Raw genomic sequence first — 248,766 nt, 5'->3', positions numbered from 1 at the left:
CGGCTGAATCTGTGCGGACCTGCTGGGCGTCCTGGACCTGCAGAATGCCTTTAGAAGACTCCCTCGGGTCTCCCTCCTCAGAATCTTCCTGAAGAGACTGGTCAGAGCTGCAGCAGAGATGAGCATTTAAAGTTGTTCACTGCAGCATTATTCACAGTGGTGAAAAGGCAGAAAAATATACACATTCTGACAGAGGGGAATACCCAAAGAAACCTTGGGCAGGCTGCTAGAGAGCCATTAAAAGTGGTATTTTTGAGGAAATTTTTGTAACACAGGAAAATGCTCATGAGATGATGTTACACAAAAAGGGCAGGATACAGAACTATGCGTATTTTGGAAAAGATGCCAAGATTGCCTGTGAGCGGGTTGATGAGGCTGCCTCCGTGAGCGGACAAGGGCCTGGGGCCTGGGTGGTGGGGCCCCTGCCTCCCTGCGCGTGCCGTGTGAGCAGCTGGAACCTCTGCTGTGTGCACGCGTTACCTTTAAATGTTCTATTCTGAAATAATTTCAAACCTATCTAAAATTTACAAGCATTAAAAAAATAACATTCTTATAGCCTTCACCTAGAGTCACCCGTTGTTAACATTTTATGACCTTTGTTTTCTCCCTCACTCTTTGTAATAATGCATGGTATAATAATATATTATATATTGCACATTATAAGTTATATATAGGCCTGGCCCAGTGGTGCAGCGGTTAAGTTCGCATGTTCCACTTCGGTGGCCCAGGGTTCACCGGTTCGGATCCCGGGTGTGGACATGGCACCACTTGGCAAGCCATGCTGTGGCAGGTGTCCCACATATAAAGTAGAGGAAGATGGGCACAGATGCTAGCTCAGGGCCAGTCTTCCTCAGCAAAAAGGGGAGGATTGGTGGCAGATGTTAGCTCAGGGCTAATCTTCCTAAAAAAAGTGCTTTAAGTTATGTTATATATGATATGCTCTGGTTACACATAGTGATGCATCGTATGTACATGTCTGGGAAGTTGCCTCCTGAGCCATCCCTGCACAGACTGCAGACCTCATGCCCTTCACCCGCAATTGCTTCAGTGTGATCTCCTAAGATCCTAGGATCAAGGGCTTTCTCTATGGTGGTCAAACTCAGATGATATTCAAACTTTGCCATGTGTCCCAACAGCATCCTCTGTGTTACTTTCCCCCGATCCACCACCCAAACCAGGACCTCGCACTGCCTTCAGGTGTCACATCTCTCTTTTCCATCTGCCCTGGAATGATTCCTCAGCCTGTCTTTTTTTTCATGACCTTGATTTTTTAAACGTGCGTAGACGGTTGCTTTGTATACTGTCTCTGCTTTCAGTTCGTCTGATGTTTTCCCGTGATTAGCTCCATGCTGTGCAGGTTTGGGATCTCACAGCAGTGACGCTGTGTTTGTCCTTGTGCATCCTATCAGGAGTCACCCAAAGTCGGCTTCTCTCATCACTGGTGTTGTTGACCTTGACCTCTTGGTTAGGGTAGTGTCTGCCAGGTCCTCCAGTGTGGAGGTAATTGTTCCCTCTGTCATTAATAAGTAAATTTTTTTTTTTGAGGAAGATTAGCCCTGAGCTAACCGCTGCCAATCCTCTTCTTTTTGCTGAGGAAGACTGGCCCTGAGCTAACATCTGTGCCCATCTTCCTCTACTTTATATGTGGGACACCTGCCACATATAAAGCCAAGCAGTGGTTTGCCAAGCGGTGCCGTGTCCGCACCTGGGATCCGAACCGGCGAACCCTGGCCGAAGCAGAACGTGCAGAACGTGCGCACTTAACTGCTGCACCACCGGGTTGGCCCCATGTCATTAATAAGTAATTTATGAGTGATATTTCTGTGTGAATATCCTATTCCCCACCAAGCTTTTACTCATAGTTTAGCATCCATCAAATGCCTGACTCAATTATTATCCCGATGATTTCAAGTATGTATTACTTTTACAATTTAAAGTAAAACTTACTTTTAGGAAACTCGTGATTTTTCATAAAAAAAGGTGAGGGATAGATGAAACAAGATTGGAAAAATGTTGACAGTTGGTGAGGCTAAGAGATGTGTGCTCTCGTATAGTTATACTATTTTTCTCCACTTTCGTGTATTTGAACATTTCTATACTAAAAGCTTTTTAAAAAGTTATTTTACACTAATTAATAGTATTCATGCTAAAATTGTCTTCAACTTAGTTTGAAATGCATGAAAACATAAGGGAAATGGAAGGACGGCTAGATGCCGGGGTGGGGGGATGGAGAGAGGTGTGTAAAGACCGGAGGGCTCGCGAATGCAGTGTCACGAGGCGAGAGCCTGGGAGGTCTTTGTGGGATTCTGCCAACTGCTTTGGATGTTCAAAATTTGTCGTAAAATGTGGGGGGAAAAGTGTTTATTCCTAAGTGGAGGGTTATCTTATCATTCTGTTATACTTTTCTGTGTTTTTAAATCTGCTATAAAGAACACAAGTTACTTTGTTTTTTATATTTACATTCGATGCTCAGTAATTCAGAGGCTCTAAGAGATGGCTGGCCAGAAGTCCTGCCCCACGGCGAGGGATGAACAGGCTGTCCTCCTGGCTTCTCTGAGGACGGCCCCGGGTCTGGGGAAGGCCTGTGCTCCAGCGTGTTTGGGACTGGTCCCCATGGACAGAAACACTGACGGTCCCTCAGGAACTGAGAGCAGGTGCCCCTTTGAAGAGGAGCGGCTCCTTCCTTCCTCCCTCAGTCTCTTCCCTGGATGCCCACATCACTCCTTGGCTGGCAGACACTCAGCTTTCAGGGAGCTGCTCTCCATGTGGGGCACAGGTTTGGGGGCCCTCTGTGCACACTGTGCCCTCCAGCATGCTTTTCTGCTCACTCCTCTGTGCCCCCAGGAAGGAGAGTGGGGGCAGAGAAGAAGAGCTGAAGGGAGGAGAGGCCCTTGTGAACGCTTCGCACGGCAGAGCAAGGGAGGCCTGGCCCCAGCTCCCACTCTGGCCTCCCGGCCAGGTTCCCAAACGCAGGCTCGGGCAGCTCCCTTTTCTGACCTTTTTTGAGGAGGTATTTAGTCTAACAGACAGGTTCAAATCCCAGCCTCACTGCTTCCTCGTGATGCTGGACAAGCATGTTCTCCTTTCTGAGTCTTTATTTACTTGTCTGGAAAATGGGGCTGTCCTGCGAGCTGAAGGAGATGATCCACATTAAGGGTGTACCCGTGCCTTTTGCAAAGGGCCCAACAAATGGTCACTGTCCTTCCTCCACCTGAAGCCTCTTACTGTCAGCCACTCTTCTAGATGGAGAGCCAGCGGGCACAAGACTAGTCCTCACTCTTCTGCAATTGACATTCTAGTGAGATTTATTATCAGTCCATGTGATCAAAAGCCGCTGATTTACTCATAAGTTCTGGGGTTGAATACAAGACCCCGGATGTAGAAAAGCAGTGAAATAAGTGGAAAGTGCAAGGGACGTCTATTCAGATCCTCTGGGTGCCGGAGCCAACTGGTTGCAGGTGGCAGCTCAGGTGCACTCAGGTGCCTTATCACAGGGATGCTCAGAGCCGATGCTCAGGGTCCAGATTCCTCCTAGGAGCCACATGGCAGGGCCTCCAGGAGAAAGAGGGTCAAGTTCAGGGTGACCCATCCCCTGGCCCTATCAGGAGCTGACATCACTTTAGGGTCCCCTGCCAAAATACAACTACATTTTTCTTTTTTTTTAAAGATTGTCACCTGAGCTAACAACTGTTGCCAATCTTTTTTATTTTTCCTGCTTTTTCTCCCCAAATCTACCCAGTACATAGTTGCATATTTCACTTGTCCTTCTAGTTGTGGCATGTGGGACGCCGCCTCAGCATGGCCTGATGAGCGGTGCCATGTCCGCACCCAGGATCCGAACCGGCAAACCCTGGGCCGCCGAAGCGGAATGTGCGAACTTAACCGCTGTGCCACCGGGCCGGCCTCTGGAATGCTAGCTCTGCTAGGGACTTGCAGTGTGACCTCAGGTCAGGATCTTGCCCCCTCTGGGCCCAGTGTCTTTATCTATAAAACAAAGGGCTGGAGCTGAGGGTCTCCAAGGGCCCCTCTGGTCCTGAGGCTCTGAGGCATCCTGCTCCTTTTCTTTTGCCCAAGATGCCCTTCATTTACGCATCTCCTCAACTCCCCATCGCCCCCCTGGGCCCCCCAGCCACCTCACAGGAAGGGCGACCAGACAGGCTGTGTGTGGTGAGTGATCACATCAGGCCCATGAGCAAATGGCCTCAGGCAGCACTCGTGGCAGATGACGAAGGGGTGGCGGGCTGTGGGGGCCGTGTCCCGGGTCACAGACTCTCCAGCTGGTCAGGGCAAGGGGCCTCTAGGAGCCAGGCCAGGGCAGGCTGGCAGCTGCAATGTGTGAGTGCACCAAGAGTGGACTCCAGAGCCCTCCAAGCCTGGACCCTGCAGCCAGCCTGCCCTTGCCCTTCGCACCCCAGAGCAGGCTGGCAGGGGCTGCTTGGACCTTATGTACGTCTTATGGGGACAGGCAGAGGGAACTGAGAAGCTGGTGCTGATTGTGAGAGATTCGAACCCTGACCCCCAGCATCCAACACACACACACACTCACGTGCATGCACACATATATACACTCAGTCAGACACAACACACAGCTACAGAAACTGACATACACTCACACACAGGCATGGACGCACTGAGATGCTCATACATACAACAGACATGCAAGCAAACACAACTCAACCAGGCAGAGCAGACAGACAGACAGACACACACACACAGTGTAAACACACAGGCAATCCCACAGAAACACGGACATGCAGGTATCAGGGCAGCTGGATAGCGCAGCTACCCACAGACACACACAGACAGGCGGCACCGTCTCACACATACACAGCAGACACACAGATGTACGCCTCCGTACAACCCACACGCACACTCACACGTCATGGACCCACGGATAAACAGGTCACTATGCACGTAGATGCATAACGTGGCCATGCCTCTATTTACTCTCAAAGGCAGCCAGACCCCACCGGGACATGCACGGACACTGACACCCAAGGAGATGCTATATCCATAACTTTCATGCACAAATGCATGCACGCATGCAGAGGGATGGCCCCTACAGTGACCTGGTGAACCAGAGGGTGAGAACTCAGGCATGCGGGCTCCAAAGAAACCTCCATAAGCCAGCCTGGCCACATGCAGGGCTGCAGGCCAAAGAGCGGCAGCCTTTCCCTGCCCTGGCCAGCTGGCTATCCTCCAGGCCCTGGTGCAGATGGGGGGGCCAAGGAGGGGGTGGTCCAGCTGGCCGCCTGTGTTGCCCGCCTCTTGCAGTCCCAGCCTGGCGCATAGTAGGTGTTAAAACAAGAGCTCGGAGCTGGGCCCGGGTGTCCAGAATGGAGGCAGGAAGACCAGGCTGGAAGCCAGGTTTGCGGAGAGCCGGCCGGAGGTCTGCCCCGCCCCCGCAGGTCCCCGCCTCCGCAGGCCCCCGCCCCCTGCAAGCCCCCCGCAGGCCCCCGCCCCGGCCCAGCAGCGGTCAGGGGCTTGGCGGCCTGGGCGCCAGTCCACCAAACCTGAATGTCCCATGGCCGCGCCCCCACCTTCCTGCGCCTGCACAAGTTACCTTGCGCACGGCGGCCTTTCGTCCCGCCCCCGGCTCCCATTGGCCGAGGGCTCCCTTTGTTAGCCGGGCGAGCCGCTGCCATAGGCCGGCAGGGCCGCCGGTCGCCCTGCCGAGGCCCCGCCCCGCCCCGCCCCGCGCCTCCCAGAGCGCGCCAGCCGCTCCGCTCCCAGTTGCTGCGGCCGCGCGGCGCCGAGGGCAGCCGCGGCGACACCGACCTGGAGCGGCAAGACCCGGCGGCGGGGGCGGGCCGCGTCCATGGGCCTGCGGCGGGCGCTCGGCGGCCGTGCGGGCGGGCGGCGGGGACCTCGCGCTCTGTGAGGCCCGCGCCCGGGGCCTCCACGCGATGGGAGGCGCCCGCGTCCCGGCGCCCGCGAGGCCCCGACCGCCGCGCGGCCGGGTGAGAGGCGGCCGGCCGCGGGGCATGCGGCGGCGCCCGCGCTGAGCGGCCCGCCCGCCGCCGTGCATGCTGCCGCCGCCGCCGCGCCGTCCGCCGTCCGCCGCGCAGCGCGCCGGGCCTGGCCGGGCCTCGGGGCCTGCGCCGCCGCCGCGCGACCATGTCGGCTGCCAAGGAGAACCCGTGCGGGAAGTTCCAGACCAACATCTTCAACAAGTGCAAGTCAGAACTGCTTCAAGCCGCGCGAGTCCCATCTGCTCAACGACGAGGACCTGACGCAGGTGAGCGGGCCGCGCGGGCCTCGCGGGCGCGGGTGCGCCGGCCGGCTGGGGGGCTGTGCGGGGTCCGGGGAGCGGCGCAGCGGGGAGCGCGCGGACGGCGCGGGACAAAGGGAGGCTCTCCGGTCGTCCGCGGGGCGCCTCCTCCCGCTCCCCGCGGCCCGGCCGTCGCGTGAGTCGTGCCGGGTGTGCCGAGACTCCAACGTGCCTGCTTCTCCGCGGAGGGGACACAGGGCTCGGGAGGGGCCCGCCGCTGCCAGGACCCCGGCGTCTGTCTTGTGGCCGGGCTCGGACTCGTCCGCCCGGGGCGGCTGAGGCCGGAGGACTGTGCGGTGGCCCGTGGGCGCCCCTCCGGTCTGGCGCAGCCGCCGTGTTCCCCGTTGTGGTCGCCGTCGGCGGCCGGAGAGCGGGGCAGGGTCCCGAAGGCTGGCACGAGCGTCCGGCCTTCGAACTTCGGCTGGGGGGCCCGCTGTCGGCGGGGGGCTGGGGCTCCTCCCCGCCGGGCGCGGAGTGGGGACTCGGGGTCGGAGGGCCGGGCCCCTTGCCTGGCCCGCGCTGTCGGGAGAGGGCTCGGACCCGTCCCGGAGCTCCCGGGTCGGCGTCAGAGCCGCCGCCTCCAACGACGCCGAGTCCTGGGCCCGTCCCTGGAGTGGCTTCGGAGAGGAGGGCTTTGTGTGGGTGACAGCGGCCTGGGAAGTTGGGCTGCGGTCCCCGGTGGCCCTTGGGGCCCTCAGCGGTCGCCTGCGCTCCCGGCGCCCAGGGTTCTCCAGAGCACTGGCAGGGCTTTCGGACGTGCGGGGTCCTTGCCTCCCTGACCCACCCTCGTCTCCGTCTCCTCAGGAGGCGTCTGTGGCCCCTTCTCGCCGTCTTGCCCAGCCTCCATTCTCTGAGAGCTTTCCCTCCCCTCCCCAAACGAGACCAGGGGAGCTCCTTTCGCATTCCAGCCCGGTGTGACCCAGGTGTCGCCGTCCCTTTGCAGAAGAACCCCCGAGATGGAAAACATTGCTCTGAAGTGCCGCGCCTGGCTGTTTTTCATGGTGCTTAAGCGCTCCCAGGGTTTGACTTGTTTACATGGCAGAGCGGAGTCGGGTGGCAGGGCAGGGGTTGTGGCCTGGGATGTGGTGCCTTCCTCTGAGGTCAGGTTCCCAGCAGCCAGCGAAAGACCCCTTTTATCTAAAACCAAAAGCTTAACCAAACACTCAAGGCTGCAAAGTCATAGATTGTCAGGGCAGAAGGGCCAGGTCAGCTTGGGAAAGGGTGGACCTCAGTTTCCTGGTGAGTGTTCTGGGGTGGGGGGTGGGCTTTAAGGGAGGTTCTCTCTTCTTGACTGGACGCCTTTTTTCTGGGAAGCAGTTTGTGTGCTGATGAGGGTCCTGGACCAGGAGTCAGGAGACTTTGCTTCTAATCTTGCTGTCACTTTCAGCTGCACGACCTTGAACAAGTCCCTTTGTATAGTTTCATTTCCTTTTCTATGAATTGGGACTAGGGATCCCTGGGTTTACCACCCTCACCAGGCTGTCGTGGAAAGCAAGGAATGGTCTTATTCAACTTTTTTCTCTTACAATTTAAAAGACAGAAATTGCCTACCGAATAGTGAACTTGGGTTTAGGAAGTTTCTGGGCTTGGCAAGGGTTGTTCTGAGAGAGATTCATGGTTACTCCAAGCGACTGCCAAATTTGGTAAATTGGGTATTTACACCTCATCGGGCCTATTTTCTTATTCTTAAGCTTAGATAAACTAGAGTGAAATCTGCGTATTTGAGTTGAATCTGTTAAAAATTAAAAAAAAAGTCTGTTGATTATTAATTGGATTCAAGAGAGGTTGTCAAAAATTTGAAGTACTTTACTCCTTTCATTGTATTCGCAGTTTAATTGTGGATTTTGACACAGACCCGAGTCTTCCAGGGCACAGCTGGAACGGTAATTTCTCAAATAATGAGTGGGGTTGTTTGTGCTGGGAGAGATCAGGCCAGCCTTCTACCTCCTGGGATCTTTCAGGAAGAAACTGCTCTTGAAAAGAGGAGGAGGGAGACCCCAGGGCTGTTGCCAATAACCTTAGCTGCTGCTCTCTGCATCCGGCCCTCCCCAGGCCTCTTACTCTCATCCTCCTGGTTCCCTCAGTAAACCTCAGCCAGTCGGTTCCCATCAGTCTGCCCCCTGGTTCCTGCTTCCTGCTGCCCCTGCCCGCCCAGAGCTCCTTTAGACCGTCAAGGCTGGAAGATAGACCAGTGATCATTGAGGCCACCACCCTCTAAGGCGCTATCTTTCAAGAGTTTCAAAATGTGGTAATTTAGGAAGACTGTGTAAGAAAGATTGGAGAGGGAGAAACTAGAGCTGGTATTTTAATATTCTAATGTCAGGTATTAAGGATCTGACTTTAGATGATAGCAGTGAAAATAAATGGGAGGGGATGGAGTTAAAAAATAATCACCAATGAAGAATTATCAGATCTTGGAAACTGAAAGCACGTGGGTGGTAAAGGAAAAGTCAAACATGATTTGAGATTTCAATTAATCTCAATTCCCTAGATTCTTCTTATCTTTTACCCTAATAATTCATCTGGCTGTATTTTTATTTACTAAGTAGCATTTTGTACTTTAGATTTTTTTAATGGATTAATATTATCGTCTACTTTCTCTGGAGAAATACTTTACTCTTGTCTTTGAACTCCTAGAAGTAATTTAGGGTATTAAAATTGTTGTAGATTTCACAAGGTTGTTAGCTATCATAATCTTAATTAAAAAAAATTGCAGAGACTATTAGCTGGATTTTTCCAGCGACTACTGAAAGAGCTTTGAGATAAGAAAACAGGCACAAACTATGGAGCCAAGGCAGGTAATTACTACTTTCTGTTGAAATCCCCAACATTTGGGATTAGGCTTCTTTTGTGCCAAGACAATGGCAGTGTTTTCCAAGGTTTGTCCTAACCCTCTCGGTAGTGCCTGATTTGCTTGTCTTTTTTTTTTTTTTTTTTTTAATATTTACCGCACTGTAAAAACTGCTCTTGTTTCTTTGAATGTTTTCCTGCTGATGAACTAGATTGCTTTGAAAAATGTTTTATACGTTATCTTCAAAAATCATATTGCATCCAGGCAAGCTGATGAAGAATTCCAGATCCTGGCAAACTCCTGGCAATACTCCAGTGCATTTACCAACAGGATATTTTTTGCTATGGTGGATTTTGATGAAGGTTCTGATGTATTTCAGATGGTAAGATCTTTGGTTTATTCTATTAAGTAGGAATAGGTAAACTGGAAAAAGTGGAATACATCTTTTCCTATGGCCACAAGAAGTTAAATAGGACTTGTCTTATGTAAAATCTAGAATAGTTAGTGAAATAGAAACTAAACTTGAGCTAACCATGAAATGCAATGGTCACTGCTAACCTTTTAGAATATGGAAATTGGGTAGTAATCAAGTAATTTTATATATGGTTTTTATTGTGGTAAAATAAACATTAAAAATTACCATTTTAGCCATTTTTTTTTTTTTTTAAAGATTGGCACCTAGGCTAACAACTGTTGCCAATCTTCCTTTTTCTTTTTAAGGATTGGCACCTGGGCTAACTGTTGCCAATTTTTTTTTCTTTCTCTTTTCTGCCTTATTTCCCAAACCTACCCCAGTACATGGTTGTATATCTTAGTTGCAGGTCCTTCTAGTTGTGGGATGTGGGACGTGGCCTGACGAGCGGTGCCATGTCCACACCCAGGATCCAAACCCTGGGCCGCCGCAGCGGAGCACGCGAACTTAACCACTCGGCCACGGAGCCGGCCCCAATTAGCCATTTTGAAGTGTACAGTTTATCAAGTAACTTTGTAAATCACAGCATAAATCCCGCCATTATGCCACCATTATGTAATATTGAAGTTCTTAGTATAGCTAGGCACCTGTCTTTACCCCCTTGCTTCTTGTCTTAGTGGAAAAGCTCCTTGATCTTGTTCAAAGCTTAAGCCTTTTTCTGTGCCCTGGATCCCATACCCACCCGCTCTGTCAATCATGACCTCTCTCACTTGTATTTTTTTTAATTAAGACTATTTTTTTAGAGCATTTTACAGGTTCACAGCAGAATTGAGAGGTAGATAAGAGATTTCCCATATACTCCCTGCCCTTACACATGGAGAGCCTCCCCTTTTATCAGCATCCCCAACCAGGGTGCTACATTTGTTACAGTTGATGAACCTACATTGACTCATGATAATCACCCGAGGTACATAGTTTACATTACAGTTCACTCTTGGTCATATACATTCTACTGGTTTGGGCAAATGTATAATGACATCTATCTGTTAACACGGTATCACAAAGGGTATTTTTACTGCCCTGAAAATCCTCTGTACTCTGCCAATTCATCCCTCCCCTCTAATCTTTGGTAATCACTGATCTTTTTACTATCTCCAGTTTTGCCTTTTCCAGAATGCCATATAGTGGGAATCGTACAGTATGTAGACTTTTCAGATTGACTTATTTCACTTAGTAATAGGCATTTAAAGTTCCTCCATGTCTTTTCAGGGCTTGATAGCTCGTTTCTTTTAAATGCTGAATAATATTCTGTTGTCTAGATGTACCAGAGTTTCTTTATCCATCCACATACTGAGGGACATCTTGGTTGCTTCCAAGTTTTGGCAATTATGAATAAAGCTGCTGTAAACATCGGTGTGCAGGTTTTTGTGTAGACGTAAGTTTTCAGCTCCTTTGAGTAAATATCAAGGGGCACGATTGCTGGATCATATGGTAAGAGTATGTTTAGATTTGTAAGAAACTGCCAAAATATCTTCCAGAGTTGCTGTATCATTTTGCACTCCCAGCAGCAAAGAATGAGAGTTCCTATTGCTCCACATCCTCAGCATTGGGTGTTGTCAGTGTTCTGCTATTTGGCCATTCTAATAGGTGTTTAGTGGTATCTCGTTCTGATCTACATTTCCCTGATGAATGATGATGTGGAGCATCTTTTCAAATGCTTATTTGCCATCTGTATATCTTCTTTGGTGAGACGTCTGTTAGGGTCTTGTGCGGGGGGCGTCTTTTGCTGAGGAAGATGAGCCCTGAGCTAACATCTGTGCCAATCTTCCTCAATTTTTATTTTTTTAAGGAAGATTAGCTCTGAGCTAACATCTGCCGCCAATCCTCCTCTTTTTGCTGAGGAAGATTGGCCCTGAGCTAACATTCGTGCTTATCTTCCTCTGTATATGTGAGACGCCTACCACAGCATGGCTTGATAAGCAGTGCGTAGGTCTGCACCCAGGATCTGAACTAGCGAACCCTGGGCCACTGAAGCAGAATGTGTGAACTTAACCGCTGTGCCATGGAGCTGGCCCCCAATATTCCTCTATTTTATATGTGGGTCACCGCCACAGCATACCTGACGAGTGGTGTCAGTCCATACCCGGGAACACGGGCCGCTGAAGCGAGGCAGACTGAACTCAACCACTAGGCCACAGGGCCAGCCCCCGTTGGGTCCCTTTTTAAATCAGATTGTTCTCTTATTGTTGAGTTTTAAGAGTTCTTTTTATATTTTAGATAATAATCATTTATCAGAAATGTCTTTTGCAAATTTTTTCTCCCATTCTGTGGCTTGTCATCTTGCTCTCTTGACTTTGTCTTTCACAGAGCGGAAATTTTTAATTAAGTACAACTTATCAATTATGTCTGTCATGGGTTGTGTCTTTGGTGTTTTATCTAAAAAGTCATCACTGTACCCAAAGTCATCTGGGTTTTCTCCTATGTTATCTTCTAGGAGTTTTATATTTTTCCCTTTTGCATTTAGGTCTATGATCCATTTTGAGTTAATTTTTGAGAAAAGTGTAAGATCCATGTCTAGATTAGGTGTTTTTTGTTTGTTTCTTTACTCATGGATGTCCAGTTGTTTTGACGCCATTTGTTGAGATGACTATCCTTTTTGCATTTAACTGCCTTTTCTTTTTTGTCAAATATCAGTTGGCTGTATTTATGTGGGTCTATTTCTGGGCTCTCCATTCCTTTCCATTGATCTGTTTGTCTTTTCTTTGCCAATCCCACACTTTCTTGATTACTTGTAGCCTGAAGTTGGGTAGTGTCAGTCCTCCAACTTTGTTCTCCTTCAATATTGTGTTTGCTGTTCTGGGTTTGCCTCTTCATATAAACTTTAGCATCAGTTTGTCAATACCCACAAAATTGCTTGCTCGGATTTTGATTGGGATAGCACTGAATCTATAGATGAAGTTAGGAAGAACTGGGATCTTGACAATATTGAGTCTTCTTCTCCATGAACATGGAGTGTCTCTGCATTTCTTTAGTTCTTTGATTTCTTTCATCACAGTTTTGTAGTTTTCCACGTATACATCTTGTACATGTTTTCCCGAATTTATCTCTAAGCATTTCATTTTTGAGGATGGTAATGTAAATGATGTGTTTTTAATTTCAAATTTCTCTTGTTCATTGCTGGTATATAAGAAAGCAGTTGACTTTTGTATATTAACCTTGTATCCTGCAACCTTGCGGTAATCCCTTGTTAGTTTCAGGAGTTATCTTGGTTTATTTTTTCAGATCTTCTAAATAGATGATCATGTCATCTTTGAACAAAAACAGCTTTCTTTCTTCCTTCCCAATCTATATGCTTTTTATTTCCTTTTCTTGTCTTATTGCATTAACTAGAAATTCCAGTACGATGTTGAAAAGGAGTAATGAGAGGGGACATCCTCGTACCTGATCTTAGTGGGATAGCTTCGAGTTTCTCATCATTGAGTATGATGTTAGCTGTAGGATTTTTGTAGATATTCTTTATCAAGTTGAGCAAGTTCCTGTCTACTCCTTGTTTACTGAGAGTTTTTATCATGAATAGGTTTGGATTTTGTCAAATGCTTTTCCTGAACCTATTGAAATGATCATGTGGGGTTTTTTTTAGCCTATTGATGTGATGGATAACATTAATTAACTTTTGAGTGTTGAACCAGCCTTGCATACTTGTGATAAATCCTACTTGGTCATGGTGTATAATTCTTTTTATGTGTTGTTGATTTCATGTGCTAATTTTTTTTTCTTAGGATTGGCAGCCGAGCTAACATCTGTTGCCAATCTTTTTTTTTCTTCTCCCCAAAGCCCCCCAGTACATAGTTGTACATTCTAGTTGTAGGTCCTTCTGGTTGTGCTATATGGGACACTGCCCCAGCATGGCTTGATGAACGGTGCCATGTCTGTGCCCAGGATCCGAACCAGGGAAACCCTGGCCCAGTGAAGCGGCGTGGAGGAACTCAACCACTCGTCCATGGGGCCAGCCCTTAATTTTTTTTTTATATGAGTACAGCACATGAGATATTTATTATATAGACATACACAAGAGGGAGTATATTGCAACACTGTTTTATATTGGACTTTTTTTTATTGAGGTTATGATAGTTTGCAACACTGTGAAATTTCAGTTGTATGTTATTCTTTGTCAGTCACCATACAGATGCACCCCTTCACCCTTTGTGCCCACCCCCGAGCCTCCTTCCCCCAGTAACCACTAAGCAGTTCTCTTTGTGCATGTGTTTGTTCGTCTTCCATATTTGAATGGAATCATACAGTGTTTATCTTTCTCTGCCTGGCTTACTTCACTTAACATAAAACCTTCAAGGTCCATCCATGTTGTTGCAAGTGGGATGATTTTGTCTTTTTTTTATGGCTGAGTAGTACTCCATTGTCTGTGTATAACACATCTTCTTTATCCAGTCATCAGTTGATGGGCGCTTGAGTTGCTTCCACATCTTGGCTGTTGTGAATAATGCTGCAGTGAACATAGGGGTGCATAAGTTTCTTTGAATTGTTGATTTCATGTTCTTTGGATAAATACCCAGTAGTGGGATATTGTGTTATTTCTATTTTTAATGTTTTGAAAAATATTCATACTGTTTTTCCATAGTTGCTGCACCAGTTTGCATTCCCACCAGCAGTGTATGAGGGTTCCCTTTTCTCCACACCCTCTCCAACATTTGTTCTTTTTTGTCTTGGTGATTATAGCCGTTCTGACAGGTGTAAGGTGATACTTAGTGTAGTTTTGATTTGCATTCTCCTGATGATTAGTGCTGTTGAAGATCTTTTCATGTGCCTGTTGGCCATCTGCTTTGGAGAAATGTCTGTTCATATCCTCTGCCCATTCTTTTTATCGGGTTATTTTTTTGTTTTTGAATTATGTGAGTTCTTTATATATATTTTGGAGATTAATGACTTGTTGGATATATGGTCAGCCAATATTTTCTCCCAGTTGGTGGATTGTCTTTTCGTTTTCTTCCTGGTTTCCTTTGCATGCAGAAGCTCTTTAGTCTGATGAAATCCCATATGTTTGTTGTTGTTCTTTCTCTTTAACAACAGTGAATTTGATAGACCAATTTCCTTAAGGATTTCTAGATTGAGATACATGCTTTCGTAGATTATCCTTCGCTAATGTTGTCACCCATTAGTTTAGTCAAAACAGCCAAGGTAGATGAGTGGATGAATGGCTGTTTTCAATGGTTATCTAGCTTCTGTTCCAGTCAGTAAACACTGTAAGTAGTTTCTTTTTGCTACTAAATAGTTGACTTGAAACAGTTACCCAGACATGATAAGTTCTATGAGACTGGGCAATAGTACATTTTCAAACATGGAGTAGAAACATTGGACAGGATGTAAAGAGATCTGGCTTTTAAACAGGTTTTAGTCCTTACTCTTTCTGTCTAGCTTTGTGACCATAGGGCAGTCGCCTGAACCTCTCTGTACCCATTTATTTATTCTAATGTGAGTGCATTGTACTAAATCACCTCAGTGTCCCTTCCAGCACTACTGTTGTATGATGCAAAATATTAAAGATGTATTTACATTTTGAATAGAGATCATTTGTGATATTCAGGTTTGGTGTTAAATTAAATCAGCTGAAATGCAGGATGTTTTGTGGTCAGATTTCTAAAGAAGCTGTGAAATGCTTATGGGGGCCATTATAGCTGCTAATTGTATAATAATATGCATTGAAATATTTTTTAGAAAGGATACACTTGGAACCAATATGTTAATATCAGATGTTGATTCAGATGGGTTCTGCCGAATTATGAACAAGGATGAGATCAACAATGGTAACAGTATACTAATATTATAGAAAGTCAAAGCCCAAGGGACCTTCGATGCCATTTAATCAGCCCCTTCATTTTGACTGCTAAAGAAAACTGGCCCTAAAGAGATGAAGCAATTTACTGAAGGTTATTCCACGGAAATGCCTTCAGGTTTCCCATTTTGCTGCATATTCCCTATGGATTAGGTTCACTTGGAGATTCAAATTACTCCCTGGAGACACGAAAACTGCAGTTAATCGACCTTGACCGCAGTTAATCGACCTTGGTTGCTTCCTGACATCTGAATTGTTGGGAGAAGGATCCTAATTAGAGACATTAGCCCGGAGGGGCTGATGCAGGTTTTAGCAGTAAGGAGGAGTTTTGATTGACTCCTTTTAATACGTGAAAGTAGAATTTGGGTGGGGAGACAGCAGCAGAAGCCTAGAGATTACTCTTCAGAACTCTTCGTACTTCCTTTCACTCTCAACTTTCCCTGGGCGTAATTAGGGGAAAAAGTACTGATGACTGTCAATCATAAGATAAATACAAATCAAAATCACAGTGGCATCCCACCTCACACCCATTAGGATGGCTACAATCAAAAGAACAAATTGAATGTTGGCAAGGATAGAGAGAAATTGGAACCCTCGTGCACTGCTGCATAGTGGGAATATAAAATGGTGCAGCTGCTATGGAAAGTAGTATGGCAATTCATCAAAAAATTAAAAGTAGAATTACCATATGATCCAGCAATTCCTCTTCTGGGTACATGTCCAAAAGAATTAGAAGCAGAATCTCAAAGAGATATTTGTACCACTGCGTTCATAACAGCATTATTCACAATAGCCAAAAAGTAAAAGCAACCCAAGTGTTCGACAGGTGAATGGACAAAGAAAACGTGGTATATACATGTAAGGGAATATTACTCTGCTTTAAAATGAAGGAAATTCTGACACATACTATCACATGGATAAACCTTGAGGACATTATGCTGAATGAAATAAGCCAGTCACAAAAGACGACAAATACTGTATGATTGCACTTATATGAGGCGCCTACGGTAGTCAAATTTGATGCGGGGTCAGTGAGCCGAGGAGTCGAAAGAAAGATTTCTTAGACTCTTAAGATCTGGCAGTAGTGCTCTTTTATTTAGAGGATAGTGTGGAATAGCATGGGGACAGGACCCATGGGCAGGCAGAGCTGGTGTGTGGGGACAGGACCCATGGGCAGGCAGAGCTGGTTTGTGGGGACAGGACCCACGGGCAGTCAGAGCTCCTGCTGCTGCCTCTGCTGCCCCCACTGGCATGGGGACAGGACCCATGGGCAGGCAGAGCTGGTGTGTGGGGACAGGACCCATGGGCAGGCAGAGCTGGTTTGTGGGGACAGGACCCACGGGCAGTCAGAGCTCCTGCTGCTGCCTCTGCTGCCCCCGCTGGCATGGGGCCAGGACCCATGGGCAGGCAGAGCTGGTGTGTGGGGACAGGACCCACGGGCAGTCAGAGCTCCTGCTGCTGCCTCTGCTGCCCCCACTGGCATGGGGACAGGACCTATGGGCAGGCAGAGCTGGTGTGTGGGGACAGGACCCATGGGCAGGCAGAGCTGGTGTGTGGGGACAGGACCCACGGGCAGTCAGAGCTCCTGCTGCTGCCTCTGCTGCCCCCACTGGCATGGGGACAGGACCCATGGGCAGGCAGAGCTGGTGTGTGGGGACAGGACCCACGGGCAGTCAGAGCTCCTGCTGCTGCCTCTGCTGCCCCCACTGGCATGGGGACAGGACCTATGGGCAGGCAGAGCTGGTGTGTGGGGACAGGACCCATGGGCAGGCAGAGCTGGTGTGTGGGGACAGGACCCATGGGCAGTCAGAGCTCCTGCTGCTGCCTCTGCTGCCCCCGCTGGCATGGGGACAGGACCCACGGGCAGGCAGAGCCGCTGCTGCTGCCCCCGCTGGCATGGGGACAGGACCCATGGGCAGGCAGAGCTGGTGCGTGGGGACAAGACCCACGGGCAGTCAGAGCTCCTGCTGCTGCCCCGAGTTGAGGGTTAGGGCTAAATTTAAGGCATAGGTATATGATTCATCTCTTTACAAGACAAAGGAAAGAACATGAAAAAAAGTTAAAATGGTATCAGTGCAGGTGGGGTCTGGTCATTGGGTGATCCCATGACTTTTAGACAAGAATCAAATTGGATTAAGTAAAGGTTAGAAAGGTTAGACGCCACCACCCTAAACCAGTTACATGAGATTGCCAGACAGCAACCAACTTAAGTTCTTGCCTCTGGCATTGATTAAGAGCTTCTAGAGATAAGACCATCCCCCCTTCTTCCTGGCACAGAGAGGGAGGCATCTTCACAGATAGAGGTTTCCCTTAGAAATGTAAATGTTTCCCAACAAAGGGGCAAACAAATTCCACTCCTTGGAGCCTGAATCTCATCTGTAGTTTTAAAACTAACCAGCCTAAAAATCCTCATCATAAGCCATTTTAAAATTAAGCAGCCTAAAAATCCTCATCAAAATTCATAGAGACAGAAACAATGGTGGTTGCCAGGGGCTGGGAGAAGCGAGAATAGGGAGTTATTTTTTAATGGATATAGTGTTTCAATTTTGCAAGATGAAAAGAATTCTGGAGGTTGCACAATAGTGTGATGAACTTAACGCTACTGAACTGTACATTTACAAATGGCAAAGATGGTCAATTTCTGTATATTGTACCACAGTTCAAAATTAAAACAGACACTAATGCCTTGGCCCCGACGCCGTATTGATGTATCCTCGCTGACACCACTTTGTATTTGGTCATTGTCCTGAAAATGTGAGTATAGCTGGATAGAGTAGGACTCGTGGTGGAAATTAATGCGGGATCGGTGAGCCGAGGAGTCGAAAGAAAGATTTCTTAGACTCTCAAGATCTGGCAGTAGTGCTCTTTTATTTAGAAAATAGTGTGGAATAGCATGGGGACAGGACCCATGGGCAGTCAGAGCTTCTGCTGCCGCCGCTTCTGCTGCCCCCGCTGGCATGGGGACAGAGCCCATGGGCAGGCAGAGCTGCTGCTGCTGCCCCCGCTGGCATGGGGACAGGACCCATGGGCAGGCAGAGCTGGTGCGTGGGGACAGGACCCACGGGCAGTCAGAGCTCCTGCTGCTGCCCCGAGTTGAGGGTTAGGGCTAATTTTATAAGGCATAGGTATATGATTCATCTCTTTACAAGACAAAGGAAAGAACATGAAAAAAAGTTAAAATGGTATCAGTGCAGGTGGGGTCTGGTCATTGGGTGATCCCATGACTTTTAGACAAGAATCAAATCGGATTAAGTAAACATTAGAAAGGTCAGACACCACCACCCTAAACCAGTTACATGAGATTGCCAGACAGCAACCAACTTAAGTTCTTGCCTCTGGCATTGACCAAGAGCCTCTAGAGATAAGACCATCCCCCCCTCTTCCTGGCACAGAGAGGGAGGCATCTTCACAGATAGAGGTTTCCCTTAGAAATGTAAATGTTTCCCAACAAAGGGGCAAGCAAATTCCACTCCTTGGAGCCTGAATCTCATCTGTAGTTTTAAAACTAACCAGCCTAAAAATCCTCATCATAAGCCATTTTAAAATTAAGCAGCCTAAAAATCCTCATCATAAACGTTGAAGCATGATCTTCAGGCTCTTCTGGGTGACAGTTTAGGGGCGTTCAAGTAAACCCTGCCTGCAGAATCAGTGGTGACTAGTATATTTCTGTTTCTTTTCTTTTCTTTGTGAGGAAGATTCACCCCGAGCTAACATCCCTGGCCAATCCCCCCCTTTCTTTTTCTTTGCGTGAGGAAGATTAACCCCGAGCTAGTATCTGTGCTGATCTTCCCCTACTTTGTACATGGGATGCCTACACAGCATGACTGACGAGTGGAATAGGTCTGCACCTGGGATCCGAACCCGCGAACCCCCCAGGCAGCTGAAGCAGAGCCCACAGAACTTTAACCTACTGAGCCGTGGGGCTGGCCCCTGATTAGTATATTCCAGTGAGTGCTTTGTATCCTTTTGTGTGTGTCGGGGAGGGGGAGGGGCAGGCAGCAAAGATAGGCCCTGAGCTAGTCTTGCCAATCTTCCTCTGTTTGCTTGAGGAAGATTGGCCCTGAACTAAAAATCGTGCTAATCTTCCTCTATCTTGTATGTGGGATTGCCACTAGAGGATGGCTTGATGAGACATGTGTAGGCTGTGCCTGGAATCTGAACCATGAACCCCAGGCTGCCAAAGCAGAGTACGCAAACTTAACCACTATGCCACCGGACCAGCCCCTCATTGTTCTTTTAATGTGCAATTTCCTGATGACATATGATGTTGAGCATTTTTTATAAGTTTATTTGCCATCAGCATATCTTCTTTGATGAGGTGTCTGTTCAGTTCTTTTGCCCATTTTTAAGTTGAGTCTTTGTTTTCTTATTGTTGAGTTGTAAGAGTTCTTTGCATATCTTGGATACCAGTCCTTTATTAGATATATCTTGTAAAGATTTTCTCCCAGTCTCTGGCTTATCTTTTCATTCTCTTAACAGTGTCTTTTGCAGAGCAGAAGTTTTTAATTAATAATAAAATCCAAGTTATCAATTTTTTCTTTAATAGATCATGCTTTTTGTGTTGCATCTGAGAAGTCATTGCCAAACTCACAATCCCCTAGATTTTCTCCCATTTTGCTTATAGGAGTTTATAGTTTTGTATTTTAAATTTAGATCTGTATCCATTTTGAGTTAATTTTTATGAAAAGTGCAAGGTCTGTGTCTAGCTTTGCTTTCTTCGCATGTAAATGTCCAGTTCTTCTAGCACCATTTGTTGAAAAGACTGTCCTCTCCCCATTGAATTGCCTTTGGTCCTTTGTCAGAGATCAGTTGACTGTTTGTGTGGGGTTATTTCTGGGCCCTCTATTCTGTTCCACTGATCTATCTGTGCATTCTTCCACTAATAGTACACTGCCTTAATATTGAAATTACGTCCATTGTTTGAATAGGAAATCCACTCAGATGGTACAAAATATAAGCGGGACGAAGAGTATATAGTGAAGTATAGTGAAGGCGCCTCCTGCCCTGTTCCCCCAGCTACCAGATTACTTTCCCAAGGCTGCCACCATTATCAAGCGTAATTTTCATTCTTTCCGAGTTATTTCACTTTTTATCTTATCTTATCTTCTCTCTCCTCCCCCCACTCACCCCTAACACAAATGTTAAAATACTATGCACAGTGTTATGTGACTTGCTTTTTTTTTCATTAATGGTATAACTAGGAAAACATCTCACATATCTGTACATCTAGCCCTGCCTTCTTTAAAAAAGTTTTTATTGTGGCAAAAAAGCCCACAAAACATTCCATTTACCACTTTAACCATTTTCAGTGTGCAGTTCGGTAGTGTTAAGTATCTCCACATTGTTGTGCGACAGATCTTTCAAACCGCATAATCTCACAAAACTGAAACTCTATACCCATTAAACACTAATGCCCCCTCCCTAACCCTTGTCAACCACTTTTCTACTTTCTGTTTCTATGATTTTGACTATTTTAGATATTTCATAGGAATGGAATCATAAAGCATTTGTCCTTTTGTGACTGCTTTATTTCCCTTAGCGTGATATCCTCGAGGTTCGTTCATGTCGTAGCACATGAAAGGATTGCCTTCTTTTTTAAGGCTGCATAATATTCCATTGTGTGTGTATGTATTTATGTATGTATGTATATATGTATGTATGCATATCACATTTTCTTTTTTATATATATGTTCTTTATTTTATTGAGGTCATAATAGCTTATAACATTGTGAAATTTCAGTTGTACGTTATTATTTGTCAGTTATCATATATATATGTGCCCTTTACTTCTTTTGTCCACTTCCCAACCCCCTCCTGCTCTGGTAACCACTAATCTGTTCTCTTTGTCCATATATTTGTTTATCTTCCACATATGAGTGAAATCATTTGGTGTTTTTCTTTCTCTGCCTGGTCTATTTAGCTTAACATAATAGTCTCAAACTCCGTCCATGTTGTTGCAAATGGGACGGTTTTGTCTTTTTCTATGGCTGAGTAGTATTCCATTGTGTGTATATATACCACATCTTCTTTATCCATTCGTCAGTCGATGGGCACTTGGGTTGACTTCTGTATCTTGGCTATAGTGAATAATGCTGCAATGAACATAGGAGTGCATAAGTCTCTTTGAATTGTTGATTTCAAATTATTTGGATAAATACCCAGTAGTGGGATAGCCAGGTCATATGGTATTTCTTTTTTTCTTTTTTTTCTTTTCTTTTAAGATTGGCACCTGGGCTAACAACTGTTGCCAGTCTTTTTTTTTTTCTGCTTTATCTCCCCAAACCCCCCTGTACACAGTTGTATATCTTAGTTGCAGGTCCCTCTGTTTGTGGGATGTGGGACACTGCCTCAACATGGCCTGACGAGCGGTGCCATGTCCACGCCCAGGATCTGAACCCTGGGCCGCCGCAGCGGAGTGCGCGAACTTAACCACTCGGCCATGGGACTGGCCCCAACCAATCTTCTTCTTTTTTCTTTTCCTTCTTCTTCTCTCCAAAGCCCCCCAGTATATTCTAGTTGTGAGTACCTCTGGTTGTGCTATGTGGGATGCCGTTTCAGCATGGCCTGATGAGCGGTGGCATGTCCGCACCCAGGATCCAAACCTATGAAACCCTGGGCCACCAAAGCAGAGCACGTGAACCCAACCGCTCGGCCACGGGGCCAGCCCCCATATGGTATTTCTATTTTTACTTTTTTGATAAATCTCCATGCTGCTTTCTATATTAGCTATACCAGTTTGCATTCCCACCAGCAGTGTAGGAGGGTTCCCTTGTCTCCACATCCTCTCCAACATTTACTGTTTTTTTGTCTTGGTGATTATAGCCATTCTAACAGGTGTAAGGTGGTATCTCATTGTAGTTTTGATTTTCATTTCCCTAATAATTAGTTACGTTGAACATCTTTTCATGTGCTTATTGTATATCTTCTTTGGGAAAATGTCTGTTTGTATCCTCTGCCCATTTTTTGATCAGGTTGTTTGTTTTTTGGTTGAGTTGTATGAGTTCTTTATATATTTTGGAGATTAACCTCTTGTCAGATATATGATTTGCAAATATTATCTCCCAGTTGGTGGGTTGTCTTTTCATTTGCTTCATGGCTTTCCTTGCCTTGCAGAAGCTTTTTAGTCTGATGTAGGCCCATTTGTTTATTTTTTCTTTTGTTTCTCTTGCCTGAAGAGACATAGTATTTGATAAGGTCCTTCTAAGACTGATGTCAAAGAGTGCACTACCTATGTTTTCTTCTAGGAGTTTTATGGTTTCACATCTTACATTCAAGACTTCACTCCATTTTGGGTGATTTTTGTGTATGATGCAAGGTAATGGTCTACTTTCATTCTTTTGCATGTGGCTGTCCAGTTTTCCCAACACCATTTATTGAAGAGACTTTCCTTTCTCCATTGTATATTCTTGGCACCTTTGTCAAAGATTAGCTGTCCATAGATGTGTGGTTTTCATTCTGGGCTTTCAATTCTATTGCATTGATATGTGTGCCTGTTTTTGTACTAGTTACCATGCTGTTTTGATCACTGTAGCTTTGTAGTATGTTTTGAAGTCAGGGATTGTGATGCCTCCAGCTTCGTTCATCTTTCTCAGCATTGCTTTAGAAATTTGGGGTCTTTTGTTACCCCATATGAATTTTAGGATTGTTTGTTTTATTTCTGTGAAGAATGTCATTAGGATTCTAACTGGGATTGCATTGAATGTGTAAATTGCTTTAGGTATTATGGGCATTTTAACTATGTTTACTCTTCAGATCCATGAGCATGGAATATCTTTCCCTTTCTTTATGTCATCATCGATTTCTTTCAATGATGTCTTGTAGTTTTCAGTGTATAGATCTTTTACCTCCTTGGTTAAATTTATTCCTAGATATTTTGTTCTTTTTGTTGCGATTGTAAATGGGATTGTATTCTTGAGTTCTCTTTCTGTTAGTTCGTTATTAGAGCATAGAAATGCAACTGATTTTTGTAAGTTGATTTTGTACCCTGCAGCTTTGCTGTAGTTCTTGATTAGTTCTAATAGTTTTCCAATGGATTCTTTAGAGTTTTCTACATATAAAATCATGTCATCTGCAAACAGGGAGAGTTTCTCTTCTTTCTTTCTAATTTGGACAACTATTTTTTTCTTGCCTAATTGCTCTGGCCAAAACCTCCACTACTATGTTGAATAGGAGTGGCGAGAGTGGGCACCCTTGTCTTGTTCCTGTTCTCAGAGGGATGGCTCTTAGTTTTTCCTTGTTGAGTATGATGTTGGCTGTGGGTTTGTCATATATGGCCTTTATTATGTTGAGGTACTTTCCTTCTATACCCATTTTATTGAGAGTTTTTATTGTAAAAGGGTGTTGGATCTTGTCAAATGCTTTTTCTGCATCTATTGAGATGATCATATGATTTTTATTCCTCATTTTCATAATATGGTGTATCACATTGATTGATTGGTGGATGTTTAACCATCTGTGCATCCCTGGTGTAAATCTCACTTGATCATGGTGTATAATCTTTCTGATGTATTGCTGTATTCGGGTTGCCAATATTTTGTTGAGGTATATCACGTTTTCTTTATTCACTCATCGTAAAAGGACGTTTGGATTGTTTCCCCCTTTGGCTATTGTTAATAATGCTACCATAAACATCAGTATCAAATATCTCTCTGAGACCCTGCTTTCTTTTGTTTTAGGTATGCATCCAGAAGTGGAAGTGTTAGACCATATGGTAATCCTATTTTTAACTTTTTGAGGAACCTCCATACTGTTTTCCACAGCAGCTACACCATTTTACATCCCCACCAACAGTGCATAAGTGTTCCCTTTCACCACATCCTCACCAGCATTTATTCCTGTCTTTTTATCATAGCCATTCCAACAGGCAGGAGGTAATATCTCATTGTTGTTTTGATTTGAATTTCTCTTATGATTTGTGATGTTGAGCATCTTTTCATATGTTTGTTGGACATTTGTATATCTTCTTTGGGGAATTGTCTATTCAAGTCCTTTACCAATTTTTTTAATGGACTTATTTGTTTTTTGGTGTTAAATTGTACAAGTGCCTTATATATTCTGGATATTAACCCCTTATCAATATATGATTTGCAAGTATTTTCTCCTATTCCATAGCTTGTCTTTTTTTTTTTAAAGATTGGCAACTGAGCTAACAACTGTTGCCAATCTTCTTTTTTTTTCTTCCCAAAGACCCCCCCTACATAGTTGTATATTCTAGTTGTGAGTGCCTCTCGTTGTGCTGTGTGGGATGCTGCCTCAGCATGGCCTGATGAGCGGTGCCATGTCTGTGCCCAGGATCCGAACTGGCGGAACCCTGGGCCATGGAAGTAGAGCACACAAACTTAACCACTCAGCCATGGGGCCAGCCCCAGTAGGTTGTCTTTTCATTCTGTTGATAGTTTCCTTTGATGTGCAGAAGTTTTTAAGCTTGATATACAGTCATGCATTACTTAAAGATGGGGAAGTCTGAGAACTGCATCATGTGGTGGTTTCCAAGTTGTGCAAAGATCATAGAGTGTACTTACACAAACCTAGATGGTATAACCTACTACACACCTAGGCTGTATGGTATTAATCTTATGGGACCACTGTTGTACGTGTGGTCCGTTGTTAACTGAAACGTTGTTATGTGGCACACAACTGTAGTCTCATTTGTCTATTTTACTTTTGCTGCCTGTGCTTTTGGTGTCATATCCAAGAAACCATTGTCAAATCTAATGGCCTGAATCTTTCCCCCTATGTTTTCTTCTAGGAATTTTATAGGTTTAGGTCTTTAATCCATTTTGAGGTAAGTTTTGTATATGGTGTAAGTTGAGGGTCCAACTTCACTATTTGCAAGTGGATATCCAATTTTCCTCACACCATTTGTTGAACAGACTTTCTTTTCCCCATTGTGTAGTCTTGGCATCCTTGTTGAAAGTTATTTGGCCATATATGCAAAGGTTTATTTCTGGGCTTTCTTTTCTGTTCCATTGGTTTATATATCTGTCTTCATGCCAATGCCACATCATCTTGATTACTGTTGCTTTGTAGTATTTTTTGAAATCAAGAAATGTGTAGTCTTCACCTTTGCTCTTTCTTTGTAAGATTGTGTTGGCTATTCAGGGTCCCTTGAGCTTCCATGTGAATTTTAGGTTTTTTTTCTATTTCTGCGAATAATGATGTTGGGCCTTTGATAGGGATTTCATTGGATTTGCAGGTCCCTTTGGCTGGTGTGGCCATTTAACAACACTAAGTCTTCCAGTCCATGAGCATGGCGTATCTTTCCATTCATTTGTACTTTCTTTTAGGAATAGTTTCTAGATTTCAGTGTACAAATCTTTTGCCTCCTTGGTTCAGTTTATTCCTTAGTATTTTATCCTTTCTGTTGCTATAGTAAATGAGATTTGTTTAAAATTTTTTTTGGATTGATCATTGTTAGTGCATGCAAATGCAAATGATTTTTGAAAAATTTTTATATTAAGGTGCTATGTGGTATTCTGTTGTCTGCATAGCACAGTTCACTTAACCGGTGTCCTGTTGAGGAATATCTATGTTATTTACAAAGCTTTGATGTTACAAACAATGCTGCAGTGAATAGTCTTGTGAACATCTCATTTTTCACATATATCTGTTGGGTAAATTCCTAGAAGTTAAATTTCTGGATTAAAGGATATACGCATTTAAAAATTTCATAGATATTGCCAAAGCATTATGATTTTGACATAAAATAGTCACAATTTGTGATGGTATTTATTACAAATTATGAGAGCATGTATTTTCTCCTCCAATTTGCTCTTTTAAGGGTAATTTACTTTGTCTTTCTTCGAAAGCAGATTCACAAATTACACATTTATGGTCAAGAGTCCAAGAAAGGGTTTTATGTTGATTTCTGTGGCAATTTGATGAAAAATATGAAAGCGATATGGGCCAGTGAACTTTTTCTAAAATATAGCTGAAGGAAACTCATTGAGAATCATCTACTAAAAGTGATGTATGTACAATAATCTATCAGTAAAACTTTGTTAGTCATCCTTTATTGGACTTGTCTTTCTTATGATTCACAAATTTTAAAAATTCTGTGATTGTCAATTTGTTATTAAGATGTTTCTCTATTTGTGGAATTTGTCATTTAATGCTGTTTAGTGTTAAGGAGTCCTGTCAGCAAGAACTAGTTTAAAAGTCATGTGCTGTCATGTAATGGAGTGGCTCTCCTGTCAAATTTATTGCATTTCCCAAGGAGGAAAATATAACTTCTGCAAATTGTATGTTTAAGTGACATTTAATGTATGGAAGACAAGAATAAAATCAGTATACCAGATACAGAAGTCTAGTTTGATATTTGGCAATGGTACTTGAATACTTGACAGAGGACTTGAAATGTGTAAAAGCTTCTCTTGATTAAAAAGTTGCCTGAGTCTATCAGATTATCAAAGTGTTCCATTCAAGAAAGGCTCATCACTTGCTATTCCAGTAGAAAGCAGCAACCCTGTCACCTAAACACAACAGGAGGTCTTGCAAATTTCAAGAAAAGTAAATGGAATGGACTAAAACATGTATGGCGGAATAAAATTGGAAATAAAATTTGAGGCCATTTGATTTTAGAGAACTGATTTGTGACTTGCAGAGATTACCAATCGACAATTAACTTATAGAACATGAAAGTTGGAGAGGCTTTTAGAGCTCATCCAGCCAAACCTCTGTAATGAGGAGAAAATAGACCTAGATTGGTTGTTCTGTGAGCTAAATATCACATCAGACTGGGGAAAAGGTCGATGTGTATGTGTATTCCAAGTGGCAGTTTTGGATTTATTCAATATTGAAAGAATTGTATGCAGATCTCAAGTTGGTCTTATGTTACACACACACACACACACACACACACACACACACACACACAGGCATACATTGGGGATATTGTGGGTTTGGTTCCAGACCACCACAATAAAGCAAATAGCACAACAAAGCGAGTCACAGGAACTTTTTGGTTTCCCAGGACATATAAAAGTTATGTTGACACTATGCTATAGTCTATTAAGTCTATTAATATTAAGTGGCATTATGTCTGAAAATATACACATGCCTTAATTAAAAATACTTTATCGCTAAAAAATGCTAACCATCATCTGAGCCTTCTGTAAGTCATAATTTTTTTTGCTGGTGGAGGGTCTTGCCTCAATGCTGATGGCTGCTGACTGATCAGGGTGGTTATTGCTGAAGGTTGGGGTGGCTGTGGCAACTTCTTAAAATAAGACAACAGTGAAGTTTGCCACATTGATTGATTCTTTCTTTCATGAATGATTTCTCTGCAGCATGTGATGCTGTTTGATAGCATTTTACCCACAGAACTTCTTTCGAAATTGGAATCAATCCTCTCAAAGCCTGCTACTGCTTTATCGACTAAGTTTATGTAATATCCTAAATTCTTTGTTGTCATTTCAATAATCTTCACAGCATCTTCTCCAGGAGTAGGTTCCATCTCAAAAAACCACCTTCTTTGCTCATCCATAAGAAGCAACTCCTCATCTGTGAAAGTTTTATCATGCGATTGGAGCAATATAGTCACCTCCTCACGTTCCACTTCCAATTCTTGTTCTCTTGCGATTTCCACCACATCTGCCGTTACTTCCTCCGCTGAAGTCTTGAACCCCTCAAAGTCATCCATGAGGTTTGGAATCAACTTCTTCTAAACTCCTGTTAATGTTGCTATTTTGACCTGTTCCCATGAATCACAAATATTCTTAGTGGCATCTGGAATGGTGAATCCTTTCCAGAAGGTTTGCAATTTACTTTGCCCTGGTCCATCAGTGGAGTCACTAAGTATGGCAGCTATAGCATTACAAAATGTATTTCTTCAATAATAAGACTTGAAAGTTGAAGTTGCTCCTTGGTCCATGGGCTGCAGAATGGATGTTGTGTGAGGAGGCACGAACACAATATTAATCTCGTTGCAATCTCCATCAGAGCTCTTGGGTGACCAGGTGCATTGTCAATAAGCAGTAATATTTTGAAAGGAATCTTTTTTTCTGAGCAGCAGGTCTCAATGGTGGGCTTAAAATATTGACTCAACCATGTTGTAAATAGATGTGCTGTCATCCAGGCTTTGTTGTTTGATTTATAGAGCTTAGACAGAGTACCTTTAGCATAATTCTTAAGGGTCCCAGGATTTTCAGAATGGTAAATGCGCATTGGCTTTAACTTGAAGTTACCAGGTACATTAGCCCCTAACGAGAGAGTCAGCCTGTCCTTTGAAGCTTTGAAGCAAGGCATTGACTCCTCGCCAGTTATGAAAGTCCTAGGTGGCATCTTCTTCTAATATAAGGCTGTTTTGTCTACATTGAATATCTGTTGTTTAGTGTGGCCACCATCATCATTTATCCTGATTAGATCTTCTGGAGAACTTGCTGCAGCTTCCACGTCAGCACTTGCTGCTTCACCTTGCACTTTCATGTTATGGAGATGGTTTCTTTCCTTGCAACTCATGGACCAACCTCTGCTAGCTTCAAACTTTTCTTCTGCAGCTTTCTCACTTCTCTCAGCCTTCGGAGGATTGAAGAGTTAGGACCTTGCTCCGCATTAGGCTTTGGGTTAAGGGGATGTTGTGGCTGGTTTGATCTTCTATCCAGACTACTAAAACTTTCTCCATCTCAGCAATAAGGCTCTTTCGCTTTTTTATTTGCGTGTTCGCTGAAGTAGCACTTTTAATTTCCTTCAAGAACTTTTCATTTGCATTCACAGCTTGGCTAATTGTTTGGCATAAGAGGCCTAGCTTTCAGCCTATCTTGGCTTTTGATATGTCTTCCTCACTAAGCTTAATCATTTCTAGGTTTTGATTTAAAGTGAGAGACATGTGACTCTTCCTTTCACTTGGAACACCCATAGGCCATTGTAGGGTTATTAATTGGCCTAATTTTAATATTGTGTCTCAGGGAATAGGGAGGCCTGAGGAGCGGGAGAGAGAAGGGAAATTGCTGTCCAAACACACATCTATTCAGTTTGCTGTCTTATGTAGGTGAGGTTCGTGGTGCCCTAAAACAATTGTAGTAGTAATCTCAAAGACCACTGATCACAGATCATGATAACAAATATAGTAATAATGAAAACATTTGAAATTTTGCGAGAATTTCCAAAATGTGGTGCACAGACATGAAGTAAGCAAATGCTGTTGGAAAAATGGCACCAACAGACTTGCTCAAGGCCACAAACCCTCAATTTGTAAAAAGTGCAATATTTGAGAAGAGCAATAAAGTGAAGCGCAATAACACGAGGTATGTCTGTGTATATGTTTGTTTTTATTTTAAAGATTTTCTTTTTCCTTTTTATCCCCAAAGACCCTGGTACATATTTGTATTATATTCTTCGTTGTGGGTCCTTCCAGTTGTGGCATGTGGGACACCGCCTCAGCGTGGTTTGATGAACATGCCATGTCCACGCCCAGGACTCCAACCAACGAAACACTGGGCCACCTGCCCCGGAGCGCGGGAACTTAACCACTCGGCCGCGGGTTTATGTTTTTAAGCATTGTGGCATGGTGACTATTATATATAAAACATCTAGGAAAGCAAAGAACTCGATAACCTGAAATATAAGAAAAAATATACAATATGGCCATACAGAGTAGTGATTAAGAGGGCAGTGTCTGGTCTGAATTTCAGTTCCATGACTGTGGGGCTTTGTGTCTTGGTTTCCTCATCTGGAAAATGTAGCTAATGAGCGTTTATCTGCCTCAAAGGGCATAAGGATTACATGAGATAACCCAGATAAAGGCTTAGTATAGTAATATACTAATAGTATTCATATATAGTATTATTCTATAGTAAAATATTATTGTTTTGTCAATAAGTGCAAGAAAAGAAGACGGGTCAAAAAGCACTTTCCGAGTAAAGTCAAAATACGTCACTAGCACTTTCAGGTCAATGGGACTGACCTGGACCCCCCACGACAAGGTAGACGGGATCAAACGACACAGACCGCCTTAGCAACAGGCCCCCAACGAAGGTGCGTCTCCGCGGCCAAGAAGCGCCTGCGCCGCGGCGGAGGGAGCCCGTGGACGACAGGACGCGGCAGAGGGAGGCCGCGCCGCTTCTCCTGCCTGAGCCTCGGCCCCACAGAACGGCGGCGGCGGCGCTTTGTTTCCGCGGCTCCTGCGGCGGTGGCAGCGGCAGCGGCCTTCGAGCTGTGGGGAGGATCCAGCAGCAGCTACGGGGATGACGACGAGGCCGGTGCATTTCTGTCGTAACCGGGCGCTGGGAGCGCAGAGCGGCGCCCTCCGCTCGCTGAAGCCGACAAGGCGTTGAAGCGAAACCGTGACTGCTGAACCCCTGAGGTAAAACAAGCCCGTCTCCCGGGTCCCGGCGGGCCGGGCCTCCGCGCCCTCGGAGTCGGGAAGCGCTGGCGTGAGGGCTGAGGCTCGCGCGTTGCTTGGCGGAGAGAGGCATCCTTTTCCCTTCCGGGGAGAAGGCTTCGGCGCTCGACTCAGGCCGGGGTGGGGGTGGCGTGGGGGTCGCTCCCTGCAGCCTCCTCGGCCGCCGCGGCTCAGCCGCCCTCCTCTCTTGATCCTCCGGAGCTGGTGGGATTGAGACTCCCAAGCCGGAGGCGGGTGTTGGTGTCCCGGTCATTCCTCCTAATCTTGGGGCCTGGAAACTGCGTGGGGCAGCAGTGGGGGTCGGGGGTGGGGAGCGGGGGAGGGGCGGGCGAGCCGGCGGGAGGATGCGAGATCCTGGGACGGCTTCGTGGTACCCCGTCCTTGCGGAATGTTTTCTTCGGCAGCCCGTGGGGTCAGTCCGTGTTTTGGGGGTGAGTGGGAGGGCTTGCCTGGAATTTCCGTTCTTTCTGTGCGCCGATCCTGAAGGATATCCTTGGGTCTACCTCAGGCGGGGGATACTAACGCAGGGTTTTCCTCCTGGAGGACTCGTGTGCGTTAGTTTTTGTGAAGTCCGGCTTTAGTGGGTGGGAAGGCAGGCCTCAAATGTTTCTCCACTTTCTGGGCAAATTTCGAGCAAAAGTAATTAGAGCCTATTTATTTCTTCCACGAGGGATGGGGAGCTGGTTAACGTGGGTTGATGGGAAGTAAGATTTATTGCAAGGGAAGCTGTGCCTGGCAGGCCACCTCTTAGCAATCAAGTGCGTTTGGAGGCTGTTTTTCTCTTGTGCTGCTTATTTTTTCTTTTAAAGATTGTATTTTTCCTTTTTCTCCCAAAGCCCCCCGGTACACAGTTGTGTATTTTCAGTTGTGGGTCCTTCTAGGTGTGGCGTGTGGGACGCCGCCTCAGCGTGGCTCTATGAGCGGTGCCGTGTCCCCGCACCCAGGATTATGAACCGGCGAAACCCGGGGCCGCGGCAGCAGAGCGTGTGAACTTAACCATTCAGACACAGGGCCAACCCCAAGTACTTCATTCCTTTTTAGGACTGAGTAGTACTCCATTGTGTGGATATCCTACATTTGTGTATCCATTCACCAGTCGATGGGCATTTGGTTTGTTTCTCCCTTTTGGCTATGGTGAATAGTGCTACTATGAACATTTATGTACATTTTCTTGTTTGGACATATGTGTTCATATCTCTTGGATATAAACCCAAGAGTGGAATTGCTGAGTCATAATCATAATTTATGGTAATTCTGTGTTTAACTTATTGAGGAAATGCCGAACTGTTTTCTACAGTGGCACATCTTAACATTGCCATCAGCTATCTTTGAAGGTTTCAGTTTCTGCAGCTCCTTGCCAACGCTTTTCTGGTGTTTTAAAAAAAATATGGCCATTCTAGTGGGTGTGAAGTGATATGTCATTGTGGTCTATTTTATTTTTTTATTTAAGCAAGTTTATTTAGAACCTGTTTAAAAAGACCAAGCAATACTCAGTATAAAAAAACAATTTCAACCAAGATATTTTTAGTATGAGATTATAAACGCTGTAAAATGTGATTAGGGACTGGAGACGAGTAGTGAGAAATAATTCGTACTAATTTTGAATGAAATTTACTATGTACTATTTATTAAAATAAAAGTTTTGGAGATTCTTGCGAATGTCTGTGCATTATGGGGAACCCAACTTTTCTCTCATAGTATAAGGGGAAGTATAGCTTAATGGTAATAAAGACATGGGTTTTTAAAATCTTAATTGAGTTCCATGCTTGCCTTGGAACCTCAATCTCTGAATCTTGATGATTACCTCTACCGAAAATGGGTATTAAAAGTAAAGAAGTAATTGGAAGTCAATATTAAATAAGATAATGTCGTGTACATTTTAAGAGTTCAATATTATTATTGATCAGAGTAGATGTTCTAAGGTGGGATGTTGCAATTTCATAAGGTGCTGTCTTAGTAGGAGAGAAGGCCATAGAGGAAACAGGGGCTCCCATCTTGTAGGACCTGCAAGAAAACCTTAAGGCTTTGGCTTTGGCTTTGTTTATTTAATTGTAATAAAATTTACAAAACATAAAACGTACCATTTTAACTCTTTTTAAACGTACAATTCAGTGGCATTAAATAATTCACATTGTTGTGCAGCTGTCACCTCCATCCATCTCCAGAACTTTTTCATTGTCCCAAACTGAAACTCTGTACCCATTAAACAATGGCTCCCCAATCCTCTCTCCCCCCAAACCTCTGGTAACTACCATTCTATTTTCTGTCTCTGTGAATTTGACTTTTCTAGATACCTTTATATAAGTGGAATCGTGCAATATTTGTCCTTTTGTGTTTGGCTTATTTAACTTAGCATAATGTCCTCAAAGTTCATCCATTTTGTAGCTTGTATCAGAACTTAATTCCTTTGTAAGGCTGAATAATATTCCATTAATTGTATGTATATACCATGTTTATCCATTCATCTGTTGATGGACATTTGGTTTGTTTCTATCTTTTGAGTATCGTGTGTAGTGCTGTTGTAAACAGTGGTGTAGAAATGTCTGCTCGAGTCCCTGCTTTCAGTTCTTCTGGGTGTATACCTAGAAGTGGAATTCTATCTGTAATGTCTTGAGGAACCAACAAACCGTTTTTTACAGCAGCTGTACTATTTTACATTCCCTGCAATGTATAAGCATTCCAGTTTCTTCACATTCTTGCCAACAATGCTTTTTATTTTATTTTTTTGATGATAGCCAACCTAATGGATGTAAAGTGTTATCTCATTGTGGTTTTGATTTGTATTTCACTAATGATTACTGATGTATAGCATCTTTTCACGTGCTTATTGGCTGTTTATGTATCTTCTTTAAAGAAATGTCTATTGAAGTCTTTTGCCCAATTTTAATTTAGGGTGTTTGGTCTTTTTTGTTTAGTTGTAGGAGTCATTTATAAGTTCTGGATATTAATCCCTTATTAGATACATGATTTGTGAGTATTTTTTCCCTTTCTCTGGGTTGTCTTTTCACTCTCTCGGTTGTGATCTTTGATGCACGGAAGTTTTCAGTTTTGGTGAAGTCCGAGTTATCTATTTTTCCTTTCGTTGTATCTGTATTTGATGCCATCCAAGAAATCTTTGCCAAATCCAAAGTTATGAAGATTCGTCTCTATTTTCTTCTAAGGATTTTATAATTTTAGCTCTCTTATATTTAGGTCTCAATCCATTTTGAGTTAGTTTTTGTACGTGATGTGAGATAGGGATCCAACTTCAGTCTTCTGCACGTGAATATACAATTCGCCTAGCACCGTTTGTTGATGAGACTCTTCTTTCTCCATTCAGTGGTCTTGGCATCCTTGTCCAATATCAGTTGACCCTAGATGTATGGTTTTATTTCTGGGCTGTTCTCTTTTGTTCCATTGGTCTCTATGTCTATCCTTATGCTAGTACCACACTGTTTTAATTACTTCAGCTTTGTAGCAGGTTTTGAAATTGGGAAGTGAGTGTGTTCCAACTCTGTCGTTCTTTTTCAGGATTGGTTTGGCTGTGTGGGATCCCTTGCATTTCCCTATGAATTTTTGGATTGACTTTTCTACTTCTGCAGTAATGGCTGTTGCAATTTTGATAGGGATTACATTGAATCTGTAGGTCACTTGGGGAATATTGCTCTCTTAACAATATTAAATCCTTCAGTCCATGAACACGGGATGCCATTCTGTTTATTTAGGTCTTCTGTAATTTCTTTAAGCAATGTTTTGTAGTTTTCATTGTTTGAGTTTTGAATCTCTTTGATTAAATTTATTCCTGCATATTTCATTCTCTTTTTTTAAAAATTTTTTGTTGAGTTAATGATAGCTTACAATCTTGTGAAATTTCTGTTGTATATTATTGTCTGTCAGTCGTGTTGTAGGTGCAACCCTTCACCCTTTGTGCCCACCCCCACCCCCACCCCCCTTCCCCTGGTAGCCACTAATCTGTTCTCTTTGTCCACAGATTTAAATTCCTCATATGAGTGGAGTCACACAGAGATTGTCCTTTTCTATCTGGCTTATTTCACTTAACATAATTCCCTCAAGGTCCATCCATGTTGTTGCAAATGGGACGATTTTGTTCTTTTTTACGGCTGAGTAGTATTCCGTTGTGTATATATATATATATACCATATTTTCTTTATCCAGTCATCTGTTGATGGGCACTTAGGTTGCTGCCACATCTTGGCAATTGTAAATAATGCTGCAAGAAACATTGGGGTGCATAGGTCTTTTGGAATTGCTGACTTCAAGCTCTCTGGATAGATACCCAGTAGTGGAATAGCTGGATCATATGGTAGTTCTATTTTTAACTGTTTGAGGAATCTCCATACTGTTTTCCATAGTGGCTGCACCAGTTTGCATTTCCACCAGCAGTGTATGAGGGTTCCTTTTTTCTCCACAACCTCTCCAACATTTGTTACTATTTGTTTTAGCTGTTTTTGCCATTCTAATGGGTGTAAGGTGATATGTTAGTGTAGTTTTGATTTGCATTTCCCTGATGATCAGCAATGATGAACATCTTTTCATGTGCCTATTGGCCATCTGTATATCTTCTTTGGAGAAATGTCTGTTCATGTCTCCTGCCCACTTTTTGATGGGGTTAATTTTTTGTTGTTGAGTTGTGAGAGTTCTTTATGTATTATGGATATTAAACCTTTGTCAGATGTATTACTTGCAAATATTTTTTTTCCCAGTTATTGGGTTGTTTTTTTGTTTCAATCCTGTTTTCCCTTGCCTTGAAGAAGCTCTTTAGTCTGATGAAGTCCCATTTGTTTATTCTTTCTATTGTTTCCCTTGTCTGAGAAGACATGGTGTCCAAAAAGATCCTTTTAATACTGATGTCAAAGAGTGTACTGCTTACATTTTCTTCTAGAAGCCTTATGGTTTCAGGTCTGAGCTTTAGGTCTTTGATCCATTTTGAGTTTATTTTGGTGAATGGTGAAAAACAGTGGTCAATTTTCATTCTTTTACATGTGGCTTTCCAGTTTTCCCAGCACCATTTGTTGAAAAGACTTTCTTTTCTCCAATGTAGGCCCTGTGCTCCTTTGTCGAAGATTACCTGTCCATGGATGTGTGGTTTTATTTCTGGGCTTTCAATTCTGTTCCATTGACCTGTGTACCTGTTTTTGTACCAGTACCATGCTGTTTTGATGACTGTAGCTTTGTAGTATGTTTTGAAGTCAGGGATTGTGATGCCTCCAGCTGTGTTCTTTTTTTCTCAGGATTGCTTTAGCAATTTGGGGTCTTTTGTTGCCCCATATGAATTTTAGGATTCTTTGTTCTATTTCTGTAAATAATGTCATTGGGATTCTGATTGGGATGGTGTTGAATCTGTAGATTGCTTTAGGTAGAATGGACATTTTAACTATGTCTATTCTTCCAATCCGTGTCCACGGAATGTCTTTCCATCTATTTATGTCGTCATCCAGTTCTTTCAGAAAAGCCTTGTAATTTTCATTGTATAGGTCTTTCACTTCCTTATTTAAATTCACCCCGAGGTATTTTATGCTTTTTGTTGCAATTGTGAATGGTATTGTATTCTTGAGTTCTTTTTCTGTTAGTTCGTTACTAGAGTATAGAAATACTACTGATTTATGTAAATTGACTTTATACTCTGCAACATTGCTGTAGTTGTTGATTACTTCCAAAAGTTTTCCAATGGATTCTTTGGGGTTTTCTATATATAAGATCATGTCGTCTGCAAACAGTGAGAGTTTCACTTCTTCCCCCCCCCATTTGGATTCCTTTTATTCCTTTTTCTTGCCTGATTGCTGTGGCCAGGACCTCCAGTACTATGTTAAATAAGAGTGGTGATAGAGGGCATCCTTGTCTTGTTCCTGTTCTCAGGGGATGGCGTTCACTTTTTGCCCATTGAGAATGATGTTGGCTGTGGGTTTGTCATATATGGCCTTTATTATGGTGAGGTAGTTCCCTTCTATGCCCATTTTGTTCAGTTTTTATCATAAATGGCTGTTGGTTCTTGTCAAATGCTTCCTCTGTATCTGTTGAGATGGTCATGTGGTTTTTATTCCTCAGCTTGTTGATGTGGTGTATCATGTTGATTGATTTGCGGATGTTGAACCATCCCTGTGTCCCTGGTATGAATCCCACCTGATCATGATGTATGATCCTTGTGATGAATTGCTGTATTTGGGTTGCCAAAATTATGTTGAGAATTTTTGCATCTGTATTCATGAGTGATATTGGCCTGTAGTTCTCCTTTTTCGAGCTGTCCTTGTCAGGTTTTGGTATCAGTGTGATTTTGGCCTCATAGAATGTGTTAGGAAGTGTTCCATCCTCCCTAATTTTTTGGAATAGCTTGAAAAGGATAGGTATTAAATTCTCTCTGAAAGTTTGGTAGAATTCCCCAGGAAAGCCATCTGGTCCTGGGGTTTTATTCTTTGGGATGCTTTTGATGGCTTTTGTTTCAGTCTCTTTCCTTATGATTGGTCTGTTCAAATTGTCTGCTGCTTCTTGAGTGAGCTTTGGGAGATTGTAGGAGTCCAAGAATTTATCCATTTCCTCTAGGTTATCCATTTTGCTGGCATATAGTTTTTGTAGTATTCTCTTATAATCCATTGTATTTCTGCAGAGTCTGTTGTTATTTCTCCTCTTTCATTTCTGATTTTGTTTATTTGAGCTTTCTCTCTTTTTTTCTTTGTAAGTCTGGCTAGGGGTTTGTCAATTTTACTTATCTTCTCAAAGAACCGTTTGTTTCGTTGATCTTTTCTACTGTCTTTTTTGTTTCAATAGCATTTATTTATGCTCTGATTTTTATTATTTCTCTCCCTCTGCTGAATTTGGGCTTTGTTTGTTCTTCTTTCTTTAATCCACTTAGGTGTAGTTTAAGATTGCTGATTTGGGAGTTTTCTTGTTTGTTAAGATGTGCCTGTAGTGCGATTAATTTTCCTCTTAATACAGCTTTTGCTGCATCCCATATGAGTCGGTATGGCATGTTATTGTTTTCATTTGCCTCCAGGTATTTTTTGATTTCTTCCTTATGATTCATTGCTTATTCAATAGTGTATTGTTTAGTTTCCACATCGTTGTGCCTTTCTCAGCTTCTTTCTTGTAATTAATTTCTAGCTTTACAGCATTATGATCGGAGAAGATGCTTGTTATTATTTCAATTTTTTAAAATTTGTGGAGGCTTGCCTTGTTTCCCAACATATGATCTATGCTTGAGAATGTTCCATGAGTGCTTGAGAAGAATGTGTATTCTGCTGTTTTTGGATGAAGTGTTCTATATATGTCTGTTAAGTCCAACTGTTTTAGCTTTTCGTTTAGCTCCACTGTTTCTTTGTTGATTTTCAGCCTGGATCATCTGTCCATTGATGTGAGTGGGGTGTTGAGGTCCCCTACTATTATTGTGTTATTTTTGATATCTTCTTTTAGGTTTATTAATAGCTGCTTTATGAACTTTGGTGCTCCTGTGTTGGGTGCATAGATATTTATAAGCGTCATTTCTTCTTGATAAAGTGTCCCTTTGATCATTATATATTGTCCCTCTGTGTCTCTCTTTACCTGCCTGATCTTGAAGTCTGTTTTGTCTGATATAAGCATTGCGACATCTGCTTTCTTTTCTTTGCTGTTAGCTTGGAGTATTGTCTTCCACCCCTTCACTCTGAGCCTTTGTTTGTCCTTGGAGGTGAGGTGTGTTTCCTAGAGGCAACAAATTGTTGGATCTTGTTCTTTAATCCATTTTGCCACTCTATGTCTCTGTATTGGAGAATTCAGTCCGTTTACATTGAGGGTGAGTGTTGATGCATGAGGGATTAATGCTGTCATTCTGTTGCTGGTTTTCCTGTGTTTCCTTTGTTTCTCGTCCTGTGTGTTTTAGCCTACCCATTGACTTCTGCAATTTCTTTTGCTGGGTTTCTTAGATTTTTCCTTATTTATGTTTTGTGTCTCTGTTCTGTTTTTTAGTTTAGTGGCTACCCTGAAGTTTGTATTCAGAATCTCATGTATGACATAGTCCATTTTCTGGTGGTCACTTACTTCCTCAGCCTACGCTGTTTCAGTCCCTTTCCTCCTCCCCTCCTAAATTATTATTTTCGTCTCTTATTCCAACTTGTGATGTGAGTTTGTGCTTAGAGTGATAAGATTGCCTTTGCTTTTGTGATTTCCTTCCCTTTGTCTTAATGCTATAGTTGGATATTTGCTATCCTATTTATATTCTATCTATTTGTCTCCCTACTCTGTGTTTTGTGACCCCTTACTCCCTTTGTTTCTTTTTTCAGGTATGAGAACCTTCTTGAGGATATCTTGTAGTGGAGATCGTGTGACTACGGAGTCCCTCAGCTTTTGTTTGTCTGGAAAAGATTTAATTTCTCCCTCATGTCTGAAGGATATTTTTGCTGGATAGAGTATTCTTGGCTGAAGATTTTTATCTTTTAAAGTTTTGAATATGTCATTCCATTCTCTCCTAGTTTGTAAGGTTTCTGTAGAGAAGTCTGCTGAAAGTCTGATGGGGGTTCCTTTGTAGGTTATTTTCTTCTGCCTTGCTGCTCTGAGTATTCTTTCTTTCTTTCCCTTCATTTTTGCCGTCTTTACTACTGTGTGCCTTGCAGTAGGTCATTTTACATTGACTAATCTAGGAGATCTGAAAGCTTCCTCCACACACATTTCTCTCTCAATTCATAGATTGGGGAAGTTCTCTTCTATTATTTTGTTGAGCGCACTTTCTGCTCCATTTTCTTTTCCACGCCCTCAAGAATCCCGATGATTCTCAAGTTGCGCTTTCTCATTGAGTCAGCTATTTCTCTGAGATTTTCTTCAGTTTTTTTAATTCTTAGTTCTCTTTCTTCCTCTGGAGCCATTCAGCCTGTCTAACTTCGATTATGCTAATTTGCTCCTCTGTGGTGTCTACACGGGCATCAGGGAATCCGTATTCTGTTTTATCTGATCTGTTGTATTTTTCCTCTCTAGTATTTCTAGTTGATTCTTCTTTATAATTTCGATCTCTTTTGTCAAGTAACTCCAGAACTCGTTGACTTGTTTCTCTATATTTCCCTTTACCTCATTGACTATTTTGAGGATAGCTATTTTGAACTCCTCTTCACTTAGTTTACCCACTTCCAAGCTCTCAGGACCTACTTCTGTATTTTTATTGTTTTCCTTTTGGACTGGAGCTTTTATAAACTGCTGGATAGTAGAGGAGCGGTTTTTGCACGGTACTATTATTCAGCTGCAATTACAGCCTGTCGCCACTAGATGGGGGTCGAGAGGCTTCTTTTCTGAGCCTGCGCCTTCAGCCAAGATGGCAGCGCCCAGCGTGGGTTGGGGGAGGAGGGGCACTTTCATTCACGCTGACCTGGATTGGGTCTGCTCTCACTTTCTGGTCTCCTGGGGCCCTGGCTTGCTGGGGCTCCCGTACGCGAAATGTTTCCCCTGTTAGAGGGTTTCGCTGCATGGGCGGTGGGAGTCCTGCATGATCCCCTGATGTGCGGCCCCTCCCCCGCTTCTTCCCTCACCTGCGGCAGTGATCCCAGTCTCTAGGGGAGGGAGCGAAGTTCTCTCCTACCCTGTTCCAGCTCCTCCAAGGCCAGCTGCAGCCTCTCCGCCTTCCATCGTTTGGCTGCTGTCAGTCTCTGATGATTTCTGTTATTAGGATTGTTTTTTTGGTTGGAAAGCAGTGGCTCTTTTTGGTTGTACTTTGGAGGGGAGAAAGTCCTGGGTGAGCTCACACCGCCATGTTGCTGACGTCCCATATTTCATTCTTTTTAATGTTACTGTAAATGGAAGTGTTTTCTCAGTTTCCTTTTTGGATTGTTCATTGCTAGTGTATAGGACTATAACTTTGACTTTTGTGTGTTGATCTTATATCCTGAAACTTTGCTGAATTCATTTATTAGCTCTAGTAGCTTTTCTGTCGATTCTTTAGGGTTTTCTCTATATAAGATCACGTCCTCTATGAATTACTTCCTCCTTTCCTATTTGGATACCTTTTATTTATTTTTCCTTTCCTATTGCTGTTGAATAGAAGTGGCAAAAATACATCCTTGTCTTGTTCCTGATCTTATGTGGAAGGCTTTTAGTCTTTCACTATTAAGTATGATGTTACCTTTGGGTTTTTCAAAATTCTCTTTATCAAGTTGAGGAAATTCCTTTGTCTTCCTAGTTCTCTGAGTGTTTTTATCGTGAAAATGTGTTGAATTTTGTCAACTGCTTTTCCTCTTTCAATTTAGATGGCTATGTGATTTTTCTGCCCTTTGTTTATGTGGTCTGTTACATCAATTTATTTTTGTGTCACACTTCGTATTCCTTGGATAAATCCCACTTGGCCATGGTGTATAATTCTTTTAATGTGTTATTGAGTTCTGTTTGGTAGTATTTTGGTTAGGATTTTTGCATCAGTATTCATAAGGAACATTGGTCTGTAATTTCATTTTGTTGTGCTGTTTATGTCTGACTGTGGTATCAGGGTACTACCAGCCTCATAGAATGAGTTAGGAAGTATTCCCTCCACTTCTATTTTTTTGAAGAGTTTGAGAGGGATTGGTGATCATTCTTCATTAATTGTAAGGTGGAATTTACCAGTGAGGCATCTGATCCTGGGTTTTTCTCTTTTGGGGGTGTTTTTGATTAGCAACTCAAGGAAAGAGTTTGAATAGTTATAAGCCAAAAAATATATATATTAGTTTTGGTATTTACCTATGTAGTTAGTTTTACCATTGTTCTTTATTTTACAGTATAGGTCTGTGTTACACTGTGGTGTCCTTTGATTTCAGCCTGATGGTCAGCCTTTAGCATTTCTTGTAGGGCATGTATACTAGCAACAAATTCCCACAGGTTTTGTTTTTTGGCACATTTCTTCTTCATTTTTCAATGATACGTTTACTGGATATAGAATTCTTGGTTGTTAGGACTTTTTCCCCAGCACTTTATGTGTTTTTCACTGTTCTCTAGTCTCCGTGGTGTTCAACTGTTAATCTTAATGAGGATCCCTTGTAGTTGCCACTTCTCTTGTTGATTTTGCTATTTTCTTTGGCTTTTGACAGTTTATTTATATTTTGTCTCAGTGTGGATCTCTGTTTATCCTACTTGGAGTTCATTGAGCTGCTTGGATGTGTAGATGCATGTATTTCATGAAATTTAGGGAGTTTCTGGCTATTGTTTCTTAAAACATTTTTTGTGCTCCTTTTTCTCTATTCTTTCTGTGGCTCTTATTATGCGTGTGTTGGTATACTTGATGGTGTCTCTGATGGTCTGTTCATTTTTCTTCATTCTTCTTTCTGTTCCTCATACTGGGTAACCTCAATGGGCTATCTTCAAGTTTACTGCTTATTTCTTTTCCCTCTTCAAGTCTTCTGTTGAACCTCTATAGTGAATTTTTTTTTGGTGAGGAAGATTGGAGCTAACATCTGTGCCAGTCTTCCTCTATTTTGTATGTGGGATGCTGCCACAGCATGGCTTGATGAGTGGTGTGTAGGTCTGTGCCTGAGATCTGAACCCGTGAACCTCGGGCTACCGAAGCGGAGTGTGAGAACTTAACCACTTTGCCACTGGGCCAGCCCCATGAAGTTTTCACTTCTGTTATTGCACTTTTCAGCTCTCAAATTTTATTTGGTTTCTTTATGTAATTTATTTTTCTGGATTTTCTTACCTTGGTAAGATATCCTTGTTTCCTTTAGTTCTTTGTTCATGGTTTCCTTTAGCTCTTTGAGTGTATTTCAGACAGTTGATTTAAAGCCCTTGCCTACTAATTCCAACATCTGGGCTTCCTTAGGGACAGTTCTGTTAATTTCTTTTCCTGTGAATGGGCCATACTTTCTTGTTTCTTTGTATGCTTGTAACTTTTTATTGAAAATGGACATTTTGAATATTGTAACGTGGTAACTGGAAAACATCCTTCTCCCTCCCCAGAGTTTGTTGCTGCTGCTTGTTGTGGGTTGTCGTTTTTGCTTGGTGAACTTTCTTATTTCTAGACAGACTATTTTTTTGTCTTGCGTGGACACTGAAGAGTTTGTTCTGGTAGCTTACTGGTCTGTTAGTGGTTTAACAGAACTTTCCTTAAATGCCTAGAAGCAAAAACAAAAACCCAAACAACTCTCCCACTCTTTGCAGATTGGCTCAGTGTTGGGGCACTTTGCAGTGCTTAGCCAGTTCATTTAAGACTCTTTCCTAGCCCTTACTTCTTGATTGTGTGGAGGCTAGAGGTCAGCTAGAGGTGAATGCTTGTAGCCTTGTCATGTCTTTTCTGAGCGTGTCTCCAGCCTTGGGCGTATGTGTGGCCTTCCAAATTTCCTGGTATGTGCAGGAGCTTTTTGGAGCCCTTATTCCTTCATGTTCTCTTCCTTCAGCTTCTTTCTTCCCATTCTTTTATGTCTGTTTAGTGCCTGGCCTAGTTGTTATCCCTTGCCCCACATGGCTGTAAGTGGTATATTTGCCTTTAAATGCTTTAGACAAACCCCACTTGTCTCAGGAACTTCTCCTGAGAAAGTTCTGAGGTGAGTGAACAAAGGCGAACCCCTGCCCTAATCTGTCAGATAACGACCAAACAAGTCAAAACCACAGTTCTTTAATGATAAGGTTGATATTTCCCTCTTTGGCGTCTGCAGGTTGCACTAGGTATGTGGGCCACTGTCTTCATGGCTGCCACGTAGATGGGGGGGTGGGGTATGGTAGGTGCATAAGTTAAAACACCACAGTGCTCTCATACCAGAGTTTAGCACCTCTTTCTGTTATATGTTCTCCTGGCGATTGTAAGTTTTTGATTAGCTTGTAGAGTTTCAAAAAAGTTGATTCTGATGATTTTTACCAGCATAATTGTTGCCTTAGTGGAGGGATGGAGTTTTGGAGTTGCCTGCTCCACTCTTGTGTATGATGTCATTCCTGGTGTGTTTGTTTTAATCCCTATGCCAGTGCCACGTTTTCTTAACTATTACTTTTTATGAAGTCTTGGTATCTGCTAGGGCATTAATGCCCACACTGTTCTTTGTACTGTATTGGGTATCTTGAGCCTGTACTGTTCCATATTATGTATCCCTTTTTATGTTTCTAAGTTCCTTGACAAATGTTTTATTCTATTTTGATAAACACTTTAAAGGCTTAACGTGTGCCAAGCATTGTTTTGGATCAAGGTTTCTTAACCTTGGCTTTCTAGACATTGTGGTCCAGATAATTCTTTGTTGTGGGAGGCTGTCCTGTGTATGGATTGTGTTTCTGGCCTCTACCCAGTAGATACCAGTAGTGCCCCTCCCCCCAGTTGTGACAACTGAAGGTGTTTAGAGACATTGTTAGATGGTCCCTGTGGGTGGTAGGGTCATGTATGAGGGTGGCATAGTCCTCCAGTTTGAGAACCATTATTTTAGATGATAAGGATTCACAGATAATACTGAGCTAAGTAGAGGAATAAATAGTTGAAATGCAGTAGTCTCCTGTTATTCACAGTGTTGCTTTCTGTGGTTTCAGTTTCATGTGATCAACCATGGTCTGAAAATATTAAACAGAAAATTCCAGAAATAAAACAATTCGTAAGTTTTGAGTCATGCACCATTATGAGTAGTGTGATGAAATCTCATGCTGTCCTGCTCTGTCCTGCCAGGATGTGAATCATCCCTTTGTCCAGCATATCCACACAGTATACACTACCTGCTCGTTAGTCACTTAGTTGCCATTTTGGTTATCAGATCACCTGTTGTGGTATCACAGTGCTTGTGTACAAGTAACCCTTATTTTACTTAATAATGGCCCCAAAGTGCAAGATTAGTGATACTGGCAACTTGGATATGCCAAAGAGAAGCTGTCAAGTGTTTTCTTTAAGTGAAAAGGTGAAAGTTCTCAACTTAATAAGGAAAGGACAAAAACATATGCTGAGGTTGCTAAGATCTGTGGTAATTTTTATTACAGTATGTTGTTATAATTGTTCTACTTTATTATTGTTGTTAACCTCTTACTGTGCCTAACTTGTAAATTGAACTTTATCGTAGGTCTGTATGTATGGGAAAACGTAGTATAGATAGAGTTTGGTGCTATGTGCAGTTTCAGGCACCCACGGGGGGTCTTGGAATGTATCCCTTGTGGGTAAAGGGAGACTACTGTACGCTGTGATGTGGCTAAGTACAGTTACAAAGATATGAACCAGGAAATGTGGAAGAACAACAAATTTGCCTTGAAGAGTTGATGGCAAGTATTTTCCAAAGAGAGAGATGACAATTTTGAGTTGGGTCATAAAGCAAGGTGTTGGTGTTGGTTAGGAGGGTAGATATTCTAGGTGGTGAAAAGGGCATGTCTAGAGGCTTGGTAGAAGGGCCTTTGTCTGCCTTGAGAACAGTGAGGCATTGAGTGTGATTGGAGAGGACAGGTGAGGTAGAGTTGAAAAAAAGGAAGGTAGTTGGAGTTGTAACCATGGGCCTACTCGGACTGGTTCACCTGACCCCATCTTATCAACAGAGTAATTAAGAGTTGTGTTTCAGGAACTGAGAGTTCCCCCTTGTCCAGTTCAGGCCGGTTGGGACCACCAGCCCATCAACTAAGCCTCCGCAAATGCTCTAAAAGTGACCTTTTGACTTCAAGGGCTGAAAACTCCACCCTCAGATCATACTCCCACAACCGTTTGAGAACACGTGTCCTATGAAGAGCCGTGAAGCTTGAATACGCTTGCACAAATCATCAGTTATCTCACTTATCCTCACCTCCAATCCTCTGTCTCCATACTTGAGGCCACCCTGCCCTCTGTCCCATACATTTTACCCTAAGGCCTGGATCGGGGAGACAGATCTGAGAGCTTATGCGTTCTGTCTCTTTGCAGGTCGATCTTGCAGTAACGCTGTGTTCTTTTATCAAAAGCTGAAACTGTAATGATTGGCTCTGTATGTGCATCAGGCAAGAGAACCCCAATTTTGTGTGTAACAGGGTCAGATTTGAAAAGGCTTTTTATGCTGTTTCATTTTTTGCCTTTTCATTATAGGAAACTAACAAATACTTTAAAAGTCTTTAGAGTAATATGATCAAGTTTTTTAAAGGAACAGTAATATAGTGAAATGATAAAAAGCAGATGGTTAATATTAAACTCAAGAAGATAACTCTAGCCTATAAAGTAGGAAAATAGGAAGGGATGGAGATTTATGTAAAACTAAAACTACATGTCAGAAGTTGCTCTCAAATCACATCACCTTGTGTGTAGACTTTTTTCATCCTATATTTGTGAAAATTCTTGTATATTATCAACACTGATGATGATTCTTGGTATTTAAAGCAGGAGTAAAGTTGGCAAATGTGCAAAGTTGTGTTTTTTCAAGCAAGTTATTAGAGTGATATATTGTAAACTGTTATCTGCTTTCTTGGATTGGACCGGTAGTCGGATTAACTGAAACTGTACTCCTATAATAGTTCTGTGCTCTGAGAAAAGGAAAATACTTGAAGAAGAGTTAAAATGCTACATATTTTCTGGTGACTTTTATTGTGATATTATTTCACACTTAAGCATTACAAGACTAGTACAAAGAACTCCTGTTTACCCTTTATCTAGAGTTCCATTGTGAACATTTTGTCCCAACTACTTAATTAGTTGCATTTTCTCTTGTTATATTCATTTTTTTTGTGAACCATTTGAGAGTGAGTTGCAGACATCATGCTCCCTTTCCCCTGAATTCTTCAGTATTTCGGAAGGACAAGAATATTCTTTTATGCAAATAACAAATCAAAAATTTTAAATATGTATAATACTCTTATCTAATCCAAAATCCATATTCAGAGTTTCCACTTGCCCTGATGTCTTTTAATTTGGAACAGTTCTTCTGCCTCTCATTGTCTTTCTTAAGTTCGATATTTTTGAGGAGCACAGGCCAGTTATGTTTTTATAAGGTCTCTCAGTTTGGGTCTGTGTGATGCCTCCTTATGATTAGCTTAAGGTTATGCACTTTTGCTAGAAATACAACAGAAGTGATACTGTGTTCTTTTTAGTGCATCTTGATAGGAGACACATGATGTCAATTGATCCCAAGACTGGTGATGATAATTTCGATCGCTTGGTTAAAGTGGTATCCACCAGATTTTTCTATGTAAAGTTAATTATTCCCCATTTTTAACCGCTAAATAATTTGTGGGGAGATACTGAGACTGTGTAAATGTCTTATTCCTTAATAAACATTCACTTACTAGTTTTAGCATTAATTTATTACTATGACTTTTAAAAAAATGTGGTGATTGATTTCATTTATTTAACGCTTACTGGCATTTACAAAGATGCGTTTGAAGAACAACATTTTTAAGTTATTTTATCGTGGAGAAACGATGATGTAAAAGAGTAATAGGTCTCAAATTTGAAAATAAATTGCTATGATGAAACAAATGAGAATGTGGAGTCATAAAATATAATAGAAAATAGGGGTGCATGGGATTCTTGGGATTGCTGATTTCAGGTGGTTAGGATAGATACCCAGTAGTGGGATAGCTGGGTCATAGGGTATTTCTATTTTTAACTTTTTGAGAAATCTCCATACTGTTATCCATAGTGGCTGCACTAGTTTGCATTCCCACCAACAGTGTATGAGGGTTCCCTTTTCTCCACAACCTCTCCAACATTTGTCACTTTTGGTTTTGGATCAGCAATCCCAAGAACCCATGCACCCCTATGTTCATCGCAGCATTATTTACAATAGCCAAGACGTGGAACCAACCTAAATGCCCAGAAACTGACGACTGGACAAAGAAGATATGGTATATATACACAATGGAATACTACTCAGCCATAAAAAAGGACCAAATTGTTCCATTCGCATCAACATGGATGGACCTTGAGGGTATTATAGTAAGTGAAATAAGCCAGACAGAGAAAGACGAACTCTATATGACCCCACTTATAGGTGGAAGTTAACATATAGACAAGGAGAACCGATCGGTGGTTACCAGGGAAAAGGGGGGGTGGGGGGAGGGCACACAGGGTGAAGTGGTGTACCCACAACATTACTAACGATAATGTACAACTGAAATCTCACAAGGTTGTAATCTATGATAATCTTAAAAAAAATTATAGAAAAAAATATAATAGAAAATCATACAAAGCCAACATATGGATAGGTCTACGGAAATTGTGTTAAAAGCCTACCAATTCCAGATTTGTTCTATTTCTTGTAATTTGTTTAAGAACAGTTTGCAGAAAAATAACCCATGTGTAACAATTTGCTGCTTTTCCCATTTTTTTTTGTTTTTTGTTTTTGAGGAAGATTAGCCCTCAGCTAACTACTGCCAGTCCTCCTCTTTTTGCTGAGGAAGCCTGGCTCTGAGCTGACATCCGTGCCCATCTTCCTCTAGTTTATACGTGGGACGCCTACCACAGCATGGCTGCCAAGCAGGTGCCATGTCCGCACCTGGGATCCGAACCAGCGAACCCTGGACCGCCGAGAAGCGGAACGGGCAAACTTAACCGCTGCGCCACCGGGCCGGCCCCTGCTTTTCCCATTTTTGACCTTTGGTTCCCGACCTTTCTCTAGAATAAAAAATACGGATTGTGGGGGAGATTTGTAGGGGAAAGAAAAAGAGCCCCGACTGCTGTGAGCCTTTAATGAATTTTTATTTACCCTGCAGTCGTTAAAAACAATATAGACACATTAAATAAAAAAGAACTCTCCAAATCTTGTTAAAGCAGGATTTCTCAGCAGGATCACTGTTGATGTATTGGGCCAGATGATTGTTTGTCGTGGGGGCACCCTTGGGTGCGTCGTAAGATGTTTAGCAGTATCCTTCGCCCCTTCCCCACTATATGCCAGTGATGACCCCATCCGCTGTTGTGATCTCCAAAATAGTCTCCAGACATTGTCACATGTACCCTGGGGGCAAAATTGCCCCCAGAGAGAGCTGCTGTCCTCCAGCAGTGTTTTGCTCCAGCTCCCGTGGTGCTTTAAAATTCCTTGGACATGTGCATGTATAACGTTCACATAGTTAGAAATAGTTTTGATTAAATTTGGGAACCAGTATTTTCACTTAAAAATGTAGTTTACATAGTTATTTTTTTCATCTTTTTTATTGTAAAAATATACGTAGCATAAAATTTACCATTTTAACCATTTTTAAGTGTACAGTTCAGTGTCTTTAAGTATATTCATAGTATTGTGTAACCATCGCCACAGTCTATTTGCAGAACTTTTTCATCATCCCAAAGAGAACCTGTGTATCCATTAATCAGTAATTCCCCGTTCCTGCTCTGTCTATCCTCTGTTAATTTCTATTCTGATTTCTGTTTCTTTCAGTTGTTTTTAATCCATTTAGCTATAGCGTAATTTACTCAATTATTCTCTGTGACAATGGCTTCATTCATTCTTATAAGGCGTTTTAAAAGGTTATTTCTTTAGTTTATATTCCTAAGAGAGGGATTAGTGAATCAAAGGTTATGACGTTTATGATTCTTCTGTAATTTACCAATTGCTTTCTAAAGGGTTTATATTTATTTACACTGTTAGCATAATGTATGAGAGTACCCATTTCACTGTACCTTCATTGGGCATTATATTTTCAGTTCTTGGGTGTAAAATGGTACCTTGCTATAAAGAGGTTAAAGGTAGTTCAACACATTTTACTAATTGCATCTTTTGTGAGAATTGTTCTCTTCTTTGTCCTTGATGTCCTTGTCTATTCCTTTGATGACAAAATTTTTTAAAATGTATTTGATATCTTAATAGAATATATAGATGTTAGTTTTTCATCATATTTCTGGGGGTATTTTTCTTGGCTTGTTTTCCTTTTTATTTAAATTGTTATGGTCTTGAAACTTACAAATATAACTTGGCTTGGCTTAGGTCTTTCAACATAACAGATTATAGTGGGCAGGGATGGGGAATAGCATTCTGTGAAAATCAGAAGTAATTTTTATGTGACTGGAAATGTTCTTTTAACATGTTCATAGTCATGTCTAAGAATATACTGTTTATACTGTTTTACCTTTTTTTTTTTTGAGGAAGATTAGCCCTGAGCTAACATCTGCTGCCAATCGTCCTCTTTTTGCTGAGGAAGACTGGCCCTGAGCTCGCATCCGTGCCCTTCTTCCTCTACTTTAAAGTGGGACGCCTGCCACAGCATGGCTTGACAAGCGGTGCCATGTCTGCAGCCGGGATCTGAACCCGTGAACCCCGGGCCCCCAAAGAGGAATGTGCAAACTTAACTGCTGCACCACCGGTCCGGCTCCTGTTTGCTTTATCTTTAATAATTTAAGTGGATTTTTCTAACTTTTGTTTTATTTCTGGTGTTGTATTTGAATTTGCCATTCCTTTCTCTAAAAGAGAGCTCTGCAAGTTTTTATGTAATAATGATTTTAGAAGTGAAATTTTCATGGTTTTGAATCTTATAATGGTATGGATAGTCTTTTGCTTTCTAAGAAATGGCTAAGACCATATGCGTAGATACATTTATTTCCTCTTATTTACTGTATCTCTGTTTTTCAAGAAAAGTACCTGAGGACAGGATTTTTCCTCCATGTGGACGCTAGACATATTTAATGATGTCCTTCTAAGGAAGCAAGGGTATGCCTCATATTTCCTTAGTTTTGAGTAGTGTGGCCTAGTTGTGATCTAGTTATAGAAGAGTGAGGAGTTCAAAACATTTCCTTTTATTCATAAATTTGTTTTATCAAAGTTATTGTTAAAACCAACATTTATTTGTGTAACGATAGATAATAAATCTTTGTTATTTGTTGCATGTGCTTTTCTAAAAATTAGGAAACATGATAGGGGGAGGAAGTCTGTCTTTACTCTTGGGCCAGATCTCTGTGAGGATTATTGAGTCTCGATAATTAGTTAACAATGATAAACAGTGGAATGATGGGCAAAGTAGATTTATTATATGACATAGCTCCCGTTCAGCGATGATAGCTAGCTTGATTTACACTTACACTTAAATAGTTGGTGAAGGAATGAAATAACTTTGAAACTTTGGGTGATATAAAGTAAGTCAAGGTATTATCAGGTTATGGGTAGTGTTTTTAATAAAATGAAATATTGAAAAAGCACTGGACTAAGACCATGCTTTCTGTAACTTAGTTCTGGGTCTTCTATTACCTGTGTGTCCCTAGGTCTCAATTCTTTCTTTCTTTCTTTTTTTATTTGTGTGAGGAAGATTGGCCCTGAGCTGACATCTGTTGCCAATCTTCCTCCTTTTGCTTGAGGAAGATTGTTGCTGAGCTAACATCTGTGCCAATCTTCCTCTATGTTATGTGGGATGCTGCCACAATGTGGCTTGATGAGCAGTGTGTAGGTCCACACCCAGGATCCAAAATGGGGAAACCCGGGCTGCCAAAGCGAGTGTGTGAACTTAACCACTTGGAAAGTCAAATATAAAGTTGGATTGATGATCCCTTTCAGAAGCAAATTTAATAGCTGGAAGGTATCTTAACAGTCATCTAGTAAAGTTCTCTCATTTTCCAAGTGAGGAAATTGAGCTCTACTGAGGTTGCAGTTTGCTTAAGGTCATAACTCTAATTAGTAATTAGGACTAGAACCAAGATTATTTGACTCCCAGATCAGGGTTCTTGGTGCAGTACTATGCTTTTAATAGTCCATTAGGATTTTTTGTATGTATTTTATAACAATTAAGAATGTAGAATGTTTTTCTCTAAGTCATGTCAGAACTCTTGTTCAAGAAAACAAAGAAGTGATTTTTACATTTTTCTGTCATTGCTACAGTCTCAAGGAAGTAAATTAGCTACAATTCTATTGTTGTGACACTGGATTATTTAGAATCTTCTTGATTCCTTGTGTTTTTGTTCATATGCTTCAGAGTTTCCTTACTATTTAAATTAAGATAGGTGATTATTTACTGAAATCACTACAACATAACTCAGAGAAGCTAAGGGAACTTTCTAGGAGTGTGCAATTAGTCAGTGACATATCAGAAAAGTTTCCTTTTCTAATCTCAAAGTAGTTTGTATGTGTTCTTTGTTCTGATGTACAGTTTCTACTTTGGATTTTCATGTTCCATAACCAGTTTAACAGTATGACCTTTAGAGGTCAGAATAAATTCCATTTGCTAGGTAGAAAGGTCTTGATGCCTACCTATAGCAGGAGGAAGTCTGGAATAGGAGAAAAAAAGTGAGAGGAGTAAACCAATTCTAGTCTTCTGTAAAATTTGAGTAATTTAAACTAATCTTTCTGCTGTGAAAAAATATTCCTTATTTGACCTTTCCATCATATGTCTTATATTAGAACTTGGAATTCCATTTCTTTATTACCTGTGTGATTTTATTATGGTGAAAAATGTGGAATAAGTTAGAAGTTGGCCAAAGAACAGTTACCCTTCCATTACATTCTTTGATCAGAGTGGGGAAAGTCCAGAATCTTGGATCAGATTTATGGAACGCATGTCAAGTCCTGGTAACTCTCTTACTACTTTCCTAAATGCACAGTATAATAATAGATCAAGAAATATGGAGGTACCCAGAAGATTTAGAACTTAATTGTCCATAAAAACAAGGATCAGTATCTTTCTACAAGATTATTGTTTAACGGGGAGCCAGGATTAGTTACACCTTTAATACTATAAATAGTTGAAACAGCTTATTTTATCTGCAAAGTAAAAAACATCCAACTGTACAAATAAGATAAGGATTGTTTTAACCATTCAGCTTATTCAGCAAATACTTACTAAATGGCTGTTTATTTACTAGGGGATACAGTCGTGACGTACATACTATCCTGTGGCTCTAGAGAGCTGTTTTCTTTCTAGTGTCATATGTATTTGTGGAATTTTTATGTAATCAAGTAGAATATGTTTAATTATAGCTGTGTTTGATTTGCTGTAAATTCAGGACATTGGACTCACTTGTTTAAAGCCCCCATCTAATTGAAACATTGCTAAGAATTTTTTTTCCTGAGTACTTTATTTTTTTTCTTTTTTTCCTGAGTACTTTAAAAATCTCTCCCCATTTTTTACTTGCTATATTAAATGAAAGCAAACCTCTACTTCTTAAGTACTTTGTAATTCAGATCTGGCTAAGGTATGATTTGGGAGTTATCAACTACATTTAGATTCTGGCTCCACAATTTATTTACATGGTGACTTCGGGCAAGTTACCTAACCTCCCTGTGCCTCAGTTTTCTCATCCGTACAATGGAGATAATAATAGTACCTATCTTATAGGGTAGTTCTGAGGATTACCTGAGATAATGCGTGTTAAGCACTTAGAACAGTGCTTAACCCAGTAAATGTTACCTATGGTGGTTGAATCTTCTCTAGGAACACCCAGTGAGGTGTAAGGGCAGGGGACGCTTGAAATGAATGACTTGTGTGTGTTTATGTCATGAATTCACAAATAAGCATTAATGCATGTTTAACTGAATAGAATCAGAAGTGTGTGAGTTTAAATTCTAGATTTCCTTACTTATATAAATGCTTATCTATACAAATTTGAGTACCTACTGTTTATAGGCCGCTTATTCTAGGATATAGAACACTGAGCTAGGTGTTAAAATAATGTTCTTTATATATTTAACTTTCTCAGTCTGGAAAATTACAAGCATATTCAAAAAGAAGAAAATAGAAGCCTTCCAAATACCTGTCACCAAGCTTCAACAGTTACCATCTCATGGTTAGTTGAATTTCATATATACCCACCCAGGTCCCCCCTCACTGGATTATTTTGAAACAAATTCCAGACATCATATTATTGTATTGAAGTTTTTTGTTTTTTAAAAAAACTGTGCCATAGAGTGTTTGCCTAAAATGAACTATTTGCAAAAAGACAAGTTGATTTTTTTATTTTCTTTTGGTGCCAATACAAAAAACAGGTAGCATTCTTGATTTCCTTTAAGTGGTAGTATCTTTGGTGTTTGGCGTCCATCATAATTGTAGTTTACAGGTTATTATACTCATATTATTTTTTTTAAAGATTTTTTATTTTTTTCCTTTTTCTTCCCAAAGCCCCCCAGTACACAGTTGTACATTCTTCGTTGTGAGTCCTTCTAGTTGTGGCATGTGGGACGCTGCCTCAGCATGGTCTGATGAGCGGTGCCATGTCTGCGCCCAGGATTCGAACCAACGAAACACTGGGCCGCCTGCAGCGGAGCGCGCGAACTTAACCACTCGGCCATGGGGCCAGCCCCTACTCTCATATTATTGAAGTATAAATTTTTCAACATTTTATTCTGAAAAATTTTCAAACTTACAGCTAGATTGAAAGAATTTTACATATACTTACTGGAGTCTACCTTTAGCATTTTACTGTACTTATTTCATCACATATTTATCTATCTATCCAACTCTCCATTGATGCACCAATCCATCTTGTTTTCTTATTCATTTCAAAGTAAATTGAAGAGATCAGGATAATTGAAGTTGAATTTTTAAAGTTGCCTTTTCAACTAGATTTTATCAGATTTCTTGTTCTGCATAAAATTTGTTGTTGTAAATGATGGTTTATATCTGAAGTTCTGAGTTGTGACAACTCATAGTCTCTGTGGTTTCAGTGCTTCTCATTTTGAACTTTGCTTTCATACACTGGGAACCTTTCTTAGAGTATTTAGCTTATGTCCCAGTAATTCATATTTAGCCAACACTAAATAGAATGAATAATGAGGGTTTTGCATGTGTGTTTTCACTGGTCTTTAAAAAAACACTATTCTAGGAAGTCATTGTGTGTCCCAGGGTGATACAGCAAACTAATATGCTATTTTAGGAATCTCCTTTAAACTTTTCCATTTAACGATTATTTTGAGGGCCAAACGTCCCTGTTTTGCTGTGTAGCTCTTTTTCTTGGATCTTGGTATTCTGTAAAGTGCCTAAATATACTTTGATCTCCACATGACTGTATGACTTGTGACAGAAAAAGCTGTTCTCCACACCATGAGCTTCTTGAATGCTAATGATAGCCATGTAGTAAATGCTTATTGAGTAAATAAGTAAGGCAAATGTATCAATTCTTATCTTTATCTTGTTCTTTGAAGTTTTCGTTTCCCTTAAAACTTACATGAAGGAAAGAAGGCTACTTTTATTCTCTGTAGAACAAAGTGAAGTAAGTTGTTTACATTCTAAATACTTCGTTAGCATATTTTCAGACTTAAGTTATTGTAAGGTAGAGGTAATGAGAGTTCTAGAACATGCATACTCTGAATTTATTTGTGAAATATTCCAGACAAGAACACAATATAAATACCTTTCCACCTACTGCCTAGCCTTATGAAATCTTATGTCACATTTGCTTCAGATTTCTTTTAGAGAAGTAAAACATTACAGGTAGACGTGAGGTCTCATGGATTTTAAAATACTGTCTACATATATGAACATATAATAGACACGTTTTTACATAGTCATAAACATTATTTAGAATTCTTTTGGTTTCCTAAGTTTAAGTTGCACCCTACAGTACATATTATTTTACAGCTTGCTTTTTTGTTTAGTGTTGTTTGGGGATTTTGAAGTAGCCTCAGATCAGCACTATCCAAAACAATAGCCACTATTTCTGGCTATTGAGTGTTTGAAATGCAGCTAGTGTGAATTGAGATGTGCTGGAAGTGTATTTGCACAATGGGTTTTGAAGACAAAATGAAAAAATTATGTAAAATCTCATTACGAATTCCTTTATATTGTATATTGAAGTGATAATTTGGATATATTGAGTTAAATAAGATATTAAAATTAATTTCACCTGCTTTTTCAATTTCCTTAACTTGGCTTCTAGAAAATTTTACGTTATATTTGTGGCTCATGTTTGTGGCTTACATTATATTTCTTTTGGACAACACTAATCTAGATTGCTCACTTTTCATTCCTGTTTAGTATTAAGTTGTATGAGTAAACTGTAATTTATCTACCCTTGGTGGATTTTTGAATCTTTTTCTAATTTGGTGCTATTAAATGTGGTTCCATAAACACTCTTCATCATGTCTCCTTTGAACATATGCTAGCGTTTCTTCAGGAGATCAATTTTATTTAGGTCATAGTAGTTTATAACATTGTGAAATTTCAGTTGTACATTATTATTTGTCTCTCACCATATATATGTGCCCCTTTAGCCCTTATCCCCACCCCCGAACCCCCTACCCTTAGATAACCACTAATCTGTTCTCTGTCCATGTATTTATCTTGCACATGAGTGAAATCATACGGTGTTCATCTTTTTCTGTCTGGCTTATTTAGCTTAACATAATATCCTCAAGTTCCATCATGTTGTTGCAAATGGGAAGGTTTTGTCTTTTGTTATGGCTGAGTAGTATTTCATTGTATATAACTACCACATCATCTTTATTCAATCCTCAGTCGATGGGCACTTGAGTTGCTTCCACGTCTTGACTATTGTGAATAATGCTGCAAGGAACATAGGGGTGCATGGGTCTATTTAAATTGTTGATTTCAAGTTCTTTGGATAAATACCCAGTAGTGGCATAGCTGGATCATATGGTACTTTTATTTTTAATTTCTTGAGAAATCTCCATGCTGTTTTCCACAGTGACTGCACCAATTTGCATTCCCACCAGCAGTGTATGAGGGTTCCCTTTTCTCCACACCCTCTCCAACATTTGTTCTTTTTTGTCCTGGTGATTATAGCCATGCTAACAGATGTAAGGTGATATCTTAGTGTAGTTTTGATTTGCATTTCCCTGATGATTAGTGATGTTGAACATGTTTTCATGTGCCTGTTGGCCATCTGTCTATCTTCTTTGGAGAAATGTCTGTTCATATCCTCTGCCCATTTTTGGATTGGGTTGTTTGTTTTTTTGTTGTTGAATTGTATGAGTTCTTTATATAGTATGGAGATTAACCCCTTGTTGGATATATGACTTGCAAATATTTTCTCCCAGTTGGTGGGCGGGTTGTCTTTTTGTTATGTTCTTGGTTTCCTTGGTCTTGCAGAAGCTCCTTAATCTGATGAAGTCCCATTTGTTTATTTTTTCTTTTGTTTCCCTTGTGAGAGTAGACATGGTATTTGGAAAGGTCCTGCTAAGACCAATGTCAAAGAGTATACTGCCTATATTTTCATCTAGGAGTTTTATAGTTTCACATCTTATCTGCAGGTCTTTAATCTCTTTTGAGTTGATTTTTGTGTATGGCGAGAAAGATAATGGTCTACTTTCATTCTTGTGCATGTAGCTGTCCAGTTTCCCCAGCACCATTTATTGAAGAGACTTTGCTTTCTCCATTGTATGTTCTTAGCTGCTTTCTCGAAGATTAGCTGTCCATAGATGTGTGGTTTTCTTTCTGGCTTTCAGTTCTGTTCCATTAATCTATGTGTCTGTTTGTGTACCAGTACCATGCTGTTTTGATTACCATAGCTTTGTAGTATATTTTGAAGTCAGGGATTGTGATGCCTCCAGCTTCATTCCTTTTTCTCAGGATTGGTTTCGCTGTTTGGGGTGTTTGGTTGCCCCATATGAATTTTAGGATTCTTAGTTCTATTTCTGTGAAGAATATCATTGGGATTCTGATTGGGATTACATTGGATCTGTAGATTTCTTTAGGTGTTATGGACATTTTAACTATGTTTATCTTCCCAATCCATATGCATGGAATATTTTTCCATTTTTTAATGTCATCATTGATTTCTTTCAGTAATGTCTTATAATTTTTATTGTATAGGTCTTACGTCCTTGGTCAAATTTATTCCTAGATATTTTATTATTTTTGTTGCTGTTGCTGACGAAATGAATACATGAACACCGGTTGCTGTGCAGTAGTCTTCTCCTATCCTATACTATACCCCGAGCTAGCCGGGCTCTTTATTCTTTTTTTTTTTTTTTTTAAAGATTTTATTTTTTTCCCTTTTTTTCCTCCCCAAAGCCCCTCTGGTACATAGTTGTATATTCTTCGCTGTGGGTCCTTCTAGTTGTGGTATGTGGGACGCTGCCTCAGCGTGGTCTGATGAGCAGTGCCATGTCCGCACCCAGGATGTGAACAAACGAAACACTGGGCCGCCTGCAGCGGAGTGCGCGAACTTAACCACTCGGCCACGGGGCCAGCCCCACGGGCTCTTTATTCTTATAGCCCCTAAACAAAGCCGGCCTTTTGCCAAAGCAGTGAGTCAGCGACCTAAACCTGCACAAGCGTCCCACAATAATGACCTTTCCCTTACACATCTGTTCATAACAGGTTCCTTCATAATGTTTCAAACTCCCAAGGTCCCAGGCTTGCTCCTTTTGAGGAGCTGATAAAACATTCTTGCTTGCAAGCAATGTTTTTCCTGGGGCCTTGTGAGTTTACCAGGCAGAACATTCTGTTTTCAGAAAAGTCCAGCCAGTCTTGTGGATGCCTCTCGTGCAAGAACAACCACATTTCATGCCAGGTCTCCTTCAGTTGCACTTGTAAATGGGATTGTATTCTTGAGTTCTCTTTCTGTTAGTTCATTATTAGAGTATAGAAATGCAACTGATTTTTATAAGTTGATTTTGTACCCTGCAGCTTTGCTGTAGTTCTTCATTATTTCTAGTAGTTTTCCAGTGGATTCTTTAGGATTTTCTATATATAAAATCATGTCATCTGTAAACACTGAGAGTTTCACTTCTTCATTGCCAGCTTGGATTGCTTTTCTTTCTTTTTCTTGCTTAATTGCTCTTGCCAAAATATCCAGTACTACATTGAATATTAGTGGAGATTGTCTTCTTCCTGTTCTTAGAGGATTGGTTTTCAGTTTTTCCTTGTTGAGTATGATGTTGGCTGTCAGTTTGTCATATATGGCCTTTATTATGTTGAGGTACTTTACTTCTGTACCCATTTTGTTGAGAGTTTTTATCATAAATGGCTGTTGGATCTTGTCAAATGCTTTCTCTGTGTCTGTTGAGATGATCATATAGTTTTTATTCCTCCTGTTGTTAATGTGGTTTATCACATTGATTGATTCGCAGATGTTGAAGCATCTGTGCATCCCTGTATAAATCCCATTTGATCATGGTGTATGATGCTTTTAATGTATTGCTGCATTCAGGTTGCCACTGTTTTGTCGAGGACTTTTGCATGTATGTTCATCAGTGATACTGGCCTCTAATTTTCCTTCTTTGTGTTTTCCTCATCTGGCTTTGGGATCAGGGTGACAGTGGCCTTGTAGAATGTGTTAGGAAGTGTTCCATCTTCTTGAATTTTTTGGAAAAGTTTGAGAAGGCTAGGCACTGACTCTTCTTTGAATGTTTCCTAGAATTCTCCAGAGAAGCCATTTGGTCCTGGACTTTTGTTTTCTGGGAGGCTTTTGATTACTGTTTTAGTCTCTTTGCTTGTGATTGGTCTATTCAGATCCTCTGTTTCTTCTTGACTTAGTTTTGGGAGGTTGTATGAGTCTAAGAATTTATCCATTTCTTCTAGATTGTCCCATTTGTTGACATACTGTTTTTCACAGTCTTCTCTTAGAATCCTTTGCATTTCTGTGGTATTCGTTGTAATTTCTCTTCTTTCATTTCTAATTATATTTACTTGAGCCTTTTTCCTTTTTTCCTTAGTGAGTCTGGCTAAGGGTTTGTGAATTTTGCTTATCTTCTCAAAGAACCAGCTGTTAGTTTCATTGATCCTTTCTACTGTTTTTCTGATTTCAGTTTCATTTTTTTCTGAACTTAGTTTTTATTATTTTCTTCTTTCTGCTGACTTTGGACTTTGTTCTTCATTTTCTCTGTTTAAGATTGCTTATGGGAGATTTTTCTTGTTTACATGGTGGACCTGGATTGCTGTGAATTTCCCTCTCAAGACCTCTTTTGCTGCATCCCATATGACTTGGTATGATGTGTTTTCATTTTTATTTGTCTCCAGATATTCTTTTGATTTTTCCTTTGATTTCTTCAGTGATCCACTGGTTGTTCAGTAGCATGTTGTTTAGTGTCCACATATTCATGACTTGCCCAGCTTTTTTCTTGTAGTTGACTTCTAGTTTCATAGAATACAGTTGGAAAAGATGCTTGATATGATTTCAGTCTTCTTAAGTTCTTGAGGCTTGCCTTGTTTCCCAACATATGGTCTGTCTTTGAGAATGTTCCACGTGCACTTGGGAACAATGTGTATTCTGCAGTTTTTGGATGGAATGTTCTATACATATCTATTAAGTCCCTCTGCTCTAGTTTTTCATTTATATCCCATGTTTCCTTGGTGACTTTATGTCTGGATGATCTATCCATTGATGTAAGTAGGGTCTTAAGGGCCCCTACTATTATTGTTTTGCTGTTAATATCTCTGTTTAGGTCAGTCAGTAGTTACTTTCTGTACTTTGGTGCTCCTGTGTTAGGTGCATATACTTAAAAGCGTAGTGTCCCTTTTATTATTATATATTGCCTCTGTTGTCTCTCATTGCGTTTTTTATCTTGAAGTCTACTTTATCTGATACAAGTATGGCAAGACCTGCTTTCTTTTGTTTTCCCTTAACTTGGAGTATTGTCTTCCATCCCTTCTAAGCCTGTATTTGTCTTTAGAGCTGAAGTGTTTCCTGGAGGCAGCATATTGTTGGGTCTTGTTTTTTTAATCCATCCAGCCACTCTGTGTTTTTTGATTGGAGAATTCAATCCACTTGCATTTATAATGATTATGGACACATGAGGGCTTAATGCTGCCATTTTATCACTTGTTTTCTGGTTGTTCTGTATTTCCCTTGTTTCTCAATCCGGTGTATTTCTGACCGTGAATTAAGTTTGGCGACTCTCTATGAGGGTTTTCTCAGTTTTGTCTTTATTTATCATTCGTGTCTGTGTTCTGAGTTTTTGTTTAGTAGTTATCGTGAGGTTTGTATAAAAGATCTTGTAGATGAAATAGTCCATTTTCTGATAGCCTCTTATTTTCTTAGTCTGAGCAGGTTCCATCTCTTCCTTCTTCCCTGAGTTATTGTTGTCACAACTTAATCCGTTTTGTGAGTTTTGGTTAAAATGAAGTGATTATAGTTATTTTTGATGTTTTCCTTCCCTTTTTCTTTAACGTTATAATTGTTTGCTAACCTGTTGTGATAGAGAGTTGTAATATTCTGTTTTTGTCTGTCTATCTCCTCGCTCAAGGCTTGGTTAACCCTTTTTTTTGAGGTATGAGGGCCTTCGTGATCATTTCTTTTATGGGAGGTTTTGTGGCAATGAACTCCTTCAGCTTTTATTTATCTGGAAAAGTTTTTATTTCTCCAACATATCTGAAGGATATTTTTGCTGGGTAGAGTATTCTCGGCTGAAAGTTTTTGTCTTTCAGAATTTTGAATATATCATTCTGCTCTCTCCTAGCCTCTAAGGTTTCTGCTGAGAAATCTGAAGCCTGATAGGGGTTCTGTTGTAGGTTATTTTCTTCTGCTTTGCTGCCCTTAATACTTTTGGTCTTTGACTTTTGCCAGTTTTACTAATACATGCCTTGGAGAAAGTCTTTTTATGTTGATGTAATTAAGAATTCTATTGACTTCATTTACTTGTAATTCCAGCTCCTTCCCTGGCTTTAGGAAGTTCTCAGCTATTATTTCTTTGAACAAGCTCTCTGCTCCTTTCTCCCTCTGGAATACCTATTATCCTTATGTTATGTTTTGTAATTGAGTTGGATATTTTTTCATTTGTTTTTAGTCTTACTTCTATCTCCTCATCCTTCTGAAGCATTTGCATATTTCTTTCTTCTGAATTGCTAATTTTGTCCTCCATACTATCAGCTCTGTTTAAAGACTCCAAATTTTTCTTTATCTTATTCATTGTGTTTTTCATTGCCAGCATTTCTGATTTTTTTTTCTATATCTCATTGAGTTTTTTTGTGATAGTTATTTTGAATTGTCCGTCAGTTAGATTGTAATTTTCTGTGGCTTCAGGATTGATTTCTGGGTCATTTACTTTCTGGTCTGTAGTGTTAATATATCTCTTCATACTATTTGATGGGGTGAATTTGTGCTGTTGCATAGTGGTAGTATCTAGTCACAGCTTCCACTTCCCACCACTGGAGGGCCGGGCGGAACCTGTGTATTCTGAGCCCACTGCAATCCCTGGCAGGTGTGCTTGTCCTTTGGAAGTTGTGCTGACAGGGCCCATCTGCATTTGCCCACTGGCCACCGCTGCTTTACACACATAGGTGTGCAGGCGCTCTGGTGAGAGTCCCTTGCTCTGGCTGAGCTGATGTGCCAGGCAGGGGAAGGCCGCTTTCTTTTGCTGCGTGATCCTGGGGGTGCTCCTGCTCTGTACTTGCTCTCTGCCCTTCTGGGCTGCTCAGCTTGGGGAAGACGCCCCCGTGATTGCTAAGCCTCCTCTGTGTGGAGCGTTGCCACAGGCTGGGAGACACCTCTGAGATTGAATGCGTTCCCCTGGAGGGCTGCCCTTTCCCACTCTCTTCTCTCAGAGCCATGCATGGTGTTATGCTCTAGATTGCTGCCGTTCGAGGGGGGACAGGAGATCCCCTTACCTCCTTCCACTGCCTCCTGTGTGGTCCAGCACCTTCATCTTCAGACATATGGCTGTGTGGATCTCTCAGACATCTCTTGTATTGTGTCAGTTTCCTCTGTTGGTTTATGAGTGTCCTTTTCATTGTATCTTGGGGGGGAGAGTGTAAGGCAAGACCTCCCTCTGCCATGATGCTGATGTCACTCCTTTGTTTCTTATTAGAATTGCCAAATTGCTCTCCATAATGACTTTATTAATTTACACTTCCACTGGCAGTTTGAGAATTTTCTTGTTCTGCAGTTCTTTATTGTGGCCAGTGTGTTTTTGTAGACACCTATAACTTAACACTGAAGTTTTTAACAGTGCAGACAAGCATTGGTAATTCTTTAAGTGAAGATAAAATAAGTGTCACCATATTTTTCTCAGTGAATCTTTTGTAATAGTTAATACGCATAGCCCTTTTTTTTGTGGTACTTATGATCTGAATAAATAAAAATTGATTTTAAAATTTACCAGCTGTGCTATATATCCTATTAGTAGGCAGCTGCAATTCTTACAATGAAAGCATATCCCTCTTTAAGTGCTGTTAGCTTGAAAAAAATCTTATGGCATCTTTACATGATGGAATACTATGCTGCCACTAAAAATTATGTTTTAGAAGAATATTTAATGATGCAGGAAAATATTTACAGTATATTAACGGACAGGAAAGGTTACAAACCAGTAGAGTAACCATTCAGTTTTGTTAAAACCAAATGTGTGTTAACATTTTCCCCTACGGTTATCTCTGGATGGTGGGATTATAGATGACATTCTGTTTTGTACTTCACACTTTTCTTTATATTTCACTTTCAGTAGTGGATTTATCATCAGGGAAGAAGGATGTGGAGGAGAGTCCTTAGTAACAATATGCTACAACTTCCACACCTGGACTATTGTTATAGAAAAGATAAGTGAGTAAATGAGCTGTAATTGTTTTCATTTTCAAAGATGAATTAATGCTTTTCTTTCATTAAATATCAGGCTTTCCTTAAGATGCAAATGGAACCAAGCTATATTATTGTTTACCCGTTGTTTTTCCAGTATTAGAGGAATATTTCAAAGAATATCTCATCAATTATTTAGGGATTGTCATTTAACTTAAGTAAGAGGTCTATTTGCATTTGGTATTTTCTCTTCTCGGGGAAAGGAAATAGAGGAAAATCGATTAATCTCCAATCCTTTGGAATACAATTCAAATAGTTTGAGCTCTCTTCTCAACTTGCTTTCATTTGGAATTACATGATATAGCGCTAGATTTGGGTTCAAATCCAATTCTCTTGCTTTGTAACTTTGGGTGACTTTGGAAAGTTGGTTTTTCATCTGTGCAATGGAGACAATAACACCTAAATGAAAATCTTTATAAGATGTTTAGCATAGTGTAAGCTCTTAACAAAATTGACTCGCTTTCTTTTTTTTTTTTTTTGAGGAAGATTAGCCCTGAGCTAACATCCGTGCCCATCTTCCTCTACTTTGTATGTGGGACGTCTACCACAGCATGTCTTGCCAAACAGTGCCATGTCTACACCTGGGATCCAAATCGGTGAACCCTGGGCCTCTGAAGCAGAATGTGCACACTCAACTGCTGTGCCAATGGGCCGACCCCCCCCTTTTCTTTTTCTTAAGATTTTATTTTTCCTTTTTCTCCCCAAAGCCCCCTGGTACATAGTTGTGTATTTTTACTTGTGGGTCCTTCTAGTTGTGGCATGTGGGATGCCGCCTCAGCATGGCTTGATGAGCAGTGTGCCATGTCTGTGCCCAAGATTCGAACCAGTAAAACCCTGGGCCACCAAAGCAGAGCCCGTGAACTTAACCACTAGGCCACGGGGCCAGCCCCTTGACTTGCCTTTTTTGCTCCTTTTCTGTTTTTTGGAGTGGATTTACTTGATAGTTGGAGAGAGAATTGATTAGGTATGAATTCTATGAAAAGAGCTATGAATAGCTGTGATGTACATATCCCAAAGTATGGAAGTTACCATATAAGTTGATTCTGATTTTTCATACCTTCCTCCTCAGGTGTCTATCACCTGGAGTATCGAGTTCACTACATTCTAAAGATGAGCTAAACACTGTTTTTTCGAAGATGATCTAATGTGTTTATACATCTTTTGCCTCTGGTGTGATGGTTTTATTGCTTGTGTAAAAAAGTTAATATTATTTCAGAGCTTAATATTTTTCAAAACTCTAGTTAGCACTTGTGTTGCAGATTTTATCTGATTCAGTATTTATTGATTAGGGAAATAAGCTTTGTTTTTATCTGGAGAGATTTGCTTTTTAGCACTCTCTCAAAATTGAGTAGTAGTCCACAAATTAAATGATTACCATAGTAGCTTGTGGATGGGCTTAGTTATGACACTAAATATTTAGCTATAGAATAGGAACATGTGACTTTTGTTTTCTCTCAGGAAATCTAGATTTTGGTTTTCTCCACTTTCTTCTTTACCAAAAGAGAAATAAGGCTTTTATTTAAACTGGGTTTAAGTACTCTTTGTATGACAATATATAGGGATATAAATTCACTCTGAATCAAGTTCTAGAGGAAAATAGATTTTGTTACAATGAGTAGAAGTAAAATTGTATTTCTGCTTCATTTGAGGGTAGTTTGTCTTGTAACTTACTTAAATCTAAATTCATTCCCTTTGAGCTAAAATAAACTTCATCCTGTTAAAAACCTCCTAAAGGTTTCCTTTTTTGAAAGAATTTAGTATGCTTTTGTAGAAAATAAAGGCAGTAATAACTTGTTTACTTTTTGTGTTAAAGTGAATAGAATGTATTGAATTTAGGTAGATTTGCCTTGAATGGAATGGTAAATCTAAGCTTTGCAAATATTTACCAGCTTCAAGTGATCTACATTTTCCCTTGACTTTATGTAAAACCATTACACCTTTCTCTTTTGATACAGGAAACATTTGTGGTTCAGTGTTTGCTTTTCCAAGGTATTCTTTCAGGAAATTCCTGACCCTCTAGCAAATTTTGGTTCTTAAAATGGAGGTTAGCAGTTGTTGGAAATAAGGTAAAGAGTTTTAACCCTAAAGGAAGCTATATAAAAATTAGATGTAGTCAAAGATTTAAAAAGCATTAGGTAATTCATAGTTATAGGGATGGACCCCCCTTTCTTCCCTAGATTACTCCTGGGCTACTTAACAGCCTTTTTTCACTATTAGATTGTGAGTTCCTTGAGGTGAGGTCTTAATATGTTTTTTATTCCAATACCAAGTGTCCAGAATAGATTCAGCATTTGGTAAATATTGTAAAATGACTAAGTGAATCTAACTCCTCATGAATAAGACGTGAAATCTGACTGGTTAACTGGGGTTAAAACCCTTATCAATTCCGGAAGAGTTTAAATGGAAGTTTTCCAGGCAACAGATATTTGTGAAGGTGACCTGAATTGCCTTTGCTTTGTAATTTTAATGCTACATGGTCACTTTAAAGGATTTTCAAAAAAGCATCAGCCATTAGAAAGTTATATCTATTAGTCTTGTTTCCTTATTATATTGTTACTCCTAGATTATGACTCATCTTTCCCCTGAGGCATCAGCCTGCTAAAGCAGACCCATATGACTTTTTCATGTGTTAAACCAGACTGGAAAATTCGAAACTCAGGATCTTTGGCCATTTCTGAATCTCTTTTATTAATCATAATGGAATTATAAGAAAACCATTTAATAGTTAAAGAAGATAGGCTATTTGCATTCTGGGAGTGGTATTAATTTTAGTTTTCTGAGATCGGTGCCATCAGCTGAAAAGAAATGAATGAGGAAGTTTAACCAGAGGGACAAGGAATGAGTTGTAGTTTTGGGTGGTAAGACGAGAATTAGGTTTTACATACAGGGCAAGATGCTCAACTATCAGAATGAGTACACACAGACTAGGAACTCTAGTTGTCTTGAAGTAGGAGAATTAGAGCTGATGTTGGACAGGTTTGTTGGGTTGTATTCTACTCTTCATCTATCAGAATTGCAGAACTTACTGATTTTCTCTTGTTTCTTCTTAGTTGAGTCCTCTCTTTATGCTAATCTTCATGTAACTTTAATGGTTAGGCACGGCGTACAGAATTAGTTTGCTTCTGATCAACTCATTATGAATTCTTCCGTTTACTTCTGCAAAGTCTTAAGATGGCTTCTACAAAATGTAGAACCGCTATTCTGAGTTTTTACTCAAATGAGTTAGATCCAAGGTTTTGTGAAAAAAAGGATCGCCTCTTTTTTGTTTTTAGAGAAATCTTCAGTGGTATTCAAGAGATTTTCCGTGGCTCTTTGTATGCAGGATACTTATTTATGAAGGACTACCTTTTAATGTATCTTGTGTGAGGACTCAAAGAGAAGGTCTTAGGTTTCAGTAATGCCATGTTGGTTGTGGTAAACTTTGGATGCTGTCTTTAGAAAAATAAAATTAATCTTCTAAGATGACTATTCTGTGTTACCCATGCTGGTATGACCTGTCGTCTCACATACTTAATTTTTATATCCTTAGATGGCTGGGAGGCCTGAATGATTTTTTTGAGATGATGTAGAATAGACACCAGTCTTGTTTATTTCTTGTTTCAGTATTTTTTCTTCCCCTCCTTTTTTTTCTTTTTGAAAAGGAACAAAAGTTTGTTATATTCCCAGAAATTTTTGAAGTTTAAGATGTTAATATTTCTCAAGGGTCAAGAGAAGCAGGTGGGTTTAAAAAGTCTAGGTCTTTTAGAGGATCCCTAGAGAGATCTCTGAAGAATTAAAAAGGGAAGATACCATTTGACTTCCCTTATTTGTGGCACAAGCTTCCTGCCAGACTGCCTGGTACATTGGTCCTTTCTGTGTCCCAGTACAAAATTAATATTAAGCAATTAATGTTAAATAGAAAGTAATACAATAATAAGATTCAAGTAGAGTTGAAGGCCAAAAAAATCTTATTATAGAGAATAGAAATTGTAAAATCACATTGTAAAAACCTTACGCCCTTGATGAACATAAAGTGTGGACACTTGGTTTTTTTCTTAATACTGAATGTGGAATTTTTCAGAAAGCAGAGCTTCATTAAAGACTTGATATCCTAGGGTGAGATCCTTGGTGGAAGGAACTTGTGCTGCTTCTGCTCATTTTTAATATAGTCAATCAATGTTCACTACTGCTTGGCCTCAAAAGGCAGCAAAATAATTGTCTTGACAGATAAGTTAAAAAATATGTATATTTATAACAGATTATTTTAATTTCTATTTCCATTCTATAATTTTATAATCTCTGCTGAAGCAAAAAATTCAAGCAATTACAGATTGATTACTTCCTATTTATTCCTTTTAAAGCTCAAGATTCAAATAATATTTTCAGATCATGTTAAATCTTTTAGTTTGAGTTAGGTTTTTCCTCCCTCGTTCTTGTTTGGACTAGAAATTGTATTAAAGGAGAAAATTCCAGTGCAATTACTATCAAAAGATCTATCAGCAATTCAGTTAATGTGCGTCATTTTTTTTAAATAACAGCTTTATTAAAATAAATCACATTCCACACAGTTTACCCATTTAAAGAGTACATTTCAGTGGTTTTAGTATATTCACCACAATATTTATTACTCCAACAAGAATCCCCATACCAATTAGTGGGCACGCCTCATTTCCCCTCGCAGCGTCTACCCTGGATCCTAACAACCACTCTTTTACTTTCTATCTCTATGTATTTGTGTATTCTGAATATTTTATATAAAAGGAATCATACAACATGTCTTTTGTGACCAGCTACATTCATTTTAGCATAATGTTTTCAAGGTACATCCACGTTGTAGCATGACTTAGAACTTCATTTCTTTTTATTGTTGAATAATATCCCATTCATCATTTGACAGATATTTGGTTTGTTTCTAATTTTTGGTTATTATGAATCGAATTATGAGTGTGTATAAATTTTTGTCTGGGCATATATTTTCTCTTCTCTTTGGTGTATACTTAGGAGTGGAATTGCTGGGTCATGTGGTAACTCTGTTTATCTTTTTGAGGAACTTTCAGAACTGTTTTTCAAAGTGACGTTTTACATTCATATCAGCATTGTATCATGGTTCCAATTTTTCCACATCCTTACCAACACATCCTATTGTCCATCTTTTTTTATTATACCCATTCTAGTGGATGTGAAGTAGTATCTCACATTTATTTTTATTTTGGTAAAATATATCTAGCATAATATTTATAATTTTAGCCATTTGTAAATGTGCAATTCAGTGACATTAAATGCATTCACAGTATGTAACAATCACCACCATCTATACTCAGAGCTCTTTTATCATCCCTGACAAAAACTGTATACCTTTCTTGATAGTCTCTTCAGTGAATGGTGCTGGGTCAACTGGATATCCACATGCGAAAGAATGAAGATTGGATCCTTACCTTATACTTTATACCACAATTCACAATGGATCAAATACCTAAATTAAAGAGCTAAAACTCTAAAACTCTCAGGAGAAATCATAGGGGCTAATCTTCATGACCTTGGATTTGCCAGTGGTGTCTTAAATAAGATGCACAAAGCGCAAACAACAAAAGAAAAAATAGTTTGGATTTCATTAAAATTAAAACCTTTTTTCACATCAAAGGGCACTGTTAAGAGAGTGTAAAGATAATCTACAGAATGGGAAAAAATATTTGCAAATCATATATCTGATAAGGGTTTAATATCTAGAATATATAAAAAACTCTTACAACTCAGTGACAAAAAGACAAACAACTCAATTAAAAAATGGCAAAGGACTTGAATATACATCCCTTTACTTTTTAGAAAAATATTGTGGTGAACTACCCATGCATAACATAATATTTACCATTTTAACCTTTTGTTGTTGTTGTTGTTGTTGAGGTAGATTCACCCTGGCAACGTCTGTTGCCAATCTTCGTCTTTTTGTATGTGCGCCACCACCACAGCATGACCACTGACAGACGAGTGGTGTAGGTCTGTGCCTGGTAACTGAACCCAGGCTGCCGAAGTGGAGCGTGCCAAACTTAACCACTGGGCCACCGGGGCTGGCCCCCATTTTAACCTTTAAATGTACATTTCAATAGTGTTAAGTACATTTACATTGTTGTGCAACCAATCTTCAGAACTTTTTCTTCTTGCAAAACTGAAACTTTATACCCATTAAACAACAAGTCCCCGTTTCCCCCATCATCCCTTTGCTTAAAATCACTATGGTTATGTTTATTTTTATTTATTTATTTATTTATTTATTTATTGAGGAAGATTAGCTCTGAGGTAACTGCTGCCAATCCTCCTCTTTTTGCTGAGGAAGACTGGCCCTGAGCTAACATCCATGCCCATCTTCCTCTACTTTATATGTGGGACACCTACCACAGCATGGCTTGCCAAGCGGTGCCCTGTCTGCACCCGGGATCCAAACTGGCAATCCCTGGGCCGCCAAAACGGAACGTGCGAACTTAACTGCTGTGCCACCGGGCCAGCCCCAATATTGTTATGTTTCAAGTGGGTTTCTTGTAGACAACATATAATTGAGTCTTGTTTTTTAATTCATTCTGACACCTGATTGTATCCACACTGAAAGTCTGACACACTCTGACTCTTAGTTGATGTATTTAGATCATTTACATTTAAAGTGAATTTTTATATAGTTGGATTAATATCTGCCATGTTTGTAGCTGTTGTTTATTCATTGCACTGGTTCTTTGTTTTCTTTTTATCTTCCCCGTTTTGCCTTTGGTTTTAAACATTTTATATGATTTCATTTTCTTTCCTCTTTTAACTTATAAGTGATACTTCTTTAAAACAATTTTTATTGGTTGTCTTACAGTTTGCAGTATACATTTATAACTAGTCTGAGTCCACTTTCAAATAAAACCATACCATTCACAAATAGTGTAGGTACCTGATAATAGAGCGTTCCCAATTCTTCCTCTTATCTGTGAGGGGATGACACTCACCCGATACATTTTTGCTATTAGGTAAGTTAAGAATAAGAAACATAAAATATGTTATTTTCCCTTCATTTATTCCTTCTCTAATACTCTTCCTTTCTTTATCAGATCTGTGTTTCTGACCTATATAATTTTCTTTCTCTTTGAAAAACTTCTTTTAACATTTCTTGCAAGGCAAGTCTTCTGGCAACAGATTCTTTGAGTTTTCCTTTGTTTGAGAAAGCCTTTATTTTTCTTTCGCTTTCAAAGGATCATTTTGCTGGATACATTGTTCTTGCTTGGTGGTTTTTTTTTTTCCTTTAAACACTTTAAATATTTTATTCCGCGCTCCTCCTCCTTGCATGGTTTCTGACCACATGTCAGATGGAATGCTTATCCTTGTTTCTCTGTAGATAAGGTGTCTTTCTTCTGCCTTCTTAAAATTTTTCTCTGTCTTTGGTTTTTTGCCTGTTTGCATATGATATAGCTCGGTGTAGATATTTGGTATTTATCTTGCTTGATATTCTCTGTGCTTCCTGCATCCGTGGTATCTATCATTAATTCTGGAAGATTTTCCACCCACCATTATTTCAAACATTTCTTCTGCTCTTTTCTCTCTCTTTCTTATTCCATTATGTGTATGTTACAACTTTGTAATTGTCCTATAGTTACTAGTTTTTCTGTTTCCTTTTTTTTTCTCTCTTTTCTCTTTTGCATTTCAGTTTGGAAAATTTCTGTTGATGTATCATCAACCTGACTGATTCTTTCCTCTTCGAGCTCATTGATTCTTTCCTTGCCTGTGTCCAGTCTATTGATGAGCCCATCAAAAGCATCTTTATTTCTTTTACAGTGTTTTAGATTTATAGCATTTCCTTTTGTTTTATTTAATAGAGTTTCCATCTCTCTGCTTATATTACCCATCTATTCTTGCACGTTACCTGCTTTTTTTTATTGGAGACCTTATCATACTAGTCACAGTTATTTTTAATTCCCCTGTCTTATAATTCCAAAAACCTGTGTCTTATCTGAGTCTGGTTCTCATGCAGTCTTTGTCTCTTAAGATTGTGTTTTTTCTTGCCTTTTAGCATGACTTGCAATTTTTTTTGAAAGCCAGATATGATATTTCTGGTGATAGGAACTGAGGTAATCAGGCTTTTGGTGTGAGCTTTTATGTTAATCTCGCTAGGAACTGGGTTGTGTTTAATATTTGCTGTACCCGTAGGTGACAGAGGCTTCATGTTCTTCTAATTTCCTTGTTTTATTTTTTTTCTTCCTGTTTTCTCTGGATTTCCCTAAGTAAAAACGCCTTCTTAAACAGAGTCTGTTATCTTGCTGCATTCTCACTTGTAATTCACTGTTGTTATGGTGGATCCCTGTTGATGGGGTGATAAGCAGTTGGGGAGGGAAAGTGTTCTGTAATCTTATGATTAAATCTCATTTTTTTCTAGTGGTCCTGAGTCCCTGGACTGTGACCTTCAAAAGTGTCTTTTAGCCCTCCCTCCCTCCCCCAGCTTCGGTGAGACAAGAAGGCTGGTGGAGGCTGAGGTTGCCTACTTGCTCTTCCTCCAGGTAGATGATGCTCTGCTAAAGTAGTTTATCTTCAGGGTGTGACTTTGTTAAGAAGAGAATGTTCTGGGCATATTTCAGTATGGTTACTTTCCCCTTCTCCTGCTCAAAGCAGAAGAGGATTTTCCTCAGATCTTCATTGTGAAAACCTGAAAACCTTCTAGGGTTCCTGGACATAAAACCCAGGAAAGTGTGGGGCCCCCATTAAATCTGGGACCCCAAGATATTTTAACTCTCAGGCTAATCCATACTTGGTCTCCTACAGTTTGTCAATTACTGTTGAAGTGTTCCCACTCCAGATAAGCTGTGATTCTCTGTATCTGCCTGTCTCCAGTGTTTTCGGTGGTGATTTGCCCTGTGACCTCAGTCTTCTAAGATGTTATTGATTTACAGTTTCTTTTATCTTTTTTCTTGTTGTGAGCATAGGAGTGAGGACTTATAAGCTCCTTATGGGCTGTAGCTGACTGGTTGGTGTTTGTTTTTTTTTTTTTAAATGGTCCTATGTGAAAATGCCATAGCTGTCTGTGGCTTTAGTTTTGGTACTCTCCTTTGTTTGAAATGCTTTTGTAATGCCTGTCAAGTCTTGGTCTTTGTGAGGATCAGTTCCAGTTTTAGTTGGAAGTTTTAGGAATTGATTTTAAAATGATTTGCTTTTCTTATTGTTAGTGACTTATCTTTAGTTGCTGCTGTGTCCAAGTGAAGATAGTGTGGTAAGCACAGTGGTAAAGCCAGAGACTCAGGTAATTTCATGTGTCCATAAAGTGTCTTATTAAAAATGTAAATTAAATCAATGAGCGTATATAAAACAATAACAAAGATAGCAATGAACAAAGATGAAAAACTTTGGAAAAGTATGCTCTAGTAACTGAAAGCACTTTAATGGACGTCTTAGTTTGTCCATAGTCCTTTTAAGTACAGATGGTTCCCAACTTAATGATGGTTCAACTTAACGATTTTTTGACTTTACAATGGTGCAAAAGCGATACACATTCAGTAGAAACTGTACTTTAGATTTTGAGTTTTTTGAGTTTTTTGAGGATTGTCTTTTAGGGTAACTACTTTTTCTATTCATTAAATTATATTTGTCACTGTGCCTGGAGTTCCCCGAAGGGATGCAGTATAGCGTAGGCTTTGGTTGGAGATAGAATTCCTAATTTCCACTTAGTAGCTGTAAGTGCAAATTATTTAACTCCCTTATTGCATTCAGCAAATAAGTGCCTTTCTGAGCCTCAGTTTCCTGTAATAAAGTTCTCATGAGGTTTAAATCAGGTCAGTGTGCATAAAATGCACATGTTAAAATTTGGTGAGGTTTTGTAAGGAAACCCAAGACGTGGACCCACTGAGAAAAATTCCACCATTTACCCTAACAACCGGAAGCAGTGGTAAGTATTCAGCAGCATAGTGGAAACCTGTATGGGCCTGTATCACATTTGCGACTAAAATCAAGGCATCAAAAGTTTATAGACAATTAGACTTTATTTTATATGCTTACGTAATTAATACTTGGAAGATTTTGATAGGATTTCTTATAATTTTACTTGAATAAGGAGATAAGATTTCTAACACTAAAGCAAGGAGTAAACTTGTAAATAAAAGAGGTATGAAAAGAATCTGTTGGATTAGTGAAAAGCTAAGTATCAAATACTGTTTGATTTATAAGTGAAGTTATGGATACTAACAAATAAATGAGCTGTGTATTTTATAATGCATTGTAAATAGATATTATAATTTTAAAACTAAAAACACATGCACATATGAGTAATTTCTTGAATGGGAGTGGATTACCTTGCAAAATCTTAGGAAAATTAAGTTTTCAACTTTTAAGTTTAGTTTCACTCATACATCACCAATCTTCATTTATGAACTATAAAAGAAAATTACATGAATTAAAAAACAAAACTTTTCCAGCATAAAAGCGATAAATTTATACTATGAAAAGATAGAAAAAAATCACCTATAATATTATCATCTAGATAACACCTACTGTTAATATTTCTGAGAGTATTTTACTGTAATAATTTTATTTTATTTATTTCCCTTTTTTTTTTGGTGTGTGTGAGCAAGATTGGCCCTAGCTAACATCTGTTGCCAATCTTCCTTTTTGCTTGGAGGAAGATTGTTGCTGAGCTAACATCTGTGTCAATCCTCGTCTATTTTATGTGAGATGCCGCCACAGCGTGGTTTGACAGTGGTGCTAGGTCTGTGCTCAGGATCTGAACCTGTCAACCCCAGGCTGCTGCGAACTTAACCACACTATGCCACCAGGCTGGCCCCCTATCGTATTTTTTTTTGTTGAGGAAGATTGGCCCTGAGTTAACATCTGTTGCTTATCTTCTTCTTTTTGCTTGAGGAAGATTGTTGCTGAGCTAACGTCTGTGCCAGTCTTCCTCTATTTTGTATGTGGAACACCGCCACAGCATGGCCTGATAAGTGGTGTGTAGGTCTGAGCCTGGGATCTGAACCCATGAAACCTGGGCCGCTAAAGTGGAGGACGTGAACTTAACCACTATGCCACTGGGCTGGCCTCATGTGTTTTTAAACATAGTTGTGATCATATTTTATCTACAACTTATAGCTTGCTATTTTTGGTTAGCATTGTAGTGTGAACTGTTTTCCATATTATAATTGAACTTTTTTGAATTATTTTTAACGGATGGTATGATGTTGTATGACTTTTATGCATACCTGTTTATTTAGCCATTATTATACATTTTAATTATTTACAGTGTTTTCGCTGTTGTAAATAACTCATAGATCAGTATCTTTTGTGAGTAAAGTTATTTACTAAGAATTATTTTCTTTGTATAGCTAAAAAGAGGCAGAATTACTCAAGAGATCAAAGGCTTATTGCCAAGTTGTTTTCTAAATCCTTTTATTACCACTGTCCATATGTGAGAATGTCTACTTCAGAGTAAGTTGTCCTATAGTGGGTGGTCTTTTTTTCCCTTAAGTATTTGGTAAGTAAAAAAAGATATACATTTAACACTTTTTTTAATTGAGTTAATGATAGGTTACAATCTTGTGAAATTTCAGTTGTACATTAATGTTTGTCAGTCGTGTTGTAGGTGCACCACTTCACCCCTTGTGCCCACCCCCCACCCCACCTTTCCCCTGGAATCCACTAAACTGTTCTTAGTCCATAATTTTAAATTCCTCATATGAGTGGGGTCATACACAGATTATCCTTCTCTCGCTGGCTTATTTCACTTAACATAATTCCCTCCAGGTCCATCCATGTTATTGCAAATGGAATGATTTTGTTCTCTTTTACAGCTGAGTAGTATTCCATTGTATAGATGTACCACATCTTCTTTACCCATTCGTCTGTTGCTGGGCACTTAGGTTGCTTCCGTGTCTTGGCTATTGTAAATAATGCTGCAGTGAACATTGGGGTGCATAGGACATTTGGGATTGCTGACTTCAAGCTCTTTGTATAAATACCCAGTAGTGGGATGGCTGGATCGTATGGTAGTTCTATTTTTAATTTTTTGAGGAATCTCCATACTGTTTTCCATAGTGGCTGTACCAGTTTGCATTCCCACCAGCAGTGTGTGAGGGTTCCTTTTTCTCCACAACCTCTCCAACATTTGTTACTATTAGTTTTAGCTGTTTTTGCCATTCTAATGGGTGTAAGGTGATATGTTAGTGTAGTTTTGATTTGCATTTCCCTGATGATCAGCGATGATGAGCATCTTTTCATGTGCCTATTGGCCATCCGTATATCTTCTTTGGAGAAATGTCTGTTCATGTCTCCAGCCCATTTTTTGATTGGGTTGTTTGATGTTTTGTTGTTGAGTTGTGAGAGTTCTTTATGTATTATGGATATTAAGCCTTTGTCAGATATATGACTTGCAAATATTTTTTCCCGGTTAGTGGGTTGTTTTTTTGTTTCAATCCTGTTTTCATTTGCCTTGCAGAAGCTCTTTAGTCTGATGAAGTCCCATTTGTTTATTCTTTCTATTGTTTCCCTTCTCTGAGAAGGCATGGTGTCCGAAAAGATCCTTTTAATACTGATGTCAAAGAGTGTACTGCCTACGTTTTCTTCCAGAAGCCTTATGGTTTCAGGTCTGAGCTTTAGGTCTTTGATCCATTTTGAGTTTATTTTGGTGAATGGTGAAAACGAATGGTCAATTTTCATTCATTTACATGTGGCTTTCCAGTTTTCCCAGCACCATTTGTTGAAAAGACTTTCTTTTCTCCATTGTAGGCCCTCAGCTCCTTTGTCAAAGATTAGTTGTCCATAGATGTGTGGTTTTATTTCTGGGCTTTCCATTCTGTTCCATTGATCTGTGCACCTGTTTTTGTACCAGTACCATGCTGTTTTGATGACTGTAGCTTTGTAGTATGTTTTGAAGTCAGGGATTGTGATGCCTCCCGTTTTGTTCTTTTTTCTCAGGATTGCTTTAGAAATTTGGGGTCTTTTGTTGCCCCATATGAATTTTAGGATTCTTTGTTCTAATTCTGTAAAGAATGTCCTTGGGATTCTGATTGGGATGGCGTTGAATCTGTAGATTGCTTTAGGTAGAACAGACATTTTAACTATGTTTATTCTTCCAATCCATGCACATGGAATGTCTTTCCATCTCCTTATGTTGTCATCCAATTCTCTCAGAAAGGCCTTGTAATTTTCATTATATAGGTCCTTCACTTCCTTAGTTAAATTTACCCCAAGGTATTTTATTCTTTTTGTTGCGATTGTGAATGGTATTGTGTTCTTGAGTTCTTGTTCTGTTGGTTCATTACTGGAGTATAGAAATGCTACTGGTTTATGCAAATTGATTTTATACCCTGCAACTTTGCTGTAGTTGTTGATTACTTCTAACAGTTTTCCAATGGATTCTTTGGGGTTTTCTATATATAAGATCATGTCGTCTGCAAACAGTGAGAGTTTCACTTCTTCCCTCCCTATTTGGATTCCTTTTATTCCTTTTTCTTGCCTGATTGCTGTGGCCAGGACCTCCAGTACTATGTTAAATAAGAGTGGTGATAGAGGGCATCCTTGTCTCATTCCTGTTTTCAGGGGGATGGCGTTCAGTTTTTGCCCATTGAGTATGATGTTGGCTATGGGTTTGTCGTATATGGCCTTTATTATGTTGAGGTAGTTTCCTTCTATGCCCCTTTTGTTCAGAGTTTTTATCATAAATGGCTGTTGGATCTTGTCAAATGCCTTCTCTGCATCTATTGAGATGATCATGTGGTTTTTATTCCTCAGTTTGTAGATGTGGTGTATCACGTTGATTGATTTGCGGATGTTGAACCATCCCTGTGTCCCTGGTATGAATCCCACCTGATCATGATGTATGATCCTTTTGATGAATTGCTGAATTCTGGTTGCCAAAATTTTGTTTAGAATTTTTGCATCTGTATTCATGAGTGATATTGGCCTGTAGTTCTCTTTTTTTGTGGTGTCCTTGTCAGGTTTTGGTATCAGCGTGATTTTGGCCTCATAGAATGTGTTAGGAAGTGTTCCATCCTCCCTAATTTTTTGGAATAGCTTGAAAAGGATAGGTATTAAATTCTCTCTGAAAGTTTGGTAGAATTCCCCAGGAAAGCCATCTGGTCCTGGGGTTTTATTCTTTGGGATGTTTTTGATTGCTGTTTCAATCTGTTTCCTTGTGATTGGTCTGTTCAAATTGTCTGCCTCTTCTTGAGTGAGCTTTGGGAGATTGTAGGAGTCCAAGAATTTATCCATTTCCTTTAGGTTATCCATTCTGTTGGCATATAGTTTTTGTAGTATTCTCTTATAATCCGTTGTATTTCTGTAGAGTCTGTTATTTCTCCTGTTTCATTTCTGATTTTGTTTATTTGAGCTTTCTCCCTTTTTTTCTTTGTAAGTCTGGCTAGTGGTTTGTCAATTTTATTTATCTTCTCAAAAAACCAGCTCTTTGTTTCATCGATCCTTTGTACTGCCTTTTTTGTTTCAATAGTATTTATTTCTGCTCTGATTTTTATTATTTCTCTCCTTCTGCTGACTTTGGGCTTCATTTGTTCTCTTTTCTCTAGTTCAGTTAGATGTACTTTAAGGTTACTTATTTGGGATTTTTCTTGTTAGTTAAGATGTGCCTGTATTGCGATGAATTTTCCTCTTAATACAGCTTTTGCTGTATCCCATATGAGTTGGTATGGCATGCTATCATTTTCATTTGTTTCCAGGTATTTTTTATTTCTTCTTTAATTTCTTCAATGATCCATTGCTTGATCAGTAGTGTGTTGTTTAGTCTCCACATCTTTGTGCCTTTCTCAGCTTTTTTCTTGTAATTAATTTCTAGCCTTATAGCGCTATGATCGGAGAAGATGCTTGTTATTATTTCAATTTTTTTAAATTTGTAGAGGCTTGCCTTGTTTCCCAACATATGTTCTATCCTTGAGAATGTTCCATGTGCACTTGAGAAGAATGTGTATTCAGCTCTTTCAGGGTGAAGTGATCTATATATGTCTATTGAGTCCAATTGTTTTAGTTTTTCATTTAGCTCCACTGTTTCCTTGTTGATTTTCTGTCTGGATGATCTGTCAATTGATGTGAGTGGGGTGTTGAGGTCCCCTACTATTATTGTGTTGTTTTTAACATCTTCCTTTAGGTCTGTTAATAGTTGCTTTATGAATCTTGGTGCTCCTGTGTTGGGCGCATAGCTATTTATAAGCGTTATTTCTTCTTGATGAAGTGTCCCTTTGATCATTATATATTGTCCCTCTGTGTCTCTCTTTACCTGTCTCATTTTGAAATCCACTTGGTCTGATATAAGAATTGCAACACCTGCCTCTTTTTCCTTGCTATTAGCTTGAAGTATTGTCCTCCACCCCTTCACCCTGAGTCTGTGTTTGTCCTTGGGGCTGAGGTGTGTTTCCTGGAGGCAACAAATTGTTGGATCTTGTTCTTTAATCCATTTTGCCACTCTGTGTCTTTTTATTGGAGAGTTCAATCCGTTCACATTGAGAGTGATTATTGATGCCTGTGGACTTAATGCTATCAATCTATCGCTCATTATCTTGTTTTCCCGCGTTTCTTTTCCTGTGTGCTTTAGACTACCCATTTAATACTGCAATTTCTTATGCTGGGTTTCTTAGATTTTTCCTTATTTATGATTTGTGACTCTGTTCTGTACTTTATTTTAGTGTCTACCTTGAAGTTTGTATTTCGAATCTCGTGCATAATATAGTCTATTCTCTGGTGGTCTCTTACTTACTTGACCAATACTGATTTAGACCCTTTGCTCTTCTCCTCCTAAATAATTATTTTCATTTTTATTCCAACTCGTCTTATGAATTTGTAGTTAGAGTGATAAGATCGTCCTTGCTTTGGTAGTTTCCTTACCTTTACCTTAATGCTATAGTTGAATATTTGATTTCCTGTTCTGGTTCTATCCGTCGGTCTCCCTAGTCTGTGGATTGTGTCCCCTTTCTCCCTTTTTTCTTTCAGGTATGAGAGCCTTCTTGAGGATTTCTTGTAATGGAGGGCTTTTAGTTACAAATTCCCTTAGCTTTTGTTTGTCTGGAAAAGATTTAATTTCTCCCTCATATCTGAAGGAAATTCTTGCTTGATAGACAATCTTGGCTGAATATTTTTATCTTTTAAAGCTTCGAATATGTCACTCCATTCTCTCCTTGCTTGTAAGGTTTCTGTAGAGAAATCCGCTGACAGTCTGATAGGGGCTCCTTTATAGGTTATCCTCTCTTTTTTTCTTACTTCCCTGAGTATTCTTTCCTTATCCTTCCTTTTTGCCAATTTTACTACTATGTGCCTTGCAGTAGGTGTCTTTACATTGACAAATCTACGAGATCTGAAACTTTCCTCTACACACATTTCTCTGTCAATCCCTAGATTTGGGAAGTTCCCTTCAATAATTTCGTTAAGCACACTTTCTGCTCCATTTTCCTTTTCCACATTCTCAGGAATTCCTATGATCCTTATGTTCTTACTCCTCATTGAATCTGTTATCTCTTGGAGATTTTCCTCATTTTTTTAAATTCTTAGTTCTCTTTCTTCCTCTGTCTGGAGCCATTCAGTCTGTCTACCTTCAATTATGTTAATTTTCTCTTGTATGGTGTCTACACGGGCGTTCAGGGAATTCGTATTCTGTTTTATCTGGTCCATTGTGTTTTTCATCTCTAGTAATTCTGTTTGATTCTTCTTTATGATTTCAGTCTCTTTGGTGCAGTAACTTCAGAACTCGGCTTGTTTCTCTATCTTTCTCTCTACCTCATTGAGTTTTTTGATTATAGCTGCTCTGAACTCATCATCACTTAGTTTACCTAATTCCAAGTCCTCAGGATTTAATTCTATGTTTTTATTGTTTTCCTTCTGGTCTGGGGCTTTTATAAATTGCTGGATGGTAGAGGAGCGGTTTTTTCACATGGTGGTAGAATTCGGTTGCAGTTACAGCCTGTCGCCACTAGGTGGGCGTCGAGAGCGGCATGTTATGAGCTCTCGCCTTGGGGCAATATGGCTGCGTCCACTTGCTTTGCCGGGAGGGAGGGGCTGTTACTCTCACGCGCCGGTCTGGGTTCAGATCACTTCTGTTCTCTGGTCTCCCGAGGCCCTTGGTTTATGGGGTCCCCACGGACGGAAGCTTTGCCCCCGTCAGCAGGTTTCCACTGAACCAGCAGCAGGAGTCCTGGGTGATCCCGGGTCGCGCAGCCCCTACCGTGCTCCTTCCCGACCCATGCAGCAGCGATCGCAGACTCTAGGTGAGGGAGCAGTGTTCTCTCCTACCGTTCCAGCGCCTCCAAGGCTGTAAGTAGGGTTTATGATCTCCGCCTTCTTGGTATTGTAGGTCTCTCACGTGCTGGCATTATGTTTATTCTCTGAAATTCAGTTTTTCCAATCCTTTGTTGTATTTTGGAGGGGAGAGAATCCCGGGTCAGCTCACCCCGCCATTTTGCTCTGCCCCTTTTGACATATTCAATTTTCTTAATAGTTATAGGGTTATATTCAGATTATCTGGGTTTTTTTTGAGAAATTGGTCCATTTCAGCTAAGTTGTCAAATTAATGTTTGTAGAATTGTTCATAATATTCCCTTGTCCTTTTGATGTCTACAGGATCTATAGTGGTATTTCCTAATTTTAATTTGTGTCTTCTCTCTTTTTTTTGGTCAGTCTTGCACGAAGTTTATCAATTTTATTGATCTTTTCGAAGAACCAGTTCTTCGTTTCATTGATTTTACTCTTTTTCTGTTTCAGTTTAATTGGTTTCTGCTCCTGTCTTTATTTCCTTCTTGATTTGGGTATATTTTGTACTTCTTTTTCTAGATTCTTGAGGTGGGAGCTTACTGATTGGAAACTTTTCCTCTTTTCTAATGTAAGTGTTTTAGTGCAATAACATTCCCTCTCAGGACTGCTTTAGATGTGTCCCACAAATTTTGATGTCATTATTTATTATTTTTGTGTGTGAGAGGAGGATTGGCCCTGAGCTAACGTCTGTTGCCAGTCCTCCTGTTTTTGCTTGAGGAAGACTGTCACTGAGCTAACATCTGTGCCAGTCCTCCTCTATTTTATGTGGGATGCTGCCACAGCATGGCTTGATGAATAGTGCTAGGTGTGCACCCAGGATCCGAACCTGTGGTTCGAACCCTGGGCCACTGAAGCGGAGTACGTGAACTTAACCACTGCGCCGCTGGGCCGGCCCCCAATATGTCAGTGTTTTTTTAAATCTCCTTTGAGGTTCCTTCTTTGACCCAAAGATTATTTAGAAGTGTATTGTTTAGTTTCCAAATGTTTGAAGATTTTCCTGTTACCTTTCTCATACTGATATCTAGTATGGTTTCGTCGTGGTCTGAGAACATTGATTTTAGTTCTTTGATTATATTGAGATTTGTTTTATGGCCCAAGGTAGGATCTGTCGTGGTCTATGTTCTGTGGGCACTTAAAAAAAAAGTATAACCTGCTGTTGTTTGGTGGACTGTTCTAACAGCTATCAATTAGATTCTGTTGGTTGATGGTATTGTTGATTGCTCTGGTTCCTTGCTGATTTTCTGTCTAGTTATTCTATGAACTATTGAAAGAGGAATGTTGAAGTCTCCAACTGTAATTGTGGGTTTATTTTTTTTTCTTTCTAGTTCTGTCAGTTTTTCTTCACAGTGCTTTGCAGATCTGTTATTTGGTGCCTATACATTTAGGATTGCTTTGTCTTCTTGATGAATCGAGCCTTTGTTATTATATAATATTCTTTCTGTCTCTTGTCATTTTCTTTATTTTGAAGTCTACTTTGTTACTAACATAGCAACTTTGCTCTCCTTTAATATTTGCAAGATGTATCTTTACCATTCTTTTACTTTATCCTGTCTGTATCATTATGTTTGCAATGAGTTTCTTGTAGACAGTGTATAGTTGGATCATTTTTTTTCATCTACTGTTTCAGTCTCTGTCTTTTAATTGGCATGTTTAGACTATTTACATTTAATATAATTATTGATATGTTAGGCTATAATTATTTTTTATTTGCTGTTTGTTCTCTTTGATTTTCATTTCTCTTTCTCCTTGAATTTTTTTTCTTAGGGTTTGATTTTTTTATGATAAATTTTATATTTATCTGTAGTGATTTTTTCAGTATAGATTTTTTAGTGATTGCTCAAGGCATTACGTTTTATACATATATATATAGTTTATCACAGCCTACTAGTGGTGTCATTTTACCTGTTCAAGGAAAGGGAGTACCTTTTACGTTCCTTTACCATTCCCCATGTAAGTGTCTTAAATGTTTCCTCTACATAATTTAGAATGCACCAGACACTGTTGTAAGTTTTGCTTTAGTCATCAAACATAATTTAGAAAACTCAAGAGAAGGGAAGCCTGATGACATGTATTTTTGCCTCCTGTATTCTTGCTTCCTTTATGATGATCCAAGGTTCGTTCTTTTATCATTTTCTTTCTGTTTAGAGAACTTCCTTTAGCCATATTTTTTACGGTAAGTCTGCTAACAGATCCTCTCAGTTTTCCTTTGTCTGAGAATGTCTTAATCTCCCTTTCTTTCCTTAAGGGTATTTTCACTGGGTGTGGAATTCTTGACAGTTTTTTTCTTTCAGCACCTGAAAAGCATTGTGCCACGTCCCTCTGGCCTCTGTGGTTCCCAATGAGAAATCTGCTTTAATTATATTTGGTTTTCTCTTATCTATAAGCTGTTGTTTTCTCTGACTACTTTCAAGATTTTATCCTTGTCTTTAGTTTTGATATTTGTTTTTGATATTAATTAAATTTCTGTCTTGGTGTGGATTTCTTTGGAGTTTATCGTTTGGAATTCACTCAGCTTCTTGAATTTATAGGTTGCCACTCTTGACAAATTTGGGGAGTTTTCAGCCATTCTTTCAAGTGCTTTTTCTGCCCTAACCCCCTCTCCTTCCAGGACTCTGATGACAGAGTTCCACAAGTTATAGTCTCACAAGTTCCTAAATGCTGTTCTTCTCATATTTATTTATTTTTTTCAGTTTGTTTTCTCTCAGCTGTCTGAGTGGGTAATTTTTTTTAAAGATTTTATTTTTTTCCTTTTTCTCCCCAAAGCCCCCCAGTACATAGTTGTATGTTCTTTGTTGTGGGTCTTTCTAGTTGTGGCATGTGGGACGCTGCCTCAGTGTGGTTTGATGAGTAGTGTCATGTCCGTGCCCAGGATTCGAACCAACGAAACACTGGGCCGCCTGCAGCGGAGCACATGAACTTAACCACTCGGCCACGGGGCCAGCCCCTGAGTGCGTAATTTTTATTGTTTTGTCTTCCAGTTCACTGATTCTTGCCTTGGCTCCCATCATTCTGCTGTTGAGCCCATCCATTGTGCTTTTTATTTCAGTTATTGTATTTTTCAGTTTCATAATTTGTTTGGTTCTTATATCTCCTGTTTCTTTACTGAAGCTTTCTGTGTTTTCATTTATTTCAAGCATGTTCATAATTTCTTGTTGAAGCTTTTAGCATGGCTGCTTTAAAATCCTTGTCAGGTGGTTCTGACACGTCTGTTACCGCCATGTTGGCGTCCATCGAATGTCTTGTTCATTGACTTTGCAGCCTTCCTGCTTCTTGGTATAATGGTGATTTTTCTGTTGAAACTTGGACATTTTCACGTTATGTTGGGTGACTCTGGATTGCGTTTGATCCTTCTCTTTCAGTCAGCTCTTTCTCACACTGCTCCAGCAGGGAAGGGGGACCACTGCCTTTTACTTTCAGGTGGAGGTAGAAGTCCAGACTCTCCACTTGGCCTGCACTGACACCTGAGGTGGGAGGTTCCTTGGTACTGCCAGGGGAGGTGGGAGTTCAGCTCCCCACGTGCCCTCCTCCATCATCACCCCAGCAGGGAAAGGGAGGGGGCCTCGGAACTGCTGGGTGGGAATGAAAGTCCCAGCTCCCTATCTGGCCTCCTGACCCTTCCCTGGCAGGGATGCTAGGGCACCTCTGAGCTGGCAAGGTGGAAGTGTAGCCCTTGCTGGTCAGGGTGGAGCTGCATCTTTTCTGTGGTGTGTGTCTGGAGTAGGGTGGCTGTTGTCTGAGAGTTCTCTCTCTCACCCAGCTGTCCCTTGCCTGGTGCTTCAGTCAGAGAGAACAGGCTTTTATTGGGGCTTCTTTTTATCTGTGCTTGTTGGCACTTTTAGGTTGCTGGCTCCTGCAGTCCCCAGTCTGGGACAATGAGGCAAAAAGAAAACCCAGGACACCATACCTCCATGTCGTTTCTCAGGTTCCAAGGTTCCCAGCCCATCTGCCTTTGTCTCTCCACCTTTCAGTCTTCTTAGGTTTGTCTTATGTACTATGTCCAGGGTTTTATTCGTACTTAGTAGGAGGAATGGACAAAATTACATCTACTCCATCTTCCAGGAAGCAGAAGTTTCAGGGAACCATTTTCGAAAGGGCTTTGGGGTGAGGAGTATGCCCGGACCGCCAGCAGCCTCTTCCCAGAAGCCAGCCAGGAGTGCAGCCTCCAGTTGATTGGGTCTGTGAGGGGAGGCTGAGTTTAACTGAAGGGAAGTAGCTCAGAGGACACTCTTGTGTGGTCACTTTTATGTGGGATCTGGACCAGTGTGCTTCCTCTGGGGTGGCCTGCTTGAAACAGAACTCAGTCCTGTCCTTTGGATCTTTACTGCTCAGCTCCTCGGTATCAACAACAGATCCCTGCTTCTCCTGTCCCCGTCTCTCCCTCAAAAGACAGAAACAAAAACAGAAACCCCAGCCACCCTGTCAGAAAACAACAAAGCTAGCATACCACTAAGAGTTTCTAGACACGCTCCCCTGTGCCAGCTTCCTTTTGGGTTGTCTGTTGAGAGTCTGTGTGTCCGTCATTATGGGGCTCTCAGGAAGAGAATGCCTTCAAGCCTGTCAGAGGCCCCTCTCCAGGACAGACGGTGAGGCCTGAGAGGGAGCAGTGCTGCCTTACAAACTGCTTGTGAGCCTCTGGTCCTGTGGGGACAGTGGCTCTGGGGGGCACTTCTGGACTTAGCGCCACGGCCGGGCCTGCTGCTGGCGTGTTTAGACAGTCAGAAATGGTGGGAGAAGCAGCAGCACTTCCTGGGAGGCCCTTCCCACACCTGTGGGCTGAGGACAGGGTGGCCGGCTCAGGACCACAGGCTGTCCTGGCGCTGGGCTCTCGGGCATGTGGGGTGGGTTCTAGTCCTGGGGCTCGCAGTAGAGGTGCTGGGGAGCTTGAGGAGGGAAGCAGCAGGAGCGGCTTTGTGTGGTTAGGTTGGCTCCTTCCTCACCAGCCCCTCAAACGCAGTCATTCCTGCCTCTGTGCCTTTGCTTTAGCTGTGCCTGTGCCCAGAGAGTCCTCTCCACCTCAGGCCGCCCTCCTGTGTGGTGGGGTTGGGGGTCCTCACCTCCTTCACGGTCATTTGCTCAGTTGGATGGCTGTGCAGGGTGGCAGGTACCTCCCTGTCTCCTGAGGAGGTAGAATGGCCCAGTAGACATCTGGAGGCTCTTGTCATCCAGCTGTGGGCACCAAGTCAGCCCTTTTAGGAACTCTTTGCTCCACCCTCTACCCCGTCAGCCTGCGCCTGCTGCCTCTTGCTGCCTCTCTGGCCTCTGTGCCTGGCACGTTCCAGCTCTCTTCCTACAAACCAATGGACTGGGTCACTGCCCTTTGGAACCTTGTCCCTGTCTCTTTGAATGAAGTTTCCCAAATCTGGCTGTGGGGGCAGAGTCACTTGAAGACTTACATAGTGACCCCCCCAGTACCTCCCCAGATTTGGCTTCCTTAGGTTTGGGAAAAGGACTCTCTATTTCCTTTGGACTGTGAACCCGTGAAGGTAGGAGCAGTTTCTCATTTATCTCTGCTTCCACAGACTTTTTAAACAGCTTTATTGAGATGAAATTCACATATCATACAGTTGATCCATTTAAATTGTACAGTTTGGTGATTTTTAGTATATTCCCAGAGATGTGCAACCATCACCACAATCGATTTTAGAACATTTTCATCATCCTGGAAAGAAATCCTGTACCTCTTAGCTGTCATTCCCCAATCCTTCCATCCCCCTGGCCCTAGGCAGCTGTTGTCTGCCTTCAGTCACCGTGGGTTTGCCTTGGAAAATGCTCTTGATAGAACATACCCACTTCCCAGCCTGCTCCTCCTCCCAGAGCATGTGTTTCTGGCCCTATGCCCGGTGTTGACCTGGCCTTCCTACGTTTCTATACAACCTGCCGACCTGGAAGGGTCTCCCTTGGGGTGATCTGTATAAAGAAGTCATGGCCAGGGGCCAGCCCCGTGGCATAATGGTTAAGTTCAGTGTGGCCGGCTTCAGCGGCCTGGGTTTGCGGGTTACGATTCCAGGTGTGAACCTACACCAGTTGTCAGCCATGCTATGGCGGTGACCCATATATAAAGTGGAGGAAGCCTGGCACAGATGTTAGCTCAGGGTTAATCTTCCTCAGCAAAAAAAAAAAAAAAGAAAAGAAAAAAATCATGGCCAATCGAGGTGGGTGCTGGCAGGCTCCCTGCTGTACAGCACATGGGGGCTATGCACACAGTCAGCTGAGTATATGTTTGTTGAGTGAATAAGGACACCAGTGGTGGGCCAGGGTGAGACCAAGACTGGGTTCTGAGGGAACTTGTGCTAGCCCTTGGGTCTCCCACTGCCGCTTTTGGGGAAAGCCCAGATGTGGCTGATAATGTGAAGCTGTCTCAAAGCCCTGCAGCCAGAGACTGGGAGGCTGATGTACAATAAAAGCTGGACAGAAATGGAGGAGACATGACCTCGTCGTCCAACTTCCTGGTTTCACAGGTCACGGAACTGCAGGCTGAGGGGCAAAGTGGGGAAGTCACCTGGCCCAGGATACACACAGGGGGTTGTCCTGCCCCAGTGCTGACCGCTCCATCCTGTGTGCAAGCTTTGATGGGGTCTGATAAGTGTGTGAATCCCTGAGTGGTGCGGGAGAGAAGCCGAGCGTGCTCACCTGCCTGGGGATGGCTGGGTGCTGCTGGTGTTTGCTGAGAAAACAGACCTCTACTCTCTTTGCTTCTGCTTTCCCAGGCAGAATTTCATTCCACATACCCCATGGCCCTCCTGGGTTGTGTCCCTCTAACCCCTGGTTACCTGCCAGTGCCCACTCTTGTGTCCATCAAAGCCAGTCTTTCACTTTCTTCAGGCCTCTCCATGCCCCTTGCCCGAAGCCCCTACTTACGTGCCCTGTTCACATTCACAGGGAAAAACCATTGCTTTCCTGGGGGGCCTTGAGGAACCTGCAGAAGCCAAGAAAAGAGAGTTCTTCTTGGCAGATGGTGTGTGACCTCTGGCAAATGACCTTTCCTCTCTGAGTCCACAGATTCCAGGCTGCCAGCTGAAGAGGTGTGACAGGGCCTCCTGGTTTGGAGAGCATTGAATAAAAAGCACTTCCAGAGGAGCCCTTAGGCTCACCCGGAGATCAGTGTGTGTGTCGACAGCAGGCAGAGGGTTTGGGCTTTATTTGTGTCCTGCCCTCCAGAGGGCAGTGGACAAATTGGCCTGGTTATGCCTTCCCCGCCCTTTCTCTCCAGCTGGCTCTGGCTGAAAAGGGGGATGGAGTCAGAGTGGCTGTCCAGATCTTTAGCTCACGCTGAGCTCCGACTGCCATGGTCTTGGGGGAGGAGAAACTCTTTGGATATAAAAAAATATAATCATAGCTAACATTGATTGAACTCATAGGCCAGACACTGCTCAGTGTGTTTTTCTGCTATGATTTTTTTTGAGATATAATTCACAGACTGTAAAATTCACCCTTTTAAAGTATACAGAGTAATTTTTAGCATATTCACAAAGTCATACAACCATCTCCACTGTCTAATTCCAGAACATTTTTATTACTCTGAAAAGAAATCCCTTACCTGTTAGCAGTCACCCCGTATTTCCCACTCCCTCCGTGTCGTGCACCCATCAGTCTGCTTTCTGTCTCTGTACATGTACCTGTTCTGGATGTTTCATAGAAGTGGGATCATGCGCCATGTGGTCTTTTGGGTCTGCTCTCACTTAGCATAATGTCCAGGTTCATGCATGTGTTAGCATTGTCAGTACTTTGTGCCTTTTTATAGCTGCATAAGATTCCGTTGTGTGGCTAGGCCACCTTTTGTTTATCCCTTCCTCTGATGATGGATGTTGGGGTGACTTCCACTCTTTGGTGACTGTTTAATAGGACTGCCATGAACGTTCACGTCTGCGTTTTTATTTGAGCACCTGCTTTTAGTTTTCTTGGGTGTATATACCAAGGAGTGGAATTCTTCGCTTAACCTTTGGAGGAACTGCCAGACTTTTCCACAGTGGCTGCACTGTTTTCCATTCCTGTGCTGAGTTTTACTTGCATTGTGTCATCAGTCCTCACATAAGTTTCGTGAGGTGTAGATATAATTGTTTTCGCCCCCACCTTTCAAGTGGGAGAACTGAAGCTCAGAGGGTTTCAGCCCAGGGTCGTACAACCAGGAAGTCAACAGTGGTTTGGCCCACGCTGGCTGCCATCACTGAAGGGGTCTCTCTTCTCCCAGGCCCTGCTTTGTGCCATTAGGATGAGGACTTTTGACTGTGTTGTTCGCCTGGCACACATCGGCACTCACATGGTTATTGAAGAAAATGCCGTTGTTTTCTGATCTTTGTGGCTCGAACAGGAGCTTGAAGGAGGCATCTGTTTCCTAGGAGTTCCTCTAGTCTGCAGTTTTTCAGACTTCCACTGGGTTTTGCATTCTCCTCTCCACACCAGATGCTGCAGACCTCCCACAAGTTTCTTGCTGTCAGACATCTCTCTTGGAGACTCAGCCTGTGGCTAGGGCATGAGATGCATGGAGTGTGCTAAGCAGAGGTGACTTGTGTTTCCAGAGAGTGTTTGTCATTAACTTGGCTGTTGAACCTGTTCTCTCTCTCTTTGGTCCAAGACCACTGATGATCTGCTCTCCTTTTGCTCCTCCAGGCAAAACCCATTTACGCTGGCTGCTCCTGGCTCCAGATGGGACTCACCTTGACAACCCAGTGCATCGGTCTCGGGTAAGGGCGTCAGAGTGAATTCTCAGGGTGGGAGGGACTGGAGAAGGGCCCATCTAAGGGCAAACTGGCCAAGTGGAAGAGGGAGATAGGGAGCTGGACAGTGGGTTGTGGGATGGCAGGATGAGCAGGGAACCCCCATTTCATGAGCTCATAGGTGTTTGCTTCAAAATGAGGTGCTCTCATGTGGTGCCACCTGTTTCATGGGTCCTCTTGACTGTAGAAACAGTTAAATGGAAAAGGCAAAAGAGCAGTTTGGCAAATGTTTGTATTATGCTAATTAGGTTCCCAGTTCCTTCAGGGCCGAGGCCCTGCCTCCTGCAGCTCCCCTCTTCCATCCGGTGCTTCAGGCTGGGTGCTCAGCAAATGAGCCTAGTGAGGGGTTAAGGGCCTCAAGGGCCAGCATTGCTTTTGCCTCATCTCTCCTGGGCACCCCAGCCCAGGACAGGTCCCTGCTGTGCACAGGCTGCTGGGAGCAGTGAGATGGTCAAACCAACATTGTCCCTGACCAGTGGTTTGTTCCTCTGCCAGGGAGCCCCTTTGGATTTGACTCCAGTTAAAACACATGCTTTCCTTTTCCACGGGCTTGCTTCCAAGTGCTGCCACCTGCACCCTCTAAATTGCTCCATCTCTGCTTCCTTCCCATCCCTGGCTCCTCCAGAGAGCTTCTGCCCTGCCTCTTGGTCTCTGCTGCCCCCAGCCTGAATGCCGCACTCTGGGGTGGGGGCCACAGTGCCCCACAGACCCTGCGTTGTATCTGGGGTGTTTGGAATTCCTTCTGGAATGGATTTTGACTTTAAAACAGCAAGTAGGAGTCTTGAAAATGTTTCTCAAGAAGAGTCCACGTGGCCTCTCCCTGGACACCAAGGGCAGAACCAGCCCTCTACAGGTCCTCTTTGCAAGGCCGTTTGAGTATCCTGTTCCTGCCACCCAGGCGGGAGGACCACAGGGGTGACTGTGTTCCAATGACTTCAGCAACTAGGGAGCAGTTCCCCTTCCTGTTTTATATTTAGGTCATACAGAATTGCCATCTCCAGCTTCTGATGGGAAAATCATTATTATAAATGATATAATTCTGGCCCAAAGCAGAGCATGGTATTTTACTTAGTTCTTGTGGCCTTATTGCCAGAAAAGTACGAATTTTGTTGGGCTTTATGAAATGTTGAAAATAGGTCATGGATCCTCATAATGATCTTTGGGATTCAGGGACCAACAGTCTCATGTTCTAGACATGTTTTTCCCCCACCAAAAGGAAGGCGTCTATCTTCAGGTCCTTGTTGTTCTGCTGTCAGTGCTGTCGGCCCACTGTTGGCCCCCAGCAGCTGGCCTTTGGGTGGGGAGTAGAGGGGGTACTCCTTGCCGGTTCGTCATTCCCGGACGTTGGAGTTGTTCCTGCTGCTCTTGCTCTTTCTCAGGTTTGATTTTTGTTAGTTTGCTCCTCCTCAGTGAGTACTGGAGCCCGGCTGTCTTTTTCCCTGTCTCCCACTCCCTGTGGATCATTGGAACAACGCTTTTATAGCAGATTGTTTCAGAAGTGGGGAATTAGTGCCTGGCATTCTCAGGTTATCCCATATCATGTCAGATAATTCATCAAATAAATACTGACACATGTTAGTCGATGAAGAATACAAAAAGGTGACCAACACACCATCTCTTCTCCCGAGGAGCTTGCAAATTAAAATAAACCAGGTGTCTCGTTAAATCTCCTTAACTCGTGTGGAATCGCAGTGGGTGGTTTGGGCCTCTCCCCTAGCTAGCACATCACCGTTCTTCACCATGGGTCCCTCTTTTCATGCCGTCTGCCCTAGCAATGGAAGCTATGGAACCAGCGTTCCGTAAATACAGATTTGTCAGACACAGGGACTCAAGAAGCAGAGATCGCAGCCAGAGCCCTCCTAACCACTCACTCTATGCTCCGTTGCAGAAATGGCAGTGGCGGTTCTTTATCCTCTACAAGCACGGCCTCTTGCGCTACGCCTTGGACGAGATGGTGAGTGTCCTCCTCTGCCCACTCCCCGTCTCCCAGCCTTTGCCATGCCCCTCAACTCAGCTTCATCTGCGTCGTCTCTGAGCACAGCAGCTGTGTGCTCTTCGCTTGGGCTTCTGTTTGGGAGCCTGGAATTTTTTAAGAACTTGTGGCAGCTTGTAGAGATGGTCCTTAGAACTCAGACCTTTAGTTTGAGGCATGTGTAGTGGTTGTGGGTGAGAGTAAGTAGTGAGGAAAGAAGGCCCTTCTGTTCAAGGCTGATAGGAAGTGGACTCGGCAGAGCGCTCCTAGGCAGAGAGAAGTGGAGCAGGCTGTGGACCTGTGGGCAGATGGGGGCTGGCTCTGGGCGTGTGTGTGGAAGTTGAGCACACGTGCATTCACGCACTGTAATCCCAGGACTGCCTCTCAGTTCCGTTGCTGTGATTGGTCTCACTCATCCCATTCGGTTTTCAGAGGCCTCCTGGTCATGGGGTCAGTGTTCTTGTGGTCACTAAGCTGTGGCATGCGGGCTCCTTCCTGCCCTGCTGCTTACTTGGTTTGCTTCCTGCATCCTGGGCTGGACTAGTGTTTACTGCTGTTGGTCCAGAGGCAAACCTGAAAACCAAGCAGGTGGAACGTTCTGGCTCTTTCTCCCCGCCCCCCCCCGCCGCATTTCATCTCCTGACTTTTTCTCTGAAGGAGATTAGTCTCTCCTAACTAATCTGAAGTATGACTGAATTCCAAGCTTTAAAAGGGTTGAAGATGGAAGATTTGATTACCTTTTCCTGTTCTGTTTGAGTGTGTGTGTGTGTGCGCATTCACGTGGGCAGCATTTTTCAATTGGGACTGTCCTAAAAAACATAGTCACACCGTGTAAAATAGGTTGACCCCCCCACCCCCCACCCCGACGTCATATCTTTGCTGCAGGGTTGAGAGCAGACTTCTGGAAGTGTGAGCAGAGATGACTGTCCTCTCCAAGGACCTTGTGGACTATTGGGACACCTGGATTTTAGGGGGGTTATTAAAGCTCATATGTGAGTAGGCCATAATTGGGTTGTTTCCACACTTGGGTCCTAATCTTTGTGATATGTTGCTTTCTCTGTTTTGTTTCTGGGATGAGTTAATGGGTATGATATCTAGGTATGGAATTAGTAGGTATGATACTCAGTTCTATATCGACTATCACCTCATTGGCTCCTTCTTAAAAAGAATTTTCTTCCTCATTCTTCCTGGTGAGACTATTTCTACAACATGGATGGGCCACAGAGAGTTTTTGCCCTGGAAACACCTGTGGTCTAGAGTAGTTTGAGATGACTGGGTTGAAAGTGAGTGCCTATGGGGTGCTAGAATTCCTAGAGGTGGGAGCAGGCAACTGCTGTGCTTGGACCCTCAGTTCCTTTCGGGGAGGAAGCAGGCCTGGAGGCAGACCCAGCGCTGCCTCTCTGTATTCTCCCCACTTGGCCATCCGTCATGTGAGCAGTAGTCTTGGGGTGGGAGCTGGGCTCCTATGAACCTTGAGGTTTCCTTTGTCCTCCCTGTGCCTGGCTGACCCATTCTGAAGTCCCACAGAGACTTACAATAGAGAAGGGGCCCCCAAGTTGACTGGATTGCATCCAGGCTGGGCTGAGCCATGAACCATTCCGAAAAACAGAGTTGCTTGGACTTATCCTTGGAGACTGATTATTCTGGTTAGGAAATCTTTCTCTAGGTCTAACTGGAGTCCAGCGCAATCCATTATTCCCTTCAGCTCAGTTGCACAAGCACAAAGATGGTCGCTCTTGGGGACGCCTTTGTGTCGGCACATGCTGCATCCGAGAGCCACTCCAAAATGATGGAGGCTGCTGAGCTGTGAGTAGGGACACTTGCAGTACACCGTGGTCTCCCAGCAACCTGAGTGTTGGTTGGGTATTATTTCATGTGCTGCTAGAGCAGAGGTGGGACTGTGCCAGCGACGTGGGAAGAGAAAGAAGTCCTAGGAAAAACTGGGACTGCAGAGAGCACATTGGTGGGGGATGCCTAGGATTGAGAGTTTTGGGAGTCCCCCTTTCTGGGAGATGACTTTGGAGCTGAAGAGACTGAATTGGTGAGCCAGTTAGTACTAATCTGCCCAAATTGGGCGGTGCAGATACCCTGAACCTGCAGGGAAGGAAGTGGCATTATTTCTTTGAGTGAAAGAAACAGTGGCAGTTGCATTGAAATACCTTTAAAACAGCGTTTCAGGCATGTGAGGGTTTTCCCTCTTGTGCTAGGAAGGTCCTGTGAGGAAAGTTGCAAGGAAGCATCTGGGCTGCACTTGAAGAGAGGCTAGGTGAAGGAGGCAGTCAGATACCAGCTGCCCAGTGGCCAGTGTTAATGGCCATTGCTGTAGTGCTTGTGGGCAGGCTCCTTCTTGCAGGGGCTGGAGGGGCCTTTGCCGCGCCAGTGCTCGGCATCAGGCCTTGTTCTTCATGGCCGCTCCCTGGATGAGCACAGTCCAGAATCCTGGAGCTCCAACCCCGCGGTCAGCTCTCCTAAAGCCTAGACTCCCGCCTTGGCCTGGCCAGCAGAGTCCTGAGACCCGGAGCAGGAGAACTTTTCAGGCAGGCTTGTGTGTGAACTGAATTCCAGCCATGCTGGAGGATTTCTCTTTGAGTGCCCAGAAGTAGAAACATGATCCTCAACTGGGGATGTTGTGCCTCCCAGGGCCACCTGCTAATGTCTGGCGTCCTCTTTGGTTTTCACAACTGCACAGTGGTGGAGGGGGTTGCTACTGACACCTAGTGGGTCGAGGCCAGGGACGCTCTTAAACATGCTGCAATGCACAGGACAGCTACTCACAACCCAGAAAGATCCAGCCCCAAATGACAGCAGTGCCAAGGCTGAGAACCCTGCGTGATCTGGTCAGTGGCTTAAATTATTTTTATTTTTAAAAATTAAAATATGTTTGACTTGCTATCGCCCGTTCTTAACAGGTGTGGAAGGATTCACCGTCAGATTTCTGGGAGAGAGGTGGGTGATGGGGCAGGGTTAGCCTGTTGGCTGGTGTGCTAAGTGCCTGGTGTGGAATGGGGGTGGGCCTATTCCTGGCATGGAGGGGTTTCTCTGGGCTGTCCCTGCACATCCGGGTGACCACAGGGCTAGCAGAACTGCTTATGTGTGCTTTTACCCAGGGAGCATGTAGGTACCACTCACGTCCCTTGGCATGCTCAGACCACCATGCCTATATAATGGCCCCATCTTGGGTTTGGTCTCCGAGGGCAGCAGCTCTGAGCAGTCTGTAGCTACTGCTGATCCTACCTCTGGTGACAAGCTTAGCTCCAGCCCTCCCCCTTCCCAACCCACTCATCCCTCTTGAGCTGATCTACTGCAGTAATAAATTGTAAGATTTTGTGGCTGGGCTGTTCCCTTAACGCTTAGTTATAATCTGTTTCAAATTGTTGCTTGACTTTTGTACAATGTTACTATTTGTTTTCATTTTATTTGTTTAAATGTTGTCTTTCTAACTAGTTTGTGACTTCTTTTCATTGTTGGGCCCTCTGATAGTTCTTGGTATCTCTCTGCGTTGTCTGGGCTGGGCTTGGGTGGCACAAACCTAGTAAGTATTTGTTGAATTGAACTACTCAACTTTGTAAATGCATTGCTGCAGAATTTCTGCGTTCATTGTGGGGTGAAGGTGGGACCTGGGATGCTTCTGGAAGAGAGGTTAGGTGCGTCACATGTTGCATCTCTTAGTGGTTCCTCAGCTGAAGGGAGAGTGACCTCCAGAGGGTTCCAGAGAGCAGAGTGGGGAAGGTTGTCTTTGCAGGGCTGCCCCACCACCCACCGGCCTGGCTGGGACTGAGCGAGGGTCAAGGTGGTTGTCAGAAGGCCCTGGAGGAGGAGCAGGACTGCAGTCCCTGGGGTGGTGCCTGCTGCAAGGGCTGCTTCGAGAGGCCTTTCTGCCTGGGGACTTCTGCTAGGTCTGGGGCCTTCAGGCCTAGTGTGGCTCCAAGGGCTGACTGTTGCCTTTCTCTTCCAGGAGGCTCTGAGATGGGACTAACCTTTGGAAGTCACTTTTCCTTTTTTGGGAAATTTCTTTCTCAATACACCCACATACCCTGTAACTGGTGGGTGTGGAGAAGAGGCAAATTCCCAAAAAAGGAAATTTCCTAAATGCAAGTTGAGGTGAGGTGGGCTCAGGGCAGCCTCACAGACAAGTGGGAGCCTGAGGAATTTGGCTGGGCCTCTGGTTCTTCAGGAGTGGATGGAGTGAAGAATCTAGAAACCCAAACTGCTGCCTCTCTCCTCTTCTGTTTCTCCCCCTGTAATTTGCCCACTGTGCCAAATTCTGCCACTTCTCTTTGAGCTTTTGGGGGCTGATGTAAAGCTAAGGTCTTAGTGGTCAGAGCCCAAAGGCCACTAGAAGGCTTTCCTGGAGAAGCACCAAGTCCAGAGGGGAAACAGGGCCTCAAGTTTCAGGTGGAGCACGCTGGGCTTAAGGCTCCGAGGCTCCACAGGGGGCTGCCCCTGATGCGCTCTGCGCAGCCTGGTCTCTTGCTTTCATGTTCTTTTCCTTTTCCTTCCTGGAAGCCAGGCAAAAAGCTGGTCTAAGGTGTGTTTTTTCAAAAGAATTCTGGTAAAATATATGTAGCAAAATTTATCATCTTAACCATTTTTAAGTGTACAATTCTGTGGCATTGAGCACATTCACACTGCTGTGCAGTGTCCATCTGCAGAACCGGAACTCTGTCCCCATTCACTGCTGAGTCCCCAGCATCTCTCCCCCAGCCCCTGGCAACCACCATTCATTCTACTTTCTGTCTCTATGAATTTGACAACTCTAGGGTCCTTTATAAGTGGCATCATACAGTGTTTGTCCTTCTGTGTCTGGCTCATGTCACTTAGCATTATGTCTTCAAGGGTGATTCGTCTTGGAGCATGTGTCAGAATCTTCCCTTTTGATAAGTTGTGCTGGATCTAATACTCTCGAGCCCTGCCTGCTCTGAAACACACTGACCCTTGTCTCTCTCACGTGGAAACTGGAGAGGTTGTACCCTTGCTTCCGAGGCAGGTGTGTGGTACTGAGGGCTGCCCTTGACTCTGTGAGGCTTCTCTCCCTCCTCTGCCTTGGGAGTCAGGACAGACCAGAGCTGCACGATTTTGTCGGGGCCGTGCTGCCAAGGACCTTAGCTCAGTTCACATCTTCATACATAATAGGGAAAACACTTTTAGCTCTTGGCTGCGTGCCTGTTTGGAGGCGACTGTGGGTTTGTCCGCCCCAAAGTATGTGAAGGTCCAGCTAGAGAAGTTCCTCTGGTGTCTGTGCTCACAGGTAAAGCACGGGCTCGGTCTGCGTGCTCTTCAGAGGATGCCGAGTATTAGCCATTGGGATTCTGGCTCCTTCGGGGTTTGCTTCCTGCAGGAGGGAATCCCTGAGGTTACTTTGATCTTAGGACCTTTGTCCACTTCGTGCTTGATGGATTTCAGCTACTTCTGGTGTTGTGTCAGCCCTGAGTAGCACACAGGTGCCCAGGGCCCTAGGAGTGTGTGGAGGAGGGACAACACAGCTCAGCTCGACTGCCTCCAGGAGCCGTCTTTGAGACTTTCTCCTCCTGTGCAGCCAAGCCCTCCATCCCCCATGTCATCGTTCTGCAGACATACCCCTGCGTAAGAATATCCTGAGGGCAAGGCCCAGGTATCCAGTTTAAATAGCCACTCCCTGTGATTTTCAGGAAGCACCAGCATTTGAGAAGCCCTGCTTTAAGCTCTGGTTTTCTTTCCCCAGTGCAGGCTGATGTGTCTGATTCATTGGTAGCCAGGGTGGCATGCTCTCCAAAACCAGGATTCGCATGCTCTTCAAGGCAGTGGGTGGTTGGGGAGTCACAAAGTCTTCTGGGAGGAAATAAGGGCGTTGGCCACCTTCCTGCTTGTCATGGAGATTGGGGAGGAGCCGCGTGCTCTGCCCGGTGCTCTGTGTTGGCTCTTCAGGCACGATCTCTAATGGGGTCCTCGCAATGACATTGCTTGATAGATATTATGTCCATTTCACAGGTGAAGGAACTGAGGCAGAGAGATCGTGGGGTCACTCAACTTATGAGTGACAGAACTGGGATTTGTAAACAGGCGAGATGCCTTCTAGGAGAATGATGGTGTCTTTTCCCCCAGTGGTCCCGTCCTTCACTGTGTCTAGTGATGGCCCAGCCAGCCAGCATCTGCTGCATGCGTGCAGGAGGGGAATGGTGCTGGCAGAGGGCCATGCTGGGCTCTTGGCATCCTGCCCACCACCTGGCTTTGTCTGTAGCCGCAAACTGGCAGCTACAGTAGTTTTCCTTATGTCTTAAATCTCGTTGAACTAAATTAACTTCAGGCTCGCAGTCTGGGTGTATGAACATATAGTCAGAGGTGTGTAGAAATCAGAACAATAAGGAGTCCTGTGCCTGTCTGAGAGGCAGAGGAACTTCCTCAGTCATGGGGAACTTTCATGTTCAAAGAATCAGGGTGGGATGGGGAAGCAGAGAAGATGTTTTACGGATTAGTCTCATGTTTTCAGAATTACTTTTAAATTGGTTGTGTGTCTGGCCTTGCTCTGGGCTTTGTGCTCTTCCACAGGGTTTCAGCCTCCAGGTGCCAGAGCCCGAGGAGTGTCGAGAGAGAGCGCTGGTTTGAGAGTCCAGTAAACGTGGATTTTAAGCCTATTCCTCTGTTTCTGGCCGAGCGGCCTTGAGCCTGGCCCCTTTCCTGCCTGTTTTCCCTCAACAGGAATCTCGTGGGATGATTGTCAGTCCCACAGTCATCTGCATTTCCTTCTTCCCCCTCTGCTCAGCTGCTCTCTCCAGTCCTGTGCTTGCTGTGGTAGTAATGGGAGTTTTAAAAATAACCCTGGACTCGACAGTGTTTTCTTCCGTATGCTAGCCCCGAGAGCAGTGTGGGGCTGTTGAAGAGGGACATGAACCCTTGAGGCCCTCAGATGAGCATGTGCCTCCGAGGTTTCTGGGTGCTGTCAGACACAGGCTGGAAACCCTCTGTCTTTAAGGGGGATTCTGCACAGAGCTTAATACAAGTTTTAAAACTGATACAATCTGGTGCTACTTTAGTTGAACCCCTCCTTCACACGTACAGCCCTACCCAAGCTGTAGTGAAGAATATGCCCTGACTGGACGGACCTCCTTCTGCAGCTGAATTATCTAGGTGCCTGAAGTGCTGTCCATGTGCCTGCGTGGGCAAGGCACCTCTTCTTGTGTCAACCATTTAGTTAACTTATTTTTGCAAAATAATAAACTTATTTTTTAAACGTTTTCCAGTGTTGGCTGATACATGAATAACACCCATCTTTCTAGGTAAACTCTGAGGCCTATGTCTCAGAGCTGATGAGGAGCTGATGTTTTTGAGGAAAAGTGGAGAGTAGCTGGGAGGCAGGAAGGGGGCCACTGGCCACTCGGTGGGCTGGGCCCGTGTGCTGGCTGTCAGCGATGGCACCGCCAGGGAGTGTTGAGGAATCGGGGACCACCAGGGGTGCCGAGAAGGTGATTCAGGGTGTTGAGGTGTTTCACCCCCGCCTGCTTTGGTTTTCTGCACACAGGGGCCTTAGATGAGTCTGTTAGCTCATCGTAGCTTAATCGTGACAATTAACCATAGTTCTCACCTCTTTGGGAAGAATGTTGTAACAACTAATTCCTCCATGACTCTTAAGTATGTGAAGGTAAAATATCTGAAATATATGTTATGGATGCAAGGGCTTCCTTGGCTGGAAGATCAGATACTGATGCAGTCCTGGGGGAGTCGGAGGTAATCTCTTGAAGGCGGTGGGAGTGGATGACAGTATGAGGGCTGGGTGCTGAGGGGCCCTGAGCTTCCTGCAGGCCACTTTGCCTTAGAGCATCTTTGGGCCAACTGTAAGGTATTTTGAAATGTTATAAAGTCGCTGAGCCAAGGCATGGCAAAGGTGAACCAGGTGGGATTGGGAACTCTTCGCAACTGGCAGCGGAATCCTGTTGTCTAAAGTTCGAGGGTCAGCAGTGAAGCAAGTGGTTAAGGTGGTCTAAACTGAAAAAGCTATTGCTTGGTCCTGCAAATTCTATGTGAGGAATTACATGAAAAAAAGAACACTGAAGGCGGTAGAGATGACAGTATCTTGCTTTTCATTGCAGAGGAAATATAGGCATTGGATATTCAGTGAAATACAAATTCTATTGCCATTTGGCTCTCTTCGTCCTTTCCCTGTGAATTTAATCATTGGAAGATACAGTGTGGTGTATGTGTCCATTACTGGGTGAATCAAAATATACAGAGAATCATTGTTAAAAGGTCTAGAGTGCAGACGTTGCTTTAAAACCAGAGCACCTGCTGATTCTGATGTCAGTGCTCTATGGGGTTCGCTGAGACACTGAGGGAAAGAGTTAGTGCTTCGACAGCCAGGACTTGTGTTTGCCTTGACATCCAAGTACAAGAACTTGGGTCAAAAAGCCAAGCAGCACTTTTGTTAGTTCCACCTCACATCATGGAATGTTTATCACATTTATTGTCACGACTTTACAACTTAGCATCAGAATACTGAACTTTAACGATGTTGTCTAGTTCTGGCTGTGTCAGGACTCGGCTTTTGGTTAACTATTAGGAAGCCAAGTATTTGAAAGCTCTTATTTGTGTGACCGGTTTGCCGTTAATAGGTATTAAAAGCAGGCTGGCAGGACAGGAAGGAGGTAACCGTTATTCTCTGCAAAGTAAAGCATAAAGTGCCCTCAAAGTGGCCCTAAACCTCTGTGAGAAAACCTTGAGGAGCTTTCATGGGTAGAGGCAGTAAAGAGGGAATGACAGCTGACTAGAATGACGTGACCAAGACAACGAGGCAAAAAACTCAGCACGTTGTCTTGCTTCCTTTCAGATGCTTCTGTGTTACATCCAGTCCTTGGCCTAATGTACGTCCAGTGTGTTTTCTGTTTAGAAAATCATCCTGTATTTATACAATGAGTTGCTTTTTAGAAAATTGCATGTTCTTCACTTGATACAAATGCACAGCTTGAATCATTTTACTAACTCTGGTCTTTGGTTTAAAACAGGCTTGCTTGAGATTTCAAGATAGGGCATGATGTCGCCTTCCACTTTAACCCGCGCTTCAGTGAGAACAACAGGAGAGTCATTGTTTGCATTACAAAGCTGGATAAAATCTGGGAAAAGGAAGAAAGACAGGCAGTTTTCCCATTTGAAAGTGGTAAACCAAACTAAGTTATTGCTACTATGAGATATTGAAAATGTCTGTTGCTCATGGGACTCGCTCGAAACCACAATGCACTTGAAATGAATTTTCATCAGCTCTCCTGAGACACCTAACTAGGACATCTCCTCCCCATCCCAGGGGACCAGGCACTGCAGGCTGGAACAGGGCCAGGAGTGGCTGTCGTGCTTGCGGCCACCACTCTGAGTTTAAGCTCTTCTGGAAATGAGAAAAATATCATCCTTAATAAAAAAAGGCAGAAAGTCTTTACGGTGCAGTTGGACTAAAACTCGCTTCCTTAAATCAACATAGTTGGCACGGCAGTCAAAACTAAAATCTTTTTTTTAATTCTAAAATGAATACATGCCTGTTTTATGAAAAAAATTAAACATTTTCAAAGTGGCTAAAAAGTCCTCCATCCTTCATCCCTTCCACCATCCTCACAAAAGTTGCAACTTGGTGAATATCTTTCCAGTATTGTCTACGACACACAGCACACTTTCTGTTTTTAAGTGCTGCTTCAAGAAATATTTCCTAGGCCCTCCCTGTTGGGCCGTGGTTGGCTGTAGAGTGGACAAAAAAACAGCTCGACTGTAAGCTCCTCGAGGGCAGGGAGCGGAGGGACCCTGTTCTATATCTGGTGGACGTCTTTTCCTCCTGAACATTGTTACCCAATGGTATGTCATTGTTTATATATGTGATAATTCAACCGGTACTCTATTGATGAAAATTCGGAATATGGAAAATTCCAAACAAATAAAACCTGGGAAGGTTAATTTATTTATTTTACTGAAATACTGTAATAACTATCCTTATAAATCTTTGCTCCCTAGAAGAACAATTTTATTCAAAGAATAGACATGTTTAAAATGTAGAGAAGACATTGCCAAAGTGCTCCTTCTGAAGGATGTGAGGATTAACACATCCACGAGCTCCTGGAAGAGTGTGTTTTCCCTGCTCTTGCCCAAACTGGTTATTACAGAGCTTCATGACATTTGCCACTCTATTAAGGATGTCCTACTTTTGTGTTTATTTTTTACTTTTATGTGTTTTAGACCATAAAAAAACTTTGTTTTAATGTAAACTTTATGTTTTTATTAATGTTTTCCTTTATGGCTTCAACTATATATTTTTTCTAACAATTTTATCATTTTGTTTTGTGTAAATCTTTAAATAATCTAGAGTTGATTTTTGCTGTAAAGTTACTCTTTCTGCACTTTAGTCAGTTCCACAAATGATCTTAAAGATGGAACATCGGGCATCCTGAGCTCAGGCAGACTGGTTTTGAAATTAGTGGGCATTTCTAACAGTTCTGCGTATGTGCCATTTCAGATACAAGTGCTGGTTGAAGCTCACCACTTCAAGGTTGCAGTCAGAGATGCTCACTTATTGCAGTACAATCATCGGAAGAGAAATCTCAGAGAAGTCAGCAAACTGTGAATTTCTGGTGACATAAATGTCACCACTGCTTTGCACACTATGATATAATCTTAAAGGGGCAGATGCTTTTTAAAAAAATGAAATTGAATGTAAACTTTGCACATTTAAAGGGTTTATGTACACTATGAGTGAAAAGTTTTACCTCTATTCATCAATGTCCTACTTGTAAATCATCCATTTAATAAATACTGTAAGAGTTACCTGTCTTCATATGTCATTTAATCATATGTGCATTGATTTTCAATAATGCACAATGGAAAAAGAAATATGTAGCAATATTAATACTGTGTTGGAGTCTCCCAAAGCTTTCTATACTTCCTAAAATATTTTTTAAGACAAGAAATAGAAGTAAATACTATCCCAAAATTAACCTCTCTCTTTCTGGGTTTCATAAAAACCAGGAGATGCCACAAGGAAATCATTCTCCCATTTTCTTACTTCAGGAAATAAAATATATTCAGGAGATGAGAAAAGCAGAAAGAGTTTACCCATAGATGACCCTTGACCCATAGGCAATTACTGTTAGCATTCTATTTCTTTTGACTCCTTTTAAATCCTATTTTGTCTCTAAACTATACTTCACTGCTTTCAAATCAGTATTGGAGACCGACATGAGACTATCTCCCCATAGGTTTTCTTGGTTTTTATGAAATCTCTAAATTTGTAGAGGGGAAAAAAAATCATTTCTTAATTAAACGTATATCAGATTCAAAAGTTTAATAGTTCCCATTGTCAACATTCTTAACTATGCCTTTCTGCCCTTCCTTTCTCCCAGCAAGCCCAAAGAATAATAAAATTTCAAAACTAGGTTGTGGTCACACGACTTCATTTTATAGAAAACCAAAATATTATTGTATCTATTATTGTCTCTACAATACCATCTTCTCAAGTACTTTAAATTGCTCATCGTCACAGGCTGGTTTCCCCGGGAAGCAAAGAGATCAGAATGCAAGTGGTTTATGAGGGAGCGCTCTTGTGATCAACTGCTATAGGGACAAGATGGTACAGGATTGGGCAGAGGAGGACATGGGGCGTGGATGCCTCAGCCCACCCTACAGGGGAGCTGAAGCTGGGATGATCCTTTAGAGTAGTCAAGAGGGGGACAGGTCCTTATAGCTGAACTCTAGTCAACAAGTACCGGCCACCTGGGAAACAGGGCGGAAACGTGGGTGAAGGGTCTGTCTTCACCTGAGGCCGTTCTCACATGGGATGATAACTGACTGCGGGCTGTCTGCGCTTCCGATGACTAGAGGAGTTCATTCCTCAGTCCTTCAGAGGGATTGGGCGGCGCATCACAGTACAGTGTAAAAAGTACATAAATCCCTTAACCTAACATCTGGTCTGGACCGCCCTTCTCCTATGGTTAAATGGAAGAACATAAGCTTTGGAGAAAAGAGGGAACTATGTTTACACAAAATAACTCCTCTGAGCCTCGGTTCCTTTGTCTATAAAATGGGCAGTATAGTACATCTTTTGTAGGGTTACTGTGGTTGCTAAATATTGTTTGCAAAGGGGTCGTCATGTAGTAGGTCTTCAATAAATGGAAATGCCCTTTCTTTTTGATTTTGGAAAGGCTCTTGTTCTACTCAAGCAGTTTCCTTCCATTTGGTCTTTAAAGAGTTTTCTCATGCCTCATGATTCTAGAGTCCAATAGCCCAGGAACACTCTTTCTCGTTGTAGGAGACACTGACGGCTGCCTTCCCATTTATTCCCCGTTTCCTATCCCCTACTGACTCCTATTGATCTGCAGATGGGCAAGTGGCATCAGTTGGCCCAACCAAAGGGAAAGGCAAAGCTCTGCTGACCACCCACAGCCATCTTATGACCCTGAAAGGACCCCGCCTTGAAGAAGCCGACACCGAGGGTGACCAAGTGAACTGCGAACCGAATGTGGACCTTGATGCCATCACTGAGCTGTTGATACTTAAGTGCCTCGAATCATCCTGATGACTTATTGTTAAGCCAGTTTGAGTTCACTTTACTGCTACTTAACAGCCAAAAGCTTTCTGAACGATTCAGTAGTAGATCTTATTAAACCTACCACAGAGAAAAACCTTGCTTACAGACTCTGTCTTACTCTCATCTACTTTATCCTCGAGGGCAAATATTATCTTATGTTGCATATTGTTACTTTGTACTCACCTCTTTTACATGTTCCTGGCTCTGCACCCTTAGTAAACCCTAACTTCTATATATATTTCTTTGTTCTGCACGTCTTGCTTGAATTATTCATTGACAAACTTAGTGATTAAAAGCTACCTTAATCTCGGGTAAGACTAGGCATTCTGGGAACATTCCTCACACAGCCTCCCAACTGCTCACATGGACTTGATAATAAACACCGTCTCCCCTGCAAGCCGAACACACCTTCCTTTGACAACAGAAGTGGATGCGTTTTCTTTTCTTGTTTGCAAACCCCTAATCTTGAGGGGTTATCCATCAAGTTCCTGCTTGTTTGGTCAACACCTCCAACCCTCAGCCCATTTGCTGACACAAACAACTGGACCCAGGTCTGATCACAAGCTTCAGCTACTCCGAGTCTTCTTGGTGCTCCGTTATTCTGACGGTCCTGCCTTCTACAATCTCATAGGTGAGTCTTATAAAAGAACATTTCAAACCCATCGTGATTGATATAATTCTCTTCAGAGGAAGAAGGCATTTCCTTCAAAGGTTGTCAGTTATGTCAAAGGAAAAAGGCAAAACTTTAATGGGCACCTCTAATAATTTGACCATTTGAAACAGCAGCATGTAAACTGAGTTCAGAATCCAGATAGCTCATCTAAAGAAACGCAGTACACCTGGGAAATGCAGCCTGCAAAGCTGCTCAACACCAGCAAATTTAAGAGTTCAAACTAAGAATAGCGTATGAAAGGATGTAAATATTCCTGTCAAAGTTTAACATATTTTGATTAAACTGAAGAATGTTCATAAGCTGTGAATATACTTAGCTTAAAGTTTTGTTTTTTTTTTTTAAAGATTGTCAACAGTTATCTCAGTTGCCAATGTTTTTTTCTTCTTTTGCTCTTTCTCCCCAAATCCCCCTGTTACATAGTTATATATTTTTAGTTGTGGTCCTTCTAGTTGTGGCACATGGGACACCACCTCAGCGTGGCTTGATGAGCGGTGCCATGTCCAAACGAGTGAAACCCTGGGCCACCGCAGAGTAGTGCACGAACTTAACCCCTCGGCCATGGGGCCGGCCCTAAGCTTAAAACATTTTAAACAAGAGAGGCTAGGCACAGTGCATTTTTTATTCTGCATAAAGTAAAAAATATCCCCACTTCCCCTGAAAAACAGTGTCATATCTAAAACACATGATAGTAAATATTAACAATTAAGATGTTACATAACACTATATACATGAACATGAATCCATATTCTTTAACTTTTCAGTATTCGAAGAATACACTGCAGCATGGAGATTATGACAAAAATGTTTTGCTTTTACTAATTCACAGTTCTTCTGGTTGATTTACATTAGGAGGCATTCGAGGTGAAAAGGCACTTAAGCCCCCACCAAAGGAAGCGTGCCTGGCGTGGTCCTGTCACTTCTCCACCTGCGTGAAGGGATCACTGCACCCCGGGCGTGGCTAGAGAACAAAGTCAGAGAAGTCACTAAAGTAACATTCAAGTTTCACCAACTTAGTCTGCAACATTGCAAGTTAATAGTGGATTAATTAATAACATAACATTTTTGTACCTAATAAAATTATTAACATAATGATTATGCTACTTTCTAGCAGATATAATGTCAAAACTATAGCTTTTTTCATTGAAAGGGTGACTAACATGTAAATAGACTCAGCAGCACATGCAGAATGAATAAAACTGAGGCCACATCTTAAGCCACTTATGTAGAGTCCACAAATCCTAACCCATAGAGCCGCACTTAATATGCCTTTTACTAGTCGGATCCTGTGGGATCCTTTCCTCTGTTCCCCCTCAAGCCCCAGTTCAGGCTCAAATGATGCCATGGAGCAAGTCATAATTTGGGTGTGAAATGGACAGGGGGGACCAACAAAAAATATATCAAAAAATCAAAATTCTAATATATACAGAAGTAGAAAAGAATTCACAAGGAGAGTAAATTATAAGGTACTAAGATTTATCAGCAAGATAATGTATAGATAACTGTGAAGTACTTGTAATCATATTACTAATATATGAAAAACAGAATATTGTGATTCATTAGCTTCCAGATTTACTTATAAGATCATATATTATCAGAACCTACCATTCTGAGTTCAGCTCTAGGAACAAGATGAAGTCAAGTTTCTATAAATGGGCCTTATGCCGAAATGCCTGACCCTCTGGTCTCAGCCTGCGATTAAAGGCAGCTGGAACCAAGAAGGACCAGAGTGTGGGTCACAGTAACACACTTCTTTCTGCCCCGGAGACACCAGGCCACCCAGAAGCCTGAAAACCAAGAAGGCATCTTTGAGAGCCAATGAAAGCCAAGATAACAGAGGTCCTGAAGGAACTGGTGTCTTCAGGAAGCCAAGCATTGGCCAGGCTTCATGAGGTTAACAACAGCTGCTGCTGTTTGATCCCACACTTGCCATAATGAATTGTTTACATTCTGAAATCAAAGATCAACAAACCAAGGCCATTCCCTGAGCCATTTTAGCAATTGCCCTGGAAAATTTCAAGGTAAGGCTGTACACCAGAGTTTCAGCCGGGCTACACATTAAAATGACCTGGCACAGGTCTACCCCAGATCGCTGAACTACAACCACGTGGAAGGGCAGAAAGCCAGGGCAGCAAACACTCAGTGGGCAAGAGAGCACTGCTGCATCGTGCCCGTGCCAGTGGCCCTGAACACGAGGCAGACGCTCTGCCTGAGACAGGCCCAGGGTGGATCAGGGAAATGGAGCCCTGAAGTTACAACATGCTTTAGGAACATAACACATTCATATCCCTCTCCTCATAAGAGATTAAACGTGTGCAGCTGTGCCTGGACATGAGGCAACACGGGAGAGACGAGAGCGTCCACGGGAAGGCTGCCCAGAGGGCTGATGCTGGAGCTGGAGTTAGAGGCAAGAGGTCACCAAAAGTAAAGGCTGGGGGCTTCCAAATAAAATGGAACATAATTAGAGTAATCTAAGCAAATTAGAACGAAAACAGCCAGTGACACCTGAAGCTAGGCTAGACATCGTGTCCCCAAGCACATGCTTCAGATGGGTGGAAACCTTGCCTTACACTTTCCTGCATCACTTAGAAACACCTGCATAACCCGGGCCACATGTTCGATATTCATGTACTCAACCGACTTGTCACAGCACATTTGACACATGAGTCACTTAAGGAAATACACCTTCAGAGCTTAATACTAAAACAAACTATATTTTAAAGTATGTAAACACGAAATTTTGTTCCCATTTTGATAAAAATGAATAACAAATGGATTTCAGAGTAAAAAAATAAGATGTAAATTTTAAACTGCATTTCAATTAAAAACTGAGTAATATTCATTTTATAAAACAAGTCTAGAATATAAAAGAACTTTTCAGATTAAGTTGGAAAACTTACTGAATCAAGAAGATGGCATTCAGTCATGAGATTTTTATTATCAAATACTGCTGAAAAAAAGGAATTTTTAACTTTTTAAATATTCTCACAGTCAAGGGTTATTAGAAATGGACAAAGCTTTGAAAGATATGAGAAGTTCCATATATCAAATGCTAAGACAAAAATATAGGTCATCTTATGCTATAACAGTTTTTCAAAATTCTCATCCTTTATTTCAGCATAAAAAGGGACTTCTCCAAGCAAATCTCATTCTTGTAACATTAAAGGTGCCCAAAAGAATCTCAATGAAGAACCCAGCTGGGGAACATGAAATGTCCGGCCAAGGTGATGTTTATTTTGCGTTAGGCACCAGCCAGAAGAGCACCACAGAGCAGCAGAAGAGAGGAGGCAGAACTATCACACGCTATATTATAACAGAAACGCAAGAGCCCTTTCCTAATGCATGACAATCACAACAAAGTAGGTAGGAGTAGGCATTAGGGAAGAAAAATTGGTCATTTGGAAGAAAGGTTTGACGATGTGTGTTGAAAAGGAGGAGAACTAATAAAACTTTAGGGAATTTCTCTAATTCTGAGTCTTCACAAACAATGAAGGATCCCAAATAGTTTGGTCTAATGTAAAATGCTACTTATATCCAACATGGATTAGTATCTGCTGTTGATTTTTTTTTTTTTCTTTTTTTGGTGAGGAAGATGGCCGCTGAGCCAACATCTGTGGCAATCTTCCTCCATTTTGTATATGGGATACCACTGCAGCATGGCTTGATGAACAGTGTGTAGGTCCGTGCCCAGGTTTCAAACCTGCAAACCCTGGGCCACCGAAGCATAGTGCAGAAGCCCAGCCACTATGCCACCAGGAAGGCCCAGCCCCTGTTGTTGATTTTTAATAGGTCTACCACAACCGGGGTCTACCTCAGCTGATTTCCTTGGAATATTTTGAAATTAGCACATTTACTGTTTCAAAAGTTCTGGGCAAAAGTTTTGATACAAATGAAAATAAAACCAAACCCAACTTCCATAAGCATCATTTTTTAAGCACAGCCAGAGAAGTGTGATGGTTTGGTGCCTAAGCTTCCTTTGCATCTGAAATTCTCATCCAGCCTGGCACCAACCTGAAGGAAATCACCTCACTCCTCATCATCTCCCTTCCCTCTTGGGACCTGTGACCTTTATCCCAGGACCATGGGGTTAGGGGCTAATAACAGAAGTGAAGTCACTTAGCAAACACAGAAAAGCAACTTCAGGAGATTTGTCACTTCAAGTAATCTAATCCCATCCATCAAATGAAATCTGCAAGTGTTTGGGGGTGAGGATGTCATCTATTTTCCAGAAATCACAGACAGCTTATATCACTTCCTGTGAAAATTTTTTCACCTGCTGTACAAGCTCCCATCCAACCCAAATACTTTTCTTAAGCAGTCTCAGCAGAAAAACTAACCTGAGAACGATTTAACGGGACTTTCGATTCTAAAAGATCCAGCGTCAAACACTATATGATCAACTTCCTTCGGCACCGCAGAGCCCACGGCCTCAGCACGCTCTCCCGGCTGCATCCTCTCTCTCACTGCCTTCTTCACAGCAGCGAGGCGACCCCCGTCTGGGATCCCAGCACCATCCTGTTTTGGTTCACTCGCTATACCTGAAACAAATTTGTCCTACAAAGAGAAATTATGACATTTACTAAAGCAACTCGTTACCACCTTATAAGAAAAATAAATAAAGCATACCTGAAATATTTCACACATCCGTCTTATACTTATCAAGTTCCTAGTATGTGCTAAACGTGCTGGGGGTCAAAGGTAAAGGACAAAGTTCCTGCCCTCAAGGAGTTAGTCTAGGCTGTTGTCATTTAATGTAAACAAAGACAAGACCCCTCAACATGTCTAAAAACTGATGGAAACTAGAGAACGAGGCTAACTGATGGGAGGAGAGGTCAATGAATAAGAGGTCTGAGGGAATGGTTTCAAAGTACAGATAAAAGATTAGTTTGATTTTACCTGTTCAGTAATCTTAACAGTGGCCTATAAAGTAAAGTAGGAGAGGACCAGGAGGAGGGAGAAGCCAGGAAGAAATGGCGGCAGCGCCTGCAGCGTCCCCCGGGGAGGCTGAGCCGGAGATGGAGCCCGTCCCCGCAGCGAGGCCGGCACGGACCCCCTCCCGGTCACGGCCACTGAAGCCTCGGTGCCTGACGGCGAGGCCGACGGCCAGCAGTCCTCTCCTTAGGCCGAGCCGCCGCCGCCGCCGGGGGAGCTCGCCCGCAGCCCGGAGGCGGCGGGGCCGGGGCTGGAGGCCGAGGAGAAGCTGCCCGCCCGCCGGGTGCTGGAGCCGCGGCAGCCGCGCTCAGGAAGGGCCGACCCTCGCCTTCCCCTGCCCGCCGCCCGAGAGCCCCCGGCCCCCGAGGAGCGCCCGGAGCCGCCGCGGCCCCAGCCCGCAGCCCCGCGCTCGTGCCGCCGGCGGGCGGGACTCCGCGCTGTCGCAACTCATCCCCGCTCGGAGGTGCGGGTCACGCTGCACCCCGTCATTGAGGACGCGCTCGTCGTGTCGTCCCGCCTCGGGGAGAAGCTCTTCTCCGGGGTCCTCACGGATCTGTCCAAAAGATAGGAAGTGCAGAGACTCCCTTTCACGGCTCTCCATTCTGTTTCCTGCAGCAGCACACACTCCGATGGTTTGGGCCCCGTGGGACCCTTGTGACAGTATTTCCCAAAAGGGAATAGAAGGATAAACCCGAAGCTATGCAGCTTCAAAGTAACACATTCCAAGAAGGGACAGAAGTCCAGCGAGAAGTGAGTGGTGCTGTTCCTGGGGATCCCCCTCCTGTCCCACCTCCTGAGCCGAGCTTGGCTGAAAGCCTATGGACTTCCAAACCACCTCCTCTCTTCCACGAAGGAGCACCTATCCTCCCCCTTTGTTTATCAGGGACACATATAACCAATCAATACCTCAGCCACCTCCGCGGAAAATTAAGCTACCCAAACGAAAGATGTACAGGGAAGAACCTACTTCAATAATGAATGCTATTAAACTACGGCCCCGGCAAGTCCTGTGTGACAAATGTAAAAACAGTGTTGTTGCTGAAAAAAAGGAAATTAGAAAAGGCAGTAGTGCAAGTGACTCTTCTAAATACGAAGATAAAAAACGGAGAAATGAAAGCGTAACTACTGTGAACAAAACACTGAAAACTGACCATAAAGTGGATGGGAAAAACCAAAATGAAAGCCAGAAAAGAAACGCTGTGGTTCAGGTTTCAAATATTGCTCACAGCAGAGGCAGAGTAGTCAAAGCTTCTGCTCAGGCCAACACATCAGAAGCTCAGTTAAGTACCAAAAAAGTGCTCCAGAGTAAGAACATGGATCATGCAAAAGCTCGAGAAGTGTTGAAAATTGCCAAAGAAAAGGCACAAAAGAAGCAAAGTGAAACCTCTACGTCCAAAAATGCACATTCAAAAGTCCCTTTCACACGCCGCTATCAGAAGCCTAGCTCAGGTTCCCTTCCACCTCGGGTTCGTTTAAAACCACAAAGGTACAGGAATGAAGAAAATGACTCCTCTCTGAAGACAGGACTTGAGAAAATGCAGAGTGGCAAGATGGCACCCAAGCCCCAGGCTCGCTGCACCTCTACCCGCTCAGCAGGTGAGGCCCCTTCAGAAAATCAGAGCCCCTCAGACGGCCCTGAAGAGGCCAGCTGTGCGGTTCAGGACACAAACGAAGTGCTTGTGCCTGATGAGTAGGAGGAACCACAGACACTGGGCAAAGAGGGCAGCAAAAGCAATATCTCTGTTTACATGACCCTAAATCAAAAGAAATCTGACTCTTCCAGTGCGTCAGTGTGTAGCATTGATAGCACGGATGAGCTGAAATCCTCCAACTCTGAGTGTAGTTCTTCTGAAAGCTTTGATTTTCCTCCAGGCAGTATGCATGCACCTTCCACCTCCTCCACTTCCTCCTCTTCAAAGGAAGAGAAAAAGCTCAGTAATTCCTTGAAAATGAAAGTCTTTTCCAAAAACGTCTCTAAATGCGTCACACCAGATGGCAGGATCATATGTGTAGGGGACATTGTTTGGGCCAAGATATATGGCTTCCCTTGGTGGCCAGCCCGTATTCTTACTATAACTGTGAGCTGGAAAGATAACGGCCTTTTAGTTCGACAGGAGGCCCGTATTTCATGGTTTGGGTCTCCAACAACATCTTTCCTTGCTCTTTCGCAACTCTCCCCCTTTTTAGAAAACTTCCAGTCATGCTTTAATAAGAAGAGAAAGAGCCTGTATCGCAAGGCTATCACAGAGGCAGCTAAGGCTGCCAAGCAGCTGACCCCTGAAGTGCGGGCTCTGTTGACACCGTTTGAAACGTGAACATGGACAGGAAGGTAGGCAAGAACCATTGGAAGGCACCACAGATCTCCTAATTTAGTTAGGAGTAACTTCTATGAAATAGCCTGGCCAAATTGGAGAGAGAAATTGCACTCAGCTGGCTGCTTTTTTTTATACTTACCTTATAGCCATTTTTAGACTGAGAAGCTTAAACTGAAGAAGCAATCAAATTTTGTCTTAAGGAAGTGAGAGTTTAGCAGTATTTTTGAGTTTTGACGTCTAAAACCATCCCAAGGCAGAGGAGCCATAGCCTCAACTGAAAATGAATCTTTTGCAGGGACTGTTAATTGCCATTTGTACCTAGTACTGTGTGTATGTGTGTATATATATGCGGACACGTACATATGTGTGTGTGTATATACACATATATATATATAATATAGCCTGTCACTATGTGACACAGGTTGCATATTCGGATTGCAGTAAGGCTGGTGAGCTAGGGGGAATAGTGTGGATATTTAATGACTACTTGCTTTTTAATTAACGAACACTTAGCCTTTCTATGTGCATAATGGTGCAAGAATGGCGCATAGGTGTCTGAAAAACTGAGATGCTTGCTATTATTCTGTTGCAGACTGGGTACCTAGCCCAGTATTTGAGACTGAGTCTGTCACAGCTGGCTAGGTTTGAATCATCACTCTCTCTCTTCCGTCCAATGGTTATTTAACAAAAACTTTCAAACTTCTGGGTTGGGAGTTTAGATAGCTTTGTCTTTGGATATGTAAATAGTCGATTGCTGAATTTGGTCAGATTTCCTGACTGGCTGTTCCTAAATTCCTAGGATACGTCCTAGTAAATTACACTTTATGAATTAATTGTCATATGTGTAATTGTTGCATTTTGGATGTACCTAATTTGATAATTTTTAAAAAATATTTTCATTTAAGGTATCTGTTTGCAGGTCAGAAAATGAGAAAATGTAATTGTGTAATGCTCTGAAATGTAAAAAAACAAGCTGTAAATAAAATCAACTAAATCCAAAAAAAAAAAAAATAAAGTAGGAGAGAAACACTGGTGGTAAGGGGCAGAATTACAAGGCTCTGATATAATGCTATCTTGACACAGCCATTGTCTGCGTCGCTGGTGGTGTTATGTTCCCAGGACTAAGCACCGGATAAAAAATGCCCACAGGAGGTCCAAATGTCCCAGCATCCTTCCTGCTTAATAGACTTGAAATTCATTCAATCAATCTCGTCACTGTCCTCAGGGCCTTTGTCATTAGTAAGACATTACCAATTACCAATGTCTTACTAAGACATTACTTCATTAGTAAAATAAGGAGACTTCATTAGTAAAACAATCCTACAATAATCCTTTAATACTCTAACATCTTAAACTCCTAAGACAGAATTCAAAACAGAGTTTTTATTTAGATTACACAGCATAATAAAGTACCAGTTTAGAAACCTGATTTTACAACCAGAGGTGTTTTTCTAAAATCTAAAAGAAAAAGTGACAGGGCTCCAAGGTGGCTTGAGAAGTAGCAATCTGAACCAAAAGCTTGGAGTTAAAATATTTTAGGAAAAAAATTACTACAAATAGATAAGAATGGAATCTATCATGTCAACAAAGCCAATTTTACAGAGAAAATAGGAACTTTTCCATGATAAAATTTGGGAAGAAGAGAGAGAGTCTAAGAGTCATTGTTCCTCTTTTCTCCTTAAAAAGTTCCTTCGTTTTGAAATACATCATGCACAAGAGTATAGAAAGCAGAGATGGCATAGCCTGTGGGTTAAGAACATGGGTTCTGGAGTGAGAAACCCAGCTCCAGCCTGAGCACGTGCTCGAGTCTTCCTGGCCTCAGATTCCCCACCCGAGGATAACGGCACCCACCTCACAGGACTGTTGTGAGGATTAACTGAGTCAATGTGTGTGAGGGCCTGGGAAGCATAGTTGGCACATACTAAGCATTATATAAATTATTTACTACTGTTATTATTACTACAAAACAATGGTTAGGTACAGTCTAAAGAATAAAACACACTGGTACATACCACTGCTTAGCAACTCAGAAGCTCTCAGGGGGACCAAATCCAATCTCAGCCTCCACATCCCCACCCAAGAAATGAACATCCTGAATTTTGTGTTGACCTTTCCTCACTCTTTGAAGACAATCAGGACATTGTAAGTAATAGATGACACGTTTTGTGAAATGATGAAAAACCTGAAGCTAAATGTTTCTAAAGCTTAAATTCATTAAAGTAAAAGAGTCTATATTAGAAATCCACAAATTTACCTGAAACACATCTTTGCTCGTACTGCAGGCTTTCTCCCATCCACACTCCTCAAGTATGGTGAGACTGTTGAATTTGTGGCGCAGATCCTGTATCTGTTAATAAAGCACAAGTTTATCAGATTAATGCTAACCATATTAAATTCACAAACTAATGAACAAAAGTTTCCCAAAAATTGACGACTGGGACTGGTGACATAAATTTAGACTGTCATTTTCAATTTAGTATTCAAATCACTTCTTATGGTAAAATTGCTCATTGTTATTTTATGTTATAAACCTCAAAAATCTACATAAAGGATGTCATATGTGAATAACTCTCCTAAATTATTTTGATGACTAAAATGGTAGGAGAGATATCCTAAATTATACAGTGTGAACACAATCTCTCTCCCTTTTGTTGTTCTTGTTGGTTTTTTTTACAGTTTATTTATCCCTTCTCCTACTGAGGAGCATATTCGTTGCTTCCAAGTCTTGGCAATTATGAACAAAGCCGCTATAAACTTTTGTGTGCACATGTTTGTGTGGACACAGGTTTTCAGCTCATTTGGGTAAACACCAAGGAGCGTGACTGCAGCATCATATGGTAAGACTCTGTTTAGTTTTGTAAGAAACTGCCAAACTGTCTTCCAAAGTGGCTGCTCCATTTTGCACCCCCATCAGCGATGAATGAGCACTCCTGTTGCTCCACATCCTCACCAGCATCCGGTGCTGTCAGCGGTTTGGATCTTTGCCACTCTAATAAGTGTGTACTGGTGTCTCATCGTACTTTTAACTGGCAATTCTCTAAGGGCATATGATGTTGAGCATCTTATCTTTTCATACACTTACTTGCCATTCATCTGTCTTCTTTGATCAAGTGTCTGTTCAGGTCTTTTGCCCATTTTTTTTTAAAGATTTTATTTTTTTCCTTTTTCTCCCCAAAGTCCCCTGGTACATAGTTGCATATTCTTCGTTGTGGGTCCTTCTAGTAGGGGTGTGTGGGATGCCGCCTCAGCATGGTTTGATGAGCAGTTCCATGTCCACGCCCAGGACTCGAACCAACGAAACACTGGGATGCCTGCAGTGGAGTGCGCAAACTTAACCACTTGGCCACTGGGCCAGCCCCCTTTTGCCCATTTTTTTAATCAGGTTGTTTGTTTCATCATTGTTGAGTTTTAAGAGTTCTTTGTATATTTTAGAAAACAGTCCTTTATCAGATAGGTCTTTTGCAGAATTTTCCCCCAGTCTGTAGCTTGCCTTCTCTTTCTCTTGATGCAATCTCATTTTATTTTTATTTTTTTGGTGAGGAAGATCGGCTCTGACCTAACATGTGTTACCAATCCTCTTCTTTTTTGCTTGAGGAAGCCTAGCCCTGAGCTAACATCTGTCCCAATCTTCCTCTATTTTGTATGTGGGTCACCGCCACAGCATGGCTTGATGAATGGTGTAGGTCCATGCCTGGAATCAGAACCCGCAAACCCTGGGCCAATGAAGTGGAGTGTGCCAAATTTAACCACTATACCACTAGGCTTACCCTGACACAATCTCATTTTAAAGGATTCAAATAATATACATACTAGGAGGATGGGAATATATGATCCCCATCCTTCTGGTATTTCCAATCTCCTCCAAGTGGTAACCACTGTCAACAGTTGGGTAAATATGCTTTGAGTCTCCGTACTATGCATTTATACAAATAGGTACTCTCAATCTCCCTCTCTCTAAAAAGTTAAATGTCAAAAAGACTCAGGATTACACTTATGACTAATTGATTTTTAACAAAAGTGCCAATGCAATTCAATGAGGAAAGGATAGTTTTTTTCAACAAACAGTACTGGGAAAAGTGGATATCTGCAAGAAAAAACATGAATTTGGCCTCTTTCCTACACCATACACAAAAATGAACTCCAGAGCCAGCCCTGGTCAAAGTTCGGTATGCTCTGCTTTGGCAGCTCAGGTTCGGTTCCCAGGTGTGGAACCACACCACTTGCCTAGTAGTAGCCATGCTGTGGTGGCAGCTCACACAGAAGAACTAGTAGGTCTTACAACTAGAATATACAATTATGTACCGGGGCTTTGGGGAGGAGAAAAAAAAAGAGAGGAAGACTGGCAACAGGTTTGCTCAGGGCAAACCTTTCCTAGCAAAATTAATTGATCACAACTTAATTTTGTAAAAAAATGAATTCCAAATGGGCACAGACCTAAGTGAAAGAGATAAAACTTTCAGAAGAAAATATAAGATAAAATCTTTGTGACCTATGGTTAGGCAAAAAGAGTTCTTGGAAATAATGCCAAAATCACAACATTAAAAAAAATTGATAAACTGAACTTCATCAAAATTAAAAACATCTGCATTTCAAAAGATACCACTAAGAAAACTAAAGAACAAGCCACACACTGGGAGGAAATATTTGCAAATATTTCTGATAAAGGACTTGTATCCAGAATATACAAAGAATACTTACAACTCAATAATAAAAAGACAAACCCAATTAAAAATGGGCAAAAAGATTTGAATAGATATTTCACTGAAGAAGACATAGGAATGTCTAATAAGCACATGAAAAGATGATGATCATCATTACTCATTAGGGAAACATGAATCAAATCTACAATAAGATAGTTCAAACCCCACAGGATGGCTCTACTGAGAGAGACAGGAGCAAGCACTGGTGAGGATGTGGAGCAACAGGAGCTCTCACACACCCCTGTTGGGCACATGAAAGGGTGTAATCACTTTGGAAAGCAGTTTGGCAGTTTCTTAAAAAGTTAAACACAAATCTACCACATGATCCAGCCATATCTTCCCAAGCGAAAGAAAACATGCCCATATGAAGATTTGTAAGTGAATATTCATAGATTATTCGTAATTGTGAAATAGTGGAAACAGCCTATATGTCCATCAACTGGAGAATAAAGAGTGATGTCTCCATGAACTGCTACTCAGCCGTGAAAGGAGCAAAGTACAGGCACGCCCTGCAACACGGAGGAACCACAGAGACACCACGCCGAGGGAAAGAAGCCACATACAAAAGACCACATATTGGGTGATTCTACTGAGAATGAAACCTTCAGAAAAGGCAAATCTACAGAGACAGTAAGGAGACTCGTGGTTGCTTGGGACTGGGAGTGGCAGTGGGAACTGACTGAAAACAGGCAAGAGGCATCTTTCTGTGGTGATGAAAATGTTCTAAGTTTGGATTGCAGCGATGGTTGCACAACTCTGTAAATTTACTAAACATCATTGACTTTTACACTTAGAATGGGCACATTTTATAATACGTAGATTATTTATTCTCAGTACAGCTCTTCAAAATAAATAAAAGCCCCAGGAGCCAATTTGAAGAGGCTCCCACTGGCCAAAGCTGGGAAATGAGCATCACTAAGGATAATGACTGTAAACGATGCCAACACAAATACTTTTAAATCCATAAAATAATTATGATACTAAGAAAGACAAAATTATTTGGTCACCATTGAAGGATGCTAGTGAACCAACTCATTATTATGTCAACTGGTCATAAAGTAATGCTGACATTATTCTGACTCCATAAACACTATTCACTTCTGTGCCATATAATTACCAGGATATTGTGCTTCTTCACATTTTTCTCTAGACTTCATCATTGCTTTGCTTTTTGTTTGCTTAGTTTTTTAATGTATCTATCATCAATTTGCCTCTAAACTCGGCACAGTGTGTATAAATCCCCTCTTAATACAACTAGAAAAGCGAACCAATCGGGTATTCTATTCCGTTCAGCCTGAGAGACAGCATCTTGCCGAGCCCCAGCCTCCTGCTCCAGTCTGAACGGCTGCTTCCTAAGCCCGCTGCCCACCCTCTTACTCACCTCAGCCACAATTCCCTTAGACTTTTTGGGGATCTGTCCCAGCTCCTTCCCCTTTCTTGGCTTACTCCCTCATTTTTGTGAGGGCCGTTTTCAATTTCCTGAGAAAGGGTGCATGGGAGGTAAAGTTTCAGACTGTGTGTGTCTGAAGCATGCCTTTCCACCCTCAAGCGTGACTGGCTGGGTATACAACGCCAGGCTGAGTGCTCTTTGCCCTGAGAAGTTTGAGGCCATTGTTCTCCCAGCTTTCGATGTCGATGTTGAGAAATCTAGGGCTATTCTGATTTTTGACCCTTTGGATGAAACTTGTTTTGCTCTCTGGAAGTTTCTAGATGTCTCTCCTCATCCCAAGAGTTGTACAATTATATTTCATTGTGCATTGGTGTGCGTCTACTCTGACTCACAGTGCTAGGCACTCAATGGGCTCCTTCAATCTGGAATTCAGGTCCTCCACTTCTCGAAAAATGTCAAACTATTTCATTGATCATTTCCTCTCCGCTATTTTTTCTGTTCTCTTTTTCTGGAATTCCTATTATTTGGATATTATACTTCCTAGACTGGTCCCCTTAATATTCTTATCTAGTCTCTCCTATTTTCTCTCTCTTTTTGCTCTAATTTATGGGAGATCTCAGCTTCATATTCCATCTTTCTAGTGAATCTTACATTTCTGCTCTTATAGTTTTTAACTTCAAAGAGCTCTTGTTGTCGTTCTCTGAATGTTCTTTTTTTCATAGCTGTTCTTATTTGGCAGAAAAAATGCCTGGTCTCTTTGAGCATATTAACACTTGCTTTTAAAGTTCCTTCTCCTGGATCAGCCCACGGCCTCATCCAGACAGCTTCCTTCCTGTGCTGCTGCGGCCCCTTCTTCCAGGTTTCGGGCTGTCTGCAAATGTCTCACAGTTCTTGGCCACTGGTTCTTGAAATAGTATTTTATATGCTTATTTCTAAAATAAGCTCAAAAAGCCAGAAAGTGTCATCTCCTCCCAACCTTCACTGATCTTCCTAGTAACTGCCTCTATCAGCACTTTCTACACCAGATTGGAATGACGTGCTATGTCTGACTCTGATAAAACTATAAACTCCTCTGGGGTAGAGAATGTGCCTTATTTGTCAGCTCCTCGTCCAATGCCTGGCACACAGCAGGGACAATAACTGCTGGATGGACCCAGCTACTGAAGACTCGTCCTCATTTTCTCACATGTGGAATAATCACAGACTAGGCAACAGCTGAATAGAATCTCAATTTCCAACCCTGATAGAAATTATCCTGACAGTATGCGGGAGGAGGGGACAGCAGCCATAAAATTTAGACAGTGCTTTACAGTTTGTAAAGGGACTAATATCTCATTTAATACTACAGATACCTAAGCAGCCTCTACTACTCCCATTTTACTACTGTTGCCTCACTTCCAAAAACATGCTACTCGAAAGTTAATCCATTCCAAATCCTGACCACAAACCTGAAAGCTGGCCATGTCCCAGAATCCATCCAGGTCTGCACAGGTGGTATCCTTTTCGCTTTGTTTGTATTCCAAGTTGTCCACCAGTTCTTCAAACTGTTTGAATATTTCTGCCTTAAGGAGCCTTTTTTGACCAGCTGCGAGGGGAATGAGATCTTCTGCTAAGGGAAAGATGAGATTTTCAAAAGCGAGAGAACAAAACAGGACCTTGATCGCAAGTCAGCCAGCTGATAGGACGACCTCACCCCAAATATCCTGGGGCTTCCAGAATCAAACTCTTACCTTAAAGCAAAACAAAAAAACATCGACTACAAAACTTTGTCATACAAATACTGAGCATTAACTGTCTGCTGCTGTTCCCACTAAAACGTAGCAATATTCATGCTCATATATGTTGCTACATAGTAAACAGCATTCTGCTCACCTTGTACTTTATAAGAATTCAACCTCAAACAACTCACTGTACATCAGCATCTAAGGACTTCACACGGCACACAAGTGATTTTTTCTAAAAAGCTTCTCCAAATAAGATTAAGGAAATATCAGAAAATTTGTTCCATATTTATTTAGGTCATTTTCATTCAGAAAATATTTTGCATAATTAAACAATACTACATATAGATGTCACTCAAAAAGTCATAAAAAAAATCTAATAATAAAATAGGCAAACGTTTAACTCCCAGGAATGATGGCTAACATTCTAATTACTTACACCTTATAAGTCATCTACCATTTTAGCACAGAGATACTAGTGAACATATGTTGAGATATCAAAATTCTTGCTATTTTGAATAACAAAACTATAAAGTTCAGCAACACTAGATTTTTGTTTCAGGTAAATGTAAACATATTAAAATAAACAATGCGGAGCCAGCCTGGTGGCCAAGTGGTTGGGTCCATGCACTCACCTTGAGCGGCCCAGGGTTCGCTGGTTCAGATCCTGGACACGGACCTACACACCGCTCATCAGGCCATGCTGTGGTGGCATCCCACACAGAAGAACTAGAATGACCTACAACTAGGATATACAGCTATATGTCGGGGCTTTGGGGAGAGGGAAAAAAAGGAGGAAGACTGGCAACAGATGTTAGCTCAGGGCCGATCTTCCTAAATACATACATAAATAAAATAAAATAAACAAAGCTAAGACAAAAAACATAAATGTTCCCTCCCCTTTATTTGGAATATATGCTTCAAGCTTCCTTTCCCACTCAAGGCAGTCGGTCAGTATTAATTCCTCTCTTTCATATTGGAGAATCTTTCTAAAATTATCACATATGTTTCAGTTTTACAAATGTTTCTCAAACTAATATCTAAGTATTAGCAATATGACACTTGTACAATAGTAATTTTCCAGAGCTGATGCTTATTTTATGAACTGTGATATATTAAAATCCATAAATACAAGTTGATATCCTATATATGTCCATCTTTCTACACCTAAAACTTATGTGGATGGTTAACGCCAAGAGCCACTCTCCAAGCTAATATTTCTAGTTCTTTCTGTTCTTATTTATCACAGATGAAACAGAAAGAACCAGACATGCCTGAGTTCTGTCTTTGGTTCTGGTATTGCCCATGGAACTAAGACCAACCCAACTCCCCAGAGTAAGTTGAAGCTAAACCCTGTAAGTCTGGAATTACAGTGTTAGGGCCTCACAGATTCTAATCAGTAGGTTTTGCTTGTCCAAGCGCAGTAGTTCTCAACACAGGTCAATTTTGCCCCCCAGGGGACATCTGGCAGTGTCTAGAGCACCTTTGTCACAAACCAGAGGAGTGCTACTGGTCTGGGATGTTACACAACATCCTGCGATGCAGAGGACGGCCCCACAACAACAATTATCCAATCTGAGTGTCAGTAGTGCCAGGCGAGAAACCCCGGCCCAAGATAAATTGAATCTGTCTCTTTATAAAAAGCATCTTAGCAGGAGAAACTGAGGATAGTTTTTTTCTTAGAAGAAAAATTTAGCTGTTTATATCTAATGAGAACTTAATTAATGAGAGAGGAGACTTGGCTTAGATCCGACATTATTTAGTTGGGTAAATTGTTTATTATCTCAATGTCTCAGTCCAACAACACAGTGGACTAGCTCATCTTTAAAATCCCTTACAATCATAAAACCTTATGTTCTACAAACAACTGAAGTGGCTCTGAAATATACTCATTCAGGATAGAACAAATGAGTATTAAAACTATAGGAAGGTAATATTTCTCCTCTATTTGATTGTCAAAGACCAAAGAAGTGGTTAGGACTGCATTGGAAAAGGTGTGAGAATTTTCTTGCTACATGCACTAAAGGACATAGTATGTCATCATTTCCTGTGTGATGTGGAGTGTTGGGGCCTTTCTCCAGATGCAGTCCTCTGATCTGTGACCAAGGCATTTAGGTGACATGGCATTTAGGTTCCCAAACAGGAACTCTAATTTTCAGTCTTCATAGTTGGAGAAACATAATCCTATTTCATGATTTAGTGGGCCAAGGAGCCTCCAATCATCTCCCTCTATCCTTCTTTTACAAAATAAACATTAACTTAGTTTCTTTGTTTGAGAAAAAGAAAAGGTATGATAAAATAGGAACTCCCATATTTTGCTGAGGGAATGTAAATTGAGGTCTTTATTTATTTGCACAGGAGAGGATTGAAAAGCATCCAAGCTTGTTCTTTGCAGGCTTGACAGTAATACTACCAGACTGAACTCAATGGAAACAACCAGAATAGGGGCCTACTAAGTAAATCGTGGTGTATCCATACAATTGGATACTATGCGGCCATTAAAACACACAAAAAAACAGCATGAGAAAGTTCTTAAGGTACTAAAATGGAATATCTCCTCCATTTAACATTAAATGAAAAGAGAATAGTATACTTCTGCTTACATTTAAAAAATGTTTATCTACATATGCATTATGTATCTCTGGAAAAATTCACAAGAAATGAGTAACACTTGCCTCTGTGGAAGGTTCGAACTGTAGGGTTGGGAGCACAGTTGGAAAAAGGGTTTCTCACTTGTACCTCTTTCTATCTTTTAAGTTAGGAACCACAAGAATGTACTAGCCATTGAAAAAAATTTAATTTAAAAGATAAATAAAAATCACTCAATGTCAGTTTCCTCCTAATTCATCTACGTATTATATTAAGGTTCAAATAGTTTAATTTTGGTTTTAAATGTCTAGACATTAATACAAAATGCTTACACTGGGAACAAATGCACAGACCTGAAATGCAGCACATGTCGCTGCTGAGATGTCTGATCCTCATCTATTTCAAGTGTTGGGACTTCTTTTATTGGAAAGCAATGTAAATTTTCAGTAGTAGTTTCATTTTTATTTAAGACACGATCTATAGATTAAAGAAAACATTACATATACATTTCAAAGCAGCAACTCCTATGACATCCCCCACAAGACAAATTCCTTAAATCCTTCAATTTTTTCAACCTTGAAATTGAAATTTTTAAATAAATTTAAAATTTAAATAAAATTTTATTTCTGCTTCAATGATTTCATTCATCAGATCTCCTTTTACAGTGTCGCTCAACGTTCTTCATCTCTTCAAATTTACATTTCGGTCCCCCTCTCAGTCTGCAGTCCTCATTCCAGCTCTGTCTCCAGATAGCCCTCCCCATGCTTTTCCATTTCTTCTGACCCTGAGATCACACCCTGAGCTACATGGTGAGACATATGGTGAAAAGGGCTCGAAATGATCTCTGATAAATCATAACCCAGAGAAACAAGTAAAAAATTCATGAAAATACCATACCTGTGCTCTCAACTGTCAGAGAACTCAAAGGACGTCGTAATTCATCGGAATCTTAATGTACTGAAGTTTTACTTTTGCGTGCCAACATTTCTTTTGTTACTTCTGGAGCCTCATCACTAAACAAGAGCAAAAATACACTTCATGAAACATGAACCCCATATATCTCATTGAAGGATTTCAAAATTATGTTGTTTTTTAAAAACATGGGATAAAATAGAAATATGTTTGTTTTTTAAAACTTGTCTAATCTGGAGGGGAAAACCGTAAACACCTCCAGTGGGAAGGCCCGTCTCTGCTCCCTGCGATGAGATCCACAGATGCGAAGACCTCTCAACTGGACATACACACTTAGGAGTCTCAGATGCCGCAGAGCAGTTCCCAGTCAACCTGCCGCCAGCCGGCCTTTGGAAAGCAACCTTGCCATTTCTTTTAAAGATTCAAACTGATTTTTTCTCCCCACTTTACAGGTTAATCATTTTGTCTTTTGAGATAGCTTTTATAAAGTAATACTCAGTAAAAAAAAGACAAACAAAAAAATCCAAACCATGTCTGAACTACAGTATAGCAATTTCTTCTTTCTAAAAATTTATTTCTAAGTGTTACAATTAAGTCACTTCTTAAAAGCAAAAAAAAACCAAATTGAATCATGAAAATAATAATGCACAGAAAATATCAAACCTGTCAAATACATTATTGTAGCTTTCTGAAAAATTTTTTGGAAAGGTCAAATTTTCATGATTTATAATGAACATAGTTTACTAACTAAATGACTTAAAAAGCACAGGCCAAATCTAAGAAAGGCATTCGTCATGCATCTCAGCAAGGAATTCATTAATAACATCTCATTCTTACACTTCTGTTTTTAAAGAGATGCAGCTGTAACTGGCTGTCAAAGTAGCGGTACTTGTTGGAGTCCTAGGTGTTACGTCACAACTCTTCAGACCATCTGGCGGCCGAAACAGAAAATCTACTGGTGCGAAGGATGGCCTCCCTTTCATTTTTGCAGGATTTGTCTTACGTAACGTTTCCACTTTTGATAAGACTCCATCTGTATCCCTTCCGTTTGTCACACTGATTTGTGATTCCAAAGTATTTACTTCACTATCAACTTTAAAAGAAACGACCTGGATGTGAATAAACAGAACAGAGTGAGAGTCTCTCTTCTGGGGATATATTCCCCCAATGTTTGAGGCCCGAAAATGTGAAAGTTAAGAGATATGTCCCACGTACATAATTTAAGAAACAAAAACAAATACAATTAAATGTTTACATGGAGTCAGAAGACCAGCTACATAAACCATTGCTATGGTCCAGAAAGAGGGAGAACCAATCCATATTTAAAAAACTATATAATAGGTTTTAGGTATTACCAAAAATTAAAATATGTGAAAACTAAGGTGGAAAAATTCACTCACCTAACAAATACATATCTTTTTACTTAAATTATGTTGATAATTACAAAGGTTTGAGAATCAGAAATCCAATGTTTATTGGATTACTACTATTGTCAAGGACAAAATCCTTTTTTTAATAACTTTGGATTATTATAAATAACTTCATCATATGAGCAAAACCATTTTTCAATGTGACACAGTAAGATTAACCATATAAAATGTGAAGCGTATTTTCTTTTTCAAGTCAATTTGTTATTTGGTATTTTTTTACTGCAATATAATTGGCATACAACATTACATTAGTTTCAGGTATACAACATAATGATTCAATATTTGTATATTGTGCAATGATCACCCCAGTAAGTTTAGTTAACATCCATCACCATGCACAGTTACGAATTTTGTTTTCTTGTGATGAGAACTTTTAAGATCTACTCTTAGCAACTTTCAAATATACAACATTATTAACTGTAGTCACCATGCAGTACATTACATTCTCTACTTACTTATTTTATAACTGGGAGTTTGTACCTTTCGACCACCTTTGCCAATTTAACCCACCCATTTCAACAGAATTTTTAGAGGTTTCTACGTCTCTGAGTTTTAATGAGATATGAATTGAAAGCAGAGTATTTCTACTCGGACGAGAGTTTAAGGGTAACACTGTCCCTGAGGCCTGTGTGGCTGCAAAGGTAGACACTAGTGATAATCCTTAAGGAGAAAACCAACCTTGAGGGAGGAGTGTGAGGTCCAGCTGCTCGCCTGTGAAGATCACCCTGTACTGCCTTCCTTGGAGGATCGATGTCTGATTTTTGGTAAGAATCTAGCCAGGTTTCTTACGCTTTGGCATAACTTTTTTTTTTTTTTTTTAAGGCTAAGGAATTGTAGCATGGATTATAAATTAAGGGACTGGGTCCTTGAAATGGTGGCTCTTTTTGAAGACTCTACCAGGCACTACGCTAGATGCTGTCAGAAACGTCAGGTGATTTAATTCTTGAAACTACTCTATGTAGATATTACATGTTACAGCTGGGAGAACAAACTCATAACTTCCCCAAGATTATATAGCCAATTGGAAGTGAGACAATAGGCAAACTCAGGCCTAGCTGAATCCAGAGTCAACGCATTTCACCCACTGCACCCGTCTCCTAGCCGATGCTCACATAAAGGTTTCCGTCAGCTGTGTTTTTATTTTCTCTCTTCTGTTAACCAAACTACACATTCTCTACCTATAAGGTTTTGAAGATGAGACACCTCATAAACCCTAACAGTAAACCCTCTTGATGCTTCCTTGTGCTTCAAGAGGTTTTCACACACGTGGAGGTTACCCTCTTGAAGCAGTTCTGTAAGCTTAGTTTCAGCTTCATGAAAATCGCAATGAGATTTTCCAAATGTCTAGACATAAACAGATACTTACACTCTACCTTGCCTGGTTCTTCTTCGATCTTTTCGGCACGCCTTCCTTGATTGGGTACTTTTCTTTCTGTTTCATTATCTAAAATAAAAATGACATAACAGATCCATTTTGACTAGATAGAAAATTCTGCATTAAAAGTACTAGGTAAGGAGCCGGTCCAGTGGCATAGCAGCTGAGTTCATACACTCCACTTCGGTGGCCCAGGGTTTGCTGGTTCAGATCCTGGGCATGGACCTCTGCACTGCTTATCAAGCCATGCTGTGGCAGGTGTCCCACATATAAACTAGAGGAAGATGGGCACAGATGTTATCTCAAGGCCAATCCTCCTCAAAAAAATAAAAACGTCCTAGGTAATTTGGGAAAGACAAAAAGGCAACAATACGAATCTATGCCTTATAGGATTTTATGATTAAAAGTCATTTTAAAATATCCTATTTAAAAACGATAAAAACAGATATAACTTCCTGCCAAGTATAGGATATCTGTTTTCAAAACAAAAGGTGCTAATGTATTTTACCTTTTGCCTCTGACTATCAAATGCATATTTATTATAGAAAATCAGGAAAAGAAAAGCATAAAAACAATGCAAAAAAAAAAATCACCCCAGAGGGGCAGGCCCCGCTGCGCAGCAGGTAAGTTCACACTGCTGCTTTGGCAGCCCAGGCATTCAGATCCCGGTGAGGACCTACCCACTGCTTGTCAAAACCATGCTGTGGCGGGTGTCCCACATATAAAGCAGAGGAAGATGGGCACGGATGTTAGCTCTGAGCCACTCTTCCTCAGCAAGAAAGAAGAGGATTAGCAGCAGATGTTAGCTCAGGGCTAATCTTCCTCAAAAAATAAACAAATAAAAATCACTCAAGATGACATTATTCAGAAATCATCACTGCTGACACTTCAGGGTATGCTTTTTCAGTTTTTTCCTATGTTCACATATTCACATACATATTTTAGAATTGTGATCACACTGTTCAGAATTTGACCTGTTTTCTTTGCCCACTTAATATATCCTGAACCATGTCATGAAGTGTCTTTCACAGGATCGTTCTTAAACGGTACACTGTATTCCACCAAACAAATGGGCTGTAATTTACTGGGGCCATTAATCTTCACTTTGTGGCGCTGCCCACCGATGCACATACTCCACCGCTTGAGCGCCCACTGTGTGCTAACTGGATGGTGGGGCACTGAACCTGTCTTCGGGACCTGGAATCTCCCGTTTCCTCCTCGCCTCCTCAAAGACGTACACGATGACTTTAAAAACTGAACACGAAAAACCTCAGGGACCAGAGCATTCTACTTCAGCCACTGATGAAGGAACAGTTCTCACCACGCGCCGCTCGCGTGGCCGGCGCAGCGGAGGCTGCTCCCGCGGAGGCTGCACTGGCGGCGCCTGCCCCCGAGGTCTGCTTCGCTCTTTGAGTCATCGACCGAGTGGTTCTCACGCACGTGGGCATTGCAGGCTGCCCTGCTGCGGGAACTACGAAATTAAATGCTTTCGGCAATTACTCAAGCATTGTTGCGGCAACATCAGAGCTTATAATAATTGCTAACACCCCTACCTTTTTTCTCGTTGGACACTTTCTTTTCAGAAGTTTGTCTTTGACCAGATCATGTTGCTTGAACATCACTCCTATTAATGATCTATTTAAAAGATTAGGTGGTACGTGATTTAATTGCTTAATGAATCAAATTACCACATTTTCAATCCGTATTTTGACCCCTCATCTGAAATCTGACTATTGTAAAGGACCCAGCAAAAAATCCACCACCCCAAATAAGATGAGATGAAAAAAGTTTTCCATTATATAGATTTCCTTACAAGCTTTTTGTAGAATCCTAGAATTTTGAAAATGCTAATAGCCTAAGCTATTCAAAATAGCTGACTATAATCTTCTGAGAGTCCTTAAACATACCAGCATGTTTTCGCTTCAAAACTTTTGAATTTTGTCTGGAAAAATCTTCTCCTGGATAGAAAACTCTTCCCACAGTGCACTCTCCAACTTCCTTGGAGACTTCATTCAAAATGCCACTGTCTCAGCGAGGCCCCATCAGAAGCTCACCCTGTACCAGCTTCAATACTCCCCATCTGCCTTCTCTTTTTTTTTTATTTCCCACATAATACTAATGACCATCACATACTATATATTTTTCTTTTCATTGCCTATCTCAGATGTAAGCTCCATGAAAACAGGGAAGGTTGCTTTATTCATTACTATATCCTAGAGACTAGAGGAACATGGTAGTGACTCAATTTATTAAATACATGAAACAGAGCCTTCTCACCTGATAAAGAGACATGCTATTTACCTCCTTGCCCACTTCACTTTATTTTAGTAATCGTCCTATTAACTTTGTTCATAATGGTGTTCTGAAGACCCATAAGTTTATCCCCCACCCTACGTGCTTTATATCCCTATCTGCATTTTATAATGACATGGATGCATAATAGAGCCCAGTAAACAAACAGAGTGACACACAGAGTTGGTATAGATCTCATAAGGGATGTTTGGCAATGAATATTTCAAGTGAGTACTTCCTTAGCATCTAGCCAAAACTGCTCTATGTCACCATACCAATAACAGGGAGTTTGGTACTGTTAACTCTAGGAAAATAATCACTCTGATTGAAGCTGATAATAGATTTAAAATGAATTTACTTACTCTGAGAAAAGGAGCATGATTCATCATTTTAGTAACAATTATCTCCTATCAACTACACCCTAGTCAGCTCCATTTGGGCTTTGGCCTTTGACCTGGCAATCCATACAAGATGGAACAGCATTAAAACAATCAAAAGAAGATAAAGTTAAAAAAAGGAACTGCCATAATTTACTTCCATGTCTCATTACAAAATAAAGTTTCCATTTTAAAGTTAAATTTTACCCATAGCCATCTAACCCTTATTCATTTATGGCAAAAAGATACTTGCCAAAAAGATACTTGCTAACTTAAATTACTCTCTTTTCTGGTTCTGGTTTGATTTAAATTATGCTTAAAAGCCTCAAAACGTACTCATATTTCTCAGTGAGCACAAAGGAGAAATTTCATACTATGTTTTCCAGGTATTAGAATCCTTGTTAATATGATGAACTGGAAATATTTGGAAGGGGTCGATGAAGAGACTAGAGTATTAAGATCTCTTCTCTCCTGTTTATGAAAAGATACTGCACAGCTTACTTTCTTAGCTTTGACAGTTTGCCTTCAAATCCAATGATTATGCACTTCTCCTCTGTCCTTAAGAAAATGGAGACCTGATCAGAAAGCAAGGAAGAAATCCAGCAAGAGAAGGATTGATTAAAAGTGATAAGATATTTATCAACTCTAAAATTCCTGAAGAAGCACAACCAGACTTCTCCTCTAGATTAGGAGCCACTTGCTTCTCCAAATCTCAGGGAAGATCTAGTGCTGAAGAAACGAGGCACAAAGTAAACAATATTCAGCGATGGCTATTGTCTAAGTAGAATAAAAAACTACTGGTGAATCGTGTTATTTAACACAACAATGTGTGTCTTTTTCCCCCCTACATATAACACTTTGTAAATAGCTGTTTACAGTTTAGACCAATGACTGGTGCCTTACATACTCTTGAGAAGCCAGATTAAATTCAGCCCCTTCCAAGAGGTCTTCTCTGATGTTCCTCCAAACAGAAACAATCTCGCCCTCCTCGAACACATACACACCATATTTTTCTGTATCTTTCCACCTTGAGCTACATTCTACTACTTTTGGTCACTTCCATGTTATCCTAAGGTCACACGCAGAGTAATCAAAGGTCTCTCAAATAAATCAATGACATTCCTGAAGCAAACAAAAACAGGCGATATCTTGAGCTTTTATGTTATTCACTTCTTATTTAAATCAGGAATGAATACACAGCCAACAAGAGACTACCTTGAAAAGAGCAAATCACCAGTGACTACCTAATTTACAAATCCAGCTGCCTGTGTTCAAACTTCATCCCTCTTGACTCATGGATCATTCTCTTCTTTAGATCACCCCTCCTCCAGCTTCTGTCCTGTTTTAGCTCTCCTGCCAATCTGACCTATCACTGGTACCTGACTTCTGCCCACTTGAAGGTGCTCTCTAGACCTCACTCTTTCACAATGTGTATATCTTTACTGGAGTGGTCTCATTTAGCCCTAGAGCTTAAACCCCCATCCATACTCCCAATATCATATCCTAAATCCACCACTCAGCATGGATCTCCGTCCTGATTTTCAAATTTTTATTCCCAACTGCCTGTTATCCAGATGGCCCAAATGAGCTTTAAAAAAAGCAGAAAAAGCATTATCAATATGCACCCACTTAGGCATATTCCTTTTCCTGCCTTCCACACCTCTTTTAGCGGCAGCACAATTTATATGGTTGCTCAAACTAATTTATCTTCAGAATCATCTTATCTCCGACTCTTCAATTTCCTTCACCCCTCACCATCTGCTTGGTCCCCGTCAATTTCTCTCCTGAGATGTCTCACACCTGTTTCTTCCTTTAAGCCCACTGCCCCAGTCCCCTTATCCTGTCTCACCTACTCTATCACGACAGTCTCACTACAGTCTTCCTACCTATAAGTTCTTCCCCTTCCAGACTACGATCTTCCAGGCAAGGGTAATCTTCCTGAATTATTAATCTGATCATGGTACAAGCTCATGTATAAGCCTCTCTTGACTCTGCGCATCCGACAGGATGGACGCCAAATCCTTCACCCGGCCTTCCCCGTCCAGCCCGGCTCTGACTGCTTTGCTAGTTTTATCCCGTGTCAACCTACCTATGGCTGCACCGAGAGACCTGATCTTTATCTTCTGAACTATTAGTATGTCCTTTCCGGCTCCTGCCAACTAGCTAAGTGAATAAAGGGACTACAGGGAAAGGGTTATTTTAGTCATTTAAACTCTCAAAGAATCGCTTCTTGGCCTCTTGGCTAAGATCAAGTATAATCTCTTAAAGAAAAGTCTGGTTAAGAACTATTCCTGAATATCAATATGATACTAAATTTACCTTTTTTGGTTGGTGTGCTGGTATTGATGAAAGAAAAATAGGCTTATTGGGTCAATAAACACCCACTATAAACGGTTGTCGCTGAGGTTTCTCTCTTAATTTTTTTAGTCGCTTTTCCTCTAGGTATTTCCGGAGCATTTGTCTTCGTTGATCACTTAGAAGAGAGACTTCGCTGATCCTAAGCAGGGGGGAAAATAGCATATAAAATGTTCCAATAAAAAGTTATCCAAATGTCTAATATGCCATTGTCTAACTTCAACAGCTGCTAAGCAATACTTTCAGTAACTTCGTATTGATTCCTTAGCACGCTAACCACACAAGTCATTTCAACCCCTATTCTTTTAAAGTTTCTCTTCCTTTTGCCTTCTCTTGTTCACATATTAACAGCTTGTCATGTACTAGGCATGCATTACTTCACTTTTAAATTAATTAACTTCTATGATCACCCACCTCCAAGCTGACCTCCAACAATTCTCACCTCCTGGTAGTCACGCCCTTGTGTTGTCCCCTCCACACAGAATAGGGCTGAGCTGTGTCACCAAGAAAAGTGTGGGAATGATGGAGTGTGGCTTCCAAGACTGTATCATTAAAGACAGTGCAGCTTGGCCCTGCTCTCTCTCAGATCACTTGCGCTGGGGAAGTCAGTGGCCATGTGGAGCCTTAAGGAGACTCAAGCAGCCCTATGGAGACGCCACATGATGAAGAACTAAGGCCTCCTGCCAAAAGCCAGCATCCACTTGCCAGTCATGTGAGTGAGTCATCTTGGAAACGGCTCCTCCAGCCTCAGTCAAGCTTCAGAGGCATCCCTGGATGACACCTTGACTGCAACCTGCAGAACCACCCGGCTGAGCAGCACCCAAATTCCTGACCCACAAAAATTGTGTGAAATAATAAATGCTTGTTGTTTTAAACCATTAAGTTTTGGGGTAACTAACACAATTTTTCCTTTGAGATTAAGGCTAGTTGTCAGATTCCTTACCTCTCACCTATGATTCTCAACTCAGGTTTCTACTATGTATTCTCATGTTTATTTAAACTTGTTTAAAAAATATGAGCAGCTACTATGTACCAGACATTTTTAGGAAGTAAGAATAAGAGAATTTCTGCCCCTGAAGGGCTCACAGTATCATGGGGGAGATGAGCACAGTTTCAATTTGGTTTAGCATGGATTGAAGACTACGAGAATGCACAATTGAGAATCAGTATAAACCTGTCTGGGGAGGTCAGGAAAGGCTTGTCAGAAGAGTGAATACCAGAGAAGGGTTCTGAAGAATGAGAGTGCGTTTGCCCACTGGGTGAGGGTTTAAAATAATCCAGGGAGATGACTGCACAACTCAGTAAATTTACTTAAAAAAGGGCATTTACTTAAATGGGTGAATTTTATGGTATGCAAATTCTACCTGAATAAAGTTGTTTAACAGAAATAATCCAGGCAAAGAACAGAAGATGCGAAAGCTCAGATGATGAAGTGGTTAATCATCGATGAAACCCCTATATCCTCAACTCCCCTGAAGTTCCCGTTCCCTTCATCTCTCGATTTAACCGAAACCTGGCTCTCCCCTGAAGACAACCTCCCCATATTGTCCTCTCAAGTGGTTTACTGATTTCTTCTCCCAAAAAGGTCATATCACTGGGCCTGAAGTGGGCCAGGGGGGTGATCCCTCATTGCTGTTTCTCAATTATTTCTTCCTCTTCAGTAGAACAGCCCAGCTTTATATTTCACGTCATCAGACCATACTAGACAGTACCCTGACTTGCCATCTATAGATGGCAGGTTCTTCTCTCAGTATTTTACAATTTAGTAAATGGCCACTCCATTTTTTTAGTTGCTCAGGCCAAAACCCTTAGAACCAACCTGACTTTTCTTTATCAACCTACATCCACTCCATTAGGAAATCCTATTGGTTCAAACTTCAAAATATATCCAGAATGAAACCACCCAGGGTTGCCGTTCCCACTGTGGTCAACCATGAGCTAAATTATTGCAGTTGTCCCCCAGCTGGTCTCCTGGAGGCCATGCTGGTCACCCTACCATCCATAAGTGATGCTTTAAAACATAAAGCAGATTATAAACACACTAATCCAATAATGGCTTCTCATGTCACTCAGAGTAAAGCTCGTCTCCCCATAAAGAAGGCCCTCGGGGCTCTACGGACACTGTCCCCCTTGTTCATTCTTCTCTAGCCACGCTCACCTACTTGCTTCTCTGGAACATGCCAGGCCTACTGCCACCTCTAGACTTTCGCAAATGGAAAATGAAGGCTATTTTAACAGCATACTGACAGAGTTAGACTTTCCTTTGAGAGATTTTGGTCAAGGAACGGAGTATTTGAGAGGGCTAGAGAAGACGCAAGGAGTGATATAGGCAGCAATATCACCTTCTCAGACAAAAAATGTCTAGCTCTTCCTTTAAAGGTCACCCTATATCATTCTATGGCCCAGTTTTTGTTTCCTCCCAACTCCTAAGACACGTTATTCCTCACTTTCTCCCCCTCAACTACCAACCCATTTCCTTTGACCTTCAAACAGGCACCGATCACGTCATCTCAAAAACAAAAACAACCCTACAACACTTTTGTCCAATTCTTTTCTCTCATTTTCCTTTAGAATCACAAAAGTGACAAATCTGGAAGAAATATTTTAGCCCAAGCCTCTCTTTTGCAGAATCAATTAAGCTTGAATATGTTCAATATGTTGTACATGCTGCATATTTCACTGGTCCTGGAAAATGACAAAATTGAAGCAGTGAACATTTAAACAACTGGACACCTCATTTATCTAGAAAACTTCTATTTTAATGTCCCTTATCAATTCATCTTGTCAACACTTATCTTATTCAAACTCCAGAAGTCAGAACTTTATTATCCATACTGCCATATAGGAATCCTAAAGCATTACAATACTCCACAAGTGAATGGAACTTTCACAGCCTTTACCTTAAATAGACAGTATTTAGTTGTAGAAAATACCAAGTTATTTAGAATGGGATTTCAAAACTCCATTCTTCTGGTAAGGTTTTTTTTTTTTTTTTTTTGATGTGGAAGATTGCCCCTGAGGTAACATCTGTTGCCAAATCTTCCTCTATTTTGTTTGCTGGATGCTGCCACAGGCTTGATGAGCAGTATGTATGTAGGTCCATGCCCAGGATCCGAACCCACAAACCCCGGGCTGCAGAAGCAGAGTATGTGAACCTAACCACCACACCACCCAGCTGGACCCTGATCAAGGATTTTTTAACCTCAGATATTAAACCAACTTTTTTCCCCTCTTCAAAGCAGTTAAAACTACAATAGCCCTTTACTTACTTTGCCTCACACGCATCTCTTCTGGAATAGGCTCTTGAGATGCCTCCTCCAATTCAAGATTTCTACCTTCCAACGTTGGAGTGTCATTTTCATTCATATTTATCATATCTGCCTGCTTTCTGAGAGAGAAATCTCTCCTCAGCAATTTTAGCTCTAATCATCTCAATATTTAAATCCTTTCTCAGTTGACAGGCAAAATGTGATGCAGCCATCCTGCCAGGCAAAAGAAAGGTAGACAACTTATATAGATTTTCATATTATTTAAAAAATTAAGATTCCAGTTCACCTCCTGCCCCAACTCAGAGCATTCTGACATAAAAATTTTTCAGTACAAAATGCAATAAATATGTGACACTGCAAAGTGGGAAGAAAGTTAGCAAAAGATAGTACAGTCTATTTTGGGGTTCTACATAGGGCCTTGCTTGACAGATGAAGTGAAGCCCAGGAAGCTATGGGCCATGACACAAACAAGAGGCTCTAGGCTCACCGCACAGCATTACAAAGTGACAAGAGTGAAGGAAAGGAGAGGATAGGGAGAGTAAGCAAAGGACAGTATACAGAATCGTTTCCTAACCTTTCCCTGTGATGAAGGCAGGCAGCCTGGCATTTTTTCTCAAGCCACAAAACAAAACAAACCAAACACACGAGATGCCTATTAGACAGACAGGGATGATAAGCAGGCAGTTGGATATACAAGATTGAGCAAAAGATGGGTTTTTAGAAGAATTACCATGGTCACACAGAAGGATAGCCATACAGTTTGCCATTTGAGGGCATAATGAAATTATTTTCGGCCATGTAAGAAATCACATTGTTTAGCTGGCACATACTCTTTTCTTAGAAAGATTCTTGAGAACGTGTTCAAGCCAAACAAGGGAGAAGGACAAGAAACAGGATGCCATGTGTTCCAGGAAATCCTTCATTCAAATGAGGAAAAGAAAAAGAATAAAGGAAAGTGGAAAGTCTAAGGGAGTCACCCATGCAGCTGGTATAGAAAACAACCAAGCCCAACGGGAGAAAGATGACTGATTCTCCAGAAGTGTTGCTGGCTCAAAAGAAAAAAAAAAGAAAGAAAAAGGGGACGGTCTGCCAATAGGAAGATAAAAAAGTTCTAAGCAAACTAGACTCTCCAACAACAAGAACAACTGAGACAGTCCACTAGAAAACTCCAAAGAAAAATCTGCACAAGAAATGCAACCCATTAAAATGTTACGATCAACAGAGTATACAAAAAATGAGAATTCTTCTGACTTGGATGCTAATAACACTCTCCTGTAAGAGCCCAGGGGAAGTGACAAAGGACTCTACTTTTCAGTAAGCATGCTCCTCTACTATTTGACTTCCCACCTCCTGGAAGTATTAATGTGCTAAATGTTAAAGAAACAATAAACCATTAGTTACTTTAAAATACAGCATAGCACTATACACCACAAAGAGAGACAGCCTGCATGCAAAAGCTTGAGTTAATAGCAAAGGCGTGTTTAATTGTCACCTAAACCCGAACAGGTGGTTAGTATCATCGCTGTTACACAGGTTAGGGAGAGAACTGCCCGCGCTAGCACAGCCAACAGGCGCTGGAGCTGGGATCTCAAGCCCCGCAGCCTGGCTCTTCACATCACTACATCCAAGTTCCCCTCTTGGCTGAGTGGAGTTTCTTCCAGCTTGAAAGTCTAGAATGCCTTCATCTTGCTTGCCTAGAGGTTCCCAACCAGGGCGGTTTTAGATGTCGCCGGCTCTGGGAGCAGCTAATGGAATTGAAGGTCGGGGCCAAGGATGCTAAGCATCGTCCCGCCCCAGAGGCCAATCACGGCCCAGTGGTGAAACGCTGACTGCTACATAGATTATGGCAACAAATATTTACTCTTCTGGAGGACGGAGGCATCGGCTGCGGGAAGGACAGGTAACTGGTCCTAGAGGAGCCTCCCCCGAGAGGAGTCCAGCTCGCCGCCGCCCACCTCAGACCCTTCCAGACCTTCTAGGAGGAGGCGAGCCAGCGCCCTTCCTCCAGCTCCCAGCACCCACCTCCCTGAGGCAGCCTGTAGCGTGAAACCTCAGTCAAACCCAAAGGAAAGAAACGCTCCGTATCTGGAGAGCCGCCGCTGCCGCCGCCTCGGAGCAGCGCCGCCTACACCTGAGCCGCCCAGAATCCGAACTTCCCACACCCAGCCTCTGATTGGAGGGCCTTTGAGCAACCCCGCGGGGAAAGGGGCCCGCCCCTTCTTTTTTTGACGAGGCTTGCGATTTCGTCCGTCCCTGCGCTATTCGAATTGATTGAAAGGTGAACGGACTGTTCAAAGGATGGGCGCGTCCGACGCGATTATGGCTGAGGATCGGGGACGGGGCGCTGGTGAGGCGGTGCGGTCCGTAAACCGCCTGGAGCTCCAGGGCCCCAGCATCCGAGGAAAGGTGAAAGCGCTCCTCGGAGCAGAAGGGACTCAGTGTTTGCAGGGCTTTTAATGTCCTTGTTTAGTCACACAAATCCAGCACAACTTATTGGAAGGTTTTCTTCACTTAATATTTTTTAAAAAGGGTTTACTACCCCAGAATTCTCCTTACATCGCTTAGCGTTACTTTCCAACATCGCCAGGCTTTTTTTTTTTCATCCGGTTTTTATTGAGGTAAAATTTAAATACCGTGGAAAGGATTGATCTTTTAGTGTGCGATTTCATGAGTTTTGCTAAACGTAAACAGCTGTGTAAGCACCACCCAATCGGAAAACAGCATTTCCATCACTGAGAGTTCCCTCATCCCCTTTCCAGGCGCCCACTGTTAGGCAGCCAACCTCTGCTCTGATTTCCATCACCACACACATAAAGGGGGTAGTCCTCTCCCAGGTGGCCCTTCTTTCTCTAACCATGCTTTCCAGATCCATCCCTACTGTTGCGTGATCAGGAGTTGGTTTTTATTGCTGAAAGGCATTCCATCGAATACTTTGTCTATCCATTCACCCATTGCTGGACATCTGGATTATTTCCATTTTTGGCTATTATGAATAAAGTTGTGTGGAAATTAATAAATAGAAACCTCACTAAATTGGAGTCTTGGGATCCAGAGGCGGAGCTTTCACACCCTACCTCCTAGCAGAGCCCAACAGGAAGAAGACAGACTTCTTCTTGACCATGAAGCTCAGCCAATGAGAGACTATCACAACTCAGCTAGTGAAACGCTGCTACACCTCTGGACTCCTTGTTTACAATGGCCCTCCCAACTTCCTCTTCCGCCCAGAATAGAGTTTCTCCTCCATGCTGCTAGCGACTTGCACCTGGCTCGCCGTGGTTTCAGACTTTGAATTGCAATTCTTTCTTGGTTCCCCGTAAACCCATTTTTGCCGGAGAAACAACTGGCTGTCTGTTTAAGGTCAACAGTTGCTATAAACATTCTTGTACAAGTCTTTTTTGTGGGCATGTTTTATTTCTCTTGGGGAAATATAGATGTGGTATTTCTGGGTCATTCTGGGTATGCTTAACCTTATAGGAAATTGCCAAGCAGTTTTCCAAAAGAAAGCTGGCACATTGTTAGGAATGCAGAGGGTCATGGTGCAATGATATAAGATTCTATTCACCAAGCTAGAGCAATTTGAAACATGTATGGATCTAATAAAATAGGCTCACAATTGATGAAGCAAAAATTTACAGAACTACAGAGAAAAAATTGATGAATCTGCTATTATCGTGAGTGATTCAACATACCTCTCTCAGCGCTGATTGACCAAACAGACACAATTCAGCAATGATATAAAGACGAGTCAACAAAAGAATTAAGCAACTTGACCAAATGAACCCTGACCCATGACAGAGACAATCCAGAGCTGATCCCTGCTTCCTGGGTCCCTCCCCAGAATCACCCAGCAGGGCCCACAACCTGAGGTGAGCCCCTCCCAGGTCACTGTGCCCAGACTCCCCAGGGTTCCCCTGGGAGGCCTCATGTTCTCCCTTGCAGCAGCAAGTAAATAAACCAAACTTTGCTTAACTGCAACTTGTGATACCAAACCTCTTAATCTCAAATTCGCGTGTCTGATGTACAGTAAGCCGAACACAGAGACATGCATGCCTGGAGGCAGAGAAAGATTTATTCAAATTGGCCAAAACAAGGGGGAGGAAAACAGGTTCTCTCAAAACCACCTTCACAAGAGAGGAAGGTGGGGGATTTCATAAGCTAAGGGGGTTGGCAGGAGGAGTTTCAAAGAAACAAAGGGGAAATCCGTGATGTTCCTTTCGCTCCAGATAAGCCCTTGGGCAATTTGACTTCTGGGTATCAAGGGCAGCTGGGGGCTGTTTATCTGGTGATTGTAACTTCATTGAAGGCATTCTTGGGGCTGCACTGGTGGTGTGGCAGTTAGGTTCATATGCTCCACTTCAGCAGCCCCGGGTTCATGGGTTCAGGTCATGAGCACGGACCTGTATGCCACTCATCAAGCCATGCTGTGGCGGTGCCCCATATACAAAATAGAGGAAGACTGGCACAGATGTTAGCTCAGGGACAATCTTCCTCACCAAAATAATAATAATAAAATTAAAAGTAACAACAATGAAGGCATTCTTTTTCTTCTGCAAAATAAGCTTATAAATCCTTGTTACCCTTGAGTCACCACTCAAGTTAAACAAAAAAAGCAGCAAATTGACAAGATTAATTTCCTTTCACCTACATCTGTGTTTGGAACAAGGTCAAAAGAATCGAATGTTTACAGTAACCCTCAGGTACCCAGCTTCAGGTGTTCTTGGTGGTCTCCATCTGATGGGCTTTATCTGTAGACATCTTGAGATGGAATCTTGAAATCTTGAAATTGGATTACCAAATAGGAGCAAGAGAAATCATTATTGATTCAAGAAAAATTTATAATGTAGAGCGGAGATTAGTTTTAGAGTCTGACCACCTAGGGCTCTAGTTCTGGAGCTGCTCAATTTCTGTTCTCAGACTTCATTGATGTGAGTCATATCAACACCTACTTCATAAGTGATATGAGATTTTCACATATTGTGTATATGGGGTAGCCATTCTGGTTCAAAACTGATTTGGCTTGAACTAAGGAAGCTTGACTTACTGCCTATCAAACACACATTGTACATCTGCTTTAACTGTTAAAGAATGCATTCTCTTACAAGAATGCATACGTCCCCTCCTACAATGCCAGTCTCAGCCAGTATCCAGTGTCAGTAATTCCCTATTAGTAACACCCATATCAGCACTCTGAAGATAACTTCCCTTTCCTGGACATCAGGGTCAGGTTGACCTGCTAATTTTTAACTGAATACCTCTTTGAAACTTTGATGAGTATGTATCCTGGGCATGTTTAAGGTATGTTCTTTGTTCTAAAAAGCTATAAAACTGTACTGAAAACCATGCTTCTCTGGAACATTTTCTTCCTTTGTGGAAACTGCCTTCCCAGGTTATAATCCTCAACTTGGCTCAAGTAAAACTCAGCTTATCTCTCTAACCTATAGACTGGTTATGGGTTATTTTGCGTAGACATAAGGTTGTTGTGAGAATGAAATGAAATATCCTACCTAAAGATCATAGCATAGCAGCTGGAATACAGTAAGGACTTCAAAACCTGGTAGTTACTGTGAGCTGACCACAAAAGGGAAAAGTTAGAATGAGGCTCAAATCCTGCGGGCGCCCCTGTGTACTCCACCAGCCCCGTTCCTGGCAAGGCAGGGAGCAGGGCTTGGGTGGAGAACCAGACTTCATTACTTAATGAATCTATTTGCCTGTAACAGTTAAAGCTGAAAGGAAGATAATGGGGCTCTAAATTCTCCACTGGAATTAAAGGAGGAAAGAATTACAATTAAAGGATTCTCCATTTCAAAAACCTGTTCTGTTTTCCCCAGTTTTAAAGATGCTCTCTAGAGCCAGCCTGATGTCCTAGCACTTCAAGTTCAGCGTGCTCCACTTCAGCAGCCTGGGTTCAGTTCCCGGGCACAGAACCAGACGACTCATTTGTCAGTAGCCATGCTATGGTGCTGGCACACTTAGAAGAACCAGAAGAACTTACAACTATACACAACTATGTACTGGGGACTTTGGGAGGAAAAAACGAAGAAAAAATGAGGAAGATTGGCAACAGACGCTAGCTTAGGGCAAATCTTCCCCTGCATAAATAAATAAATAAATAAATAAATAAAGATGCTCTCACTTTGTGTGTCTAATAAACTTTTAAGGCCTAATGGCTACAGAGTCCATGTAAACCAAGCCTTGGATTAGCAGGGGCCCGAGATGAGTACAGGATAGTGGCAAAGAGTGTGGGCTTTGACTTGGGTTTTAATCTCTACCCTGCCACTGTTTTAAATCCAAAGGTTGAAGGCCATATATGGCCTTGGGCAAGAGGCATAATCCTTCATAAACCTCAGTTTGATAACAATCTCTTCTCCATGGAGTTTTAAGATAAATTGTATTACAGTACCTGGCAAATAATAGATTTTCAATAAATGGTACTTTAAAATACTAATAATGACAACAACAGTAATAACAATATCCCTGGATCTACCATTAGAAATTATGAGCATTTTTAGGTAAAGTATTGAGACATCAAGTGCAAGAGGTATTGCTATAAAAAATTAGTAAGAATGATAAAATTTAACATTAGTTGGCCACAAGTATAAACTGGTGGAGTCTTTCTAGAAAACAAATATAGAACTGTTTCCCAATCAGTCTTACATGTCTAAAGGATGAATAGGGTCTCACTTAATCCAGAACACTGTCAGCCATTGCTCTGAATCAGCATTTTCCCCCTTAAGTGTCCATTTGGAGACTTAAAGAAAGTAGAACTCATTCAAACTTTTCTTTCTTCATCCACTTATTGCTGCTTTCTTCCAGCAATAAGTAAAAGCTGTTGATGATTCTTCCCTCAGTAACTGTCTGAGAAAACATAGCAGAAATACAATAAATATGTTGATTGGCATTTTTATTATGTAGATGTTTTATATAAGGTGACAAATATTTTTCTTTTATGGTGCTTTAGAACTCATGAAATATGATTCAAAACACTTTAAAAAAATCTCTGTAAAATTTAAGCACACATCTCCAAAATCACCTCTGAAAATGTATAAATACAGAGTTGACAGACTGCAATTATTTACAAGTCACACACACATATTGACAAAGCCTGGGAGGAGCTGGGTGATCTGGCAAGATCGCATGAACCTTTCTTGTGTTTTAATTTCCACCAGCAGCGTAATAATGGTTTTTATACAAAAAATATAGTTTAAAAATTCCTGCAAATAGCTCAATCTAATTATGTCCCTGATGATCTAATTAAATGTTAAATTTTCAGTTATTAAAAACCCACATCTTTCTTGAAAAGAAAATGTTTTAATTAATTGCTGTATATTTTTTATGTTTTATATATGCTATATATTACAAATTAATCACTCTCTTCGTATTAGCTATTTAAGGTATTTCTAATTTTCCTATTATACATAATCCTTCAATTAACATCTTTTAAAATGTCAATTTTTGTTCAAGCTTCTCTTTTATGACTCAACATTAGATTTTTATTTCCCTGGTCTTTACAATGGAAGACAGGAATGGCACTCTTTTAAAAACTGAAAGAAGTAGAGATGCCTGTCAAACAATGCAAGATTTACACATTTCCAGCCCTTTCTGTCCTTCCCCACCACTGCCATCTCCACATAAGTGTGATCCCTTTCAGTGTGTCCAAGTTTCTGATAATTTCTTAGGAGACAACCCCAGACAGGGGAATTACTGAGTAACATAGAAATTATAGAAACATTAAAGGAAATTATTGGTGGCAAAAAAGAAAAAATCAAATCCTATATATAGGGAAATAAGAAACATTTACACCAAAGAAAACAAAGATAAAAAGAAAGTCAATGGAATGGGGTAATGCTTGCCATTAGTATGTCAGAGGGAAGTCTGGTATAGAGAACTGCTGATAAATTTCTTCGGACAGTAACTAGGATGCAGTGGATGAATAAATATTGGCAGAGGAGAAAAACAAGATCTGGAGGTCAAGGAACTTGCCCACCTTCTGAAGGAAAGTAGAGTGTGAAGAGGGCGCTGAGTCTGTGTGCTTGACTGTGCCGTCTTGCCCTCTCTCTTATTAAGGATGATGTGTATTTTGTACGCAAAGTTTAGATCTCAGGAATAAACATATAGTGTGATGTGCACTGATAGAGAATATATGCAGGAAATGGGATGGAATGGAGCAGGGTGCTGGAATATATCTTTAAAGTGGTTTTACTATACCAGAGGACATGATTGTTTTTGAGACTCTGATAAAGAAATATTTTGAATGATTTCTTCTTTTGAAAGACGGCATGCTCATTACCATTGCCTTGTCACTCTTGCTAAGTTTTGTTAGTGTTTCCTTCTAGTCGTTTCCCAAGTATTTCTTTTTGGCTAAATTATTTGTTTATCTGTATAAAGCTAAGGGGGTTTGTTTTTCGGTGTGGATTTTTTAGCAGGTCTTCCTAATACGGGAAGGAATTTAATAGTGAATTTTTAAAGTAAAGGCCTAGTGCCCATAGGCATATTTTAATGTGTGAATTCTTTATCAAATATGTCATAAATATTGAGGAGGCAGTGTGTTAAAATAGTCTTATTTATTTATTTAATTTTTTAAAATATTTTTTAAAATTTTTATTGAGTTAATGATGGGTTACAGTCTTGTGAAATTTCAGTTGTACATCATTGTCTGTCAGTCGTGTTGTAGGTGCACCCCTTCACCCTTTGAGCCCACCCCCCACCCCCCTTTCCCCTGGTAGCCACTAATCTGTTCTCTTTGTCCACATGTTTAAATTCCTCATAGGAGTGGAGTCATACAGAGATTGTCCTTCTCTATCTGGCTTATTTCACTTAACATAATTCCCTCAAGCTCCATCCATGTTGTTGCAAATGGGACGATTTTGTTCTGTTTTATGGCTGAGTAGTATTCCATTGCATATACATACCACAACTTCTTTATCCATGGAAGCACTTAGGTTGTTTCCATGTCTTGGCTATTGTAAATAATGCTGCAATAAACATTGGGGTGCACAGGACTTTTGGAATTGCTGACTTCAAGCTCTTTGAAGAGATACCCAGTAGTGGGATAGCTGGGTCCTATGGTAGTTCACCATTCCCTTTCCACTTAGACTACTGACAACTATCTTATTGAGGAAAAATGGAATTAAGATTACTATCAGTGTGCTCATTATATTTTTAAAAAATAAGTCTATCAAATCTTTGTCTAGGATTAACTTTTATTAATTGATTTGCATTCAAGTGATTAGGATGATTACAAATAATTATCCAGTCAACTCTTAAAATTTTAATAACATTCCTCTCTTTGGGCATGCTTGGAAAATCTGTCCCTGAATCAAAATTACAAAATATCTACAAAATTTTCACCACAGAACTTTTACAATTAATTATCCATTCCATTTTCACTATTATAGCTTATCCTAAAGAATTAAGTAAATGCGTATTACTTCACTCCTGCACACCCTTTAAACGCAGCTAACAGACACTGAATAAACCAGCTCATCCCCGGCGGGATCCAGAGTTACTTGCCCCACGTGCTGTCCCCAGGCTGCAGCCGCCTGAGGGGACTCGCCCGGGCCCCCGCCCTCAGAGCTCACACCCGCCGTGCGCTCTCGCCCCGGGGCCGCCCCGCCGACCTCCCGCGCGGCTCTGCGCGCACAGGCCGGACGCTTGGAGCCGGCGCCGGGCCGCCCTGCTCGGCCTCCTGGACGCAGCGCCGCCTCTGGACCGAGCACGCGCACCAGCGGCCTCCGCGCAGGCTCCGTGCCCGCGCACGCGCCCTCGCGTCGCGCTCCTGGCTGAGAGACCTGCGCTCGGGCCGGCCTCCGGGCGGTTCTCGCGGTGCCGTTCCACCGGGACTTCCGCGCTTCGGTGGCCTTTCGGACGAGCCGCGGCGCCCAGAGATGTTCAGGTTGGAGCGACACTTCCCAGACGGCAGCAGTCACGCCAGATCTTCGGCTTCCATTCCGTTTTCGCGCGGTTCTCCCTCTTCGCAAGGTGAGTGGAGCTCGTTTGTGGATGTGTTAGCACAGGATGCGGGAATCCTGTGAAGCGAGTCAATTCGGAGCCCGACGTGAACCAGGTGGGGTGGCGGCGGAAGCGCTCACAGCGTTGAGGCCGGTAGTAGGGACGCCAGTCCTCACAGGACTCTCGGGCCTGAACGGCAGAGGACGGTGTGTGTCTGTGGGGACAGACGGGATGCTTGTGGCGGGGTGTGTGTGTGAGAGACGCGAGTGAGCGGTGGGATGCGCCTCCGTGCCGTGGGTGTGGCTGCGAGGCTGTGACAGGTGCGTGGCTGTGCTGGGGTGACGGGGATTTGGTTGCATGTCCTTCACCTGTGCGGGTGTGATGGCTGTGGCTCTGTGGCGTCACTGTCTGGTGGCTCTGGGCTCCCTGGTGTTCCTCCTCTTCTCTCCTCACAGCTGCTTGGCTGCAAGAGGGAAGTAGGACATTGAGCCCTAAAGGAAGATTTCCAGCCAGGGGGCACCGAGGTTAGTTTGGGAAAGCCTGGGGAGTTCTCTACTTGGGAGCTCTGAGGGGCGGCTACTGTCTCAGAGCCTCGGGGTTCCCAGAGCTCGGACCCCAGGAACGTGCTGTAAACCTATTCCCGTGGTCCAGGCTCTGTCCTCTTTTCCATCTGTTTATGTGTATGAGCAGGGCGGGTGTGGACCTGGAGAGTGTCGTGTAAAGGAGTCATTCTGTGCCCCAAGAACAGCCTGGTGCCTCCTGACTTCCTCCTCAGTCCTGCCATCCCCAAAAGAAGAACCTTGATGAGGGGAAAAATTGTTTTACACACAAAAGTCAACATTGAGGATAGTTTTTTTTTTCATAAAATCATTGATTTTAACTTATTGATATAAGAAAAACTTAACAAAACTTTGCAATAATATCTGATTTTTAGTTGTCTTCCCAAAAAATTTCCAAATACTGATTGAAATAGAAGAAAATAAGGAATCATTGTATTTCCCCACGTCTTTCTTTGCTGCTTCAGGGCACTGAGAGTCTTACTGATGTTCTCACTTATGAGACGCTTGATCACATCAGCTTCTTTGGGCAGGTTGTGATTCACAAATGTCTCTTTGATTCTGCTGCATTTCGGTGGGAGGGAAATTTCCTCCTCCTCTTTTCTAGAAGCTCTTGATTTATGAATTAAAAATGCATTCTCAAGCAAAAGTCCTGATTTTTTTTCCCTTTGTTTTGTGAGCATTATCAGAGCAGGGCTGATAAGCACAATTTTAATCTAAGAATAATTTTCTTTTATAATACCGAATTAGAGGACACGCAATGTTCTTCAGTAAAAATATCTAACATATTTATATAGGATTACAACATATTATTAAGTTTTTATGTAGATTATACTTCTCCAAGATATTCATGCTTAGTAGGTGATCTTCATACTCTTAGTTTTACTGATGAAAAAGTCAAGACATTAAAATGTCATGAACTCTAAGAGCAGTTACTTTTAGAAAATCTGAGAACAGAATCTATGTCTTAAGTTTCAACTGGATACCGTTCCCCAGTTATGGGTGCATATTTTACACTTGGACCAGTATCATCCTGATTAATAATGCTGTACCTGCCATCATGTAGCAGAACCAAATTAATTAACCTGTTCCCTGTTAGAGTTTTGTGTTTCTGGGTTTTGGGTGTCAAAAACTAAGTATTGAACATACTCGTACATGCATTTCTTTCTCTCAGTATTTTCTTAAGAAATGTCTAGAACTAGAATTTGGGGTAGAATAATCAGATTTTTAGTAAGTGCTTATGATATTCCAGACCATGCCATCTTAGTATTCGGGGTGATAAAAAGATTCAAATGACATAGTTGACACTTTTACGTTCCTTCTGGTAAGTAAAGTAAACCCTGAATAGGAATAGATGCATCGAAGGCCACTAGGGAGATTCAGATAATGTGACTTGGTGTTTTATACGGCAGTGATGTCATTCTGACTGCAGTCACCACTGTCGGGTTGTGATTAAACTCTGATGACCTATGAGAGCACCGTGATGGTAAGGAATTTATGTTGTAAATTTTTACGTTACTTTTTAAGTTGAGATAGATTCATGATCATAAAATTCAGTGTTTTCTTTTCTTTTTTTTGGTGAGGAAGATTGGCCCTGAGCTAACACCTGTTGCCAGTCTTCCTCTTTTTGCTTGAGGAAGAGTGGCCCTGAGAAAACATCTGTGCCCATCTTCCTCTATTGTGTATGTGGGATGCCACCACAGCATGATTTGTTGAGTGGCGTAGGACCATGCCTGGGATCCAAACCTGTGAACCTGGGCCAACAAAGCAAAGTGTGCTGAACTTGACCACTATGCCACTGGGCCAGCCCCAAAACTCACCTTGTAAAAATGTACTCAAAAGAAAACATTTTACTATAGTCACAAGGTTGTACAAATCAGTACCACTATCTAAGTCCAAAACATTTTATCACCTTAGTAAGAAACCCTGTCCTTGTTAGCTGTCACTTCCTATCCCTGGTCCTCCCATACTCTGGAAACCACTAACCCGTCTTCTGTCTCCATGGATTTGCTGAGTCTTGAAATTCAGTCTACATGGAATCATGCAATATGTGTCCTTTTATGTCTAGCTCCTCTCACTTGGCATGAGGTTTTCAAAGTTCGTCCATGTGGTAGATAAGCACATCATTCTTTTACTTTATTTTGGAAAGTATACATGGCATTACATTTGCCATTTTAACCACTTTTCAGTGTATAGTTCTGTGACAGTAAAAGACCTTAGATATGTTGTCAAACTTAATGTATAAAATCATAATCACCTAAACATGATTAATTCTATTATAACCATAAGTTAGAGTGCTATGCAGCCATTCAAAATATTTGTCAAAATAAGGAAACTATGTATGATAGAATTTAACAAAGATTTTGAGTATTTAAGATATTCTTTTGTTTCTTTTTAAATCCTGTTTTTCTATCTGTTATGACAAACTCTAAGTTTCAATTGGAGAATTTTATCCTTTTACATTTAATAATTGACAGATTTAGGTCATCCATTTTACTGTATGTTTTCTTTTTTTCCATTTGGCTTTTGTTCCCCTTTCTCTTTTTTTCTTCTTTGGGGTTAATAATATTTATTTAAAATTCCATTTTAACTTGCTTTTTCTATATGTGCCTATTTTTAGTGGTCACTGTCTGTATTTAAATATATATATGTATATATATGTATTTATATATATATATATATATATATAATTATTTTATTGGGTCATATTGGCTTTCAACCTTGTATACATTTCAAGTGTCTATCATAATATTTCAGTTTCTCTTTAGACTGCATTGTGTTCATCACCAATAATTCACTTTTTATCCGTCACCATACATATGTGGCTTTACCATTTCATCCTCCCTCATCCCTTTTTCTTCTGGTAACCACTAATCTAGTCTCATCTATGTGTTTGCTTATATTCCACATAGGAGTGAAATCATACAGTATTTCTTTCTCTGTCTGACTTGTTTTGCTCAAGATCCATCCATGGTGTCTCACATGGGATGAGTTTGTCTGTTTTGATGGGTGAGTAGTATTCCATTGTATATATATACGACACCTTCTTATCCATTTGTCCCTTGATGGGCACCTAGGTTGCTTCCATATCTTGCCTATTGTGAATAATGCTGTGGTGAGCATACGGGTGCATATATCTTTTGGAATTAGTGATTTCATGTTCTTTTGATAAATACCCAGTAGCAGAATGGCTGGATCATACAGTATTTCTGTTTTTAAGTTTTTGAGAAATTTCCATACTGTTTTCCATAGTGGCTGCACCGGTTTACATTCCCACCACCAGTTTAAGAGCATTCCCTTTACTCCACATCCCCTCCAACATTTGTTATTTTTTGTCTTGGTAATTATAGCCATTTGACTGGTGTGAGGTGATACCTCATTGTCATTTTGATTTGCATTTCCCTGACGATTAGTGATGTCCAACATCTTTTTGTGTGCCTATTGGCCATCTGGATATCTTCTTTGAAAAATGTCTGTTCGTATCCTATGTCCATTTTTTTGATTGGATTATTCTTTTTTTTGTTATTGAGTTGTATGAGCTCTTTATATATTTTGGAAAGTAACGCCTTGTCAGATGTATGATTTGCAAATATTTTCTTCCCATTGGTACGTTGTCTTTTCATTTTGATGATGGTTTCCTTTGCCTTGCAGAAGCTCTTTAGTCTGATGTAGTCCTATTTCTTTATTTTGTCTTTTGATTCCCTTGCCTGTAGAGACATGGTATTCAGAAAGATACTACTAAGACCTACGTCAAATCTGTACTGCCTATATGTTCTTCTAAGAGTTTTATGGTTTCAGGTCTTACATTCAAGTCTTTAATCAATTTAGAGTTAATTTTTGAGTATCACGTGAGACAATGGTCTACATTCATTCTTTTGCATGTGGCTGTCCAATCTTCCCAACACTATTAATTGAAGAGACTTTCCTTTCTTCATTGTGTGTTCTTGCCTGCTTTGTTGAAGATTAGCTGTCCCTTGATGTGTGGTTTTACTTCTGGGCTTTCAATTCTGTTCCATTGATCTGTATATCTGGGTTTTTTATGCCAGTACCATGCTGTTTTGACTACTACAGCTTTGTAGTATATTTTGAGTTCAGGGAGCATGATACATCCAAGTGTTTTTTTTTTTTTCCTCCCTCAGAATTGCTTTGGCTATTCAGTGTCATTTGTTTTTCCATATAAATTTTAAGATTCTTTTCTCTCTTTTCATGAAGAATGTCATTGGTATTCCATTCGTGTTTGCATTAAATCTGTAGATTGATCTGTAGATCAGTCTGTAGATTGATTTAGGTAATATGGACATTTTAACTGTGTTTATTCTTCCAATACATGGGAATAGAATATCTTTCCATGTCTTTGTCTTCTTTGAGTTATTTCATTAATGTCATAGTTTTTGGAGTATATGGCATTCACCTCCTTGGTTAAATTTATTACAGGTATTTTATTCTTTTTTGTTGCAATTGTAAATGGGATTATAGTCTTGACTTCTCTTTCTGCTGGTCCATTATTAGTGTATAGGAATGCAAGTGATTTTGTGTGTGTGAGGAAGACTGGCCTTGAGATAACGTATTTTGCCAACCGTCCTCTTTTATTTTCTCCCCAAAGCCCCAGTACATAGTTGTATATCCTAGTTGTAAATCATTCTAGTTCTTCTATTTGGGATGCCACCACAGCATGGCCTGATGAGCGGTGTGTAGGTCCATGCCTGGAATCCAAACTGGCAAACTGCAGGCCCCCATTACGGAGTGAAATGCAAATGATTTTTGAATGTTGATTTTGTACCCTGCAGCTTTACTGTATTTGTTGATTATTTCTAATAGTTTTTTGTTGGATTCTTTACAGTTTTCTGTATATAGAATCATGTCAACCACAAATAGTGACAGTTTTAATTCTTCCTTTCCTTTTTGGATACCTATTATTTCTTTTACTTGCCTTACTTGTTTGGCTAAAATTTCCAGTACTATGTTGAAGAAGAGTGGCAAGAGTGGGCACCCTTGTCTTGTTCCTGTTCTCAGAGGAATGGCTTTCACTTTTTGACCACTGTGTATGATGTTGGCGGTGGGTTGGTGCTATATGGCCTTTGTAATGTTGAGGTACTTTCCCTCTATACCGATTTTATTGAGAGTTTTTATCATAAATGGATATTGGAAATTGTCAGATGTTTTCTCTCCATCTATTGAGATGATCATGTGATTTTCATTCTTCATTTTGTTAATGTGGTACATCACATTGATGGATATGCTAATGTTGAACCATTTCAGCACCCCTACAGTAAATCCCACCTGATCGTGGTCTATGATCCAATTAATGTATTGTTGTATTCAATTTCCTAATATTTTGTTGAGTACTTTTGCGTCTATGTTCATCACTGATATTGGCCTGTAATTTTCCTTTTTTGTGTCATCCTTGTCTGGTTTTCATATCAGGATAATGTTTGCCTCAGAAAATGAATTCAGAAGTGTCCCATCCTCCCAATTTTTCAGAATAGTTTGAGAAGCATAGGAATTAAATCTTCTCTGAATGTTTGGTAGAATTCACCAGAGAAGCTGTATGGTCCTGGACTTTTTCTTTGGGAGGCTTTTGATAACAGTTTCAATCTCTGCTTGTGATTGGTGTATTCAGATTCTTTATTTCTTCGTGATTCAGTTTTTGGAGGTCATATGGTTCTAAGAATTTATCCATTTCTTCCAGGCTATTCAGTCTGTTGACATATAGTGTTTCATAGTATTCTTCTGTAATCCAATGTGTTTCTGCAGTGTCCATTGTAGTTACTGCTCTGTAATTTCTGATTGTATTTATTCGAGTCTTCTCTCTTTTTTTCTGAATCTGGCTGAGATATTGTCAATTTTGTTTATCTTCTCAGAGAACCACTTCTTAGTTTCATTGATCCTTTCTATTGTTTTTCTACTTCCTGTTTCATTTATTTCTGCTCTGATTTCATTATTTCCTTCCTTCTCCTGACGTTGGGCTTTGTTTGTTCTTTTTCTAGGTCTTCCAGGTATAGAGAAGCTGGTTTATCTGAGACCCCACTGGCTTTCTGTTGGCTCCCATAGGCTTGGATGCTGCTGCCCCATCATGACCAGTGATGCTTGTCCTGGGTTGTCTGAAGGTGCTCGTTGCACTGCTGCCAGGGGTGCTGGGTTCATAGGTGTCACTATCCCTGCCAGGGACCTGGAGAACTATATGTATCTCCAGCTGAGCTGGTGTTGGGGGGTGCCACCAGTGGGGGCTAGGTCACCAGATCTGCTGTGTTTCCTGAAGCCTCTGGTCACAGGTTCCACCTGCCAGTGCTGGGGCAAAGGGGCTATTTCTTCTGCCCCCACCCAGTTTGCTCACAGTTGTGTGGGCCAGGCCACCTCCCCTGTGCCAGCAGTCACACAGGCCAGGCTGCCACCATCCATGCTCCACTGGCAGTCAGGTGAGCTGGGCTGTCCTCACCACTTGTGCAAGCCACTGTGTGAGGATCCACAACCTGGATTGCTGCCACTCAAGGAGGGTGGTGGGGGCTTCTCCCCTAGTTCCACTGCTTACTGGGGGTTGAGTCCACCCACATTCAGATGTATAGACGCATGGATCTCTTAGGCATCCTCTACTGCTGTATAGGAAATCCTATGTTGGTCAGTGCATGTCCATTTGGCTGTAACTTAGAGGGGAGTGACAAGGGGGAAAATTCCACCATGAGGCTGATGTCACTCATGTTGTCTCACCTTTTCTGAACTTTCCAAAAAACCAGTTTAAAAAAAATTATTGCGGTCAAACTAGTTTATAACATTGTGAAATTTCAGTTGTACATCAGTATTTATCAAACACCATATCGATGTGCCACCGCACCCCTTGTACCCACTCTCCTGCTGCCACAGTAACCACTAAATTGTTCTCTTTGTCCATAAGTTTGTTTATATTCCACATATGAGTGAAATCATATGTTCTTTTCTCTCTCTGTGTGGCTTATTTCTCTCAACATGATGCCCTCAAGTTCCACCAATGTGGTTGTGAATGGGACGATTATGTGCTTTTTATGGTGGAGTAGTATTCCATTGTATATATATACTACATCATCTTTATCCAATCATCAGTCGTTGGGCACTTGGGTTGCTTCCACATCTTGGCTATTGTGAATAATGCTGCAATGAACATAGAGGTGCATACGTCGCTTAGTGTTGATTTCAAGATCTTTGGATAAATACCCAGTAGTGGGATAGCCTGGTCATATGGTAATTCTATTTTTAACTTTTTGAGAAATCTCCATACTGTTTTCCAAAGTGGCTGCACAAGTTTGCGTTCCCACCAGCAGTAGATGAGGGTTCCCTTTTCTCCACAACCTTTCCAACATTTATTTTTTTGTCTTGGTCATTGTAACTGTTCTAACAGGCATAAGATGATATCTAACTGTAGCATTGATTTGTATCTCCTTGATGATTAATGATGTTTAGCACCTTGTCATCTGCCTATTGACCATCTGTATATCTTCTTTGGAAAAATGTCTCTTCATATCCTCTGCCCACTTATTGATTGGGTCATTTATTCTTTCATAGTTCAGTTGTGTGAGCTCTTTATATATTGCAGAGATTAATCCCTTATCGTATATATGATTTGCAAATATTTTCTCTCAGTTCCTGGGTTGTTTTCTCATTTAGATCTTGGTTTCTTTGCCTTCCAGAAGCTCTTTAGTCTGATGAAGTCCCACTTGTTTATTGTTTCTTTTGTTTCCCTTGTCTGAGTGGACACTATGTTTGTGAAGATCCTTTTAAGGCTGATGACAAAGAGTGTACTGCCTATATTTGCTTCCATAAGTTTTATAGTTTCTGGTCTTACATTCAAGTCTTTGATCCATTTTGGGTCTATTTTTGTCTATGGAGAAAGATAATGGTCTACTTTCATATTTTAGACGTGGCTCTTTAGTTTTCTCAGCACCACTTATTGAAGAGGCTTTCCTTACTCCATTCTATGTTCTTGGTTCCTTTATTTTTTATTTACTTATTTGTTTTTGAGGAAAATTAGCCCTGAGCTAATGTCTGCTGCCAATTCTCCTCTTTTTGCTGAGGAAGACTGGCCCTGACCTAACGTCTGTGCCCATCCTCCTCTACTTGATATGTGGGATGCCTACCACAGCATGGCTTGCCAAGTGGTGCCATGTGCACACCCAGGATCCAAACTGGCCAACCCCGGGCCACCAAAGAGGAACGTGCAAACTTAACCACGGCACCACCAGGCCAGCCCCTCTTGCTTCCTTTATTGAAGATTTGCTGTCCATGTATGTGTGGTTTTATTTCAGGGCTTTCAGTTCTGTTTCACTGACCTGTGTGCCTGTTTTTGTACTGGTACCATGCTGTTCTGATTACTACAGTTTTGTAATATGTTCTGAAATCAGGGACTTCAATACCATCAGTTTTCTTCTTGTTTCTCAGGACTGCTTTGGCTATTCTGGTTTTTTTGTTGCCCCATACGAATTTTAAGATTCTTTGTTCTATTTCTGTGAAGATTGTCATTGGGATTCTGATTGTGATTGCATTGAATCTGTGGATTGCTTTAGGTAGTATGGCCATTTTAACTATGTTTATTTTTCCAATCCGTGTACATGGACTATCTTTCCATTTCTTTGTCATTATCGATTTCTTTCAGTAATGTCCTATAGTTTTCCTTGTATAGGTTTTACACATCTTTGGTTAAGTTTATTCCTAGATATTTTAATCTTTTTGTTGAAATTGTAAATTGGGTTGTATTCTTGAGTTCTTGCTCTATTAGTTCGTTATTAGAGTATAGAAATGCCACTGATTTTTGTACATTGACTTTGTATGCTACAACTTTGCTGTAGTTGTTGATTATTTCTAAGAGTTTTCCAATGGATTCTTTAGAGTTTTCTAAACATTTTATATATAGAAATGATGTCGACTGCAAAGAGTGAAAGTTTCACTTCTTCAGTGCCTATTTGGATTCTTTTTATTTCTTTTTCCTGCCTAATTGCTCTGACCAAAACCTCTGTACTATGTTGAATAAGAGTGGAGAGAGTGGGCATCCTTGTCTTGTTCCTGTTATCAGTGGGATGGCTTTCAGTTTCCCCCATTGAGTATGATGTTGGCTGTGAGTTTGTCATATATGACCTTTACTATGTTGGGATATTTTCCTTCTATACCCATTTGATTGAGAATTTTTATCATGAATGGATGCTGGATCTTGTCAAATGCTTTCTCTGCTTCTATAGAGATGATCATGTGGTTTTTGTTCCTCCTTTTGTGTTTATATGGTGTATCACGTTTACTGATTTGTGGGTGTTGAAACATTCCTGTGTCCCTGGTATGAATCCCACTTGATCATGGTGTATGATCTTCTTAATGTATTACTGTATTCAGTTTGCCAATATTTTGGTGAGGATTTTTGCATCTATGTTCATCAGCGATATTGACCTGTAATTTTCCTTCTTTGTATTGTTCTTGTCTGGTGGTGGGATCAGGGTGATGTTGGCCTCATAGAATGTGTTAGGGGTATTTCCATCTTCCTCAACTTTTTGGAATAGTTTGAGAAGAATAGGTAATAAATTGTCTTTGAATGTTTGGCAGGATTCTCCTGAGAAGCCATCGGGTCCTGGATTTTTATTTTTGGAGAGGTTTTTGATTACTGTTTCACTCTTTTTACTTGTGATTGCTCTATTCAGATTCTCTGTTTATTCTTGATTCAGTTTTGGGAGGTTGTAAGAGTCTAAGAATTTACCCATTTCTTCTAGATTGTCCAGTGTGTTAGCATATAGTTTTTCATAGTATTCTTGTAATCTTTTGTATTTCTGTGCTATCCATGGAAATTTCTGCTCTTTCATTTCTAATTTTATTTATTTGAGACTTCTTTCTTTTTTTCTTAGTCTCACTAAGGGTTTGTCAATTTTCTTCATCCTCTCAAAGAACCAGCTCCTTGTTTCATTGATCCTTTTCACAGTGTTTTTTGTTTCTATTTCATTTATTTCTGCACTTCATTTTTATTATTTCCCTGCTTCTCCTGAGTTTGGGCTTTTTTCTTCTTCTTTTTCTAATTCTGTTAGGTGTAGATTAAGATAGTTTATTTGAGCTTTTTCTTGTTTGTTAACGTGGTGCTGTATTGCTATAAATTTCCCTCTTAGGACTGCTTTTACTGCATCTCATAAGAGTCAACATGCTGTTTGCATTCATGTTTGCCTCCAAATATCTTTTGATTTCTTCATTTTTCTGACGACCCTGTGGTTGTTCAGTAGCATGTTGTCTAGTCGCCACATTTTTGGTTCCTCTCCCAGCTTTTTTCTTGTAGTTGATTTTTAGTTTCATGGCATTATGGTCATAAAAGATAGTAGATATGATTTCAATCTACCTAGATTTATTAAGGTTTGCCTTGTTTCCCAATATTTGCTCTATCCCTGAGAATGTTCTATGTGTTCTTGAGAAGAATGTGTATTCTGCTGTTTTGGGATGGAAGGCTCTATATATGTCTACTACATTCATCTCATCTAGTTTTTCATTTAAGTCCAGTATCTGTTTGTTGGCTTTTTCTCTGGATGATCTATCCATTGATGTAAGTGGAGTGTTGAGGTCCCCTACTATTATTGTGTTGTTGGTAATATCTCCTTTTAGCTTTGTTAATAGTCGCTTTATGTACTTTGGTGCTCCTGTGTTGGGTGTAGACATGTTTATAAGTGTTATGTCTTCTTGGTGGTGAGTCCCTTTTATTATTATACACTGCCCCTTTGTCTCTCTTTATCAGTTTTATCTTGAAGTCTACTTTGTCTGATATAAGTATGGCATCACCTGCTTTCTTTGGTTTGCCATCGACTTGAAGTATTGTCTTCTATCTCTTCACTCTGAGCCTATGTTTGTCTCTAGAGCTGAGATATGTTTCCTGGAGGCAGCATATTGTTGGGTTTTGTTCTTTAATCCATCTTGTCACTCTGTGTCTTTTGATTGGAGAATTCAATCCATTTACATTTGGAGAGATTATTGATATATAGGGCTTAACACTACCATCTTCTCACACATTTCCTGGTTCTTCTGCATTTCCTTTGTTTCCTTCCTGTGTATTTTGGACTACCAATTTGATTAGGTAGTTTTCTCTGTTGGTTTTCTTCTTTTCCTCCTCGTTTATTGTAAAGATGTCTGTTCTGATTATTTGTTATTGGTTACCCTTACGTTCATATAAACAATCTCATAGTTGAGATAGTCCATTTTCTGACAGCCTCCTACTTCCTTAGACTATACTGATTCCATCCCTTTACTATTTCCCTTCTAAGTTATTTTGTCATATCATTTTCCAACTTGTGTTGTGAGTCTATGGATAAAAAGATGAGGTCATTTTTGTTTTGGTATTTTCTGTTTATATTATCCTTGACATTAGAATTGTTTACTAACCTGATCTGATAGAGATATGCCACTTCTTGATTATTGCCTACCTATTCATCTCCTTGCTCAGGGCTTTGTAGCGCCTTTCCTATTTCTTTTTTCAGATATGAGGGCCTTCTTGAGGATTTCTTGTAGGGGGGCACTTGTGGGAATGAACTCCCTTAGCTTTTGTTTATCTGGGAAAGTTTTTATTTCTCTGTCATATCTGAAGGAGATTTTCATTGGATAGAGTATTCTTGGCTGAAAGTTTGGTCATTCAGGATTTTGAATAGATCATTCCACTCTCTCCTAGACTGTCAGGTTTCTGCGGAGAAATCCACTGAAAGCCTGATGTGGTTCCTTTGCAAGTTATTTTCTTCTGCCCTGCTGCCTTAGTATATTTTCTTTTCTTCTTTTTTTTTTTTTTGAGGAAGACTAGCCCTGAGCTAACTACTGCCAATCCTCCTCTTTTTGCTGAGGAAGACTTGCCCTGAGCTAACATCCGTGCCCATCTTCCTCTACTTTATATGTGGGACGCCTGCCACAGCATGGCTTGCCAAGTGGTGCCAGATCCACACCTTGAATCCAAACCAGCGAAACCTGGGCCACCAAAGTGGAACGTGCGAACTTAACCACTGCACCACCGGGCCAGCCCTGGTTGTCTTTTCATTTTGATCCTTGTTCCCTTTTCCTTCCAGAAGCTCTTTAGTCTGATGAAGTCCCAGTTATTTCTTTTTTTCCCTTGCCTGAAGAGACATGGTATTCAAAAAGATCTTTGTAAGACCCATGTCAAAGAGTCTACTGCCTACATTTTCTTCTAACAGTTTTATAGTTTCATGTCTTACCTTCAAGTAGTTGATCCATTTTGAGTTAATTTTTGTTTATGGTGAAAGATAATGGTCTACTTTCATTCTTTTGCATGTGGTTGTCCAGTTTTCCCAATGTCATTTATTGAAGAGTCTTTCCTTTCTACATTGTATGTTCTTAGCCCCCTTGTCAAAGATTAGCTGTCTGTAGATGTGTGGTTTTATTTCTGGGCTTTCTCTTCTGTTCCACTGATCTGTGTGCCTGTTTTCTTACCAGTACCATGCTGTTTTGATTACTATATCTTTGTAGTATATTTTGAAGTCAGGGATTGTGATGCCTCCAGCTTTGTTTTTTTCCTCAGAATTGCTTTAGCTATTTGAGTTCTTTTGTTCCCCCATATGAATTTTAGGATTCTTTGTTCTATTTCCATGAAGAATGTCGTTGGGATTCTGATTGGGATTGCATTGAATCTGTAGCTCACTTTAGGTAGTATGGACATTTTAACTATGTTTATCCTTCCAATCCAAGTTCATGGAATATCTTTCCATTTCTTTATGTCATCATCAATTTCTTCCAGTAATGTCATATAGTTTTCATTGTATAGGTGTTTTACCTCCTTGATTAAATTTACTCCTAGATATTTTATTCATTTTGTTGCAGTTGTAAATGGGATTGTATTCTTGAATTCTCTTAGTTCATTATTAGAGTATAGAAATGCAACTGATCTTTGTAAGTTTGTTTTGTACCCTGCATCTTTGCTGTAATTTTTGATTATTTCTAATAGACTTCCATCTCTGCTCTATTCTTGATCATTTCCTTCCTTCTGCTTGCTTTTGGTTTTGTTTGCTCCTCTTTTCTACCTTCTTAAGGTGAACAATTAGGTATTTATTTAAAATAATTTTTTCTAATACAGGTGTTAAAGCTATAAATTTTCCTCTGCATCCTCGTTTACTTCTTATCAGTTGTGAGATGTTGTTTTTGTTTCATTCATTCAAATTATTTTTAGTTTCCATTGTGATTTCTTCTTTGACATGTGGGCAGTTTAGAAGCATGTAGTTTAATTTCCAAACTTTGAGATTTTCCCACATTTCTTTCTGTTGCTTTTTAATTCAATTATGTTGTGATAGGAGAACTTTACATTATTTCAGTTCTTTTAAATATATTGAGTCATTTTATAGCCTAGCATATGGTCTCTGCCTCTATTCTACACATGTGACGTCATTCAAATTGGCAGATAAGATTGTTCATATTCATTTTTTAATCTAGTTTTTCTCTCCATTATTGGGAATGCTGTGTGACAGTTAAAAAATTATTGACTCAGGTATAATATCATTCATTCTGGCTGCTCTGTAAATACATCTGTGCTCTTTAATCACACACCCATCCTTGGATTATTTTATGGCAGAGTATCTGCTTGGCTCCTGCGTCACTCAGAGCTTCTCCAGTGCCTGATGCCAGCAGCTCTCAGTAATCAGCAGTTTCCATGTGTGTCCTCCATTGCACAGTTTCGCACTTAAGTATCTCTGGTGAGATTCCCCACGGACAGCTTTACGCAGCACACTAGGGGGTGGGCTTCTTGAAGATCCATTACCATGGCTTACTCGCAGAGTCCTTTCAGTAAGTAAAGGCCTTGCCCTCTCCCACAAGGTCTGGATTTCAGTCCTGTCAAGTGGATCTCCCATGGGCTCTCAATCTCAGCCCTGTTTAGTGTTCCTTATATCTCTAGTCTTACATTCTGTAGCGTTCTGTTTACTTACTTGCTAATCTCTCATTATTCTAATCCCCTTATGTTAGTCATTTATATTAACAGTTTCCTGTTCAAATTACTGTGAGCTTTCTCTTCCTTCATTGGACGCAGACTGAGAATGGCATATTAAAGACCCCAGCTATTGTTGACAATTTGTTTATATCTTAATTCTGCCAGACTTGCTTCATATATTTTGTTGTTCAGCTCTCAAATATGTTTATAAGTGTTAAATAATTATGTAAGTTGCCAGTTTCCTCCTTATAAAATATTCCTTTTTGTCTCTAGTGGCATTTTTTGCATCAAACAGTATTTTGCCTGATATTGATATAGCCACTCCAGCTATTTTGTTACTATTTGCATGGTGTACTTTCCTATGATTTTACTTTGAACCTATTTGTCTATTTGAATTTAAAGTTTGTCTCTTGTAAACAGCATACAGTTGTATATTGTTTTGTTTTGAGACGGACAATCTTTGCTTCCCCCGCCCCCCCAGGACGATTGGCCCTGAGCTAACATCTGTTGCCAATCTTCCTCTTTTTGCTTGAAGAAGATTGTTGCTGAGCTAACATCTGTGCCAATCTTGCTCTGCTTTAGGGGGATGCCACTGCAGTGTGGCCTGATGAGAGCTGATAGATCCCACCTGAGATCAGAACCTGCAAACCTTGGGTGACCGAAGCAGAGCACATGAACTTAACCACTGGGCCACAGAGTTGGCCCCAACCATCTCAGCTTTCAATTGGAGTACTTCATACATTTCAAATTTAATTCAACTATCGATATTGTTAACTTTTTATCTCCCATTTTGCTGTTTCCTATGTCTTATGTGCTTTTGTGCCTTTTTACTGCTTTTTCATATCAAATATATTTTTTTCTAGAGAAACATTTTACTGGTTCTCTTAATAGCCTGAATTATTTTCTTAGTAGTTACTCAAGGAAAGACAATATACATCTTAACATAATACTATTCAGATTAATATTTACTTCCAGTAAGGTTTAGAAACTGTTTCGATATAGCTCCATTCCTCCCTGTCTTTGTGCAATTTTCATATACTACATATTTATATAGGTCCAACATTACAGTTTTTTCATTGTTTTGTGCAATCATCTTTACCATCAGTTAAAAGAAAGAGAAAGATGCATTTTCAATGTCATCTGGCCTGCATTGTTTCTGAAGAGAGGTCAGCTGTCAGTTGCTTGTGGTTCCCTTGTACGTAATGAGCCCTCTTTCTCTTGCTTCTTGCAAGATTTTCTACTTGTCTTTGGCATTCAGTAGCTTGACTATGATGTGTTTATATGTGAATTGCCTTTTGTTTATCCTACTTGAAGTTTGTTGATCTTCTTGGATTTGTAGATTGGTTTCTCCTCATTTGGGGAAATGTTGGGCCATTATTTCTTCAAAGAACTTTTCTGTCCTTTTCTCTACTCTCCTTCAAAGTAACTACTATACTCCTGGAACTTCTGTCATGTGTATGCTTGCTATGCTTGATTGTTTTCCCAGCAGGTTGTGACATTCTGTTAATTTTTATTCCTTTTATCTTTGTTTCTTCAGACTGGATAATCTCCATTGACCTATGAGCAGGTTCACAAAATCTTCCTTCTAACAACTCAATTTGCTGTTGAGCTTGTCTGTGTAACTTTTCATTTCAGATATTCAACACTTTATGTCTTGAATTTCTATTATCTTCTTTTTAAAAAGTAATCTCTCTTTATTGATTCTCTATTTGATGAGCCATTGTACACATTATTTTAGTTCATCAAATATGGTTTCATTTAGATCTTTGAATATATTTATAATAGCTCCTTTTAAGTATTTTTTTCCTGAGTCCAATATCTTCACCTCCCCCAGAAACAGTTTCTGTTCACTTTTCCCCATGTATGGTTCACACTTTCCCATTTCTTTGCAGTTCCCATTTTTTATTGTTGACACCTGGACATGTTAGATAATACATTGCACCAACTCTGGATTTAGATCTACTACTCCCCCAGGAATTGATATTGTTGCTTTTGTGTACTGACTTGACTAATTCTGGAATCTGTCTCCTTTGCAACGTGGAGATGCTGATGTCTCTGACCAGTTTATTGTTATTTTTTAAATTCTTTTTTTCCTTTAATCCTGGCTTCACAGAGTCACTTCTGGGTCAGCATATCTTAGTGGTCAGCCAATGAATGCTCAGATGTTGTCCATAAGCCCCTTGATTAGGTGAGCCTTCTACCCCTTGGCAATGGCTCTGAGTGTTGGTTGGGAAACACATTAAAATCCCTGGCTTTTACCAGACAGAGAAAGACAAACACCATATGATTTCACTCATAAGTGGAAGATAAACTAACACACAAACAGTTTAGTGTTACCAGAGGCGAAGGGTGTTGGGGGGTAGGGACAAGGCGTGAAGGGGCACATTTATATAGTGACTGACAAACAATAATGTACAACTGACATTTCACAGTGATATAAATTATTATGACCTCAATAAAAAAAAAAAACTCCTTGGCTTTTTACTTTCTGCAGGGCCTTCTCCTGTCACCTCTTTGCATACTCAAGGCCTCGTATTCAGCCAGAGATGGACAGATGGCTAGGGTTCTCACAACTTTTATGTGTAAACCAACCTTCCGGACCCCCACCAGTATGTCAAATCTTATTAAGAACTTCTCTGGCTTTCTCATTTCCAGAATTGCCTTGATTAACCTCTGGTTAGTCTCATGATATTGCACCCTCAGACCGTCTGTGTTAGCTATCCATCCCCAGTTGTTTGCACTGAGGTTCATATTCCTTTTGCACAACACCTCCAGGCATGGGGTTTTTCCATACTCCATTCCAACTCATGTCAGTATCCCAGAGCTCAAAGCTGCTGGTTTTCATAGCTTGTTCAGCTCTGGTAAAACAAAGCCAGAGGGAGATGGGAGCATCCCTAGGCTAAAACTCTGGACACTCCCAATGTCCCTTCCTGGAGTTCAGTAGTTTTGCTTGAATAAATGCATCTTGATTCATTTATGTGTTTGCTCAATTTCCATAGAGTGAAAGTAATTGTTTTAATAATGTTATGCAGTTTCATCATTGCTTTTTGGGGAAAATTGCCAAGCTCCTCATTACACCATTCTGAGGGTCCCACTCAGTTATCTTTTTACTAATTTAAAAAATAAGAAAGAAATATACTTACACACATTTTTATCATGTCTTGTGTAGATCTAAGTTTTCATCTGATTTTATTTTCTATCTGTCTGGAGGACTTTAACATTTTTATAGTGCAGGTATACTGTTAAATCAATTCTTTCATTTCTTATGTCTGTGAGAAAATTGGACATACACAAATTTTTACTTTTTTACGAAACTATTTTACTTTGCATAGAATTCAAGGAAATATTTTTCTTTTCAGCACTGCATGAGGATTTTGCTCAATTGCCTTCTACCTTTGTTTTCCCAAAGGAAATCTGATTTTATTCTTGTTTTTGTTCTTTACATAATGAGTCTCCTTTCTCTGCTGACTTCCTCTTTACTTCATCACTGTTTTAAAATCATGGGTTATGATCAGCCTTGGTTTATATTTCTACATTCCTATGATTACAGTTCACTGAGTTTTAATTTTAGGTCTATAATTTTCATCAATTTTGGAAAATTGTTTACCATATTCTTCAAATAATTTTTCAGTCCCCTCCTCTTTCTTCATTCTTTGGGAGCTTTAATGATAATATTAGGTCACTGAAAGTTGTCTCACAGCTCACTGATAAGTTTACAGTCTTTTCATTCTGTTTCTTTTTGATTAGTATACCTTCAACCTCAATAATCTTTTCTCTGCAGTACCTAATCAGTTGTTAATTTCCCCAATGTATTTTACATTTCAGGCATTGTAGTTTTCATTTCCATATGTTTAATTTGGGTTTTTAAAAATCTCCCATGACTCTCTTAACATGCTCATATTTTGCTCTATCTTTGTCACCATATGAAACACAGGTATAACTATTTTAATAACCTGTCTACTAATTCTATATCTGAGTCAGTTTTAAATATTGATTTTTCTCCTGATCATGTATCACATTTTCCTGCTTCTTTGCAGGTGGTATAACTTGGAAAGTGTTTGATCCTTTCAAGGTGCATTTTTAAGCTTTGTTAGGCAAGACCAGAGTAGCTTATAAAAGGTTAAGGGCTTTTTTATGTCATAGGTCTAATTTTTCCTCTCTATTAAGCCAGTCTCCTTTTGCATACTTTACCCAATATTCCATATATTATGGAGTTTTTCCACTGTGGCTATTGGTTCATTACTTTTGGAGAAATACTAGGGTTCACCTTGACTGTTTATGCAGTCAGGGATCTTAGTCTTGAGCAGTTGACTAATGTCTGAACACTGTCATTTCACACATATTTTTTATATTTTTAAATTGTTTGAGGTGAAAGAGTGCCTGCTATCCTTGTTACTCCATCATAGGGGAGGAAGGGTCTGAAACTATAACTTAACCCATCTCAATCACGTGTTTGTAAGAAGGAAATAAAGGAGAGATATTTAGGGGCCTCCATCGCAAGGTCACCAAGACCTAGGCCCTGACTGAGAAATATTTGGTTGATAAGCTAGATCCAAAACATTCACTTTTTGTGATTACACTTTGTGTGTGTGTGTGAGGCAAAAACATGGAAACTGCAGGAATTATCTAAAATCGTCCAGTTATCATAATCATAGGGGAAATATGGTAAGAAATGAGAATATGAGTATGTATAAACATAAAAATGGTAATAACAAAATGTAAGTCAACTTTTTTCCAATTTACTATTTTTAAACAATATTTTTGTGTATTGTTTCTACTAGACAAGAATTAAGATGCTTTCAAATATCTGACAAAGATTTATGATTTTAACCATATGCTTTACAGTACTCAATTAATTTTGCAAATGATTAAATGTGTGGCAGTATTTAATTAGTTAAATCCATAAAATTCTCTTTATTTATGTCAAATGTAGGTATTCAGAATATTCCTATCTGATAGAAAGTTTTATGATGATAGAAAACTTCTTTATCTGTAAAGTCCAATACACGTGGCTAGTGAACACTTGGTTATGGCTAGTACCCGTGAAGGATTCAATTTTTAATTTTATTTAATTTTAATCAATTAAATTTAAATAGCCACAAGTAGCTAGTGGCTATTGTATCTGACAGCGCAAATCTAGAGGGATGTTGATAGTTTAATGAAATGACAATTATTTGACAATTATAACTTTAGGCATGGTACATTAAACAAATAAAACTATTAGTGGATATTTCTCACCCTGCTTTAAAACCTTCACACGTTAAAGAATCTGCACTATTGTTAAGTTTGCTGGTAAGTATTGAAACACGGCTAAGCAGCCACATGGCATTTTATACTCTTGTAGAATGGCCCTGAGCTCCAGCATACTATTGGCCAACAACACATGATACCTGATTTTCACTGAGGGGCTCATTTAGAGATGCTCCCTTTATGTGGGACTCAGCAGTACTACCAGGATGAGAAGTGCTCAAAGGAATTGGGCTGGGGCAGGTACCCAGGTAATCTGTTGGCTTCAAACAAAGTATAAATGGAAACACTAGTCTGTCAGATGAATTTGGGAAAGTGGTTAACACTCTAATATTAAAATCACAAGAAAGGAAATGAAATGAAAAAAACAGCCCTATGGGTTAGCAATCAAGTTGTATGTATATTTTTTGTTTTTATTTTTTTGGTGAGGAAGATTGGCCCTGAGCTATCATCTGTTGCCAATCTTCCTCTTTCTGCTTGAGGAAGTTTGTTGCTGAGCGAATACCTGTGCCAATCTTCCTCTATTTTGTATGTGGGATGCTCACCACAGCATGCTGTGATGAGCAGTGTATAGGTCCATACCCAGGATCTGAACCTGCGAATTCTGGGCCACAAAAGTGGAGCATGCGAGCTTAACCACCAGGCCTGCACCTCTAACTTTTAATGAACATGTAATGGCGATAACAAAAATTTAAGACTATTAAATTCTTAATTTTGAGTATTAATGTATGAAATCAATATTAATACCAATTTTGAATATTTGTACAAAACTTCTGAATAAAATATTCACAAGAAAAACTGAGCAGTTTTTCAAGAGAATAATATGCCATGGCCAAGCATGTTATATTCTGCCTCAAGTGTTATATGCGGTTTTATTCATTGTTATATGTGGTTTTATTGCACTGTCCTCCTCAGCTGTCTGGCTATTCGGTGTCTGGTTATTAAGGAATTCTTAATCCCCTAAATATGCCAGCTACCTTGTCACTAACGTATATTTAGGAAGACCAAAGCTGCTCTGTACTTTGTGTCCACTTGGTGAGTGAAAGCCAAGGGGGAGGGAAGAAGCCCAGGGCAGAGCACCTCGAGCACCACCGCAGTGCATCCCCCTGAGTGACACTCATTCTGGTAGTTCCTCTAGAGCCGTTAACTGAGGATCAGCAGTTTTTTTCATAAAGGGCCAGATAATAAATATTTTTGTAGTTACTCAGCTCTGCTGTTGTAGCTGGAAAGCCGCCATTGACAATATATAAACGAATGGGTGTGGCTGTATTCCAATCAAATTATGTTACCACTTGGTTTAAATTAATAGATAAAAAGAAGTTCTGAGAGATCTCCTTAGTTTGTGTCTGCCAGGTGTAAGAATTTTGGAGGGGAAGAATGAATTTTTAAAATTTCTTTAAAAAAGGACTAAATGCATAAAGCAAAAATAATAATGATGCATTGTATGATGTACATTATGGCAGAAGTGAGCTGTATGATAAAAATAATCCAGAGGATAGGCAGGTGAAAGGTAAATATACTGTTGAACATTACCTTATATGCTAGGCAGTATAACAGTATTTGAGGATGGACTGGGGTAAATACTGGAAACCATAGAATAATCTCAAAAAATAAAATAAAGGGGTATATCTGATAAGTCAAAGTGGAAATACAAAAGAAAAAATTCAATTTAAGACAAGGCAAGAAAGTGGGAAAAGGAAACAAGCAGCGGATAGGCAGACAGGAAAAAAGGCACCAGTGGTACAGAGAGACACAAATACATAGATATGTGGTTATTGGACCAGCATTAGAACGAGCTATGAACTTGATAGCATTGCAGATTCATGGGCTCCACCGAACATACTGGTGATGGGTCCAGAAAAGTATGGCTTAACAAGCTCTCCAGCTGACTCTTCTACAAGTTAAAGTTTTAGAACTGCTGATATAGATAATTACATCAATTGTAAATTGTCTAATGATTACATTTAGAGATTGTCAGGCTGGGTTTAAGAAAGAAAGGACAATACTACACATTTTAATATATATACACATTTACACAATATGTACATTTTAAAGAAAAATAGGTCAAAAGTAAAAGGGTAGACAGAGAATATCATGGAAACACTAATCCAAAGAAAGCTGTAGTGGCTGTGATAATACCAGACAAAGGAGACTTCAGAACAAGGAATATTACCAGAGTCAGAAAGCCATTTCATAATGAAAAAGTATCCAATTCCTCAAGCCCACATTCACAAGTGTGAATGTACATAATAATAGCTTCAAAACATAGGAAACAAACAGAAGTGAAAAGTAATAGGAAAAAAATAAAATGGTAAAGATGCTTCAACACACTTCTCTCAGTAAATAGATAGCAAATCAGTAATAGCAAAGAAGAAAACCCTACCAAACAAATAGACTTAATTATCAATTATAGAAAACTCCACCCAACAACAACAGAACACCTGTTCTCTTAAGTGCATGAGGAATAGTCACCAGGTTAGACCATATGTTGGGAAACAAAACTCTAGTCTCATAAATTAGAAATATCCAATCACACAGAGTGTATTCTTAGACCAAAATGGAATTATTAAAATCAGTAACAGAAATATCTGGGAAATGTTTGGAAATTAGGCAATACATATTTATATAACCCATGAGTCCAAGAAGAAATTTCAAATGGAACTTAAAATATGTTGACCTGAATAATAATGAAGATAGAACATGTCAAAATTTGTGACATTCAGGTTAAAAATGAGTTTAGAGGGAATGGCTAAAATTCAAAAGTCTGATAATAAGAAGGATGATAAAGATGTGGAGTCAATGGAGCAGTCATAAATTAATAGTGGGAATATAAAACAGTTTTAAAAATTGGAAAACAGCTTGTCAATTCCTCCTAAAGTCAAACATACAACTACCTTACTTCCTAACAATTTTACACCTAGGTATTTACCTAAGAGAAATAAAAACTTAGACCCATTCAGATACTCTCACAGAAATGTTTATAGCAGCTTTATTCATAATAGCCCCAAACTGGAACAACTCAAATGTCTGTTGACAGGAGAAAGGATAAATGAATTATAATATATCCATATAATGGAATACTACTCAGCTATATATTGGATTGAACTGATACATGAAACAACATGGATGAATCTCAAAGTAATTATGCTGAGTGGAAGAAACAAGACAAAAAAGAAAACATACTGTTTGATTACATTTATATACATTTCTAGAAATTGCAAACTAATTTATGGTCACAGAAAGCAGATCAGTGGTTGTCTGGAGGCAGAGGGGGAGGAGGCTGGGAGGTGGGAGGGATTACAAAGGCTTTGGGAGTGATGGATTTGTTCATGATCTTGACTGTAGTCATGGTTTCATGGATGTATACACATTTCAAAATGAATCCATTTGTAACTATATGTGGCGATGGATATTTATTAGACTTAGTGTGATCAGTTCTCAATATATACAAATATTGAATCATTATGTTGTACACCTGAAACTAATATAATGTTATAGGTCTATTATATCAAAATTTTAAATAAATGAATCCAAGTGTATACTTTAAATATATGCTGTGTTCTCTATCAATACAGATGTTATTAAAAACATGGTATTATAGTTTTATATAAAGATAGATGCAATATATATGGCAGCTGCAATATAGAAGATGGGGCTATAAATTGCAAGGTTCTTACACTTGACGAGTAAGAGCAGAGTTCAATATTAACTCTAAGTAGATTCTGAATAGTTAAGAATATATATTATAATACAGACCGTGACCACTAAAAATGATCACAAAGTATAGCAAAGAAGCAAATTAACATGGAATTTTAAATAAATACTTAATTAACCCAAGAAGACAAAACAGAGAAATATGGGAACAAAAGCCAGATGGAAAAGACAGAAAATAATAAAATGGATGATCTTAATCTAACTGTATCAATAATTACATTAAATGTAAATGGGCTAAACACTCCAAATGAAATAAAGACATTGTCACAAGGGATAGAAAAATAAGAGGGTTTGATAAACTAAGGGATGTCTTCAATCCTCAAGTTCTTTATGTTAAATCCTATGCCACATAGTTTTCTTATTTTAACAAATATTTTGAATGGCTGCATAGCACTCAAACTTACAGTTATAATAGATTTAATCATCTCCAGATGACTAGGTTTCTGTACACTAGGTTGGACAACATATCTAAGGTCTTTTCTGTTCTTCATCTCTGATAACTTCAACAGCTTATGTTTTTATTCTCTTTTATGGCCATTAACAATCCCTCACTGAACACTTTTGTGGTTCCTGATTTAGAGAATACTCGATGTATGATGATGCAGAGTTATACTAAGGTCATTCAATTTCAGCACCTCCTAGTCAGCAATAAAATATTCATTGTACTCATCATTCAGAAATTCCTTACCAAGAACCATGATCCATATATTACAATCACTAATTCATATTGCTATTCAATTCCAGAATCCTCACAGAGCATTGGATCTCAGCCTCCAGAGACCATTCATTGCTGGGCTTTATCACATTTATCCAGAAAACTCATGTCTGTGAGAATGTCAGTCTTTCCCTGCTTGGCCAAATGGGATCTCCATCTCTCATGCAACTACAGTCCTGACACGGGAAGCTCAAATCATTTCTTTACAGGACTTAATTTCTTCCTTCCTCCATTATAGCTCTTAATATTACTAAGTTGAGCACATAGGAGAGAATAATCTGGTCAGTGAATACGTAAACACCAGCTAGAAGAGACTGGGCTAGAAGAGATATGAGTATCTTCAATACGCAGTTTTTGACAGCCAAAACTAGAAACACAAAAATCTAAGAGGGAACAGGTTAATTAATTTGGTCCTGCTATGTGATGGCACGTACAGGATTATTAATCAGGATGATACTGGTCCCAGTGTAAAGTGCACACTCATAACTGGGGAAAGGTATCCAGTTGAAACTTAAGACATAGATTCTGTTCTCAGATTTTCTAAATGTAACTGCTCTTAGAGTTCATGACATATTAGTGTCTTGGGGTTTTCATCAGTAGAGGCAAGAGTATGAAGATCACTTCTTAAGCATGAATATCTTAGAGAAATATAATCTACATAAAAACTTAATAATATGTTGTAATCCTGTATAAATATGTGAGCTATTTTTATTGAAGAACATTGCATGTCCCCTAACTGGGTATTATAAAAGAAACAATTTGCCTTTTTAGGATAAAATTGTGCTTATCAGCCCTGCTCTGATAATGCTCACAAAAAAAAAGGGGGGAAAAATCAGGACTTTTACTTGAGAATGCATTTTTAATTTATAAATCAAGAGCTTCTAGGAAAGAGGAAATTTCCCTCCCACCGAAATGGAGCAGAAACAAAGAGACATTTGTGAATTATAACCTGCCCAAAAAATCCGATGTGATCAAGCGTCTCATACAGTGAGAACATTAGTAAGACTGACAGTGCCCTTAAGCAGCAACAAAAGGCATGTGGGTAAATAAAATGATTCCTTATTTTCTTCTATTTCAATTAGTATTTGGACATGTTTTAGGGAAGACAACTAAAAATCAGATGTTAATGCAAAGTTTTGTTAAACTTTTCTTCTATCAATAATTTAAAATCAATGATTTTATGAAAGAAAATCAACCATCCTCAATGTTGACTTTTGTGTGTAAACCAATTCTTTCCCCTCATCAAGGTTCTTCTTTTGGGGATGGCAGGACTGAGGAGGAAGTCAGGAGGCACCAGGCTGTTCTTGGGGCACAGAATGACTTCCTTACACGACACTCTCCAGGTCCACACCCGCCCTGCTCATACACATAAACAGATGGAAAAGAGGACAGAGCCTGGACTACGGGAATAGGTTTACAGCACGTTCCTGGGGTCCGAGCTCTGGGAACCCCGAGGCTCTGAGACAGTAGCTGCCCCTCAGAGCTCCCAAGTAGAGAACTTTCCAGGCTTTCCCAAACTAACCTCGGTGCCCCCTGGCTGGAAATCTCCCTTTAGGGCTCAAGATCCTACTTCCCTCTTGCAGCCAAGCAGCTGTGAGGAGAAAAGAGGAGGAACACCAGGGAACCCAGAGCCACCAGACAGTGACGCCACAGAGCCACAGCCATCACACCCGCACAGGTGAAGGACATGCACCAAATCCCCGTCACCCCAGCACAGCCACGCACCTGTCACAGCCTCGCAGCCACACCCACGGCACGGAGGCGCATCCCACCGCTCACTCGCGTCTCACACACACCCCGCCACACGCTGCCCGTCTGTCCCCACAGACACACACCGTCCTCTGCCGTTCAGGCCCGAGAGTCCCGTGAGGACTGGCGTCCCTACTACCGGCCTCCACGCTGTGAGCGCTTCCACTGCCACCCATCCTGGTTCACGTCGGGCTCCGAATTGACTCACTTCACAGGATTCCCGCATCCTGTGCTAACACATCCACAAATGAGCTCAAGTCACCCTGCAAAGAGGGAGAACCGCGCGAAAACGGAATGGAAGCCGAAGATCTGGAGTGACCGCTGCCCTCTGGGAAGTGTCGCTCCAACCTGAACATCTCCGGGCGCCGCAGCTCGTCCGAAAGGCCACCGAAGCGCGGAAGTTCCGCGAGAATGGCACCGCGAGAACGGCCCGGAGCCCGGCCCCCGGCCCCGAGCGCAGGTCTCTCCGCCAGGAGCGCGACGCGTGGGCGCGTGCGCGGGCACGGAGCCTGCGCGGAGGCCGCTGGTGCGCGTGCTCGGTCCAGAGGCGCCGCTGCGTCGGGGAGGCAGAGCAGGGCAGCCCGGCGCCGGCTCCGAGCGTCCGGCCTGTGCGCGCAGAGCCGCGCGGGAGGGTCCGCGGGGCGGCCCCGGGGCGAGAGCGCACGGCGGGTGTGAGCTCTGAGGGCGGGGCCCCGGGCGAGTCCCCTCAGGCGGCTGCAGCCTGGGGACAGCATACGGGGCAAGCAACTCCTGATCCCGCCAGGATGGGCTGGTTTATTCAGTGTCTGTTAGCTGCGTTTAAAAGGTGTGTAGGAGTGAAGTAATACATATTTACTTAATTCTCTAGGCTAAGCTATAATAGTCAAAATGGAATGAATAATTAAATGTAAAAGCGATCTGGAGATACATCTGCATATGTTTTTGTAATATTAAGTTAGGGACAGATTTTCCAACCATAACTGAAGAGAGAAATGCTAGAGGAATACTGAGATTTGACTTGATAATTATGTGTAAACATCCGAATCATCTAAATGACAATCAATTAATGAAATAAAAATTGATGCAAGACAAAAATTCAATAACTTAACACATATAATGAACAGACAGATAATCTCAAGGCACTGTGTTTTTGTCGCTCAAAATAATGGTCACTAGTCTAAGAGGAGAGTAGCAATAACTATAGAAATATAAATTATATATGCAAATTATCAGCATTACATGATGATAGTTGAAAATACAAATTACCATTAGTATTAAACATTATCATCAAATACATCAGAATCAGAATTACTTGACCTTTTAGGAATTGATCCTGCTCTCCATAATGAGTAACTAAGAAAATATGGGTCATTTTTTCCCCTTAACTCTGTTTATGCTCCTGAATCTCCTGATGCATTTTATTGCTCCATCTTTTGCATAATTATTTTTTGTAGCTTCTTTCTCTTCAGCTGAGATATCTCCTATATTCTCTTTACACTATTCCATAAATGATCCCAATTTCTTCCTAGGCATCATTGGTGAATTCCATGCTTGTGATGACAATGTAGTGATAAATTATCCATGTGTTTTTTCTTCCAGTTTTGTCTGTTCCTCAAGTGACTCTCCTGGATGTAGCAATAGGCCAGTAGCGATGCATGACATTTGGGTCAGGTCAGGCAGTGAGAAGGAAAGAAAATCTAAACTCTCTCTTTGAGATTTTCAATGCAAGATCTGGGTGGAAGCCGACAAATAATTTGGAAGTACTCACGATTAGTCAGTATGAGGATTTTATGCTCCCTCAAGAGTAATTGAGGTGGGGGGTCGGGATGCGGGGTGAAAGGGATGAAGAGGGTTGAATAACAAACTTCCAGCTATAAATAAATGTCTTGGGGATGTAACGCACTTGTTGACTCTATTTATATTTATATTAACTATAGTTAATAACGCTATATTGTGTATTTGAAAGTGGCTGAGTAGATCCTAAAATTTCTCATCAGAAGAAAAAAATATGTAATTATGCATAGTGATGGATGTTAACTAGACTTATTGTGGTGACCATTTCACAATATACACAGATATTGAATCGCTATGTTGTACACCTGAAACTAATATAATATGTCAATTATATCTTAATTATTGTTTTTAAAAAGAGTACTCGAGGTTGTTTTATCAGATGGACAAAAGAAGCTATTTCAAAGGGAAACAAGAAGACGTAATATTTAGAGCCTAATATTTAGACTCCGTGGGGTCCTTGAGAAATGACTCTGTGTCCTGGCCACACTACTGGACAGTGCACTTGAAATACCAAGTAAAGTAAAAGAAATAAATGATATCAGTGCCCCACAAACATTTTCACGTAGGATGATGTAGGAATCCCGGGTTCCCCCCTACCCTGTCCCCCCCCACACAAATCTTGACCAGGGACAGAGTTACAGAAAAGAAAAGGCTGAGTAAATTTACACCACAATCATCACCACACACCCGCCAGAAGCCTCAAATTAAAATCTGGACAGTATTACGTGTCAGCAAGAATGTGAAGATATGGGAATTACAGTGTGGGACTATCAATTGGTTTGTTGACTTTGAAGAAAAAAAATGACAATATCCCCAGTAAAGCTGAAGATATGGTTACCCTATGATCCCTGCTTAATACCATAAGTAAATCCATGTGAATGGTAACCAGATATATATATATGTGTATATATATATACACACACAGAAGAATCGTCTCAGAAGCATCATTTGTAGCTGCCAAAAGTGAACACAATCCAGACCTCCATCAACAATCGAAGGAATAAACAAAATGGTGTATTAATAGGATTAACTTGCAGCACTGAGTATGAATCTTAAATACTTAATATTGAATGAAAGAAATCAGATGCAACAGTATATATATGTTACCCTAATTACACAAGGGAAAAATAACAGGCAAAAATCAGACTATGATTTTGGCATAGAAATAGACATGATAAGAGTATAAAGAAAGGCAAGGGAGGGTTATTATGCTAATTTGGATATTTGATACCCTGGGGGCAAGAGGAGTCTAGCAACAGTAGGGGGCATGCAGGAGACCTACTGGTGGTAGTAGTACTCTATTTCTTGACCTGGGTTGATGTCACACAGTTGTTTATTTAATAACCATCTATATGTATCCATTTTTTTTGTTAAGATTATGATAGTTTACAACCTTGTGAGATTTCAGTTGTACATTATTGTTGGTCATGTTGTGGGTACACCACTTCACCCTTTGTGCCCTCCCCCCACCCCCCCTTTCCCCTGGTAACCACCGATCAGTTCTCCTTGTCTAATATGTATCCATTTTTTGTGTTTGTATATTTCACAATGAAAATGAAATAGAAGAAAGGAAGGTGAAAATAAAGAAATTTCTCTATTCATGAAGTTCTTAAAGTTATAATTTTGGTCAATCAGGTTCTTCTCCAAATTCAGATTCTAAAAAAGTGAAAGCACAAACACTGTTTTCAGGACAAGTGTAACTGTTCTTTGTAAATGTATTTCACGTCAATGACCAGCTCACACTGACCTCTGAGTCCGTAGGTTACAATCTGATTGCCTCAGTACTTAAAATAAGCTTAACTGGACATTTTCAAAGATTATTTTCACAGAGCTACAATTCACTCAGGCTCTTTTTTCTGTGGATCTCAAAACAGGAATCCTGCCTCAGCAAATCTAGTATTTATTTGTCAGTATGCTTTGGAGGAGAAAGAAGAAAATTCTTAATTTTGTCAACTTAATAATAGAAATTGAATGTGACTGTTGGGGGAGGCAAGCCTCCTTTCACAATTATGAAAGAACACAGGTTTATTAACCATGGAGGATCCCAAAGTGAAGCCTCTGGGTCTCTTCCTAGGTCTGAGTTGACTTGTGGTGTCTTCTTTTTGTCCTTTTCTTCATATTCTGATGATTCAGACCACTTAACCCTCCTTCATGCTGACAGATCACCGTTGGAGCTGTGAGGTTCCTGTTATCCCAAGCTGGTGGCATATTCTCTCCAGTTCCCGCTTTCCTCATTGCCACTGGAAAAATCCCCTAGGTTTCCTCAGTTTGAAGTTCTGCTTATTTCAAAATAGTTTCGTTATCCCTGCTACTGCGAACATCTCGCCCTCTTGTTTCCAAGAAAGTTTAATGAAAAGACCTCTTCTCAAACTAAAGATGAAATCCCATCATTCTACTTATTTTATGTAGGAAATCCACATCTACAGGACCCTTCAGAGAGGGACCCCTCTTGCCCTGGAGTAATCCTATTAAGCACCTTCATCTCACTGTTTCTAATTATAATAAGAAAGTCAGAAGAAACTCGGTTTCTCCTATAATGAATTCATACAAGAATTTCTGCAAGTGACAAAACGTTGGAGAGAATGACTTCAACACTCAACAGACTGATTTTTTTAAAAAAATAGATCTGATTATTTCCTACAATGTGAACAGCCTTTGTGTGTCTCCTATGGCTTGACTGACTCACAAAGTTGTCCTTTCTTTCCCTCCAATACCAGAAGTTGGAAGGAAACCCCTCCCAGCTACTGTAATGTATAAGCATGTAACTCATTGTCTAAACACTGTAATCGTGGAGGATATTAAAACTTGGCAAAGTGGAGAAGATTGTTCTGTGCCATGCATCATGAGGTCATGACCATCAGTGAAGACTGTCAGAGCCCTCAGTGGCCAGCTGGCCCGCGTGCATCAACTGGCATGGTGTCACTGAGTTGGAGATCTCTCCTTGTGTTCCAGGAGTAAACACATGGAAGATGTCATAGACACACAGAAGGGAATGCTGTGTGAGGTCGTAGCGAGGACTCTCCTCTTCAGACCAGGGCAGGGAACCCAGCTCACCAGAGGGATATGGCACCTGCATAACTGCTTCAGTGTTTTTGTTATTATTGTTGTTTTTTATCAAAATAAAGCATTGTTTGCTTTGATTCTCATTCAGAATTTTCTTGAAGATATATTCCATCCTTTGAATTATAGAAAATTCCTGTATTTCAATGAGGCAAGGACATATTCATAGGAAAATGGAGTTTCCTTGTACGTATGAACCTTCTTGTGTCCATTAAGGAGACATGGCAAGATAAACTTTTCCTCAGCACACTCCACAGACATCCACTGTTAACTCTTCCTGCTTCCCATGTCCTAGTTCAACATGTCAGTTCTGGCACTCCAAAAGTAAGTAAGAGTTCTTCTAAGTGATCTAGGATTAACAGAAAAATTTCTCTGCTCAGGACGTTATCCCTATAGTGGAAGCCTAGGCTGAGAAACCCTGAAATCCAGCTTAATAAAGTTTCTCTCTGTTGTCTTATTCATTCCGCTGCAGTAGAGATTTTTAAAAAGTTCTGGAACCTATCCAATATCCCCTTTTGGTCTCGGGTCATTTTTTCCAAATCCAGCAGTCCCTGTGGCACTGAAGTCTCAGGGAAGGAGTAATTAAATCAGCTAGCTCAACATGATATTCGTGATCAAGTTGTTTAACACAGCCTGATCACATGTACCCCTCCCAGAAAAGAGAGACAAAGGATGCAGCGATCTGTGAACATCTTTGGGGAGGCCAATGGCTCCATCACTTGATGTTGGATCTTTCTTTTGTAAAAGGGGTAAAAAAGAAAAAAAAATTCATATAAAATAAAAGAAGATCCAGGGACCGGCTCCGTGGCCGAATGGTTAAGTTCATGCACTCCGCTGTGGCGGCCCAGGGTTCGGATCCTGGGCGCAGACATGGCACTGCTCGTCAGGCCACGTTGAGGCGGTGTCCCACATCCCACATCTAGAAGGACGTGCAACTAAGATATACAACTATACAGGGGGGGTTTGGGGAGATAAAAGCAGGGAAAAAAAAGATTGGCAACAGTTGTTAGCCCAGGTGCCAATCCTTGGGAAAAATAAAAAAATAAGGAAAAGAAGATCAGGCTTCTGTTTGGCTTTAGGCAGAGTTCTTAAAATCTATATAGGAAGGAAACTCAGAATTCCTGTCCTGCAATGGTTACCTTTGTGATTGCATTCCAAGGCTCCCTTTCCAAAATTATTGTTTAAAGAAATACTAATCCCTTATGGTAACGCTGTTGAGGTAAGAAGCTTTATGTAGTGCTGGTGGAAATATAAATTAGGAGCAATTAAAATTTTTCTCAGTTCATGCTCTCTTATACGCCTAGCGTAAGAAAATAAAAAATATACAGAATGTTTTAGTATGAATATATGTTAATACCAGCATCGTTTATAATCGCATATTACGGAAAACAACTAAATTTCCCAAAGATTGAGATGGTTAAGTAAGTAACGAAACACCCTCAATATAATTTTGTAGCCGTTAAAATGTTTGTGTTTAATTTTTTGTATGGGGAAATTATTTTGTTACGATACTGATAGCTGAAACTGGGTTATAATTGTATATTAAGTTATTATACTTTAAAATGCACACACACAAGCAAAATTCTATGGCACACAAATTTTCTCATTTCTTTTTATTGTACAAGCATCTTATGGCCATTTGTCTCTCCTTTCCTGGCTTGTGTGATTTCCACATTTCCTCAGATAATATTATTAATTCTTAGAATTATTGAAGAACAGCTATTTCATGTCACTTCCTTCTCTGTTCCTCTTTGAGGTTCCTGGACCCAGGACCCTGGACCAGCTGGCTGTCCTACAATGCAACTCAATTCACCCAAATTCTGACACTGTTTACCTGGAGACAGCATCAGATTCCACAGGTTGAGGGTTCAGTCCTACCAGACTGTTCCCCCCCACAACTTCAGATGCCAATCCCAAGCCCCGGTTGTCACTTGCACGTCTGACCGACAGGCTATAGATCAGACGTTCCCACGACCTCCTCCTTGGGTTCAATTTAATTTGCTACAGCAGCTCAAAGAACTCAGAGATATGTTTTACTTCTAAGATTACCAGTTTATCATAGAAGAATATAACTCTGAAGCAACGAAATGGAGGAGGTGCCTAGGGCAAGGCATGGGGAACCGGCACAGATCCATGCACACTCCAGGCATGCTACTCTCCCAGCACCTCCACGTGTTCACCCAGAAACTCCCCAGACCCTGTACTGTTGGGGTTTTCTGGAGGCTTTCTCTCGTGGGCATGATCAATCATTAACTCCGTTTCCAGCCCCTCTCCCTCTCTGGAGGATGAAGGATGGGGCTCAAAATTCCAAACTTCTAGTCAAGACTTGCTCTTTCTGGTAACCAGCCCCCATCCTGGAGTCATCCGGGGGCCCACCAGAGTCACCTGTTGGGACAAAAGATGCTCCTACTGCTCTCACCACTTAGGTTTTTACAAGGGTTTTAGGAGCTCTGTGTCAGGAACCAGGGGCTGACATCAATATATATATTTCTTGTTATTTCACAGTTCCCAACTCATGTTTACTCCTATTCCATGAGCTTTCAGTGTCCACAAAATGTAACATTTTTTTAAACAGTTAAACTCTTTATAGAGGTACTGGATCATGTTCTCAGCCTAGTTTTTATCCATTGTCAGAGATTGAAATACCCTAAGTAATCTTAGAAATATGTGTGTGAATGAGATTTTATTTTGCTGAACCTACAAAAGGAATAATATTGCAGTGTTCTCCTGTTTGTAGTACAGATGTGGCTAAAGTGACAAGTGTGGAATCCTCGCTGAGCCTTGACACAGAGGGAAAATGTCTCTTTGAATGATATTTGAGGTGAGGAGAAAGTAGAGCATTAGCGCAAGAAGAATGGAGAGTCAGAGTAGGAACTGTGGGCTGGGGAAACAGACACTCACACATTGCTGTGAAAACGTAAAATGGTACAGTCACCATGAGAAATTTTTCAAGTGAAAAGACACTCAAGTGAAAACTCATCACAAGTGAAAATGCACACAGAAAATACACTTTTGAAAATTTAACTTACGTGTAAGCCTAGATAGATGCAAACTGTAGTTTACGCAGTTTTAATAATTGGAGCGCTGCTTGTAAGAATACAGAGAAATCCTTAATGCGTGTTAGTAGAAGATGGGTTATTTAGCCTAGGGTGCAGCCACACATACTGTGACCTAACTTGAAGCTGTGGGAAATGATGACACGTCTAATGTACTGATTTGGAACCACATGTGTGTGAAGAAAAAGATAAATACTTAGAAATGCATATATGTATTTGAGATTGCATATTAACATAGTATAGACCTATATATTTATATACGCTTATAGGTAGGTGTGTGTATTTTCAGCATCTGCCTATTTGTATATGAAAGTAACTTCTCTGCAAGGATACACACCAAAATTAAAGCACTGTTCTCTCTGAAGTGAACTACTGTGTGTCTGAGCACTTGGAAGGAAAGTTTGCTGACCCCTTTTGCCTTTTGAACGGTTGTGCTATGTATGCATTACATACTTAAATATGTAATAATGCTGATAACTAAAATGTGGGCCTCCTTTGAGGAGAACTTTACATTTCCCATTTGCTCCAGATCCTCATGAATCTAACTACTGTAGGGGAGCAGAATTTGCTACCCCAAAATGTCTCTCTTTGGCTTGGTTATTTTTAAGAGCAAAAGACTTTGACCTTCCCCATAACTGCCTAAAAGAATTCTAGATGGAAGGCCTGTTCCAGGAGGGAACTCCTACCATGGAAACTACAGTGTGATATGAACGAGGTGTGACAGACAGCGAGGAACCCAGCAAGGCCCGGTGGATCACAGTCCTCTCTGTCTCCAAAGTCTCTGCCAGGTACGGCAAACAATTATTTACCAAACATTTACTTTCCATCTCCACATGAATTGCCCCTGGAAGTCCCAAACCCCCACCGCCAACATCCCCTGTGTCTTCAGCTTGAGTTGGTAATTAAGGTGGTGGCTTCAGCCATTTTGGTGAGTTACTCAGTTTTCCTAGGTTTCTCCCATGCATACATGTTATTAAACTTTGTTTTCTTTTTCTCCTTTTTTCTGTCTTATGTCAATTTAACTCTTAGAACAGCCAGAAGAACCTAGAAGAATAGAGGGAAAATTCTTCCCCCCTCTATCCTCTATAGGGATTCAGCTTCTAATAGCCCCTTCTTTCCGGATTTTGAGCCTCTGGCTGCAGTTTATCCATGTCTGCATATGCCTGAGGAGCAGAGTATTTGTAGTCAGATACTCATGAACAGGCGTTACAGATTACGGACGCTTCCCCGTCTGTGGCCTCTGGGAGCAGTCAAGCCCACCCAGGCTTAATACAGCAGAGAAGGGTGCAAACATGTGCTGTATCGACAGTCAGTATCTGGAGACAGTAATGTGAAATGGAAAAAACGTTGTGAGATAATAGGAAATATAGATAGGTCTCTGCCCACAGTTCCTGACACAGCGCTCCTGGAACACTGGTAAATTCCTAAGTGCCAAGAGCAATAGAAGCTTCTTTTGTTCTAACTAGGCGACTCTGGGTGGGCTCCTGTATGGCTTTTGGATGCAGGCTGGACACCAGAAAGACCAGGCTGTGATTAGAAGCTTGGGATTTCCATCCCCCCTTTCTCCTCCAACTTCTCTAGAAAGAGAGGAGGGGCTGGAAGTGGAGTTAATAAGCGGTCATGCTTATGTGAGGGAGCCTCCATGAAATCCCAATACTATGGGCTTTGGGGTGCCTCCAGGTTGGTGAACACATCTGTCTACAGTGGGGGTGATCCATCCCGACTCCACAGGGACAGATGCTCTCATGTTCGGGACCCTCCCCAACCTGAGCCTGTGTGTCTCTTCATTAGGCTGTTCATCTGTATCGTTCATCATATCCTTCAATAAACTGGTAAACATATATAAATGTTTCCCTGAGTTCTGTGAACTGCTCTAGAAAATTAATCGAACCTGAGGAGGAAGTTGTGGTAACCTCTGATTTGTAGCTAAATTGGACAGAAAATGTGGGTAACTTGGGGACCTACTACTTGCCATTGGCATCTGAAGTGGGGGGCAGTGTCATGGGACTGAGCCCTCAACCAGTGGGATCTGACGCTATCTCCAGCTACAGAGTGTCAGAATGAGGTTAAATTGTAGAACGCCCAGCTGGTGTCCACGGAATTGCTTGGTGTGGGGAAAACCCACACAGATTTGGTGAAGTGAGGTGTTCCGTGTGAAAATTAAGATGAGACACCGGGTAAAGGAGAACTGTAAGGTTTTTTCCTAACACGAAGGCGTTGCTTTTTGTTTTATTTTCAAAGAACTCCCTCAATCAATGATCTTGAGAAAGAACCTGCATTCACTCTTCTCTTTTCTACAAGAAGTCATTAGAGGTTAAAAAGGTCAGCTCTGAAGGAAGCTTGTCTGACCTGGTAACATGGCTTCAGCACTTAGTAAACGTAATAACTTCGTAGATGTTATGTAATCTCTTCTGACCTCAGAATCTTCAGCTCTAAAATAGAAATATAATAGTAAGCACCTCCAGTGTTGCAAGTGAACTGAGCATTAGAGAGGGGATACTGCGCATGCTACATACACAAATATAAAAATGATTAGATTATGAACCCAATTAGCCAAGAATACGGAAACTTCTCAGGAATGAAGTGTCCTCCAAGAGATAAAAGAGATGTAGCTCCTCTCAGGGCTCTCTCTGGTGGCAAATGCAAAATGAAAATGCGTAATGGGAGAGGCATTGGCTGCCACTGACACTGCCGGGAGAGGCAATCCAGCTCATGTGGTCTGTGGACCCTCACTGGGCCACTTAGGAAGGAGTCTTGGGCGGGGAACACTTCCTCACCAAGAGGTAAGGAGTCTGCACAGCCTGTGCTGGACTTGTCACCTCTTGTGGGACTATCTTTTCCCATTCCAGACTCAATGTGTTCTCCTTCGTTCTGCTTAAGCTTGGGCGTCACGTGGCAGCTGGCCAACTCCACTGCTATACTTGTCCCTTGCAGAGGGGGTCAGGTTCTTTCTTCTACAGCATGAGAAGGGTGTGTGCAGGCCAGCTGCACTGCTTCAGCTGCCAGGAGGAACCCACTGGCCATGGGGGACCACTGCCTACCACTGAAACTGATCTTGCTCTGTCTCCTCTATGTGAGTAAAGCATTGTTCCACCCAGTGCTTGGCTGCATTGTGTTTTCCTTGGAGACTCCAATACTAAGACGCAGTGGCAGAAGTGTTTGGGTTTCTGCCTCTGGTGATAGGCAACACATGCTGCTTGCATGGCAGACACCATCCACTCAAGATAGACTCTCATCATCTCTGACACTGTCATCACCTGCTGGGCCACTTAGGAAGGAGTCTTGGGCGGGGAACACTTCCTCACCAAGAGGTAAGGAGTCTGCACAGCCTGTGCTGGACTTGTCACCTCTTGTGGGACTATCTTTTCCCATTCCAGACTCAATGTGTTCTCCTTCGTTCTGCTTAAGCTTGGGCGTCACGTGGCAGCTGGACACTGTACAGCAACCTGTTTATACATAGGGCTTATGGCATCTTTCAGTAAAAACATATATAAAAACTCAAGCCTCAATAAGATATATGTGTGCACAACCAGATACTATGGAGTTTTCACTCAAAACTCAATGTTAGGTAGACCACAATTTATCTGACAGAGGGCATAGTCAGTGCCTAGTCAGCCCTGAAGATCATCTCTGCCTCCACCTTCCTGTCATCCCAGCCATCTCTGTTCCTGCAGTCCATTCTGTTTCTGCCCTTTCATACACAGATGGCAAATGAGCACACAGAAAGATGCTCAACATCCTTTCCATCAGGGAAATGCAAATTAGAAATAACAATCAGATACAAGTACAGGCCTATTAGAACGGCCAAAACCCAGAACACTAACAACTGCAAATGCTGAGGCGGACATGGAGCAACAGGAAACTTCATCCATCACTGTTGGGAATGCAAGACAGTGCGGCCACTTTGGAGGAGAGTTTGGAAGTGTCTTACAAAGCTAGACATTCTTGCCCTAAGATCCAGCAATTTCACTCCTTGGTATATACTTGAATGAATTGAAAACATATATCCACACAAAACCTACAGTTGAATGTTTATGTCAGCTTTATTCATTATTGGAAAAGATGGCAAATAAACAAGATGCCCTCCAAGTGGTAAATGGATAAACAAACTGTTGTCTATTCAAACAATGGAATATTATTCAACAATAGAAAAGAAATGAATTATCAAGCCAAGAAAAAAACATGGAGGAATCTTAAATGCACATTTCTTAGTAAAAGAAGCCAATTGGAAAAGGCTGCACACTGTATGATTCCAATTATGTGCCATTTTGGAGAAGGCAAAACCAAGGAGATGGTAAAAACTTCAGTAGTTACCAGGACTTGGGCAGAGGGAGGGAGGAATGAATAGGAGGAGCACAGAGGAATTTTGGAGCAGAGAAATTATGGTGTATGATACTGTAACAGTGGATAGATGTCCTTATACATTCTTCAAAGCCCATTAAAGATAAAACACACAGAGTGAACCCTAATATAAGCTGTTTACTTTATATTGTATCAGTGTTGGCTCATCAAATATAACCAATGTATCTCACAAATGCAAGATATTGATGACAAGGGAAAGTGTGTGTGAACTGGGGTATGAGGGAGGATATTGGAACTTGTGCTGTCTGCTGTATATATATATATATATATATATTTATTTTTTTTATTTTTTGCTGGGGAAGATTGGCCCTGGGCTAACATGTATTGCTAATCTTCCTCTTTTTGCTTGAGGAAGACTGCTGCTGAGCTAACATCTGTGCCAATCTTCCTATATTTTGTATGTGGGATACCACCACAGCATGGCTTCATCAGTGGTACATAGGTCTGCACCCGGGATCAACCCTGGGACACCCGGGCCACCAAAGTGGAACATACAAACTTAACCACTATGCCACTGAGCCAGCCCCATGAAGAATTTTTCTGTAAACTTAAAATTATTCTAAAAAGTGAAGTCTATTAATAAGAAAATTAAATCCTAGAACAGGGAGTTATTTGTGTACTGATGGCTTTCTCCTTGCTAGAACCTAAGTTTGGTTTGGGTGTTTCCCATCTCATGGACTCAGGCGACATGACCTTTTCTTCTCACCTGAGAACAGTGGGGAAGGAATTGAATGCAATCCTGTCACTGCTCAAAGTGTAGCTTAGTGATGGGCTGGATTGCAACCCTGACCCAGAAAGTTCCCTTGGGGCTTCTGGAAGGAAAGCCCTGTCTAGTGAAAAGGGGTATGACAGGGCATATTTTCTTTCACTGTCTTTGGACATTTGGGGCCAAGAATCGAATAGTCTTGTGACAATGGACAGAACACTCTCACTATGAGAGAAAATGAAAATCTACCACTCCTGGAGTAGTCATGAGGTTGTTGATAGAGCCCTTTCATCCTTGAGCCACAGGGGCTCTTGACACTCTGTTGTGGGAGCTAATGAACTCTGTATTGTTTTCTTAAATTAAGGTAAAATTCACGTCACGTAAAATTCACTGTGAAAAGGTGAATCACCCACAATTCAGTGGGGTTTAGGACATTCCCAGTGCTGTGCAATCATCACTGCTGTCTGGACCACAAGATTTCATCATCCTAAAGGAAACCCCATATAAATTAGGCAGCCACTCCCCATTCCACCCTACGCCCAGCCTCTGGCAACCAGGAAGGGACATTCTATCTATTGATCTGCCTTTTCTGGACTTTTCGTATCTATAGAAACATAAAGATTTCTCCTTTTGTGTCTGCCTTCTTTCACTAGCATAGTGTTTTTAAAGATTATACACACATCAGCAGTTCACTTCTTTCCATGGCTGATTCATATCCCATTGCATGGATGTCCCCATTTTTGTTTCTCCCTTCATCAGTTGATGGACCTTGCACCTTGGACTATTATGCACAGGGCTGATGTGAATATTCCTAGACAAATTGTTGGTTGTACACCTGTGTTCGATGTTAGGGGGTAAATATCTAGGAGTGGAAGTGCCAGGTCATATGGTTATACTATGTTTAACTATTTTAAACAAACTTCAAATTCAGGTTGAAATTTGCTCCACAAAATTGAGTTTCAGCACCAAAAGTAACAGCCATATTTTCTGTACTATTGGTAGAAAAACCCAAAAATAATTGCTTTGGTAGGTTTTCCAGGTTTTGCTTGTAAAGCAAGATGAGACAGTAGATATAGTCATGGAGAAAGACAGAAGAGAATAGACAAATCAGGTGCTGGTATCCATGCCCTCTGACTCTGTCTTACCCTGAAACAGAGCTGTTCAGCATCCCCGCGACAAGCTTATGAAGACATAGGCTCAGCACAGGAATGTGAATAGCAACAAGCAGACAAAAGTTTCTGCAGTAACCCCTCAGTGCTTCCTCAAGGGCCCCTTCTAATCATGAAGTTTTCCTCTGTATGAGCCATCCTTCTTTGTCCCTTTGTATGCCCTGCAACTTCTTGCAGGAGACTGAGTATTTGGAATAGGATGATGTGACAATTGAGGATGTCAGGTTCTCCCCATCCCCAGCGTTTCTTGTTTCTGCTTATTACAATAGTCCTTGTTCATTTCTTTAGTGAATTTTCTGATCCACTCCTGCGAGTTCTGTATTCTTTGTCATGTGTGGTCCCTGAAGTCTTTGTCCCATTAGCCCAAGGGTCAGCTAGGGTTTCTGAGTCTACCGGGTCTTCAGATGTCCTCCTTGGGAAAGAGGGTGAGTTAATTCTCTATGTGAGAGGGAAAGCAATCATATCCTTTGGTGAAAAGAAAGAGAGTGTGGTGGCCAGCATCCACTTCTGCTTTCACTCTGGCACACAGAAGACTATGTTTCCTAGACCTCTTGGTTTTGGAAAGGATATGTGGCACCTTCCAACCAATGGCATCACTTTTAAGCCAAAGAATAAAAGAGGAGGTGTAAGACCCTAGGTTCTCTTTCTGTCCTTTGGTGGCAACTGAAGAAGGCATCAGTTTCAGATGGTGTACCAACAAGATCGTGGGGCCTCCATCAGCCTTGCCCCACGTGACTTAGGAAGCAGGGGTCCCTTCACCTCAACTATCAATGTATGATGTAAATCTGAGGAGAAATACATCTTTAGTCATGAATTTCTCAATTGTTGCATTTATTACCAGAGCATTACCTAAGTTATCCTGGAGATTACAATGACCTACCCTCTCAGATTGTCTAACAGATCATTCTTCCAGAACAGCATTTGCCGAATCTCATGCTGCTGTGTTCTGCATTAATGTCTCCTGATTACTGCCTGTCACAGATGGAGCCCTGGAAAGAGACTGTGAGGGGGAGGATTCCATGTGGAAGGTTTAGGGAAGCGTTCTGGGGAGATATCCCTATGGGAAGTTAGCAAGGCGGGGATAGTTGAAGGAGAAGCTGAAGGCCAAGACAGTTGCCACTGAGTCTCTGCCAACTCTCAAGGATCTCTGGAGCTGGGACAGCCCTTTGGTGTTGTCCCAAATTGAGACCAGGCTTCTTATTCCCTTATCAGCCAGACATGGGCCTCTGGCTGTCCCTCGAGAGGACTGTGTCCTAAGGTTAGGCGGTTCCCTATGCTGTGGGCATGTCCTGTGAGGGAAAGAGCTGTGAGCTGTCCTCAGCCAATGTTCCCAGGAGCAGTGCGGTGGATGCATTGGCCTTGAGCATGACCCTGGGCTGAGTCTCAATGTTTCCATGGCACTTCTTCTTCACCCTCATCTTCCTTCCCAACGCAGTTAATAATCTCACAAACTGAGAAGTCCTTGGGATGACATACGTAGAGCTTCTGCCTTTCCCTATGATTGGATGAGAGAACTCATTGGTGAAGACCGGAATCTCTCTCTCCAGAATCCAGACCCCTTACCCAGGGGCTTTGGTAGATCTCCAGAAGTGTTCCAACCTTAGCTGCAAATGCTGAAGTTGTTCCTAAAACAGTGGCCCCAGTTTTGCTCTAGTCTGGTGGTTGTAGTTAGAGAGAGTTCAATTCCCTAAGGAGAGTCAGAGTGGTCTCCAAGGTCTTGTGGTCACTGGGACAGGCAGTGTACACATCAAAACCTAAGGGCAGGTTGAGGAGTCAAGAAGGGTTCTCATTGGTCTCCTCAATGGTGAAGGAAAGACCAGTACATCTTGGTACCTCTTCCAGAGCCACCAAAACCGAGGGGGCAGCAGTCAGGTGAATGGGGCAATCATGTCATTCAGGGAGAAATCCTAAGGCGAGCCAAGGGAAAGGCAGTGTTTGAGAGTCAGGTTTCCCATTCCCATTTCCCCAGAGACCCTCCTGTCTTGGCAATTGGAGGTGGTATGAATATGGTTCCCAAGGTTCTGGAATACTCTGGCATGAATCCCTCACTGTGATGAGACAGATCACCAAGAGAGGCTTGCGGGACACTGTGAGTTGGGTGAGGTGGAATTTAACTGGATGGTATGGCTGTCAATGGGACAGATTTTTTTGTTAGCTCCTGTAAATGGAAGATGCATCAATGAATGGACCACGTGGCAAGATATTCTTGAGGGACGTGAGTGAGGAGTACAATCCCATGTCTGACACCACTTTGGAAAGACTGAGTTCACTCCTAATGTGATCTTGTTTTCACTTACACTGGAAGACAAGATGCAAGCACCCATCCCCACCTTACACCTGCAACAGTTTAAACAGAACCCTGCTTTCCAGTTCCTCAAATATTCTGATGATTTCTCTCTGACACTATATGCACCTGAGGGATTTCAAGAGATTCACATTGTTATTTTCTCTTCCCTTTAGTTAGCTCTTGGGAAGCCAGTTTTGGTAACTCATACTTTCCTTCAAAAATTAACATGTCATCCAGATTTTCTAACTGCTTTACTCATGGACTTCAGCAAACAATTTCCAATTTGGAAACCCAAAGATGGGATAAATTGTCCCTCCTCTGCCACAGCTGTACCCACGTGACTTACTGAATGTTGCTACCTGCCGGGTTGGCTCTCAGGAGCACCCCAGTCCTGGAGGAGACACTCGTGGGACACCCGTGCCTTCATCCCAGCCCTGGACTAGCCCTGGGACCTGCCGCGACTCTTTCTCCCTGGAGGGACAGCACAGCCTTCCCCACCTTCCTCTGGCAAGTCTCTTTCCTGGGTGGCTGTGCCGCATCAGCAAGGACCTGGGCTGCCGGGAACCAGGATTGATCCTCAGATTCTGGCTGTCCTGAGATGGCCTCCCTGGCAGAGTCCGGCCTGCCAAGTGTCTGAGTGACACTTGCAGTGATCAGGAAGGAGGGGATAACTCAGAAGTGACAAGCGATTCATCTGCTCCTTGCTTACATGGTGTTTCCTGGGGATGAAGCTCGAAAGGCCGGGAGGTCACCCTTTAGCTGTTGGTTCTCAGGCGGGTTCTCCGGTTGAGCCAGACCAGTGTCTGTTGGACACCCACATGGGGAGCATTTCCGGATTATACTTGGTGAGGCTGTGTCCATGCACACCCACAGAACATTAGTTTGGTGGCATTGCCCGCAGGACCCCCAACTCACACCTTTCTTAGGCCTCATCTTTCCAACTTCCCAACAGGAAAGGTTCACACCTCGATGACAGAACCACCGCCAAGACTGTGGAAAAGACTCCAGTCACCCCAGGGGCTACATGCTTCATGGGCTCGGGCCCAGCTGCCACTTTCGGAAAAGCCAGTCAAATTACACCAGAGTGTGTAAACTGGTGATTGTCCAAGTCCATGGACCTGAGAACCACACGGGCCCAGAGGTCACCCTGGGCAGCAAGGAACACTGTGGGGTCATTCCTGGTCAGGGTGATGGTCTGTTATCCTGGAAAACCAGAGCTCACCTGGGATCCATCAGATCCAGCCTGGAAGGAGTGGCCATGATGGACCTGACAGAAAGGCTAGGGGCATCTAGGGAATTTCTGCCCTAAGAGAGAATTGCATGCGGAAGTGCAGGGATGCTGAAAATCCTAGTTCACAGGGAGCACCAGGTTCGTGGAGGGAGACCCAGCTGTGGCGCTAAAATCTGCCTCCCCAATCTTTCCCCTTGGAGAGAAAATAAGCAGGAAGTGGGAATCAGAGTCATGGACCCGAATCCCAGGAGGACCAAGCCCAGGTCAAAGGTGAACAGGGAGACCCTAGAGGGGCCCAGAGAGGGAGGGTCCTGCCTGCCCTTAGTCCCTTTGCACAGGACCTTCCTCTAGCCTCGCCCTCTCCACGTGCACATTTTGAGGTTTTACAGGATTTTCCCCACTTACAGTGGATGCAATTCCAGGGGCTGAATCAGAAAACAAGTTCCTCATTTGGGCAAGAGGAACTGGGAAAATGTTCCCTCGTCCTCCAAGTGCAGAAAGGCAGCCACGGTCCTGGGCAGGAATTGTGCTAGGCACAGGCCAGGGCCAGCTTTTTGGCTATTGAGGAAGGTTAGGTCTGAGCTAACATCTGCAGCCAATCCTCCTATTTTTGCTGAGGAAGACTGACCCTGAGCTAACATCCGTGCCCATCTTCCTCTACTTTATATGCGGGACACCTGCCACAGCGTGGCTGGACAAGGGATGCTTAGGTCCGCACTCAGGATCTGTACCAGCGTACCTCAGGCGGTCAAAGGGGACCATGGGAACTGAACCGCTGCACCACTGGGCTGGCCCCAAGCAAGTGCTACTTTTAAAGACACCCCCGTTTCCGTGGCTGTTGTTCTGCCAGAGAAAGTCCCTCCAACGTCTCAGCCCCGGGAGATCGGAGGGGCTGCTTCTGCTCCAGGACCAGGTGAACCACACTGCAATGATCCTGTCCTCTGAGTGAGGGGGACACGGGAATGTCCTTCAGCAGCCAGGGACGGCACTGGCACTTCTCTCTTCATCACATGCCCTGAGCTGAGGACTCTGCGAGGTTTCTGAATTCAAGGAGGAATGTGAGATTCTGGATCTCATTTTCATGAGCACAGAGAGCGAAAGAACCACATGTCCACCCCCAGGCTGAGAAAAAAACAGAAATTTAATAGAATACCCAAACTTAGCATTTATCATTGACAACAAAAACATGGCCCCTCCAAAGAGGGAAATAGGCGCTGGGGAAAATGTGTGAGGGAGATGGGGGGATCGTCCACTCCGTTGTTGCCTTCAGGGACCCCAGGAAATGGATCACAAAGTTTTTATTCACATCAGCCTCTGAGAGGTGGCCCCATGCACCTGAGTGTCCCCGCTGTGTCCCTGCTGCAGTTCAGCTGGTCTCAGGAGCATCATCTGCCACCACCGCTGGGCTCTTATTTGGGGGCCTGGTGTCTGGATAGAGAGAGGAATTTCCTAGGGGGCCTCCCCCAGAAACACAGCATACTCTCCCCCCTCCCCGCACCCACTGTACCCTGTGCCCCAGCCCCGGTTCTGAGTGCTCAGTCAGCCAACAGCACCCCATGTCCCTGACACAGGGGCTATTTAGTGTCACCCACTTCACAGAGGAACAAACCAGTCCCAGAAATGCGAGGGGAATCGCCCATGACAGGACTGCTCAGCGGTGGAGCTGGGGCCCCAGCACCACAGCTGTCTGACTCCCCTGGCCCAGACTTGGCCTGAATCTGTACTGAGCCCCTGGATTCAGCCACTGCCAGTCCAGACACTCACTCAGCCCTGGGCGGGAAGATGAGTGGCTCTTCTTGTCTGTGAAGAAGAGTCGAATCTTTCTGGTCCACTGGTATCGTGGCTCCAGCTGACAGGACAGGCTGTAGCTACAGGACAGAGTCGAGTTGTTGGCTCCCAGGAGCCACGCCTGAGCTGTGCCTCCCAGAGCCTCCCAGCAGCTGGAGTCCCAGGGCCCCAGGGGTCGCCATGCAGCCAGATCTGAGGCTGACCATGGAGCCACGGCCATGGACACTGGAGCTGGTCTGCAGAGAGAGTCTGCCCTGCCCTCACCCAACTCCTGCCCCGCCTCACCTCGCCTCCTCGCTCAGGGGCTCCACGGCCTGGAACCAGGCCCCAAAATGCTCATCGGGCTGCACGGTGTACAGATTTGCAGCCTTCTGGACCATCTCGATGTCCTTGATGAATTTGAATTCCTGGGACAGAGGAAGGACAGGATGGAGACATGGCCTGGGTGGGGTACCCTGCAGGGCTCTTGGAGGGGGTGAGGAGGGGAACAAGGAGCCAGTGTGGGGCCTTTGCCAACTTGGGAACTCTCCTTCCCTGCAATTCCAGTCAGGACGTGCCTGTTCTCACAGTTGGCCCGAAATAGATCCTCTACCAGGAAGGGGTCATTGATGCCAGCCCTTCCCCCATCCGCCAACACCATAGGATCCCCAGCTCTGTATATCAAACTCTGCAAATAAATGTCCGACCCCAGGGATTGAGCTAGAGGGCTTGTTATGAAAGGGGGGCTCTCTCATTCCCACACACCCACACTCACCACAGTGAGGCCGCAGCTCCTTACCTCATTCCGACAGCTGAGCACATTGCCCTGGAAGGCAGACAGCCGAAGTCCATCAGAAACAGCCCCCTTAGCCCAGAACTAGCCCCCATCCCACCCCTTCCAGTGTTGCACTGCTGCCAGTGGGCAGGCCCTTCCAGAGACCGGACTTGGACCTGGGCCAGGCTCTGGGCTCCAGACCTGGGGGCAGAGGAGCTGAGACCTTGTAATCTAACCCTCTCTGATGACACATGGGGAGACTGAGGCCTCAGGCAGGAAGGGACAGCTCAGCCACTGATGTGCTTCCTGACTGGGAGGGGCCCGACTTCTCTTCCCTCATGGGCAGGGCCAGAGGGAGAGGCTGAGTCCAGCTCAGACACCACCTCCTGGGGCCACACAGTCAGGCAGCTCTGAGCCTCAGCAGCCCTGGGAGCCTGGATGGTGGCCTAGGCAGAGCCTCCCATCACTCATTGCTGAGATGGGCCTGATGCCCTGGCTTCCACAGGAGGCTGGGAGGCTCTGCAGAGGACCTTTCCAAGTGTGAGAGCTCAGGGCTCAGGCAGGACTCTCTCCTCCCAAACCCTCAGGAGCCTGATCCCACGGCCCCACCTCCAGGCTCACTCACCTCCACATAATAATCCGTCTCATCATGCAGCAGCTCCAGGTAACTGAAGATCATCTCGAGGGAGGGGATGACACCCTGATCCATGAAGGTGGGGACGGTGATGAGTTCCAGCACTCAGGTGACCCCATGAACCCTCCCCTGAAACCCCTTACCCCAGCCACCTGCCCACCCCAGGCTCCCACGTACAGTAGCCTAGGACCCTCAGGAGCCCCCACCACACACAATGCCCTCCTCCCCTCCCCTCCAGGAACACCAAACTCCCCCAGTCACGTCCCAGGGCTGGCTGTGGGCCAATCCCAGGGAGTGTGGCCCCTGCCCCTCCCCACCCCAAAACCATCCTGCTCTCAGCCCTTCCAGGCCTCCTCCTGCTCACTGCCAATGCAGGCCCTTCAGGCTCGGCAGCCACAGCAGATACGCTGGAGGAGGAAGGCCCCTCTCCTAGGGCAGGCCTCTAGCTGGGAGGGGGAGCACCCTCTCTTCTGACTCCTGGGCACCTCCCCCCAGGCACCCTCACCTGCTGCTGCCGCCTCTCCCGGGCTCTATGGCGGCCCCTCTGTGCAGTGGCCAACACGGAGGTCGCCTCCTGTCAGTGCCGAGGACAGGGTCAGAGAGGCCCTGCTCCCTTCCACATGTCCCTCAAGGCCCCTGACCTCAGACCCTGGCCATCTGGCTCCAGTCCCCTGCTGTCTATGCTGTTCCCACCTCCAGGGTGCTCTGATTCTAGACCAGTCCTGGCTCCAGGACTCACTCTTGTGTGACCTTGGGCCTGCCCAGGCCTCCCTGAGACTCTTTCCTCATCAGGAAAGAGTGGGGAGAACTCCACCTGCCTCCAGGGCTCTCCTGAGGACTCCCTGTCATCTGACTGTCATCACTGCTCTCCCCTCAGCTCTCAAGGAGGAGCCAGCACAAATCTCCTCCCATTCCTGTCCTCCCTTGGACGGTATCACCCCACCGTGAGGCCTGCACCACGTCATCTCCCTCCATTTCCCAGAGGAGGAGACCGAGGCCCACAGAGGGGCAGAGACTTGCTCAAGGACCCACTGAGGAGAGGCCACTCTCTGTCCCAGCCAGAGTCCCTGTCCCTGCTGCCTTCACCCCTCGCCCTGCCCCACCACTGACCACGGTCCTGACCTCTGCACTCCCAGAGTGTGTCCCAACAATAACCAAACTGAGACATGGAGGGAGAGGGCAGAGGGTGTTGGTGGTGGCCGTGCGGCATCTCCTTCCTGCCCCACCGACAGGGATCTCTGAACCCCAGGATGGCCTTACCATAGCCTCACTTCCTAGGATGCCCTCAGGATGTTCCCGGCCCCCTCGCACACCCCTCCTCCCAGATCTCCAGCCCCAGGTTACCTTCAGGAACAGTCTCTTGCTCACATGCTGCTGTCCCCTGCACCACTTCTTAAAGGTGTAGGAGCTCTCCCTGGGGGAGTGGGAAAGAAAGAAAGAAAGATTATGGGGTGGTTGAAGGGCAAATCCCATTTGTTTGAGATCCCAGAAGACCCAAACAGCCTGGGGCCTGGATGAGGGATTTCACTGGGTTGCTCTGAGCCGCGAGGTCCCCATGGGACTGGGGAGGGGCCTCTCCTGTTGTCACCTGGGGCCTCCATTCCCATATCTACCACATAGATCTGTTTTGAACACTCTTGGTTTCAGTTGGATGGAGATTTCTGTTGCTGCAAAGGAAACACTTGAGAATCTCCAACTGGGCTCAAGTCAGGATCTGATATTGAAGGAAATGAGTTCCTGGGCAGAACCGCTGGCCTAAGGGCCCTGAGAGGCTCAGAGACCCAGGAACCAGATCAGTCCGTGTCCCAGGCATTCACTTCTCCCAGGTGGTCTCAGCTGACTGCGGGGGCCATGGCCACCCAATGCTGGGTGCAGGGTCCACCTCCCCCTCATGGTGCTTGGATGGAGAGCAGCCTACCCACCTGGACACTTGTCCCCAGGTGTCTTTGAGACGCTTAATGGCAGGGCTCTGCAGAGCAGAAAGGATTGTGTGGAAGGATGCGAAATTTCTGAGGCCTAGGCACCCCTAGGGAAGGGAAGAGATTGAGCTGTGAGTGGGGGCTGGAGCTCTCCAGCTCTGGATTCTGTCCCCTCATGGACTTCTCCTGTCCTGGATGAGACAGATGCCCAGGAAACCCAGGGAGGGCACACCTGGGACCTGAGGAGTAACACTGCCAGGCATAAGGATTTTTAGCTGAACACAAGGAAGGAGCACAGGAAGGAAGTGAGCTTGCCACCACCAGGACCTCAAGTCAAGGTCAGTGTGGCCCTGGCAGGAGTGTCTAGGGCCAGTGCAGGGACTCAGACCACAGACTTCAATATCGACAGCTGAGAAACAAGAGGCAATTCCCATGACTCCAGACAGGGCCTCCATGGGCCTCCCATGACTTACCTCGGCCACATGAATCCACAGCTCCACCATCCTGGCCCTGTCCTGCGCTGTCATGCCCAGGGCCCCGAGGCACGTAGCGATGACACTGTTGGCCAAGGTGTTTGTGTGTGCCACAGTGTCATGGATGGTGGGTGCCAGGTACTTGTGGTCCCTGTGGTCTCGCTGGGACCAGATGGAGCCCAGGGAGTGGGCAGGCACCAATTTCTTGAACAGCTCCTGAGGAAGATTCAGAGTGTTGCCAGCACTGCCTCACCCCAGCTCGGCATCCATGGTCCTCCACAGTCCCAGGCGGGTTGAGGACAGAGCAGGAGCTCAGGAAGAAGAGGATGTGATCTCTGAGGTGTGTGGGATTCCCTGGGTTTTGTCTGTGTCCACTGAAGGTCTCAGCACAAGATGACCCGGGACACAGTGCTGTGCAGAAGGGAGGGCATTTGCTCCCAGCCCCATCTCACTTCCTCCAAGCTCCAGAACACAGCCCTCACAGGCCACCCCAAGGGACATCTTCCACCCATCACAGTCCCCCTTGGGTCCCACTCCCCATTCCCATGCACATTCCCCTGAGGCAGGGAGAAGCACCTGCTTTATCTGATTGTCTCCGCTGGAGTCAGTACACATCACATGCCTGATACGTGCTGAGGATTTGAAGGCCCCCTGGGCACACGCGTGATTGGCCCAAGGACCTGGCAGCACTTCAGTGAGCTCCCTCCTGCACCAAAGGGCCAGACCCTGCCCAACTTCCTCTCTGTTCCACCTCATTCATCGGCACAGCCACCCCGTGCAGCAGGTGCTCTTAGTGTCTGGCTCTGCTGTGCACGTGGGGACAGCGAGCTCTTGGGGTTAAGAAAGTGCCTAAGTCGCAGTGTTGGTAACGGGGGAGCAGGAATGTGGACCCAGATCATCAGATTTTGGATCAGGGAATGGCAGGTGTGGGGCAGCTCACGGCACAGGAAGGCAGGGCCCCCCTGCCCTGCAAGCCCTGCTGCTCACCGCCTCCATCCTCGTCAGCTGCTCTGCCACCAGCCGGGGAGGGAAGTCCAAGATGTTCAGCTTCTCCTCCCTCAGCTGGTTTTCGGTGGTCACAGCCCAGGGTTCAGTGGGCTCTAGTTCAGGAGCTGGCACTGGGGCTGAAGCTAATGGTGCCCCTTCCTCCAGCCCTGTAGGGTCCGATGCAGGTGACGCTGGCTCCAGCTCTGCCACGGGTGGTGGGGCTGGAGCTGGAGATGGCTCTAGCCCAGGGGCTGGTTCTGGCTCCGGCTCTGGCTCTGGATGTGGCAGGAGCTTTGGAGCTGGCTCTGCAGCAGGATAAGGAGAAAGTTTCACCCACACACCTGACAGTTTCTGTGCCTTTCCAAAGACAGGAAGGACTCCACTGCCTTTAAGGGAACTCTAGCCCATGAACCTCAACACAGACAGTCTTCTCAGACTCCAGTCCCCTCACCTTTCTGTTTGGCCTCAATGTCCTTCAGGTGCTCCAGGTATCCTGGCAGAAGGTAGGCATGGCACGCCACATGTGAGCCACCAAAGCTGACATGCAGAGTGGCCAGCTGCAGGGTCCAGCATGGAAACTGTAGGGGCTCCCTGCAATCCTGCCCTTGGCCCAGCCAGGTTCCCAGCAGGAAATAGATAGCACTGAAGGGAGGCAGATGGGCCAGAGAGTCAGTGGCCCGGCCTTTCCTTAAACACCACCCTCCCAAGGCACTCTTGTTAGCATCTGGGCCCCTGTGCCATCTCCTCCCCCTCCAGAGGAGGGGCCCATCCCAGCCCTGAGCCCCGGCTGGCTGTCCTGGCTGTGGCAGGTCTGCTCATCCAGCAGGTTGAACACAGAGTCTGTGAGAGTCTCTTTTTCCCACCCACACTCTCCTCCCCAAGGGTCTGGACACAGCCCACCCCAGCCCTCCATGCAAATGGGCCACTGGAATGAAGACTCGAGAAGATCTGTGAGCAGCTTGCTCACACACCTCCTACTATGGACCTGGCGGTGGTGCTCACAAGGGGTGGATGTGGAGAAAGGGAGGCAGAATGAGCTGGGACTCTGCTGGGATTGGGTCTCTAGGAGGCAACTCAGCCCAGCCTCCCTTCCGGTTCTCAGGGGGCCTGGGACCCATGCATAGCTCTCTTTGAGTCCAGTCCTGCCGGAGTGGAAGCCATCAGAACTCAGCCCTCCCATGGGAATCACAAGATGGGTGAGATGCAGGGTTCTCCCAGGCCTGACCCGGCCACAGCCTCCATCCTCTCCCCGCACCCTGTTTGCTAGAGACAGGAGGCCCTCCTTCTCGACCCAAAGACCACTCACTTTGGGAGGTGGCCCTGTCCTCCAGCATCCCGCACGCAATGGGCCAAGCTGCCTCCATGTGTCCCAAAGGGGATGAGGGCATCAGCCGGGATGGAGGGTAGATGGGACCTAGGAATGATGTCAAGTGTGACTGACTCTCAGATTAGAGAGGAGGCCCAGGGAGGCTGTCTGCTTCATTTATTGAGTGACACTTAGTGTGTCCAGATGCCCTGCACACAGTACGTCCTTCATAGACATTGTTAAATGAACTCCAACCAGAACCACCGCAGGTGTCTGAGTGGGCCTGTGGCCCCTCTGCGGGCCTAGAGATCCCTAAGTGGCTACACCAAGGACAAGCACCAGGGCCAGCTGGATGGCATCTCAAACTCCTTGACAGGGTGCTCTCCAGGTGCTTTTCCAAACTCAAAAAGCCACAAGCCAGTGAAGGGAGAGGAAGACTACTTTTCATGGGAGGCAGAGAAATAATCACCACCAGCAACCACAGCATGGCCCACCACCCTCTCTGCAGAGCCGGGCACCAGGGTAGCACCTGAAGGGCTGATCCCATTCATTCCTAGGAGAAGCCTAGCAAGTTCATCCTCTCCCACCCCACGTTTCCGAGGAGCCAACTCAGGCTCAGAGAGATGTGGTGACATTCCCAAGGCAAGACACAAGCTGGCAGTGGGCAGAGTCACCACTGTGCTGAGGAGGAGGTGGGCCGTTACCTGGGAAACAGCTGGTCCAGCACCTGGTGGGCTGTGCTGGAGCCTGAGTCGCTGCAGAGGGAGGTGATGACACTGCAGAGGACTCTGCTGGGGAAGGCTGGCAGCACAGTCTCTGAGAGCCTCTGCATCATGCCTGCCTGGAGGGCACGCATCCTGCAGGCCTCAGTGACAGACAGAGTGGACTCATCTTCACTCTGGGTGGGATGAGGAGGACACAGGGTCAGGGCCACAACTGCAAACCACCAGGATTATCAAGGTCTGCAGCTGACACAGGAACTCCTAGCCCCTCCCAGACGTGTGCGACAGGAGACACAGGGGCTCCCACACTCAGCAAGGCTCTGGGCTTTCAAAGTACAATCTGACTTTGGGCCTGCAAAGGATTCCACATTGAGCTCCCTCGAGGCCATTTGCTCGCCGAGGGACAACAGACCTCCCTCTGTGCAGAGCACCAGCCCAGTGAATCCTCAACAGACACCCCTCTCTAGAGAGGAGGACAGAGGCTTAGGCATGCCAAGTGGATTCTCTAGGTCCTGTGGGTCAGAACTGAGAACCGCCCAAACTGGGGGCTGAGGGACATCCCCTCTAACTGCCTGAGGCTTCATCAGACCCTGACCCGGAGGGAAATGTTATGTGGCCACCTCACCCCTCCCAGGTCTGGAAACAGTGTAAAGGGCAGTGACACGTTCTGAGAATCCCTTTGACTTCCAAAACACGCTGATGGTTATTTCTCTTACATTAAAGGGAGTTTGGAGACCCTCATTATCGAGGTTCCATTTTCCAAAAAAGGCAAAATTCAAAGATACTCAGGGCCTATTGGGAAGTGACAACGACATCAACGTTTTCTCTAATCTTCCTAGGGAAATGCAGAGAGTGCCCTCCTACCCTCCTATGCAGCTGGTGGGGAGGAGCGGAAGTCCAGATTCCTTTGGGACTGTGGGACACTCAGGGGGGACAGCCCTGTTAGGGTCCCAGGAGATGGGCAGTTTGAGTTTTTATTCTGGGCCTGCACTGGTCATCTCAAGGTTCTGGGTGGGAAGACCCCTCCGTGCCCACTCTCACCTCAGAGCAGCCCAGGTGATTGATGGTGGTGCGGTGCAGCTGGCCCCTGTCCAGGGAGATGGAGTACCCGAAGCCATCCGTCAGCTCTTCGACCACCTCCTGCATGCAGCTCTGCAAAGACAGTGACCGAGAGCTGGGCCAGGAGGTCTCAGGGGCCTGCCTCGACTTGGCCACAGGAGGTAACCCCAGCACAGATCAGGTACCGAGCAGCATTTGCATAGACCTCCAGCCAGGGAGGGAATCATATGACAACCGGATGGATCGGGACTAACCTATGGCTAGAGGAGCTTGGTTCCCAGCACCCACTCTCCCATCCTTCTAGCCACCACCTAGGCTGGGAACATGACACACTGCCAGGCTTCCAACACCGAGTGAACAGCTCCTACCCAGGGTGGGTCCCCGCTCTGCCCCGCCGTCCATCTCTCACTCCCCTCCGACAGACAAGTAGGCTCAGAGCGGTGTGGGGGTGGCATCCAGTTGTGGCCTAACCCGGTTGGCTTTCCCTGTGTTACCTGAGTGCTCCTCCTGCCAATTGGACAGAGGTGGTGCAGGTGAGGGCCAAGCCAGTGTCTATAGTGACTGAAAAGGCTCTTTTTCTTGGCTTTCCTGAAGCCAGAGCCTCCACAACTCGGGAGACAGCAATAGAACATCCTCTTGTCTTCAGTGTCACCACTCAAGTGGGCTCGATAGGATGTTATGTCTAGAATGTGGGCGCCTGGAGACCAGTGTGCTAAGTTCTGTTGGAGTCTGTCTCCAAGGAAGTGAGGTCACTTCCTCAAGGTTCCCTTACCTGGGCCCCTTCCTTCAATCACACCCACCCAAAACCTCTCTGGGATCTTGGCTGCTCACCCTCCTTGCCCATGTCACCTCCAGAACTGTACACAAATAGCCAGCACAGATCCCAACACAGGACCTTGAGATGGAACCAGTGCTCCAGCTTGAGGACATGCAGCTGAGTTCCGACCTCTTTTTTCCTACAAGCTCTGTGTCCTGGAAATGCCATTGGGCCTCCCAGGGCCTCCTCAATCACCCAACCTGCACGATGGGGACGAGGCCAGAAATAGCTCCCTCGGGACATCCTCAGGTGTAGAACAGATAATAGCGACAACACCTGTGGTCTGGTTTGCATGTGTCTGATGCACACACTTAGAGATGAAAGAATGACAAGAAGGGGTGGGATGCAGTGTGGAGTACCCCTCAAAACAGGACTGGGTTCCAGCTCTGTGACCTTGAGAAAGTCACTGCCTCTCTGGGCCTCGTTTCCAGGTCTGCACCTCTAAGAGATGGAAATTAGGGGAAATTCAGATATTTCCATTCACTGGCATGAACCTTGCACGGTCTCCTGTTTGACTTAGAATCAGACCCAAGTGCCTTGTGTCGGCCTCTGTAGTGGGCAGCCTCCACTATGGCTCCTGGTGCTCACTGTCTTCTGCTGTGCACGTCCTTGTGGAACCACAAGTGGTCAGGAACTGCCTTCTGAATAGAATGCAGCCAAGGTGATGGGATGGCCTGCAACCCAGGGTTAAGAACAAAAAGCCTGGCCCTTCCTTCTTACTCATTGGCTTTAGTCTCCTCTGTCTTTCCCTCCTTCTGTTTCCATCTCTCTCTCTCTCTGCATCTTATATCTCTGGAACTGGGGGAGCAAGTGTGCATGTTTTCAGTTGTCCTATGAAGATGTTCCATAGGAGAGAATGGAGGGAACGATCGGCCAACAGACAGGCAGGAACTCAGACTTTCAGTCCAAACAAACCCCGTCAACATGCATGTGAGTGAACTTGGGAGCAAACCCTCCACGAGTCGAGCCACAATAGAGCTGCAGCCCCTGCTTCACAGAGACCTTGAGGCAGAGGCACCCAGCTAAGCTGTGCCCCATTCCTGGCACACAGAATTTGTGAGATGTTAAGGATTTGTATTTTCTAGGTGCAACGTCTTAGAGCAGTGTCATCAGAGAGCGACGGGAAAAGCACAGTCTGCCAGTTCCTGCCCTCTGGCCCTGCTGTCCCCATCTAACCTCCTCTCTCTTCTCAGGCTCCTTCCAGTCCAACTCAATCCACTGTCATCTGTTCCCTGACTGACTCACTAATCCAGGAGTGATTAACATGGGCAATATTCGTGTTCTACCATCTTTTCGTTGATTGGCAGGAGCTAGTATTCTTTACAAAACTTGTGTATTTTTACACAGGAAAGGATAGGTGAGTTCTATAACAGCCCTTCTTGCAAAGTTCTCACTAACGTATTGAGTCTCTAACAGAATCCACCGCTGGGAACTTCACAAAAGATCCTGACCTTTACTCTCTGTTTTAGATATTCCTGATTGGTAAATTTTCTTGACTCCTGGCTCCTTTCCTGAGGTTCGTCCACTTAGAACAACGTAGGACTGCAACCTCTTGCCACTTGAGAAGTAGTGGTTCAACTCTATGATGATGTTGGTCTTGCTTTCTAAGTGTGTGTGTGTATGCATGTGTGTATGAGACTGTTTTCTGCATCTTGCCACGTGGGTCAGATTGACTCCTTTCCTTGGAAAAATTGTCCCTAACCACTTTCTCTGGGCTTTATTTTCACGTCTTGAACAGTGCTGTCCAACAGTAGAATTTCACACTCTATCTTATGAAATTTAAACTTTTTTTAAATACTCACATTTAAAAAAGTAAAAATAAACAAGTGAAACTAATTTTAATGGTATATTTAAACCCATTATAACCAAGATATTACCATTTGTCCAGGCAATCTATGTAAAAATTAATAGTGAGATAGTTCACATTTTTTTTTAATGGGATCAACAAATCCATTTACATAGTCTCCGTTTGTAAGTTGAAATTTTTTACATATGCGGTTTCTGTGTCCCCCACTCAGAACATGGGCTGACTTGTGAGAGAGAAAATAAAGCAGAACAGGCATAAGTAACCATCACTGTCAATCCAGCTCAGCACGAACACTCACAACTGACAAAAAGGCTGTCCCTGACCAGGGAGTAGAGGCCCCTCGGGGTCACATGGTGGATCAGCTGGCTCAGCACCCAGGAATGCTGCTCTCTGTCACATGGGGTCTCTGTCACACTCTCCATCATGAGCCATGGGGTCAGGGTGGTAGGTGCAGACAGCTTCCATGCTGGAGGCTGCCCCTTCCTCCGCAGGCCCGGGGAGAGAGGAATGTGGGGACTCTAGAGAGATGTCCTGAATCCTCTGATGAAGGGGACCAGAGGGAGGGAGGAGCAAATTGGCAGTCAGTGGGAAGAGTGAAAACTGGGGTGGTCACCGAAAGTGTTCATGACTCTCAAATGCTCAGAAAAGGGACTTCCCTGAGGGAGATCAGTCTACAGCCCAAGACAAGGGGCCCAGGCTGCTCTTCTTGAACAAGGATCCAAGCAGGGGAGGAGGCAGGAGGAGGACGAGCAGGAGAGACAGCAGGTGGGGTGCGGCTGGCTGGCACTCATCCTGCAGGGAGCTGTGGGCACCAGGGTCTCATCAGGTGCTGCAGGACTCTCTCAGTGGAGTTCAATGTGGCTGAGCTCTTGCTCATGTCTGTCAAATACTGGATGTTGGAGATGGTGGAGTTGAGTGTGAGGGTCGTGCCCCTTGGCTGCAAGAAGAGAGGGAGAGAGATGGCCATCACTGAGAGCTGGCCTGAGACCAGATCAGAAGCCTGAACTCAGTATCATCTGTTGCCTTTGCTCCCAGTGGAACCACCACCCAATGCTGCGCTCATCCAAGTTGAAGCCAGCATATCTCTCAGCTCCTCCTCCCTCACCTGCCGGTAACACCAATTGCACCTACAGATTGCTCCTCAATGCGTTCCTTCTGTTCATTCACGTCCCAGGTAGGTCTTATCTTTTCTCACCGGAACCAACACCCTAACATGCTCACTGGATGCATTGTCTAAAGGATGTTCTCTGCCTTGAACATTAGAAGCATTTTTCTGAAATGAAGATCTCACTAGAACACTCCTGCTCTAGCATCACCCATGGCTCCCTAAGGCCTTCAGGGTTAAGTTCAAACTGCTTGACCTGGCCCTCAAAGCCCTTGCACATCTGGCTTCTGCTGACTCTTCAGCCTCATTGATGCATTCACTCTGAGTTAGGCTTTATGCTTCAGGCAAACCAAATTCCTGTCAATTCTCCCGTACACTATGCTGTTTTTGCCTACAGGGCCATTGCTCATGCAATTTCCTCTGCCAGGAATACGCTCCACACCTTATTTCCCTATATAACTCCTACTCCTTCTTAAAGACCCCAATTGGGCAAAACTCCCTCCAGAGAGCTCTTCCCACCCAAAGGATGCCAGGTGATTCTCCTCAAAACATCCCACCTTGTCTTAGAATTTTCTGTGACTTTCACAAGACCAGGGGCTCTCTGAGGGCCGCATCAGATTGAAATATTGGTCTAATCCTTGTGATCAGCATGCTTGCCCTCAAAGCAGAATTGCACACCTCGGCTTCCCAGCTGCCCAGTAAGAATTGGTCAGTTGAGGTGTGGGGCTGGAGAGCTCCTCTGGGAAGGAAGAGGGGCCCCCTAGGCCTGTGGTGTCTTCTGGTTGCTCAAGCAATGAGGAAGTAGGCAGGAACATGCTGCCAGGATCAGGAGCTGTGGAAAGGGCTGTCATCTGGCAGACACAGAGACCCCACACAGTGGGTGAAGCCCCACAGGCTCATCTGCACTCCAACAGTGGCTGTCCCGGGACAACCATTCACAGGTGAGCCATAAATGTGAGTGACAGAAGGAGGGATTGTGTGAGTAGAGGGATGTTCGAGCCTGTGAGCGAGATGAACCCAAGAGAGACAGTGTGCTTGAAGAAGAGAGAGACGCAACAAAGAGATAGGTAGAGGCACAGATCGAGGGGATACCTGGATGGACAGAGGAAGAGCGGACAAATGGAGGGTCACAGGGAAAGCAGGAAGAACAAAGACAAGGAAGAGAAGTTGAGAGATGGGAGGAAAGAGGATGGAAGGAGAGAAGAAGGACAAACAGGCGAACAGGCAGGAGGACAGTTGGACAGATTGATACCTGGACAGATGCTCGGGTGGATAGATTGAAGGAAGGAAGGAAAGAAAGAATGGAAGAGGGAGGAAGGGAGGAATGAAGGATAGAAGGAAGAGAGGAAGGAAAGAGTCTGAGAGGAGGGAGAACTGGGAAAGTCACCTGCCCAAGTTCAGAGGGTGCTTTAAAGGGAGGGTAAGGCTGAGAATACAGGACCCCTAACTCCCAGGCTTGTGTCCACCTGTCCCAATGCTACCCGTTATTACTCGTAGAGACGGGCATATGGATGTAAAGGAAACCTTGAGCCCTACCCTCACAATACACAAAACTCAATTCCTGGACACTTTGACCTAAAGGGGAAAGGTAAAATAATGAAACTTCTAGAAGACAACATAAGAAAACATCCTCAGGACCACAGGGTAGAAAAAACTTCTCAAAGAAGACACACACACACACACTCTCCATACAAGAAATATCGGTAAACTGGGATTCATTAAAATTTACGCTTTCGGTTCATCATAAGACACATTACAAGAGGGAATTTGCAAGTCACAGGATGCAAAGAGATTGTCCCAGTTCCAATATTCAACAAAGGATTCACATGCAGAATGCAGAAAATCTTCAGCATATTTATTAGATAAAATGCAGTGAAAGAGATACATATTAATGCTGCTTATTTTAATGAGCCACATTTATTTTGCAAGGACAGTGAACAAAGCAATCTGAAAAGCAGGGGGTGAAAAACGAACAGTAGATAAACAGAATCCCAGGAGGGTTTGGAAAAAGCAATAGAAGCCCCTTACATAACAGTTCATTGGCCTTAGAAAAGGAAAGTACTACTGGATTGTGTTAGGAAGTCAGCAAGATTGAAATATCTAGTGGCTTCAGTGGAAAAATAAGACAGGAAAAAATAACTATGATAGTTATTTGATTTTCCTCCAAATGACTTTATCCCTTAGAGAGCAAGGCACTTTCCTTTTCAATCATCAACACATCAAAGTTTAATTTCCCTCCATTTAGCCTTTTTCGTGGCCATAGGTTAGAAGCAGCAAAGGGGCTCAGCAGGCTGAACCAGTCTGCAGACATACTCTGTCCTGTTCCACATTGGCTCACACACGTGCAAAGTGGGCACTTCTCACAGGGGAAAAGCCTGCAGGGCTGAGGGGCAGCCACCCCTTGGATCCTGTTTGTTTGTACCATTGGAAATTTTTCCTGAGTCCCTACTCAAAAAGGAAGTGGGTGGGGGGTAGAATAAGAAGGCCATATATTTGAAGGAAATAGGAGAAAATATTTCATTGTGAGAGTAATAAATATTGCTTTTCAGAAGTCATGTGTATGTTGAAAGTCTATGTCTTAAGGTACCATAATGAAACAATGTACACCTCACCTTCTCCCTCTTTTATCTGAGCATAAGGTTAAAATCCAGGACATTCCTAAGCTTAAAAAAAACACACAAAAATCACAAGGAAAGTTTTGGAGGTCATGGATGTGTTCAGCACTTGGTTGTGGGGATGATATGATGGGTGTATGCATATGTCCAAACTAATCAATACGCATATAGAAAACGTGTGCATTTTTTGTCTATTACTCATACCTCAACAGAGCTAAAAATTAAAATAAATTCCTAATTTTACTTTTTGAGGGTGTATAAAAGTCAAAATTTCTAATAAAATTCAGATTGTTAATTTCTGAAGATAAATAGCATTCATGCTTTGATGGGTGACCCCACAACTTTCAAAAAAATCAAGAGCAGTTGCTACTGTCAATCTCAGTGGAAGTTATTTTCAACACCTCACCCCCTTCTTTACACCTCATTATTTAAAAACCTAGGAAATAGTCTTCAGCTTTTAAAATGAAGGAGTAAATGAGTCAGCTTGACATTATACTTTATTCAAGATTTAATGTTAAGTAAAGGAAATAACTGAGCATGAGCATGTCCGGCATGTCATTCGAGTATGTCTGGTCTGGGGTTCCGGTTTGTACAGCAGGCAGATCCAGCGTGTCTGGCACCTGGCTCCGGCATGCTTGGCAGGTGGTTCCAGCGTGTCCACCAGATGGGTCCGGTGCATCCTGAAGGTGGTTATGGCGTGTCCAGCAGGTGGTTCAGGCTTGTCCATCACTTGGGTCTGTCGTGTCCAGCACCTGGTTCCAGCACTTGCATCACCTGTTTCTGGCATATCTGGCAGGTGGCTCCAGCATGTCCAGTGGGTGGTTCCGTCATCTCCTGCACCTGGTTACGGTGTGTGCAACAGCTTTTTCTAGCATATCCGGCAGGTGATTCCAGCATGTCCAGCAGGTGGTTCACACTAGTTTGGCAGGTGTTTTGGGTGTGTCCAGCAGGCGGTTCTGGCCTTAGGGCACCAGGTTCCGCTGTGTCCAGCACTTGGTTCTGGCATATCCTGCAAGTGGTTTCAGTGTATCTGGCCCCTGGTTCCAGCATATCCAACACGTGGTTCCAGCGTGTCTAGCAGCTGGTTCAGGTGTGTCTGGGAAGTGGTTCTGTTACATTCGGAAGGTGCTTCCGGCATGTCTGGTGGGTGATTCCAGTGTGTCTGGCAGTTGGTTCCAGCATGTGTGGCTGGTGGTTCCATCGTGTCTGTTTGCTGGTTCTGATGTGTCCGGTGGGTGCTTCTGGGGTGTCCGGCAGTTGCTTTCCACATGTCCAGAAGGTGATTTCACCACATCCAGCAGGTGGCTATGGCATGTCCAGGACCGGAATCCATCAAGTTGGGTGGTGGTTTTGGTATATTTGGGTGGTGGTTCCTGCGTGTCCAGCAGGTGATTTTGGCGTGTCAGGCAGGTGGTTCAGGCGTGTCCAGCAGGTGGTTCAGGCCTGTTCGGAAGGTGGTTTCGGCGCATCCAGCACCTGGTTCTGGCATATCTGACATGTCATTCCGGCATGCCCAGCATGTGATTCCAGATTGTCCATCAAGTGTTTCGGGCATATCCAGCAGGTGTTTCAGTCTTTTCTGGCAGGTGGTTCCGGCATGTCCTGCCAGGGGTACTGGCGTGTCATTCAGGTAGTTCCAGCGTGTCAGGCAGGGGCTTCTGACATGTCCAAGACCTGATTCTGGTGTCTCCAGTGCATGGTTCCAGAGTGTCTGGGTTGTGGTTCTGATGTGTCCAGCAATTGGTTCCAGCATGTCAGGCAGGTGGTTCAGGGGTTTCCAGGGGATGGTTCCGGTATGTCCAGCAGGTAGTTCAGGTGTGTCCGGCAGGTTGTTCAGGCATGTCTGTCAGCTGGTTCAGTGGCATCTGGGACATTGTCCTGGCATGGCCGTCCCGCGGTCCAGGCATTTCTGAAACGTGGTTCTGATGTGTCCAAAAGGTGGTTTGGGCGTGTCCAGCATCTGATTCAGGACTCTCCAGGAGGTGCTTTGGTGGTATCTGGCAGGCGGTCCAGGTGTGTCCAGCATTGGTTCCGGCATGTCCAGTGTGTCTTTCTAGAATGTCTGGACTTTGGTTCTGGGACGTCCAGCAGGCGATTCCAGTGTGTCCGGAACCTGGCTTCGGCATTTTCAGTAGGTGGTTCCTGCATGTCCACCACATGGTCCCAGCGTGTCCTGAAGGTGGTTCCAGCATGTCCAATAGGTATTTCAGTCCTGTCCAGCAAGTGCTTCAGGCTTGCTCGGCAGTTGGTTCAGTCGTGTCCAGCACCTGGTTCCAGCGTGTGTGACTCCTGTCTCTGGCATTTCTGGCAGGTGTTTCTGGTGTGACCAGCAGTTGGTTCATGCAAGTCTGGCAGGTGATTCAAGCGTGTCCAGCGGGTGGCTCTGGCATGTCAGGCAGTTGGTTCCACCTTGCCCAGCATGTGGTTCCGGAATGTCCATAAAGTGGTTCAGGGTGGTCTAGCAGATGGTTGAGGCTAGTCATGCAGCAGCTGCAGGCTTGTCTGGCACCTGGTTCTGGCCTGTGCTGGACCTGTTTCTGGTGTATCCGGCAGGTGGTTCTGGCATGTCCTGCACATGGTTTTGGTGTATCTGACAGGTGATTTGGACATGTCTGGCAGGTGTTTCTGCCATGTCTGGCACCTGGTTCTGGTGTATTCGGCAGGTGGTTTCAGCGTATTTGGCACCTCGTTCCGGCATATCCAACAGGTGGTTCCGGTGTGTCTGGCAGGTGGTTCAGGTGTTTCTGGCATGTGATTCTGGTACGTCTGTAAGGTGGTTCTGGGGTGTCCAGTGGGTGCATCCAGAGTGTCTGGCAGTTGGTTCCGGCATGTCTGAAGGGTGGTTCTGGCATGTCTGAGTGGTGGTTCCAGTGTGTCCGGTGGGTAGTTCTGGCATGTCTGTTGGGTTGTTCCGGTGTAAAAGAGGCCAGGTTCCGGCATATCTGGCAGGTGATTTCGGTGTGTCCAGCAGGTTTTTCCGGTGAGTCAAGCAGATGGTTGTGGTGTGTCCCAGTAGGTTGTTCAGGCATGTGCAAAAGGTGGTTCAGGTCTGTCCTGAAGGTGGTTTCTGCATGTCTGGCACCTGGTTCTGGCATAGCTGACATGTGGTTCCAGCGTGCACGGCATGTGGTTCCAGATGTCTGTAAAGTGGTTCAGTAATATCCAACTGGTGGTTCAGTCTTGTCTGGCGGGTTGTTCAGCTTTCTCTGGCTTGTGGTTCCGGCATGTCCTGCCAGTGGTACTGGCGTGTCATTCAGGTGGTTCCAGCATGTCCAGCAGGGGTTTCCTGAGTGTCTGGCATGAGTTTCCAGTGTGTCTGGAAGGTGGTTCTGATGTGTCAGGAGGGTGCTTCCGGGATGTCTGGCAGTTGGTGCCCGCATGTCCAGTGGGTGATTCCAGCGTGTGCAGCAGGTGGGTACAGCATGTCCAGGACCTGATTCTGTCATGTCGGATGGTGGCTTTGGCATCTTTGGGTGGTGGTTCTGGCGTGTCCAGCAGGTGATTTCAGCATGTACGGCAGGTTTTTCCACCCTGTGTGGAAGTTGGTTCTGGTGTATTCAGGACTTGGTTCAGGGGTATCAAGAAGTTGATTTTGGCGTGTCTGGCAGGCTATTCTGGTGTGTCTGGCAGGCGGTTCTGGCTTGTCTGGCAGGTGGTTCTGGCATGTCCAGCAACTGTTTCTTGCATATCCAGTGGGTGGTTTCATGGTGTCCAGCACCTGGTTCTGCTGTATCTGACAGGAGGTTCCGGTGTGACTGTCAGGTGTTTCCAGTGTCTCAGGCAGGTGGTTCTGGTGTGTCTGGCTGGTGGTTCAGCTGTGTTTGGCAGGTGGATCAGTGCTGTCCAGCAGGTGGATCAGTCATGTCTGGTGGTTGGTTTCAGCATATCTGGGGGTGGTTCCAGCGTTTTCAGAAGGTGGTTCTGTCATGTCTGTCAGGTTCTTCTGGCATGTCAGTCAGGTGGTTCTGGCATGTCGAGAAGGTGGCTCCATCATGTCTGGCAGGGGCCCAATAACCTGCATCCCTTGGCAGACAGTCCAGAACCACCTGCCAGGCACGCCAGCACCACCTGCCAGATAAGCCAGCACCAGGTGTCAGACAAGACTAAACCACCTTCCGGACAACTTGAACCACCTGATGGAGAGGTCTGAGCCACCTGCCAGACATGCCAGAACCACCATCCCAACGTGCTGGAACAATGTGGTAGACATACTGGAACCACCTGCCAGACATGCCGGAACCATGTCCTGGGCACGCCGGAACCACCTGCTGAACAGGAAGGGAAAAGCTGACAGGCAGCCCTGATCCACCCAACGGACATGCCATAACCACAGTCCAGACATGACAGCATCACCTTCTGGACATGACAGAACCACATTCTGGACATGCCAGAACCACTCCTCAGACACACCAGAACCACCCACTGCACACGACAGAACCACCTTCCAGACACGCCAGAACCACCTGACTGACACACTGGAGCCACCTTACTGACACGCAGGCATCATCCACCGGACATGCCGGAACCACCTGCGGGACACGCTGGCACCACCTGCTGGTTACACCAGAATGAGGTGGCAGGAATGCCAGAACCAACTGCCACACAAGCCTGAAAAATCTGTCAGACCAGCCTGAACCACCTGCTGGACATGCCTCAATCACCAGACAGACACACTTCATCCACCCGATAGACACGCCAGAACCAACTGCAGGACCCACCGGAACCACCTGCCGGACACACAGGAACCAAATTCCAGTCACATGGGAACCACCTGTCGGATACACTGGAACCAGGTGCCTGGTTCACTGAAACAACAAGCTGGATACGCCGGAACCAGGTGCCAGACATGCTGGAACCAGGTACCAAATATGCTAAACCCACCTTCTGAATATGCCAAAACCAGGTGCTGGACACTCCCAAACCACCTGCTGGACACAGCCAAACCACCTTTCGGACATGTCAGAACCACGTTTCAGAAACCCCTGAACCACGGGATGGCCATGTCTGGAACACGTGCCAGGTGCACCTGGCCTACCTGACGGACATGCCTCAACAACCTGCTGGACATGCCCGAACCCTCTGCCAGACATAATGAGATGATCCACTGGAAAGGCCAGAACTGCCCAGCAGACATGACAGAACCACCTTCCAGTCTCGCTCCAGCCACGTGCTGGACACTCTGGAACCACCAGCCGGACAAGATGGAACCTCCTGCTGGATATGCCTTAACCACTGGAGGGACAATCTGGAACCACCTGCCTGGCACGCAGGATCCACCTGCCAGATATGCCAGAACCAGGTGCTGGACTCGCTGGAACCACCCGCTGGACTGGAGGGAACCACCACCCGGACACGCTGGAACCACCTGCTGGACAACCCTTAACCACCAGACAGACATGCTGGAACCACAGACCAGATATGCAGGAAGGTCATGCTAGACACAGCAGAGCCACCCGCCATACCTACCTGGACCACCTGCCACACACGCCTGAAGAACCTGCTAAACACTTCCGAACTGCCTCCAGACAAACCCAACCACCATTCCGACATGTCAGAAGCATGTTTCAGAAATGCCTGGACCACGGGACTGCCATGCCTGTAGCAGGTGCCAGAAGCACCTGCACCACCTGACGGGGATGACAGAACAATCTGCCAGACATGCCAGAACCACCTGATGGACATGCGAGAACCACTTCCCTGAGATGTTGGAACCACCTTTCTGACAAGCAGGAACCATGCCCCAGACACTCAATAACCACATGCAGGGCATATTGATCCACCAGCTGGACACAATTGATCCACCCCCCGAACACAGCTGAATCACCCACGGGACACACCAGAATCACCTGCCAGACATGATGGAACCACCTTCCGGACATGCTGGAACCACTCATTGGACACACTGGAACTACCCACTGGACATGATGGAATCACCTTCTGGGCATGCCAGAACCACCTGACTGACATGAAGGAACTAACTGACTGAGACACCAGAATCACCTGCCAGTCATGCCAGAACTCCTGCGGGACACACCACAACCCCCTGCCAGTTACAGCAGAACCAGCTGGCAGGAACACCAGAACTGGCAGATGGACAAGCCTGAACAACCTGCCGGAGCAGCCCGAATCACCCACCAGACATGACTGAACCACCTGCCAGACACGCCAGAACCACATGTTTGACTTGCCAGAACAACTTACTGGACGTGCTGAAATCACCTGACGGATACTCCAGAACCAGGTCACTTATATGTAGGAACCACACGCAGGACAAGCTGGAATGACCCGACGGGCAGCCTGAACCACAACTCAGACACACCAGAACCACCCACCAGACACCCCAGAGTCAGGCCCAGGACACAGCACAACCAACTGCAGGACATGTAGGAATCACCTGTAGGACACACTGGAACCACCTTAAGAACATACTGGAACCACATGCCAGACACACAGGAACCACCTGCCAGACACCATGGAACCAACTGTCAGATACGCTGGAACCAGGCATCTGATACGCTGAAACCACCTGCTGAATACACCAGGACCATGTGCCAGACACGCTGGAAGCATGTGATGGATACACCAGAAACAGGTCCAGCACATGCCAGAACCAGGCACAGGACATGCCTGAAACACCTGCTGGACACACCTGAACCACCTGCTAGACCAGCCTGAACCACTTCACGGACAATCTGGAACCACATGCTGGGCACACCAGAACCAGGTGCCCAACACACCAGAAACACCTGCTGGACACGCCTGAACCACCGGCCAGTCTTGTAAGAACCACCTGACAGATGCACCAGAACCACCTGCCAGATACGCCAGAAACAGGTGTCGCACATGCCAAAACCAGGTGCCGGACATGATTAAACCACTTGCAAGACACGCCAGAACCAGGTGCCGGACATGCTGGAACCACCTGCCACACATTGAAATCACCTGCCAGATATGCCAGAACCATGTGCCGGACATGCCAGAATCGCCTACCAGACATGCTGGGACCATCTGTTGGATACACTGGAACCAGGTGCCTGATTTGCTGAAACTACCTACTGGACACGCAAGAAGCAGGTGCTTGACATGCCAGGACAACCCACAGGACACGTCAAAATCACCTGCATGATACCCAGTAATCATGTGCCAGATAGAACCACCAGCTGGACACACCGGAGCCACCTGCTGGATATGCCAGAAACAGGTGCCCCACAAAACAGATCCACCTACCAGACAAGACTGAACCATCTGCTGGTGGGGCCTGAACCACCTGCCAGACATGCTGAAATCACCTTCCGGATGCACCAGAACCATCTGTTGCACACACCAGAACCACCACCAGACATGTGTGACACACCTGCCTGACACGCTGGAACTAACTCTCAGACACATCAGAACCATCATCCAGACACTCTGGAAGCACCCACCAGAGATGTGAGAATCATGTCCAGAACATGCTGGAAGCACCTGCAGGACACGCCAGAACCACCTGACTCACATGCCAAAATCACCTGCCGGAAATGCCTGAACCACTTGACGGACACTTGAGAATTACATGCTGGTCATGCCGGAACCATCTCTCAGATATGCCAGAACCAGTGCCAGACACGCTGGAACCACCTTCTGGACAGACCTGAACCAACTGTCGAACACGCCAGAACCACCTGCCTGACTCGCTGGAACCACATGCCAAACATGCCAAAATCATCTGCCAGATATGCTGGCACCAGGCCCCTTATACGCCAGAAAATACTGACAGACATGCCAAAAACACCTGTCGGACACAGTGGAACCACCACACAGATGTGCAAGACCCACCTGCCAGACACGCCTGAAGCACCCACCAGACATGATGGAACCACCTACAACCACCCTCCTGACAAACTGGAACCACGACTCTGACATGCCAAAATCACCTGCCAGACACGCCAGAACCAACTCCCGGACACGGCAGAAGCACCCAATGGACATGCCGGAACCACCACTCAGATATGCCAGAACGACCTGCCAGACAAGCTGGAACAAACTGCCAGACATGCCAGAAGCACCTTCCAGACACACTGGAACCACCTTCCAAACGTACCAGAACAACATCCCAGACACACAGGAACCACCTGACAGATACTTCGAACCACCTGTTGGCTATGCCAGAACCAGGTGCCAGATACACTGAAACCACCTGCTGAATACACCAGAACCAGGTGCCGGACACGCCACAAACACCTGCCAGACAGGCTGGAACCACCAGCCTAACACGCCAGAACAACCTGCCAGACATGCTAAAATCAGCTGCCGGACATGCCGGAACCAGGTCTGGACACGCCAGAACCAATTTCCATAAAAGGCCGGAACAACCTGCCAGACATGCTGGAATCACGCACCGGACATGCAGGAACCAACTGCCAGACACGCCGGATTCAACACCTGGACACGCTGAAAGCAGTGACCAGACATGAGGGAATTAGGTCCTGGACACACCATAGCCACCTGGCGGACACACTGGAATCACCTCCCAGACATGTGGGAACCAACACCAGGACACACCGGAAGCACACAACAGACATGTCGGAACCACCTTCCGGACATACCAGAAACTCATGCCAGACACACAGGAACCCCCTCCCTGGCATGCCAGAACCACCAGAATGGCACGCAGGTACCATCGGGTGGACATGCCATAACCACCAGCCAGAGAAAACTGAACCACCAGCCAGACAATACTGAACCACCTGCCAGATACGCCTGAAACACTTGACGGATACTCCGGAACCACATTCCGGGCATGCCAGAACCACCTTTCAGATATGCCAGAACCAGATGCTGGACACGCTGGAACCACCTTCCAGACAGGCCTGAACCACCTGCTGGACGCGCCTGAACCATCTCCCAGACACGGTGGAACCACCTCCTTGACTTGCCAGAACTACCTGCTGAACATGCAGAAATCACCTGACAGATATGCCAGAACCAGGCTCCTTATACAGTGGAACAACCTGACAGAAATGCCGGAACCAACCCCCGGACACACGGGAACCACCACTCAGACACTCCGGAACCACCTGCCAGACACGCCAGAACCAACTGCTGGACACGCCAGAAGCACCCACCGGACATGCCGGAACCACCTTCTGAATGTACCAGAACCACATGCCAGACACACAGGAACCTCCTGCCAGACATGCTGGAACCACCTGTTGGATATGGCAGAACAAGGTGCCCCGCACACTGAAACCACCTGCCAAATACCCCAGAACCAGGTGCCAGACATGGCAGAACCAGTAGCCGGACATGTACAAATCACCTGTCGGATACACCAAAACCATGTGCCAGACACACCGGAAGCACCTCCTGGACACGCCGGAGCCATCTGCCAGATATACCAGAAACAGGTCATGCTAGGCCAGAAGCAGGTCCCAGACAAGCTTGCAGCAGATGCCGGACTAGCCTGAACAACCTGCTGTACAAGCCTGAACCAACTGCTGGACCAGCCAGAGCCACTTTATGGACATTCTGGAACCACATGCTTGGCATGTGGGAATCACATGCTCGACACACCAGAACCACCTGCTGAACATGCATGAACCACCTGCCAGCCTTGTGTGAACCACCTGCTGGACACGCCAGAACCACCTGCCGGATACACCAGAAACAGGTGTCACACACACCAGAACCAGGTGCTGGACACGACTGAACCACCTGCCACACAAGCCTCAACCACTGGCTGGACAAGACTGAACCACTTGCCGGACACACCATCATCATATTCAGGACATGCCAGAACCATCTGGTGGGCATGCCAGAAGCACCAGCTGAACATGCCAGAGCCAGATGCCAGACACGTCAAAATTGCCTGCTGGGCACACCAAAATCACCTACTGAATATGCCAGAACCAGGTCCCGGATATGCCAAAAGCAACTTCCGGACAGGCCAGAAAAACCTGCCGGACATGCTGGAATCATCATTCAGGCATGCCGCAACCACCAACCTGACGTGATGGAATCAGGCCCCGGACACATCATAGCCACCTGCCGGACATGCCGGAATCACCTGCCAGACATGCAGGAACCAACTGCCAGACACCCCGGAAGCACCCACCAGACATGTGGGAACCACCTTCCTGACATATGGGAAACTCATGCCAGACACAGAGGAACCCCCTGTCTGACATGCTGGAACTACCTGAATTATACGCTGGTACCACTGGCTGGACATGCCAAAACCACCTGCAAGACAAAATTGAAACACCTGCCATACAAGACTGAACCACCTGCCGGATACGCCTGAACCACTTGGACACTCTGGAACTACATGCCAGAACCACCTCTCAGATATGCCAGAACCAGTTCCTGGACATGCCAGAACCACCTTCAGGACAGACCTGAAACACCTGCTGGACATGCCTGAACCACCTGCCAGAAATTCCGAAATCACCTGCCAGATACGCTGGAAGCAGAACATTTAAATGCCAGAAAAACCTGACAGGCATTCCAGAACAACCCGCCGGACACAGTGGAACCACCATAGAGACACGCCAGAACCACCTGCCAGACACACAGGAAGCACCCACTGGACACGCTGGAACCACCTGGAACCACCCACCAGACACACTGTAACCACCAATCAGACACGCTGGAATCATGTGCCAGACATGCCGCAACCAACTCCTGGACATGCCAGAAGCACCCAACGGACATGCCGGAACCATCTTCCAAACATACCAGAACCACACGCCAGATATACAGGAACCATCTGCCAGACGCTCAGGAACTACCTGTTGGATATGCCGGAACCAGTTGCCAGATGCACTCAAACCACCTGCCGAATATGCTAGAAGCAGGTGCTGGACATGCCAGAAACACCTGCCAGACAAGCTGGAATCATCTGCCAAACACGCCGGAACAAACTGCCGGACATGCCGAAATCACCAGCCGGATATGCCAGAACCAGGTCCTGGATACGCCAGAACCAGTTTCCATAAAAGGCTGGAACAACCTGCCAGACACAACAGAATCACCCACCAGATATGCAGGAACCAACTGCCAGACATGCTGGAACCAACCTCTGGACACTCTGAAGTCACCAACCGGACACGACGGAATCAGGTCCTGGACACACGGTAGCCACCTGCCTGACACGCCAGAACCACCTTAAGAACGTATCAGAACCACATGCCAGACACACAGGAACCACCCGCCAGACACTATGGAACCAATTGTCAGATACCTGCCTGACACGTTGGAACCAACTGTCGGACACGTCAGAACCATCATCCGGACACTCTGGAACCACCCACCTAAGATGCGAGAATCAGGTCCAGAACACACCAGAAGCACCTGCAGGACATGCCAGAACCACGTGACTCACATGCTGAAATCACCAGCCGGATATGCCTGGACTACTTGACAGACACTCCAGAATCACACGCCAGGAAAGCCAGAAACACCTGTCAGATGTGACAGAACCAGGTGCTGCACGTGCCTGAACAACCTGCCGGACATGCCAGAACCACTTGAATGACACGCTGGAACCACCTGCTGGAAATGCCAAAATCACCTATCGGGTACGCTGGAACCAGGTCCTGGATACACCAGAATCAATGTCCGTAAATGGCCGGAACAACCTGCCAGACATGCCGGAATCACCCATTGGACATGCATGAACCAACTGCCAGACATGCCAGAACCAACACCTGGAAATGCTGAAAGCATCAACCAGACACGACAGAATCAGGTCCCAGACAGTCCATAGCCACCTGCCGGACACGCCGGAATCACCTGCTGGACATATGGGAACCAACATCAGGACACACCAGAAGTACCCACCAGACACGTTGGAACCATGTTCCGGACATACCGGAAATTGATGCCAGACACACAAGAAAGCCCTGCCTGTCACGCCAGAACCACCTGAATGACACGCCAGTACCATCGGCCTGACGTGCCATAACCACCTGCCAGAGAAAACTGAACCACCTGCCAGATAAGACTGAACCACTTGACGGACACTCCGGAACCACATGCTGGGCATGCCAGAACCTCCTGTCAGATATGCCAGAACTAGATGCCAGACACACTGGAACCACCTTCCAGAGAGACCTGAAGCACCTACTGAACATGCCTGAACCACCTCCTTGACTCGTCTGAACCACATGCTGGACATGCAGAAATCACCTTACGGATACACCAGAACCAGGCTCATTATACAACAGAGCAACCTGACCAAAATGCATGAAACAACCCCCAGGAACACTGGAGCCACCACTCAGACACTCTGGAACCACCCGCCAGACACTCTGGAACCAACTACTCGACACGTTGGAAGCACCCACCAGACATGCCGGGCCCACCTTCTGAACGTACCAGAACCACATGCCAGACCAACAGGAACCTCCTGCCAGACATGCTGGAACCACCTGTTGGATATGCCGGAACCAGGTGCTGCATACACGAAAGCCACCTGCCAAATACCCCAGCACCAGGTTCCGGACATGGCGGAACCAATGCTGGGCACATCAAAACCACCTGTCGGATATGCCAAAACCATGTGCTGGACACATCAGACACACCTCCCAGGCATGCTGGAGCCATCTGCCAGGTACACCAGAAACAGGTCCTGCTACGCCGGAACCAGGTGCCAGACAAGCCTGAAGCAGCTGCCAGACTAGCCTGAACCACCTGTTGGACCAGCCTGAATCAACTGCTGGACCAGCCTGAACCAATTTACAGACATTCTGGAACCACGTGCCAGGCACGCTGGAACCAGGTGCCCAAAACGCCAGAACCACTTGCTGAACACGCCAGAACTACCTCCTGGATAAACCAGAAACATGTGTCACACACGTCAAAACCAGGTGCTGGACAAGCCTGAACCACCTGCTCCACACAACTGAACCACCTGCTGGACAGGCCAGGTCCATCTTCAGGATGCACCAGAACCATCTGGGGACATGCCGGAACCACCTGTCAGATACGCCAGACACAGCTGTGACCCATGCCGAAACCAGGTGCCGGACATGACTGAACTGTTTGCTGGAAACGCCTGAACCACTTGATGGACACTCCGGAACAACATGCTGGATACACTGGAACCACCTGCTGGACAAGCCTAAACCACCTGGTGGACATGCTGCAACCACCTTCCAGATGCACAGGAACCATCTGGTGGACATGCTGGAACAACCTGCCTAACATGCCGGAACCAGGTGCTGAGCATACCGGAACCACCTGCTGGAAACCCCGGAACCACAGGCCAGTCACACTGGAAGGACACAACGGACACGCCGGAACCAATTGCTGCACACACCCGGACCACCTACTGGACACCCCCAAAGCACCTCCTGGAGAGGCCTGAATCAGCTGCCGGACACTCCCAAACCACCATTTGACACTTCAGGACCACGTTTCAGAAATGCCTGTACCACGGGACAGACATGTCTGGACCATGTGCCGGATGCACCTGGACCAGCTGACAGACATGCCTGAAAAACCAGCTGGACACGCCAGAACTACCCACTGGACATACCAGAACCATCCACCAGAAATGCCTGAACCACCTGCCTGACACGCTGGAACCAACTGCCAGAAATGTTGGAACCACCACCTCGACAATCTGGAACCACCCACTGGAGACACCAGAATCAGGTCCCGGACATGCTGGAAGCACATGCCGGACACTCTGGATCCACCTTCGGTAACCACCTGAATCACCCACCAGATACAACGCAACCACCTTACAGACACGCTGGAACCATCTGTCAGATTCAGAGGAACCAGGTGTCAGACACCATGAAACCACCTGTCTGATACGCCAGAACCAGGTGCCAGACACAACAGAACAACCTGCCGGACACGCTGAAATCACCTGCCACATACGCCAGAACCAGGTCCTGGAGAAACCTGCCAGACACAATGGAACCACCACCCAGACACGCTGAAACCACCAACCTGATTCTGGCAGTTCGCACAGGGAGTTCCAGCATGTCTGACAGGTGCTTCCGGCGTGCTGGGACCTGATTCTGCCATCTCCGGTGGGTGGTTCCAGAGTGTCCTTGTGGTGGTGCTGAAGTGTCCAGCAGCTGGTTCCAGCGTGTGTGACATCTATTTCCAGTGTATCCAGCTGGTGGCTCCAGTGTGTTCAACAGGTGTTCAGTCATGTCCAGCACCTGGTGTCTGCGTGTGTGACACCTTTTTCTAGCATATCCAGCAGGTGATTCCAGTGTGTCTGGCAGGTGGTTCAGGCATGTCCAGTAAGTGGTTCTGGCCTTAGGACACCAGGTTCCGCAATGTCTGGCACCTGGTTCTGGCATATCCTGTAGGTGGTTTCAGTGTATCCAGCACCTGGCTCCGGCATATCCAACAGATGTTTCCGGCATGTCTGGCAGCTGCTTCAGGTGGATCTGGCAAGTGGTTCTGTTACATTTGGAAGATGGTTCTGGCGTGTCCGGTGGGTGCTTCTGGCATGCCCAGCAGTTGGTTCCAGCATGTGTGGCTGGTGGTTCCGGCATGTCTGTTTGCTGGTTCCAACGTTTCCAGTGGGTGCTTCTGGGGTGTCTGGCAGTTGGTTCCCACATGTCCAGTGTGTGATTCCGGTGTGTCTGGCAGGTGGCTACAGTGTGTCTGGAATCTGATTCCGCCATGTCAGGTGGTGGTTTCAGCATGTCTGGGTGGTGGATCCTGCGTGTCTGGCAGGTGATTTTGGCATGTACCGCTGGTTTTTCTGGCCTGTGCGGAAGTTGGTTCTGGCATATTCAGGACCTGGTTCCGGTGTATCCGGCAGGTGAATTTGGTGTGTCCAGCAGGTTGTTCCGGCGTGTCGGGCAGGTGGTTCCATCTTGCCCAGCAGGTGGTTCTGGCATGTCCAGCATCTGGTTCTGGCATATCCAGCAGTTGGTTTCATGGTGTCCGGCACCTGGTTCCGCCATATATGAGAAGTGGCACCGGCGTGTCTGGCAGGTGTTTCTGGGGTGTCAGGCAGGTGGTTCCAGTGTGTCCGGCCGGTGGTTCAGCCGTGTTTGGCCAGTGGATCAGTGCTGTCCAGCAGGTGGATAAGTCATGTCAGGTAGTTGGTTGCAGCACATCCGGAGGTGGTTCTGACGTTTCCAATATGTGGTTCTGACGTGTCAGTCAGGTGGTTCCAGGTGACCGGAAGGTGGTTCCATCATGTCCTGTGGGTGATTCCACCGGTTCCCGCAGCTGGTTCCAGTGTGTCCAGCAGGTGCTTCAGGCGTGTCCAGGACCTGATTCTGGCATCTCCAGTGCATGGTTCCAGAGTGTCCAGGTGGTGGTTCTGACGAGTGCAACATTTGCTTCCAACATGTCAGGCAGGTGGTTGAGGCGTTTCCGGTGGATGGTTCCAGTATATCTGGCAGGTAGTTCTGGTTTGTCCAGCAGGTTGTTCAAGCATGTCTGTCAGCTGGTCCAATTGCATCCAGCACATGGTCCTGGCATGGCCGTCCCGTGGTCCTGGCATTTCTGAAACGTTGTTCTGACGTGTCCAAAAAGTGGTTTGGGCATGCCCGGCATCTGATTCAGGCCTCACCGGGAGGTGGTTTGGTGATGTCTCGCAGGTGGTCTGTGTGTTTCCCGCAAGTGGTTCCGGCACGTCCAGCGTGTGCTTCCAGAATGTCTGGACTTTGATTCTGGGATGTCCAGCAGGCGGTTCTGGTGAGTCTATCCGGTGGTTCTGCCATGTCAGGCACCTGGTTCCAGCGTGCTCGGCATGTGGTTCCGGAATGTCTGTAAAGTGGTTCAGGCTGGTCCAGCAGATGGTTCCGGCTAGTCCTGCAGCAGCTGCAGGCTTGTCTGGCACCTGGTGTCAGCCTGTGCTGGACCTGTTTCTGGCATATCCAGCAGATGGTTCCGGCGTGTCCGGCACATGATTTCGCCATATGAGACAGGTGATTTGGACGTGTCTGGCAGGTATTTCTTCCATGTCCAGCACCTGGTTCTGGCATATTTGGCAGGTGGTTCTGGCCTGTCCGGCAGCTCGTTCAGGTTTGTCTGGTTTGTGATTCTGGTATGTGCAGAAGGTGATTCTGGCATGTACATTCAGTTCTTCTGTCATGTGCAGCAGTTGGTTCTGACATGTCTGCTGGGTGGTTCTGGTGTGTCTGAGTGGTGCTTCCAGTGTGTCCAGAGGGTGGTTCTGGCATGTCTGTCGGGTTGTTCCAGCATATAAGGGGCCTGTTTCCAGTATATCCGGCAGGTGATTTTGGCGTGTCTGGCAGGTGGTTCAGACACGTCCAGCAGGTGGTTCAGGTGTGTCTGGAAGGTGGTTTCCGCACGTCCATAACCTGATTCTGGCATATCTGACATGTGGTTCCAGCATGCCTGGCATGTGGTTCCAGATTATCGGTCAAGTGGTTCAGATGTATCCAGCAGGTGGTTCAGTCTTGTCTGGCAGGTGACTCAGCCTTGTCTGGCAGGTGATTCCAGCCTGTCTGCCAGTGGTACTGGCGTGTCATTCAGGTGGTTCCAGCGTGTCAGGTGGGTGTTTCTGTGTGTCTGGTATGAGTTTCCGGTATGTCCGGAAGGTGGTTCCATGGTGTCCGTAGGGTGATTCCACCGGTTCCCACATATGGTTCCAGAGTGTCTGGCAGGTGGCTCCTGTGTGACTGGCATGTGGTTCTGGTATGTTCAGAAGGTGGTTCCAGCCTGTCAGGCACCTGCTTTCAGCATATCCAGCAGGTGGTTTCACTGTGTCCAGCACCAGGTTCCACCATATCTGACTGGTGGTTCCAGCGTTTCTGGCAGGTGGTTCCAGCATGTCTAGAAGTTGGTTCCGTGATGTCCATCAGGTGGTTCAGGCATGTCCAGCCCGTGTTTCAGGCATGTCTGGAACATGGCTCCAGGGTGTCCAGCAAGTAAACTGACATTCTGGAGCCACATGCTGGGCACGCTGGAACCAAGTGCCCGACACGCTAGTACCACCTTCTAGACACACCTGAATCACCTGCTGCAAACACCTGAACCACCTGCTGGATATGCCAGAAACGGTTGTGGCACATGCTGAATCCTGGTGCTGGACATGATTGAAGACATGCCGACCACGATGGAGCCACCTGCCTGATACGCCATAAACAGGTGTTGTACACTCTGGAACCATGTCCTGGACATGACAGAAACACCAGCTGGACAAGCCTGAACAACCTGCTGGACATGACTGAACCCCTGTCAGACACACCGTAAGCACCTTCAGGACATGGTGGAACCCTCTGCTGGACATGCCAGAATAACCTACCAAACACGCTGGAGCCAGGTGTCAGACATGCTGGAACTGACTGCTGGACATGCCGGAACCACAGGCCACACATACTGGCAGAACATGCCAGACATGCCAGAACCTATTGCCGGACACACCTGGATCACCTGCCCGACACCACCAAAGCACCTTCTGGAGAGGCCTGAATCAGGTGCTGGGCATGCTGACACCACATTTCGGACACGTCAGAACCACATTTCAAGAAATGCCTGGACCATGTACAAGATCCACATGGACCAGCTGACATACATGCCTGAACAACCTGCTGGACATGCCGGGACTACCCACCGGACATACTGGAACCATCCACTGGAAAGGTCTGAACCACCTGCCTGAAACGCAGGACCATCTGCTGGACACTCTGGAACCACCTTCGGGACAGGCCTGGAAAACCTGCTGGACACACCTGAACACCTGCTTGACACGCTGGAAGCACCTGCTTGGCTCACCAGAACCACCTGCCAGGTATGCCAGAACCAGGCTCCTTATACACTGGAACCACCCACCAGTCATGCTGGAACCACCTACAGGACACGCTGGAACCACCACACAGACACGCAGGAACCATGCTCCACAAATGCCAGAATCAGGTCCAGGACACAGCACAATTACCTGGCAGATGCTCCAGGACCACCTGCCGGACACGTTGAAATCACCCACGAGACACGCCCAAACCAAGTGTCCGACACCCCAGAAGCACCCACCACACACACTGGATCCACCTTCTGAATGTACATGAACTACATGCTAGACACACAGGAATGACTTGCCAGGCACTCCAGAACCACATGTTGGTTACACCGGAACCAGGTGCTGGATACACTGAAACTACCTTCTGAAAACGCCAGAAACACCTGCTGGACATGTCCAAATCACCTGTCAGATACACCAAAGCCATGTGCCGGACACGCCAAAACCACCTCCCAGACAAGCTGGAACCATCTCCCAGATAAACCAGAAACAGGTCCAGCACAGGCCGGAACCAGGTGCCGGACATGCCTGAAGCAGCTGCCGGACAAGCCTGAAACACCTGCTGGAAATGCCTGAACCACTTTATGGACATTCTGGAACCACATGCCGGGCATGCCAGAACCCGGTGCCAGACACGCCAGAACCACCCACTGGACACGCCTGAACTACCTGGCAGACTTGCATGAACCACCTGCTGGACATGCAGTAACCATATGCTAAAGATGATGGAACCACCTTCTGGACATGCCAGAACCACCTCTGGACACTCTGCAACCAACTGGCGGGCTCGACTGATCCCCTGCTGGACACCACTAATCCACTCTCCAAACGTGGCTGAACCACCAGACAGACATGCTGGAACAACCTGCCTGACTCCCAGAACCACCAGCCAGACACACCGGAAGCACCTATTGGATATGGTGGAAGAAGGTGCCAGACACTGTGAAACCACCTGCCAGATATGCCACAGTGAGGTACCGGACATGCCAGAATGACCTGCTGGACAAGCTAGAACCACCTGCCTGCCATGCCGGAACAACCTGCCAGACAGCCGAAATCACGTGCATATATGCCAGAACTGGGTCCCAGATATGCCTGAACCAACTTCAGGACAGGCCAGAAAAACATGCCGGACAAGGCAGAACCACCACTTGGAGACGCTGAAACCACCAACTGGATACGGCAAAATCAGATCCCAGACATGCCATAGCCACCTGTCAGACAGGCTGGAATCACCCATTGGACATGCGGGAACCAACTGCTGGACACCCCGGAAGCACCCACCGCACATGTCAGAACCACCTTCTGTCATACTGGAAACTCATGCCAGACACACAGGAACCCCCTGCCTGACATGTTGGAACCACCTGAATGACACACTGGTACCACTGGCCGGACATGCTGGAACCACGTGCCAGACCAAACTGAACCACCTGCCAGACAAGACTGAACCACCTGACGGATACCCCTGAACCACTTGACAGACACTCCAGAAACATATGCCGAGCATGCCAGAACCACCTGTCAGGTATGCCAGAACCAGGTGCCGGACACACTGGAACCACCTTCCAGACATACCTGAACCACCTGCAGGACACGCTGAAATCACCTGCCAGATACCCTAGAACCAGGCCCCTTATGTGCCCAAAAAACCCGCCAGACATGCCAGAATCACCCACCAGAAACAGTGGAACCACCACACAGATACATCAGAACCACCCACCAGACACGCCAGAAACACACCCCAGACACGCCAGAACCACCTGGAACCACCCACTGGACACACTGGAACCACTACTCAGACATGCTGGAACCACCAACCAGACACACCGAACCAACTTCCGGACACAGCGGAAGCACCCACCAGACACGCCAGAACCATCTTCCAAACGTACCAAAACCACATGCCGGACACACAGGAACCACCTGTTGAATATGCCGGAACCAGGTGCCGGATACACTGAAACCACCTGCCAAATAAGCCAGAACCAGGAGCCAGACATGACAAAAACACCTGCCAGACAAGCCCGAACCACCTGCCTAACATGCCAGAACAAACTGCTGGACATGCCAAAATCACCTTCCGGACACGCCAGAAACAGCTCCTGGATATGCCAGAACCAATTTCCATAAAATGCTAGAACAACCTGCTGGACATGCCAGAATCAACCACCGGACACATCGGAACCACCTTCCTGACATACCAGAAACTCATGCCAGACACACAGGAACCCCCTGCCTGTCACGCCGGAACCACCAAATGACATGCCAGTACCATCGGCCGGACATGCCATAACCACCTGCCAGAGAAAACTGAACCACCTGCCAGAAAAGACTGAGCCGCCTCCTGGACATGCCTGAACCACTTGACGGACATTCCAGAACCACATGCCAGATACGCTGGAACCACCTACAGTACAGGCCTCAACCACCTACTGGACATGCCTGAACCCCCTGGTGAACACACCGCAACCACCTTCTGGATGCGCCGGAACCATCTGGTGGACATGCTGGAACCACATGAATAACATGCTGGAACCACCTGACTAACATGCCGGAACCACCTAACATGCCGGAACCACGTGCCAGACACGCCAGCACCACCGGCTGGAAACCCCGGAACCACAGCCCAGACATACTGGAAGGACATGCTGGACACGCAGGAACCAATTACTGCACACACCTGGACCACTTGCTGGACACCACCAAAGCACATCCTGGAGAGGCCTGAATCCGCTGCTGGACACACCCAAACCACCATTCGGACACTTCAGGACCATGTTTCAGAAATGCCTGTACCACAGGACGGCCATGTCTGGACCATGTGCCGGATGCATCTGGACCAGCTGACAGACATGCCTGAACAACCAGCTGGACACGCCGGAACTACCTGCCAGGCATACCGGAACCATCCACTGGAAACGCCTGAATCACCTGCCTGATATGTTGGAACCAACTGCCAGAAATGTTGGAAACAACACCCGGACAATCTGCAACCACCCGCTGGAGACACCAGAATCAGATCCTGGACACACTGGAAGCACCTGCTGGACACTCTGGAACCACCTTCTGGAACCACTGGAATCACCCACCGAATATGAAGGAACCACCTTCCGGACACACCAGAACCACTTGTCAGATTCGGCGGAACCAGGTGCTGGACATGATGAAACCACCTGTCGGATATGCCAGAACCAGGGGCCAGACACGAGAGAACCACCTGCTGGACAAGCCGGAACCACCTGCCTGACATGCTGGAACAACCTGATGGACACGCCGAAATCACCTGCCTCATACACCGGAACCAGGTCCTGGAAAAACCTGCCAGCCACACCAAAACCACCACCTGCACACACCGAAACCACCAACCCGATTCTGGCAGTTCCTGCAGGTGGTTCCAGTGTGTCTGGCAGGTGCTTCTGGTGTGCTGGGACCTGATTCTGCCATCTCCGGTGGGTGGTTCCAGAGTGTCCTTGTGGTGGTGTCCAGCAGTTGGTTCCAGCGTGTCAGGCAGGTGGTACAGGCGTTTCTGGGAGGTGCTTTGCGGGTGTCCAGTGAGTGGTCCGGGTGTGTCTGGCAAGTGGTTCCAGTATGTCCGGCGTGTCCTTCCAGTATGTCTGGCCTGTAATTCCTCCTGTCCAGCCAGTGGTTCTGGCGTGTCCGTCACCTGGCTCCAGCATGTTTGGCAGGTGGTTCCGGCAAGTCCACCAGATGGTTCTGGCTCATCCTGAAGGTGGTTATGGCATATCTGGCAGGTGGTTCAATCATGTCCAGCAGGTGGTTCAGTCTTGTTCAGCAGGTGGTTCAGTCGTGTCCAGCACCTGCTTCTGGCATGTGAGAAAGCTGTTTCTGGTGTATCCGGCAGGTGGCTCCAGTGTGTCCGGCAGGTGGTTCAGTTGTGTCCAGCACCTTGTTTCTGTGCGTGCGACACCTGTTTCTGGCATATCAGGCAGGTATTTCTGGCATGTCCAGCAGGTTTTTCACTCAAGTCTGGCAGTTGGTTCAGGCGTGTCCAGCAGGTGGTTCTGGCGTGTTGGGCAGCTGGTTCCAGAGTGCCCGGCATGTGATTTGGGAATGTCTGTAATGTGGTCCTGGCTGGTCCAGCAGGCGGTTCAGACTAGTATGGCAGCTGCTTCAGGCTTGTCTGGCACCTGGTTCTGGCCTGACCTGGACCTATTTCTGGTATATCTGGCAGATGGTTCCGGTATGTCTGGCAGATGGTTTTGGTGTACTCAGCAGGTGATTTGGAAGTGGCCGGCAGGTGTTTGCTCCAGGTCTGGTAACTGGTTCTGGCGCATTTGGTAGGTGGTTTCAGTGTATCCGGCACCTGGTTCCCCCATATGCAAAAGGTGGTACCAGCATGTCTGGCAGGTGGTTCCAGGGTGTCAGACCAGAGATTCCACCATGTTTTGCAGATGGATCAGTGCTGTCCAGCAGGTGGATCAGTCGTTCTGGCAGTGGGTTGCAGCATATCTGGCGGTGCTTCTGTCGCGTCCGGCAGGTGGTTCTGGTGAGTCAAGCAGGTGGTTATGGCATGTTTGGCAGGTGGTTCAGGCGTGTCTGTCAGCTGGTCCAGGTGCATCTGGCACATGGTCCAGGCGTGGCCGTCCCGTGGTCCAGGCATTTCTGAAACATGGTTCTGACATGTCCGAAAGATGGTTTGGGCGTGTCTGGCATCTGATTCAGTCCTCTCCGAGAGGTGCTTTGGGGGTGTCCCACAGGTGGTCCTGGTGTTTCCAGCCAGTGGTTCGGCATGTCCGGCATGTCATTCGAGTATGTCTGGTCTGGGGTTCCAGTTTGTATAGCAGGCAGATCCAGCGTGTCTGGCACCTGGCTTCGGCATGCTTGGCAGGTGGTTCTGGCATGTCCACCAGATGGTTCCAGTGCATCCTGAAGGTGGTTCTGTCGTGTCCAGCACCTGGTTCCAGCATTTGCATCACCTGTTTCTGGCATATCTGGCAGGTGGCTCCAGCGTGTCCAGTGGGTGGTTCCGTCATCTCCTGCACCTGGTTACGGTGTGTGCAACAGCTTTTTCTAGTATATCCGGCAGGTGATTCCAGCATGTCCAGCAGGTGGTTCACACTAGTTTGGCAGGTGTTTTGGGTGTGTCCAGCAGGCGGTTCTGGCCTTAGGGCACCAGGTTCCGCTGTGTCCAGCACTTGGTTCTGGCATATCCTGCAAGTGGTTTCAGTGTATCTGGCCCCTGGTTCCAGCATATCCAACATGTGGTTCCAGCGTGTCTAGCAGCTGGTTCAGGTGTGTCTGGGAAGTGGTTCAGTTACATTCGGAAGGTGCTTCCGGCATGTCTGGTGGGTGATTCCAGTGTGTCTGGCAGTTGGTTCCAGCATGTGTGGCTGGTGGTTCCATCGTGTCTGTTTGCTGGTTCTGATGTGTCCAGTGGGTGCTTCTGGGGTGTCTGGCAGTTGCTTCCCACATGTCCAGAAGGTGATTTCACCACATCCAGCAGGTGGCTATGGCATGTCCAGGACCTGAATTCATCAAGTTGGGTGGTGGTTTTGGTATGTTTGGGTGGTGGTTCCGGGGAGTCAAGCAGGTAGTTGCAGCGTGTCAGGCAGGGGGTTCAGGCATGTCCAGCAGGTGGTTCAGGCCTGTTCGGACAGTGGTTTCGGTGCATCCAGCACCTGGTTCTGGCATATCTGACGTGTGGTTCCTGCGTGCCCAGCATGTGATTCCAGATTGTCCATTGAGTGTTTCAGGCGTATCCAGCAGGTGTTTCAGTCTTTTCTGGCAGGTGATTCCGGCATGTCCTGCCAGGGGTACTGGCATGTCATTCAGGTAGTTACAGCGTGTCAGGCAGGGGGTTCCGACATGTCTTAGACCTGATTCTGGCATCTCCAGTGCGTGGTTCCAGAGTGTCCGGGCTGTGGTTCTGATTTGTCCAGCAGTTGGTTCCAGCATGTCAGGCAGGTGGTTCAGGCGTTTCCAGGGGATGGTTCCGGTATGTCCAGCAGGTAGTTCAGGTGTGTTCAGCAGGTTGTTCAGGAATGTCTGTCAGCTGGTTCAGTGGCATCTGGAACATTGTCCTGGCATGGCCGTCCCGTGGTCCAGGCATTTCTGAAACGTGGTTCTGACGTGTCCAAAAGGTGGTTTGGGCGTGTCCAGCATCTGATTCAGGACTCTCCAGGAGGTGCTTTGGTGGTATCTGGCAGGCAGTCCAGGTGTGTCCAGCATTGGTTCCGGCATGTCCAGTGTGTCTTTCTAGAATGTCTGGACTTTGGTTCTGGGACGTCCAGCAGGCGATTCCAGTGTGTCTGGCACCTGGCTTCGGCATTTTCAGTAGGTGGTTCCTGCATGTCCACCACATGGTCCCAGCGTGTCCTGAAGGTGGTTCCAGCATGTCCAATAGGTATTTCAGTCCTGTCCAGCAAGTGCCTCAGTCGTGTCCAGCACCTGGTTCCAGCGTGTGTGACTCCTGTCTCTGGCATTTCTGGCAGGTGTTTCTGGTGTGACCAGCAGTTGGTTCATGCAAGTCTGGCAGGTGATTCAAGCGTGTCCAGCGGGTGGCTCTGGCATGTCAGGCAGTTGGTTCCACCTTGCCCAGCATGTGGTTCTGGAATGTCCATAAAGTGGTTCAGGGTGGTCTAGCAGATGGTTGAGGCAATTCATGCAGCAGCTGCAGGCTTGTCTGGCACCTGGTTCTGGCCTGTGCTGGACCTGTTTCTGGTATATCCGGCAGGTGGTTCTGGCATGTCCTGCACATGGTTTTGGTGTATCTGACAGGTGATTTGGACGTGTCTGGCAGGTGTTTCTGCCATGTCTGGCACCTGGTTCTGGTGTATTCGGCAGGTGGTTTCAGTGTATTTGGCACCTCGTTCCGGCATATCCAACAGGTGGTTCTGGTGTGTCAGGCAGGTGGTTCAGGTGTTTCTGGCATGTGATTCTGGTACGTCTGTAAGGTGGTTCTGGGGTGTCCAGTGGGTGCATCCAGAGTGTCTGGCAGTTGGTTCCGGCATGTCTGGAGGGTGGTTCTGGCATGTCTGAGTGGTGGTTCCAGTGTGTCCGGTGGGTAGTTCTGGCATGTCTGTTGGGTTGTTCCAGCGTATAAGAGGCCAGGTTCCGGCGTATCTGGCAGGTGATTTTGGCGTGTCCAGCAGGTTGTTCCGGCGAGTCAAGCAAATGGTTGCGGTGTGGCCCAGTAGGTTGTTCAGGCATGTGCAAAAGGTGGTTCAGGTCTGTCGTGAAGGTGGTTTCTGCACGTCTGGCACCTGGTTCTGGCATATCTGACATGTGGTTCCAGATGTCTGTAAAGTGGTTCAGTAATATCCGACTGGTGGTTCAGTCTTGTCTGGTGGGTTGTTCAGGTTTCTCTGGCTTGTGGTTCCGGCATGTCCTGCCAGTGGTACTGGCGTGTCATTCAGGTGGTGCCAGCATGTCCGGCAGGGGTTTCCTGAGTGTCTGGCATGAGTTTCCAGTGTGTCTGGAAGGTGGTTCTGATGTGTCAGGAGGGTGCTACCAGGGTGTCTGGCAGTTGGTGCCCACATGTCTAGTGGGTGATTCCAGCGTGTCCGGCAGGTGGGTACAGCGTGTCTAGGACCTGATTCTGTCATGTCGGATGGTGGCTTTGGCATCTTTGGGTGGTGGTTCCGGTGTGTCCAGCAGGAGATTTCAGCATGTACGGCACCTTTTTCCACCCTGTGTGGAAGTTGGTTCTGGTGTATTCAGGACCTGGTTCCGGGGTATCCAGAAGTTGATTTTGGCTTGTCTGGCAGGCTGTTCTGGTGTGTCTGGCAGGTGGTTCTGGTGTGTCTGGCAGGTGGTTCTGGCATGTCCAGCACCTGGTTCTTGTGTATCCGGTGGGTGGTTTCATGGTGTCCAGCACCTGGTTCTGCTGTATCTGACAGGAGGTTCCGGTGTGACTGTCAGGTGTTTCCAGGGTCTCAAGCAGGTGGTTCTGGTGTGTCTGACTGGTGGTTCAGCTGTGTTTGGCAGGTGGATCAGTGCTGTCCAGCAGGTGGATCAGTCATGTCTGGTGGTTGGTTTCAGCATATCTGGGGGTGGTTCCAGCGTTTTCAGAAGGTGGTTCTGTCATGTCTGTCAGGTTCTTCTGGCATGTCAGTCAGGTGGTTCTGGCATGTCGAGAAGGTGGCTCCATCATGTCTGGCAGGCGCCCAATAACCTGCATCCCTTGGCAGACAGTCCAGAACCACCTGCCAGGCACGCCAGCACCACCTGCCAGATAAGCCAGCACCAGGTGCCAGACAAGACTAAACCACCTTCCGGACAACTTGAACCCCCTGATGGAGAGGTCTGAGCCACCTGCCAGACATGCCAGAACCACCATCCCAACGTGCTGGAACAATGTGGTGGACATACTGGAACCACCTGCCAGACATGCCGGAACCATGTCCTGGGCACGCCGGAACCACCTGCTGAACAGGAAGGGAAAAGCTGACAGACAGCCCTGATCCACCCAACGGACATGCCATAACCACAGTCCAGACATGACAGCATCACCTTCTGGACATGACAGAACCACATTCTGGACATGCCAGAACCACTCCTCAGACACACCAGAACCACCCACTGCACACGACAGAACCACCTTCCAGAAACGCCAGAACCACCTGACTGACACACTGGAGCCACTTTACTGACACGCAGGCATCATCCACCGGACATGCCGGAACCACCTGCGGGACACGCTGGCACCACCTGCTGGTTACACCAGAATGAGGTGGCAGGAATGCCAGAACCAACTGCCACACAAGCCTGAAAAATCTGTCAGACCAGCCTGAACCACCGGCTGGACATGCCTCCATCACCAGGCAGACACACTTCATCCACCCGATAGACACGCCAGAACCAACTGCAGGACCCACTGGAACCACCTGCCAGACACACAGGAACCAAATTCCAGTCACATGGGAACCACCTGTCGGATACACTGGAACCAGGTGCCTGGTTCACTGAAACAACAAGCTGGATACGCCGGAACCAGGTGCCAGACATGCTGGAACCAGGTACCAAATATGCTAAACCCACCTTCTGAATATGCCAAAACCAGGTGCTGGACACTCCCAAACCACCTGCTGGACACAGCCAAACCACCTTTCGGACATGTCAGAACCACGTTTCAGAAACCCCTGAACCACGGGATGGCCATGTCTGGAACACGTGCCAGGTGCACCTGGCCTACCTGACGGACATGCCTCAACAACCTGCTGGACATGCCCGAACCCTCTGCCAGACATAATGAGATGATCCACTGGAAAGGCCAGAACCGCCCCGCAGACATGACAGAACCACCTTCCAGCCACGTGCTGGACACTCTGGAACCACCAGCCGGACAAGATGGAACCTCCTGCCGGATATGCCTTAACCACTGGAGGGACAATCTGGAACCACCTGCCTGGCACGCAGGATCCACCTGCCAGATATGCCAGAACCAGGTGCTGGACTCGCTGGAACCACCCGCTGGACTGGAGGGAACCACCACCCGGACACGCTGGAACCACCTGCTGGACAACCCTTAACCACCAGACAGACATGCTGGAACCACAGACCAGATATGCAGGAAGGTCATGCTAGACACAGCAGAGCCACCCGCCATACCTACCTGGACCACCTGCCACACACGCCTGAAGAACCTGCTAAACACTTCCGAACTGCCTCCAGACAAACCCAACCACCATTCTGACACGTCAGAAGCACGTTTCAGAAATGCCTGGACCGCGGGACTGCCATGCCTGTAGCAGGTGCCAGAAGCACCTGCACCACCTGATGGGGATGACAGAACAATCTGCCAGACATGCCGGAACCACCTGATGGACATGCAATAACTACCTCCCTGAGATTGTGGAATGACCTTTCGGACAAGCAGGAACCATGCCCCGGACACACAGTAACCACATGCAGGACACATTGATCCACCAGCTGGACACAAGTGATCCACCCGCCGAACACAGCTGAATCACCCATGGGACACACCAGAATCACCTGCCAGACATGATGGAACCACCTTCCGGACATGCTGGAACCACTCATTGGACACACCGGAACTACCCACTGGACATGATGGAATCACCTTCTGGGCATGCCAGAACCACCTGACTGACATGCAGGAACTAACTGACTGAGACACCAGAATCACCCGCCAGTCATGCCAGAACTCCTGCGGGACACACCACAACCCCCTGCCAGTTACAGCAGAACCAGCTGGCAGGAACACCAGAACTGGCAGATGGACAAGCCTGAACAACCTGCCGGAGCAGCCCGAATCACCCACCAGACATGACTGAACCACCTGCCAGACACGCCAGAACCACATGTTTGACTTGCCAGAACAACTTACTGGACGTGCTGAAATCACCTGACGGATACTCCAGAACCAGGCCACTTATATGTAGGAACCACACGCAGGACAAGCTGGAATGACCCGACGGGCAGCCTGAACCACAACTCAGACACACCGGAACCACCCACCAGACACCCCAGAGTCAGGCCCGGGACACAGCACAACCAACTGCAGGACATGTAGGAATCACCTGTAGGACACACCGGAACCACCTTAAGAACATACTGGAACCACATGCCAGACACACAGGAACCACCTGCCAGACACCATGGAACCAACTGTCAGATACGCTGGAACCAGGCACCTAATACACTGAAACCACCTGCTGAATACACCAGGACCATGTGCCAGACACGCCGGAAGCATGTGATGGATACACCAGAAACAGGTCCAGCACAGGCCAGAACCAGGCGCAGGACATGCCTGAAACACCTGCCGGACACACCTGAACCACATGCTAGACCAGCGTGAATGACTTTATGGACAATCCGGAACCACATGCTGGGCACAAGAGAACCAGGTGCCCAACACACCAGAACCACCTGCTGGACACGCCTGAACCACCGGCCAGTCTTGTAAGAATCACCTGACAGATGCACCAGAACCACCTGCCGGATACGCCAGAAACAGGTGTCGCACATGCCAAAACCAGGTGCCGGACATGATTAAACCACTTGCAAGACACGCCAGAACCAGGTGCCGGACATGCTGGAACCACCTGCCACACATTGAAATCACCTGCCAGATATGCCAGAACCATGTGCCGGACATGCCAGAATCGCCTACCAGACATGCTGGGACCATCTGTTGGATACACTGGAACCAGGTGCCTGATTTGCTGAAACTACCTGCCAGACATGCCAGAAGCTGGTGCTTGACATGCCAGGACAACCCACAGGACACGTCAAAATCACCTGCATGATACCCAGCAACCATATGCCAGATATAACAGAACCACCTGCTGGACATGCCAGAGCCACCTGCTCGATATGCCAGAAACAGGTGCCCCACAAAACAGATCCACCTGCCAGACAAGACTGAACCATCTGCTGGTGGGGCCTGAACCACCTGCCAGACATGCTGAAATCACCTTCCGGATGCGCCAGAACCATCTGTTGCACACACCAGAACCACCACCAGAAATGTGTGACACACCTGCCTGACACGCTGGAACTAACTCTCAGACACATCAGAACCATCATCCAGACACTCTGGAAGCACCCACCAGAGATGTGAGAATCACGTCCAGAACACGCTGGAGGCACCTGCAGGACACGCCAGAACCACCTGATTCACATGCCAAAATCACCTGCCGGATACGCCTGAACCACTTGACGGACACTTGAGAATTACATGCCGGTCATGCCAGAACCATCTCTCAGATATGCCAGAACTGGTGCCAGACACGCTGGAACCACCTTCTGGACAGACCTGAGCCAACTGTCAAACACGCCAGAACCACCTGCCTGACTCGCTGGAACCACATGCCAGACATGCCAAAATCATCTGCCAGATATGCTGGCACCAGGCCCCTTATACGCCAGAAAAAACTGACAGACGTGCCAAAACCACCTGTCGGACACAGTGGAACCACCACACAGACATGCAAGAACCACCTGCCAGACATGCCGGAAGCACCCACCGGACATGACGGAACCACCTACAACCACCCTCCTGACAAACTGGAACCACGACTCTGACATGCCAAAATCACCTGCCAGACACGCCAGAACCAACTCCCGGACACGGCAGAAGCACCCAATGGACATGCCGGAACCACCACTCAGATATGCCAGAACGACCTGCCAGACAAGCTGGAACAAACTGCCAGACATGCCAGAAGCACCTTCCAGACACACTGGAACCACCTTCCAAACGTACCAGAGCAACATCCCAGACACACAGGAACCACCTGACAGATACTTCGAACCACCTGTTGGCTATGCCAGAACCAGGTGCCAGATACACTGAAACCACCTGCTGAATACACCAGAACCAGGTGCCGGACACGCCACAAACACCTGCCAGACAGGCTGGAACCACCAGCCTAACACGCCAGAACAACCTGCCAGACATGCTAAAATCAGCTGCCGGACATGCCGGAACCAGGTCTGGACACGCCAGAACCAATTTCCATAAAAGGCCGGAACAACATGCCAGACATGCTGGAATCATGCACCGGACATGCAGGAACCAACTGCCAGACACGCCGGATTCAACACCTGGACACGCTGAAAGCAGTGACCAGACATGAGGGAATTAGGTCCTGGACACACCATAGCCACCTGGTGGACACACTGGAATCACCTGCCGGACATGTGGGAACCAACACCAGGACACACCGGAAGCACACAACAGACATGTCGGAACCACCTTCCGGACATACCAGAAACTCATGCCAGACACACAGGAACCCCCTCCCTGGCATGCCAGAACCACCAGAATGGCACGCAGGTACCATCGGGTGGACATGCCGTAACCACCAGCCAGAGAAAACTGAACCAGCAGCCAGATACGCCTGAATCACTTGACGGATACTCCGGAACCACATTCCGGGCATGCCAGAACCACCTTTCAGATATGCCAGAACCAGATGCTGGACACGCTGGAACCACCTTCCAGACAGGCCTGAACCACCTGCTGGATGTGCCTGAACCATCTCCCAGACACGGTGGAACCACCTCCTTGGCTCACCAGAACTACCTGCTGAACATGCAGAAATCACCTGACAGATATGCCAGAACCAGGCTCCTTAAACTATGGAATAACCTGACAGAAATGCTGGAACCAACCCCCAGACACACGGGAACCACCACTCAGACACTCTGGAACCACCTGCCAGACACGCCAGAACCAACTGCTGGACACGCCGGAAGCACCCACCGGACATGCCGGAACCACCTTCTGAATGTACCAGAACCACATGCCAGACACACAGGAACCTCCTGCCAGACACGCTGGAACCACCTGTTGGATATGGCAGAACAAGGTGCCGTGTACACTGAAACCACCTGCCAAATACCCCAGAACCAGGTGCCAGACATGGCAGAACCAGTAGCCGGACATGTACAAATCACCTGTCGGATACACCAAAACCATGTGCCAGACACACCGGAAGCACCTCCTGGACACGCCGGAGCCATCTGCCAGATATACCAGAAACAGGTCATGCTAGGCCAGAAGCAGGTCCCAGACAAGCTTGCAGCAGATGCCGGACTAGCCTGAACAACCTGCTGTACAAGCCTGAACCAACTGCTGGACCAGCCAGAGCCACTTTATGGACATTCTGGAACCACATGTTGGGCATGCGGGAACCACATGCTCGACACACCAGAACCACCTGCTGAACATGCATGAACCACCTGCCAGCCTTGCGTGAACCACCTGCCGGACACGCCGGAACAGCCTGCCAGATACACCAGAAACAGGTGTCACACACACCAGAACCAGGTGCTGGACATGACTGAACCACCTGCCACACAAGCCTCAACCACTGGCTGGACAAGACTGAACCACTTGCCGGACACACCATCATCATATTCAGGACGTGCCAGAACCATCTGGTGGGCATGCCAGAAGCACCAGCTGAACATGCCAGAGCCAGGTGCCAGACACGTCGAAATTGCCTGCTGGGCACACCAAAATCACCTACTGAATATGCCAGAACCAGGTCCCGGATATGCCAAAAGCAACTTCCGGACAGGCCAGAAAAACCTGCCGGACATGCTGGAATCATCATTCAGGCATGCCGCAACCACCAACCTGACATGATGGAATCAGGCCCTGGACACATCATAGCCACCTGCCGGTCATGCCGGAATCGCCTGCCAGACACGCAGGAACCAACTGCCAGACACCCCGGAAGCACCCACCAGACATGTGGGAACCACCTTCCTGACATACGGGAAACTCATGCCAGACACAGAGGAACCCCCTGTCTGACATGCTGGAACTACCTGAACTATATGCTGGTACCACTGGCTGGACATGCCAAAACCACCTGCAAGACAAAATTGAACCACCTGCCATACAAGACTGAACCACCTGCCAGATACGCCTGAACCATTTGACGGACACTCTGGAACCACATGCCACGCACGCCAGAACCACCTCTCAGATATGCCAGAACCAGTTCTGGACATGCCAGAACCACCTTCAGGACAGACCTGAAATACCTGATGGACACCTGAACCACCTGCCAGAAATTCCGAAATCACCCGCCAGATACGCTGGAAGCAGAACATTTAAATGTCAGAAAAACCTGACAGACATTCCAGAACCACCCGCCGGACACAGTAGAACCACCATACAGACATGCCAGAACCACCTGCCAGACACACAGGAAGCACCCACTGGACACGCCAGAACCACCTGGAACCACCCACCAGACACACTGTAACCACCAATCAGAGACACTGGAATCATGTGCAAGACATGCCGGAACCAACTCCTGGACACACCAGAAGCACCCAACGGACATGCTGGAACCATCTTCCGAACATACCAGAACCACACGCCAGATATACAGGAACCATCTGCCAGACACGCTGGAACTACCTGTTGGATATGCCGGAACCAGGTGCCAGATGCACTCAAACCACCTGCCGAATACACTAGAAGCAGGTGCTGGACATGCCAGAAACACCTGCCAGACAAGCCAGAATCATCTGCCAAACACGCCGGAACAAACTGCCGGACATGCCAGAACCAGTTTCCATAAAAGGCTGGAACAACCTGCCAGACACGACAGAATCACCCACCGGATATGCAGGAACCAACTGCCAGACATGCTGGAACCAACCTCTGGACACTCTGAAGTCACCAACCGGACACGACGGAATCAGGTCCTGGACGCACGGTAGCCACCTGCCTGACATGCCAGAACCACCTTAAGAACGTATCAGAACCACATGCCAGACACACAGGAACCACCCGCCAGACACCATGGAACCAACTGTCAGATACCTGCCTGACACGCTGGAACCAACTGTCGGACACGTCGGAACCATCATCCGGACACTCTGGAACCACCCACCTAAGATGCGAGAATCAGGTCCAGAACACACCAGAAGCACCTGCAGGACATGCCAGAACCACGTGACTCACATGCTGAAATCACCAGCTGGATATGCCTGAACTACTTGACAGACACTCCGGAATCACATGCCGGGAACGCCGGAAACGCCTGTCAGATGTGACAGAACCAGGTGCTGCACGTGCCTGAACAACCTGCCGGACACGCCAGAACCACTTGAATGACATGCCGGAACAACGTGTTGGAAATGCCAAAATCATCTACCAGGTACGCTGGAACCAGGTCCTGGATACACCAGACCCAATGTCTGTAAATGGCCGGAACAACCTGCCAGACATGCCAGAATCACCCATTGGACATGCGTGAACCAACTGCCGGACATGCCAGAACCAACACCTGGACATGCAGAAAGCATCAACCAGACACGACAGAATCAGGTCCCAGACAGTCCATAGCCACCTGCCGGACACGCCGGAATCACCTGCCAGACATATGGGAACCAGCATCAGGACACACCGGAAGTACCCACCAGACATGTTGGAACCATGTTCCTGACATACCGGAAATTGATGCCACACAAGAACCCCCTGCCTGTCACTCCAGAACCACCTGAATGACACCCCAGTACCATCGGCCTAACATGCCATAACCACCTGCCAGAGAAAACTGAACCACCTGCCAGATAAGACTGAACCACTTGCCGGACAGTCCTGAACCACTTGCCGGACACTCCGGAACCACATGCTGGGCATGCCAGAACCTCCTGTCAGATATGCCAGAACTAGATGCCAGACACGCTGGAACCACCTTCCAGAGAGACCTGAAGCACCTACTGAACATGCCTGAACCACCTCCTTGACTCGTCTGAACCACATGCTGGACGTGCAGAAATCACCTTACGGATACGCCAGAACCAGGCCCATTATACAACAGAGCAACCTGACCAAAATGCATGAAACAACCCCCAGGAACACTGGAGCCACCACTCAGACACTCTGGAACCACCCGCCAGACACGCTGGAACCAACTACTGGACACACTGGAAGCACCCACCGGACATGCCGGGCCCACCTTCTGAACGTACCAGAGCCACATGCCAGACCAACAGGAACCTCCTGCCAGACATGCTGGAACCACCTGTTGGATATGCCAGAACCAGGTGCTGCATACACGGAAGCCAACTGCCAAATACCCCAGCACCAGGTTCCGGACATGGTCGAACCAATGCCGGGCACATCAAAACCACCTGTCAGATATGCCAAAACCATGTGCTGGACACATCAGACACACCTCGCAGGCATGCTGGAGCCATCTGCCAGGTACACCAGAAACAGGTCCTGCTATGCCGGAACCAGGTGCCAGACAAGCCTGAAGCAGCTGCCGGACTAGCCTGAACCACCTGTTGGACCAGCCTGAATCAACTGCTGGACCAGCTTGAACCACTTTACAGACATTCTGGAACCACATGCCAGGCACGCTGGAACCAGGTGCCCAAAACGCCAGAACCACTTGCTGAACACGCCGGATAAACCAGAAACATGTGTCACACACGTCAAAACCAGGTGCTGGACAAGCCTGAACCACCTGCTCCACACAACTGAACCACCTGCTGGACAGACCACGTCCATCTTCAGGATGCACCAGAACCATCTGGGGACATGCCGGAACCACCTGTGAGATACGCCAGACACAGCTGTGACACATGCCGAAACCAGGTGCTGGACATGACTGAACTGTTTGCTGGAAACGCCTGAACCACTTGATGGACACTCCGGAACAACATGCTGGATACACTGGAACCACCTGCTGGACAAGCCTAAACCACCTGGTGGACATGCTGCAACCACCTTCCAGATGCACAGGAACCATCTGGTGGACATGCTGGAACAACCTGCCTAACATGCCGGAACCAGGTGCTGAACACACTGGAACCACCTGCTGGAAACCCCTGAACCACAGGCCAGACATACTGCAAGGACACAATGGACACGCCGGAACCAATTGCTGCACACACCCGGACCACCTGCCGGGCACACCCATAGCACCTCCTAGAGAGGCCTGAATCAGCTGCCGGACACGCCCAAACCACCATTTGGACACTTCAGGACCACGCTTCAGAAATGCCTGTACCACGGGACAGCCATGTCTGGACCATGTGCCGGATGCACCTGGACCAGCTGACAGACATGCCTGAAAAACCAGCTGGACACGCCAGAACTACCCACTGGACATACCAGAACCATCCACCGGAAGTGCTTGAACCACCTGCCTGACACGCTGGAACCAACTGCCAGAAACGTCGGAACCACCACCCCGACAATCTGGAACCACCCACTGGAGACACCAGAATCAGGTCCCGGACATGCTGGAAGCACATTCTGGACATTCTGGACCCACCTTCGGTAACCGCCTGAATCACCCACCAGATACAATGCAACCACCTTATGGACACGCTGGAACCATCTGTCAGATTCAGCGGAACCAGGTGTCGGACACCATGAAACCACCTGTCTGATACACCAGAACCAGGTGCCAGACACAACAGAACAACCTGCCGGACACGCTGAAATCACCTGCCACATACGCCAGAACCAGGTCCTGGAGAAACCTGCCAGACACAATGGAACCACCACCCAGACACGCTGAAACCACCAACGCGATTCTGGCAGTTCCCACAGGGAGTTCCAGCATGTCTGACAGGTGCTTCCGGCGTGCTGGGACCTGATTCTGCCATCTCCGGTGGGTGGTTCCAGAGTGTCCTTGTGGTGGTTCTGATGTGTCCGGCAGCTGGTTCCAGCATGCCTAGTATTTGGCTCCAGAATGTCTGTAAAGTGGTCCTGGCTGGTCCAGCAGGTGGTTCAGGCTAGTACGGCAGCTGCTTCAGGCTTCTCCACACCTGGTTCCCGCCTGTTCTGGACCTGTTTCTGGCATATCTGTCAGATGGTTCTAGTGTGTCTGGCAGATGGATTCGGCATATTCAGCAGGCGATTTGGCCGTGGCTGGCAGGTGTTTCCAGCGTGGCCGGCAACTGGTTCTGGCATATTCGGCAGGTGGTTTCAGTGTATCTAGCACCTGGTTACGCTGGAAGTGACAGGTGGTTCCGGCATGTCTGGCAGGTGGTTCTGGGGTGTCAGGCTGGTGATTCTGCCGTGTTTCACGGGTGGATCAGTGCTGCCCATCAGGAGGATCAGTCATGTCTGGCGGTAGGTTGTGGCATATCTGGGGGTGGTTGCAGCGTGTCCAGAAGGTGGTTCCGTCGTGTCCAGCAGGTGGTTCTAGCGAGTCAAGCCAGTGGTTCCAGCATGTATAGCAGGTGGTTCAGGCATGTCTATCAGCTGATCTAGGTGCATCCTGCACGTGGTCCAGGCATGGCCGTCCCATGGCCCAGGCATTTCTGAAACGTGCTTCTGACGTGTGAGAAAGATGGTTTGGGCGTGTCCAGCATCTGATTCAGTCCTCTCCGGGTGGTGCTTTCGGGGTGTCCAGCAGATGGTCCGGGTGTTTCCAGCAAGTGGTTTGGCATGTCCAGCATGTCCATCGAGTATGTCTGGCCTGGCGTTCTGGCACGTCCAGCAGGCGGTTCCAGCCTGTCCAGCACCTGGCTCAGGCATGTTCAGCAGGTGGTTCCAGCATGTCCACTATATGGTTCTGGTGCATCCTGAAGGTGGTTACTGTGGGTCCAGCAGGTGGTTCAGGCTTGTCCGTCACTTGGTTCAGTCGTGTCCAGCACCTGGTCCCAGCGTGTGCGACATCTGTTTCCAGTGTATCCAGCTGGTGGCTCCAGTGTGTTCAACAGGTGGTTCAGTCATGTTCGGCACCTGGTTTCTGCATGTGTGATGCCTTTTGCTAGCATATCCAGCAGGTGATTCCAGCGTGTCTGGCAGGTGGTTCAGGCACATCCAGCAAGTGGTTCTGGCCTTAGGGCACCAGGTTCTGCCGTGTCTGGCACCTGGTTCTGGCATATCCTGCAGGTGGTTTCAGTGTATCCAGCACCTGGCTCCGGCATATCCAACAGATGTTTCTGGCATGTCTGGCAGCTGCTTCAGGTGGATCTGGCAAGTGGTTCTGTTACATTTGGAAGATGGTTCTGGCGTGTCCGGTGGGTGCTTCTGGCATGCCCAGCAGTTGGTTCCAGCATGTGTGGCTGGTGGTTCCGGCATGTCTGTTTGCTGGTTCCAACGTTTCCAGTGGGTGCTTCCGGGGTGTTCGGCAGTTGGTTCCCGCATGTCCAGTGTGTGATTCCGGTGTGTCTGGCAGGTGGCTACAGTGTGTCTGGAATCTGATTCCGTCATGTCAGGTGGTGGTTTCAGCATGTCTGGGTGGTGGATCCTGCGTGTCTGGCAGGTGATTTTGGCATGTACCGCTGGTTTTTCTGGCCTGTGCGGAAGTTGGTTCTGGCATATTCAGGACCTGGTTCCGGTGTATCCGGCAGGTGAATTTGGTGTGTCCAGCAGGTTGTTCCAGCGTGTCTGGCAGGTGGTTCCAGTTTGTCCAGCAGGTGGTTCTGGCATATCCAGCATCTGGTTCTGGCATATCCAGCAGTTGGTTTCATGGTGTCCGGCACCTGGTTCCGCCATATATGAGAAGTGGCACCGGCGTGTCTGGCAGGTGTTTCTGGGGTGTCAGGCAGGTGGTTCCAGTGTGTCCGGCCGGTGGTTCAGCCGTGTTTGGCCAGTGGATCAGTGCTGTCCAGCAGGTGGATAAGTCATGTCAGGTAGTTGGTTGCAGCACATCCGGAGGTGGTTCTGATGTTTCCAATATGTGGTTCTGACATGTCAGTCAGGTGGTTCCAGGTGACCGGAAGGTGGTTCCATCATGTCCTGTGGGTGATTCCACCGGTTCCCGCAGCTGATTCCAGTGTGTCCAGCAGGTGCTTCTGGTGTGTCCAGGACCTGATTCTGGCATCTCCAGTGTGTGGTTCCAGAGTGTCCAGGTGGTGGTTCTGACGAGTGCAACATTTGCTTCTAACATGTCAGGCAGGTGGTTGAGGTGTTTCCGGTGGATGGTTCCAGTATATCCGGCATGTAGTTCTGGTTTGTCCGGCAGGTTGTTCAAGCATGTCTGTCAGCTGGTCCAATTGCATCCGGCACATGGTCCTGGCATGGCCGTTCCGTGGTCCTGGCATTTCTGAAACATTGTTCTGACGTGTCCGAAAAGTGGTTTGGGCATGCCTGGCATCTGATTCAGGCCTCACCGGGAGGTGGTTTGGTGATGTCTCCCAGGTGGTCTGTGTGTGTCCGTCAAGTGGTTCCAGCATGTCCAGCGTGTGCTTCCAGAATGTCTGGACTCTGATTCTGGGATGTCCAGCAGGCGGTTCTGGTGTGTCCAGCACCTGGCTGCAGTGAGTTCGGCAGGTGGATCTGGCATGTCCACCACATGGTTCTGGGGCATCATGAAGGTGTTTCCGGCATGTCTGGCAGTTGGTTCAGTCATGTCCAGCACCTGATTCCAGCGTATGTGACACCTGTTTCTGGTGTATCTGGCAGGTGGTTCTGGCATGTCCATCAGTTGGTGCATGCAATCTGGCAGGTGCTTCAGGTGTGTCCATCCGGTGGTTCTGCCATGTCGGGCGCCTGGTTCCAGCGAGCTCGGCATGTGATTCCGGAATGTCTGTAAAGTGGTTCAGGCTGGTCCAGCAGATGGTTCAGGCTACTCCTGCAGCAGCTGTAGGCTTGTCTGGCACCTGGTGTCAGCCTGTGCTGGACCTGTTTCTGGCATATCCAGCAGATGGTTCCGGCGTGTCCGGCACATGATTTTGCCATATGAGACAGGTGATTTGGACGTGTCTGGCAGGTATTTCTTCCATGTCCAGCACCTGGTTCTGGCGTATTTGGCAGGTGGTTCTGGCCTGTCCGGCAGCTCGTTCAGGTTTGTCTGGCATGCGATTCTGGTATGTGCGGAAGGTGATTCTGGTATGTACATTCAGTTCTTCTGTCATGTGCAGCAGTTGGTTCTGACATGTCTGCTGGGTGGTTCTGGTGTGTCTGAGTGGTGCTTCCAGTGTGTCCAGAGGGTGGTTCTGGCATGTCTGTCGGGTTGTTCCAGCATATAAGGGGCCTGTTTCCAGTATATCCGGCAGGTGATTTTGGCGTGTCTGGCAGGTGGTTCAGACACGTCCAGCAGGTGGTTCAGGTGTGTCTGGAAGGTGGTTTCCGCACGTCCATAACCTGATTCTGGCATATCTGACATGTGGTTCCAGCATGCCTGGCATGTGGTTCCAGATTATCGGTCAAGTGGTTCAGATGTATCCAGCAGGTGGTTCAGTCTTGTCTGGCAGGTGACTCAGCCTTGTCTGGCAGGTGATTCCAGCCTGTCTGCCAGTGGTACTGGCGTGTCATTCAGGTGGTTCCAGCGTGTCAGGTGGGTGTTTCTGTGTGTCTGGTATGAGTTTCCGGTATGTCCGGAAGGTGGTTCCATGGTGTCCGTAGGGTGATTCCACCGGTTCCCACATATGGTTCCAGAGTATCTGGCAGGTGGCTCCTGTGTGACTGGCATGTGGTTCTGGTATGTTCAGAAGGTGGTTCCAGCCTCTCAGGCACTTGCTTTTGGCATATCCGGCAGGTGGTTTCACTGTGTCCAGCACCAGGTTCCACCATATCTGACTGGTGGTTCCGGCGTTTCTGGCAGGTAGTTCCAGCATGTCTAGAAGTTGGTTCCGTGATGTCCAGCAAGTGGTTCAGGCATGTCCAGCTGGTGGTTCAGCATGACTGGAACGTGGCTCCAGGGTGTCCAGCAGGTAATCTGACATTCTGGAGCCACATGCTGGGCACGCTGGAACCAAGTGCCCGACACGCTAGTACCACCTTCTAGACACACCTGAATCACCTGCTGCAAACACCTGAACCACCTGCTGGATATGCCAGAAATGGTTGTGGCACATGCTGAACATGATTGAAGACATGATTGAAGACATGCCAACCACGATGGAGCCACCTGCCTGATACGCCATAAACAGGTGTTGCACACTCTGGAACCATGTCCTGGACATGACAGAAACAACAGCTGGACAAGCCTGAACAACCTGCTGGAGATGACTGAACCCCTGTCAGATACACCGTAAGCACCTTCGGGACATGGTGGAACCCTCTGCTGGACATGCCAGAATAACCTACCAAACACGCTGGAGCCAGGTGTCAGACATGCTGGAACTGACTGCTGGACATGCTGGAACCACAGGCCACACATACTGGCAGGACACGCCAGGTACGCCAGAACCTATTGCCGGATACAGCCGGACCACATGCCTGACACCACTAAAGCACCTTCTGGAGAGGCCTGAATCAGGTGCTGGGCATGCTGAAACCACATTTCGGACATGTCAGAACCACATTTCAGAAATGCCTGGACCATGTACAAGATCCACGTGGACCAGCTGACATACATGCCTGAACAACCTGCTGGACATGCCAGGACTACCCACCGGACATACTGGAACCATCCACTGGAAACGCCTGAACCACCTGCCTGAAACGCAGGACCAACTGCTGGACACTCTGGAACCACCTTCGGGACAGGCCTGGAAAACCTGCTGGACATGCCTGAACCTCTGCTTGACACGCTGGAAGCACCTGCTTGACTCACCAGAACCACCTGCCAGGTACGCCAGAACCAGGCTCCTTATACACTGGAACCACCCACCAGTCATGCTGGAACCACCTACAGGACACACTGGAACCACCACACAGACACGCTGGAACCACGCTCCACACATGTCAGAATCAGGCCCAGGACACAGCACAATTACCTGGCAGATGCTCCAGGACCACCTGCCGGACACTTTGAAATCACCCACAAGACATGCCCAAACCAACTGTCCGACACCCCAGAAGCACCCACCACACACACTGGATTCACCTTCTGAATGTACATGAACTACATGCTAGACACACAGGAATGACTTGCCAGGCACTCCAGAACCACATGTTGGTTACACCGGAACCAAGTGCTGGATACACTGAAACCACCTTCTGAAAACGCCAGAAACACCTGCTGGACATGTCCAAATCACCTGTCAGATACACCAAAGCCATGTGCCGGACACGCCAAAACCACCTCCCAGACAAGCCGGAACCATCTCCCAGATAAACCAGAAACAGGTCCAGCACAGGCAGGAACCAGGTGCCGGACATGCCTGAAGCAGCTGCCGGACAAGCCTGAAACACCTGCTGGAGATGCCTGAACCACTTTATGGACATTCTGGAACCACATGCCGGGCATGCCAGAACCCGGTGCCAGACACGCCAGAACCACCCACTGGACACGCCTGAACTACCTGCCAGACTTGCGTGAACCACCTGCTGGACATGCAGTAACCATATGCTGAAGATGATGGAACCACCTTCTGGACATGCCAGAACCACCTCTGGACACTCTGCAACCAACTGGCGGGCTTGACTGATCCCCTGCTGGACACCACTAATCCACTCTCCAAACATGGCTGAACCACCGGATGGACATGCTGGAACAACCTGCCTGACTCCCAGAACCACCAGCCAGACACGCCGGAAGCACCTGTTGGATATGGTGGAAGAAGGTGCCAGACACCGTGAAACCATCTGCCAGATATGCCACAGTGAGGTGCCGGACATGCCAGAATGACCTGCTGGACAAGCCAGAACCACCTGCCTGCCATGCCGGAACAACTTGCTGGACAGCCGAAATCACGTGCATATGTGCCAGAACCGGGTCCCAGATATGCCTGAACCAACTTCAGGACAGGCCAGAAAAACATGCCTGACAAGCCAGAACCACCTCTTGGAGACGCTGAAACCACCAACTGGATACGGCAAAATCAGGTCCCAGACATGCCATAGCCACCTGTCAGACAGGCTGGAATCACCCACTGGACATGCGGGAACCAACTGCTGGACACCCCGGAAGCACCCAATGGACACATGGGAACCACCTTCCAGACATACCAGTAACTCATGCCAGTCACACAGGAACCTCCTGCCTTGCATGCCGGAACCACCTTAATGACAAGCCGGTAACACCCGCCGGATATGCCAGAACAACCTGCCAGACAAAACTGAACCACCTGCTGGATACACCTGAATCATTTGACAGACACTCTGGAATCACATGCCAGGCACACCGGAACCACCTGACAGATATGCCAAAACCAGGTGCCAGACACTCCAGAACCACCTTTCAGACAGGCCTGAACCATCTTCTGGACATGCCTAAACCACCTGCTGGACACACCAGAACCAACTGTCTGACTCACCAGAACCACTTGCTTGACTCCCCAGAGCCACCTGCCGAACAAGCTGAAGTCACCTGCTGGAACCAAGCTTATCTGCCAGAACCACCCACCACACATACCGGAACCACCCGCCAGACACACTGGAACCACCACTAAGACACACCGGAATCACATGCCAGAATCAAGGAGGGGACATGGCACAGCCTCCTGCCAGATGGTCCAGAACCACCAGCTGGACATGCCTGAACCACCTGCCAGACTTGTGAGAAGCACCTGTCACACACGCCGGAACCACCTGATGGATACTCCAGAAACAGGTGTCACATGTGCCGAAACCAGGTGCTGGACATGACTGAACCACCTGCAAGAGACACCAGAACTAGGTGCCCAGCATGCTGGAACCACCTGCCAGACACGCCAGAACCACATGCCGGACACTCCAGAGCCAATTGTCAGATACACCAGAACCAGGTGTTGGACATGCTGAAACCACCTGCTGGACACATAAAAATCAGCTCCCAGATATGCCAGAACCATGTGCCAGAAACGCCGGAACCACCTAGCAGACATGCCAGAAGCACCTGTTGGATACACCGGAACCAGGTTCCTGATTTGCAGAAACTACCTGCCGAACACGCCAGAACCATGTGCCTGACACACTGGAATAACCCTCTGGACACGTCGAAATCACCTGCATGATACTCTGGAACCATGTGCCAGACATGACAAACACCTCCTGGACGCACCGGAACCACCTGCTGGATATGTCAGAAGCAGGTGCAGCACACACCGGAACCAGGTGCCCCACACGACTGAATCACCTGAGGGACAGGACTGAACCATCTGCCAGAGAGGCCTGAACCACCTGCCAGACATGCTGAAACCACTTTCTGGACCGTCTGTTGCAGATGCCAGAACTGCCCACTGGACATGGGTGAACCAGCTGCCTGCCACGATGGAACGAACTGCCGGAATGTTGGAACCACCATCCGGACTCTCTGGAACCACCCACCAGAGGCTCGAGAATCAGGGCCAGGACACGCCAGAAGTACCCGCAGGACACACCGGAAGCACCTGACTGACATGCAGGAACCACCTTCTGGACACAATGGAACCATGACTATGGCACTCCAGAACCAACTCCCGGACATGCCGGAAGCACCCAACGGACACGCCGGAACCATCTTCCAAACGTAGAAGAACCACATGCCAGACACACAGGAACCACCTGCCAGACACTTCAGAACCACCTGTTGGATATGCCGGAATCAGGTGCCAGATACACTGAAACCACCTGCTGAATACACCAGAACCCGGTGCCGGACACCCCACAAACACCTGCCAGACAAGCCAGAACCACCAGCCTAACATGCCAGAACAACCTGCTGGACACGCCAAAATCACCTGTAGTTCCGGCGTGTCCAGCACATGGTTCTGGCATATCTGAGAGGTGGTTCCAGCATGCCGGGCATGTGATTTCAGAGTGTCCGTGAAGTGGTTCTGGCATATCTGGCAGGTGATTTCGGTGTTCCGTCGTGTCCGGAATCTGGTTTTGGCATGTGCGACACCTATTTCTGGTGTATCCAGGAGGTGGTTCTCACAAGATTGGCAGGTGGTTCAGGCTGGTCTAGCAGGTGGTTCTAGCATGTCGGGCACCTGGTTCTGGTGTGCCTGGCATGTGGTTCCGGATTGTCCATCAAGTGGTTCAGGCTGGTCTAGCAGGTGATTCAGGTGTGTGTGGCAGCTGTTTCAGGCGTGTCCGGCACCTGGTTCTGGCCTGTGCCAGACCTGTTTCTGGTGTATCCATCACATGGTTTAGGAGTGTCCAGCACATGGTTCTGGCATATTCGGCAGTTGGCTTCAGTATCCTGGGTGCCTGGTTCTGGCGTATCTGACAGTTGGTTCCATGGTGTCTGGCAGTTGGTTCCCGTGTGTCTTGTGTGTGTTTCCAGTACATTCTTAAGGTGGTTCCTGCGTGTCTGGCTGGTGGCTACTGTGTATCCGGGACCTGATTCCAGCGTGTCCAGTTGGTGCTTTCAGAGTTTCCAGGTGTTGGTTCCTGGGTGTCTGGCAGTTGGTTCCCACATGTCCGGTGGGTGATTCTGGTGTGTCTGGCAGGTTGTTCTGGCCTTTGACAGAAATTGGTTCTGGCATATCCAGGACCTGGTTCTGGTGTATCTGGCAGGTGATTTTGGCGTGTCTGGCAGGTGGTTCTGGTGAGTCAAGCAGGTGGTTCTGGCGTGTTCGGCAGGTAGTTCAGGCGTGCCCAGCAGGTGGTTCAGGTCTGTCTGGGAAGTGGTTCCCGCATGTTCGGCACCTGGTTTTGGCCTGTGCTGGACCTGTTTCTGGTGTATCTGTCGCATGGTTCCGGCATGTCCAGCACATGGTTCTGGCTTATTTGGTAGGTGGCTTCAGCGTACCACGTGCCTGGTTCCGGCATATCTGACAGTTGGTTCCATGGTGTCTGGCATGTGTTTCTGGTACATTCTTAAGGTGGTTCCTGCATGTCCGGCAGATGCTTCAGTCTTGTCTGGCAGTTGGATCAGTTATGTGGGGCACCTGGTTCTGGGGTGTGCTGCGCCTGTTTCTGGCGTATCTGGCAGGTGGCACTGGCATGTCCGGCAGGTGGTTCCATTATGTCTGGCACATGGTTCCCAGGTATCATGCAGGTGATTTTGACGTGTCCTGTGGGTTGTCCCAGCGTCTCCGACACCTGGTTCTGGCATGTCCAGGAGGTAGTTTCAGCGAATCAGGCACCTGGTTCCAGTGTATCCAACAGGTGGTCCTGGCATGTCTGGTAGGTGATTCTGGTGTGTGTGGCACATGGTTGCGGTGTATCTGGCAGGTGATTTCGACGTGTCCAGCAGGTGTTTCCAGCATATGTGGCACCTGGTTCTGTCATGTCTTGCAGGTTTTTCATTCATTTCCCGCACCTGGTTTTGGCGTGTGCAACACCTGTTTCTGGATTATACTTCAGGCAGTCCCAGTGTGCCGAGCAGGTGGTTCTTGCAAGTCTGGCATGTGGCTCAGGCATGTCCAGCAGGTGGTTCTGGCATGTTGGACACCTGGTTCCAGCATTTCTGGCAGGTGGTTCCGGACCATTCAGCAGGAGGTTGCACCATGTCCCCTACCTGATTGCGACGTGTGTTTTGGGTGGTTCTGGTGTGTCTCTGTAGTGCCTCAAGTGTGTCCTGCAGGTGGTTCAGGCAAGTGTGGTCGGTTTTCCCGGCGTATGAGGAGCTTGGTTCCAGCCATCAGTCGAGTCTGGCTGTTGGTTGCAGCTTATCCAGGGGTGGTTCTGGCATCTCCACAAGGTGGTTCCAGTGTGTCCAGCAGGTGATTCCGACATGTCTTGTGGGTGGTTACGGCACATAACCCTAGGCCAGATATAAT

The 248,766-nt window shown here is 44.5% G+C and overlaps 4 protein-coding genes, 3 long non-coding RNA genes and 1 pseudogene across 26 annotated transcripts; 4 read left to right on the top strand and 4 right to left on the bottom strand.

Annotated features, from left to right (window-relative positions):
* The first annotated feature begins 5,705 nt into the window (after positions 1–5,705).
* Positions 5,706–101,547, top strand: LOC138919877 (myosin phosphatase Rho-interacting protein-like). Of its 9 annotated transcripts, XR_011430423.1 has the most exons (6): positions 5,706–6,238; positions 88,702–88,775; positions 90,697–90,762; positions 93,690–93,726; positions 99,753–99,904; positions 101,240–101,547. XR_011430423.1 is itself a non-coding variant. In XM_070246482.1 (5 exons), exons 1-5 carry the CDS (start codon positions 6,118–6,120, stop codon positions 99,773–99,775), a joined length of 321 nt encoding a protein of 106 aa, XP_070102583.1. In that variant the 5' UTR covers positions 5,706–6,117; the 3' UTR covers positions 99,776–101,547. The 9 variants fall into 9 exon arrangements, 6 of the variants coding, with proteins under 6 accessions (XP_070102583.1, XP_070102584.1, XP_070102586.1 ...); XM_070246482.1 differs by having other exon boundaries at positions 99,753–101,547; XM_070246483.1 differs by lacking the exon at positions 99,753–99,904 and having other exon boundaries at positions 5,707–6,238.
* Positions 101,548–104,580: 3,033 nt separating this feature from the next.
* On the bottom strand, positions 104,581–135,760 carry LOC138919876 (disks large-associated protein 5-like). Of its 12 annotated transcripts, XM_070246472.1 has the most exons (14): positions 135,656–135,760; positions 133,634–133,846; positions 130,329–130,506; positions 126,894–126,975; positions 126,662–126,811; positions 125,332–125,409; positions 123,373–123,644; positions 122,521–122,636; positions 121,977–122,100; positions 118,762–118,919; positions 113,478–113,570; positions 108,314–108,530; positions 106,877–106,926; positions 104,581–105,763 (listed from the first exon to the last, which is right to left on the bottom strand). In XM_070246472.1, exons 9-14 carry the CDS (start codon positions 122,017–122,019, stop codon positions 105,713–105,715), a joined length of 612 nt encoding a protein of 203 aa, XP_070102573.1. In that variant the 5' UTR covers positions 122,020–122,100; positions 122,521–122,636; positions 123,373–123,644; positions 125,332–125,409; positions 126,662–126,811; positions 126,894–126,975; positions 130,329–130,506; positions 133,634–133,846; positions 135,656–135,760; the 3' UTR covers positions 104,581–105,712. The 12 variants fall into 12 exon arrangements, 11 of the variants coding, with proteins under 11 accessions (XP_070102573.1, XP_070102571.1, XP_070102575.1 ...); XR_011430422.1 differs by lacking the exon at positions 106,877–106,926 and having other exon boundaries at positions 104,581–104,937; positions 105,582–105,763; positions 126,662–126,975; positions 135,656–135,759; XM_070246470.1 differs by having other exon boundaries at positions 126,662–126,975.
* LOC111767445 (PWWP domain-containing protein 2A-like) lies at positions 108,526–112,095 on the top strand (annotated as a pseudogene).
* A 5,161-nt stretch (positions 135,761–140,921) lies between the features above and the next one.
* LOC138919878 (uncharacterized) lies at positions 140,922–169,832 on the bottom strand. Its single transcript, XR_011430426.1, has 2 exons — positions 169,723–169,832; positions 140,922–144,044 (listed from the first exon to the last, which is right to left on the bottom strand). It is a non-coding gene; the product is annotated as an uncharacterized lncRNA (long non-coding RNA).
* Positions 143,494–158,910, top strand: LOC138919880 (uncharacterized). Its single transcript, XR_011430428.1, has 2 exons — positions 143,494–143,611; positions 158,618–158,910. It is a non-coding gene; the product is annotated as an uncharacterized lncRNA (long non-coding RNA).
* LOC138919879 (uncharacterized) lies at positions 144,119–151,072 on the top strand. The gene is made up of 2 exons (XR_011430427.1): positions 144,119–147,147; positions 150,126–151,072. It is a non-coding gene; the product is annotated as an uncharacterized lncRNA (long non-coding RNA).
* Positions 169,833–188,227: 18,395 nt separating the features above from the next.
* On the bottom strand, positions 188,228–191,754 carry LOC102150383 (ral guanine nucleotide dissociation stimulator). Its single transcript, XM_070246177.1, has 7 exons — positions 191,625–191,754; positions 190,786–190,854; positions 190,272–190,346; positions 189,671–189,697; positions 189,178–189,299; positions 188,869–188,972; positions 188,228–188,532 (listed from the first exon to the last, which is right to left on the bottom strand). Exons 1-7 carry the CDS (start codon positions 191,751–191,753, stop codon positions 188,471–188,473), a joined length of 588 nt encoding a protein of 195 aa, XP_070102278.1. The 5' UTR covers position 191,754; the 3' UTR covers positions 188,228–188,470.
* Positions 191,755–191,981: 227 nt separating this feature from the next.
* Positions 191,982–193,958, bottom strand: LOC138919777 (ral guanine nucleotide dissociation stimulator-like). Its single transcript, XM_070246176.1, has 3 exons — positions 193,660–193,958; positions 192,673–192,888; positions 191,982–192,306 (listed from the first exon to the last, which is right to left on the bottom strand). The coding sequence occupies exons 1-3, from the start codon at positions 193,666–193,668 to the stop codon at positions 192,094–192,096; spliced, it is 438 nt and encodes a 145-aa protein (XP_070102277.1). The 5' UTR covers positions 193,669–193,958; the 3' UTR covers positions 191,982–192,093.
* Positions 193,959–248,766: the final 54,808 nt, after the last annotated feature.

Source organism: Equus caballus, chromosome 21 (assembly GCF_041296265.1).
Source record: "Equus caballus isolate H_3958 breed thoroughbred chromosome 21, TB-T2T, whole genome shotgun sequence".
In the NCBI taxonomy this organism is placed as follows: Eukaryota; Metazoa; Chordata; class Mammalia; order Perissodactyla; family Equidae; genus Equus; species Equus caballus.
This window is presented reverse-complemented; position numbering and strand designations above follow the sequence as displayed.

Excerpts from the sequence above, each read along its gene's own strand:
- LOC102150383 (XM_070246177.1), bottom strand. The coding sequence starts at position 191,753 with ATGGGATTTGCCCTTCAACCACCCCATAATCTTTCTTTCTTTCTTTCC. Across the intron at positions 190,855-191,624 it reads GCAAGAGACTGTTCCTGAAG|GAGGCGACCTCCGTGTTGGC; the intron begins GTAACCTGGGGC and ends CGGCACTGACAG. Across the intron at positions 188,973-189,177 it reads CCCCTGAGCGAGGAGGCGAG|CTACAGCCTGTCCTGTCAGC; the intron begins GTGAGGCGGGGC and ends TCTGTCCTGTAG.
- LOC138919876 (XM_070246470.1), bottom strand. The coding sequence starts at position 122,019 with ATGAGGATCAGACATCTCAGCAGCGACATGTGCTGCATTTCAG. Across the intron at positions 108,531-113,477 it reads CGAGCAAAGATGTGTTTCAG|GACAAATTTGTTTCAGGTAT; the intron begins GTAAATTTGTGG and ends TTCTCTTTGTAG. Across the intron at positions 106,927-108,313 it reads TCCCGTTAAATCGTTCTCAG|CAGTATTTGATAATAAAAAT; the intron begins GTTAGTTTTTCT and ends CCTTTTTTTCAG.
- LOC138919777 (XM_070246176.1), bottom strand. Across the intron at positions 192,307-192,672 it reads TGTGGATTCATGTGGCCGAG|GGGTGCCTAGGCCTCAGAAA; the intron begins GTAAGTCATGGG and ends TCCCTTCCCTAG.
- LOC138919877 (XM_070246481.1), top strand. The coding sequence starts at position 6,118 with ATGTCGGCTGCCAAGGAGAACCCGTGCGGGAAGTTCCAGACCAACATC. Across the intron at positions 6,239-88,701 it reads ACGACGAGGACCTGACGCAG|GCAAAACCCATTTACGCTGG; the intron begins GTGAGCGGGCCG and ends TTGCTCCTCCAG. Across the intron at positions 90,763-101,239 it reads GCTACGCCTTGGACGAGATG|ATACAAGTGCTGGTTGAAGC; the intron begins GTGAGTGTCCTC and ends GTGCCATTTCAG.